Source organism: Diabrotica undecimpunctata, chromosome 8 (genome assembly GCF_040954645.1).
Source record: "Diabrotica undecimpunctata isolate CICGRU chromosome 8, icDiaUnde3, whole genome shotgun sequence".
In the NCBI taxonomy this organism is placed as follows: Eukaryota; Metazoa; Arthropoda; class Insecta; order Coleoptera; family Chrysomelidae; genus Diabrotica; species Diabrotica undecimpunctata.
This window is the reverse complement of record NC_092810.1, coordinates 4,537,365-4,825,722: the sequence shown is the minus strand read 5'-3', so window position 1 is coordinate 4,825,722 and position 288,358 is coordinate 4,537,365. Positions and strand designations below refer to the sequence as shown.

Here is a 288,358-nt window from a genome sequence, read left to right as displayed (position 1 = left end):
CCATCAGCCAGTTAGCTCATCTTAGACGTTGGGATTTAATCTCTTGGACTATATCGCTTGCTCTATACATCTGCTTAACCCCAGCATTTGTTCTCGTTCGATATTGGTTGCTATTAATGTCGTGATAAGGTCCAAAGATTCTTCTGAGGATTTTCCTCTCAAAACGTCTAAGTTTTCTTTCAGTTTCTTTGGTCAGGGTCCACGTCTCATACCCACACATAAGCACTGGTTTAATCACCGTTTTATATATTCTAATCTTTGATTATTCGTGTTAGGCTTTTAGATTTCATAGCATTGCGGAGGCTGTACATGCATCTGTTTGCTGCCTGAATTCTTCCTTTAATCTCTTCCACGATATCGTTATCTGCAGTGGTTGTTGCTCCCAGATATTTAAAACTCTTCACTCTTTCAAAGTTACATGGGTCTATTGTAACATTTTGCCCTATTCTATCTCGTTCCTTTTGTCTGTATGTATTTGGTTTTTTCTTCGTTTACCCTTGAACCAGTTTTCTTTGCCTCTACCTTCTTATTAAAAGTCTCTTTCACATTGGTGACTGTGTTTCTCACAATGTCAATATCATCTGCGTATGCTAGTAGTAATTTTGGTCCATTTACTGTCAGTAATTCTGTTTTAAGTTGTGCTGCTCTTACTACTTTCCCCAGGATGATATTAAAGAGGAGAGGTGACAGCGCATCTCCTTGTTTCAGGCCACTGCTTAATACGAAAGATTCTGAGAGTTTGTTACCTATCCGTACTCTGGATCTACAGCTATTCACACATAACTTAATAAGTTGGATAAGTTTTTTTGGAACTGAAAGTTCTGCCATTTCATTCCACATCTGATCCCTTTTAATGCTATCGTACGCTTGCCGGAAATCTCTGAAGAGATTATGGATAGTTCTCTTGAATTCCCATCCTTTTTCAAGCAGCTGTCTTAGATGTAAAATTCTCGACTATTTGACTGCTGCCTATTTCTTTCCATTTCTTTATATTTCTGTTGTTCGTACTTCCTTTTTTTCTCTCTAATTAATTTTCTTGTTTCTCGGCGTGAAGTTGAATAGTTTTCTTTACTTTCTTGTGTTCCTCGTTGAAGCATAATGTTATGCTTTATCTGTCTGTCGTGTAGTTTTTCTTGACATTCTCTATCAAACCATTTCCTTCTATTCTGTTCTATTTCTGTTCTATTCCATTCCTGCTTTTTCCTATTATTAGTTCTGCTGACTACGTAATTAATTTTTCCATTTGTTGCCACAGCCACAGTTTCGACATCATTGCTCTGGTCTACTGTATTTAGATGCTGTTTAATTTCTTGTTTGTAATTTTCTCGGACTTCATCATTTTGCATTTTCTCGATGGTTCACTGTACCAATGCTTCGTTGGCCTTAGGTTTCTCTGAAGATATTCTCAACCTGATTTTTGCTTTTACTAGGTGATGGTCTGTATCTCCATCTGCTCCCCTGAGGCCTCTTACATCCCGCACATTACTTCCATGTCTACCATCGATAATAACGTAGTCAATTTGGTTCCTCGTGGAGTGGTCATTAGAGACCCAAGTCTGTTTATGAATGTTTTTATGTTGGAACATAGACTTTACAAGCATTTTATTAGCCGATGCTGGCTCTACGAGCCTTTCTCCATTGTCGTTGTTTAAGAGATCGTGGAGGCTGTGTTGTCCTATTGTCGGTCTTAGGTTAGGTTCTTTGCCAATTTTTGCGTTGAAGTCTCCACAGATTATCTGCATGTCTTGTTTGGGGATTTTGTCAAGCGTTCTTTCGAGTTGTTTATAGAAGTAATCTTTAATATGTTCGTCTTTATCTTCTTTTGGAGCATGTGCGGATATAATTGAGATATTGTACCATTTTCAGTCTAATATAACAAAGTCTTTCACTAATTGGCGTGAAACTTTTCAGGTATTCTTCTCGTACTACAAAACTTGTGCCAAATTCGTGTTTTCCTGTCTGGTTTCCACTGTAGAAAATGACGGCCTTGTCTATTTTTATGTTTCCCGTGTTTAGCCACCTTAGTTCATGTATTGCCATAATGCCCATTCCTACTTTTTCTAACTGTTTTATTGCATGTATAGCTGCTCCCGTCTGGTACCAACTTAGAACATTCCATGTTCCAACATTCAAAGTCCTTTTCCATTGCGATTGTCGTTTTCCATATGTATCTGTTTTTATATAAGGGCAGGTTGTTGGCCTTCCGCTTAACCCTCCTCCTTTATCCGGGCTTGGGACCGGCAAGAAAGACTGTTAAGCTACTCGATCTACCCAACAGTCATTCCAGGCGGAGTTTTAGTAGAAATTAACATACATTTTATTATTTAAAATATTTAAACAAACGAATCCACATATCATCAAAAAATGTATTCCTATGACAAAATAATAAGTGATCCACATATTATGGTTGAGTTTCAAAGATGTTATTTCAATTATATACTCGATAGAAATAGTTTTAATGTATCCAGTTCTTTTTAATTTTATTGGTATTAACTGGCATTAACGATAGCGTTATTACTTTATAAAACAGTTTTCCTTACCTGCGTTTACTCTTATATTTTTACTGTAGCTATTTTTGACTTTAATTCTGTTCGCTTTGATGTTTGTAAACACTCGGGCTTTACCAGCATTGTCTGGTGCTGCCTTGTCAAGTGCACTCTGTAAACCACTGAAAAAGTTCTTCCAAGATGCTTTACTAGTGTTTCATCAGAGACGGTTTTTAATTTAATTTTGCGGCTTAATAATTTCTTTTCAACTTTATACTCTCTTAAAATATTACAGTCATATGCGTGCAGGGGCTAAAAAACATAGGGCTCTTACGAAATTTGCCCAGTGGCAAATATATTCTTGATTTAACTTAAATGTTTGTCAAAAATAAATTTCCTAACTTTTCCAATTCGAGAACTAAAAAAAATTTACAAACTTCTTTTTTTATTATTAGTATTTTAATTTAAATTTAAAAATTATGCAAAAAGAATAATTCATTATAAAAACGTTTTTTTTTTTTCGTTTTTTACTAACGTTTTTACTGATTTTTAATAAAAAAAGTAATCACTTGGATAAATACATCTCTTTTTGGTCATATCATCTGATGAACTTCGTTGAATAGCAAATTAATATCTTTTAGTAATAATAATTTCAGTTTTATTTCTGTTTTAAAATATCTTTTTTATTGTGACCTTTAAAAATGGTAAAATTTCGTAACTTAGAAGGATATCCTTCTAAGTTACGAAATTTTACCATTTTTAAAGGTCACAATAAAAAAGATATTTTAAAACAGAAATAAAACTGAAATTATTATTACTAAAAGATATTAATTTGCTATTCACTTGGATAAAGAAATAAATTCTTTCTAGTAGAGACTTAAGTTTCTGTTTGTGAATCTAATTTCATCGTCATACTGTTTCATTAATACTTTTAAATATGTTTTTATCAATATAAACTCAACCACCATTTGGTTGTGCGGTTATTTACGCTAGTACTATAAGCACTAGTACTATAGCACTGCTAGTACTATAGCACTGCGCTACAATTTGTATTTAAAGGTAAGTAATAGACGGAGAGCTGGAGCCAAAAGATCATCGACATCAATAATATGGAGTTTGTATCGTGAAATATGCGCAACCAAACTTATATGGAATCACCTTTTATTTACAACCAATATTTATTTCTTTTAAAAATACTTGTTATTGTTTTTCTAATTCTTCTTCCTCTTTATAAGCAACTCTGCTTGTTTATTGGCGGACTAATACTTCTATTATTACGTTAGGAATGTCCTACGATTAATTTTCGCAAGAGACTCTTGGTTCGAAAAAATACAAAATTAAATTTCTATTACAAAAAAATTAATTATGTATTAAAATACACAAATGTGACTTAAATTTTTTTTTTAAATCAGTTTGTTTCGGTGGTACAAATTCGACTGACTAACTCTATATCTACTTAAGTCGTAAAATTTAATAGGCTAACACCAGCCCTCAGCTGGAGAGATGATACGCTGATTAGGGAATTTCTTAAATCAAAATTAAGTATTTACTCGACATTCTCCCACCTTGAGAAATTTGACATAATTCTTCAAGAAATGCAGAGTTACGAAAAAGTCATAAAAATATCTGGGTTCTTTCGTCTTTCCGACATCGCTGAGTGAAATATTCATGTCACTGAGTTCCTCAATCCAAGGGCCGTCATAAATAAAAGAGATATCTGCACACATTTTTGGTTAATCAAAGGCATCAAATGAACAAGCGTAGGATCCTTCACACTCAGTTACCTCGTACAATTTATGTCGTTGTTCAGAAGTGCTTCTACCGCCAAATAATGCATGTTAATGTACAATCTTTTCCGTTCCCTTAGCAGAAAAACCGATTTCTTGGGCGGTACTTTGTAAAATATATGTCCTCTGCAGCCCAGTGTTAATACTTAAGTGCCCTTATTTGTTTAGTACCATGTGCTCTTCTTATGTTTATTCGCAGAATTTGTATTACTGTGTATTATTCAAATTAGCAAGCGTCTGATCCTCAGTTATATTTTCTTCCGAACGGGTAGTACTTGAGGTCGATGTATCAATTTTTTTGTCGCTAAGGGCTGATCAGTTCCTTGCTTATAGTTTATTTTTATGAACGAGAGAGTAATTAGCATAATTTTAACTGGTAGCTCCGACCACTCCATGGGCGTGCTCAAGATTAATTGAAAAATTACTTTGAATAATTGTAAAAAATAAATGAATTATTTCAGTGTTATAAAGTGTTATGTGTATGTAAACAAAAGTGACCTCTTTTATCACACACTATATTAGAACTGACTGGCCTACATTAAAAAGGGTTTTAAAAAATTCACATTTTTTTTAATTTTTAAAAATTACAAAAGAGAAAAAGAGTTTTTAAAACCGTCTAAGGTATGTTAAATAGATGAATAAAAATATTAATATAAAACTTACAGCTACTTGTTACAAATCCAAATCAGATTCAGAAGATAAACTTTCAGAACCAAGATTTATAATAACTGGCTCGATCATTTTATCAGTAATATTGTCCAGCTTCCACATTTTTTCCTCTTCTTTAATAGTGTGATTTACTGCCTTTTCCCAGTTTTCAGGTTTTACATTATTTACGGCCTCCAAAAACAACTGTTTAACATCATGAATTTTAAAAGTGGTATTTTTTCTTGAAACTTCACTCTTTATCTGTGCCCATACCAGTTCAATCGGGTTTAATTCACAATGATATGGTGGGGATCTAAGTACTGTCATTCCACGATTTTTGGCAATTTCATCAATTTCGTATTTTTTAAATTTTTCTTTATGAAGGGCACACAACGAATAAAGTTCCTTTCTTATAGATCCGGGATGGTACGTAATATTTTTTGAACTCAGCCAATTCTGCAAGTCTTTTTTTAACCACTTGGTTGTGGGCAGTCCTTCTATAAGTCTGGAATGATAACTTGCATTATCCATTACTATTACACAGTTCTTAGGAAGAAGATCTATCATTTGTTCGAACCATTCTTGAAAGACATCAGCGTTCATGTCTTCATGGTAGTCACCGGTACGAGTTGATTTAAAAGTTAATAAACCACCTTCAACAAAACCGTCTGAACTGCCAATGTGTACTATTATCAGCCTGCGTCCCTTTCCTGATGGTGGGTTTAAACCAGTAGATAAGTTATTTACAAAAGCGTGCCTTTGACTTGTAACAGTTTCATCCTGCCAAAATTTATTTGGTGTATGACCCTCGTTGATCCATGTTTCATCAAGATAAAATATTTTTCTTTTTTGGTTTCTCATTTCCTTTATGGTTCTTAGAAAATGTCTTCTCCATATGACAATATCGCTTCTTTCTAATAAAATAGACTTTCTGGGATTCTTTTTCCAGCGGAAGCCTATTTCTTTTAAAAGTTTCCATAACGTACTTCGACTCATTTCTGGGTAATCCTTATCATCTCGAACTGAGACAAGAACTTTATCCAATGTTGGAAATTCTTGTCTAAAGAAGAATTCACGCACTTTCCGTCGAAGTCCTTCTTTAAAATGATATTCTATTTGAAATTTTGGTTTCCCTGGAGCATTACGTGGCATTTGAAAGTTACCACATTTCTCTTCTTTAATAACTCTGTAAATCGTAGATTTCCCAACACCACGTGTACTGCTAACTAACTCAACGGTCTCATCAACACTTTCACATAAACGTTTGTCTGTAAATGATTTAAAACAATTAAATATTAATGTTTTTTCATTAACTGTTAGAGGACCAATTTTTCGGCGTTTACACGGCACTTCCAAATTTTCCATAACACTAGTATACACAATAAACTGCACCTTGCAACTGAAGTACCTACTTTTAGTGAACTGTTAAGAATTTTGAATACGCCACTTGGACCTTCCTACAAAATGGAAAAACCCACTATCACATTTTCTGTGGAATAAGTTTAGAAGGTAATTATCTAGTCAATTACTGTCGTAGATTCCTGGAATTAAAGAATTAAATGTTTGATTGTTGAAACCCTTACTTCGTGGAATGCACTCATTTGAGATAAAATAAAACGTTTTATTTTATCTAAAGAATTAAACTTTATTTTGCAAATAGGTAGGTACTTATTAAACTTTTATTGGTTATATATAACCAATAAAATAAACATCTTACATTTCTTGCAAATTCATTAGTACCTGTTAACCTCCATCACTCCGACACTGGCAACCTTATTTAGGGATTAGGAACCCTCACAACTATTGTATTCTATTCTGCTCCAACCTTTATACCTGGTATCATATCATACTCAATTTAAAATTGTTTTCCTATATACTTCTGTAAACTTGTTGACAAATATCTGTTTTTCATTGAGTCACCCGTATCAACAGTTTAGGGATTTGCATACATAATTTATTGTTTTATTACTCTCTCATACATAAAAATACACTATAGGTAATTTTACATTTTTCTTGGTAACGAGGCTATTGAATTAATATTTATTTTTAGTCGGTAAACCAAAACCTTCCGTTGCTAAATCAATTTTTTGTTCATTTTGAACTTCATTAGTTTTATTTTTGTTTATTTATATACAAATTATTCATAAAAATCGAAGAAAATTTGAGCAAAAAAAAGTAAAAACAAATTGCCATGAAGTTATAAATTTTTAATTTCGCTCTACTGAAGACTTGTTCTATTTAATATATATCAAATATTGGCAAATAGCCACAGATATAACAATAATAACCGAATATAATGCTTACGTCTTAAATGCCCTACTTTAGATGCTGATATTGCACAGTATTAAATAAACAATGGGTGTATTCAATAAGCCGATCTTGAGTCTCTAGATACCTGCATGTCATTAATCTGTCTGGAAATATAAGCCCTGTTTAGATACGGGCTCTAATCCCCAAACTCCATTCTACCTTCCGTTTTGTCATAAAATAATTACTTAAGCAAGCCCGTTTCAAATAAATTCATTTGAATAATAAATGTGATTCGTTTTGTTGCTACATTCACGTAGCACACATATACAAACACACTAATCTATAAATCGGATTTGTCTCCAAGAGGAGCTAATTACAGTTTTGTTGTCGCTATCGAAGTTGTGAAGCTGGCAAAACGTGAATACGCTCTTAATTTGCTTATATCTCTTGGCCTTTTGTTTGTTAGCGAAGTGTCTTTCAGCGAAGATTTCGTTTCCCGTTTGTCCTACTTACAATATTAGAAATCCTTAAATTGAAATCGAACTTTAGGAAATAATGTGTTCATTAATACGATGATTTTAACATATTGCGGGTTTATTACTTATAGACTTAAGTTTATTTTATTATTAGATTAATTAAATCGTTTCATTAATCTAAGATTTAATGTAATTCTTATTTCTTTTTTTTTTTTTTATTTAAACAAATATACCCGCATCAGAATTCTTATTTCTATTCTCCACTATTCTAGCGTATTTGTATAGTTTTTTTTTTCTACTTAATATCAGTAGCGGCTCGTATCACTTTAAGAAGGTGGTGCCAAAATTCGGACAACTGCCTAAATTTTTAGTGACGGAGTCATGATATTGTCAAAAAAGGTATAAAAGAAAAATTAAAAAAAAAGGCGTAGACTCTTTTATGTTATATATGTACAGTTCGTTCGCTGTATCTTTGCACATTATGAAATTATTCACGAACTATTTTTAAATTTTGTCTCATTTCTACTCACAGAATATAAATTGTTGAAATTAAGCCGCTTGTCCAACATTTAATAATACATCAGACAAAGACAGTAATATAATAACAGTCTGTGATAAATTCTCATCATTTAACCTGCTTATTGTCAACTTCACAGCGTTGTGGTGTTTACAAAAATTATATTCATATTGTTTAATATTCCATTACATTTTCGTGCCTTTTCGAGTTTATAAATTTTCTCAAAAAGAGTTTTTATAACGACTAACTGTTCATTTAGTGTTGGATTCCTTGATGTAAGTATAAATTTTGCAGTTACATTTTCTTACCTTTGATTTGACGTATCCTTCTTGAATCTGGCTAAAACTCTGTCTAACGGATCGATATAAAACATTATTTGTTATCATAAATATCTAACAAATATAAAACAGAATATTTTTTTAAGGTTTTTATTTTTAGAATATGCCTGGAAATATATATTCTCAATCCCAGCAACTCGTGATGAATTTGTATGAATATTTTGAGTTGGAAAAAAGGAACGGAGGACCCTTATGGGCACCTTTGGCTTATAGTATGTACAATTAAAAAACGAAAAGAAAGCAATCCTGTCCTTTCAAGTCCAGGCAAAAGTAGACGTCGTCGTAAAAGCAAGACAACTGATCTGCCCGAAGGAACTCAAATTGCAATACTAAACACTGTGTACAATATGTACCTACAAAGTAAGTATAAGTTGATATTGTACAAAATAAAAAATGATCTGGTTTATACCCCAGCATCTAAAAATTAACTTCTAAAATAAAGTTTCACAGTATTACTAGTTTTTTTTTTTTGAAAAGCATGTTAGTCTACAAAGTTTGAAATGTAAATTAGAGGAAAAAGAAGTAGTTACTATGGGAAAAACATCCTTGAGCATTGTACTGAGAGAATATAAGATTTAAATATAACAAGGATGACAATCGAAGATCATTATTCGAAGGAACCAATATTGCTGCTTTAAGAGCAAAATTCTTTCGTAAGTACTTTGAAAACCTGGAAAGTGTGCATCCAAGAGAACTTGTTTTTTTGGATGAAACATGGATTTATTCAAAAGGAAATAAAACAACTTCCTGACAAGACACTAGTAGCAAAAGTGTACGTAAACCAGAAGGTTTTGATGGTAAACGTTTTATAATTGTTCACGCTGGTTCTTCTGGAGGATTTGTTTCTGAAGCAAGTTTATTGTTTTGTTCTAAGTCTAAACATATTGATTACCATGGAGAAATGAACAACGACATTTTTACTAAGTGGATAAGGACAAAAGTAATTCCCAATTTAGAAGAACCATCGTTGATTGTAATGGATAATGCTCCATATCATAGTGTTCTTTTAGAAAAGCAACCTACCACTGCTTCAAAGAAAGATATAATTGTTACCTGGCTGACAACAAATAATATCCAATTTGTCCCAAAATTTACAAAACCTGAATTATTACAAGTTGCAAAAATGAATAAAAAAGAAAATGTGTATGTTATTGATGAGTTACTAAGAGAGCATGGTCATGAAGTGTTGAGACTACCTCCTTATCATTGCGAATTCAACGGTATTGAATTAATTTGGGCAAATTTCAAGTCATATTACAATAAGCATATTGGTAGGGACGGCTATTCTGATAGTGCTGTTATAAATATGTGGAAGGAGGCGCTTAATCAATGTAATGGAGACATTTGGGAAAAATGTATAAGACATACTCATGAAATTATTCAAAAGTGGTGTGTCCGAGAGCAAAATATAGTTGATATTGATATTCAACCCATCATAATAAATCCTGGAGATAGCTAGGATTCTGAAAGTGAAGGAAATAATATATGATTTTGATATTTAGTTTTTTTTTTCAATTTATTTTAATAATTTAGTCATTTAGTCATATTTGTGGAAATAGGTTGTAACAAAGTAATTAATCCATTCTTTAGGCTAAAAGAATGAAACCTTTTACACATAACTTTCTACACTTTATTTTGGAAACGACAGAGAAGTTCGATACACAAGTAAAAAAAATTGATAAAAACCAGCTAGTATAAAAAATCAATACTAAGTCTCTAGGTATGCGACATAAGGAAAGTCGTATTATTTTAGCCTAACAGATTGAGCACTAATTTGTAACACCCTTTAAGTTTTCTACAAATTAATGTATTTTCGAAATTTTTCTTTTTCCATTGTTTTTGTTTTGTTTTGTAAAGTTTGATTAATTTTTTTTTTGTGTTAGTAACTTAGTTCGAAAAACATGCACAAGAGTTTTTTATCTTTTAGGGCATTTTCTTATGCTTAGGCTTAAACATTGAATGTCATATGTATACAATGTAAATGTTTAATATTGTATTTTGAATAAAAACTTTTTTTTCATCCAGTAACTGGCTTCGGCTTTGGTGTATAAATAAATAAATAAATAAATACTAGCGGACCAACTCGACATCGAGTTTTTTAAATGAAATTTTTATTTTGCGAGAAAAATTAAGAGATCAATACAAACAATATAAGCAAGAATATACATAACATTCATCAATAATAATGCAAGTAAAAGTGTATTAAATATCACGAAATATTTCGTCGAAAACAATGTTTTTTGTTACAATGTCTCCATTTTCTGAAAACTTTTACTTGGCACCGGGAGTTATGTAAACTTTTATTTTATTTTTAGTTCATCAAATGTCGACATGAATATCATTTAGCAGTTAATTTTGTATGCTGATCACGAATCCGGTGTCAGATTTGCTCTATCTTGACGTTTTATGCGCGTTTCGGGTCACTTCCGGTGTCGGATTGCAACCGGAAGTACATATTTAGATTCGTCTCGACGAGACCTTTCGATCCATATATACATTGTGGGGTCTAAAACTTAAAGTAAATTTTAACTTCCGGTCATCTCAAAACCGGAAGTGAATTTTTGTACCAAAAGTATATCTTGACAATCTCATACGTAATACTAATAATATTCCGAAAAAATATTTTAATTATCTAATATGGCTTTGATTAAAGTGGTGGACAAGAAAAGGGCTTAGCGTTTTAGTATATAAGATGAGAATTTAAGCTGTTTGATCTTGGGTCCATCTTTCTCGACTACAGTATTTCAAATAGAGCATTTCTTCCAATAATCATAATAACGTTGAATATGTAGAAAACTTAAAAGTACGTTCAAAACTATTCTATAATGAGTTTTTAACATCCAGTACAATAAATAAACAAAAGCAATCACTATAAATACGTTTAGCGGGATATTAAACATTTCCTAATTATTTTATGAATCTAGAAAAGACTTATGTTTAATTTACACGCTTTGATTTAATTCGTACAACTATGATGTGCAAAGATACAGCGAACCGAGTGTATCTACTAGTTCTGGGGTGCCAAGAAATTGAACAAAATTTATCAAAACAGTTACGAAAATTAATTAATAATAAAAAAAAACTTAACTTACCACCAGTATTTACTGCTGATGTACTTGAAGTTTGTTATTACGATTTAGTCTCTAGAGTTTATTTACAAAATTATAAAAACAACACTATTCCAGTATTTATACACATGCACAAAGTTGTTTAATATCACTTTTAAAGTTTCCGATATGTGAATAAAATCCATCCTTCTTTCTGAAGTAATTGAAACGGCTTACCACTTCAAACCCCGCTACCTTTCGTATTTTCGGCTGGTTACCTCTAATTCGATCGATTATCATTACCTTGGTATTTTGTACATTAATTTTAAGTCCATATTCACGACTAATAGTATCTAGTCTGTTCATTATGTATTCAACGTCATTTGTTGATAATGCTAGTACTAAAGTGTCGTCAGCATAGCGGAAATTGCTGATTTTTCGGCCTCCGACTGATACTCCTCCTTGCCATCCGTTGAATACAATGCGCATGATGTGTTCGCTGAATATAGTGAATAACGTGGGAGAGATAATACATCCTTGACGAATACCGGCTTTTAGTTTAAAATTATCGAAGTATATGCTGTTGACTCTTACGTTACGTTTGCTGTGTTTTTGATATACAGTTGTTTTGTAACGATATTATTTTGCCTACCACACAGGGCATTAATACAAGGGGTAGAAAATTGGGGGGGAAGAAACTACTAGGGGTGGAGAAAGGCAAGCAAAATAATCGAAACATATGAGAACGGCACTCAGGTTTTGGTAGGAGAGCTGGGGTCGTGGATAAGTAAAAGACAAGGGGGTTTGGATTGGGGCAACTACAAAAATATGAAACAAACGGTCATGAATCTCTTGGGACAAAATAAAAAGAAACAGGAAACACCTCTAGTAATTTATAAAGAGTGCCACTTCAAGGTGCCTAATTATAACTATTACAACAACTAGTTGTAACTTGAGATATAATTATTAAACATAAAACACATATCTTTTTCAAATAAAACTCAAAAAGGGTTAGTTAAAAAAAAGAATAAACAAAATGTTAAGAAACAAAATTTAACATTCATTTTTGTGTCACCACAAACAGTTACAAAAATAAGACAATACAAAAATATAATAACAATAGCTGCAAAATACAAAAATACAAAAAAACTTACATGTGTCATCTGTTTACAAATTCCAGGAGTTGGAGATACTACAAAAACTTACAAAATTTACATGTAAGTTGACCTTTCTTTTAAAGAATTCAAAACAAATCAATTTTAAAAATGCTAAAACGGGCTGTCATAAATTAACATTAAATTTAAAACAAAACTAAACAAATACAATGACAGCTAAAAACAAACCATAAAATTTACAACTTATTAATTATTACAATTTTTTTTTGTATGAAAGCAATTATTACGTTTATTTAAAAAAATGTCTGCTTTACTTTTAAATCTGATCACAAAAAAAAAGTTACCTAAGTTTCACTGTATAACTTTCAATAACTGGAACAAAAAACTACATCTTCAAACTGTAAAAAAAATATCCCTAAACGGCTGCTTAAGACATTGAGGTTTGAGGTGGAAACTGGCACATTGGACACACCATGTAAACGCTTCTTAAAAACTGGACAGTGGAAATGTTGATATCTTTATAAACACATTACTTGAGTAAAATACCACTTCTCTAACATATTTGTCGGTTTTTTTTGACCGACCTCTAAAACGTCTTCTTCATTCTTCCGTTACCTCTGTCAACCTCATCAACTGCACTTAAAACTCAACACTGCTACTATACTGCACATTTTCGCATGACAAAAGACGAAAAAAACAAAAAAAAAACATTACGAATTAAAAGAAACATTCGGACTAACACCGAAACCACTGCCTCTAACAGCGGCTCCTCTGAGAGTGACGAAATTATCTTTAAAAATTGCTCGCATAAGTTAGAACAAACAAAGCACTTAGGGTATAAACTAAACACAATGGAAATTAAGACGTAAATTAATTTGAAAACGCAATATCGAGCGGTTTGAACAAAGAAATATCGAAGAATTTGCGCCTATGACATAAATAAACAATAAAATGGTTCATTATCGACGGCGGCGACCTAAAAAGAACGAAAGATTATATGGGTTTTAAATTGAAGGATACGAACTAAGAAACATTGAAAAAATTCTTCGTTATTATAATGCATATATAAGGGGATTTCAATTTAACACATATATGAGGGGATTCTAATAAATTTCAAATGCTACAGTTTCAGTAGGTATATTAGATGTTCGGAGGTACCATTTCTCTCAGTATTCCCCACATTTTATGCCATTTTACATTATCGAACGCTTTCGAGTAGTCGACGAAGCACAAATATGTTTCCAGATTAAATTCTCTAGATATTTCTATAATTTGTCTGAGATTGAGAATTTGTTCTCGTGTGCCTCTTCCAGGGATAAATCCACATTGTTCTTGTGGGATCTGTGGTAGAAGTATTGATTTTAATCCCTTATTATTTAAAGTTAGCAGAACTTTACTTGCGTGGGAGATCAGAGCTATAGTTCGGTAGTTATTACAGTCAGTTGGTGAGCCTTTCTTATAAATGGGTATAAAAGTGAGCTTACACCAATCATCTGGTCATTGTCCTGTGTTCCAGATTTCTTTACACAGTTTCAACATCACTTTAATTCCTATATCTCACATCTCTTTAAGTGCTTCCGCCGTGATTCCGTCTTCTCCTTGAAATTTTCAAGTTTTTCCAGTTTTTCGATCGCCAGTAATGTTTGGTCTGTTACTATGTCTTAGTTTTTCTTTGTATTTTCCAGGCTCTTTAGGTATAAATTTAATTGTTTTATTTGTTTCGGTTTTTTACGAAATTTGATACGGAATTCGGATTGTAACAGTTTATGGTCTGTTCCGCAATTAGCCGCTGGTTTTGTCTTTACGTTGACTACTGAACTTTTCCATCGTTTTCTGACAAGAATATAATCTATTTGATTTTTATATCTTCCCCCCAAGTTGATAGTCTTCGCGGATGATGCTTAAACATGGTGTTCATGATGCTAAGTTCACTGTCGATGACAAATTGTAATAGCCTTTCTCCTTTCCCATTTCGTTCACCTATTCCAAACCCACCAACTGTTCCTTTCAGAAGATTTTCTATTGTTGTTTTGCCTATTTTTGCGTTCCAGTCACCCAATATTATGGCTGGTTCTTTTTTGGGTATACTAGCGATGTTATTTAATAACTGGTACATCTCTTTCACTTCTTCATCTGTTTCATCGCATGTCGGCATATACACTTATAGTACATGGATCTTTGTTGACTGTCCATCGAGAGTCATTTTAATTAGGCGGTCATTTATTGGAAGGTATTCATATACACATTTTGCCAGGTTCTTCTGTACCAGTATTGCTACGCCTTTTTGACCTGTTTTATTGGCGCTCGACATGAATATTTTATAGTACTTGGATTCCCAGTGACCCTGACCCCAGTGGGTTTCTGAAACTCCACATATGTCTACTTTTTCCCCATAAGCTCTTGTTCTAAGATATGTAGTTTTCCTGGTTTTAACAAACCTATAACGTTTCATGTGGCTATACGGTGTTTTGTACGTAGTTTCCTTTTTGGGTTTCTAGTACCACATCCATCTGCCCGGTCGTCCATTTCACACCCGTCGACCCGGACTCGACGTGGCGCCGGTTGCTTGCCGGATCGCATAGCACTCTGTTACTTTCGTTTGTCATTTCATAACGTGCTCTGGGATAATATGTTATCAAGTAGTTTTCCGTTTGCCTGCTTGATCCTTATGCCGTTGACACATTGTTGATTCATCCGCCTTCAAAGCCGATTTCTCAACTCCAGGGCAAAAGAGTGTCCTTGACACTTACTAACTCATCCGCCCGAAGCCGTTGGTCAGTAAGTGGGGGATTGATTATACCGGCAAACACTCGGTAAAATTTTCGCCATATCTGGCTATCCTCACTTAGTTTAGCCTGCAGAGCAATGCAGTTGCCCGGGATGTGGCACTTGGAGCCATAAGTGAGAGTTAGGTGTCTTATGAGGACCAGTTATCAAGAATCATCTCCCGTCTATAACGCTCGATGTGGTCGTTCCAATAAAAGGTACTATCTTTTAACACAACCCTATACCCCCAGAAAACTATAAATGATTGAAATTAACCAGCAACGTCTGTCGTTTCATCGGCAATCACTGCAACAAAAAGAGAAATTTCAATTTCTTTCTTAATTGCCTTGTGGTAAATATCCAACTTGCACTCAAAGAGTTCACGTGGTATCCTGATTTGGTTCGAGACAAAAATTTGTTGCAAAACGTTCAAAGAAAAGTTACTTGAATTCCTTTGGGGCCCAGAAGACCTTTTTATGCAGAACTTCGCCGAAAATGTGGAGACTTAACCCTACTGTCCCGTTCGATTCAACTACACAAATGTACTGTTCGGGTCAATATGACCCAACTATGGCTTACGCTCCCTAATCGAAATAAAATAAGCTAATAGTGCTAAACAAAACTTTACTAACAAAAAATTATGGTTAACTAAACAAAAATGATGTTGTTATTGTAAATTAAACCTTATTAACAAAAACAAAAGGTATTTTTTTTTCATTAACCAGAAAAGCCTAATAACAAATATCTACAAAATTTAATTCAGTTTACAACTGGGACAGTAATAAAAAGAATGGGTTTTACAAATATGTTTATGACATATACAACATAAAATATTAGTCTTATTATCGTTTTTAGAACAAAATTTACAGCGTGATAGTTTAGCAGGTGGAGTTGGATTGTTCATAGACGGTTCACACGAACTAGAATTTCCATCTTCTCTACTCACTTCTGCTCGTGTCCTTTTTACCAATTTTTGTGAGTCTTTGGTTCTTGGTAAATTTTTCCTGGAAAGGATAAGTGGTTTCACCAGTGTTTTCCCAGTTCCTCAAGAAAAATTCGCCATTTTGTAAGTTTATTGGTGTCCCATTGGGGATTTATCCATAAAACGAACGCGTTGTAGGCAGAAATGTCCAGCATATTATAAAAAACAATCATGGGCCAGCGATTTGTCTTTCTCTTACATGTATACGTACCAACAAGCTGATCTAGAGTATCCACTGCTCCCTTACTGGAATTATAATCTAAAATAATTTGGGGCTTTTTGTCATTTCTGTCACTAATAGCCTTTTCATGATGCAAAGTACTCATAAGAACAACATTTTTATTCTTTTTAGGAATATAGTTAACAACAGTGGTATCTTGCGTGAAGTAAAAATACGAACTATGAACTTCTTTATTCGCAATTTGTGCTGGAAGCTCTGGTTTATTTTTTCTTATAGTCCCCAGCATTGTATTTTTTCTTTTTAGAAGAAGTTGGCCTAAATTGTACGATGTAAAAAAGTTATCGCAAGTAATATTGTGGCCTTTCAAATCATTAGTCAAGTCGCACACCACACGCATTCCCTGATTTCGTTCTGGCGCGGCACCTGCTTCTTTTCCTGTATAGATCTGCAATTTTAGAGCATAAGAACTTTTGGTGTCACATAAAGCCCAAATTTTTATGCCATATTTCGCTGGCTTGCTTGGAATGTACTGTTTGAAGGGACAGCGACCTCTAAAGGCTACTAATTGCTCGTCGATAGTAACATTTTCATCAGGGTTAAAAAATGTTGGTAGATTTTCCACCCATTTTCCCCAAATTTCACGTATTGCAGCAAGTTTATCTAATCGTCTCATATCCTGTCTAGTAGTCTTGTTATCAAAACGTATCACTTGCGAAATTTTTGTTAACACTTCAAGGGACATTGTTGCTCGAAATATACTACGACCAGTTTCTTCATTCCACAAACTTTTAGTTGATTCACCATGGGACTTCAAGCTAACAATAGATCCAGCTACAGCAATAGATCCATAAAAAACTCCAGCTAACAATTAAAGACCAATGTATGCTTAAAAACCAATTTTATCCAAGTCTTTCCAGTTGGTTCCAAAAACACGCTGGCCTTCCATGTTTGTCATATTAATAATTTGGTTTGCAACTATGTCAGTAAAGAGCACGTCAAATGAATTTTTGATATCGAAAATTCGTGCACATGCGTACCTTGTAACTCCTGGAGCATTATTTATAACATTGACCGTAGAAAAACGACCGCGTTGATAAGGAGGATCAAGCGACTGAATTTACCATCCACACATACCAAGGTTCTACAGGATGTGGTACGTAGAATGGAATAACAGAATCATCACTAATTTCTTCTTCACTCTCACTACTTGTATGGTTTTCTGTTTCTGATATGTATTCATCACTGTCTGACACGTTCGCGAGCTCGCGCAGCTTATTTTTGGTTAGCGTTCTTCGATGCGACATTATTAACATGCAAAAATAAACTGAAATATATATGAATGGCATGAATGCGCTTGACATATCATCAGTGTCCTACCACTTGTCTATCACCCCCACATCCTTCTACATGACGTGCCCTTCTACCTGACATCGTCCAGCTACACTTCAAATTTTTTACAAGTTCTAGCCTGCAGAAACTTGTTTTTATTTATAAACTTACATGACTGACAAATACTGTTAGAAAATATAAAACACTGCCAACTAAACATACGTACACAGGAAATTTTTAACGGTTTAAATACGTGGGTCATATTGACCTGAACGTATCATAGGTAACAATTTAATTTTTATCAAAAAAATCAGGAAGTTGAAGCATTATCTCATATGCAATTGAAAGACCTCAGTTTAATTAATAAAGTCACGGAATACCAAAACGTTACGCCGCGTAATAATTTGTAAAATAAGAAATAATTTTTTTTTGGGTCAAATAGACCCGAACAGGACAGCAGGGTTAATTACCACATACAAAATTGTATATGTATAAATTAAAATTCTAGACAGAACATTCTACCAAATAGATTTTTTAGGTTACTAATGTAATTTTTTGTTTTTAAGTAAAATAAAGACTTGTCCCTCTGCCCTTGCTTATGTGTATTAATAATAATAATAATATTGTTTTCTTGGTATGACGGCGGTTCCAATAAGCGGGTTCGACTGTATTTTTAATGTTGGAGATTTGTAGCCACTTACTTAAATTTAACTTGTTCCCAAAATAATGGCTTTGCACCGTCAATGAACACCCACACAAATCTGATTTGATATTCCTCCTTTCCTGTACGTAAACTGTTCCCACGAATCAATCCCGGCATAAAACGCAGCACCACGGTAGAGTTCCGCACTGAAGGTAGAGGCAAATCCCTAAGTAATTCAATTTATAACGAACGTCAATCCTACGACATAAACACATCCATTTCAATACTCCAGCTTTTCATCCACAATTACTTTCATATTTATGCTAATTTATTACACTATTTCTCAACTGACGTTTCATTAATAACACCTAATGTTCTACGTCATTAATCCAGGAAGAAGCCGCGCCAACTCACGACGAGTAAAGAAAAATGACACCTGGTACAATTTTACGTGTAATTTTTTCTCTTTCTTTTATAAATATACAATCGATGAACGCTTTATTGACAGATTTAGAGACTATCCATCATCGTTAGTTTAAAATAATATACTCTTGAATACGTTTTGTTATAATCGCTGCCCGACATCTGCCAGTCAAAAACAATGAAGCTGAAAAATGAATGCATAATAAAAAGCTTTATATTTTCATGGTTAAACTACTAAATATGTAAAGCTGCAAACACATAAATTTCTATTAAAATATTTGTTGGAAATATTCTTTTGTGACATGTTAACTTTGTAATCCAGTTTGGAAGAAAACCACATGTTAATGTTAACCCTTTGTTGCCCAAATATAGAGATTCAAGAAGAAAATCCAAATATTTTTACATTATTGGCATAAAAAAATGTAAAATGAACAACATTTGTTGTTGTTAGCAATAATTAATATTTACAAGAAAAACAAAACAAAAATTTGGACTTCTGAGTACAGTCAGGAAATACCTAAGTAAATATAGGGCATTATATTTTATATGCATATTTTTAAAATTTTTTGTATGTCTAAAATAGTTATAAAGTATCTTAACTTACACATTATTCTTACAAAATAATTCTTCCGAGGATTACAGGAAGAAAAAGAAGAATACAGGATAGTTTGAACTATGCATCACGAATTATAATCTAAAAATTTTTGTACCGGCATGTAAGTAGTATTTTGTTTTTTTCTATTCTATTACAATTCGATAGATTATCGACCAATTTGTGGGTTTTCACTTTGTCTGCTAAATAAATTTTGTGCATACTAATAAACACAGACATGTAATATTGGCACAATTACTATAACCTTTTTTGATCTTTATCTTTATAAAACAGCACCCTAATAAGAGCTTTTTATAATTTCAGCGTTTAATTTACTTTGTACCGTTTGACCTGAAGATGCTTTGCAAAGTGTAGAAAGCGAAATATGTCATTTTGGTAGTAAAATTAAATTGATTGCGAGTAAGTCTAATTTTATTTCTTTTACCTAACCACTAATCTATTTAAAGCATCAGTTAATGAAATAATTATAGCCAGAATGATCGTCAATATTCGAAATAAATAGGTACCAAAAAAAAAGAAGATAATGTGTGCGATATTTTTAATATCAGAATCAAACGCATTTATCATTCGTCTATAGTCCTTTTCCATCATATTGATAGCACATTATGTATGAAAATCCTCAACAGGTCAAAAAACCATAGGCGTCATCCTATACTTGTTGACCCTACTTTGAAATAAATAAAAAAAAATTAATATTTTAAGATGCCGTCAACAATTCATTATCTTTTAAAAAATCTTCTGTAAAATAAGTGTCCACTAATCTTACTATGCCTTTTTTTGTGCGTAAAAAACGTCGGTATATATGCCACAAGATTATTGTTAATTATACACGGGTGATTAACGCGAGAATTCAATGTTTCAAGAAATAAAATAATGTAAGCAGTAATTTAAAGGTGATTATTGTTTTCTTCTATACAAGTTTTCGCCTGACACAAAAAGATTATCTTCTTTGAACGATTACCTGGAATTACTAATAAGGCTTCACTAATGATAGTTTAAGTAGTTTTTATGCCACATTACAGCTTATGCCAATAATATAAATTAGAAATTGTTTGCATCTTCCATTTAGTCTGTAGATGTACATTGTTCATGTCTTACCTACCTACGTTTTTGGTCTCGATATTTTGTTATTTGCATTTAAAAATGACGTCGACAACAGGTTTTATCCCGGTTAAGTGTAGTTTTAAAGATGCCTTCAGTCTAAGAGAGAAACATATAATATTAAATGTACACGATGCACTTGTACATCAACGCCCTTTAAGTAATGTTCGTGAAATCGTTAACATGTGTTCAAATATGACAGGGGTTGGAGAAGCAACAATTTATAGATTCCTAAAAGAAAGAAAAGGAGGAACTGTTTCATCTCCCAAGAAGAGTGAAGGGAGTAAATCCTTGGAAATTGAAGAAATACATAAAAACATGATAAAACGCAGCGTCCACTCATTTTTTTTAACAAAGAATTTCCAACATTGGACAAAATCCAAACATTAATTAGAGATAACGAAGAGTTACCAATCATAAGCAACAAGAAATTATGGGGACTATTGAGACAGATGGGATTTCGTTGGCAAAAGAATAGAAGAAAATCCGTTTTAATTGAAAAATATTACATTGTATGTTGGAGACGAGATTATCTAAGAACTATTAAAAAGTACGGAGAATAAGGGGAAACAATTTTTTATTTGGACAAGACTTGGCTAAATGAAGGTCATACTGTACCATATCTATGGGTTGATACAAATGTGAAAAGTTCCCGTCAGACATTCATCGAAGGTGTATCTACTGGAATAAACAATATTCCCGTTGGAAAAGGACGCAGACTCATAATAACCCATATTGGAAACGAATACGGTTTTGTCAATGGTGAATTATTAAGTTTTGCCTCAAAATCAACCAAAGATTACCACGAGGAAATGACTGCTGACGTTTTTGAAGAATATTTTGAGCAAATGTTGGATTTAATTCCAAAAAATTCTGTCATAGTCATGGATAATGCTAGTTACCATTCAAGACTAGCAGAAAAATTGCCAACAACGGCATGGAAAAAAGGAGAGATAATCAAATGGTTGGATAAACACGCAATTGAGTACAAGGAGAATTCGACAAAAAAGGAATTATTACCTATTGTAAGGCAACATAAAGCAGCTTATAAAAAATATATAATTGATGAAATGGCATTAAACCGTAATGTAATTATTTTACGTTTACTCCCATACCACTGTGATCTGAATCCGATAGAAAATATATGGTCTCAAGTAAAGGGCGAAGTCGGACGCAACAACAAAACTTTTAAATTAGAAGACTTACAACAATTATTAGAACATTCCTTATCAAAAGTAACTCCAGAAAATTGGAAAAATGCTATTAGTCATGCTCACAAGGAAGAAAATAAAATGTGGAATTTGGATAATATGACTGATGCAATGCTGGAACCGGTAATAATTAACATTGGAGTTGAAGATTCCTTAGATTCTGAAGAAAGCAGTAAATCTGAAATGGAATTTGATTAAAATAATATTCATTTTTTTACAAATCGGCCCCTGTTACGGCCACAAATTATTTTATATATAACCAATAAAATAAGCATCTTACATTTCTTGCAAATTCATTAGTACCTGTTAATCTCCATCACTCCGACACTGGCAACTTTATTTAGGGATTAGTAACCCTCACAACTATTGTATTCTATTCTGCTCCAACCTTTATACCTGGTGGTCATACTCAATTTAAAATTGTTTTCCTATATACTTCTGTAAACTTGTTGACAAATATCTATTTTTCATCGAGTCACCCGTATCAACAGTTTAGGGATTTGCATACATAATGTGCTATCAATATGATGGAAATGGACTATATAAAATTCAAAATAATGGTTCATATTACTGTTTCAAATAATTTCAGATTCCTAGTTTGCAAACAAACTCTACTTGAAGCTAGAGCTAATATTTTAAAGCAATAATTACAATTGCGGTTTAATATAAATGCTTCTATATATTATTTTTGCAATTAGTTGTAGAAAAATAAACTTGTTCTACAGGTCCAATAAAATATCGCAGCCATAATTAACCCATAAAGTTTCCAAGAGCTTAAAAGCGGATATATTCCCCTTTGCGCTAAGCAGAGGTCCAACCAAAGCCGTACGTTTTATATTCATGTGTAAATTTTGCCTAGCTGACCGTGCACCGACTTACTCATAAATCATTTTCGACATATATTCTCATCGTTACCAGCCGCAGACTGCTATCGATTGTAATAAATGAGAATGTGTCTTGAACTTTTCGCTGTATGGGGCACTGATTATAGTTGACAGTATTTGGAAAATGGAAGTACATTTATCAAGATAATAGAATTAGCTCAGGCGAACTGTGAATTAAAATGTGAACAGCAGGAGAATTGCTGCACAATTTCAACGCATTCTGTTTAGGATATATCAGTGCAGTTACGTACGTGCATATTTAGAAGTTATATGTTATGTTACCAGAATGGTTACGAGATAAATCGCTTATATACTGTTTTATCCAATTTAATACTAAACGCGGATCATAAATATTCAGTACAGTACAGTCATTTAGTCTGGTGAACTTGTGTTCCAACTGAATTTAGTTTACAGAGCGTAACATTACAAACAAAATTAAACCACATATTCCAGAGCTCAAATATAATATATTTAACATAAACAAAAGACTCAACTCAATAACAATAATAATATTAATAATAAAAAATGCGCATAAACCATCTTACTAAGAACGAAAAAATGCGCATCTGGATGGGTAAACCTCTGCACGGGCGACATCCGAATAAAGTCAGTCAAGACTATGTCGACAATATAGCGTCGAACAATTGGCTGACATCAGGAAAGATGTTCCCTGGAACAGAAGGTTCATTACTCGCCATTCAGGTCAGGTTATACCAACCAAAAATTACCTGAAATATATCGTCAAAGACCCTCAGGTCCAAAACGAAAAATGCCGATATGGATGTCAAGCCCAAGAAACTATCCAACATCTTACCGGGGGCTACCAGGCATTTGCTGCAACTGAATATAAGGGACGGCATGACTTAGTAGGGAAGATCCTCCATCAAGAGATAGCTTTTAAACTGGGACTTCTACAAACAAACCATCTCCCATATTATCAATACGTTCCTGAGAGTATGCTTGAGAATGACAACTACAAGCTATACTGGGATCGCACTGTGCTCACAGACCAAACTGTAGCACATAATAGACCAGATCTTGTGCTAGCTAATAAACTAACAAGACAAACAACACTAATCGATGTGGCGATACCTAACAACAATAATCTGCGTATTAAGAATAACGAAAAGATAGCCAAGTACAGAGATGTGGAAATACAAATAAGGAGACAATGGAGAATGGAAAGTACCCAGACGATACCTATTATTCTTTTTACCAGTGAAGTCATCCCGAAGAACCTCCTAGAAAATATAAAAAAGCTAGGTCTAAATGAACATCTAAGATCATCTTAGATAGTCTTGGGCTAACTTGGGAGTTAGCCCAAGACTCCAGCACAGATCAGAGGTAATGTAAGTCTATAAAACCTCACCAACTAAAGGGGGTCATGTAAGATGCCCCCAATTTCAGTTTTTAATAATCAAGTTAACAGTCTATTGCATTTACCTTGATAAATACCATGAGGATTTTTTAATACGGATGTCCTTCCAATGTTTTTATGTGGCCATACAATGTTTTTAACAACTTTTTATTAAACTGATGATGAATGATTTAATTCGAAAAGATCTTCTTTAAAATAAAAATTTTAAGCTTTTAATAAGCATTTTTTATACCTTAATACACACGAACACCACGTGCTTTGAACATCTTTTTCTCCACCGTCGAAACCTACGTTTATGAATTACGGTTACCAATTTCACCAAAGACAGTCACTTGAAATCTTTTAATCCGAAAACCGTGCTGCTTAATATACTGATTGGAACTTTAAACAACTTATTATAAAACGAAGCGAAACGAAAAATTATTTTAAAACACTTCAATGCTAAACTCACAATGATGTAATAGGGACATCATGTAACAAGGGAATCCCCGAATTGCAAAGGTTCACTTTACTTACATATGGACGTGAATAGTTAATATTTAATTATAATAGTTAATAGCAGAAATTTTTGGAGGACATACAAACCCCTTCTTCTTCTTAAAGTGCCTATCCGTTCCGGATGTTGGCGATCATCACGGCTATCTTTACTTTGTTTATTGCAGCGCGGAACAGTTCAGTGGTAGTCGTGTTATACCACTTTCGTAAATTTTGAAGCCAGGAAATGCGTCTTCTTCCCGGTCCGCTCTTACCATTTACTTTCCCTTGGAGAATCAGCTGGAGAAGGCCGTAACGTTCTTGATTTCCCATTACATGTCCTAGATATTCCAACTTTTTAGTTTTGACGGTCATGAGAATTTCACATTCTTTCCCCATTCTACGCAGGACCTCCACATTAGTAACTCTGTCAACCCAGGATATACGTAAGATGCGCCTATAACACCACATTTCGAAAGCTTCGAGCCGATTCATAGATGCAACAGTCAGTGTCCATGCTTCCATTCCGTAGAGCAGAACTGTGAATATGTAGCAGTTCAATAGACGGCATTTTGTTTTTAATGATATGTCTCGACTGTTGAAAATAGTTCTCATTTTAAGGAATGCTCCTTTTGCTTTTATTATTCGCTGTTTAATTTCTGTTGAGTGGTCCCATTGGCTATTTAAATTGGTGCCTAGATATGTATATTGCTCGACTCTTTCGATATTCTGTTGGTTGATTGTAAGTTGAGCGTTTAGTATTGGTTTTTTACTAATTGTCATAAATTTGGTTTTCTTTGTGTTAAGAGCTAGTCCGTATCTGTTGCTGACTTCTGTTATGCGATTTGTTAATATCTGTAAGTCATTCAGATTATTGGCAAAAACTATAGTGTCATCTGCATATCTAATGTTATTCAACCATTCACCGTTTATTAGTATTCCTTTCGCACAACCGTCTAAAGCTTCCTTAAATACCCATTCAGAATAAATATTGAACAACAATGGAGACAAAATACAGCCCTGTCGTACTCCACGTTCTATTGCAATTTTATCAGTTAACTGGTCTTCTATTTTGATTTTGGCCGTTTGATTGTAGTAAATGTTTCTGATAATTCTAAGATCTTTCTTGTCAATTCCAATTTCTTGCATTAGAGTCATTAATTTGTCATGTTTTACTCTGTCAAATGCCTTCTGGTAATCTATAAAGCATACGTATATGTCACAATTCACATCCCTGCATCTCTGAAATAGCACCTGTACAGCAAAAAGGGCCTCCCGTGTTCCCAGAGCATCACGAAATCCGAATTGTGTTCTTGTTAGTTGTTCCTCACATTTTGTATATATTCTTTTGTGGATGACCTTTAGAAATGTTTTAAGTAAATGGCTCATAAGGCTTATAATTCTATAGTCTTCGCACTTTCTCGCATTGGGTTTTTTTGGAAGATTTATAAAAGCTGACACTAACCACTCTTGGGGAACCACGCCCGTATCATATATACTGTTAAATATATTTGTCAACCATTTTATGCCATCATAGTCCATAAGTTTTAAGAATTCTGAGTGAAAATTATCAGGGCCTACTGCTTTACCATCTTTGGTGCTTTTGATGGCATATTTTACTTCTTCGACTGTAAATGGTGGTCCAGATTCGCAATTGGTGTTTGTTGTAATACCAGTGTTACTTCGTATATCTTCAAAAGTTTTTTCCACGTATTTAATCCAAATATCTCTTTTACAAACCCCACAATTTTAAAATCGCATAAAAATAATCAACATAAAAAGAGACCTTACTGTACTAAAATTATTTTACACCTATTAAGTTACACCTCTTAAAGGCAAGTTCGGTTTTTATTGGTTGTCTTTTTATCAAATAATATTTCAGCTTTACTCACACACCTTCAAAAAACAATACATTCAGCATTCAGAAGCGATTCGTGAGTGGTATGACAAGTTGTACCCAGAAGTATTGATTCACCAATAAAAATGTAAGCATTTAAAACTAGTTTTACTGATAGAGCGAGTAAAAAACCTGTCCTGATTTAACAGCAAGTTGAGTGTTATCGTTTTATATTTTTATTGGTTTTGGTTTGAAAAAAGCAGCCCATTCGTTAGTGGTATGATTAGTAACACAAAGCCGTACCCAAAAATATTGATTCACCAATAAAAATGAAAGGACTTTAAAACTATTTGGTTTTACTGATAGGTCGAGTAAAAAACCTGTTCCAAATTTATTTGACTAATAGCAGGTTGGAAGTTACCGATTTATATTTATTGGTTTTTATTTCGACAAATCACATTGGCAGTTACTTCTTTTGGAACAATTTTATTTTAACTAGGAAATTAAAAATTGTTGTCAATTTAGAGAGTTAATGTCATATTAAAATAAAACAAAAAATAGTTTGTTGCACTGGTTACGTTAAGAACATATTTAAGTAGAAATTTTTGTTTTACAAATTTGTCACAGGTAACTACATAACCTGAAGCTGGTTGCGTCTACTGTTGAACATATGCTTCCGTCAAACGTTTTTTTATTAAACTGTTCATTTACAATCTACTCGTTACATTATAAGTAATAAATAAATTGATTGATGATAACTCGTGTTTTTTGCCGGCATGTGGCGATTCACCTGGATTCATCTAAGCACATCTTTTGACCACTGTCTCTTCAGTCATCTAATTCTTGCTAGAGCGTTAACAAGGGCTCTGATTAATTTATATCGTAGTTTAATGTTCTATTTCTGTATTTAGATAAATGTCAAATATTTAAAACAGACATTTTAGAGTTAAACAAGAAGATGCATACACTGATCTCAAGGATATTGAAGCAGGTGTTCCACAAGGGAGTGTATTGGGTCCAGTCCCATACCTAATATACACGTGTGATATACCTGAACTAGAAGACGACACCATAGCTACCTTCGCAGATGAAACTGCTATCTTAGTGGTAAGTGACACCGTCGAAGAAGCTACAGAAAAACTACAAAATTCAATAAATAAAATCCATGAATGGACCAAAAAATGGAAAATTAAGCCGAATGAGAATAAATCAGTCCATATAAATTTTACCAATAAGAGAATTAATAATATTCCAATTAGAATAAATGATGTCCAAGTGCCTATTGAAACATCAGCAAAGTACTTGGGGATCACTCTTGATGCGAAACTTCGCTGGAAAGCTCACGTGAAGAAGAAAAAGAGAAGAACTAGGCATCCGCTACAAGAAAATGTATTGGTTGATGGGAAGACATTCCTCTCTATCCATAAATAATAAACTCCTAATCTATAAACAAATACTGAGACCAGTATGGACCTATGGCTGCCAACTCTGGGGCTGTGCCAAGCCTAGTAACATCAAAGTAATCCAGATATTCCAGAATAAAGTGCTGAGGAACATCGTAGACGTTAGGAACAACGACCTTCACCGGGACCTCAAGATGGAAGACGTCAATCAGATAATCAAGAAATTTGCAGGGAGCCATGAACAACGACTCCATCATCATGTAAACGTCGAGGCTATCCAGCTCCTCGACAATACGAATCTAGAGAGAAGGCTCAAAAGAACAAAGCCTTTTGAACTGGTATAATGAGTGAGTGAAAAGCAGAGCAAAGTGTTGTGCGAGTATGCATGCTAAACTTAATGCTAGTTATTAGAAATAATAGGAAAGATACTAGTGAGTAGACACCTAATTTTAAGATTTCATTAGTAATTTAAGTTAGAAACAAATTGATAATTGGTCTTACTGACCAGATTTTAATTAATGTAAGTACACTTCTGTGTCTTTAGTAAAAAAAAAAGATAAATGTCTGTGTATAGTGTCTTTTATGAACGGTATTCTCAGGTCTTCATGAAGAGTTTGATTGCGGTACACACCAAGGAGCATCTGCCTTGTATTTTTTTTTAGTTGAAGGTTTTGCACATCCTCACAGTTCTTTATCGACGGACCAGATGGGTTTCAGTATAGTTTTGTATATTATCAGCTTACTACTACTACTAAGGATTTCCACAGTTTCTTCCTTCACTCAACCGTTTTCTCCAATTTTCCCTGTCATTCCAGTCTCCATCTCGCAGGGTTCTTTTCTCCATAGCCTCGTCGATTTCATCTCTGAATGACCTTCGGGGTCTTCCTCTCTTTCTTCTTCCAATCGGGCTCCATTCTGTGATTTTGTTTATCCAGCGTCCTCTGTCCGCTCTTCTGACGTGGTCGTACCAGGATAGTCTCTTCTCCTCTATATAGTCGATTATGTCTGATTGCACTCCCATTCTCCGCTTAATCTCTGCGTTTTCAATTCTGTCTCTTTTTGTAAGTCTACAGTTTCTCCTCAGGAACTCCATTTCTACTGCTCTTATTCTACCTCTATTTCTCTTGTTTATTGTCCAGTTTTCGGACCCATATGTCAGGATACTTCTTGTCAGGGTATTATATATTCTCTTTTTTGTCTTTATCGTAATGTTCTTATCCCACAACACTGAGTTTAGTTGTCTTATACAGTTTCTTGTTTGTCTCAGTCTGTTGTTTATATCTTCTTCTGTTGTTCCCTGGTTCGATATTATGGTTCCTAAATACTTGAATTTATCTGTTTCATTTATTTGTCTTCCCTCGTCTATCTTTAGGTTTCTCATATCCTTGTTTTCTGTTGTTAGGTATTCGGTTTTCTCTAAGTTTATTTCCATTCCGTTGTTTTTATATTCTTCTTATAGTTTTCTGAGCATAAAGCTGAGATCTTCTTCATCTTGTGCGATGACTACTTGATCGTCGGCAAAACTTAAGGTGTATAGGTATTCGTCTCTTACTGGTATGCCCATTCCTTCGTACTTTCTCCTCCATGGTTTGAGTGTCTTTTCCAAGAATATTTTAAACAGAGTAGGGGACGTAGCACAGCCTTGTAGAAGTCCTTTTGTCGTCTTAAATGGATTGTAGGCTTTATTTCCACATTTAATAGCTTAATACCTAGTATTCATTTTGTATATATGTAAGCTTTGTGAATAATTGCTATTTTTTTATATTACGGAACAAAGCAGCTTGTTTCAAGGGGATGGATACGTGCAAAAGGCTGGTTGAATGACTGTGACATTTTGAATAATTAGAAAGTTAATTTAAAAAAAGATTAGTCCATTTATTCATTTATTATTAATTCCTATAAAAAGATTAAGATTTGAGTTTAAAGTTATTGCAGCAGAAGATTCAAAATTCGATATAATAGCAGTTAAATCAATAACAAATGAACAAAAAGAAAAATTTTACATTCCAAAAATGATCAATGGTCAATAAAAGATCACACAACTCGCCAATCTACCTGAGTATAAAAGAGTTTCAACAACACTAAAGAAACGTGGTCAAACACGAAATGTATGGTTTAATTTAAATCAAAGCACATTAAACATTTACAAAGATGAGAGTGGAAATATGGCAATAGAAGATTATCTTTTAGAAGAATTTCAATAATACACATCTCCCCACACTTCTCATGAAGATTTAATCCAGATTTTGGAAAAATTATCCGAAAATAAAGAAAAAAAAATCTAAATATAAATAAAATTTCTGAAAAATTAATAGTTGATAGATTTAGTGGCAATAATGTTAACGTAAATCAGTAGCTATCAACATATGAGAGTGAATGTAACAGAGTTAATATTACAAAGGATGTTGAAAAAATTGAAATTTTAAGATTGTTTGTAGAAAATATTGCTAAAAACGGGTATACCTCAATGCTGATAAAAAATACACTATATTCAGAATGGGGAATATATATATTCGGTTTTTGACGTGACAACGTCTTAAATTAGGTTGTGGCTCGGAGTCACTCATGAAAAAGTGTAACGCCCGCTCACGTCTGTTACGATGAGTCACCAAACGAGAGAGAGGCCCGCCGGACCGGCGAATGCCTTGCGTCTCTCTCCCACTCAAACATGATCGGTCCGCTGCGCGCGCAGCACTAGAGAATTAGGCGCGTTGAATCGGTGCGTGCTTGTGTCTCTGTCTTACTCGAGCGTTCTTGGCGTTGGAAAACCGAGAAAGCGTCATAATACAAGTTCACACGTGTGGTTAAAGTATCGTCAGCTGTGTCTGTAGTGAAAATGTGGAGTGCTTAGATTCGTCATTTACAACAACTACAACAATAAAGGTAAATAATTGTACACTAATATTTCATTATCGTAAACTATGATTGATTGATTAATTGTTAGATTGACACAAAAGTTGAGAAACTGAGTTTATAGGTTATGTCATACTATTGACAAATGTTGATAGTGTTAAGTAAATTATTAGTTTAAATCACTTTGCAATCAATCGTAATTCAGTCGATTGAGAAGAAACAGCGCGTTTCAACTGCAAACAACTATTGTGCAATTTAATAATATTCATATCAATAAATATTCTACAGAGAAAAAGACGTTGTCACGTAAAATCTTCGCCCGTAAAACCAACTTTACAGGCAACCGATTTTTTTTTATAACGTCTTATGACGTTGTCCGACTCCCAAACGCCACTGTATTCTGTCTTAAGTTAGGTCTTCGTCCAGATTTCGAGCGCTAATCGCTTTCCTAACTCCCAGGTTCCAGCTCTGTGGTGGTCTTCCTCGTTTCCTCTTCTCTGGGGGTTGCCACATCATCGTTTTTTTAGGCAATCTTTCGTCCCCTATTAGGCTCACATGCCCATACCATATGAGCTGTTTTCTCTCAATATCCTCAACTATAGTGCCCTCTATACCCATTTGTTGTTTTATCACTTCATTCCGTATTCTGTCGGCTCTTGATATTCTCATCGATCTTCTGATGGCATCCATTTCCGTGGCTTCGACCTTTTTCTTATATTTTTCGGTTATTCTCCATGTCTCAGCTCCATAAAGTAGGCTAGTTTTAACCATTGTCTCATAGATGTTCCATTTTCTTTTCTTTGATATTTCTTTACTCCATAGAATTCCGTTCAAACATGCTATAGCTCTTCGTGCTTGTACAATTCGATGTTCTATTTCTCGTTCGTCTTTTCCACTACGGTCGAAGATGACGCCCAGGTATTTATATTCGTTGCATGGATTTATTTTTTGATTGTCATCGATATCGAGTTGTTCTGCTTCAGCTCCAATTGAGAGGTATTTTGTCTTTTCTTAATTGATATTTAATCCCTATTTCTGGTATTCTTCAATTAGTTTTCTAAGCATGTATTCCATGTCATCTTTGTCATTTGAGATTACCACCTGATCATCTGCAAACTGTAAAGTATATATGTAATCCTGATCGTTCAATTGTATACCCATTCCTTTGACTTTCCTTTTCCATTGTTTCATAGCTGCAGAGATATGGGCAGCTATATAGCTGCAGAATGGGGAATTTGGAGAGAAAATTTCTTGAAAACATTTGCAGATAAAGGATGGTCTCCAGTGATATATGCTGTAAATTACAAATTTTTGAATGGTGTACTCTTAGATTATGCATTAAAGAAATATCTACTACTAAAAACTAACAAGAACATAGATACCCTAACTTTAATAAATCTAATTGCAGTAGGATTACCAAAATTTGTAAGAGAGAAAATAAATAGACAAAATTTAAACAATACACAAGACTTATTTAATGAATTACAAAGATACGAAATAATAATGAATAAGAGGTTTATAGAGGAGATAGGTGATGCTAAAAAAGAACAAAACCAGAAACAAAAAAACCATGCAACCATGTTACGAATCACACTCAGTATCCTCAAAAGTTGAATGTTTGGGCAGGTATTATAGGAGATCATATTATTGGTCCTATATTTGTAGTTGGTAATTTGACAGCGAAAAAATATTTAAGCATGCTAAAAGACGATGTTCTTCCTCAGTTGACTAACTTATATCCCAATCCAATAGATCCGACCCTACCGCATGAAACTGTCTGGTTCCAGCAGGACGGTGCAACACCCCATTATGCTTTAATGGTGAGAAATTACTTGAATGGAATCTTCAATAAATGGATTGGACGAAGGGGTACTAATGAGTGGCCAGCTAGATCGCCAGATTTTACGCCTTTGGATTTTTTTCTGTGGGGTTATCTCAAGAACAAAGTATATGCAACACAACCAATTAGCATTGAAGACCTCAAAGACAGGATAACTACAGAAATACGGAATATTTCATCTCAAACTTTAAACAAAGTTCGGGACGAGTTTTATAGGAGACCGTGTTATTGCCAACAAGGTGGAGAACATTTTGAGTATTTATTTAAATGTAATACAATCAATTACCTCGGGTATTCTATGAATTAATTGTCTTGAACAAAATTATAATTAATTTCAAAATTTCACCTTGTATTATTCCTAATATAATAAAAATAAGAATCGTATCGGGAATCCTACGAATAAGTTGGGTGGATAGAGTTCGTAACAAAGCTGTTTTGCATCGAATGGGAAAAGTTACGGAAGTCGTCAAAACAGTTAAAAATGGCAAACTTGAATATTTTGGCCATGTTGTGCGCCACCCAGAGAGATATAATATACTCCATTTAATAATACAAGGCAAGGTAGACGGAAGAAGAGGGCCAGGTCAAAGAAGAACGTCATGGCTTAGAAACCTGAGAGATTGGTTTAACAGATCCTCTGCGTCTCTTTTCCGAGCTGCCGTCAACAAAATTACTATAACCAATTTGATAGCCAACGCTCGATAATCGAGCTCGGCACATGAAGAAGAAGAATAATTATTTATAATAGACCCTACATGTTATAGTCCGTTGAGATCAGGTTGTTAAGGAGCTTTTAAAAACATAAAAATATACAGGGTGACTATGGGTAACTATGCCAGACTTGCGTGGATCACCCTGTACATTTAAATTTATGTTTAAAAAGCGCACATTTAAATTTAAAAGTTAAGGTATCTTAACGTTTTTTATTATTTTCTAAAATAAGGACACAAACAATTTGATTCCATAAGTGGTTTCCACACTGTATACATGGTGTCCATTTCATAGGGATTTCGAAATAAAAATGGTCATAACTTGGTAAATACTCTGTACAGTAATGTAAATCCTAATACTATAAGAACAATAATTATGAAAAGAATACAAATTTGAAAAAATATATCGGGTGTCCCATTTAAAAAATTGTATATTTGGTATACCAGGCAGTTATTAATCACCCTGTAGAATCCCACATATTTTCCAAGTATGTAAAATATCATTGCAAGGCTGTCTCTAAATTCTGAAAATTACCAGCCCGTTTTTGTTGATAAGAGTAATTAGCGTCTTAATCTCTCCATTAAAAAAAATCTAATTTCCATAAAGTTTATTAAAAAAGTACAAGCGTTTCCCGCATCAGATCATAATTTTACTCTGAGAGTGACATCAAAATCACATACGTTATATTCAGAAGGTTGATATCTTTATTTAAGTAAAATTATTCATGTATTCCGAGTACACATTTTATATCAAACGGCGCTGTGGCGTTGAATTATACGAAATGAAGTTTCAGAAGCACGAATTTAATGTTTATTTATCGGATGATTACGGGATTATTTCTTTACTTCTCGTATTCCGGTATTTATACATTTTTTAGTATCGGTTTATCGACAAATCTCGATAACTTAGGACAATTTAAAGATTGTGTTTGAACACCATGAATATATTTATCAAAAAAATATTAGTTATGCTTTCTTATTTTTACTTCTTTTATTCGTATGTTGTTTTTATTCTTTTCTTTATGATTTCTATATCCCTCCTGTTATTACTTTCTCCACTGATGATGAATCCTAGAAGGTAATGATCTAGAAGGTAAAGTACGTACCTAGAATCTGTTTTTCTATTATAGAAAGCCTTTGTGTTTTGCTATCCGTTTGTTAAAGGGTTTACCTGTTTGACCGATGTAAGTTTTTGGACAGTTGTCATATATAACAGTGTATACACCATTGTGTAAGTGCTTTTTCTTTTAACAAATATAGTATTTGCTTAGGTTGTTGTTTGTTTTGTAAGCTGGCGTTACATCGTTTCTTTTTTATGTGTTTTTTCTATCCATCTATATAAGGATTTTTAGAGCTGTCGCCACCTTCCTTCTTTCAGCCAACGTCTCCAGTCCTTTCTGTTCTGCCATTCTCCATCTCTGAGGTCTCGTCTTTCCATGGCCTCGTCCACTTCATCCCTCCATGATCTTTGGGGTCTACCTCTTTTCCTCCTTCATATTGGGCTCCAATACGAAATCTTTGCTATCCACCTTGTATGATCTGTTCTTCTCACATGTCCATACCAAATTTTTTCTTCGATGTAACTGAGTATGTCTTGTTCTACTGCCATTCTTCGTTTTATCTCCTCATTTCTGACGCGATCCATTTTTGTCACTCTGCAGCTTCTTCTCATAAACTCCATTTCAGTTGCTGTGATTTTGGACCTTTTTCGTTTATTTATTACCCAATTCTCTGCTCCATAGGTCATTATACTGCGTACCAAGGTGTTATAAATTCTCTTCTTTGTATTTCTGGTAATCTGTCTATCCCACAGTACCCCGTTCATTTGTTTAATACATGTTCTTGTATGTGCTAATCTGCTGGTTATCTCTTGCTCGGTGGTTCCATTTTTTGAGAGTATGAATCCTAAATATTTGAATTTGTCAGTGCCGTTAATTTCCCTATTATCGTCCATTTCCAAGTTTCTCACTGGTTCTTGCTCTGTTGTTAAATATTCGGTCTTTTCTAGATTTATTTCTAGCCCATTTTTTGTGTATTCCTATTCTAATTTTCGGAGCATATAGCACAGATCTTCTTCATCTTGAGCCGTTACCACTTGGTCATCTGCAAAGCTTAATGTGTACAAGTAGTTGTCCCGGATTGGTATTTCCATCCCTTCACATTTCCTTTTCCATGGTTTTAATATTTGTTCGAGTAATATCTTGAACAGTGTCGGAGATGTAGAGCATCCCTGCAATAAGCCTTTTGTGGTCTTAAATGTGTTTTTTATACTGTACAAAAAGGGTACATATGTGAAATTATGAATATAATTTTAGTGTATGAGGACTGTATTACATAGGGCTAGTTCAAATAAATTAGGATATGCAGTAAAAGATTATACAGATAATAGAAAATCAAGTTATTGTTAAATTACAGCATTGGGGCAGAGATGGAAATTTTCTAGCATTCGTCAAAAATTTTCTAGATGACAGAAATTTCCAGAACAGAAAATAACTGGGACGCAGTCACAACACAGCTACTAAATATTTACAAATTCTGTATCCGCAGTAAATTAGATTATGGATCAATTGTATATAATTCAGCTAAGGACTCAACACTAAAAAAATTAGATATTGTACAAAATACCGCACTAAGACTAGCTCTAGGAGCTTACAGAATCAGTCCAGTTGAAAGTCTTTATGTCGAAAGCAAATTAATTTCCACTTTCTATTGAAAGATTACGTCTCAGTTTACAATACGCAAGCAAGCTATCAACTAATTCAAACAACCCAGCCTACCCCTATGCTTTCTCCACACATTACCATTCTAGTTACAATTAAAATCCAAATCTTCGACCATCATTTAGCAAAAGAATTAGCAACTTCACATTTTCGGGTATTATGCATACCAATATTGATACTGCTCTCCCTTGGACTATACAAATTCCAAATTGTAATACAGATCTGTCAACTTATACTAAGTACAATACATTTCCCTTCATCCCTTTTTCTTCAATACTTCTACAATATTAAAAATAAATATTCATTCTGTCAACTAGTTTATACCATTGCATGAAAAACACCCGAATTGGAAACAGTAGGATCTGCCATTGTCACAGAGGATTTTGTGCTCAAGTTTTCACTATCTAAGGACTGCTCAATATATTCTGCTGAACTTTTCGCAATCTCCAAGGCAGTACAACAAACTCTTAATCGACCTGAAGACATGACAGTGATATTCACAGATTCCTTAAGTGCAATCTAGAGAATTCAGAAAATATATCCGAATCATCCGATTTTAGAACAGATTAAAAAGACCTTGTGACTCTACAAAATAATCATAAACAACTACATATTGTGTGGATACAATCTCATGTGGGGATACCAGGAAATGAGATAGCTGATCAAATGGCCGAAGAAGCTTGTAAAATGGAGAGATCCGATAATAGAACTAACCAAATTCCTCTCTCAGATATGAAAAAATGCATCAATGAGTACACAAAAAACTTATGGTTACGAAGATGGCAACTTATACCAAATAATAAATTACGGCAAACAAACCCAGATCTATTAGCGAAAACACCAAATTTAGTAAAGCGAAGGGACCAGGTTGTACTACATCGTATCCGAATAGGACATACCAGACTGACGCACGAACATCTACTAAGGAAGGAACCTCCTAGAATATGCTACGCCTGTGACACCAATATAAATGTAGGCCACATTCTTATAGACTGTTCATTATATCAAATGGAAAGACAAGCTACTGGACTACTGTAATGTAAACATAGCAAGGAAATAAAGAAGGAAAAAATAAGGGGTAGTTAGCCTAGAAAAGAGTAATACTTATTTAAATAATTATTATATATTCCAAATTGAATAAAGAACAAATAATTCATAGTTAGTTAGTAACATAGTTAATGTATACATTTCACATTAAACAAAGATTAAAAACTCGACCTTGGTACTACGATCGGAAATTGAGAATACGGGCTCATAAAAAACGAACGAAGCGGGCCAGACAGGGCAGTAAGAAGGAGGCACTTGGGAGTGCTCCACGCGATTAGCGTTCTGGCAACCGAGCCAGAGGGTAGTGCTGGCGCGTCCGGTGCCAGTGGTACTTCGGCAGTCGGCAGTCAGCGCGGCAAGCGTTCAGCTCAATTATCGTGATATTCGAGATTCGAAAATACGAATTTTTTGTCTCGCTCAGTACCGCCATAACGTACAGTGAATTCCAGCGTTCATCCAGACTATTCCAGAGTTCCAGTTTGGACTACAAGGCGTATTCATTAGCTAGGGCCTAAGTACGCTAAGGTAACGAACAATGTTTACTAACCATTTTGGGAACAAATAATAGTAGGTTGTCCGCCTTTTAAATTCCCTTAGTAAAATATCTTCTCGTCTCCCTTCGCCAACAATAATTACCACTAATAGATCATTGTACGTTTTGTGTAGTAGTTGTAAAATTACGATTTGTTAATTATACAGTAAGTTAAAAGTGGCTTGTTTTATTTTACCGTTAGATAGTGACAAGAAGGGAACACATTTTTGCTTTGTACATCTTCCTGCCTTGCTTCCACGCAAGCCCATAGCCTCTGACTCTTTACAGGGCCTGCATCGAAGTACTTCAGCCCCTATCCTGTTTGTCTTCCTACCCTCTTGTAAATCCGCGAGGGCGAAATCACGACCTATTCGAACTAGTGGACCAGTATGCCTCAAATTCGCTCGGACAGCTAAATCTCCTTTAAACACAGGGGATATTTCAGTGGTGACAGTGCTAAGCATCCCTTTGCCTCAATCCTAGATTTATTACACTACCAAGTGATATAAAGTGCGCCTTAGACAGTGCGGATTGTGACAAAATCATTAGGTTTTTAAAGACAACGAAATTATATAATCAAATATAAGTGATACTCCAAGAAAAATTCTAAATTATAATCAAGGTTGTAAAAACTTGTTTTATATTTTATAATAATCATTATAATATACATATTATAGTCTATATTGTACCACCGATAATAACCTTCTATGGTTGATGCGGGTTATTTCTAATAAAAAAAACTTAAAAATATAAATTTATTTTTGTATTTGCAGCTACATTGATCTCTAAATCTATAAATATAGGTTTCTTCTAGATTATTTTGATGTGTGTATCTGGATATACAAGAATCTTTCTTCCATCCGTCAACCCTAAAAACCAAATGGAGATTAATAAAAAATAATAAATTTATAGGTGTTACATATTTGCCTTCCTTAAAAGATTTTTACAAATATTTGGGAACTATCATTATTATTTATTGGCTACTATTTATTTAGAATTTTCAATTTCCGTTATATATAAAATATTATAGATAGCACAAAGCGGTATTCTTAGACCTAAATAACCTCTATCAATCAAAATCGGTATCGTGGAATCGCCTGAAAATAATATTTGTTGTTTCATTGTTCAACCTAAGAATTCTTTTTCATCGACCTGAGGATGAAACATTTTGCACACAATAGGAGAAATCAGATCTCTATGGAATTTTGGTATAATAATCACTACATATTTTCCCACAAGAAGCACGAGCATTGGCGTAGGGCAAAAAACAACGTAATATTGAATTTTATAATCACTTTGTAAAAACTTAAAATAATTTAGTTTATAGTTAGTTGTTTTAAAGTTTTTTATAATCCAGAAATCATATTTAAATGACAAACATAGATTATGGTTGTCACATATATATATATATATATATATATATATATATATATATATATATATATATATATATATATATATATATATATATATATCCGCCTCCAAAACATATATGAACCTTCTAAACTCAATTCACAACACAGCCCTTCGTCTTTGTATTGGCGCTTTTCGATCTAGTCCTGTAGATAATCTTTATTGCGAAGCTAACGAACCTCCTCTTTGTATAAGACTAAAACAACTGCTACTCTCTTATGCAGCATCGGTATCAGCTAACCCCTCTAATCCAGTGCATCCCTTATTTGTAATGTCCACGTATAATTTACACAATACCAATTTCTTACCACCAATAAAACCTATTCCACTAATTTTAGCACAGACACTTAATGATATCTCTCTTACACATACCCTTCCTCTTTATCTCGCTCCATCTCCTCCTTGGATCATGTCCACGCCCAAATTTAACACCTCGCTCACCAACTTCGATAAAAATAAACATCCGAAAGAGATCATTATAAATGCATTTTATTGTCAGGCCATGGAGCTGGGGTATCTACATTGTATAAATGACGTGTACCCTATCCTCCATGCTATGGCATGCTGGACGAGCCATATAGTCTGTAGTCAACACCCCGAGGTGTGAGCGGGAACACAAATTGTATCAATACTCATACGCTTATGAAACGCACCTGGCGGATCATAAGGGCCTTCACATTTTACTCTGTTTCAACTTGTCTTGAGTAAAATGTCTTTAATCTTTCCTATCAGCCTCTCTTGGCTAACTCTCGTTTTTTTCCGACCCCGAATGGCTATTAGGTTTCCGAGGGCAGACGGGTCACTACATTTACTCCTACTACATACTCTTCACAAATCCTGGTCCTCCAAGTCTGGGGGTTTGAACGATGGGCCAGCACCCCTTCTTCTAGAAAAAAGTTATTTGCTAAAAATTTCGATCAAGAGCCTCGGAATAAGGACGGAAACAAAAGACGACGACTGCTACGAAAAAGGACTATGAGATTGGCCACATGGAATGTACAAGGTCTAAGAATCAAGGAAACTGAAGTTTTTCAAGAATTAGAACGACAACAAATAGACATATGCGTTCTTACAGAAACAAAAAAGAAAGGAAAGGGAAATGAAATCAAGAACGACTATATTCATTTATACAGTGGAGTTGAAAAATCATTAAGAGCAAAAAGAGGTGTGTCTATAGCCGTGCATACAAAACTCAAAAACAATATCAAGAGTTGGGAAGAGATAGACGAGCAGATCATTATGATGGATCTTGAGAAACATGGGGAGACGATAGTTATAATAGGAGTATATGCTCCTAGTGACGATTCTGATACAAAAGTTAAGGATGAATTCTATGACAAATTGCTTGACGTGTTGACCCATGTAAACCGATCCAAAGAAATATGCCTATTAGGAGATTTCAATGCTCGGGTAGGCAAAAAATTACAAGACAATGTGGTAGGAAGATATGGCGAAGACAAAATAAACAACAACGGAGAGCGACTCATTGATCTTTGTGAAACATTACAGCTTAAAATAATGAATGGATTTTATCAGCACAAAGATATACATAAATTTACCTGGGAACAACCAAAGAAAAAGATAAAATCTATAATCGACTATCTCATCCAACCAGAAAACAAAAGGCTCCAAACAAATGACGTAAGGGTGTATCGTGGTGCCGAATGCGGATCTGACCACTATATGGTGGTCGCAAAAATAACCATACACTACAGGAAAGTAAACAAGAATAAAATTGAACAGGAGAAGGTAGCAGCTTCCACAAAGATAAGATATAATATTGATAGCCTCAAACAAGAATCAGTACAATTCCTCTACAAACTTAGACTAGCCTCAAAACTAACTCACTTAACTCGAAGAGAAACAGCCGAAAAAGAATATCAAGATATAAAAAATTGCATTCATCAGGCGGCCAAAGAGGCATTGGGGTACGAAGAAGCTGACAAAAGAAAAAATCCTGAGTGGTGGAACGAAGAAGTAGGAAAATTAATTAAAGACAAAAAAAAAGCTTATCAAACATGGCTATCCACGAAAGACTCAGAAGACCGCAGAATTTACAGCAGACTCAACAGGGAAGCAAAGAAGGAAGTCACTAAAAGAAAAAACGAAATGTGGGAAGAGAAATGCGAAGAGATGGACCGATGCTTAGGAGGAACCAAAGTGACACAAGCTTGGAAATTCATAAAAAGTATTAGAAAAGAAAGAAAAGATGAGGGAAATATAAACCTGATTCAAAATAAAAAGTGGGAAAAATATTACGAAACGCTATTAACAGAAAGTAGGCACGAATTTATGGAAAGACCTGACCATATTTCAATGATAGAAAACTCAGAGGTGCATAAGATAAACAAAGAAGAACTGAAAAAAGAATTGAAACAAATGAAAAATGGAAAAGCACCCGGGCCTGGAGACATTCCCATCGAGTTGGTGAAACATGGACCGGATGCTCTTTTGGAAAGCATAGTGAATATTTTTAATAAATGCTTAATTGAAGGCCAAACGATTCCAGACGATTGGAATTTGGCCCACATTAGCCCCATTTATAAAAAGGGAGACAGAAAAGAATGCGGAAATTATAGAGGCATTAGCGTAACTAGCTCGCTGGGAAGGTTATATGGTCGTATATTGAAAAGAAGAATAGAAGAGGAGTATAAAGAAATTGAAGAACAAAGCGGCTTCAGAGCAGGAAGATCGTGCGTGGACAACACATTTACCCTTCAACAAGTAATTGAAAAACGAACAGCTCGAAACCTCCCTACGCATCTGGTATTTATAGATCTGGAGAAGGCTTATGATACAGTTCCTTTAAAACTCTTATTTAGTGTCTTGACGAAAACGGACCTTAGTAAAACATATCTAAAAGCAATACTGAACATCTATAAATGTCCTCAAAGCACTGTAAAAACAGGAAATACTTTCTCAAGGGTATTTACAGTAACGAAAGGCTTGAGACAAGGATGTTGTCTTTCCCCCACCCTATTCAAAATATATATTCAAGAAGCACTGCACCAGTGGAGACAAAAATGCGCGGGAATGGGGTTGAAGCTTAACAACCATTATCTGACAACGCTGTTCTTTGCAGATGATCAAGTACTAATTGCAAGCTGTGAAGAGGATGCAGATTATATGCTTAGAAAGCTCAAAGATGAATACGAAAAATGGGGGATGAGTATGAATATGTCTAAAACAGAATATATGCGAATAGGCAGTGAAGACGAAGACCCGGATTTGGAAATTAGACAAATGAAAAGGTGCTACGAATACAAATATTTGGGAAGTATTATCTGCAATAAAGGAACAACGGAACGAGATATAGACTATAGAGTGCAACAAGGCAGGAAGAGTGTTCAAATTCTGAATTCGATACTTTGGTCCAACAAAGCTACTATGAGAACTAAAATGACTATCTACAAAGTAATTGTAGAGCCCATTCTTACATATGGAGCAGAATGTTGGCAAATGACAGTAAAAGGAAAGAAAAAAGTTGACACGGTTGAAATGGACTACCTAAGAAGAGCTTGCCGTATATCAAGAGTAGAACGTATACCTAATTCTGAAATTAGAAGAAAAACAGATAGAGTACATACAACTTCTGAAAGAATAGAAACTAGACAGTTAATATGGTATGGACACGTACAGAGGATGGACGACAACAGATGGCCAAAAAGAGGTATAGAATACAATCCAAGTAATAGAAGGAAACGAGGAAGACCAGCCAAGTCTTGGATACAAGGTGTTATGGAAACCATGAAAGATAGAGCCATTGATGAAGACACCTGGAGAGATAGAAAAAGATGGCGATCGAAATGCGGGAAGCGGCAGAAGCTGTAGGATGCCCGCTCATATATATATATATATATAAATGCATTTAAAGACATTATAGATACAAATAAATACGACCTAATATTATACACGGATGCCTCAAAAAATGACACAGGAGTAGGCTGCTCTGTTACAACCTCTCATTCACCAATTAAGTCATCACTTATACCAACCATCAGCAGCGTTCATACTGGCGAATTATTTAGTATATTGCAAGCTTTTAACCATATATCTCCACCTAATAAGCAGGTTGCCATATGCACAGACTCTTTAGCATCAATCTATTCTATCAAAAATATATTTACTGATCATCCAATCGTCCAAAAGATCCTAGACTCTTACCAAATTATCTTGTCCCAAAACATAACAGTTACCATAATCTGGCTACCATCTCATATTGGTATAGAAGGCAATGAAACTGCAGATCACTATGCTAAACTTGCTACAGCATCACCTGAAATCACCGATAAAATTCAAATTTCTAAGGACCTAAAATCATATATTAAAAGAAGAACCAGACTCCTTTGGCAGCAGCATTGGAACTCTAACCATTCGATCTTACACGAAATACAACCGTCAATAACCAGTCAGCCTACATTTGACTATTCAGCCCTCTCAAGACGAGATCCCATTGTGATAAGACGACTTCGGATAGGACATTCAAAACTCACACACGGCTACCTAATGTCCTCTAGCATCCGTCCCTCCTGTCAAATCTGCCAATCATATTTGACAATCAAACATATTCTCACTGAATGCCATCAACATTCGGCCAGAAGATTACAATACAAACTCAAAAGTGAAGTACGAGATATCCTAAACAACCCTGACCAAATAAAAGCTGTGCTACAATTCCTTAGAGATGAACACTTATATCAAAAAATATAATTAGATTTTAATTTAGACATTGTATAACATATTATTATCATTCCGTATTATTGTAACATATTCTTAACACTTAATGTTTGTGTAATGAAAATTCATGTTATAGTACCTGTGTAAGTGGCCATAGTAGCTAAGCACGTTAAAGTTGAAATAAAAAAAAAAAAAAAAAATGACAAACATCTACAAACTCTAATAAAAAAATCACTGGTTTTGAAAATTATAATTCACTGCTCTAAATACTTTCATTCTAGAGTTTGTATTATAAAAACAAGCATCATCATTCTGGCTTTTCAATCGTCCCTATCCATCGCCTTCCTCCGTCAATCACGTGTTCCCATATCTATCATGTCTTCATCGATATTATCAATGAACCTTGTTCTGGGTCTTCTTCTATGACCAATAGGTCTATCAAGGAGCGTTTTTCTAGATGGGTCATTATGTTTAATCCGCATTACATGCCCTATCCTCCTCAGAAGTCCTATCTTAATATGTTTTACGATATCTGGTTCCAAGGTGTTACTCATTAAGTAGCGACATGGAACGTCAATAGTTTGTGCATACAGGCAAAGGTTAAAAAGCCATCTGATAAAAAATATATAAATACTAGAGAATTAATGAGAGATGAAGAGCTTAGAACTACATACAATAAGCACATCAATGAGAACTTGAGAAACATACAAGGACATTGCATAGAGGAAACCTGTGAGAAAATAAAAATAGCTATAGTCGAGGCTAACGAAGTAGTCGCAAGTAAAATAAAAAGAAATCACAAAAACGAGTAGATGACGGAAGAGCTACTTGATCTAATAGAGCAACGCAGCCAGTACAAAATAGATCAGAATCAACAGGAATAAAAGAATATCCAACGTACGATAAGGGCAAGAATTAAAAACGCAAAGGAAAGCTAGATGAAAGAACGTTGAGAAGAGTTGGAATCACTACAACAAAAGGGAGACAGCTGTGGACTACATAAGAAGGTCAAAGAAATTTCAAGTATATACAAGAAATACCATGAGACTCACCTGAAAAATTATCAATAAAACTACGTTTATACCCAGGAGGAACTAGCTAAAATATGGACAAACTATGCTTCGTCCCTCTTTGCGGATAATAGATCGAATCTGCCAACTACTAATTTACCCACAGAAAATTTATCCGGCCCTCCCATTATTCGCGCCAAAGTGAAGTACGCAAATAGGCAAGGCCCCTGGATCGGATGGAATTACTACAGAAGCCGTAAAACTGTTAGAAGATGATAACATCGACATGCTGGTAACAATTTTCAATGCCACATATAACACCGGCCACACTCCAACGGATTGGCTTTATTCAACCTTTATATTGATCCCTATATCACAAAGAGCGGCAAAATACAAAGAGCACAGAATGATAAGTTTATTGTGCTATTTGCTTAAGGTGCGAGAAGTAGAAGCAGATCAAGGGCACGACTTAGGAAACAAGTGAAGGAAGACTTAAGAGTGTTAGGAATACGCAATGATGCCGCAATTTGAATAATTCTGGTACCAATGATTGATACTATTTCTAATAATTGTAAAACTAGACAAAAGACGTAATTAATACGAAACAACAGCCTTTAATGGTTGTTTCTAATCCCGTAAAAATACTATAATAATTATATAATATCATAATCCTTTATTGTTGTAATTAACTTATTCCTATATTTGCGCGTTTGATTGTGCAACTTGTTTAATTTTTTTAGTTAAAATTTAATACGAATATTATTAAATAAACTTCGACAGCTGTGAAATTATTTTAACCCCTTTGTCTCTTTGGTGTTCCCTTTATATTATAGTTTTCAAATAAGTTACAATTTTCTAGTTTATTTGTTCAACTTTAGTCGTTTTTATTATTGTTTATCAAATGTATACCTGTATGAAATACACATTTTAATTTGATATGCTAGGTTAAGCACAAAAAATTTAACAACCTGTTTGTTTTATTCAATAAATATACAAAAGTAAATACTTAATGGTAAATATATTTGTATGTGGTTATATGATCGAGTTTGTTTAGAGCTTGATGGATATTTGTTTTGTAATGCAGTTATCAAATTAAAGTTCTACTGTTGTATAGTAAATGTTGATATACATTTTCGTTATCATAGGTAGAGCTTACTCAATTTGTTTAAAATTCATATATATATATATATATATATATATATATATATATATATATATATATATATATATATTGTTATGGATCAGTTTATCGATCAGAAATAGAATAAAGAGTTTTTTTATTATTTTAATATACCGCGAGCATATAAGTTAAAATACAACCCTGTACTTATTTGTAATAGACCATAAGAGAAAACATTGTTCCGTGAAAGACTGAGTGAATAGTGAAAGGACAATGGAACTCGTATAATTATATATTTAAGGAATAAACTTTGTAATTGTATTTTGCGGTGGACATTTTTCGAAAGTAAATAAGAATTAGATTTAGATATGAGATAACAAGAATTTGGAAACTTATTTCTGTTGAAAAAGGCAAAATTGTTAATAGTTTCTGAAAAGTAATTTGAGTGAAAGTAGTTTATTTGTTTTAAATATTATGTTGGAAATTTTCTAAATCGAAAATTAGTGGGAAAGATGAATGCTTATGATTGGTTAAAAAGGAATGATGGGGAATGAGAGAGTTGAGAAGGTTGTCTGGGAAGATTGAAAAGATTATTATGTTACCGGCAGACCAGAAGAGAAGACGTGTTTTCGTGTAGTCAATCTGAGTACCAGTGTTTTCGTTTGTTAGTGAAAAAGGTGGAAGCTGAGAGCAGATCAAAATCGAGAAGATTAATACCTCTTTTGAGTCTGCATAGTCCACGAGATATAATTGAGAAAGAAAGGAGAATTTGTGAATAAGGAGTACCGGTCAAAAGAGGCTTGGGCTTGTGTTTTCGGAGGAGTAGTTTGCTGGTATGCGGTTTGGATGCTGAGAACGGGAAAGATTTGATGGTAGCCGGACATAATCAATCAAGGAAGGAACTGTGGTTTGATCGAGAGGAGACATCATTGGTGTAAAAAAAATAAAGGTCAGTCAAATAATTTGAATGAAAGAAAATTTTAAGATATTCTAAAGATAAAATCAAATATAAGCATACGAACTAAGATTCCAAGTTTCAAAGAGTTATTTTTTTGTGAATAAATTATATTTTTATATGGTCATTTTTTTAGTAGATATTATTATAAAACAGATTAATAGATAGTTTGTAATTAAAATTAAATTTATAGTATAGGAGTTTGTTGGGAAAGATAATTGCCCACAAAAGTTATTTATTAATATTCATCGTATTGCTTATTGAAAATAAATAATAATTTGTGTGCATATTTATGTTGTTTTAATGTTAGTTCCGTTTCCTGTTCTATCCCGATTATGAGCAACTAGGAGATACTGAACCCACTAGAAGAGATATATAAAGTAAACTGATTAAAGTAAAATTAAAAAGGCACCCTGAGAATTTTTAATAGTAATTGATTTGTATGACTCTGCATAAATTAGTGAATTAATTAATTAAATAATTGGATTAATTAAATTAGTGTTAATTAATAATAAAACATCATAAAGCAGATCACAACAATATATATATATATATATATATATATATATATATATATATATATATATATATATATATATATATATATATATTTATGGTGTTCGAGTGATGTCATGCTCACTGACAAGTCGAGGCATTTCTTCTTTTCGTCTTTTTCTTTTCGTCAGCTGATCTGTTTTTTTTTCGTCTCATGTCACCTTCTTCTATTCACTAATTAAACGTCTTGAACGTCCACTGCTTGGCATGGGAACCCAGTATTTTATACACTGCTACATATAAGCTTGCGTTCTTTCCTCTAGTGCTCGACACAAATCTTTCGCCCAATACTCTACATAATAATAATAATAATAATATTCGTGCAAAGAGTAAGACAACTAAATCGGTCATATCTTAATAGTAAAAATTTGTTTAAGGCATTAAATACGTACGCCTGTTCCGCGCTTAGCTACTCATTTGGTATTATAAAATGGTAAAAACGGATATAGAGGGTCTTCAGCGAAAATTAAGAACACTTCTCACAAAAGCGCAAAAACAACGTGGAGAAGAACATTACCGTGGTATCAAGGGGAAAGAGGACTTATGGATATAGGTGAGCAATTGGATCAACAAACTGCTAATTTAAGAACTTATTTTCAGGTACAGGCTGAGACATCTACTTTACGAGCAATTTGCGCAGTAGATGATACAACGCCGCTTAAACTGAGGGAACAAGAAATGCGCATAAACCACCTGACCCAGCAAGAAAAAAATGAGCACCTGGATCAGTAAACCTCTGCATAAGCGAAAGATGTTTCCCGAAACTGAGGGTTTCCTACTTGCCATTTAGGATCAGGTTATACCAACTAAAAATTACCTGAAATATATTGTTAAAGATCCTCAAGTCCAAAATGACAAATGCCGATATGGATGCCAAGCCCAGGAAACCATCCAACATCTTACCAGTCCTTGCCAGGCATTTGTCGGTACTGATTATAAAGAACGCCATGACTCAGTAGGAAGGATTATCCACCAAGAACTAGCTGACAAACTGGGACTTCTCCAAACCGACCATCTTCCTTATTATCAATATATTCCTGACAGATTGCTTGAAAATGACAACTACACGCTATACTGGGACCGCACTCTGCTTACAGACCAACCAGTGGCGCATAATAGACCGGATCTCATACTAGTTAATAAAATTACTAGGCAAACAACACTTATTGATGTGGCGATACCCAACACCAATAATTTACGTGTTAAATACAACGAAAAGATCGCCAAGTACAGAGATCTAGAAATACAAAGCAGGAGACAATAGAGAATGGAAAGTACCCAGACAGTACCTATTATTTTATCTACTACTGGTGTTATTCCCAGATGTGTACGAAAATTTTTGGGGGATACTTCAACATACCAAGTCACCTAGGGCTCGAAAACACGGTAAGAGTCCCACCAGAGCTCAATCCTTTTGATACCGTAGGTATCTAGGATGAGTTCATTTTCCCCTTAGAGGGAGTGTGAGCCGTATGGCTAAAGCTGGATAATAATAATAATAAATGCCTTCCTGTAGGAGTTTTATCAGTTCTTCTATCAGGCGCGGCCCACTGTGAATGGGGGATACTTCCTGGGTATTTTTAGCATTGATACCCAGAGGGTAGCAGCGTTATCTGCCGTGGAACAAAAACTGACACCTGGCAGTAGCTATATAATGCACACCCATGAAAATGGAGATTAATGATTTATGTTTAGGGTCGCTGCTTGGGGATCACCAAGGCACGTCTAGAGACAAAGCTGGATGTGACAGCATGCGGGACGTCGGTGGCAGGGTGTCGAGGAGGCGGGCCCCTATCATACAATCAGCTACAGCTCAACAACAACAACCACAAGGGAGCCAAACAACAACAAGAGCTCCAACATCAGCCGGCGCTCACTCAAGCGGGACGACCGAGGCAGCGCATGAAATGGACTGTGTTCATGAATGAAAATATTTTGCGCTTTTATTATAAGGTGACAAGCCTACAAGAGTACCCAGAAATGCAAGTATCTGAACAACGAGTAGCAGATCAATACCAGGTAACATTCAGAAATATTCTCATTTCAGAGACTAGACGCAATACCATTAGAAGCGAAGTCGAACGGGAGATTCATAATCAAGAGGTAGTTGGAAATCAAGCCCTTAATAAAATACGAGGGCCAATTCGTGAGATTGTCATACAAGAACAAGAAACTCAACCTGATGATACACAGCAGGACAACGAGTTGCGCGATAGCCTAGTTAACAAAATGGCACCCGCCGTACAAGAGTTTAATGAAACAAACCCACTTAACAAACCACCGCTACCAAGAGTAAAACTCTTGTAAGAAACTAAGTGTGCTGTTAAAAATTGTGAACACTGAAGTCCTGCATAATTATGTCGTAGAAGCCCATACATTGGAATATATGCACACGCTGATTTACTGTGCAGCCACAGCAATTGATAATGTTATGGGCATTAAGAGCAGAACACGACGTGGTACCTACTAATATCGGAAGGACAAATAACAGAGTTGCACCTTGGGAAAAACGGCTGCTAGCGAAAGTTGAATCATTACGTAGGGACATTGGTCAAATCACGGAATATGTTCGAGAAACAACAAGTAGAAAAGTAATCAGAAGAACTGAAGAAATAATGCTAACCACCGCAAGACACTCACAATATAATCCAGAAAACAACACAGCACAACCGTGTCTGGATACATTAAAACAAAAAACTTGGATGAGTGAATTTTCCCCTTAGAGGAAGTGTGAGCTGTATGGCTAAATCTGGATAATAATAAATGTCTTTATTAACAAACAAATTAATTTTCCTTTACAATAAAATATTATACCAGTAGGGCGAGATTCAGTTTGTATGCTACTGTGTAACGGCGGCATACAACTGCTCAAGCAGAATTCGAATAAACAGAGAACTTATCAATAATATTAGATACGCGAATGACACGGTGGTATTCGCTGACAGTTATAAAGCCCTCCAGGAGTTTATGAATATAATCATAGAAGTAAGTCAGAGACATGGACATTCACTGAACGTTAAGAAATCAAAATGTATGATGATCTCTAAGAAGGAACAGCAAATTAAAAGAATCAGTGTGAATGGCCAACCAAAAGAAAGAGTAGAACCATGTAGCTACCTTGATTAGAAAGTCAATGAAAGTTGGGACCATTCCCTAGAAATAAAATCTAAGATAGAGAAAGCAAGATCTGCATTTCAAAAAATGGCTAAGCTGTTCAAATGCCATGATTTATCAGTATCTATAAAAATCAGCTTACTACGACGTTATATCTTTCCTATACTGTTGTATTCTCACAGACGCTACCTGTAAGAAAATTGAGGCTTTCGAAATGTGGCTTCATCGTAGAATCCTGAAGATATCCTATACCGACCACGTTACAAATCAGGACGTTTTATTAAGAACGCAAAAAGGAAAAGAGTTGTTTATCACAATAAAAACAGCCAAAATTGAGCACCTCGGCCACATTATGAGGATCAGCGAAAGATAGAAGTAGAAGGAAAACGAGGACCAGGAAGGTGCAGAATAATCTGCATACGTGTTTCAACATATCAACCACAAATCTTTTCAGAGTCGTAGTTTGCAAAATACAGATTGCCATGATGATCACCAACAGCCGAAATGGATAGGCACTACAAGGAGAAGAAGATATCCATATAATAAAACAAACATTTCATTATATATTTTTTTTGTAAAACTTAATTAATGTAGGCAATATAAACAATATCGAAAAATATACCAAAATATTTAAATTGTTCATTGTTGCTTTATTACTGATCGTTGTTTGTTACGCCACTGCTTATATAAGCGTGTAGGAATCTACTTTATTCGTTACAATTTTGTTATATACTTCCATTAACGAAAGCCAGATCTGGGTCGAAATCCTTCATTTTTTTCTTTTGTTGCAAAGATAATCAAAGCTTATAAGAAAATATATCTTCTAAGATCGAAAAGAAATCCATTAAGATCTTCTTTAATATTTAAAAAGTTTAGAACTAGTTTTAAGTAAAATATACAAGAAATAAATAAACAAAGATAAATGTATAACATTTTATTTGAAGCAGAAAATAATGTATTGTTTATTATTAGGTATTTAAATCATTTTGATACAAATTAACTATTATTCCTGTTAAAGTTTCGCGTAGCAACACTACTACACTAGTGAAGTGAATATTGATCAGTTTAGTAGTGTCTGAGGGCTCGGGAGACTGAGACCTCGAAAGTCCTGAAGATATCAGAGAGGATGTCGAAAGCTCGGCTCAATGAAAATCAACGCGGTTTAACCCGGAAGACTGGTGAGTTTAATATTAATTTTTATAATAGTATTAATCTTAGCTCTAGGTTTAATTGTACTTCTTCTTCTTCTTGATGTGCCTATCCGTTAGGAATATTTGCGATCATCATGGCAATCTTTATCTTATATGCAGCAGCGCGAAAAAGCTGCACTGATGTTGTATTGAACCAGATTCTGAGGTTCTTGTTTTGGAAGTTTTGGATTAGATGTTGCATACTACAGAAAGCAAAGAACAGAAGAGCCCCCACAAATAGATACAGATGAAAAATTAAACATTCTCAGAAGTTTTGCAGGCAATAAAAGACGCAAAGAACAACAAGGCACCCGGCGAAGACCTAATAACAGCCGAACATTTTAAACACCTAAGTGATAATGCTGTCAGGAAATTCATCATTCAAACATCCCTCTACAACATTATATATGAACATGACATAATACCGCATGACTGGCTAACATCCACATATATAGCTCTTCCTAAAAAACAAAAAGCAAGGAAATGTGAAGACCATCGAACTGTATCCCTAATGAGTCATGCGGCCAACCGAATTCAAAATAAGTGTGAAGAATACATAAGTCGTTCTCAATGTGGCTTAAGAAAGGGTACAGGCACTAGAGAAGCAATTATGGGATTGACTCTGATGGCAAAAATGTATCTTGAGGTTCAAAAACAGCTGTATGTATGCTTTGTCGATTATAGAAAGGCCTTTGACCGCATTAAACACGAAAAATAATCGAGGTGCTAAAAGAAGTAGGGTTGGACGGACACGACATAGCTATCATAAGTAATACATACTGGAACCACACAGGATGCGTTCGAACAGAGAACGGAAACACCAAGTGCATCAACATAGAACGAGAAGTGCGTCAAGGGTGCCCCTATTATTTATCCCCCCTATTATTTAATGTATATGCCGAACATATAATTAGAGCTTCTCTTGAAGATCGCCCTGAAGGTGCCAGAGCTAATAGAATCATCATTAACAATATAAGATATGCCGATGACACCGTAGTATTAACAAAAACAGAAGACCAACTAAAAAAATTGATGAGCATATTATCAGAAGAAAGTCACAGGCCGGGCTTGGACATTAACTTTTCCAAAACCAAAATTCTGGTATTCTACAAAAACACACCTAACATACAAATAAATGGTATCACCCTTCAGAGTTCCCAAAGCTTCATATACCTAGGCAGAGAACTAAATAGTCAACTAGATCACTCAAAAGAAATTAGAAGACGCATTGAAATAGCAAGATCTGGTTTCATGAATATGCGTAAAATGCTCTGTAACCCCAAGCTATCAGTCTCAATAAGATTGAGAACACTAAAGTGTTATATGTGGTCTCTATTACTATATGGCTGTGAGACCTGGACATTAAAACAGTATGACGTCAACAAATTAAATTCATTTGAAATGTGGATGTACCGCCGAATGCTAAGAATAAGCTGGACCAGCAGAACTACGAATGAAGAAGTACTGAGAGCATTGAACACACGCCCTCATCTGGTCAATACTATCAAAATTAGAAAGACGTCATATCCAGGACACATAATGCGCCATAGGGAATTTGAGCAGCTCCAGGTAATATCAGAAGGCAAGATTGAAGGTAAAAGGGGCATAGGACGAAAGAAAAAATCTTGGCTACGAAACATCAGAGATTGGACCCACACAAGTGGAAATAAATTAATTCATCAAGCCCAGAGCATAGAGAAATTTGCCATATTGATCGCCAACCTCAACAGAGAAGGCACTTAGGAGGACTACATAAAGCGCTAAACGCTAAAATCAGCAACATAGACAGAAAACGAGAAAATCATTTAGTAAAACATAACAACGCATGTAATATGCATGTCCGACAATTTTTGTTTTCATTACACACCCGGCTTATTTCTTATAACATAAACTCGATAAAAACACACTACTCTTAAAAGATTCTTATTCACTACTCTTATTCAGTTTTTTAATTTATTCAAATTTTGGTTTCTAGCCTTAGGATGATTGTAGATGATGCTTTTTAAATATACCCAAAAAAGAAGTCCATGGGGTAAGATCTGGAGATCGCATAGGCCACTTAATATGTATGACCTGTTCCACTGATAACTCGATTCGGGAAAGTATTCTTTCAGTACTCCAGGTTAATGACATCAACTATTTTCCAGCTTTACATCAGAAAAATTGAGAGTAGCGGGAAGAACATGATTCGGTAACAGATCGAGATTTACTCTACTATTTAAGTTCAGACGTTAACTTTTTGAGGATGTTGAGCTTTTTAAACAAGACTTCTGTGCTGGTTTTGCCACACCTAATAACTTCTAATGGAAGGATTATGTCTCTCTACTAACAAAACAAAAGATTCATCAGTGAATTAAATGTTTTTAATAAAATTTGGTTTGTCATTAGCCTTCGTTATTAGAATTTCACAAAACTCCATTCTTCGAAAGTAGTCGTCTGGATAAAACTGCTGCGTTTTCGAATATTTAAAATTCTTATAAGCATGCTTTTTCCATACTTTCGTTACAGTAACATCGCTAACATCTAACTCTCTAGAAATGCTTCTACTTGAACGTGTTGCACGATAGTTGCACAAATTTGTGTATTCCAGTATTCTCTTTCCTCATCTTTTCTGATCTCACTTCTTGAGCGTGACAATTCTGCAATTTTTGAGACAATAACAACTCTCAAAAGTTTTAACAATATTATGAATTAACTGTACCCAAGTAATTGGTCTCATCTCAAAAAACACAGAAAATAAATCTATACACTGTTGTCCAGGTTTACCACCATAAAACCATTTTATTATTTGAACCTTTTCTATGGGCGTATAAATGGACATGTTGTTTACGAAAATTTATATCTGGAGATATATAAAACATATTACGATAACCTTATTTGATACAAGGGTTAGAGTGACGACACAGTCTTGGAAACATGGCAACAAGTTTTGGATACTGCCTCTTGAAATTTGTAAAAAAAAGGGTAAAACAATGTCAAGAATTAATTAAAGAATGGCGGATTCATGACGGTCACAACAAAGCACTTAATTCTGCTAATAATTTACCATCCGAAAGAGGATAGCAGCGTCAGTGATTATGGCTGTAAATCTGTTGGTGGATAATCGTTTTAGGAGATAAGGTGAACAAAAAAATAAGTAATTTTGTTTTGGCAATGGCGTATCAGAAAGTGACGTCTTGGCTGATGTGGAACTGCATTAAAGAACTGCAAGACAGCTTGTCTATGTACCAGCACATTAGGGTATCTTAGGCAACGGAAAAACATGATCAATTTGCAAAAAAAGGATCGAACCAATCAAACGAACCAGCTGTAATTTTTAAAATACCAAATGCTGCAGTTCGTAGAGGACTGGATCAAAGAGAGTCATGAGCGATGTTGGGAGAGAATTCCAAGACAAACACATGGAAAAATCTTCATTGGTGGACTATGTAGAAAAAGAATAGAGGAATTGCTTCACTTGGGGGGAACAAACCAGTAAAAACATTTCTGAATAAAACAGGCATTTACAATCGATACCTTAACTGCAGACTCTGTGAAAAAGAACGAGAAACTGTAAAACATTTATTATGTGATTGCGAGTCACTGGACCGTAAAAGACAAACATTGTATGGGCAACCAAGAGGATACCCTGGTATATTTAGGGCACACCAAGCAGAAGACCTGTACAAAATTCTACAGAGATCTTTTTAATCAGACTGGCTTAGGCAAAAAAGGTAAATATCGCTTAAAATTAATAATGCAGTTCATACAATTTAATAGCTGTGGTTAAATAACAAATTATCTTTATTATTTATAAAAGCATTTTAGGAATTATGACCATTTATTTCATCCACGAATATTCTATTTAAAATTTTAACTTACTTAAACATATCTTAGTCTACCCTGAGTTTGACTTTGCTTATTTTCCAAAAGTAGCAAAATTTAAAATGGCTGTAAAATTGGCAACGCTCTTATTCTACAGGGTGTTTCAAAAAAAAGGTAACCCCGTCTCTAGGGTAGGTAAAAAACTGAAAAATAATTGGGGTTTGCTTAGTAAAAAAATTTAGTAACGCCATCCGTTTTTAAGATACAGGGCGTTGAAGAAATAAAATTTTACGCATTTTTTACGATTTTGCCGAAACTACTAGCAACATTGTACTGAAATTTTATACGAATATGTTTTGGAAGCTGATAAGCCATGAATTTGTTTTTATATCTGATTCTCATAGAGGGCGCTAGTTACACGGATCGTACTAAGTATTAGTCAATATAACTTTTTTAAGAGCATAATTATTAATCAAAATTTCAAAAAACTTAAACATCATTCAATTTTACATGAAAAAGGTACTCTTGGTAAAACTCGATACTGTGTACCGTTTTCGGAATATTTTGATTTGAAAATTATGAAGTAATAATTGATGCTGGTATAAAATAGTTAGTAATTAAACAAAACTCACAAGAAGAAAATTAAATTAATGACTAAGAACATAAAATAAAATTCAATTACAGTAAGTGTTCAAAATGCCCTCCGTTTTCGCGAATACACAAGTCTATTCTGTTTTCTAAAGATTCCATTAACCTTCTAAACGGTAGGGGATCAGCTATGATGTCATTAAATTGACGTTGAATTCTTTCTTCCAATTCTTGGCGTGAATTTACCTCTGTAGCATAGACTTTTTCCTTAATATACGACCAAACTGCGTAGTCCAAAGGGTTAAAATCGCATGACCGAGGAGGCCAATGAATCGGAGCTTCTGCAACTCTACCAATCCATCGATTCGGAAAATGACTACTCAACCAATTACGACACCTTCTATCAAAGTGTGGTGGAGCTCCATCGTGCATAAAAAATAAAGATCTTCGCTCGTTTAGCGTTAAATCTTCTAATATCTCGAATAAGGAATTGTTTAAAAAATCAAGATACATATCACCATTTAAATTTCCAGGTAGAATATGATAACCTATTAATTTGTTACCTAAAGTTGCTGCCCAAACATCAACTTTAAATGAGTGTTGGTAATGTGATACCCTTTTGACTCGTGGATTCTCATCACCACACCAGTAGTGTGCATTATGGGAGTTAAACATACCTTATCGCGTAAAGGTGGCCCCATCCGTAAAAAGAATGCATTTTAAAAAATTTGGATTGTGAGCTGTCCTTTGTTGCAATGTTTCACAAAAATCCACTCTAACCGGTAGATCATCTGGCAAGAGCTCTTGGACTTGTCTGTAATGATAAGGATGTAATTGCTGCTCTTTCACTATCCGCCAAGTACTTGAAGAAGAAGTATTTGTTTGTCTTGCTATATTCCTTACGCTAACTGTTGGATCTTGATCAAGTAAATTTATGAAGAAGAAGTATTTGTTTGTCTTGCTATATTCCTTACGCTAACTGTTGGATCTTGATCAAGTAAATTTAAAATATTATTTTCTTTATTAATTGTTCTTGTTGTTCTTGGTCTACCAGAATTTATTTTATTTGGTCTCACATTCCCAGTTTCTCGACAACGTCGTTCAACGGCTCTAAATGGTTTTTTCCTTGGTAAGTTTCTTCTAGGAAACTTTTCTGCATAACGTGTCACAGCTGCACTAGAACATCCTAAACATTCGCCTAAGGTTAATAACATGTCAGTGTATTCAACATTTGAGTACATTTTAATTTGATTTTACAAATAACAAGGTTTCAAAACTCTAATTATTGTTGATTTATCATCATAACAATCAATAAATGTCAGATTTCCATGGCACACTTGGAGAAAATAGAGGTATACTTATTAGAACTTTATCATTACTATCAGCATCAATTATTACTTCATAATTTTCAAATCAAAATATTCCGAAAACGGTACACAATATCGAGTTTTACCAAGAGTACCTTTTTCGTGCAAAATTGAAAGATGTTTAAGTTTACTTGAAATTTTGGGTAATAATTATACACTTAAAAAAGTTATATTGACTAATACTTAGTACGATCCGTGTAACTAGCGCCCTCTATGAGAATCAGATATAAAAACAAATTCATGGGACGTATCAGCTTGCAAAACATATTCGTATAAAAATTCATTACAATGTTGCCAGTAGTTTCGGCAAAATCGTAAAAAATGCGTCAAATTTTTTTTTCTTCAACGCCCTGTATCTTGAAAACAGATGGCGTTACAAAAATTTTTTACTAAGCTAACCCCAATTATTTTTCAGTTTTTCACCTACCCTAGAAACGGGGTTACCTTTTTTTAAAACACCCTGTATATCCGTACAATCGTACATAATCGTATCTATATAAAGTGCGAAACAATCATCGGAGACGATCAGTTTGGATTCAGAGCCGGCATGGGAACGAGAGAAGCCCTGTTCAGTTTACTAGATCTCGCCCAAAAATGCTACGACCAACAGAAAGATATATTTATATGCTTTATAGACTTCGAAAAAGCATTTGATATAGTTGATATGTTATATTCAATAATTTGAATTAAATCCTTGTAAAATAGCTTGTTGGGTCAAGAATTATACAATATTATTAGAAAAACTATCAAAATTATATATTCCTGCTGCTTAGTTTTCTAGCGCTAAAAAATGCATTTTATTTGCAAATTTGGAATAAAATTGTATGATATCCCAAAAGAATAAAAGCCAATTAAACTTTCATGAACGCAATCTAAAACGGGAAAACGACCAAAATATTATTCGGAAATTCAATTAAACCCAAAAATAATAACGATATCAATCCATTATGACTAAACCAACTACAATAATGAAAGAAATCCTCTGAAAAGAGAATCAGTTAATAAAATTTATGCGCATGGATTTAACGACGTCGAGAGTTGGTGGAGTAGGAATTTAGCGGCTGGCGGAGTTACTCGAACTTCGGGAGTTCCACAGTGAAGTTTCGCGCGCTGCACAATCGCGACCAAGTCGGGAAATTTCTTAGGATAATCGGTAGGAGAGCTCGTACTGTCTCCGAGATTGAAAAACTTTTTGATGTGTTTGTAAGGGATAGGTGTTTTTCTTAAGGTGATTTTAAGAAAATTGGGGATAAAGCTATTTTCATTGGACTTCGGTGAGGATTTTTTAAAATTAAGACGGTATGTAAAAAGTTGTTTTCTGGGAATTAGGGAAAGTTTTGCTAAGGTCTTCTTTGTTTTTTATACTTTGCTCTTATTGCGAGTTTAATTGAAATACTTTCGAAGCAAGAAAGTAAGTGGTTTAATTTTTTAAACTTGTATAAGAGATCAAGTGATTTCTTAAAAAGTATCACATTAAAAAGCTTTTAAAGGATAAATTTATTAAAATAGAAATATTTGTTTTAAAATTTATGGTGGTATGATTTTGTTTCAATTTTTTTATACACTCATGGACAAAAATATCGAATAATTTGGAATTTTTCAATTTTTTTTGTAGTCACTATTATTTCAAAATAATTTTAGATTACTGATGATACTCATATAGCAGGCTCTTGTACTAGGGATGGCGGTTTTTGACAAAACACCGGTTTTCGGTTATACCGTTTTTTTTGTGCTTACGGTTTAACCTGGCGGTTATAACCGGCCAAAAAAACCGGTTTTTAGAAAGTATTTTTCATGAAGCCTATTGAGAAAAACCCGTTCATATATATGTTGGTCGGTTAAGCGGCTTCTCTCATCTGACACAATATCATTCAATGATGACACCAGTCTCTCTGATGCCACCGAACTTCCGACCAACGACATGTATTTTTTTAGCTATAAAAGCCAAGAATGGCATACAGGTTCTGTTCTGATCTCAGAATGAAAACGGATCACTTGGCAGCAAAGGCCGCTGCAGATATAGAGTCAGTTCATTTGAAAAAGAACTTTGTATCTGTGTGTCCTGAGAACTTGAACTGAAACCACTGTTCACCAACTCCAGATCGTGTGAAGACCAAAGAGGGTTTGATTTTAAACTCACTTTGGCTTCTTCATTCTGGAAGGAGCAGGAAGGAGAAAGTTTTCTGATTTCGGTAAGGTACGTCCTAACTTCCGAGCCTAAATTGGATGTGACTGTCTCCGCTATATATGGAGTGATTGTAGCATGGCAAAGCAGGGGATTTCGTAAAAGCTTAGTGCCCCTCTCTTGAAGGCTAGTTATAAGCTTTTGGCATAACTTTTGAGCTGTACTAAGGTTTGGCTTGAGGTTTTTTAAAAATCTTTCGATAATAGACACAAGTGGGATAACAAGGCTAGCAGTAATGTATTGGGAACCCGAGATCTCCTTTGTGGCCTCATCGTAAGGCGATAAAATGCTTACAATTTCAGTGATTAGTTTTATATCTGAACCGGAAATCATCCTTGGTGCTTTTTTAATCGAGGGATCTGCCAATATTGCAGCTATATATGGGGACATTAGTGTGAATCTTTTAAGCATATGGTAGACCGAATTCCATCTGGTTGTAGTCAGATGCAGAGAGCAGTAAACCAAAATTATTATACTACTGCTCAACAGAGAGCGCTAAAATAATTCAGGTTCTATTGTCAATGAATATAATGAGAGTAGAATATAATATGCAATTATTGTATTCAATTAATGATGCAAATTTAATTTACCATTTAAAAATATAATCCTCTAAAATACCCACCAATTTTCCTCTCCTCCCAAACCCAAAAAATTCCCCACCCCAACCATTTCAACTTATAAAAAATTTCTCAGTAAAAATAAATTGAATAATGCAATTCATCTTCTATTTTTACTACCATAAAAAAAAATTTTAATGTATTACTTTTAACACGTTTGTATATTTGTATAATAGGTACATTTTAACTCATTTAATATTTCCTGTATGGGTGTATCGTTTTGAAAACGTAGGGAAATCCTTGGAGATTCGTATTCGTAATCGGTAATTCGATATTTATAGTCAGAACATTATTTTTGCTAATCAGAAAAAGCCATTCACCCACTTTCAATGTCAAGAGTCAAGTGTGAAAAATAGATGATGTACCAGATCACTTCTTATGTAAATATTATGATTACAAATACTTTTTCAACGAAATATTATAATAAAACTTAATTGTTTCTGGCTGATGAGAGTTTGCACTTTCAGTTTGCTTCTGTATTTATAAAATAAAATAAAATTTGAATTATGATTTTGTTTGGGATAATTACTTGAAAATAATAATTATGATTGGGATCCAAAATAATACCTAACCTTATCCTAATCACCGTAAAAACCTAATAACCGGTTTTTACTTTAAAAATAAAAAACCGGTTATAACCGGGACGAAAAAACAACCGATAAAACCGGTTATTGCGAAGTAAAAAAACCGGTTTTCGGTTAAAACCGGTAGGTTTTTCCCATCCCTAGCTTGTACTCCCAGCTAAGGAAAAGTGCAGTAAGTAACAGTAGTAGGATTTTGAGAAAACTCCACTTGTAGTTTAGAATGATGCTGTAATTTTCAATAAGATGATATTTCAGTTAATAATTGTTGATTCTTTAAGTACATTTATGTTAAATAAAAACAAAACTTTATATTTTAATCTATAATTCTAATTTTTAATGCAAAATAAGTTAAAAATACAAAGTGACGTCGTACATACGGCACTTTTCCTTAGTAATGTAAATGACCATATTTGTCGTATGTACTGCTTTACATTTTTACTAGTTTGTTGAAAGAACACTGCATTTGGTTATTTTTTAATCTATTGACTTTAGAAAAATAAACTTAATATAACCTTTGACTGACATGAATAAATGATATACAGTTTTAGGATTGGATTAATTAACATATTTTCTAAATAATATAACCAATACTTTCAAATAAGTAGATGGAATGTCACAATAAGTTCAGTCTTTTGGCTGAGATAAATAGGCAAGTCTTTCCAAAATTGTTTTCAATTTTCTGACAGTACTTTATTTAATGACTGAAGGATATTTTTCTTCTGGAAATCCACATGGAGAAGTGTGATGGCTGGGCAGTTTAATCGCTTTCATTGATTTTTTTGTAAGAAGTCCAGTTATTGGTAGGGGCTTATTACATCATAGTTTGTCTTGCACAACAAATGTTAACTGCCTTGTTCAGCTTTATTATTAACTATGTCACTTACTTACGTACTTAGGGTATGTGATACGCAATGAGAAATATCAACTAATTCAACTAATTTTACAAGGCAAGATAGAAGGCAAAAGATCTCAATGGCGCAGAAGAACATCGTGGTTGAAGAACATCAGACAGTGGGCAGGCATCTATTTAGAGCAGCTGTCAACAAAGTTGTATGGACCAACGTGATTGCCAACATTCACAGAGGATAGGCACCAAAAGAAGAAGAAGATGTCACTTAAGTACAAACGTGATGGTGATTTTAGCTTTTTTGGGACACGAAATAAGACCAGTGGTAGAAATAAAAATGTTGCATTTTGTATACAATGACATTTCCAGATTTAGATTTTTTCACTCCATCAACAAAGTCTTCAAAATCATAAGGCTTCTTTTGAGCCTTTAATGATTGCTCTACTTGATGATGAAAACTGTCTGCACTCATGAATAAATGACCAGATTGGAAATAGTTTAAAGCTATTTCATTATCTGCAATGTTATCAGAGTTATTAAATATACTAAAAATGTGTAAAGGCAGTAGTTTTTGTTTTGGGAAGAGCAGTTGTCTAACCAAAAAACAACTTTTTCAACCTCTGCTTGTTGTTTTAAAAACATGTACAATGCACTAACATTGTCTTCTTTATTGCGGCCTGAAATTCCTTCATGCCACAACATAGAGTAAACTTTTTCGTTACTGTTTCTTTCTACAGGTGCACAGGTTTCATGATAGGCGACCAAACGCTTTACAAATAATACTTTTTTGAACATGTTTACTCTTGGCAACATGATAAGCTTCTACATGTCACTTGAAAAACATATTACATTATTTGACCTTTCCTCATCAGAAAATCTTTTATATGCGTTTCTTGCCTCCATAACTAATCATATCAAGATTTTCTTTTTTGTAACCATAAGAGTAAACATTTTTAGTACTCCTGGTGTCTTAGTTGTGCGAATGATATATGTTGTTCCTTAACGATTCGTCTTTATGATACTTTCCCTTTAAACTCAAAATTTTTTTTGATGAAATCACTGTGTATAAGTGCTACATTAACATCACCTGGAAGGTTCCGCACATTTGGAGCTTGCTCTCGTCTGTAATGAAAAATTATGGGACGAAATCATTCGATGTGTTCGATGATTACGTGATGGAGTTGATGTCTGTCTTCCTTTCTTATCACTAGGTGGAGTTAAAGCACATTTAGGAGTATTTGTGAGTGTGTAATGCACAAACCTCTTATTATTTTTTTTAAACCTAATGTAGTAAGGAAAAAACTCTTGTGTAATGTCAGAGCAATCTTTTAGTTTGTATTGAATAAATATTGATCGACTTTCTGTTTCATTGTTTTTAATTCTTTTTCGTTTAACATCAACCTTACCACATGATGTCAAAATGAAATAGCTACGTTCAGACCACGCCATTTCCCAAAACTTTTTGTTTATATACTCTCATTTCTGCAGTGGTTTTCTTTTCACACTTTTTTTGGCCAAAAGCATCAGCGTTTTCACCTGTTCTACTGCATGAGATATTTTCATTTTATTAATGTAATACCTAGGAATACATAACGGTAATAATAGTAATATTTGTATATTTGTAATATACAGTTTAGGCAAAAAAATTCGCACCCAGAGAAAATATAAGTAAATGATAATTTATTGTTATTTTGTAATTCATATGATATTTTTCTTGTATAATTAGACTCTAATAATACAAGAAAAATATATGAATTACAAAATAACAAGAAATTCTCATTTATTTACTATCGTTTATTAATCAATAATTATCGATTTTTTTTCCTTCTTCTTCTTCTTCTTAGCTTTCTGTCGTCCATGTTTGGACATAGTCCTCTCCCAACTCCTTCCATCGGTCTCTATCCTGAGCAACATATTTAGAGTTTGTTCCGGCAATTCTTTTAATGTCATTAACCCATCTCATCTGTGGTCTTCCTCTTGGTCGTTTACTTTCGTAAACTGGAGACCTTACCAGTGTTGTATTGTAGTATTCCAACGTTGGTCTTTTTGTCTAGCAGTGTGGCCCGCGAAGCTCCATCTAAGTTTGGCAATTTTTGTTGTTATGTCCTCGACTTTTGTTTTGGATTTTACCTAGTCGTCTCTCTTTTTATCTGACAGTCGTATACCTAACATTGCTCTTTCTGTTGTGGCTAGTTTATTTATGTTTGCCTTGGTTAGGGTCCAGGTTTGATATCCATATGTCATGATAGGAAGGATGCATTGGTTGAACACTTTGCTCCTCAAGTATTGGGGTATTTTGTGGTTCTTGAGTATCCATCTAAGGTTTCCAAATCCTGCCCAATCCTTTTTTTTCTTAATTGTATATAACAAATTGAAACCCATTGGGGTACAATTGAGGGTTAAAAATTTGGGGTACTGTAACAAATTATAATAATAATAGTAATGGTGGTACAAACAAAAATTAGAATTGAAAAAATTCCTAGAGCTGCTGATAAGAATTTAAGACAAACTCTTGTGGGTCTGGTACCCGTTATGGGTGTTTCGTGATAAAGATTATTAAATGAGCGAGAGCGAGGGTTTGGCTGGATACCTCGTTTTCTTTATACGGGACCAATAGGTATTATAGTATAAGATAGTTTTGTATTATGCTCTGATTTTTCAGTCGTAGAGTAAAAAGATTGGCTTAATCATCTTATATCAGATAATTAAATATTAGTGCATTTAAAGCTGTTACCTGGATGATTACATGGTCTCTCAAACTTCTTTAGTAACGAATCTTTAAGTGTAAAAAAAAATCGGTTGCCTGTAAAGTCGGTTTTACAGGCGAAGATTTTACGTGACAACGTCTTTTTCTCGGTAGAATATTTATTGATATGAATATTATTAAATTGCACAATAGGAACAAGGAATTGAATGAAAATAAGAATTGCATTACCGATTTATTAGGTATTTTATATATTATTTATATTTTATATATTATTTATTTTATATTATATTATTGATCTTATTATTTTCTACAAAATTTATTTGAAAATTTTTTCGATATATCAATTAGTTGCGGAGATATCGATCATTGAAGTTATTGTTTGCTACCAGTATTTTATATATTTATTTTTTTCAGTTATAAAAAATTACTATTTCCAATTGTGTCTACCAAGTATGGTCACATGTATTTGCCTACATATTAAATAATAATAAGTACAGATAATGTTATGTAACGTTCACTTCTGATTATATATATTTTAATATTTTTAATTTTAAAGAATCAATTTGAAAATCAAAACACTTATTCAGATCGAAGGTTCAAATTTTTGCTAAATAAATTTAAAATTAATTAAAATTTGTAAATGTAAATGGTAAAGTTGAAAATTAAAACATTTACTAAAATTGGAATTTGAAATTCTTGCTAAACACAGTTAAATTCTAACTCCGCGCGTGGTGATTGGTCGGTTTAGTTCGTTTGTTTGGTCGCTCTGTTTTGACAGGTTAGAAGTTATAATTTGTTATTTTAAATGTTTGACTAGCAATACGTGCTGTTTCTTCTCAATCGACTGAATTACGATTGATTGCAGAGTGATTTAAATTAATAATTTACTTAACACTATCAACATTTGTCAATAGTATGACATAACCTATAAACTCAGTTTCTCAACTTTTGTGTCAATCTAACAATTAATCAATCAATCATAGTTTACGATAATGAAATATTAGTGTACAATTATTTACCTTTATTGTTGTAGTTGTTGTAAATGACGAATCTAAGCACTCCACATTTTCACTACAGACACAGCTGACGATACTTTCAACGATTTTCAACTTTAGCGATTCAACGCGCCTAATTCTCTAGTGCCGCGCGCAGCGGACCGATCATGTTTGAGTGGGAGAGAGACGCAAGGCATTCACCGGTCCGGCGGGACTCTCTCTCGTTCGGCGACTCACTGTAACAGACGTGAGCGGGCGTTACACTTTTTCTTAAATGACTCCGAGCCACAACCTAATTTAAGACGTTGTCACGTCAAAAATAGTGTATTGCGTACGATATGAATTAAAGTGAGATTTAAATGTCTGGCCCAAATACGTATAACGAGTTTTTGCAGCGAGTACGAAAATATGGATGGGTTCGTCCAAGTTTAATAGCGGAAGAATGCATGGGCCCAAAAAACATTCGATATAAGACTTTCGGAGTGAAATGTTGTCATTTTGATAAAATGGAAAGATGTAATACAGCGACTACGGTAGTTAAAAAGTGCATCTAATAATCGTTGATATCAATGCTACTATAACGAATTTATATAGTGTGTCCGTAGATGCTACTGTAACGAGCTTAGCATGCAGGTTATGTGTATAAAGTTAAAGTCCCGGCTCCTTTAATGAAAGTGAAATCATCATGATCAGTGGCGTTACATCTTTTTATGAGTCAAAGCCTTCTTCAGAACAATCCTCCATTCGCCCCTGTCTCTGGCAACTCTTCTCCATGCTCTAATTCCGATAGACTTCAAATCATTTTCTAGGTTGTCTTGGTACCTAAGTCTCGGTCTTCCTCTTCTTCGTTGTCCGATCGGCCCTCTTCGGTCAAAAACTTTTCTGACTATGGCATTTTCCTCTCGTCTGATTACAGGACCTATCCATCTGAGGCGTGCTACCTTAATGAATTTTACAACGTCAGGTTCTCCAAATCTTCTATACAACTCAAAATTGTAACACCTGCGCCACAAACCTTGTTCTTTTATGCCTCCATATATTCGTCTTAGTATTTTTCGCTCAAAACGTTTGAGCAATTCTTGGTCATTCTATGTTAGTGTCCAAGTTTCTGAACCATATGTTAGCACTGGTCTTATTAGTGTTTTGTATATAGTCAGTTTAATTTTTCTAGGCATTTTTGAGGCCATCTGTCTTCTTAAGCCATAGTAACACTTATTGGCGAGCACTATTCTTCTTTTGATTTCTTCACTGACGTTGTTATCTTTGGTTAGCAGCGACCCTAAGTATATGAAGGTGTCAACAACTTCCAGTTCTAGGTCATCAATTATTATTCGTGTAGGTGTCGGGTTGCTTGACCTAGTGCAACACATATATTTGGTCTTTTGAACATTTATATTTAGTCCCATTCTGCGTGCAGATGCTCTTAACTACCGAAATGCTTCAGTCTGAGATTCTGTGGACCTACCTATGAATAAAAGTGAAATGGTAGATGCTTTTTCAACAACTCTTGGAAAAGCGAGGTAAATTTTACCCAATATAAAATGCAGCATAGAGGATAGCTGAAATCTAGGCCAACGAATAATTCGACACCGAATAGGAGTCCGAAGAACACCCATAAGTAGGCTTACCATAATTATGAAACTTTTAACCGGGACAGTAAATGGTGAATAGGGTAAAGTATACTCGATACAATAACGAGCTTTATCAACTTTATAAGAAAGCACCACTGTCAGACTTCATTAGAATACAAAGATTGCAATGGGTCGGACATGTGATAAGAATGGGAGAGGATAGACTACCAAAAAGAGCACTGAATGCTAGAATAAAGGGAAAGAGACCGGTTGGAAAGCCAAGAAAGCGCTGGGAAGACATATTAAACAGCGATGCACAAGCCCTTTTCCGATCCACAAGGAGTCCGTTTATGGAAAAGATCAGCCACAGACAAGCAAGAGTGAAAGTCTTTTCCCCCGTGAATCTCCCATATGTCTATATACAATTATGATTCACTAATTCGGAAAAACACTTAATATCTTTCATACCTGGTTTATACAGGGTGAGTCATGAGGAACTTTACATACTTCTACCATATGTAGAGTCCCTCAGTAAGCATATCATGTGGCCACTAAAAAATGTCAAATCCTCTACTTTATTAACTAACAGGGTGATTTGTGTAATTGACCATTTATTTCATTTTACTGTAGTGTTTATACGGCTCATTTGATTTTTTAAATTTTTGCTTGATACAGTACACTACTATCAAGCATTCGACTGGTATTGGCTAAACTAAAAAATTCCAGGACTGGCTTTGGAAAAATTAATTTAGGGGTTCGTATTAAATATTACACCCTGTATAAATTTTTTTTAAAATGCAATAAGTGATTTTCAAACTACATAAATAGCCAATGAAAACGACATATGCGACAATGTTGTCGCACTTTTATTAAATTTTTAGTGAACGATCAAATCTTACCAAAAATAGAACAACCATAATGAAGTATCAAATTATAAGGTATTAATTTAAACAAATGTTATAAATTTCAAACATTTTAATTAAAATGAGTTCCTACAACATAATCTAATACGTAGAAAATTAACATCTTTACTGTCACTTTGTATTATCTCTACGATAGAATCAATTGTTTTTCAATTTTAAATTTTTACTCATAGATCGTATTGGGGCATTATTTTCGATAAATAATAAATTAAATTGATTAAAAAGTCAAACCTCTTGTATGTGTTAGTTTTTGTTGATTGTAAATGATTAAAATTTTATGTCAAATAATAATACATTGCATCAACTGTACTAAATAAAAATAAATCTAAAAAAGTTTAAAATGAAATTTGGCGTTGACCGTTTGACGTTTCTTGATATTTTATACCCATTGTCATTATTGTCATTATCAATTGTTATTTATGTGTACAAGAATACATATTTCTTCTGTAATATCTACGTTAAGTACATTGTGTTAGTTTTGGTAGAGCTTTTGTTACTTTCGTTCAAAATGCCACATCAGTTTTCGACCACAGAATATGCAGACATAATATTTGTTTATGGATTCTGTAATGGGAATGGTAGGGCTGCTAGTAGAGAATATCGCAGGAGATTTCATAATCGTCGAACTCCCAGTCATCCAACATTTGGGTCAGTTTTTAATTATTTGCGAGAAAATGGCACTTTTCCTAGTGGAACAACAGAGCGACATGCAGATGAAGCGCAGGAAGATGACATTATTGACGCCGTTACTATGAACCCTACAATAAGCACTAGACAAGTAAGTCGAGAACTCAATGTTACTCAATCAAAAGTAAGTAGAGACTTACAAAAAAATAATCTATACCCATATCACATTCAAATGGTTCAGCGACTACATGCTGGAGATGAAATCGATAGGTTGGAATTTTGTAGATGGATTAACAATAATCGACCAACGCTATATAGGACACTATTTACAGATGAAGCCCAATTTACCAGAGACGGGATAAATATTTCACGAAATTCACATGTGTGGGCAGAAGAAAATCCCCATGCTATTCGAGAACGTCGTTCTCAGTTAAGGTTTTCGGTTAACGTGTGGATTGGTGTCATAAATAACCAATTAGTAGGTCCTCACTTTTTTGATGGTCCTTTAACAGGACAGGTCTATTTGAACTTTCTACAAAATATTTTGCCGAATTTGCTTGCCAACGCGAACGTTGCTATCCGAGGGATGTATTTTCAGCATGATGGGGCACCCCCACACTTTTTACTGGCAGTGAGACAACATCTCAATAATGTTTATGGCAACAGGTGGATAGGACGTGCAGGTCCTATTTCGTGGCCTTCAAGATCCCCTGATTTCAATCCCGTTGATTACCATATTTGGGGACGATTGAAGCAACTATTTTACGCAGTGAATATTAATATCCGACAACAATTAATTGATAGAATTATACATTGTTGTAATACTATTGGAAACGATCCCCAGAGTATCCGTAATTCAATACGTCAATTAACAATTCGGCAACAAAAATGTGTACAGGCTGCAGGGTTCCATTTCGAAAATCTATTTTGAATTATTTTTATTTTGTTACCATTATTGTATCTTTTCCAGTTCTAATTTATGGGTTTATCATAACTATGTACATATTTTTAGTTTTTTTTTTTAATTGTTCTTCGTTATTGTTAGTAGTTACTGTTTTTTGTTGTGCAGTGACTCAGTTTATCATTTCAATTAAAATGTTTGAAATTTGTAACATTTGTTTAAATTAATTACCTTATAATTTGATACTTCATTATGGTTGTTCTATTTTTGGTAAGATTTGATCGTTCACTAAAAATTTAATAAAAGTGCGACAACATTGTCGCATATGTCGTTTTTATTGGCTATTTATGTAGTTTGAAAATCACTTATTGCATTTTAAAAAAAATATATACAGGTTGTAATATTTAATACGAATCCCTAAATTAATTTTTCCAAAGCCAGTTCTGGAATTTTTTAGTTTAGCTAATACCAGTCGAATGCTTGATAGTAGTGTACTGTATCATGCAAAAATTAAAAAAATCAAATGAGCCGTATAAACACTACAGTAAAATGAAATAAATGGTCAATTACACAAATCACCCTGTTAATTAATAAAGAAGAGGAGTTGACATTTTTTAGTGGCCACATGATATGCTCCCTGAGGGACTCTACATATGGTAGAAGTATGTAAAGTTCCTCATGACACCCTGTATTTTACGATGCGATTTTGTTGGTCGATAATTTGATTTTTTTGTCTCAACATTTTTTTTTATTTTTTATAATTGTCTGAAATAAACGATTTTCTATGCCTTTTAATGATTTAATGTATCTTTCATTGATTAAAATAAATTAGGCTTGATTTCGATTCACTGTTGTCATTAATTTGGGTTTAACTCGGCCGTCTTCAAAAGCACTTTGTTGTCCCTGGTGTTGTGTTTATGATTTAAAACATTTCTTTGTAGGTTCTTAACACAAACCCTTTAATCCGATTAAAATTGAAAATACTACCTTCCTAGAATTAAGTCAGATAATATCCATCAGCTTAATAATCCTACTTTAGATCTTTTTATATATTTTTAATTTTCCATTAAATAATACATCAGAAATATTACTTAAAATATTATGGGTAAGATAAACATCACCTTAAGGTTTTTGCTAATAACTGGGCAACAATAATTATTGATCTCGTGTTAGATTAAAACTAAAAACGCAACACTTTTGCTGCTATGCTTTTAGTTAACGTTTTAAAGGTGACATGCCACGCATAACCGCCGGTGAACTCAACTTCAAACTAGGGGTCAGCAAACTAACATAAAAAAGTGGCATTACTAAAACCGTACTAAAATTCAAGCTTTTGCTAAACGGGGTTGTTTTTGTTAATTAGATCTTTTGGGAACTCGACAAAATATTTGTCAATGCTATTAAGAGAATAGGTGCAAAATTTCGGGCCGATGCTTTTTAAATGCATTCATTTTTTTCGAATTCTGAGAAAACTAATAGGTAACTATTTTTGGAAAATTTAAACGCAGAATGAAAAATAACATTAGTATCGCAAGCCAAAATCCCCGAAAACTTCCATAATATTTATTTTAGTAAGTTACAGGGGTGAAAAAGAAGAGAAAATTAGGTGTGATTTTTAATTTATCTGATTCCAAAGAAACTTTTTGTTTATTCTAAGGAACTTTCGGCCCTCAATAAAGTAATTTTTCATTTTGCGTTTAAATTTTTAAAATTTTTTTTTTATTATTTAACCCTTAAGTACCATGGCGGGGTCAAAATTGACCCCATGAGTTTTTAATGCCAAGTTTCGCTACCGAAACATAGATTGAGCATTGCGCGCTTTCTGCTAATCTTCGACCGGTAGGTGATCTATCGATCTACGAAAATTCCGTTAGTTTGCCTGTTACTACTGCAGAGTTAGGCACGCATAGGGTCAATTTTGACCCGCTTATGGTATAAGTGTTTCTAGTGCAATTAACGAGTAATTTGAAATGGCGGGGTGTAGTCGCAATAAACGTCCTCTGACACAGAAAGAACTTGAAGAGGAGGGACAAAAAAATATGGACAATGGACTAGATAGTGACAGTGAGTTTTTACACCAGGCTAGTGAACACAGTGATCACGAAACAGACAGTGAAGAGAAATGGGACGATGATGACGAAAAAAATTGGCAAATTAATAATTCCGAAACTGGTAGTGAATATTCGGGTGAAGAAAGTGATATAGCTGACTCAAGAGATGTGTTTTATGGCAAAAATAGGTACAAGTGGTCTAAAACTTCTCCCACCTTTCGTCGTACACGTAAGAATAATTTAATTAGTCATTTACCTGGTGTTATTGGAAAAGCTCGAGCTAGTATGCAAGAGAAACCAGTTGATGTTTGGGAATGTATTATTAGCCACGATATATTGCAAGCAATTCTTGAGAAAACCAATGAACGAATGACTAATATGGCTTCTAAATATAATTTACACAATTTATCGTGTCAATATACCAATCATCTTGACATAATTGAATTAAAGGCCTTCTTAGGCTTATTATATTTAGCTGGGGTATTTAAATCCAATAATGAAGATTTAAGATCTTTATTTGCTACGAATGGTACTGGCCGTGATATACTTCGAGCAACCATGTCACTAAACCGATTTTATTTTTTGCTTGGAAGCCTTTGTTTTGACGACCCAGTTACTAGACAAGAACGTATTGCGCACGGAGATAAACTGGCAGCTATATCCAATATTTTTAATATGTTTATCATTAATTGCCAGTCCAATTATAGCTGTGGTGAATATCTCACAATAGATGAAATGCTTATTGCATTTAGAGGAAGGAGCCAATTCAGGTTGTATCTCAAAAATAAGCCAGACAAATACGGTCTGAAAATGCAGTGTTTAGTAGACTCTAAGACACATTATTTGCTAAATGGTTTTATATATACTGGAAAAGATACACGCAGAGCAAATCCAAAAAAGTTATCCATCCCCACTCTAGATGTTTTGACACTTATTCACCAATTTCTGGTACAAATAGAAACATAACAGCAGATAATTGGTTTTCGTCCATTGAGCTCATAAAAGAACTGAGAGGCCATAAAATTTCGTATGTTGGAACTCTTAAAAAGAAATAAAAGAGAGGTTCCTGCTGAATTTCAACCCCAAAAAAACATGCCACCTAATTCTGCCTTATTTGGTTTTACAGGAAGCGAGAGCCTTGTATCTTTTGTTCCTAAGAAAAATCGTGCAGTGTTGTTAGTGTCAACTATGCATCATTCCAATACAATGGTTAATGGAAAGCCAGAGATTATAAATTTTTACAACGAGACAAAAGGTGGGGTGGATTCATTGGATAAGAAATGTGCATGCTATAAAACTTTCAGAAGAACTCGTAGATGGCCTCAAGTAATATGGTTTCGCATTTTGGACATTGCAGGATTAAATGCTAACGTAATTTTTAATGGAGTTCAGCAAAATCAAATAATGGAAAGAAGATTGTTTCTAGTCACTTTAGGTCAAGAACTTATTAAGGCCCATTTAACTCGTAGAGCTCAGCAAACTTGTTTACCGAAAGACATTCGTAGTGCCATTTTTAAAGTTTCCGGACTTCAGGAACCAATGCCTGCCGCAAATCCAGAGCCACAACGACGAAAAAAGAGGGAAAGGTGTAAAATATGTCCATATTCCAAAAACCAAAAGAAAGAAAACTCATCGTGCGATAAATGTCGAGATTTTATTTGCAAAAATCATTCCCGCATACAGACGTTATGTAAGCTGTGTTGAAAATTAAGGTAAAATCATGCTTGTCATTTTTGTGATACCAAATCTAAATCGATTTTTTTTATTTTAGGTAAGAGCTATGCTACCTAGATTTCACCATTGGATATAAAAAAACTGCACATTGTTATTATTTTTCTTATAATTCGAGAAAGTGCATAGCTATGTTAATTTGACTGAATACAAAAGTTTTTTTTAAAAGTTATATCTAATTAACCAAATTCGTTTATTTTTATATAAATGTAAAAGTAGCTGTAAACAAAATAATTTAAAATAAAACAAGTTAAAAAAAGAATATTTTTTAAAACAAAAAACAATGGGGGGTCAAATTTGACCCTGCCATGGTACAAATGTTACTATTTTTGGCCATGGTAGTTAAGGGTTAAACACAAAACCACATCAACTGCGCAGGGTTATTAGTGGATATAACAAATACATGAAATATTACATTAAATAAAATTGAATAACTTGGTGTCTTTTAAATATCTTAACACAGTTGAAATTTTTTTGGTGAGAACTGTCTTGAGATCATCATCTGTGAATCCGTGGGATCTTCTTTTTTCCATGAATTGAGGACAATCAAGCTAGATATGTTTGACAGTCAGTGGGTTAGAGCAGCTGGAGCAGATAGGTAGTGGTTCTTTTGTTATTAGGTATTTGTGTGTTAAGGCAGTGTGGCCAATTCTTAGACGATTAATAATGACTTGGTTTCTTCTGTTTAAAGGAGTTTAAAGGACATCAGTTATTTTTGAGCAGATTACATTTAATTTAGTACTTAATTTTTCCCAATAATTTTGCCAAGTATTATTACAGTGGATTTTAATCAGGTTTTTTTAGATCGGTATACGGATATGTCTTCAATTTTGCAGGATGGTTTGAGTCCATTCGACTTTTGTTAGCCAAATCTGCGTTTTCATTTCCGTAAATACCTGTATGTGAAGGTACCCAAATAAAAGCCGCTTCCTTTCCCAATGATCGAAATTTTTCTAGTTCGTTTTTTATACTCTGTATAATAGGGTTGTTGGTATATATTTGCTTTAGTTCCAGTAATGCATTCAATTAGTCTGTTACTATAATGCACTTCATCGTTCTACTCTTTTCGACGAAGATTAGGGCTTCCAAAATAGGTGTAGCCTCACCTGTTAGTATACTGCAGTTGGTTGGTATATTATATGCTATAAGAATTTGCTTTACAGTAGTAGGCAGCAGCGTGACCATTGGGAGTTTTAGAGGCATCGGTAAAGATTTGCAAATACTTAGGATAGTGGTCTAGAATTTCCATGAATAGAGATTTAATTAGTGTGGAATTTGTAGTTGATTTGGGATATTTGGTAAGTGTTACGTCAATAGTTAATGGGTGGCTTGTCCATGGGGGATAGTTTGCATTTATATGTAGCGATACATTAAGATGATCCAAATCGAAAGTTGTGAGCTTTATTCTTTCTATGAGGGGTGTAGAGTTTTTAGTATTATTGTTAGGAGGAAGGCCAGGGTTGCAGATGTGGAAAAATACAGGATGCTGTTTCTGGTATGATATCTTTGCAATATAGTTCAAGGATAGTTGCTGCCGTCTTATATGTAAGGGAGGTTCTCCAGTTAAAACTTGCATACTATTAACCGAACTAGTTTTAAAAGCTCCCAATGCTAATCTCAAAGCTGTAGATTGAATACTGTTTAGTTTTTTTAGAGTGGTTTTACATGCAGCATCGTAACATATGCAACCATAGTCGATTTTAGTTCTAATGAGCGATTTGTAAAGCCTAATTAATATTTTATGATCAGCACCCCAAATTTTGTTGGATAATATTTTGAGTATATTTAATCTCTTTTGACAGGAAAGCTGTAATTTATTTATGTGCGAATTCCAATTTAAAGTTCTCTCAAAAGTTAGACATAGAAAGTTTATTTCTTTTGACTGTTCTAAAGGTAAATTTGTTAGATTAGTTGTGAGGTGGGTTTTATTTTTATTAAAAATAATGTATCGTGTTTTTTCAGTAGAAAAAACAAATCCCGTTTTTATCGTCCAATTACAAAGCTTATTTAGGACACTCTGTATAATTTTAGTTGCTGTCATTAGATTATTTGATTTAGTATAAATAACAATGTCATCTGAGTAAATACGAGCTTTAATGAGTGCTTTAATTACATCCATAATACTATTAAAAGAGATTAAGAATAAAGTTGGACTAAGAATCAAACCTTGAGGAATTCCATTATCTAGTATCTTAGATGTGGATCTTTGTGCTTTGTGGATTTTAAAAAAGCATTTGACAATGTCAATCATGAACAATTGATAGATATTCTGCGAAAGACAGGTATTGACGACAAGGACAAACCTATACTGGGGTCAAACAGCAAGAGCAAAAATTGGCAACGAACTCACTGAAAGTGCGCAGATCAAAAGAGGTGTCCGTCAGGGGTGTATATTATTACCTTATTCCGAAGAAATATTTAACAAATGGATGGAAAATGCAAATGAGGGCATAAAAATAAACGGCGAGTTAACGAACAATATAAGATATGCCGACGATACGGTGATCCTTGCCAGTACCATAGACGAATTACAGCAGGTAATGGAAAGAGTTTATTCAGTTAGTGAGGAATACGGCCTGAGCCTCAACTTTAAGAAGACAAAGTGGATGCTGATAAGCAGGAAGCAACAGCTTGCTCGACAGTTACGGATAAGTAACCTACTAATTGACCATGTAGAATCTTATGTGTACCTTGGCACCAACGTAAATGCAAAATGGAAACAGGCCACAGAAATTAAGGCGAGAATAGAACGAGCTAGAGCAGCATTTAGCAATATGAAAAAGCTCCTCATAAGCAGGGATTTGTCTCTTCCCCTAAAACTACGTCTAGTTAAATGCTACATTTTTCCGATCTTACTGTATGGTGTGGAGGCCTGGACGCTGACGGAGACGCTCACGAGAAAACTAGAAGCATTCGAAATGTGGGTGTACCGACGCATTCTTCGTATATCCTGGACCGAACATGTCACCAACATAGAGGTAATCCAAAGAATCGGAAAGGAGAAAGAAATCGTGAATACAATTAAACAAAGAAAGCTTGAATATCTAGGCCACATATTGAGACACGATAAGTACCGTCTACTGCAATTGATTGTCCAGGAAAAAATAGACAGTAAGCGAGGGCCAGGCAAGAGAAAACACTCGTGGCTCCAAAATCTGAGGAAGAGGTTCGGGCTCACATCGGTCGAACTATTCAGAAGCGCCCTAAACAAGATCAGAATTGCCATGTTAATAGCCAACGTTCGCAACGGACAGGGCACTTGAAGAAGAAGAAGTATCTTAGATGAGCTTGTAACACCATTTATTCTAACTTGAATCGAGCGATTTAAAAAAAAAATTATAAATTCAAGTATGTTATCTCGAATGCCAGTATCTTTTAGTTATATAGAAAAAGATTGCTATTAGTTTTTGGTTATTTGCAAAAGCTTCATTAATTGAAGTCTGCAATGCAACGTGATTATCTAATGTGGATCTGCCTCTTCGAAAACCACTTTGAAAGGGAGTAAGAAAGTTATTATTTTCTAAGTACCATATAAGGCAGAGGTTTAAAATTTTTTCTAGGATTTTGCACATGTAACATATAAGAGAGATGGTTTAGGTTTGTCTTTTGGTTTGTTAGGCTTAATAATGGGAATGATAATTGCTTTAGACCAAAGATCTGGGAATTCATGCTTTAGGAAGCAGGTATTAAATAAATCTAACAGAAATATTTTTTAAAAATATTTATTAGTTTTCTCAGGATTCGAAAAAAATAAATGCATTTAAAAAACATTGGCACGAAATTTTGCGCCGACACTTAAAATGTCAAGGATAATGTGACAAAATGTTATCTGTAATGCCATGTGGGACTTAATGTCCACAAAACTAATAACAAAATATTTGGAAAAAATTGTTTGAGAATGAAAATATACAGAAAAATATATAAATATATATTTATAATAATTTGTTAATTTCAACTTATACTTTAAGAAAAAAGTATACTCTTAATTCAACAAAAACTAAAAATAAAAACTACTGCTTTTTAATAGATACATAAGTGAACATTAAAAAATTCTTCTGCTTCTTCTTCTTCTTCTTATATAGAAATGACTGTCTGTTTTTAATGTGCCTAAAGTAAGTTGTCGTTTCATCGTTTTTGTGGTCTTCCTACTGATTTTCTTCCTATTGGGGAGCCATCTCCTGCCGTATTTACTACTCTATTTGTTGTCATACTCTTCTACTTCTTACCCAGTCCTTGATGTTCTCCACCATGCATCTACGTCTTATATCTGTACTTACAGCTCTGTACCATAGTGTTTTACCATCAATTTTTCATCTCTGCTGTTTCTAACATCCCTTTGTCCTCCTCAAAGGCGCTCGTAGTACTCGTTTGGAGGGTGTTCGTGACAATTATATCGTGTGTACATTCATGATGTGGAGTGACGAACAATCACTTTAACTTATTAGTTTATATTAAGAAAACCCTGGTATTTGGGATTCAAAAAACGAGAATTACTTTAAGAAAAATCTGAAAAACGATACTTGGAGTCATATCGCTTTTCATTTGGAAAGAGATGTAGAAGACTGCAAGAACAAAATAATCAGTTTGCTTGCCTCACATCGAAGGAAAAATTGGAAAAGTAAAAAAGAGTCAAAACAAAGTGTATTAAAGGCTAGTATATGAATCTCCTGTTGCCAAAAATCTTAGTGCCAGTCTATCTTGCGATGAAATTGCAGATCTCATGACAGTATTATAATTATTAACAATAAAAGGAGCCCTGAGACTAAATTTTAATTAAAAGTATAACAGATCCAAATTTGCAAATTCTAATAATATAGAACTGCGGTTCATTTACACTATTTCCAGATATTTAATAAAAATGGAGGTTTTAATTATGTTAATTAATATTTTACATTTATAAAATAAACGCGTTTCGAAAAGCTCCAGTTTGTACACAAAGTAATTTAATTAACAAGAAAATAAAGTGCATTTTGCTTGTTTATAGTGCATATCTAAATAGACAAACACAAAGCTAGTAGAGTAATTGTACAAAAGTTCTCAGCTAAAACAACAGTCTACGTCAAGAAAATATATAAAAGTGAAACAGAATGGAGGCTCATCTAATAATTACGTAAAACGCTTCGATAATGCAAAAGCGAGTAGGTATATCCTAAGTGGACAATATGGTCAGCAATATTGCAGTTGCTGCTTGTACCTGTAATTATTAATTTAGTGATCTATTGGAACAAACGTTCCGGAAACATTTTAGGTATGTACATATATCGTTAATAAATTTGGAACTAGATTGTATTGTGCCATTTAAATCAACGTTTTGGCAAGTGATCCTTGCCTTTGTCAAGATTTTAAAAATACATGATTAAGAACAAAAATATAATATTATAAAACCCATAATAGTCCGGTAAAATAAGGATGCAACCTCGGAATGAAAGATAATAAGCTGAAAATTTGCATACGTCTTTATTTTGATGGTATAAAACTTACCTCAAAAGTCTCATATAATCACGTGTCCGCGACTTAAGATATTTAAGGTCAAAGGTCACGAAAATGAGTTTTCTGCAAATATCTCGTTTCCCTTACACTTTATGGCATTTAAGGTGGTAAGAAAAATTGTAGAATGGAAAATTCTCTTCAATTTTTGTCTAAAGTACTTTTATGTACTTTCAACCCTTCTTAAGATAGAGCGCAAAGAGTGGGGGACCGCTTACCTGTGTATACGGTAACGCGAAGTCAGCCAGTAGGATTCAATAAATAATAAGTTATATAGTTAATTATTCACTTAAAATACTATTATTATCATTAAATTTTTATTATTTATTATTTAATAAACTATATATATAGATATTAATTATAAAATATATATTTTTTATATAATATTTATTTTATTTTTAACAAACATACAATATTAAATGAAATATTTCAAATGACCTTTAATGATATTTTTAACAGCTGTATATACGATAAATTAAGATCAAGTGCAGAATTCAACAATAATCATTTTTATATTTAATTAAATACTGAAAAAATCATATTTATTATTTTTTTAAATTATATATTTATTTATTAATCCAATAATCGATTTATTAAAGTTACAAATATACCTAATATATATTCTTTTATTATGTATGGTTAATATTTTTGTATTAATTTTCTTCTTCATCGTCTTCTTCTTCTTCTTCCTCTGACTGCTCAATATCGGATTCATCATCATCATTCTCGTTTATTAAAGTATCAGAATAAAAATATTCAAGATTATCAGGTGCATATTCACGTTCTTCATTGAAATCATCTGAAGTTGATGAAGCGTTTAGACATGATTGTCCATTACACTGCCCACAAGTTAAAGTACATTGCAATCCTGATTTCCTGCATCCGCAATTAGAACCACAACCTTTCTTGCAATTGCAAAATATTGTATTTAGCAGTTCTTCTGGTGCTGGCAGTAATAATGTTTTTATTGTTTCCAGAAATTCATTTTGCATTACCCAGCCGAATTCTTGGGGTACTAAATCATTTCCCAACCAAATTTGGGTCTGATAATAGACACGAATGATATGTTGACGAGCCGCTGCACTTGAAGGTGGAAGACTTGATAACTGCACTGGTTTGTTGAGTCTTGTTGATTTGATGAACTGGGTGTATCGAAAAGAGTCTATATTGTCTTCTGATGTTGGAGCATTATTCGCTGCTAAGAAAATACGTACTCCATTTTCAAATAATTCTTGTACAGAGCAGTTTTTTTGTTGAAATAGTTGAGGTGACTGATGTAAATGGTGATTTTTTTCGAACATTTTAATAAACGATATTTTACCTCTCCTATAAATCGCAGAAGTCGTATCACATCCACTAAACGCGTGTAAAAATAAGATGTGTTTCTTAGAATGAGGGTATTTATCAAAACTTTTCGATGAATATAATTTTGTCTCCGCATTACCCTTACCAATTTTTTTTAAAAAAAATTTCTTGTTGATGTGATTGAGCTCGTCCTATCAAGATAACTAGCAAATCAATATGTTCTCCTACAATGACGGAAGTTTTTCCTACATGTTCAGACTCTGCAATAGCTGTTTCTACAATGAGAATATCAGCATCATCTCTGGCTTGTTTTGTATTGATATTAACAGCTTTTAATTTGTCGATAAACATGTCTATAAAGATTTTTTTATTAGATGTGTTCAATAAAAATTGTTCTTGGCTGATAGGCACATTCATTGTTTCATCAAAACGGAGTTCGTAAGATTTTGAAATACCGGCAGTTCTTCTTAGTTGTTCCATTGCTTTAATATTCTTAGTGTAGTCTGAGTAAAAATAAAATAAATATTATATAAAAAATATATATTTTATAATTAATATCTATAAATATAGTTTATTAAATAATAAATAATAAAAATTTAATGATAATAATAGTATTTTAAGTAAATAATTAACTATATAACTTATTATTTATTGAATCCTACTGGCTGACTTCGCGTTACCGTATACACAGGTAAGCGGTCCCCCATTCTTTGCGCTCTATCTTAAGAAGGGTTGAAGGTACATAAAAGTACTTCAGACAAAAATTGAAGAGAATTTTCCATTCTACAATTTTTCTTACCACCTTAAATATCATAAAGTGTAAGGGAAACGAGATATTTGCAGAAAACTCATTTTCATGACCTTTGACCTTTAATATCTTAAGTCGCGGACATGTGATTATATGACACTTTTGAGGTAAGTTTTATACCATCAAAATAAAGACGTATGCAAATTTTCAGCTTATTATCTTTCATTCCGAGGTTTGCCCCCTTTTTTGCCTTATTTTACTGGATTATAAAAACTTCACAAACTTAAAGCGAGACATTGTCATTCATGAATTGACAGGGAGTAAAAGTTGACATCCGATATTTCATTGATTACTGTCATTAATATATAATTATATTTACATGGGCGTATCTTTAATGTTTTCGAGGAGTAAAGTGAAGATATGGGTAGCGGATAGGAACTCCTTTGGGCAGTCCTACCAGGGAAAGTAAATTAATCCCTGCCCTCCGCAGATTCCAGGAGTTTCCTGACCCGGAAAACTAGTGCCTGCTTATAGGGCCCCTTGTCCAGGGTCACGGATGAAGACCACAACGGTATCCACGGCGACAAAGAACATCTTCGGTACGGTATGTATAGGGGAAGTGGCGACTCCCCGATTTTAGGCTTCGTTTCAAATTAAAAAGGTGGACGGAATCTGTTAGCGGTAGATCCCGCAATTCGTCTAGGAGAGGGTGACTCTGAACCCAAACCCCTGGTCCTCCAGGTTGGGGGTTAAGGTATTGGGCTAACTCCTTAGTACTTGTAAAAACATAAAAGTGTTAAAAAAAACCCAATCACACGCCTCGGAATAGGACGGCACAACAAAGACAACATAAGCTTCAAAAAAGGACACGATTTTTTGGTACATGGAACGTTCAAGGTATATCAAAAAACACAATGAAGTATTACGTGAATTATATGATTATAATTATATATCATATACAAATAAATATATATATATCTAGGTCACGAAATTAAGATAAGTAAGGACAATCAAACAACCGAAGTATCCAGAAGAATAATACAAGGATGGACAGCATACGGAGCTCTTAGGAACGTTTTTAAGAATGACATCCCAACTAATATGAGAAAAAAGTTTACGACCAATGCGTGCTACCAGTGATAACCTATGATGCAGAAACATTATCGCTCACAAAGAAAAACGCACAAAAACTAAGAGTAGCGCAGAAAAGAATGGAGCGATCAATGGTAGGGGCCACTCTGTGAGACAGGATTAGAAACGAAGATCTACGAGCTAAGACCAAAGTCATAGACGTCATTGAAAGAAGCTGTAACTTAAAATAGAAATAGGCTGGACACGTTGCCAGAATGAAGGATGGAAGATGGACTTGCAAACTAGTTGAATAGAGACCAAGAGCCGATAAATGCAACAGAGAAAGACCACCAACACGATGGCAAGACGGCTTACGAAAGACAACAAAAAACTGGATACAGCAAGCACAAGATAGAACATTTTGGAGACAAACAGGGAAGGCCTATGTCCAGCAGTGGATTGAGAGAGGCTGATGACGATGTGTGTTAAAGTTTGAAATGAGAATTTAGCACTTTTATTGCCACTTAAGATTATCTTATTAATAAAGTAAATTGTTAGATCATATGAGGAGCAACTGAGCAAAACCTATAAGATCCAAAATATTTTATAATTTTGAGTTATCCACAAATGGAATTAAATACAGTTGACTTGGCTATATGCCGGTCCTGGCAGCCTGGGTAGCTGTGATAATTATACAACAATAGAGTATTTACAAGGGATTATTCAGTTTTACAGCTGTTATTAAAATAACTTTTATAATAATGAGACACTAAATTTCTGGAAACAGTATAAGCAAAATACATTATTACGCATAACAAAATGAACAGAACTGTGATTGGCATCTTTTGGTAATTTGCGCAAACTGAACAAAACTCTCGCAGAAATATTTTTTCAAGCATTTATTGCAGTTTGGTTAAATATGATGGATTTATATCAATTTGCTTGGTCTTAAAATGAGATTTAATGCATTTTTGTTTGGTTTTGAATTATTCATATAGCAATTTATGTTGGATTTAAAGCACATTCCCTGTATATGAAAAGTTCACAATGTAGATTAAACTAAACCAAGTACGTTGTAGTATTTACTTAAAAATGTCCAAAACTGTATTTATTGCTCTTTGCTTAGTTTTGCATAGTTTGCATAGTCTACAAAGACGAATAAAATTTTTTATATTTGATCACTGTCGTATTAACAGACATTATTACAAACTTAGTCATGTATTACGCAAACTAACTACCTATTTAAAATATTACAGGCATATTTTGTTTTATAAATTCGATGGCATATTGCCAAAGCCTTATAGTCGATTACCCTAACAGAGCAATGTAAAATATTTTCGGGACATTCCTCTATAACCCAAAATTCGTTATCGTTTGTTGACATCGACAATATAATTTGACAACTACCGCAAACCAAAACGCTGTTATTAGCCCAAATCATCCAAAGCAGAGAGCATAACATGGAAATAATCGTGAAAGTACAACCATTATCGATAATTGCTTTTTTAAATAATGTTTTACGTTCGTTTGCCTCTTCGAAAATTTTTATCAAAAAAATATTATTTTTTTATAATCATACAATTTTCGATTTTTATTAGGAATAAGCCACAATTTTATTTCTGAGATTATCTGCTTTTCCTTAAACTTGGCACTTATCTTTATATTATTTTTTAATGTCTCTCAGAAATTATTAATAAACCAAGAGCATGCACATTTTTTTAAACGCTTCCCCATCTTTTGAAATGTAAAATATCTTTTAAAACTACAGTCGGTTCACAATTTGTTGATAGCTCACTACAAGTTTAACCCTAATTAGAAAACTGAAATACAGAGAGGATAGGTAATACGATATAATAGTAAAAACCAACCTAAAACTGACGGTTTAAGACGTTTTCGACTAACCCACCTTATATCTGAAGGAATACAATACCTTATAATCCTATTACGGGGGTATTTTGAATGGTTAGAGATGAACGACCAGTGTCGTAGAGTATATGATTGAAACATTTATTTGAACTAAATAAATATATTTTTTAAATTGTACTTATGTAAATTGTATTTTTTAATAAAACTTATTTATTTTATTCAAAAATAAAAAGTTTCTTGCCATTTGTAAAAGATACATTTATTTAATTAAGGAAAAAGGCGCCAAATGTCGTCGCCTGGCAAAATTTCCAATGTGTTTTAAATGTATCCATTATTTTCGAATCCGGAGAAAACTAATAAATATTTTTGAAAAATTTAAACGCAGAATGAAAGATTACATGATGATGAAGCCATCACAAACAATCCAACAAAACGAGCACGAGCGAAAGGTACGAATATGTTCGTAGGTATATGGAATAAAAACTCACTCACGCACTGCATATAATTCGCAAAAGAAATATTCGAGACGCTAATTACTGCCGTAGACGCGGACACACCGACGAGCCGTAAATTACATGCGATCAAAAACGTACTAAACAAAAAAATTGTTTTCGTTCGTAATAATTTCACCCTTTTAAGTTAAGTTTCGAATATAAACTGAACAAACGAGGCACGTGGCCAAAGCATACCCATTATATTATTAAAAATCTGGGGAATTCCATCCTAATTATCTTGCAACGAATAGTACCTTCGGATATGAATTCCAGGTTTTCTAGTAAAGTGATTAACCGCGAAGATTAGTATTGAAATATCGAAAGAGATAAGGTATTCTTATTTACAAAATTGTTAATGGTTAAATTCTTATTTTTATTAATATAATATAATTACATAACATTAGCCGTGAAAGTTTTAATTGTTTTTTTGCAAAATATATTAGTATTAAAATATTATTCTTCTTCTTCTTAAAGTGCCCTGTCCTCAATGGAGGTTGACTACTACAATTTTAAAATCTTCTCTATCTTCAGCTGTTCTTATTAGCTGTTCAAAATTTAGCCCTGTCCATTGTCGGATGTTTCTGAGCCACGATAGTCTTTTCCTTCCTAGGCCTCTCTTTCCCTCGATTTTTCCTTTCACTATAAGTTGGAAAATACGTACGTACGTTGGAAAATACGAAAATATTATTAATATTATATATATAACAGTATTAAAAAATATTATATTATTATTTAATGAATAAACACCTCAGGAACGCCTATGGTTTACGACCGTTTTATGAGTTTGAGGCACATTTCGTGCTCTCAACAATTTATGAACGGAGAATAAGGTTAGTTTAATCTCTGATATTCCTCAGCCCAGATTTCTTCTTTCTTCAAAAAAGCCATTTCTTCTCTCCAATCTTTTTTGCATAATGAGGTAAAGAAGAGAGCATTTTTATTGAAAAGTATGTGGCTCAGATACGGTGTTTTTCATTTTAATTGTATTCATAAGCTTTCTGTCATGTCTAACTTATCTCAACACTTCTTTGTTTGAGACTTTTGTAGTATAAAAAATTTTCAGAATACGTCTATATAGCCACTACATTGAGTATAGCCTATACTAGCTATACTCAATTTCTGTATGAAATAATATGGATAGATGACATAAAAAGAATCGCTGGAACAAATTGAAAGTAAAAAGAACTCTTTTCGAACTAGACTAGGCGGGATCTGTAGAAATTCAGACCATAATGGACATTTTCCATAGGAAGCTATTTTTTTGCTGGAATCCCTTCAGGATGTGCCCAATATCGATAATCACGATATGCGCCAGTCGCAAACCCTGTGCTAAATTTTTTATTTAACAAAATCTGAAAAAAATTGAAAATTTCTCATTTTTTTGCTCCTATTTTCGTTTATAATTCGGAAAATATTAATCCTAGAGAAAAAATTATACGAAGTTAAAAGTTTCGTTATTCAATTTTACACAATATTTCGTTAGCTAGAAATTGAAAATTTAATGTTTATTGTTGAAAAAATAGCAAGAATTGGAAAAAAAAGTACAAAAAAAAGTTAATCCTTTAAATGTTTTCGACTTTCTAAACTTGACTTACAAGCTCCATATTCCGCCTAAAAAAACCTTTTAATATGTTTAAAATGTGTGCTAAATTTTGTTAAGATCGGTCAGATAGGTTTTGCATAAAAATTTTGCAATCCAGCCTACTGGAAAAAAATCGCAAATTTTCAAATTTATAGTAGGCCCTAAATAAGGCCCTCAGATAGTTGCAATTTTATCTACATATAAAGGAAGGCTCAAACTTTCAAACGCTTTTTGTAAAATTCAAATCGGTTCACTAGGAGGGCCTAAAAAAATTTTTAAAGTTTTAAACATTTTTTAGGCTTATAAACAAATTGAATAACTTTACGAGCTTTAAACATATCCTTCCAAAAAAAGAAAAAGACTTATACATATTTGTTTACTAGAAGTAACAATTTACTTCAATGTATAAATTGCAAGCTCAGAAAAAATGCATGAAGAAAAAATGTAATTACTTATTTAATATATAATTGTTTATTGCAAATTTCCCAATTTGCAATTAAAAATGGTATTTGAAAATATGATATTTGAAATCCTTGTCGTCCGAGACAGCGATTCAAAAAAAAAAAGCAAAATTGGTTAACAAGAAGCCGAGATAATGCATTTTTTAGCGCGCGCTATGATTTTGAACTCGCCGATTCACATTTCGAGTGAATGTCCCCCACCACCACCTCTCATGCATTCCGAGCGACATTTTACGCGAAAACGGCCTTTTTTATGGATGTTGCTATGAAGCGCATTACGTAAAACTTTTGAAAAGTACTTGACAAGACGAGCGTATTTGTTTAAAAACGAGACCTCTATCACTTATGGTTACACGGCAAATGTATGCCAACTTTGACCTTCAATATCTCGGCAACCAGTAAGCCGAATGTATCTTTTTTTAAAAGAAGCGTCTTTTAATGTTCTTTAAGTGTATAAATTTTGAAATAGAAATGTTTAAAGCTCGTAAAGTTATTCAATTTGTTTATAAGCCTAATATATATAAAAAATGTTTAAAACTTTAAAAAAATTTCTAGGCTCTCCTAGTAAACCGATTTCAATTTTACAAAAAGCGTTTGAAAGTTTGAGCTTTCCTTTATATGTAAAAAAATTTGCAACTATCTGAGGGCCTTATTTAGGGCCTACTATAAATTTGAAAATTTGAAGATTTTTTTCCAGTAGGCTGGATTGCAAAATTATTATGCAAAACCTATCCGACCGATCTTAACAAAATTTAGCACACGTTTTAAACATATTAAAAGGTTTTTCTAGGCGGAATATAGAGCTTGTAAGTCAAGTTTAGAAAGTCGAAAACATTTAAAGGATTAACTTCATTTTTTTGTACTTTTTTTTCCAATTATTGCTATTTTTTCAACAATAAACATTAAATTTTCAATTTCTAGCTAACGAAATATTGTGTAAAATTGAATAACGAAACTATTAACTTCTAATAATTTTTTCTCTAGGATCAATATTTTCCGAATAATAAACGAAAATAGGAGCAAAAAAATGAGAAATTTTCAATTTTTTTCAGATTTTGTTAAATAAAAATTTAGCACAGGGTTTGCGACTGGTGCATATCGTGATTATCGATATTGGGCACATCCTAAAGGGATTCCAGCAAAAAAATAGCTTCCTATGGAAAATCACCAATCCAAAACAGATCCCGCCTAGACTAAACGAACGAAAGTTTCGAACTCTTCTGATGTGTTCATTAATACGCATGTGTGCCTGCTGTTTATAATATAGATTTGTTATAATTCGAAGGTCATTGTATTGTAATTATTGTTTTGCTTTGAGGACGTCGATTAGCTCTTTGTGGTGGATTTTATCGAAAACCTTGTTGTAATCTATGAAACAGACGTACATATATTGGTTCACATCCAAGCATCTCTGGATTAGCACTTTAAATGCAAAGAGAGCTTCATGGATATCTACATCTCTACGGAATCCAAGTTAAGTTTCTTCAATATCCATATCCAGTATTTCGTAAATGCGTTGATGGACGATCTTTAAAAATATTTTAAGTGTGTGAGACATCAGGTTTATGGATACAAATGCAAATAGACCTGGTATAGAATTAAAAACGTAAATTAAAAATATTCTTGCTGTTAACATAAATGTTTTAATTGTTAAATTAAGTTACTTTTAAATCGCAACGATTTTACGATATTTCACGCTTGGCTCAAATACCATACGCAGATATTTGATATCAAATAGAAATCGACATTTTCAATTTGTGAAATGTAAACACAACAGCAATAAAAAAAATAATAGTATTTTTGATGCGGTCAAATTAAAACTTGATTTGACAATATGTAGCTGGAAATGTTAGTTTATGAGTTGATGGTTTTTGTTTAATATTTACGTTTTCACTTTGAGAATAAAAAAAAAATTAAAATAATTATGGTTTTATTATAAAAACATTTATATTTCTCTAATATTATTATTGTGCTATCTTCATACAAGCTTTTTTTTTGTCTTTATAGAGGAAGGGTCTGGAATCTTCAAAAGACTTCTCAGGACGCCGCCTGAATGACTTTAGTGCAGGATTCGTTCTTCGTACTCCCAGCGATAGTTCCCGGGGTACTTTAAAATGCCCTCTGATCGCCGAGTCTACGCCGAACGCCTACCTGCTAAACCAGACTCTCCTCTGTCATCCAGCGATCTGAAAGCGGAATGGCCGCTGTAAGGCCGTCATCACTACCGAAGCACTACCTTCCTTCATTTATTCTCCATTCATGCACATACACAAGCCATCCATCAGCAAGGAGGTTCCCTGTCTCGTTACAGGTAGCGCGTAGGAGACTCTCATCGCTCTTAGTACGGCATCATTCCCAGACGGGCATTTCCTCCTTCCCCACAGTCTGACTCACGCCTATCTAATTCATACAATGTGACCCACTTCTCTAACTTTAACTTCCAGCATCTTTCACTCTTACCCTTGCCATTGGTCGAGCTGTCTTTCTTCCTCTTCCTTTTTCTTGATCACGGATATATCTGTGTATGTTAGTCCAACCTAATTTATTTTTAATCATTCTCTCAACCATTTCTCTTACTGTAACAAAATTCACACCTCTCTCTCTCTCCATTCTGTTCCTTTCCACTATCCATCTGCCGCAATCTAACATCGTATGTGTCACAGTGTCCTTGTATCCACAGTATAGGTATTTATCTGTGTCAGCCATTCCGAACCTAGAGAGGTAGGCCCTAAAACACCCGTGTCATGTGAGTACCTGCGTCAGGAAATAATCCAGTCGCCTGGGGCCACAGTCCACCCGATCTCTTATGTTCGGTATCAGCATTGTCGTCCATTGTGCCGCATCCTATGTGTTGTTCCATTCTTCTTGCCATCTTTCAATTGACCTTTCCCTTTCCTGTTTTTTCTCGTCCACAGTAAGGTTTGATAGAGTTCTTTTCTTTCCACCGCCAAAACATGCAACGGAACACATCCAGTGATGGTCCACAAGACTACCGCAGACACAGTCCTGTAGGCGCATGCCACTCGCAACAGACTTGTTCTGTCCACTGGTGTCATGAGACTCCTATAGGCCATTATCTCTACCGCCTCGCTCCAGACTGGTGCTGCGTAGAGGACGATCGACTGTACAACACCGTGTAAGCCCCTTCTCCTTTCAGATTTGGGTCCCCAATGTTGGGCATTACCTTCCTCAACGCAGCCGCACTATTCGCAGCCTTTCGGACTACCTCCCGTTGCTCCCCCCATTTTCCATTCTGGTGCAAAGGTACTTTACTTGTTTCTTGGGTGTTAGACATGCTCCCGCACATTGCAATTTAACAGTTTGCCTGTTCCTTTTCCCCTTCAGAATGATGGCTTTGGTTTCCTCTGTCGCAAGTTTCAGTCCATGCTACGTCATCCATTTCTTTACGTCGCGGACTGCGTTCCGAACCCGTTATTTGAGATCTGGTTCATCCCGGGCCACTACCAATACAGCAAGGTCATCCGCGAATACGAAGGGGGTTGTACCTTCTCTGTATTCACAGTGCATAACCCCGTCACATGCCAGGTTCCATAGCGTTGGGCCCAAGATAGATCCCGGCCATCACGTCCACCATCGTGCCCTTTTTCACCATAATCCTTTTCTCGGACAAATACTCCGCCACCACATTCATCATCATACAAGCTACTACATATTTTACTCAGAGTAAACCATAATTTTAGTTATGAAACATTAAAATATGTTTATTTTAATGTTTCGTTTCTCCAGAAATCTTTCTTAAAATACGAATATCAAGTTCCTAATATCAAGTCAATTTTAAAACACCTAGTACTCTAGTCGTCAGACACGAAAATGCCACTAAACCCCTAAAAATTGTACGAACAAGCTAAATCTTGCCGAGAATATTAATTTTGGGACCCCAAAAAAGATGTAAAAAAGATGTGTATTGCAACCCCTGTGTATTGCAGCGAATATATTTTGCCTACCACATAGGGTATTATTATAGGGACTATTATTATAGGGACTTATAACCTCGGAAGAAGACAACGGAGTTGAAGTGGAACTTCTTTCAGATAATGATAACGTGTCCGAAAGTGACGATGAATCATGCCTAGAGTGTTTTGAAATTTATTCTGAAACCACATCCAAATCAGATTGGACAAAATGCTTCATCTGCCAAAAATGGATGCATGAATCATGCTCACTTTTTATTACACATTACACATTACACAACTTTTTTTTGAATAAGCGCAAGCTCTCCTACCCTTGCGCGTAATCTCACCTACCCGGTTAGGAGAGATTGCGCAAAAACACTTTTTATTTTAGATCTCATGTTTTTTTTTTAATATAAGAGTTTTGCATTTGAGGTATTTTAATTAGTATAGCTAACATCCCAAATAACCCCACGTAACACATGTTTACATTAAACTTTGGAAAGCTTAAAATTTGTGCTAATTTTTTCGAAATCTGCGCAGACTATCCTAGCTTAACTTTAAATATTACCCTATCTCAAAAATCTTCATTTTGTAGCTGATGGTTTAAAGCAAATATAAGTCTTGATTATTTCTATTGTAGTAAAAGAGCTTGTTTTTTTGCTGCAGTTCAGTACCTAAGACACGATGCTTTAATTCTGCACTAAGTTGTTGTCTTTCTTCTTGGAAACTGTGACATAATTCTTGCAGTTTTCACATCTTTAAAAGGATTCTCTTCTAATCTGCAAAAAAAAAGTACAATCTTTATGAGCGGTAGATATTTTTGGCCTTCCAAAACCTTGCTTTCCTTTGAGAGTTGCTTGTTCTCTCCATCTTGTGTTAATATTAAAAACTAATGTTCTGCTTACATTAAAATGGTTCGCTACGGTAGATAGTGACCAATCATCTTCTAATTTCGTTAAAATTCTTGCTTTTAGTTCTTTGCTAGCATGGAGCCATTTTTTTGAGGTTGTACAGAATAATCTGACAAATTTTAACCCTTAACTACCATGGCCAAAAATAGTAACATTTGTACCATGGCAGGGTCAAATTTGACCCCCCGTTGCTTTTTGTATCGAAAAATATTCTTTTTTTAACTTGTTTTATTTTAAATTATTTTGTTTACAGCTACTTTTACATTTATATAAAAATAAACGAATTTGGTTAATTAGATATAACTTTATTTAAAAAAACTTTTGTATTCAGTCAAATTAACATAGCTGTGCACTTTCTCGAATTATAAGAAAAATAATAACAATGTGCAGTTTTTTTATATCCAATGGTGAAATCTAGGTATCATAGCTCCTACCTAAAATAAAAAAATCGATTTAGATTTCGTATCTCAAAAATGACAAGCATGATTTTATTTTAATTTTCAACACAGCTTATGCATAACGTCCGTATGCGGGAATGATTTTTGCAAATAAAATCTCGACATTTGTCGCACGATGAGCGTTCTTTCTTTTGGTTTTTAGAATATGGACATATTTTACACCTTCCCCTCTTTTTTCGTCGTTGTGGCTCTGGATTTGCGGCAGGCATTGGTTCCTGAAGTCCGGAAACTTTAAAAATGGCACTACGAATTTCTCTCGGTAAACAAGTTTGCTGAGCTCTACGAGTTAAATGGGCCTTAATAAATTCTTGACCTAAAGTGATTAGAAACAATCTTCTTTCCATTATTTGATTTTGCTGAACACCATTAAAAATTACGTTCAAAATGCGAAACCATATTACTTGAGGCCATCTTCTGTGGGTGCCATGCGAGTTCTTCTGAAAGTTTTATAGCATGCACATTTCTTATCCAATGAATCCACCCCACCTTTTGTCTCGTTGTAAAAATTTATAATCTCTGGCTTTCCATTAACCATTGTATTGGAATGATGCATAGTTGACACTAACAACACTGCACGATTTTTCTTAGGAAAAAAAGATGCAAGGCTCTCGCTTTCTGTAAAACCAAATAAGGCAGAATTAGGTGGCCTGTTTTTTGGGGTTGAAATTCAGCAGGAACCTCTCTTTTATTTCTTTTTAGAGTTCCAACATATGAAATTGTATGGCTTTATGAGCTCAATGGACGAAAACCAATTATCTGCTGTTATGTTTCTATTTGTACCAGAAATTGGTGGAATAAGTACCAAAACATCTAGAGTGGGGATGGATAACTTTTTTGGATTTGCTCTGCGTGTATCTTTTCCAGTATATATAAAACCATTTAGCAAATAATGAGTCTTAGAGTCTACTAAACACTGCATTTTCAGACCGTATTTGTCTGGCTTATTTTTAAGATACATGCTGAATTGGCACCTTCCTCTAAATGCAATAAGCATTTCATCTATTGTGAGATATTCATCACAGCTATAATTGGACTGGGAATTAATTATAAACATATTAAAAATATTGGATATAGTAGTAGTAGTCTCCCGTTTTATACCGCTGTCGCGGCTTTGGGAGTATAGCAGGGTAGTCTGCTATATCTAGGGCCTACGGTATACAAGGAAGGTAACAGGGCCAGTGCTACGCTTCAACCGTCTATTATTACCCCTGGTTTTACCCAAGGTACTCATTTTTATTCAGGCTGAGTCGACCTGGGGCCTATAGACATTTTTAAAATGTCTAGATGTTCTTGCCGGCGGTGGGATTCGAACCCCGGACCACCGGCTTGCGAGTCAAGCATCCTACCGCTTGCGCTACGCCGGCCCTATATTGGATATAGCTGCCAGTATATCTCCGTGCGCAATACGTTCTTGTCTAGTAGCTGGGACGTCAAAACAAAGGCTTCCAAGAAAAAAATAAAATCGGTTTAGTGACATGGTTGCTCGAAATATATCACGGCCAGTACCATTCGTAGGAAATAAAGACCTTAAATCTTTATTATTGGATTTAAATGCCCCAGCTAAATATAATAAGCCTAAGAAGGCCTTTAATTCAATTATGTCAAGACGATTGGTATATTGACACGATAAATTGTGTGAATTATATTTAGAAGCCATATTAGTTATTCGTTAATTGGTTTTCTCAAGAATTTCTTGCAATATATCGTGGCTAATAATACATTCCCAAGCATCAACTGGTTTCTCTGGCATATTAGCTCGAGCTTTTCCAATAACACCAGGTAAATGACTAATTAAATTATGCTTACGTGTACGAGAAAAGGTGGGAGAAGTTTTAGACCACTTGTACCTATTTTTGCCATAAAACACATCCTTTGAGTCAGCTATATCACTTTCTTCACCCGAATATTCACTACCAGTTTCGGAATTATTAATTTGCCAATTTTTTTCGTCATTATCGTCCCATTCCTCTTCACTGTCTGTTTCGTGATCACTGTGTTCACTAGCCTGGTCTAAAAACTCACTGTTACTATCTAGTCCACTGTCCATAATTTTTTGTTCCTCCTCTTCAAGTTCTTTCTGTGTCAGAGGACGTTTATTGCGACTACACCCGCCATTTCAAATTACTCGTTAATTGCACTAGAAACACTTATACCATAAGCGGGTCAAAATTGACCCTATGCGTGCCTAACTCTGCAGTAGTAACATAAACTAACGGAATTTTCGTAGATCGATAAATCACCTACCGGTCGAAGATTAGCAGAAAGCGCGCAATGCTCAATCTATGTTTCGGTATCGAAACTTGGCATTAGAAACGCGGGGGGTCAATTTTGACCCCGCCATGGTACTTAAGGGTTAAGACTTGTCAGTGACAGTGACAGTACGTAAATAATAATGTTTATTTTTCAAAATACACTGCTCAGTTTTCTACAAAATACGCTTTAAGAATCGTATCAGTTTTTTTAGGAACCAGCTGTACATTTCTCTATTTTCATTATATCTGCAATTAAAACTAAAATTAAAACTCCGGTATTGGAGAAACACATTTTAAATAAAACAAACATTTTCTGTCACACAATTTACAAATAATAATAAAATTGCGTCAATCCCTTCAACCAAGCTTTAAAATGTAACAGCTATCGTGCGTTTTTAATTTACCACCGAGTCCGCATTAATACAAACAAATTGCTTGACATTTTTAATTTAGCAACAACTATATAGCCCAGATTGACGCAAATCACTGCGTCACTTTCGGCCGAAAATTATGTATCCGCGTTAGCTCACACCTATTTTCATATTTCACCGAGGTCTGCTACCAAAAACTAATTCGAATCAAGATCCATAAACCAGTGGCGCTCTGACAAATATTTTTTTCTCAGCATAATGTAAGGTACAATGAATTCACTACAGAGTAACAGCGAAATGTACACCAGATAAATTTATAATTTCAGATGACTTGTACCATACACGACTTATAATAATAATAATAAAATACTTAAAAGTAATAAAATAAAAAAATATATAAAGTCGATGATCACATAGTGACCTTTTTAAAATATATAACGTCAGATTGGAAGACAAAAATTCACCTCCAAATACCTGGTGAAAACAATATCGAAACAGAAAATATTGAAATCAACCGGGGCCTATTTCAAGGAGATTCATTGAGCCCACTGTGGTTTTGTCTAGAGACGAACCCCCTATCCCAGCTACTGAACTCAATTGACACAGGTTTTAGCATCAAACAGGTTTAGCATCAAACAGGTTTAGACTGACTGCTCAAAGGCCTTTGATATGGTTGACCATGGTATTCTTTTATCGAGATTGAATGAGTTTGGTTTTTCGCATGATGCTTGTACATTTATAAAATCGTATGTGGATTCAAGGTTTCAACGAGTCAAAATTGGTAGGTGTTTATCAGATAAATTTCAGGCTACATCTGGTGTCCCCCAAGGGAGCAACTTAGGGCCTTTGTTTTTCTTAATTTTTGTCAACTCACTACCACAATCTCTTAAATTTTCTTCTAGTTTGATCTATGCTGATGATTTTAAGCTTTTTAAGACTATACATACTTCAAATGATTGTCAGTTACTACAGCAGGACCTGACCTCGGTTGTGGAATGGTTTAGGGACAACAATATGATCTTGAATATTAAGAAGTGTGGAGTCATATCTTTTACTCGCAAAATCGACTACATTCAAAATCATTATACAATTGACAACTGTGTAGTATCTAGGAAAACCAAATGTAAAGATCTGGGAATATACTTATAGGCTAACATGAAATTTAATGAACACTATATAAATATTGTTAATAAGGCGTACAAAATATTGGGATTTGTAATAAGAAATTCCAAACACTTTAGTATAAACACAACCATTAGACTATATAACGCTTTAGTCAGACCAAATTTGGAATATGCATCAGTGGTATGGACTCCTGAAGCCAAAGTTCATATTAATCATATAGAAAAGGTACAAAAAAGATTTCTAAGATATTTATACCTTAAGAAATACAATGTGTATACTCACCTTACGCCATCAAAAGAGTTGCTTCAAATATTTGGCTTGCAGTCATTAGAGCAAAGAAGAAACATGCATTGTGTTGTGTTTATTCATAATATCATTAACAATGTTAAATATAAGACATGTGGTTTGATCAACTTTATTAGGTTTCATGTGCCAAAGGTCAACCTAAGGGTAAACAGTAATGACCTATTTTCTTGTAGTCCATATAATTCTTGTGCAATAATAAACTATATGCAATATCAGTGTAATGAGTTAATAAAGATCTGTGGTATAGACCTCTTTACCTGTAGTGTAAGGGATATTAAAAAATGTTATGAATAGATACGTAATGGACTGAATTTTAAAATTTTATTAACTTGTGTCTTTTTTTTTTACTTTCTGTGTTTTTATTTTGTACTTGTGTGTATATTGTAGTATATTGTATTTTTTGTGTGTATATTTTTATACCAAGTAATGAGCACTCTTACATGTAATTACTACTTAGGTGGTGTTTGTAAGTTTTAATAAATAAATAAAATCAAAAATAACACTACTGTTGTTGCAAAGCTTAATCATCTATTGTATATGGATGATTTAAAACTATTGGCTTCCACTCGAAGACGCCTGGATTAGATGCTAAACACAGTAGAAAATTGTTCTAATGATATTTGTTCCGTTCCATTATAATTTACTTCATGTTTGTCAATTTTACTTTATTATTTTAGATTGATATCGGTAATTCTTAAAGTTTGGCTAAATTAGCTTCCAGAAATCTATTTAAAGAATAAAATGTTTATCAGTTTTATATATTTCTGGAGAAAATTTGTAGATAATAATCCCTGTCTTTGGAAAGTCGGTAGTTTTAACATTTACAGTTAATCGAATCAAGCGGTTCATTGTTTTCGTATATTAGCGGGCATGTATTTATGTATTTCTGAGAAGGAAAATTCGTGCTTTCCCAAGATAAAATTTTATAGTTTTAAAAAACGTCCTCCCCTTCACTAGGGGCTTCTGTTAGACGTTTTGTAATGTATTTTTAGGAGTATCATTCGAAACTAAGTTCTGTACACATGTTTATCTTAGTCAATAAAAGTCCTATCAAAATTGTCGTCGTATATTATTTTAATTTGATAAAATAATATAATATAATAATAGTCTCCCGTTTTATACCGCTTCGCGGCTTTGGGAGTATAGCAGGGTAGTCTGCTATATTTAGGGCCTACGGTATACAAGGAAGGTAACATGGCCAGTGCTACGCTTCAACCGCCTATTATTACCCCTGGTTTTACCCAAGGTACTCATGTTATTCAGGCTGAGTCGACCTGGGGCCTATAGACATTTTTAAAAATGTCTAGTTGTTCTTGCCGGCGGTAGGATTCGAACTCCGGACCACCGGATTGCTAGGCAAGCATTCTACCGCTTGCGCTACGCAGGCCCTATAAAATAATATTTTATAGCAAATACATCTCACGGTAAACGAATCGGTGAGCGAACAATATTAGTATGCACCCATGCGGCTGGAAACCGGTCTAAAGGCTATATTGTCTTTATTGATTTTTGGAACTCCGTATAAGTGTGGTGTCCTGCTGTAGTGTGGTGTTGATGATCTTCTTTGGTAGTCTGTAAGGTATTCCTTACTTTATATATCCTTATTTTATATATTTTGTAGCAGGCAGTATTTAATATGTTTTATTTTCCAGTGATTTGGTTGGTTTCTTTTAAATTTTGGTGTAAGGTGACTCATCTTCTTTTAGAACCCTTGTTGCCCTTTACTAAAATTTGCTATTGACTGTGTTTTTTTCCAGTTTGTTTTTGCATAGTACTATACTACTTGACAAAGCTTTTCAACTTTACTGATTATGTATACATATATAATATACTACAGGATCCAACTTGTAAATACAATATATTTTGGAGACGGCTATCGCCGTATTTCCGTTCTCTCCCGCCAATCCCCTCGGTCCAAGGCATGCTCCTCCTCCAAACCTCTCGATTCCATCGCTCTTCTAATTCCTCCATTCCATGAGCGTCGAGGTCTACCTCTTTTTCTTTATCCAGGGGGCTTCCATCTGTGAAGGTTTTGGGGCCAACATTCGTTAGGAATTCTTAATAGGTGACCAAACCATTTTAAACCTTTCTATACCGTTAATGATCGTTTCTCTAGCATGCATGTTATTTCTTATAGATTCGTTGATCTTCCTTTCCAGAATTGATGTTCTAGCACTTCTTCTCAAATAATCCATTTCAACTGCCAAAAATCTCCTCTTTAGGCCTGCATTAATTGTCCATACTACAGAGCCATAACAAAGAACTGATTTAAACATGGTTTGCCCTATTCTTTTTTGTTCCTTTTGGAAATGTCCTGATTTCACCATAAGGAGTTCAGACATCCTACAATTTTACGTCTCTGATTAATTTGGTGTTTAATTTCGGTTTCTTCTAAGCCGTTCTTATCAATGAGTGTAGCTAAATATTTAAATTTTTCCACTTGTTTGATTTCCACGTCCTCGTCTCTCAACACTTCAAACCTTGCATCTGAATTGATAAATATTCTGTTATCTTCATGCTGATTTGTAACCCCCATTTTACATATTCTCTGTATAGACGCTTTATCATAAATTCTAAATTATAAGAATCTTGAGCTAGAACGACTTGGTCATCCGCAAAGTTCAGGAAGAACAGTACGTCATTTCCTATGAGGACTCCCATTCCCTGGCAGTGGTTTCTCGAATTTTGGAGTGCTGCCTTAATATACAAATTAAACAGTAATGGTGACATACCACATGCTTGTTTTAATCATTTAGTTACTTTTATTGGCTCTGATGATTCTGTCTACTTCTAATTTTTAGGTAAGTAGTGTTATCCCTGTATACTTCTGTGATTATTTCTAAAAGGTATGGACTAATGCCGAGTTGTTGTAAAGCTTGCCACAATTTAAGTCTTGGAACTGTATCATACGCCTTTTTTGAGTCGATAAAGGCTAGATGTACTTCAATACCAAACACTATTCTTTTTTCTATTAATTGTTGGAGTATAAGCAAGTTATCAGTACAAGATCTACCAGGCGGAAATCCACTTTGGTCTACGCTAATTAGATGTCCTACATCATCTCGTATTTTTCTATTTCTTATCTTTCCAAACAATCTGCCGAAAGTAGGTAGGGCACTTAATCCTCGGTAGCAGTTAGGATCTTTTCGATTACCCTTTTTAAAAATGGACACTTGGTGAGCGGTTTTCCATTCAGATGGTACTTTAATTTGTTGGCAGTATTGATTCATTAGAAAAGTTATTCGTTCTATTAGGAGTGGACCTCCTGCTTAAAGTAACTCTACAGCTATATTGCCAGGTCCTGGAGATCGCCAGTTTTTCATTTTAATTAACGCAGTACGGACCTCGTTGTTAGTAGTATTATTGTTACTATTTGTTTGTCTCTCCATACTGTATTCCTTTCCAATATACAGTAGAACTCCAATTATCCGGACTCCAATTATCCGGATCAGATTGAAAAAAAGAAAAAATCAAGTTTTTATAGGCGCCATGTCCTGATGGAAAGTTTCGAGCAATGTTTTTGCCACCAAAGGTAACGAGTTTGTTGCAGCCGATGGATCAGTCATTTATTGAAACAATGAAGCGTCATTACAGGGAGCAATTGATTAGAAAACTGTTGATAGAAAATGAAAATGAAGAAGGCATTATCACTCATCATAAAAAAATCAATTTAAAAGATTGCTCGTATATGGTGGCGGAAGCGTGGAGTATGGTTACGGCGACAACATTGAGAAGGGCTTGGAATAAATTGAAAGGAGTTTCAACAAAGGAGGAGCTACAGAAAGAGAAGCAGCGCCAAAAAGAAGAGGAAGAGAGAGAGGAGGAAAATAATGAGGTAACGGTTAATGAAATCAGAGATATCATCGAAATATTCCTGGATGTTCCAAGTGCAGTGCAGAGTAAATAGAGGAGTGGTTGTTAAGTGATTCTACGGATCTCGGATTCCAGATTCTCGATGATAATGAACTCGTCCAAAGTATGACAGCAGGAACTGATGACCCAGTACCGGAAGACGAGGACTTCGCTACCGAGCTAGACGAGAGGCCGACTGCGAATGAGGCATTTGTAGGGATAGACACCGCGCTTAAATGGATGGAGCGGCAACCAAAGTGTGACCACCTGCAACTCCTCACCGTCAAAAGAATGCGAGACTTAGCGGCGCGGAAACGATTCAAGTCAGCAAAACAACTGACTCTGTCTGATATGTTAAAAAAATAATTCATTTTACTGTGATTCAGTATTGTGTGTCATAATTACGTAATCTAAACGTTGTCATTTACATATTGTTGTGTATACTGTATTGTTTTTCATAATAAATACCGTATATGTTATTCATTGTGTTTTGCTGTAATTACGTTTCTTTCCCGGAAAACGCCTTTTTCGAGAAAAATACGGAAAAGGCCTTTTCTATAGGAATTAGGAATTAGGAATTAAATTTTCAACTTGGAGACATTTTTGTTCCCAGAAATTGTTTTTTGCTTGTTTTTCTGTCATCCATGATGGTTCGTGGTGTTTTTTGTCGTTATTCTCCATTCCTAATACTTCATAAGCAATTTTTTTTTATTTTTTTAGCAATAGTTTGGAAACAGTTTGGCTTCTTACAGCATAATTTAGACCTTTTGAGAGTTCTCTAGAAAATGAAGAACAATTTCTCTAGAAACCTTTTAATTAGCAATATTTCTTGTAGCGTACCTGAAAATTTTAAAGTAAATTTTTAAAGTAAAAGTTAAAATTTTAGTACAAAAATAAATAGTAATTATAATACAATAATTACTTTTAATATAATGTATTTACTTAAATAAAGAAATAATTTTACCGCATTAAAAACAAAGAAAAAATACGCCATTTCCTTTAATAATTTTATACAAGCGTAGGGGTCTATTCTTGCAATTTTTAACCGATGCATTTTTAAAGCCTTTGAAACATCACATATACCTTTTTAAATAATAAAACGAATACAATGGGCAGCAGACTTTAGGGTTCCTACACTTTCCTATAAATAACTAAAATGGCACGTCACTGAGCCAAATTTAAAATTGGATTTCGTCTCCCTATCAGCCCCAAAAAGTTGGAAATAAAAATCTCTCGTGGACATCGAATTTTTTTTTGAAATCATTTATGGTCTCTCATATACCATAACACGAAAATAATTTGTCATTCATGGTGTCATCACAAGCATCCCTGAACACTCGTAAATAAACCAAAGGGTAAACTAGGACAGTATGTGGGCAATGTTAATAAAGCCAAACAACGCCGCTTGATCAAATTTGCTGTGACTTTGATGACAGCGCAAATTAAAAATGTTTTCTATCATACGCGACTCTGCAGTAGTGTTTTATTAAACTCATTCATACTGCGTATGTTTGGCTTATTTAGAAATTCTCACTATATTAATTTTTTTATACATAATACGAGAGAAATGGAAAAAATAAAATCGTTATAAATGTTTCAATATTCCCGTTTGAAACGGATTGACTTTTTCTACTTCTTGTGTATTTCAAAGACTAGTCATTTCTCGTCTGCTTTGGTTAGAATTTTTTGTTAAATTAATCAATTTTCATCAATTCTATTTAAATTGGATATTAAGTTTTGTTATTCTGGATAATGTTTTTATTCTCTCAAGTCAAGTAATACTCAAATTTTCTCAGAAATCTTATAACTAGACTTCGGCAAATATGCATATTGCATATTTTGCATATTGTGCATATTTTATTCAAATATTTCATATTTTGGCATATTTGTATAAAAGTTTACATAAAGTGCATAAAAGTTCAGATTTTTATACTGTATTTGAAAATTTTTAAACATACCAATTTATTTCAATTCTTGTATAAAATTTTGTAGTCATTTTAATCAAGAAATGATCTAAGTACGTAATCTCTAAAGGTACAAAACATTTACAATTTCAAAGAAGATCAATTTAAGTAGCCCTCAACATTCTTAGAAAGTCTCGGTCACTGAGGCATTCAGTTATTGGATAATCGCTAAGGGTTCGCTCATTTGCATTTTATGATCTAATCCCCAAATCTATCTACAATTTATTGTATCTTAACAGCAGGTAAACGGCTAATAGTTTTGTTCCTAATTTAGGGATTTTCAAAAATCTCCCAGTTTATTGAATTAGGTACCTAAACATTTCTAATTTGATGCTCAGATTTGTAAATCATTTTTGTTTTGATATTCAAAGCGTAAACACTCGTTGTGCGTAACAAAAAGGAAGATTGTGATTTTATAATGCCTAAAACAACCAGTGCTTCAACTTGGATTAAACCTTATAAAGAGCTGTCTATGGATATGGGAAAAATCTACTGTTTAGTCTGTGGCAAAATTGTAAGTATCTAATATTTTCTATTAAATATCTAATATTTCATACATACAAGGTGTTTCCAAATGACACTTACAACGTTTGACTGTAGATACTTCTCGAAAAATTGAACAAAACGATATAGTTAATGAGGGGTCAAACTTATTTACTTTTCGAGATACAGGGTGTTAAAATTAAAAAAAATTAAATTCTTTTAGTTAATAACAACAATAACTTTAAAACCAATAAACGTATTTACTTGAAATTTAGTACTCGTAGGTTGTTTTTAAATGAAAAATAGCTTCCTTTAGTGAGAAAAAATTGTCCATGGTACAATACAATGGTGTGTATTTAGAAAAATTTTTCACCTTTACTTTTTTTATGAAGTCAGCTATTCTAAAACACAATTATTTTTATTGTAATTGAATTAACAAAAAAAAAACTTTTGTTGAATTTTAGAATAAGTTATATGATGTACTAATAATTAGTAACAAAAACTAATTTGTGGATTAATACTGCATTTAAAACACTTAGCGAGTGTTTTTTTTTCCAAACCAGTTATTTGATTAACCAAAAACACCTTGTATATTTTTATATTTTAAAGGTTGGGTTAAAATAAAGGTTTTTATTTTTATTTATAGATAGCATGTGAGAAGAAATTTCAGATAGACCAACATGTGAGAACTGCTTCACACATTGCAAAAAAAGGAAAAATAGGAGGAAAACATCAAACTTCAATGGCTAAATGTTTCCAATCTACTTCAAAAAAATTAGATGAGCAAGAAACTTTTAATGAAGACTTGTGTCGCGCATTAGTGTCTGCAAACATACCGCTTTCAAAATTAGCAAATGTAAATTTTAGTTCGTTTCTAAAAAAATATTGCAAACTTAATGTTCCAAGTGATCGGTCTCTAAGAAGAAATAATGTGAACGGGCTATACTCGTCGGTGTTAATTAATATTAAGGAAGAAATTGCAGATAATTATTTTTACACATCTGTAGACGAAACCACTCATTCCTCAGGAAAGTATATTGCTCATTTATTGATTGGTGTTCTTAAAGAAGATACCTTACCAAAATCTCATCTTATTTCATGCCAGCAACTTGAGAAAACAAATGCTTTAACAATTTCGCTTTTTATACAAGAAACATTAGCAACTTTTTTTCTTCCGACAACTATTCCTTCTAATAAATTACTGCTTATTTTATCGGATGCTGCTCCTTATATGGTGAAAGCAGGACAAAATTTAAAAATATTTTTGCCAGATTTAATACATGTTACTTGTGTAGCGCATGGATTAAACAGAGTTGCAGAGGAAATACGAAAAAAGTTTCCTCTTGTAAATACCATGCTATCCAGTGTCAAAAAAGTATTTCTTAAATCTCCTATAAGAATTCAACTTTATAAAGAAATGCTACCTAACATTCCTCTTCCACCACAACCTATTTTAACGCGATGGGGAACATGGTTAGAAGCAGCTAATTTTTATGCAGATCATTTTGTTAAAATAAAGAACATAATTGATACGTTAACAGATGAAAGTTCCCAATCTCTTTTGGATTCTAAACAAACTTTTCAGAGTAACTTGCTTCAACAAGAACTTTCATTTATAAAATCAAATTTTAGTTTTGTTCAAAAAACAATTACTCAGTTAGAATCACCAAAACTGTCATTGTTCGAAAGTACAGCATTAATAAAAGAATTTGCGTCATGTTGTCGGAACGTTAGAGGTAATATTGGAAAAGATATTTTAAAAAAATTTAAAGCTAATATGGAAAAAAATAAAGGTTACCATATTCTTTCTGAAGTAGTCAGTGTTCTAGCTGGAAATATTTCGGAAACAATTAATTTAAAACCAAATGTTTTGGTTAGTTTGAAAAATGCTCCCGTTACATCAGTTGATGTTGAACGAAGTTTTTCCATATATAAATATATGTACTCAGACAGAAGCCACAAGTTTTTGTTAGAAAATTTTGAACACCACTTGGTCATTTATTGTTACCATAATTCTAAATAAGTTTATTCATACTTAAAAATGATGTAGTTACTTAAAATAAATGTAAATCTTAATGAATAGTAGGAAATATTTAGTTATGTACACTTTTTTTTTAAATAAAATTGTTACTATTTTACGATTTTTTTATTTATTTGTATGCATATTTTGTAAAATATTTGCATATTTTCGGGTAAACACGTGCATATTTATGCGCATATTTTCTACATTTTTATTTGCATATTTGCCGAAGTCTACTTATAACCCTAGGATTTATCCTGGAGTTATCTTATTGTGACGTTACTTAGGCGTCATATTCATATATCAAAGTAGGTATGAACATTGTTTTATTAGTTTTCTAATTCTATCTTTCTTTCTCTTGTTCCTCAATGTTCTACGAATTTGGAATTGAAGCAGTTTTCTTGTGACATTTTAACATTGTAAGCTTCTTTATTTTGATTTAGCTAGAAAGGTAGGAAAGAGCGAGTCTCGGATTCGAAACTGGATTTTAAAATTGCTATTTGGCAACAGATTATCACAGATAAAAGGAAAATAATAGGAGGATAGGAAGAGAAAAGAAGGAGAAAAGTTAAGTAAACTTAAGAACCATCGGGCATTGGTGGAGAGCTTATACAGTAAGTACGTTTGGGTTAGCATAAATTCAATATTTTTGCCCAAACAATAACTTTTTCAGGATACTAAGTATGGGCATCCGTCATCCAATAAGGATTGATATCTGACCAGTACCTACAGTTTTGTATGTTAATAGTTCAATTAAAATGAAACGATGAATAAGATCTTATATACAGTATATATTGCTACCTCTATAACCACTAAAGAGGTTGTTATGTTAGCGTTTGAAGACAGCTATCCGGACATAGTAGGAAATTCTAACACTACCCTGGTGGAATGATAAACTTGCAAATAAAATTACATATGTCAGATAAAAATTAAATTTCTTCGAAGATCGTGACAGCGGCATTGAGACGAGATAAAACAAATTGCTAAAGTATCAAGACTTAATAAATATTTTCTCAAAGAACGCTCGCGCACCAAAAGGAATTAGCTCGCGAAAAGACCATTAAATAACATTTCAGGGTGCGTTTTCCTAAGTCAAAAACAAAACTGATACCATTAGATACATGGCACTGGAGTGGATACCACGACTCATGGTTCTAGGGAAAACTGGCATGTGGCAAACAAGTGGTCAACCAGCCCAAAATCAAGTGAGCACTAAACTCATTTAAGCCATATAAATCACCGGGTACGGGCGGAATTTCCCACATATTACTACAGAAGAAAAATGAAGTTCTGTACAAAAATTCGTATATGATAATGCAGGCTGGCTTAGGACTGGGGTGGATACCAAAAGCATAGAGGGGTGGTTTTTTATACCACCTTGAAACCTGGCAAAACTGAATAGAAAAAATTTCCCCAAGTTCAATAGGTCTGATATCGTTCGTACTAAAGACTGTATAAAAATATAAGATAGACATATTAGGGATAGTGTTTTGGTTAAAAGTAAGCAGGGAAAGTATACGTATCGAGCAAAAGTCCCTACAAAAATGGCACTTCACCATCTCGTACAGAGGGTGAAGTAAGTTTTGGAAAACCAGTACGGTACATTTCTCTTACAAGGGCGATTCGTCTGAAATGAGTAAATAAAACAAGTTGCAGACGGATAAACATCATGCTGAGGAGCTGTGTAATATACGCAATGTTACTGGGAATACAGTATTAGTATAGGTAGCCGGTAGCCAGAGACTGTCTGCAGGAGAGATTATATTATCTAATCTTCTATGGATTCTAGTCATGGTTAGGCTGATAGATATATACTCAGCAACGACTGACATCATTTTAGGGTTTATGTAGGATGATCTGGTCATTTTAATTCCCGGCAAATTTAATAGCACACACAGAGATATAATGCAACAGGTTTTCACTATAATTACTAAATAAATTTTAAATATAGGGCTTAACTTAAGTCCTCAGAAGACCAAAGTGATAAAATTTACTAGGAGGAGGAATTTGGAGGTATTAAGTGAAGTAAAGTATCTTGGAGTAATATAAGACTCAAGGCTTACTTGGAATTGTCAGATAGAATGAATAAACAAGATAGGGGTGACGACTTTAATGGTGGTCAGACGCACTTCTGGTAAAAAGTGGGGTTTATAACCAGAAATTTTATATTTAATTTGTAACATGGTTTTAGAACCAATATATACACCAGTGAGGTGTTGGCCAAAAGTCCAAAAAAAGTTTCATCCTCAAACTAAGCAAGCTGCAAAAACGTGTTTGCTTTGGAATCAGAGACGCTGTGAGAAGCACAACAAAGGCAGTCATGTAGGCCCTACTTGATCCCCTCCTTTACATATAATTATAATATGGGAGGCGCGATTATGATATACACTGCGAGAAAACCTGAGCTACGTACTGGTAAGATCAGGACATTGTTACATCATAAATGAAATAAGGGATGCCAATTCTTATTGGTACTCAAAGCATTAGGGGTAAATTAAAGATTGCGCCTTAGATTTCTCACCCCTGTTTCAGCCGAAATGTACGGCGTTGTAAAAAAATGAATCTTTACCAAAGATGGAGAAAAAGTTCAAAAAAATTCCCTGCTTATATTACCAATATTTTTATGCATTAGGCCGCAGGTCACTATTTTTGTCTTACCTACCTAAGGTATGAATGCGGTACAAAAATGTTTGGAAAAGTCCCCTTCCTCCCGTTGAGCGGTAAGTTTATCTTACATCTTACCTGTTACTGACCTGTATCAAAAATAATATGGCATTTTCTAAAGTTCTTGTTACATAATAATATAGTAATGTTTTATATGTGATACCTGCTTGGTCAAATGACCTATTAAAACTCTCCCATGGGCTTGTAGTCTAGAAAATACAATTTCCAAAGAATGAAATTTAACGGCGGAACTTTTAGGATAATTCTTCTTCTTGATGTGCCTATCCGTTACGAATGTTGACGATCATCATGACAATCTTTATCTTATCTGCAACAGCGCTGAAAAGTTGCACAGATGTTGTATTGAACCAGATTCTGAGGTTCTTTAACCAAGATGTTCTTCTTCTTCCTGGACCTCGTTTTCCAAATATTTTTCCTTGCAGGATGGCTTGAAGGAGAGCATATCTGGATTCATTTCGCATAATATGTCCAAAGAACTGTAACTTTCGAGATTTAATGGTGGTGAGTACCTCTCGGTTCTTATTCATTCTTCTGAGGACCTCCTCCTTTGTGACTTGGTCTGTCCACGAGATCTTAAGCATTCTCCAATATAGCCACATCTCAAATGCTTTTAGTTTTCTGCACATATCTTCGTTCAAGGTCCACGATTCAACACCATAAGAAAGGACAGAGAAGACGTAGCATCGTAGCATTCTTACTTTTGTATTAAGAGAGAGGTTGTGACTCTAAAAGAAGGCCTCATCCGATTAAAGGTAAATCTAGCTTTTCCAATGCGTGCTCTAATCTCCTGGTTGTTGGTCCATTCTTCATTTATTATGGTGCCGAGGTAGTTGTAGTGCATCACTCTTTATACAGGGGATTGGTTGACATAGAGTTGGCATGTTGTTATCCTTTTCTTTCTAATTATCATAAGCTTTGTCTTCTAAACTGTGACTGTGACTGCGTCTGCATGTCTTCTGCATATTGAGTCCATATTGTTGACTGTAATAAATGATTTTGTTTATAAGAACTTGGAGGTCTTCTAAGTTGTCCGCAAATACTATACTAACCATTTAGTAGAATACCTTTTTCCGTTTCGCGCAAAGCTTCGACAAATATTCTTTCAGAGTACATATTGAAGATAAGAGGAGACAAAATACAGCCTTGCCTGACTCCACACATGATTTTAACATAGTCAGTGTGTTCACCTTCAACTCTGAGATTTGCTGTCTGATTCAAGTAAATATTTCTAATTATTTTTAGATCTTGGTTCTTAATTCCTGTTTCTTTTAGTATTTGAATCATTTTGGCGTGCTGTACTCGATCAAACGCTTTCTAGTAATCAACCAGACATACGTATATGTCGCAGTTGAGGTCTCTTCTTCTTCTTAACGTGCCCTATCAAGTCCCCTTGACGTTGGCGATTAACATGGCGAAACTGTCTCTGTCTTAAGCTATTCTAAAGAGTTGCTCAGCTTTTCTCATTCCTGTCCACTCCCTGATATTCTTCAACCAAGAGGCCTGCTTTCTACCAATTCCTCTGTGTCCTTCAATTTTACCCATCATAATAAGTTAAAGAATATTATATCGGTCTTCCCTTACTACGTGTCCAAAATAGGCCATCTTTCTACATTTGATGTTATCAAGCAGCTCGCGAGCAGCATTTGCTCTCTCAAAGAATGCCACATTTGTCAGCATAGCCGTCCATGGAATTTTTAGTATACGTCTGTGCAGCCACATTTCAAAGGCCTTCAGACGATTAATGGTGGATATTTTTAATGTCCATGCTTCGACACCGTATAAGAGGACTGACCAAATGTAGCATTTAACCATGCGCTTTCGATGTTGAAGTTGCAAGTTATCATTACAGAAGAATGACTTCATTTTTAAAAATGTCGTGCAGGCTATCTCGATTCTACATTTTATCTCTTGATCTGGATCTACTGTATCAATGGCATTTAAAAGGCATTGTTATCCATTTATGTTATCACTTAAAATAACTGTATCGTCTGCATATCTGATTGTATTTATCAGAATTCCATTAACTTTCACGCCCCATTCCAAATTATGCAGCGCTTCTTTAAATATTCTATCTGAATATAAATTAAATAACAGTGGGGATAGTATACAACCCTGTCTGACATCTCTTTGTATTTTACATATTTCTGTTGATTTTCCGTTTATGCGAGCTGTCGCTGTTTGACGCCAGTATATTTTTTCTATGAATCGTATGTCTTGACTATCAACTCCTTTATCTTTTAATATTGTAATTAATTTGTGATGCTGTACTCAATCAAAGGCCTTTTCATAGTCATTAAATACAGCAAAGACGTCTTTCCTTTGATCTCGACATTTCTGCAGTAATACATTTAGTGCAAAGAGGGCGTCCCGAGTTCCCAGTCCATTTCTGAAGCCAAATTGAGTTTTATCCTGGTCTTCTTCACATTTATCTCTGACTCTACTGTGGATGATGCGTAAAAATATATTCAAAGTGTGGCTCATAAGGCTTATCATTCTATAATCGCTACAGTTTTTCGGACGTTGTTTTTTTGGTAGTGTTATGAATTCGGACTTTAACCAATCTTCAGGGATATCACCAGTCGAATAAACATCATTGAAAAGCTTGACCAGTATTCCAATGTTTTTCTCATTTATAAGCTTTAACATCTCTGTCGGTATGTTATCAGGGCCAACGGCTTTCTTGTTCTTTGCCAACTTTATAGCTTGCAGTATTTCTGATTTTAGTATTTCTAGTCCTTCACCTTCATCTAAAGTCTCCAGTTCTTCGGGTCTATCATCATTATACAGTTCACTTATATAATTACACAAGGTTGTTCGAATTTCATGTTCGTCTATTATCATCTTTCCCGACGAATCAGTTATAATATGTGGAGTTTTCTTATGATAAAGACCAGCTACTTCTCTTACTTTTTTAAACATATTAAAAGTATCATGTTCTTCATTCAACTTTTCTACTTCCTTGCATTTATCCTCCATCCATTTTTCTTTAGCCACCTTTATTTTTTGTTTAATTAGTTTCTGTTTTCCTTATATTCTGTCTTGTTACCTTTCAGTTTCCTTCTTTGCTCCATTAATTTCATCAGAATTTCATCAGTCATCCATTGTTGTTTTTTGTGTCTGTGTAACGTTGTTGAATATTTTTCTATTAATTTCAAAGTAAGAACTTTAAATGTGTTCCATATGAGGTCTCTACATCTCTAGAATAAGACTTGTGCTGAGAACAAAGCCTCTCTAGTACCAACAGCATTTGTGAACCCGAACTGGTTGGGGGAAATTTGACTTTTACACAGTTTGTAGATTCTCTTGAATTATATTTAGGAACAATTTTAGGAGACAACTCACGAGGCTTATAATAGTACTGTAATCTTCGCATTTTTTGTCTCCTGGTTTTTTTGAAAGTGCTATAAACTCAGATTTCAGCTCAAAGTTGTATATGTTGTTGAATATCTTTACAATTATTGCTATTAATTCGTTGTCCATTAGTTTGAGTAGTTCTGCTTGTACATTTTTAGTGCTTGCCATCCTTTATCTATGTTATTGCGGAATAAACTTTCCGCTGTAATATTCTTGGACCATCATTTACCTCTTCTTCCAGCTCAAAGGTGTTATCTCTTTGGTCTTCAAATAGTTTTTCTAGATATTCTTTCTACGTTCTTATTTTACTCTGATTGTCCAAGATGATGTTTCCGTTAAAATCAGTTATATTTCTTTTCTGCCTTCGTCTCAGTCCCCCTGTGAGTTCTTTAACTTTCCTATTTACATTGTGACTATCGTACTTTTAATGCAGAGTTAAAATTTCTTCGCATCTTTCCCTTCCTTTTTTTTCTTTCGCTTCTCTGATTTTCGTTCTTATTAATATATTTATGGTTTAGTTATTTAGGATAATTAGTACAACTTATTTCAGATGTAAACTTCAGTTCTACATCGATATGACTCAAAGTTCTTTAGAAAATCAATTATCTATACTACTAATTCTATCATGTTCATCGTTATGTTGTTAACTTGTTGTTCTTTTTGTTTTACCTATTTCATAATAAGTCTAATTGTGGTAGATGTATTGCTATTAACTTTTCCTGCAACACTTTTTACACCGTTACTAATTAATTCTTTCCCCATTCATACCCATTCAGAATGGGGAAAGAATGTGAAATTCTCATGACCGTCAAAACTAAAAAGTTGGAATATCTAGGACATGTAATGAGAAATCAAGAACGTTACGGCCGTCTCCAGCTAATTCTCCAAGGGAAAGTAAATGGTAAGAGACGACCGGAAAGAAGAAGCATTTCCTGGCTTCAAAATTTACGAAAGTGGTATAACAAGACTACCACTGAACTGTTCCGCGCTGCAATAAACAAAGTAAGGATAGCCGTGATGATCGCCAACATCCGGAACAGATAGGCACTTTAAGAAGAAGAAGACTAATTAATTAAACATTTGATGAATGTTAAAAACATGAGGTAGTTGATTTATATTTTAAATAGTTTCCTAGTTATTGCTTTTATAACACTATAAAAATATAATACACTTTCTCTATTTTGTCCAGACAAATTGCTATTGTTAAGCCTCAAAAATCTTTTAATTACGCCATTAATGTATAATAACGGTTAATTTGTATTTCACGTATTCTACAGTTCTTTGTCGTCTAGCAAAGCTAAATTTAGAATTCAGTTTTACAGTTTGCAGCACAAAGTGTGTTTTAGGTCTCTTAGCTCGAGAGAATAGGTAGCACGAAATTATTTAGCTAAGCTCTAACATCTAACAGGCCTTTTCAGCATAGCGGTTTTGTTTTTGCTATTTAAACGAATAAGTGCCCCGTAACTTTGGTCGTACAATTTTCTTTTATAAAAACAGTACAAACATACTTCGCATTATATGTTATGCGGAAAAGAAAAAGCATTCTGGAAATAAATAATATTTGGTACAAAACAAAATATAATTAGCGAGTATCTACTTTGATATTAATTTTAAGTTGCCTAAGTCGTTTTAAAAATAAACCAAAAAATAATATCCGATATGTAGTTGGAATTTAACTACAATAATTATGATCTATTTATTTAAGAGAAATAACAACCTTAGATCAAACACATCCCAAATGTTTTTAAGAATAAATTACAATCATTATTAAAGCCATTATAATAAAAATAAAAGTAAAAATAAAAATAAAAACGTTTATTGCCATACTAAAAATATTTACATGTCAAACTTAAAAATTTTTGCCTTCTTTCTTCGGCGTACCGCTCTTGCACCGCCAGCGTTTGTTGATTCTTCCTCTCGGCTTCTGGATTTTCCTGAGTGGTGTCCTCGTCTGCTTCTGTAGGTACTTGAATCGGCAAACGTACCTACTTCCCTGCACGCCTGGTGAGACCCTGATCAGGTGGTCGATCAGTAGGTGGGTGGATCTAAATATCCTCTGGATCCTGTTCTTCTCGAGGATATCCCTGGTCTTTCGTAGTCTTCGTGTGGCCTGGTTGAAGAACCACCTGGTTCTGTTCTCGGTCACTTCCCTTAGTGGCGTGTATCCTAACCTGTTCCTAATCGTCGCGTTTGTAACTCTATCCTCCCATGCTGCTCCGTCGATGATTCGGTAGCATGATGTCTCAGTTGCTTCTAACTTTTTCCAGTGTGATTCCGCAATGGAGCTCCACACTGGTATTGCATACAGAATTACCGACCTAACATATGCTTGGTAGAGTTGAATTTTCTTCGCCTTCGAGAGTGGACTGGACCTAAAAATGAAAGGAAGTATTAGTTTTTTAGCTGCATTAGCTTTTACCTTTGTTTTTTGTGTATGCACCCGGAAGTTGAGTCTTCTGTCGAGGTGGACTCCTAGGTATTTGTCTCTGATTCCTGAATTCTGTTTCCTCCTACTGTGATCTGGTTCCGTGGTGGTCGTTTGTCCTGGCCGAATATGATGAACTGCGTCTTTTCGGCGTTGATCTTGATTTTCCGTTTTTCGGTGTAGTCTGTGATTTTTTCCAGGTGGTACTCCATGTCATCTATGATTCTTCCTTCGTCTTTTCCGGATGCATACACTGCTGTGTCGTCTGCATACAGGGCTGTAGAAGTCCTTGGATCTGTTGGAAGGTCTGAAACAAAAATGTTATATAATATGGGTGATAAGATGCTGCCCTGAGGCATTCCTTCCTGGATTTCTTGGATCGTCGACATCTTTTGATCAGCTGAAACTTGGAATGTTCTATTGGATAGATACATGTCGCAGATGTTGATGAGGTAGTGTGGAAGTCTAGCCTTGTCCATCTTGTAGATTAGTGCCTTCTTCCAAACCGTGTCGTATGCTTTCTCTATGTCCACTATGGCTAATCCTGTCTTCTGTTTCCTGTTGAATTTTATCTTCGTGTCGCTGATACTCCTTGCTATTGAAGTTCGCAGTTTCTTCCTTTTCTGAAACCAAACTGGTCTTCTTGGATGACTCCTCTTCTTTCTGTGTGCTTCACCAGTCTCTTGTAGATGATTTTTTCTAAGATTTTTTCCATCGTTTCCAGGAGTGATATGGGCCTGTAGCTTTCCGGTCTTCTTCCATCTTTCCTTGGTTTCAGAAGAGGTATGATCTTGGCGTGTTTCCAGTTGTTCGGAAAATGTCCTTTTTCCAGGCAGTATTTGATGATATAGTACAGCTGTACTATGATCTTCTTCGGAAGTTCCTTGAGGGTGATGTTGTGGATTCCTTCTTGTCCTGGTGCTCTGCTTCCTTTCAGCTTCCTGATGATTTTCGCAACTTCGCTTGGGCTGGTATGGTCTTCCTCGTCTATTTGGAACTCGTTCCTTCTTCTGATCCTGTTATATTCTTGTTCGACTTGCCTCCTTGTTCTTGCATCTGACATATCCTAGTTTTGTCTGTGTGTGGCTGCCATCTTTCTTGATATTGCATCTACTTTTCCTTGGGTGTCGTAGTGTGTTCCCTCGTTGTCTATGATTTGTGGCATCTTTTGTTTTCCTCTTCTTCTTGCCTTCAGCATTTTAGCCATTTACTCGCTAACGATTATAAATATCTTTCCAATGACAGTTGACATGACAGTCTTGATATGATCAATCAGACATAACTTTCCAATGACAGTTTCCAACGACATACCAACCAGTGGATCAAGCAGGCTTTCGTAAGGATTTTAGCACTATCGATCCAACAATCTTGCAAACAATCCGGACAGTTATTGAAAAAACAATAGAGTACAACATACCACTACATCTGGTATTTGTCGATTATCAAAAAGCATTCGACAGTATCGAAAAATGGGCTTTCTTAACAGTATTGGACGACGCCAGAGTAGATTTAAGATATGCTGCTCTCCTTAAGAATATATACGATGATGCTACTTTTCAAGTAAAAATAGGTGATGATCTGGAAACTATGAAAATAGACCTTGGCAAAGGTGTGAGACAAGGCGACACCATCTCACCCAAGTTATTTACTTTAGCATTAGAAAATGTCTTCAAAAAAACTAAATTGGACCGAAAAGGGATTAAAAATAGATGGAGTATATCTTAATCATTTGCGTTTCGCAGACGAAATAGTACTAATAAGCACATATGTCCATGAACTAAAATCAATGCTAGAAGCTTTAAATCACAAATCGAATCAAATAGACTAAAAATGAATCTCGAAAAAACAAAGATATTAAGCAACAACCTAGAAAACATCACGATAGATAACATCAATATAGAAAAGGTAGAACAATATATATATCTAGGACATGAAATTAAAAACGAAAAGGAAAATCAAACCCTAGAAATTAAAAGAAGGACACAATTGTCATGTGCTGCTTTTGGTAAGTTGAGCTTCATTTTAAAAGACAGAAAAATCCCAATACACTTAAAACGAAAAACCTATGACACTTGTATACTACCAGTTGCAACTTATAGATTGGAAACTATGGCAATAACAAGAAAAATGGCAGAACAATTAAGAGTAACTCAACGGGCCATGTTAAATATAAGCCTCAGACACAAAATTCGTAACACCGAAATATGTCAAAGAACTAAAGTAACCGACATCATGGAAAAAATAGCGACATTGAGATGACAATGGGTAGCACATGTAGCAAGACAAGACACCAACAGATGGTCTCATAAAGTGACATTCTGGAGACCTCGAGAAACAAAAAGAAGCGTAAGAAGACCCAAAAAGAGATAGATAGACGATATAACAGCTGCAGCTGGAAAGCAGTGGATGAGAATTGCAAAAGATAGAAAAGCGTGGAAGCAATTGGAGGAGGCCTATGTCTAACAATGGATAAATGAAGAAGAAGAGAAGACAGTTATTAAAGGCTCTTAGAAGAGTCCAGTAACATTATTGCCACAAATTAGTCGCATTGCTCATGTAGTGATCCTTTCCCGAGTTAACATGCTCCTTTTCTAACTTGGCTGCACCGTGCTGAAGACGACCAATAATCAGGGTAGGTTGCCTTCCATCTTATACATATATTTTATTATATATATATATATATATATATATATATATATATATATATATATATATATACTATTAACTCGCATTAACCTTTTTCTTGATAGAAAAATAACCTAGTGATAAATCCAAATTTAAGTATACTTGCGAATATATTTTCTTGAGTTTTTCTTAGAAACCATGGTTGACTGCTACGATAGCTACGATACGCGAATACCTTTGGTAGTCCAGAGTTTTTGATGTTTTGACTTAATTGCAATTAAAGAAAATGCCTTATTGAAAATACAGATAAGCCTGTCTAAAAAATCACTAAAATTATAGTCCACCTCCACAGAGGGAAAGTGCCACCCAGAAGTCAAGCACAAATTTTGAAATTTACGAAAGTTCTGAGCGGAAAAAATCCTACCTAAACGTTGGGTTTTCAAGGATTTTCTGTTACGAGTAATAAGCTTGGTATATACTGCTTCATGATCAGAGAGTCCTGCATTAATAATTTTAGAGCGTACATTAAGGAGTAAGAAATTTGAGACAATATAATCAATAATTATGGTAATATGTTGTTTTAGTAATTCTTGTAGGAGCATTAATATGCATTGTGAAACCATACGATTGGAATATATTGATTAAGGATAATTGGATAGCACAAGCAACAGCGTAATTAATATTCAAGTCTCAGCATAAAATCTTTCTGCTTGTATTGAACAGGTCGTCTAAGAAATTTAACAGGTTTTGAGAAAATAGTTCCGTGAAAGAATCGAATTTTATTCTCGAGATAAAAACCTATCCATAACTCTATATTAATTTATTGCTAAAAAATTTACGAAAATATCTCATTTTAAGAAAACGCGACACAGTTACAAAAAACTTAAACAAAATTTAGAACTGCAAGTTCATTAAAATTGACAGGAACCTCTAAGATCCGCAGCATTTATAGAGGATTGTTACGCTGTCGAGCAGTTCTTCATTAATATTCTAAACAAGTCGAAAGCACGCTAGGAACTTGTTGTAGAAACGATTATCCGCCAGCATGTTCGATATTCATCTTAAATAACATGCAATGCAGCAAGCGTGACCGTGGTCCTCATGTCCTTTCGGCATATGACCGTTAGTGAAACCAATGCTCCTACCAGTTCGTCTTTAGATAAGAATAACAAACTAGTAACAGCGTGGAGCTCCATCCTTCCTATCATTAGAGGTGCTACATGAACACCTATTTCTTACCCCTGTGAGGGTTAAGGGGCAGGTAGGAATAAAGTCTCGACCTCGCACCCTAGAAAAGTCCTCTACCACTTATCTCCAAAGTGGGCACGTACTACAAGGTCACGTCCAACTTGTGGCTAGTCGTGTTGGACTTGCAGTACTCTGTACAAAGGTTATGCGAAATGAGAGAATAGTAGTCCTACGTAAACTCGTCTCGTCTACTAAGAATAAAGACCGTTAACCAGAACGTCTAGCATTCTGCGACAGTTTCTGCAGTCTCAATACCTCAATCGATGGCCAAGCTCCTCTTATTCCTTTACGATATGTCATCTTCTACAACAATCAGAGATGAGAGCCCTAGTAGTATTTGATTGTCGCTGTACGAGAGCAGATGAGAACATTTGCCAAGTTTTAATAAATTCACCCATTCTTGGTAATGTTGAAAGTCTGTAATTAATATTGTTCTGAAGCTATTTTCTTGTGGCATGTTAAAGTAATTACTATTTAAATTGGAATAAGCCACAATTAAAGGTTAAATTAATTTTATTGACGTTTCACTTTTGGAACTTTGGAAATCGTTCTCAAAATACAAACAGATGTAATTAAGTTCTATATTAGGACTCTAGGCATAGAGTTCTTGGCACCAACAACGTGCTGCTCCTAATGCTAATACGCTGAGCCTACTAGTCTCCTTATTAGGGTCCAAGTTTTTAAAGTACAATAAACTTAAAAATTTGACAGTGACAGTGATCAACATTCAGTTAATAAATTATGTAAACAAACTTAGTGATAAAGCTGCGAACTTAATGGACAGTGATAAAGAGGACAAATGTCATGATACGAGTGGAAATTTATCTTGTGATTGTGGAGACTTGGGAAAGATTATGACGCTATTAAAAAAGAACTTGAAATCGTAAGTAGACTTTCTTATCAACTTGAAAAAAGAACTCAAGAACAAAAAAATTTAATATTATTGTTAAAACTACAAAATACTAATTAAATTTTGCAACATGTACCGCCATCTACCAGTAAAATATCACATTCTATTAAAACATCAACAACTTATACAAATTCTAGAAAAAGTAAATATAAAATAAACGAGCAAAAAATTGTGTCGGCTAGCGAACCTGAACAAAAACCTACTGAATAAAATATTGGTTAAAATACAAAACCGGTAGGAGATTCCGAAAGGAATTTCCCGACACAAAATAAAATAAATGAATACAACAAACCGATTTTCGGTAGCAAAATTTTTTCTAATTTTAATACACTCCCTCGACGGGGGCATCTGCACGTTTCACGTATTGGTGCAGATATGAATTCAAATGTTTTGAAGGATTTTTTAAAAGAAACGGCGCCTGAAATATGTTTTGGTTGTGAGGAATGGAATAGAACTGATAAGCAATCATCTATTAAGTGTCCTTCCCTTTAGAAAATCTACACAATGTATACAACCCATCTATATGGCCCAGTGGATCTGTCGTAAGAAGATTCTAATTCATTAAAAATTTTCGGGAAAGGACGCAGTCAGCAGACAATTCATAACTTTGACTACAGCTACAGATGTGCCTGCTGCAGAGACTTCTTCTTCTTCTTCTTCTGGTTCCTATCCGTTTCGGATGTTGGAAATCATATTGGCAATCATGACCTTGCTCGCTGCGGCTCGAAACAGCTTCGTTGAGGTTTTCTTAAACCATGTTCTTAAATTCCGCAGCCATGATATTCTCCTTCTACCGGGTCCTCGCTTACCTTTGACTTTACCTTGCAATATAGACTGCAGCAGGGAGTAACGGTGCTGATTTCTCATAACGTGTCCCAGATATTGCAATTTTATGCGTTTGATCGTAAACACATAAACACAATCTCTGATTCGTTCTTCATTTTTTCTAGAACTTCCTTGTTCGTGATCCTTGCTGTCCATGATATTCTCAGCATTCTTCTATAAAGCCACATCTCAAATGCTTCAAGTTTTTTAATAGTGGTGTCTGTAAGCGTCCATGCCTCCGCCCCGTACAACAACACAGAGAAAACATAGCATCTCAAATGTCTCATTTTTGTATCTAGGGATATGTTGAGACTTTTGAAGATGGCGTTCATTTTGTTAACGACCGTTCTTGCCTTTCCTATGCGGCACTTTATTTCCTGTACATTGCTCCACTGTTCGTTTAGTGTGCTAATTACTCTGTGCTGCAGAGACACGGGAAGAAAACTCCTTTGTAATCAAACATATCGAGACTACACAAAACTGTAGTGGAAATGCAGCAGTCCGCACAAATGGAAACAATCTAGATCGAGACGTAGGAAGTTTAGAAGTTCCTGAAAAACTAATTCATATTTTGAATAGCGAAAGCCTGGTGAGTATGTTCCAAGTTAATGTTCAATGTTTAGCAAATAAAGTACAAATGATAAATTTATTTTTGCTGGAATTTACCTTCGATGTTGTTTGCTTCTCAGAGCACTGGCAGGGTGAAGAAAATCTCCGATACATAAACATCGATGGGTATTTACTTGCTAGCGGTTTCTGTAGGAAAAAAATGTACAGTACAGGTGGTACTGTAATATATCTTAAACATACTTTAAAGTCGAAGCTATTAACTGTGATAATTATAATATAAAACAAACATCTGAATTTTGTGGAATTGTTCTACAAGATATTAACACGTTTGTATTGGCAGCGTATAGATTGGGTAAATGTAACGATTTTAAGTCTTTTTTTACAAATTTCGAAAATTTATTAGTTTCCATTATGGGGCCAAATTTAAAAGTAATAGTTTTAGGATATTTTAATATTAATTTTATTGCGAAAATGGCAAATACTAGTGAGCTGTCTACTATAATATCATCATTTGGAATAAAACAAACAATCCATGACTATACTTGAATTACTGATACATCTGCTACTTGTATAGACAATATTATGACAAATGCTAAAGAAGATCAGTTTGTCAAATGTTCTTGAACCTTGTTTCTCTGATCACCGCGGTCAGTACATTAGTATAAGCTTAACATCAATTTAACAAAAGTCAAGTGTTTGCACTAGAGCCTTTACTCAGTAGGGTACCTTAAAAATGCGGAACTTTTTATCCGTGTTAGACTAAATGACATAATAGTAGAAGCAATAACAGAAGCTCAAAAGAAATGCTGCCCAAAAAGCGTGAAGGAAGAAAAAATTAGTCAGGGAACACAGAAAAAAAATGGAACAAAGAAGAATACTTAGAAGCGACGAAAACTCCAGTAACGACGATATAAATAAAATGAACAAGGAAGTATCAAGAGAAATCAGAAAAGATCTAAGAAAATACAAAGATGAGAAAATCATCAAAACCATTAAGGAAAATATGAGTATGAAAATAATGAGACGCAAACTCACAAATGGAAATAAACAAATAGTCAAACTCAAGGATAGAAATGGCAACATCACATCAAACAGAGAACATTTGTTACAAATTGTGGAATCATTCTATGAGACATTATATAGCAACCAATCGACTCTAGATATAGTTGAATATCAGCAGAGGAAGGTTCAAAATCAGGGTTCCGAAGATATCCCAGAAATCTCGTTGGACGAAATTTACAAGGCTCTAAAGAGATGAAGAATAACAAGCTCCGATTGAGGACGGTGTCGTCACGGAAGCGATAAAGATAGAAGGCTCAGTACTGATAGCCAAAATTCAAAAGCTCTTTAATCTATGCCTATGGAATCAAAATATCCCAACAAAGTGGAATAATTCAATAACTGTACTCTTACACAAGAAGGGAGATATAGCAGACCTGAAAAGATACAGACCAATCAGTCTCCTTTACCATCTTTATAAATTATACACCCGAATAATAACGAACAGATTAGAGACAAAGCTGGATTTATAATCAACCTCGGGAACAAGCCGGTTTCTGCCCTAATTACGGCACAAACGATCACCTGCAGTGCCTAAAAACCCTGATAGAAAAAACTAACGAATATAACCGTCCCCTGGCATTGATATTTGTAGACTTTAAAAAGGCGTTTGATACAGTGGAACTACCGTCCATCTTAAGAGCACTAATATAGTTAAAAATATATATAAAAATGCCACAACAACCATAAGTCTACATTCAGCAACTAATAAAATAAAGATAAAAAGGGGAGTCAGGCAAGGTGATACCATGTCACCAAAGCTGTTCATTACCGTTCTTGAGTATGCATTTAAAAGACTAACATGGCAACAGAAAGGAATATCCATCGATGGAGAAAGATTAAACCATCTACGTTTTGCGGACGATATCGTGCTTCTATCAGATAATCTGGGAGAGATCAAAGACATGCTCCAAGAACTGAATGACATACTACAAGAAACTGGACTGGAGATAAATTTCGAGAAAACCAAAATGATGACCAATATGGTTCCCAGCGAAGAGATACAGATCAATAACAACAAGGTAGAATTAATCGATAAATAATACATAATTAATACAGAATTAATCGATAAATAATAACATACTTGGGTCATGAAATTAGAGTAACCAGAGACAACCAAACCTGCGAGCTAAATAGACGAATCACGTTGGGATGGGCGGCATATGGAAGGATGATAGACATTTTTAAAACAAATACCCCAATTCACCTGAAAAGGAAGGCATTTAACCAATGTATCTTACCAGTCTTGACCTACGGAGCAGAGACCCTAACTTTAACGAACGCTACTGCCGAAAAACTGAGGGTAACACAAAGGCGAATGGAGAGATCAATGCTGGTCCTGACCTTGAAAGATCGCGTGAGAAACGGGGAGATACGCCGACGAACTGGCGTAGACGATATTATACTGCGAATCAATAAACAAAAGTGGAGGTGGGCTGAATATGTTGCTAGAATGGAAGACGGAAGATGGAAGAAGAGATTATTGGAGTGGAGACCAAGAGCCGACAAGCGAAGTCGAGGCAGACCACCCACCCGATAAACCGACGACCTAAGAAGAATAGAAACAAACTGGATTGCAGCAGCTAGAGATAGAGAGAACTGGAGACGTTTGGAGGAGGCCTATATCCAACAATGGATGTGAAAATGGGGCTGGATGATGAAGTCTGAAAAGATATCTTTTGAGATTTGCTTTTTACTCTGTTAGTGAATACTTTGATCACTCCAAGGCAGTAACATGAACATGGATGTACTCGCTATGTTGGTATATGTCTTATTTTACATATTTTTTGTTATGCGCATTAATGTATTTTCATCTCCTATTGTATTTTGTGTATGTTATATATTATCTTCTTTACTTATACATATAATTGACTTGTTACAAACAAATGGAAAATTGGTAGACGTAGTTAAATAAATCTTGAATCTTGAATCTTACACATTGAAATCCAAATTCACCTAAAATCAAATTCCGCCTTTTTATAACGACCACTAAATAGTAGATATTTATACAGAATGATTTAATGCCCACCAAACCGTATTAATAATAAAACAATAACACCACAACTTATTATCGACTATGAAAATAGAATGATTAACAAAGACCGAGTTTGAACATAACTTTGGGCCAAACACTAGCATTAAATCAACTCGGTTCATGAAATATGAATAGGATTCGAAAACAATGGCAAAGAGAACGGTTCGGAACTAATGTAATACCACTAATTAATGTGTTCATTATGTATGTTTGGTGAAGACTGCTATAAAATAGAACTACTTTCAGAATGGCTTAGCTCATTCGAAAATTAGCGTTAATGTGGATATCTGAAAACTAAAATAGATAATAAATGTGTTCGCACCATTGAAAACTTTGTTTACTTCAATATTTTCAATGGTTATATTTTACCTAACAACTATGTTTTTGTCAGTTAGATGTGGTATCTCTTTTTAGCAATATATCTCTAGATGTTTGTGTTAGATCTGTGCATAAACATTAGAGTGATATGAGTAGACAGTGTATAATGGACATAAGCAGTTTCATTAAATTGATTTCTTTGCTTTTCAATAATAATTATTTCACTTTTAAAGAAAAAATTATAAAACAAAATAAATCAATATAGTAAACTGTCGAATAAAATTAAATTAGTGCTAAAACAAAGAAGGGTAATGAAAGTAAGCAGCAACATACAAAGAATACAATAGACAGAACTTTGTAAGACAATAAAGAAAAGTATTAAGGAAGACATAAGAAAATACAATGAAAGAAAATGCAATCGAAAACAGGAAAAACTATAAGAAAACAAGAAAACCATTAATCATTGGGAAGAAGCAAATCGTTGCTCTAACAAACGAAAACGAAAACACCAGAAAAACAGACAGAAATGAATTAATACTCGTAACTCGTAACTAAATTCTACAGCGAATTATACAAAGCCTCTGACACACTTGAAGAAGTAATCAGTAACAAAGACGATGTACCAGAAGTCCTTCCGGAAGAAGTAGAATCGACAATTGCAAAAATGAAAAGCGATAAGCTGCTGGAATAGATGCTGTAACAGTAGAACTGCTTAAATATGTTGGTAATAAAACCTGAAAAATCTTAGCAGGCATATTTATGATCTGCCAAAGATCGAGATGCATACCAGACCACTGGAATACAGAAAACATAATTCTCATTCATAAGAAAGGTAGAAAAGAGGATATCAAAAACTACAGACCCATAAGTCTACGACCAAGTATACAAGATATTCACAAAGATCATCAACAACAGATTAACAAACGCGTTAAAACGCCAAAGCAAACTTTGGCTATTATAACTTTGTTGGTTGCTATACGAAATTGCTGTGTTGAGGTTTTTCTATACCATGCTCTCAGGTTAGCAAGCCAGGATATTCTTCTTTATGCTGAATCTCTTTTTCCTTTAATTTTACCTAGCAAAATACATTGATGTAGCTCGTATCTGCATTGATTTCTCATTATATGTCCCAAGTACCTCAGCTTACGGCCCTTCACGATGTTGACCAAATCCACGGTTGTGTTCATCCTCTGCAGTACTTCTTAATTGGTGACATTGTCTGTCTATGGTATCTTCATGGTATATTCATACACTTCAAGAACTAATGAGTAGAGCTAAAGAATATGAAATACCGCTAGCATTAACCTTCATAGATTTCGATTCTTTCTATATATCCCAAGGCAGTAATAGAAGTTTAGGGACCAATAGGGACCAATAACCAAGGCATTGACAAACCGTACATAGAAACTTTATCAAATATATACAGACAAGCAGAAGCTAAGGTAAAAATTTGTGAAAACTCTCCAGAATTTCCCACTACCAGAGGCGTACGACTAGGAGACGCAATATTACCAAAGCTCTTCACTGCAACTCAAAAACATATATTCAGCAAAATGAACTGGCAGAACAAAAGAATATCCATTGATGGAGAATAACTCAGCCATCTAAGGTTTGCAGACAACATCGTTCTGATTTCTAATAATCCTGCAGAACTACAAGAACTTATAAGATAAGCGACCTAAATGCAGTTCGCAATGAAGTTGGCCTAAAAATGAACTTGACAAAAACAAAAACCATGTACAACGAGCTAGTGTATGTCCAAGATGTAATAATAAATAACGCTGCACTTAAGACAATAGAAGAGTATGTATACCTGGGACAATTAATACATAAATCTGGCTCCTTACTTCAAGAAATGAACAGAATAATGAAACTAGCTTGGACATCTTTTGGTAGAAATGCAGTTATATTTAAATCGAAGATCGAAGAAACTCATAGTCTCCCAAAGGTCATTAAAGCGATGTATGCTAGGTATAACAAAGAAAAGAGGTTGAAAAAGGGTAGAATGGATCAGACAGAAAACCAAGGTTATTGATGTAATCCATAGAATTACATCTTTAAACTGGCAGTGGGCAGGACATTTAGCAAGAAGAACTGACAATAGGTGGTCCCCTAGAATTACACTCTGGTATCCAAGAGGAATCAAGAGACCAAGAAGACGTCAAAATTTAAGATAAGACTATGACATAAGGAAACAAGCCGGTACAACATAGAACAGAAAAGTGAATTTTAGACAATCATGGGCAGATATGAAGAATGAATATGTAAGGGAGGCTACATCATAACCTGTAGAATATGCTGGGAATGATGATGATGATAATGATGACTTAGACCTATTGACTTAGTGTACATTGTTTATTACTACAAGTCGGGACTTGTAAATGCAAATTTGATATGCAAAATATATGCTCCATTTCTCTCCATTTCTGCTCCATTAAGTATCGCTTAGGCAAAAAACGCTTGTGCCATGCATCTCATGGAACGATGGTGTTTTACCTCGGAATTGGGGAGCGCAATAGTGGAAACAAAAATCTTACTGTCTGATGAACCAATATTTGTCATACGGCTTGAGCCGGAATAATGGGCATGTGTGAAACCATGTACATAGGCGGTAGCCCAACCAAATGTCTTAAAAATTTTGTCATGTTTTAAGCAAAATTTGAATAAACTAGCGAACCAACTCGACATCGAGTTTTTTAAATGAAATTTTTATTTTATTTATTTTCATCTAATGTCGACATGGATATCATTTAGCAGTTAATTTTGCATGCTGATCACGAATCCGGTGTCAGATTTGCTCTATCTTGACGTTTTATGCGCGTTTCGGGTCACTTCCGGTGTCGAATCGCAACCGGAAGTACATATTTAGATTCGTCTCGACGAGACCTTTCGATCCATATATACATTGTGGGGTCTAAAACTTAAAGTAAATTTTAACTTCCGGTCATCTCAAAACCGGAAGTGAATTTTTGTACCAAAAGTATATCTTGACAATCTCATACGTAATACTAATAATATTCCGAAGAAATATTTTAATTATCTAATATGGTTTTTTAGTAAAGTGGTGGACAAGAAAAGGGCTTAGCGTTTTAGCATATAAGATAATTTTATTTCATAACAACAACTTTTTTATTAAACCAAAAATTCACAATTTGGTTTTCGTTATTAAAAAATACATCTATTTGTAATTGTTATTCAAAAAACCTAGTTTAATTAATTATTATCAAAACAAACATAAATCACGTAAACAAAAGAATTTTAGTTGAAAATGTAGGAAATATGTAAAGTAAAATGTAAGCCCCGCTGACTTTTGTAATAGCAGCAATATTTTAAATAAGCTTTTTGCATTTGTTTCGTTTGTATTGTTTTTTAGTAGATACACATTGATAAAACGTATAATGGAACCAAGTAAAATAGAGGAATAATAAAAACTCTTTTAAAGATTATTACATGAAATTGAAATTTTTTACCAAAACATATTGTTTTTTACTAGTGGGAGGACAAAACACAATAATCACAGTATAAAATTACAAATTAAATTACAATTTCAGTTGGTATATTGACTACAAATAGTTCTATGATAATAAGATCTACAGTATTGTAGATTGCAAATTAATCGAATCATTGTGACATTTTTCAATATTCACAGTTGGCAACACTGTCCATACATTTACAACTGAGCAAGCATTGAAAACATAACCTTACTTTTCTCTTCCTTTTATTTAAGGGTGTTTTAGGACATTTCATACTAATTTTGTGTTGTTTTCGGTAATTACTAAGTGTGTTTCGTTTAATTCATCATGTATATGCCGCCTATTAAGCGTGAAAAGATTATCACATTAAGTAAATCCACTTCTATGTCACAAAGAGAAATCCCACGAACGAGTCGAGTAGGTCAGGGGGTAGTAAGCAAGATTGTATAAGAGAAACGGGATTAATAGATGTAAAAGGTTGGAAAAATGCGGAAGAAGGAGAAAAACGACACCAGTAGATGAAAGATTTTTATTTCGAAACAGCAAATTGGACCCAAAAAAAAAACAAGCCAAGAGCTTCAACAAGATATAGCACATTAGGTGTAGTGATTGATGACTTGGTAAGTTCTTTTGGAGAATGGTAAAAACGCAATGCGTCTACAGAAAAAACACCTTCTATTGGTGTAAAATACTCCAATTGGAATGTAGGCGACTGGAAACAGTCCTATTGAAACTCACTTTATAGTTCAGAAACAGAGGTCAAAATTCGTCAGGAAATCTGACAATGAAAACCTTACACCATCTCAGATTGATCAAACTGTAAAAATCTAGTCAAAAAAATATTTGGGGATGTTTTTCATACATGGGGATTGGATCTTTGGTACCAATCAAAGACATGATGAACAGCCAAAACCCAAAAAATCTCAGCCCAAGGAGGAGCGATTCTTTAACAGGACTCTGCTTTCTGTCACAAGTCAAAGCAGACGATGGAATTTTAAAAAAATATTTTTTTTCTGATTTTTTTATAAGCTATATATTTTTTTTATATCTTTTTATATTTTTATTAAAAAATAGTTTCGTTATTTGTAAAAAACCGTCTAAAAACATGGTTTTATTTTGAGAAATGAACATTTTCACTTGTGAATAACTCAAAAAGTATTTTCTTACTGGAAAAACTCTATAAAATAAAAATTGCTTGGAATTAGTCAATTTATCCAATTTAGGACATATTTTAAACGTGATTTTTTCCACAAGTCTGTTAGATTCAAGATGCAAGATATAAGAGACCTAAAAGGGCACAAATTTTATCAATATTTGTTGGGTATATATCTCGTTTGCGACTGAACTTCTGCTTTTCTGCTTCTTTTTTTGTTGTGGTCCCATCAACAATTATTTGCAAAATATCAGTATTAAATACAATGTTCAATCATGTAAGACGAATGGATGAGAATAGACTCCCAAAAATTGCCCTAGAAAACAACCCGCCCGGTTCAAGACCTCCCGGAAGACCACCTAAAGTTGGAGGGATAGGGCAATTTCCCAGGAAATTAAACAGGGGCAGCTTCAGAATTAAACAAAGAAGTAGAAGAAGAAGAAGAAATAGAATGTTCCAGATATCTTAAATATCCATTTTCTCTCTGACACATTGTTTTTCGAGTTCTGATATTTTGACGTTTTGACGTTTCCACTTCGAGTTCTCACGTTCTTAGGGACAATATGAAAATATGGAATCCTGAAAACTGGAGTTCATATTGTTGATTGTTTTGACAATACAGTTGTTAGTCCGGCTTTTTTATGATGCTCTGTAGAATAACTAAAGCAAGAAAAATACGTATTTCAGCATCTGTAGTTTCTCTCCAATGTAATCCATTCGACGTAGCTGGATCATTTCTAGTTATTTGTTACTCATACCGATTGGTTTTGGTGGTGATATGAGCAATAATACTATCGTCAACGAATTTATTGAAGAAGTGTGAGACGTTGTTTGGCTCAGAAATTTCAAAATTTATAGAAGATTTCCAATGAAACGGAAATCTAGTTGGTGGCGGCGATGGCGATAAAATATTTATTTCACGCCATTCACGTGCTGCTGTTACATCAGTATCACTATCATCTGAATCATTAAATTCATCAAAAACACTTTCGTACTCATAATGTTTGTCTTTACCATCACGCTCTATAAATGCCGCACAGTATTCGTAAATAAAAGAAACAAACTGCTATAAACTGAGACACACCTTTTTCAACCGTTAGCTATCCGTACACCATCGTGTATAATACAGCGACAACAAAATCTGCGACAACAAAATAGACGAGTTAACACGTTTTAATATATTTTTCCGTCCACCGTCCATTTATGATTAATTTTAACACCCTCAAAATCATTGATTAATGACCCTTATTAATAAATGATTTTCTATTAATGAACGATTTCATTATAGGCAACACAACATACATTGCTCGCATAAATTATTGAAACGCTCTGTGATTGGCAGTGACCTGTGGTATAGGCAACCAAACATATAGCTATTTATATTCCCACTAAAAAATTTAAAATAAAGTAGCCGCTGTTAGTACTATCTGTCATTGTATGTCATTTTTTACTTTATTGTTTAAAATTCTGATGGTACTTTGGCAAAAGATTAATTTTAACTAAGAGTTTAATTTCCATCAGAAGTGGCAGAAACTGCAAATAAAATATCTTTAAATCATGAATGTGTTGCTTGTGTGAATCCATTTCAAAAGGTAAAAGAAATAATAAATTAGACTTACTCACAATCAATTTAATTTAACTATCCAGACGACCGGTTTCACTTTCTACAATATGCAAAGCATCTTCAGGTCTCGACATAACTTTGTATCGAGACCTGAAGATACTTTCCAGAAATTCATCTCTGATGCTCCTAACGACGTGTTTCTAATGATAAAGGTAAACCAGTAAATTAAGTTTATATATTTAATACTCGTATTTCATAACATTTCATTTTGTAGGTTGCATTGATTTTCGGAGTGGCTGGCGCGTTAAGAAAGGACGAACTATTGAAATTATAAACAAATAACGTTCAAGACTTGGGGTGAAAGTTTCTTGTCACAATAAAAGTATCAAAAACACACACAAATAGAATATTTACCATAGTAGATAACAAAGCAAATACCATTCTCAATGAGATCAAAAAATATATTTCTTTAAGACCAGCACACACACCACATAAAGGATTTTTCATTTTTTATTAAAATAACAAATGTTCCACACAGCCAGTTGGCATAAATACGTTTTCCAAAATTTCTTCCGTTATTGCTAAATTCTTAAAATTAGAACACCCGCATCACTACACTGGGCATTGTTTTAGACGTTCTTCTGCCTCAATACTGTTGACAGTGGTACAGACTTTTTAGCAAGACTAGGTGGCTGGAAATCGACTGCTGTAGCAGAAGGTTATATAGATAATTCTATGCAGAATAAACTTGAGGTGGCTGTAAAACTCTTGGGACAAAATACCACTAAACCTAAACAATATCAAAGTACTTCCTTCAGCACCACCGCTTCTTCTTCTATCACAGAATTTACGGAGGTCCAAGAAGACTTAAATATAAATTTGTCAGAATGCTATACAGCAGATAATCATTTATCAATACCTTCCTTTAATTTCAGTAATTGTACTATTTTGAATATTAATGTTTACAATAATAAAACTACCACTAAGGAAAATTAAACTTTAAATAAAGTTATTGAAAGCTGAAAAAATTGTTGTTTATCGTTAAGTAAATAAAAATTTAAACTCAGATATCTTTATTTCTGAAAAGTACGGTCGACGGAAAAGTTTTGTAACGACCTCGTGAATTAAAATGGCGATTAAATGCCCCTAACGCGTTAAAATATCTCAATTGTTAATCGCCCTTATTAATACACTTGTTGGTTAAATAACTAATATGCCACTATTTAAAAACCATTGTAAATGGTTTGCTGCTGTTCAGCTGTTCAGTCAACATGTAGCGCCAGATATCTCAGATTAATAATTTTTGTTAAACATTGTTTACCTACTCGGCTTAAAGTGTTGAGCGGTTAATATACCGTGTTCTTCTTTATTATACAGGGTGGCGCACCGAAAACGAAACAGATGCATTTACTGGCAGATGATTCCTTTAAAAAAAAAACGCTTGGACCCGTCGATTTTGATATCGAGGAAAAAACAAAATTGGCATAAAATCATATTAACATTTGCAGCCCCCTAAGCGGGGGTGGCACCATCCCTAAAATATTAAATGGAAAGGGGGGTCGAATGATCCATCATTTAAAAGGTCTTTCAACTCCCTTTACAATGATGTAAAATTCATGTACTTCAATTCAGTAGTTTTGGAGATTTATTGATTTAAAGTTTAAATACATCATCGTAAGAGGAGATCAATACATAGCAGCAAAGTTGTTAAAAACTAAAGAATGAACTGACCTGTCAGCCGAGTAAATGTTGAAAATGACCACCATTACTTTCCATGCAATAATAAAGATTTTGCTGAAAACGTTGCCGGACATTTTGCAATATTTGAGGAGTAATTTGATGTAACTCATTCACAATTCTTTGTCGTAAATCTTCTAAGGATGTTGGCTCAGTAGCATAGATTTTGCTTTTTAAGTAACCCCACAAAAAGAAATCCAAAGGTGATAAATCTGGCGATCTTGGTGGCCATTCAACGGCACCTCTTCTACCAATCCATTGACCTGGAAAGGTCTGATCTAAATAATGCCGAACTCTTAATGCGTAATGTGGTGGGGCACCATCCTGTTGGAACATCAACATATTCTCAACGTATCGACCATCATTCTGATTTTCAATTATATCTGTTAGCGCAGGATCTATGGCATTTTGAAGTAATTCCAAATACATTTCACCAGTCAAATTTCCAGGTAAGAAAAAAGGACCAACCAAATGATCGCCAAAAATGCCAGCCCAAACATTTAATTTTTGTGGCTGCTGTGTGTGTACCTCATGGTAAATTCTGGGATTAGAGTCCGACCAATATCGACAATTATGACGATTTACTTCGCCATTTAAAAAAAAGGAACATTCGTCGGAAAAGCAAATGTTAAATAAAAATTGTTCATCGTTTTTAATTCGTTCACTCATAACTTCACAAAATTCTAATCGCTTATCAAAATCGTCTTCATTAAGTTCTTGTACAAGGTGAATTTTATACGGATGAAAATTATGGGCCTTTAGAATCCGTTGGATAGTATGTCGACTAACACCACACGAAGTTTGCAATTTGCGGGTACTTAATGTAGGATCTACAATAACTTGCCCTAAAACCCCCACTTCTGTTGCTTCGTTCCTTATAGAATTTTCAATATTACGTTTTTTATTGGCGACTGATCCAGTTTCCCGAAATTTAGCTACAAGTTCTAGAACATATTTTCGGTGCACATAATTGTTCTCATGTCGCTCATTAAAAATTTGTGCTGTTCTATTAGCGCACTGATTATTTCCGAAAAATATTTCAATAATTTCAACCCTTTCTGCCGTGGAATATACCATGGTTAATTTATGTATAAAGCAATAAATGATATTTTAACTACAAGATTGGTCAAATCAAACGCAAACTAATGTACTATTTCCTATTTAAAATAAGTACGTGGCATTCTCTACTTATCTTTCTTCAAGAAACAACTTGTTTTGTCACAAAGGACACTTCAATTGCTATTTTTATTATTAATAAACCATGGGCGTAGTAAATAAAAGCATTTACTTATCAAGAAAATGCTTTTACTCAAATTTCTTCTGAAAGAAGTACAAACTAATTTGATGTACCTATTAAAGTCTACTTTAAACTTTAAATCAATAAATCTCCAAAACTACTGAATTGAATACATGAATTTTACATCATTATAAAGGGAGTTGAAAGACCTTTCAAATATTGGATCATTCGACCCCCCTTTTCATTTAAGATTTTAGGGATGATGCCACCCCCGCTTAAGGGGCTGCAAATGTTAAAGTGATTTTATGCCAATTTTGTGTCCCCCTCGAAAACAAAATCGACGGGTCCGAGCGTTTTTTCAAAAAAGGAATCATCTGCCAGTAAATGCCACTGTATCGTTTTCGGTGCTCCACACTGTATAAATAATCTCTAAAATAAGCCTAACTATGTTAATTAAAAATAATGATAAAATGAAACTCTATCTAATGTAATATAAAAAATAATAAAACATAAATTTTTGGTTTATACGTTTTATACATAAAGCTAAATTTAACATAATCTTTATACCCACCTATTTAAGCATAGCGCGTCTTTTGTCAAACCTACTTACACCGAAAGGTATACGGTAGTTTCCACGTTCATTTGACGTAGTATGTTTCTTTTTCAGGTCCTCTTGAATTAGCTACTGCTCGCTGAGAAACCGCCCTTTCAACCTGTCAACATAATTAGGCAGCTCCTGATATTCCGCCTCATCTAACCAGGGTATTGTAAATGGCTGCCGTATCCCCGACACATGTCGCTGAACTCATTAAAAATAAAAGTTTTCAACGCTGCGACACAAATGTCAACGATGAGTGTTTTTGAAATAATTTTCTTTTAATTGGCGGAACGTGGGTTTGCTGGAGGATTTCTACAAATGGAGTATTATCTGTGGCTCCTGGTATACGCTTGCAACATCTGTGGTAAGAAAAGATTTGGTTTAATATATAATTTTTGTGGAAAGCCTCTGGCAATATTAGTTGTCTTTTTATATTTTAGCTTAAATTAGTTTTATGCGTATAAAAAAATTAACTTATTGACAAAAATTATTTATGTATAATTAATAATAATAATGACACAATTAACATTAATTAATCAAAATCAGTTACACTGTGTTACTAAAAACGAAATTCGAGCTCTAATTGGATTTCTTGATATTTTTTGCCAGAAAGAAATGGCAGAATTGAAGGAATACAATAATAGGCTAGCAAACGAATGGGAAAGATACCTGACGGAACTGTTTAAAGAAAAGGAAAATAATAATCAACACAATAACGTCCCTGAATTAAGACACGAAATAGAAATCAGTTTTCAGGAAGTAGAGATAGCTATAAATTTACTCAAAAATAGAAAGTCACTAGGACCAGAAGGAATAACAAACCTCTAACACACGGAGGAAAAAGTATAACCCTAGAGATGACAAAACTTATACAAAAACTAATATTTCTTAATGACACAATCTAGAAGAATAAACACCTAAGACAAGACAGAAAAACAAGAATCTATAAAGCAGCAATTAGACCTATATTAACATTGGTAATAACAGGTAAAAGTATGTTGGATAGAGAGGGAAGCGAAAGAGCATGCACTAAAGAAGACATAAATGAATGGTGACAAAACCGAAACAGGAGTGAAACGAACACATTAGTAGAATGGTAGAGGGTAGGATAGTACGAATAGCACGAGATTGGTCACCAAATGGACTAAGTAGTATTGGCAGACCAAGAAAAAGATAATGCGATAATTTAAACAATTTAGGAGGCTAATATTCAAGAATAAACAGGCTTTAAAGCCTACATATAAGAAGGAAGAAGAAGAAGAAGATATTTATTACATATAATGTAGGGGACTGTCTAAAGAACCCCTTAAGAGTCGTACTCGCTAGACTCACAGAAGAATCCGAGGCTATCGGAACCATTTCGGAAGCGCAATTTGAATTTAAAAGAGAACAGCTATGAAAAAGCTCTCTATAAAAAAATGGACACAGCAACCGCCTTTCTCGATTTCAGTAAGGCTTTTGACAAAGTTTGGCACGAAGGTCTGTTGTATAAAATAAATGGATATGGTTGCAGTGAAGTGATGACATGTCTTCTTTCATCGTACCTAGCCAACAGAAGGTTCAGAGTTTGAATAGGCCCAAAACTGTCTTAAGTTGAAACCTGGGTGGCAGGATTATCGCAGAGAGTGATGTTCTTGCCTTATCTGTACATCATCTACACAGTGGATATCCCTACTGATATCAGATCGTTATTAGGCCTATACACTGATGACACTGCGATAGCAGCAGCAGTAGAAACCCAGTCATAGACACAAACCACTTACAAAGTGCATTAAATCGACTGCATAAATCGAATACCTCAGTCACATCATAAGGAACAGCAAAAAATATAGGTTGCTGCAATTAATTCTTCAGGGAAAAGTGAAAGAAAAACGAGAAGCAGGAAGGCGAAGAATTTCCTGGCTGAAAAATCTGCGTACGTAATTCAACACAACAACCACAAATCTTTTCAGAGCAGCATTTTGCAAAATACAACATCCGCAACGGATAGGCTTTAAAAAAAAAAGAATATCATGGTTGTATTGCAGCATAGCCCTGAAGATGGCCTAGCTAGGAAATAAGTGTTTAGGCACTTCAAAATACTCGTTATTTCCATTCTTTGATGATTTATTAAAGGTATTTTTGTTTTTATTTTTCTTTTAATTTGCTATAAATAATATCTGATAAAATCTGATAAAATCTGATGGTGGCAGGGAGAAAAGTGTGGAGACCTTACAAACTTGAACTTAAGCTTATAATTAACCTCTCAATACATCAAAAAAAAAAGTTGCGTCCTCTAAGAAACGCACTTAATGTCATTAAACACATTCTTAATGTCAGACAGCTAATCGAAGAAACTCGTGAATTCAATACTTCTATGCTTATGTGCTTTGTGGATTACACAAAGTCCTTCGATAAAGTCAAATTGCAGCAGCTATGGTCCATACGAGCGGAAATGGGAACACCCCACCACTTAATTCAACTAATTAGAAGTCTATATGAAAATAATATTATATATATAATTTTTTTTTTACAAGATCAGACCTTAGTCTACAGCTTAGAATCCGAATGTTTTGTATAAAACTTAATGAGGTCGCTGGTTAAATGATATTCGATAAATAATAATAACGAAAAAATGGAAAAAAATTTGTTTGTAAATCAATTAGCGAAAAATAGCAAATATAACTGTCAATAAATTAGGAAATTAACTGGTCTTACTCATTATTATTGTCTGTACAAAGAATATTGACTTACCCTTTGAAATATTGGAATCGTAGCCCAGGAAATCTCGTTGGTTCCACGTCGGGGCGCCGGCAGGCTCGATGGCGAAGAACCTATCACGCACTAGGTCTGTCTCGTTCGTTGTCTGGGGATGAAGTGTTGTGAGATTGCAGGTCAGAAAAGAACCTCTGGCCGTTGGGTGGAAGAGGGTACATCAATAAATCACCCTATTGTATTGTGATTTAAAATGCGATAATTTAAGTTAATAGAGACAGTAATACGAAACCGTACACTTGTGTGCATATTTGTGACACAGAATACAAAGGAAGTCAAATTCTCCGCACTTAACATAATACATGAGACAACCAGTTTAACAATTTAACAGGAAACAATATATTTAACAAAAGTCGTTAGGATACAGTATTGAATTTAGATCACATTACAGTACCGTAACAGAAATATTAATAGTAAAAATATGAAAGAAACAGTAAGTACATACTTTCCCAAACACCGAATGATCAGATGTTACGTTTTTTCTGTCTTACTGTATGGCTGTGAAAGTTGGACAATGGACTCTGAAATAGAAAAAAGAATAGATGCCTTTGAGATGTATATATACAGACGAATGTTGAGGATTCCATGGGTACAAAGAGTTACTAATGTTGAGGTACTTCGTCGCATGTGTAAACAAAAAGAATTACTAAGAATAATCAAAGAGAGGAAAATGCAATACTTGGGTCATGTGCTGAGAGGCGAAAGATATGAATTACTTCAAGTTATACTGGAAGGAAAAGTACAGGGCAAAAGATCAGTAGGAAGACGCCAGAACTCGTGGCTGAAAGACCTAAGGAGATTGTTCGACCGCTCATCCGCAGAGATCTTCCGCGCAGCAGTTTCCAAAACTACAATTGCCATTTGGATCGCCAACCTTCGAAAGGAGACGGCGCAATGAGAAGAATGAAAATAATAAGTACACAGTAAAAATAAACAACACCCATTCCAATCATTTCAGAACAGAGGCAGGGATGCATAATCTCGCCAACTCTGTGAATTATCTATAGCAAACACATTATGCCAAAGGTACTAGACGGATGGAAGGGTGGAATATCAGAAGGAGGTCAAAAAATCAGTAACTTGAGATATGCTGATGACACTTTGTGTCATCATGAAGAAATGGAAGCCATAATGAGATGTCTGGAAGAGAAAAGCGAAATATATGAACTAAAGCTAAAATTAAAGAAACTGGGGGCTTTTAAGTAGTAAATCTAATAAGATTTAGTAAGTAGTAAGTATCGAGAAGTACTGACCACCATCAAATCTCGAAAGTTACAGTTCTTCGGACATATTATGCGAAATGAATCCAGATATATTCTCCTTCAAGCCATCCAGCAAGGAAAAATATTTGGAAAACGCGGTCCAGGAAGAAGAAGAACATCTTGGTTAAAGAACCTCAGAATCTGGTTCAATACAACATCTGTGCAGCTTTTCCGCGCTGCTGCAGATAAGATAAAGATTTCCATGATGATCGCCAACATTCGTAACGGATAGGCACATCAAGAAGAAGAAGAAGTAGTAAATAGTTTCATATACCAGGGGTCCCTAATAACAAATGACGGAGTGTGTGACAGAGATATACGTGCAAGGTTGACTATTGCTAGAACAGCTATGATGAAACTGGTAACAATTTGGAAAAATTCTAGCATAACAATACATACAAAATTAAAGCTGGTAAGGGCACTTATTTTTATCATAGCCACATACGCATCCTAAACGTGGACCCTAAAAAAAGCGGATAAAAATGAACTAGACGCTTTTGAAATGTGGATATACCGCCGGATATTAAGAATATCCTGGATTGATCATCTTTAACTCATCGATATTAGAACAACTTAAGTAAAGAATAGATTGCTTAAACAAATACAACAGCATTTGCAGTATTTTGGACACATTGCTAGAAGAACAGGTACAATGGAAAAACCGATAGTCGAGAGTAGAGTTGAAGGAAAGAGACCTAGGGGAAGATATCCAAGCCGTTGGGTAGATCAAACAAAAATATTGATTAATCAAGGGTTACATGAAGCCGAACAACTAGCCCAGGACAGGGAAGGATGTAGGAAAATCGTGAAAAAACTGTAAAGGCCTGATGGTATTATCACATCCCAAAAGGGACTAGGACTGAGGAGGAGGAAGAAACGTACGCTAAGGCATAAAAATGTACCATTTTAATGGACTATCAGTCCGTTTGGCTGTTCTTACTATCAGTAGCGCACCTAGAATTTGCCTCTGGGGGGGGTTTTGGTTGGTCATCAAAATTTTTTTATGGTGTTACCTCCATTTTGAGACCTTAAAATGTGTAAGTAATAGTGTCGGAATAGGGTCCTGGGGGGGGGGGGGGTTTAACCCCCAAAACCCCCCCCTCGGTGCGCCACTGCTTACTATACTTACGAAGTGTAAGAGTAGGTATATTTATTTATTAGTAATTAAACATTGTAAAACTATACCACTTGACAAAGGTTAACTAGTTTAGAAGATTCAGTTTTGAAAAAAAAAAATGGAAAAAAATGGAGCGAAACGTATGCGAATACAACCTTCAAGCAATCCTACGTCGTTTAATTTTAAGTTTGTAGTAACAAAAAAAAATTTTTAGTAAAAATATCTGTCCTTTTTAGTTGTTGAGTTGTTTTGAAAAAATCGGAATTTTTTAAAGAATTTCCAAAAAATAGTGTCTTCCTTTTAAACTGGGATTTGTGCACAAATTCAGAGGTTTTTACTATTTCTCCCGTCAAATCCTGGACTAATGTATATTGGATATTGAATATAGCTATGTGTTGACATAATACTACATAACTGGCTCTTGTCAGTACACGATTTTCAAAATAAACAAACATTCATCGATCTACTACTATCCTGTTACACCAGAAATAATCCAATTATATCCCATGTAACACTGCTGTTATTGTTACGAAGAGCATATTTGTTTAAATTTTGGGTTACTTAAATTTGTTTATCCATTACTTATGGAAATTACTACCATGAAACTCTTACACCTTGAAACTACTGATATTATTACATAAATGAAAATGATTTTTTAATCTCTTTTCTCGCTCTGACATTTCTTTTAACATTTAAGTTTTAAATAATTAATGGATTCGACCGTTACTTGATGGAAATTCATTTAATGTACCAATAAAACAAAGTTTTTAGTGTTTTATTGTTACAGTTAAGTTTTATGTTCACTACAAAATTCAGCCACCCGCCCCAATTCCTGCTACATTCATGAGAGAGGGCTGTTTTGGACATATCAAAAGAATGATTATATTATGTCGTATACGTTATCAGCTATGGATCGTGCGTCTCTGTACGTTAAGTCGTTTAGACACTATATACCCAATGTTCCTCTGACAAAGCTTCCATATCTGAAGTGACAGATAATATTTTGGCAGATAATAAAGAACTGTGAACACCGATTTCGCAAATAAATAGAAAAATCACTGTGACAGTCGAAAAAAGAAGAATTGACGCCATCTTCACGTTTGAGGGATGACAGACGACAAGAAGAAGAAGTGACGCTGTCAATTGACGATGACGGGTGACATGATCTTGTGACGTCAGTGTGGGAGAAGCTTACAATGCTAGTGAGATACAAAATTTTCCTAGGCCCAACCGCCCCAATTCCTGCATAATGGGTTGGGGAGCACGTGACTTTTTTACTGAAGGAGACCACATCACGCCAGACTCAAGGGACAGGACCTAAACTCATCAAATTAATTCATAGAATACATTTTTTATTCGAAATGGTAATTTATTAGTTATATTAATAAAGAAAACTCAGATTAATAAAAAAAACTCAGTTAAAAGAATATATCACCAACTTTCAAAAACAATAAATGAACTTTTTATCTTACTGTGCCGTCTCCTCCAAAGGTTGGAGATCCAAATGGCAATTGTAGCTTTAGAAACTGCTGTACGAAAAATTTTTGTGAATAAGCGGTCAAACCATCTTCTTAGATGGTTTGACTTATTTTTTAGTCATGAAGAAGTTCCATGCGTATTCTCTTTACGAAATGCCTATGGACAAGAAGCTTGAGGTAACAAGAGAGCTCTTTCCGGACGGCAGATGTCATGGTGTATGGAGGGATGAAGGAGCTGAGCGGGCTGTACCCTTTACCATGGATAAACTTATCGAAGTATTGGGTTGACTGAAGACTCGTAGGTCCCCCGGACTAGATCAGATACCACCTGAGGCGGTGAAGGGTCTAGGAAGGGTGGAACCTGAGTGGCTTCTGGAACACATGAATGCACTGCTGGAAGCACAAACATTTCCTGAGCCTTGGAGGACATCGAGGTTAATACTGCTTCCCAAAGCTAGGGAAAAGTATCGCCCCATCTGTCTTCTTCCATGCATCAGTAAGCTGTATGAAAGGATGCTGCAAGTACGCATAGATGACATGATTGAGAGGTCAGGTGGTTTATCTCGGAGACAATTTGGTTTTTGTGAAGGAAAAAGCATGATTGATGCAATCATGAGTGTACTCGAAGCATTGCACAACAGAGGGGATGAACATCGCTGGGCGGCCCTGCTGTTGTTTTATGTTAAGAATGCATTCAATACGTTGCAGTGGAACGAGGTAATGAAGGCAATGGAAGAGAGAGAATGTCCTGGTTACCTGATGAATGTGGTGGCGGAGTATCTGTCCGAGAGAAGGATTATGGTGGAAAAGGGCACGATCGTGGACGTGACGACCGGGGTACCCTAGGGATCTGTCTTGGGCCCTACGCTATGGAATCTAGCATATGACAGGGTTATGCACTGTGAATACGGAGAGGGTACAACCCCCTTCGCATTCGCGGATGACCTCGCTGTACTGGTAGTGGTCTGGGATGAGCCAGATCTCAAATACCGGGTTCGAAATGCAGGCGTCGTCGTAAAGAAATGAATGACGCAGCACGGATAGAAACTTGCGAAAGAGAAAACCGAAGCCATCATTCTGAAGGGGACAAGGAAGAGACAAGGAAGAGACAAAATATTAAAATAAAATCTGAGGGAGCATGTCTAACACCCAAGAAACAAGTAAAGTATCTAGAAGTGACATTGCACCAGTATGGAAAATGGGGGGAGCACGTCCGGGAGGTGGTGCGGAAGGCTGAGAATGGTGCGGCTGCGTTGAAAAGGGTGATGCCGAACATTGGAGGACCCAAATCCGAAAGGAGGAGGGTCTTACACGGTGTTGTACAGTCGATCGTCCTTTACGCGGCACCAGTCTGGAGCGAGGCGGTAGAGATAATGGCCTATATGATTCTTATGACACGAGTGGACAGAACAAGTCTGTTGCGAGTGGCATGCACCTACAGGACTGTGTCTGCAGCAGCCTTATGGACCATCACTGGATGTGTTCCGTTGCATGTTTTGGCGGTGGAAAGAAAAGAGCTTTATGAGAGAAGAGGCCCAAACCTTACTGTGGCCGAGAGAAAAGAGGAAAGGGAAACGTCAGTTGAAAGATGGCAAGAAGAATGAAACAACACGGAAGATGTGGCACAGTGGACGAAAATGTTAATACCGAACATAAGAGATTGGGTGGACTGTGGCCACTTCCGGATCACTGGATGACAGAGGAGGGTCTGGTTTAGCAGGTAGGCGTTCGGCGTAGATTCGGCGACGAGAGGGCCTTTTAAAGTACCTCGGGAACTATCGCCGGGAGTACGAAGAACGAATCCTGCACTAAAGTTAGTCAGGCGGCGTCCTGGACTGAGATGTCTTTTGAAGATTCCAGACCCCCCCTCTATAAAGACTAAAAAAAACCTGTTTGACATGAGTGTTTTCCTCGCTTGTTCGATTCTTGACTAAATTTCTTTTTTTGGATTACACTGGTTGTTGATATTTGCTCCCCAATATTTTATGGAAGTTACCTGTTCTATTATTTATCCCTTGGCGTACAAATGTACGTTTGAAATCTTTTACGTTACGTTTGGTATCTTGGAAAATACTAGAAATTTAGTTATGGAAACATTTAGTTGTAAACCGAATATTTCGCTATGACGAACTACCGCATTTATTATATTCTGTAGTTCTTGTGCGTTGCTTCCTATTAGGACGGTGTCATCAGCGTACATGATGTTGTCTATGCTGGTTCCGTTAATCTTGATTCTACCCTGAACCTCGTCTAATGTTTTTTTGAATATAGATTCCGAATACAGATTAAATAATAGTGGTGATAAGGCGCAACTTGTCGGATTCGTATATCTTTGAATGTTGTGTGCTCTGTTTTAATTGTTGCCGTTTGGTGTCAATATAGTTCTGAGATCATATTTTGATGGTTATCACAGTCAAATGCTTTTCGATAATCAATAAAACATGCATAATATACATCTACATTCATGTCTCTACATCGTTGTGTTAACACATTTAATGGAAAAAGAGCTTCTCGTGTTCCCAATCTATTTCGAAATCCGAATTGAGTGTCACTCATCTGAAACTCACACTTCTTTTAAAGACGGGTATCAGTAATGTTCATATTTCCTGTAAAATTGTTGCTACCAAAGGCCAGAAACAAGTTGATGCAATTACCAGTGGTGAACCAGGACAAACCACGAAGCTAGTATGCGCTTTTAGTGCCTCAGGTCAATATATTCCACCTATTTTTATTTATAGGTATTTTATTTAACGGTCCTATATACAGATGTTCCAAATCACGGTGGATAACGGAACAACTTTTCTTGGAATGGTTGAAACATTTCTGCGGCATATTAATGCTTTTAAAGATCATCCAATTCTTTTAGTGCTAAATAACTACACAATGCATTCAAGTCTGGCTTCCTACAATTTTTGTCGCGGCACCGGAATAAATAAAGGTGTCACTTTAGTTTTGCTATCTGCGTTTTTCTTTTTTCTTTTCTTGTCTGATAGCCTAATGTTCAGCATTTGCCTTTCCATGGCTCTTTGGATCTTTGCTATTTTTTCCATGTTTTCCTTTGTAAACGTCTAAGTTTGAGAACCGTAGGTAAGGACAGGCAGTATACATTGGTTGAAGACTCTTGTTTTTAAATATTGGGGATATTTTCTATCATCTGAAACTTACACTTCTTTTAAATTCGTGTATGAATGATTCTAAGAGAAGTTTTAAGGACATGAGACATCGTGCTTAATATTCGAGAGTCATCGCAGTGTCTCCTAAAATTGTCCCCAAAGATAATTTATAAGAGAATTAAAGGTGAACACACTGACTATGTGAAAATCATGCCTGGAGTGAGGCAAGGCTGCATTTTGTCTCCCCTAGTCTTCAATCTGTACTCTGAAAAAATATTTATCGAAGCTTTGCACGAAACTGAACGAGTGATCGATATTATCCGAATTTTTTGAGTTTCAAAAATATGTATTTTTAAAATATTTGTACATATTTTATATTTTTAAAGCAGTAATTGGTGCACTGAATGAACTAAATGTCCATATTATAAGTTTCAAATTTATAAAAGCTATAGCAAACAGTCTATAACAGTTTTGTCTTAATTAGTCACTATTCCCCACCTTCCCCTAACTCTAAGCAGATGAAGCAAAATAAATTAAAAAACGTATTAACCCTGCTGTCCCGTTCGATTCAACTACACAAATGTACTGTTCGGGTCAATATGACCCAACTATGGCTTACGCTCCTTAATCGAAATAAAATAAGCTAATAGTGCTAAACAAAACTTTACTAACAAAAAATTATGGTTAATTAAACAAAAATGATGTTGTTAATGTAAATTAAACCTTATTAACAAAAATAAAAGGTATTTTTTTCTTTCATTAGCCAGAAAAGCCTAATAAAAAATATCTACAAAATTTAATTCAGTTTGCAACTGGGACAGTAATAAAAAGAATGGGTTTTACAAATATGTTTATGACATATACAACATAAAATATTAGTCTTATTATCGTGTTTAGAACAACATTTACAGCGTGATCGTTTAGCAGGTGGAGTTGAATTGTTCATAGACGGTTCACACGAACTAGAATTTCCATCTTCTCTACTCACTTCTGCTCGTGTCCTTTTTACCAGTTCTTGTGAGTCTTTGGTTCTTGGTAAATTTTTCCTGGAAAGGATAAGTGGTTTCACCAGTGTTTTTCCCAATTCCTCAAGAAAATTTCGCCGTTTTGTAAGTTTATTGGTGTTCCATTGGGGATTTATTGATGTCCATAAAACGAACGCGTTGTAGGCAGAAATGTCCAGCATATTATAAAAAACAATCATGGGCCAGCGATTTGTCTTTCTCTTACGTGTATATGTACCAACAAGCTGATCTAGAGTATATCTAATCCACTGCTCCCTTACTGGAATTATAATCTAAAATAATTTGGGGCTTTTTGTCATTTCTGTCACTAATAGCCTTTTCATGATGCAAAGTACTCATAAGAACATTTTTATTCTTTTTAGGAATATAGTTAACAACAGTGGTATCTTGCGTGAAGTAAAAATACGAACTATGAACTTCTTTATTCGCAATTTGTGCTGGAAGCTCTGGTTTATTTTTTCTTATAGTCCCCAGTATTGTATTTTTTCTTTTTAGAAGAAGTTGGCCTAAATTGTACGATGTAAAAAAGTTATCGCAAGTAATATTGTGACCTTTCAAATCATTAGTCAAGTCGCACACCACACGCATTCCCTGATTTCGTTCTGGCGCGGCACCTGCTTCTTTTCGTGTATAGATCTGCAATTTTAGAGCATAAGAGCTTTTGGTGTCACATAAAGCCCAAATTTTTATGCCATATTTCGCTGGCTTGCTTGGAATGTACTGTTTGAAGGGACAGCGACCTCTAAAGGCTACTAATTGCTCGTAAATAGTAACATTTTCATCAGGGTTAAAACATTTTGGTAGATTTTCCACCCATTTTCCCCAAATTTTACGTATTGCAGCAAGTTTATCTAATCGTCTCCTATCCTGTCTAGTAGTCTTGTTATCAAAACACTTCAAGGGACATTGTTGTTCGAAATATACTACGACCAGTTTCTTCATTCCACAAACTTTTAGTTGATTCACCATGTGACTTAAAAACTCCAGCTAACAATAAAAGACCAATGTATGCTTAAAAACCAATTTTATCCAAGTCTTTCCAGTTGGTTCCAAAAACACGCTGGCCTTCCATGTTTGTCATATTAATAATTTGGTTTGCAACTATGTCAGAAAAGAGCACGTCAAATGAATTTTTGATATCGAAAATTCGTGCACATGCGTACCTTGTAACTCCTGGAGCATTATTTATAACATTGGCCGTAGAAAAACGACCGCGTTGATAAGGAGGATCAAGCGACCACTGAATATTACCATATTTCTAAGGAACTGTTACAGAAGGTTCTACAGGATGTGGTACGTAGAATGGAATAACAGAATGATCACTACTTTCTTCTTCACTCTCACTACTTGTATGGTTTTCTGTTTCTGATATGTATTCATCACTGTCTGACACGTTCGCGAGCTCGCGCAGCTCTTTTTTGGTTAGCGTTCTTCGATGCGACATTATCAACATGCAAAAATAGACTGAAATGTATATGAATGGCATGAATGCGCTTAACATATCATCAGTGTCCTACCACTTGTCTGTCACCCCCACTTCCTTCTACATGACGTGCCCTTCTACCTGACATCGTCCAGCTACACTTCAAATTTTTTACAAGTTCTAGCTTGCAGAAACTTGTTTTTATTTATAAACTTACATGACTGACAAACACTGTTAGAAAATATAAAACACTGCCAACTAAACATACGTACACAGGAAATTTTTAACGGTTTAAATACGTGGGTCATATTGACCCGAACGTATCATAGGTAACAATTTAATTTTTATCAAAAAAATCAGGAAATTGAAGTTTTATCTCATATGCAATTGAAAGACCTCAGATTAGGTAATAAAGTCACGGAATACCAAAACGTTACGCCTCGTAATAATTTGTAAAATAAATAATTTTTTTTTGGGTCAAATAGACCCGAACAGGACAGCAGGGTAAAAAAAAAGATCACTTTTAGATCGTTTATAATCTACTAGGCATATTGTCTAGATACAAGTTTTCTTATTATTTATCTACTCATTTAGTCCCTTCTAAATATATATCTGGAATGAGTTAAACTTTCTGACAAGCCATTTATTTTAATAAAAATTCTGTCACTTTATATTCCTTTATTGTTCTAATATTATTAATTGTGGCCATATATTTCATTATATTCCGTGACAGAAACATTTGCCTTATTATATTTCGCGGTCTCATAGTTGTTAATCATTTAAAAACAGCACACTTAAAACCCTTAGGTCGTTAGCTGGAAAAAAGCTTTTATAATTAAAGACCCTTGCTTGTAAGTATTCTGACAGTTGTTTAGGGCTTGCTAATTACTCCGTAGATTTCTATAATATTCCCTTAATGGTAATGAATAGAGAGCGCATTAAGTACTATGTTTAATGGACTCAACTGCTAGAAACATTTTAGAATTAAATATTTATGAGAACGACAGAAAAAGTGATAGTATATCGAGGGCGTTTTATAGCTTTATTTTGAAGTTAAAGAAAAAACCGTGGCTACATGTATTTACAGTCGGTTTACAATTTGTTGATAGCTCACTACAAGTTTAACCCTAATTAGAAAACTGAAATACAGAGAGGATAGGTAATACGATATAATAGTAAAAACCAACCTAAAACTGACGGTTTAAGACGTTTTCGACTAACCCACCTTATATCTGAAGGAATACAATACCTTATAATCCTATTACGGGGGTATTTTGAATGGTTAGAGATAAACGACCAGTGTCGTTCTTCTTCGTCCACATAACTTTTCATTTGTGCCCAAATGAGTCCAATTGGATTTATTTCGCAGTGGTAGGGTGGAAGTCTAAGGTCTGTAATGTTTCGCCTTTCCGCCATTTTGTCAACTACGTATTCCTTGAACTTAGATTTGTGTTGCCGGGCAATTTTTAGAAGTTCTGCTTTTACCATTCCATCTTTGTAAGGCAGATACTTATTCCGCAGCCAGTCAAGAATATCCTATTTCTTCCACGCAGTCGTTGGAAGTCTCTCTACTAGTCGTGAATGATAAGGTGCATTATCTAATACTATAATTGAATTTGGTGGTATGTGTTCAATCATCTGCTCAAAATACTCTTCGAAAACATCAGCTGTCATCTCCTCGTGATAGTCTTTTGTGCTTTTGGACTGAAATTCCAATAAACCATGCTTAACAAATCCTTTTTCACTGCCAATGTGAGAAATTATTAATCTACTGCCTTTACCAGAACGTGGGGAGATACCAGTAGACCAACCTTCCATAAAGGCTTGCCTGGAGCTTAATATATTTTTATCTGACCAAATTTTCTTTAGAGTATGACCTGAGTTTACCCACGTTTCATCCTGGTAGAAGATGGGCCTTCCTTCAGCCCGGAATTTTCGTATGGATCTTAGATAATTTCTTCTCCAACATATTATCTCCTCCCGGTCAATCAAAAGTGATTTTCGGTCTGATTTCTCCCACCGGAAATTTAATTCTTTTAAAACTTGCCACAATTTAGTTCGTCCGATATGAGGCAAATCCGGGTCGTCTCTAACTTCTGGTAAAATTGTGTTTAGGTTTGGTATTTCTTTTTTGAAAAAAAATCCATGAATTTTCCTTCAAATACCATTTTTGGCAAATTCATCAATTTCAATAGGCTTTTTCCCTCTCTTTAAGTGTTCGTTTGTGTTTGGGTTAGCTATACCGTGTTTTTTTCTTTCTGATAGGAACCTACATATAGTTGACTCTCCTACGCCAGTCATGTTGGCACAACTTTCGACTATATATTTCGACTTATAAAAGAATTTACTAATTTAAAACAAAAAGGACAAAGATTTTCGTTGAGCTTCGACGAGTGGACCTCCCAAAAAAATCACAGATATATAAATCTCAATTTGCACAATGCAGAACATTTTAATCTAGGTTTGCTCAGAATTGCAGAATTGACGGCTCGTGCACTGCCGAACACTGCATTGAATTAGTGGCAGAACGGTTGAATTTTTTTGGTTTGATGATTGAATCCGACAATATTGGTATCACAACCGACGGTGCATCTGCTATGGTGAAAGTTGACAAGCTCATGCCTTGCTATCAACAACTGTGCTATGCACATGGAATTCATTTGGCTGTAGTAGACGTGCTGTATAAAAAGAAAGCTCAAAGAGAAGTAGAACAAGCAGCAGTAGACGACACTGATGAATATGAAGAGGAAAATGAAGATATGGAGATAGAGATAAATGAAGGATTGGCAGTAACAATCGAACCAACATCGGCGAGTCTTGTTGAATTGATTCCCCGTTACAGCGATCTACTCATGAAAATACGAAAAATTGTTAAAACGTTCAAAAAATTATCTACCAAAGACGACATGTTCTTGCAAAAATAAATCAAGGAAGAGAAAGGCAAGGAATTAAGTTTGATTATTGACTGTCGCACCAGGTGGAACAGTTTGCTCAGTATGCTGGAACGTTTCTACAGCCTAAAAGTTTTCATCGATAAAGCTCTAATCTTTTGAGGTGCGAGTTATGGAGGGTTTAGAGACAATCTTCGATTTAAAAACTGAAGCGTCAAAATAAACTCCACATCTAAGTCGTCACAAAAAGCAATCGGAAATAGATATTATGTTTACGTTTGTTGGAGCAAAGTGACATCGATAATGGATACTAAAATATTTAATATATTAGAGAAAAAAGAAGAATATAAATTATTGGAAATGTAAATAAAACATTTTGGCGACCACTATGCTGGTATATGGCTTTATATATTAAATATTTATATTCCGTAATACTCGAGAGAGAAACATGTTGAAGCAGGTATAATATAAAGCGAGTCAGGGGTCGATAAACCATAGGTATTGATTGCATACGGAATTAAGTCTGCACAGCTACATTGTTTATGTATTATCTGCTATGTTTTAGTATTTTGACATTTGTTAAGGTTTTAAATATTCGTTCTAATATATCGATTATCTACTATAATATTTTTTAAAAAGATTTATACAATGAGGACATATTCTGACAGAATTACTTTTGGAGACAGATTTAAAGGCACAACCTATATAACAAAAATATGACTGATCCTGATACAAAACGCATCTAAAATAATTCTATGTACAGTAAAACTTCTGTTAACGGACACCTCCTCACAACGGAAACCTCTGCTGAACGGACAGTTTTTAGGTCACCGAACATTTCGTATGTAGGTAAATACAGTACATTTAACCAACTTACACCTGTAAACGATTAACGGAATTCGCAGAAAATCTCATTGCAGTAAAAGACACGGCAAACTGCACCGGGGTTCTATATAATGTTTAACACTTTGCTAAATTCTAGGTATAAAATAAATATATGTGTCATTAACCCGTTATTCATAGTTTTGTACATTTTGTTATATTTTTTTTAATAAATAGATTGTCATATAGTATAGTTAGATTGGCCATATATTTCTGTTAGAGTGTACCGTTAAAAAATTGACTCTCTACGTTCAGTGAGTGACACTGGAACTGGTACCGGGGCAGACGAAGTAAATGTGCCTAATTGGGTGCACTACAATACATTAACCCTTTGAGACCCTGTGTACATGTGTATGTACATAGCTTTTATTGTTTTGTTAAATACCAACTACTCGCTTATCTATACCGAAATAGAATTCAGTCACTCAAATATACATTTACGATCCACATTTTTAACTTCTACTTCCATCTAGTGGTCAACAGGTAAAGTTGTCAGCGATTTTGTTGTAAAGTGTCAGCTGTTTAGTTGGTAACCGATACTGCTAGTTTTATTTTACGAGAAACTGTTATCTTTTTAAGTGTGATTTATAAGGTAAGTAGTTTTTTATAAAGTACAAAACATCGCCATAAAAACGATAGTTTTGAAATAAACAAACATTTTTTAGATGCACATGAGCATGTACAAGTGGTCTGAAAGCATATTTCTGATTGTACATCTGTATGTACATATGGTCTAAACTTGGGTTTTAATTTAGTATTGTTGATTGCAGATAACATGGATTACAAAAGAAACAAATATGATTTCGACAACCCAAAACATCTCCAAGAGTTAATTGACCTGATAGAGGACGGTAACGTATCAGAAATAGACAATTTGGAAGTTCCCGGAGGAGAGAGTTCTGACGAGGAGGGTGGAATTCTGGATAACTGTGAGATTAAATCTATTATAAGACCAGGGGTTGATCCTTTGACCAGACGTGACACTGAGACACTGGAAGAAGGTGATGGCAGCGAAAATGATAATGAGGAGTTAGGGAGAACTTATGATTCAGACGACGAATATATACCAGATGAAGTTGCAGGTTACCTGGGTACAAAAAAATTAGGAAGTAAAGTATGTTTCTCACAAAAGGATTGTTCTAAAAAAACATAACAAAGAGAAATTAAAACAAAAAAGAAAACCGTAGAATGGACTAAGGCATCGATAGAGACTCCTACATTTACATGGCATCCTACTTCCCCAAATACAAGTCTTACAGAGCCACTGTACCCAATTCAGTATTTTTCGAAGTATATTTCAAATGATTTGTTTGAAAATATAGCAACATTTACAAATGTATATGCCTTACAGAACGGAAAAAACTTTAGACCAACTAATGAGAGAGAAATTAAAATTTTATTTGCACTTCATATAATGATTGGAAATTTAAACAAATTTCCCAAAATTAGGATGTACTGTTAAAGAAGCCTTGGTATTAGAATGTTCCTAGATAACATGTCTAGGGACAGATTTTTCCAGCTTAGAACATGTTTACATCTAGTGAACAATTTGGAAAGACCAGCAGGTGATACAGATAAATTTTATAAGGTTCGTCCTATCATCGACGCTGTCAGAAAGAGATGTTTACAGCTTGAACTTGAGGAAGTACTTAGTGTTGACGAGCAAATGATTCCTTACACAGGAAAACTGTCCGTAAAACAATATGTGAAGGGAAAGCACTGTCCTTGGGGAATAAAATTATTCGTCTTGTGCGGAAAAAGTGGTCAGGCTTTTGATTTTGTTTTTTATCAGGGTAAATCTACAGAACTGAATGCAGATAATAAAACAAAATATGGATTAGGGGCATCTATCGTTCTTCAACTAGCCGAAAGAATTTCCACCAGTGAAGGCCACAAATTATATTATGACAATTATTTCTCATCCTATGAACTACTTGAAATATTATTGGCCAAAAAAATATATGCTGGAGGGACTATTCGAATAGATAGATTTTACAAACCTCCTGTGTTACCAGACAATGAAATGCTGAAACTACCGAGAGGTTCCGTAGATGAAGTCGTCAATAAAGAAAAAAATGTGGTGCTAGTCAAATGGTTAGATACAAAGACTGTGAAATTAGCCTCCAATTATGTTGGTGCAGGTAATTTAGACATAGTTAGAAGATGGGACAAAAAAGGCTCTTGTTACGTAGATGTTAACCGACCTGAAATTGTCAAAGATTATAATTATGGAATTGGCAGAGTTGATCTAATGGACCAGATGATTAATTATTATCGAATATTTATTAGATCGCGAAAGTGGACATTGCGTGTTATTATGCACATGATAGACTTCGCTCTCACCAACAGCTGGCTGGAATACAGGAAGGACTGCGACAAATGTAATACAACCAATAAGGATCGAATGAAATTTCTAGACTTCAGAGTCAGAGTTGATGAAAGCCTAATAAATATGGGCAATACAGTAAGTAGAAAACTAGGAAGACCAGCATCTTCATCTCCTAAGCCTTCTATTTCAACATTTAAAAGACGAGGAGAGACGAGACCATTTTTGGAAATACAAACGGACAATTTTGGTCACATACCGGAGTTTGATTCTAAGAAGGAGGCTACTAGGTGTAAAAACACAGATTGTAATGGACGTAGTCATGTGTTCTGTACAAAATGTAAAATACATCGGTGTTTAATTAAGGCTAGAAACTGTTTTGCAGCTTTTCATGAACAATAAATATGTAATAATAATTACTTTGTAGTAAATATATTTTTAGTGTTGAGTTTATATTTAAGACCATATGTACATACATATGTACAATAAAATTTTTTTTTTTTAAAAGCGTACACAAGTTTTTGAATACTTTTGAAATATAAAAACACAAGATTTTTTTTTTGAAAATAAAAAAGTCAGGTCTCAAAGGGTTAAGCTTTTTGGCAGAAGTGCAGAGGCCAGCCAGAACGGGCACCGATTCTTTAAATACACCTCCACGCTCTGAATCCAGCCTAACCATCGTAAAAACAAACTAGAACTGAAGTTTGACCGCTAGTTGGATAGCAAGTCAGAGCGTGAGTGGAGACGAATGGAATATCCAACTAGTAGTCCTACTAAGTGGGACCGCAAGTTGGAACGTGAATGCCCAGCTCTAGAGGTTTAAAACAATTAATTGTACGATTTTGAGGAGCTGTAATTTTGCCTTAATAAACTAGTGCAATTGACCGATTAATTTTCATTGTTTTTTTGGTTTGTCTTTAATGGGAGTGGTATATAATAACAAAAAAGTGTTTAGGTTTTTAGATATAAAGGTTTAATAATACTAGAGTTCTTTAAATATTTTTGATGGGTATATTTTGCTTGCCCCTTTTTATATATTTTTTAGCTTTTTATGTCGTAAATGTAAGATATCCGTGTAAAAAAATTATAATTTAACTGTGCCATTAATAATATAAATTTAGAACTATTTTTTCTCTACCCTCTTTCTCTCTTGTTTAATAAAATAGATAAAAGCGCTGTAATCTGAAATTTATACGGAAACAATCCCGAATTTTTGCCCAAACTCGTCAGATTTAATTTCTCTCGTTTACATTCGGGCATACTTTCTTTTATTTTTGGACAAATGAGGGCATAAATCTTTATATAAAAACCATTTGTGTCGGCTAAGCTTTTTCACTAAACCGTTTACAATCCACTTTAGAAAAAAAAGTATTCTAGCAGGATTTTATAAAAAAACTTTGAATAGGTCTTTATTCCGGTTTCTATAAATCACAGTGTATGAGCATTCTTTTAGAATAAATGGCTGGTATAAATGGAGCAGTAACAAAAATATAGATTATTGTACGAACCTACATTGTGGATTTGGTTAGGAAATTATTTTCAGCCATTAAGTTTTTGTTAAGTTAGAAAACTGTTTCAATAATTTAATTATACAGGGTTGGGAGAAAGTATGAAACCAGCTTAGTATCTTTAAAATAAAAAAAAGCTATTCATAAAATTGTAGACTAATTTTCGAAACCAAATTCAAGAATTCCGCTTTAATCTGTGCCTTCTAAAAATTGTAAGGCAGAACAGACGTTGATAAAGATGTTAAGAGAGACGATGATGAGGCCTATTAGGCCGAAATACGTATAAACGGATGCGCAAGCTCCCTGTACGTAAAATAAAATCTTAACTGTCTTTTTCTTTTTATTTCGATATACTCTGTATGAGTACTAGAAACCAATGGAATTTTATCCACTAGGTGTTCCTTCCTATCATATTTAATTTCATCGGCTACTCTTTGCGCATTAGAAGATGGAGATGGAGTCCTGCCAGTGCCTTTGGGAGATGACGAATATTTCCTCAAATAAACTTGCACGATAGCCTTTCGAAAGTCTATTTGGGACAACTAAGATTTGTTTGATTTTCGATACAAACACCACACGTTATTGACTAAAACATCAAGCCCAATAATGCCCAATACCAAATTCTGTTTCTAATTTGAATCATGTACTGTCCAACATTGTCATCCATTCGAACAGTACCACCCATTTTTTTGTTATACTCTGCAAGTATTCCTGGTCTGCTAACTTGTATGTATTTTTTTTTTACTTTTGCGAATAACGTCTAACAGTTGCTATTGGACTGATGCCATATCTATTTGAAGCAATGCAAACTACGGAATTATTAACCCACTTAGCTACTAGTACAGCATTTTTCTTACTAATAATACTTTCATAGTATGCCCTTTCCTATTTTTGAGTATCCTTTTTAGGTAATAAAAGACAGCTTCTAGGTAAACGGTTTTCCCTTATAGTCCCTATATAAAGTTTGTTTCTTTGCCAATATCAGGAGTTACCGATTTTCCTCGATATATTTCGAAATAAATCAAATAGCCCATCACTGTATTTAGGTACCAGACTTTATTACCAAATCGTATGGGTTTGGCTCTAAAAAATTGCTTCTTCTTCTTCTTCAAGTGCCCTGTCCGTTGTGAACGTTGGCTATTAACATGGCAATTCTGATCTTGTTTGAGGCGCTTCTGAATAGTTCGACCGATGTGAGCCCGAACCACTTCCTCAGATTTTGGAGCCTGATTTTGGAGTGTCTTCTCCTGCCTGGACGTCGCTTACTGTCTATTTTTCCCTGGACAATCAATTGCAGTAGACGGTACTTATCGTGTCTCAATATGTGGCCTAGATATTCAAGCTTTCTTTGTTTAATTGTATTCACGATTTCTCTCTCCTTTCCGATTCTTTGAATTACCTCTATGTTGGTGACATGTTCGGTCCAGGATATACGAAGAATGCGTCGGTACACCCACATTTCGAATGCTTCTAGTTTTCTCGTGAGCGTCTCCGTCAGCGTCCAGGCCTCCACACCATACAGTAAGATCGGAAAAATGTAGCATTTAACTAGACGTAGTTTTAGGGGAAGAGACAAATCCCTGCTAATGAGGAGCTTTTTCATATTGCTAAATGCTGCTCTAGCTCGTTATATTCTCGCCTTAATTTCTGTGGCCTGTTCCCATTTTGCATTTACGTTGGTGCCAAGGTACACATAAGATTCTACATGGTCAATTAGTATGTTACTTATCCGTAACTGTCGAGCAGGCTGTTGCTTCCTGCTTATCAGCATCCACTTTGTCTTCTTGAAGTTGAGGCTCAGGCCGTATTCCTCACAAAAAATTGCTTGCAGATACGTTTACCGTTATATTTGACCATACTTTCGTCGAAAGCCAGATCTTTTTCAGAAACAAAATACTTTCTGAATTTGTCCCTAATTTTATTTATAAATGACCGTATTTTCCAGAGATAACACCCTTATCAACATTCGCGTTAGAATTCAAGTGAATAAGCCTCAAAATTTGCTCAAATCTGTTGCGTCTCATAGCATTATATACAAGTTTGTTTTAAGTGTCAAGACTTTGTTTCCAAGACATACGCTTGCTGGGAATATTATTATATTATCCACTAAGAATCAATATAGCAATGAAACATTTCATTTTCTCTGGCGAGACTCCTGGGTCGGGTAGGTTCTTGATAGTAGCATATTGGTTTGTTTTCTGTACAAGGAATAAAATGATTTCTTCATCTATGAACATTTCGAATATATTAACAACTGATTTGTTTTCAAACAGTAAATATTCTGACTCAGGAAATTGAACTCCCGAAACAGAATCCCGGAATTCAGAAACTTTTGGATATACCATATGAGCAGGTGTATTATCGATATAATTTGCCGAAGAAATGCTACCTTCTGTCAATTCTGACTGTAGAATAGAAATTTCTTTTTCTAATGTAATTCCATCAGCAGTTCTAACTTGTACATCGCAAGTAGCTGACCGTCGTCCTCATCTCCGAAATTCTCATCCGTCAGAGTAGCCAGATACGGTGGCCTCATATAAATTGCCTCTATAGAGTAATATATCTCGTCATATTCTCCAAAGGCTATATTAATAGTTTCTTAAACAGTCAGGCCTCTTTGAAGAACTGCTGCAAGGCCTCTTAAATAAAAAAAAACAACTTAGTAGGTACACACTGCATTTTTAAATTTCAAATTTTTTAAATTTCTATAAACACTCTGTATACTAATACTTCGAAAAATGAATATATTGGAAACTATGCTTACATTACATCCTAGCGTTACAAATATGTAACAGTCAATTTCCTAACTGAACAACTTTTTTATTTGAAAAAATATTAAAGCTTTTTCACACAAAAAAATTTTCTTATACTATTTGTTTTCTAATATTAACTTTATTATACAAAATAAGATTTACATACTCACTCTTTATCAACGAAGTCCATTATTTAAAGCTTTCTTTTTTTCGTTATATACTAAGTGACATAGAAATCCGAACACCCAGTTTAAATGATTTTATTTCAATAAAATTTGGTGTAATTTATTTATCATACTGAAAAAAACAAGTGATAAAGTTTTTAGCCTTATCAGTTGGAGATTCCGGTTTTTATACTTTTTGTTTTTAAATTCACTAACAATCTAAAAATGAATATTTCAGCAGCAGTAAAGATCCAAATTTGGCGGATTGTGGTTCTTGACATTCCTAACGATTGGTTACGATGCCTAGAGTACGGAGACCTGTACGATTTCGTCAACTTAGTAAGTTTGATAGGGGCCGTATAATGGGACTTCGGGAAGCTGGACTTTCTTTTCGGGAAGTTGCAGTTAGATTGCAAAGAAGTGTAGACAGGTTAGGTGTTGTCAGGCATGGCTTCAAGAAGGCCGTACGCAAAGAGCAAGGGGCACTGGACGCCGCCGTAGAACAACAGACCGTGAAGATCGCTGCCTAAGATTATTGGCCTTAAGAGACCGTTTCTCCACTACCAGCTCCATTGCAAATGAATGGTTTGCAGAACACGGAAGACCTATTGGCATGCGAAGTGTTTACCGACGAATGAGAACTTTTGGCCTGTTTTCATACCGACCACACTGGGTCCTCCCTTTAACTGCAGAACACCGCCGTAATCGCCTTCAGTGGTGCAGAGAACGGTCACTCTGGAATCAGGAATGGAACAGTATTGTCTTTAGTGACGAGTCTCGATTTTGTTTAGGCATGCACGATGGTCGAGTGAGGGTTAGAAGGCGACGTGGTAAAAGGAGGAATCGACAGTTTTTTGTTGAAAGACATGTTCATCACACTGTTGGAGTTATGGTTTGGGGTGCTATAGCTTATGGTTCTAGGTCACCTTTAATCTTCATCAGAGGTAACATGAACGCGCAGCGTTATATCCAAGAAGTTCTAGAACCCCACTTTTTACCCTATCTTGACACCCTGGCAAATCTAACTTTTCAACAAGATAATGCCCGACCATATGTTGCAAGAGTCACAATAGACTTCTTTCAACATAATGATGTCACATTGTTACCATGGCCAACAAGATCTCCCGACTTATCTCCAATTGAGCACGTGTGGGATATGATGGGTAGGAGATTGCTCAATTTGCAACGTCCTCCTCAGACTCTACAAGCACTTGGAGAAGAATTTGTGGTTGCCTTAAATAAGATAACACAAGAGGACATTGACCACCTGATCAGAAGCATGCCTAGGCGCGTTGGAGAATGCGTAACACATCGGGGTGCATCCACATATTATTAAAGGTAAAAGGGCTTTAAATCAATGCAATCATTTTGAAATGTTAATCATTTACTTATTATGCTTCATTAAGTACTTATACAAAATTTTATTAAAATAAAATCATTTAAACTGGGTGTTCAGATTTCATGTCACTTAGTATATTTTATCCATGCACAGATTCAAAACAAAGTTCTAATAAAATCGCACATTTACAACAATATAAACACTAGCACCTTCTGACAAGAACTGACCTGTTTTCAACTAAAAATTTGCGACGTAGGCGATAGAGGATCAATTTAGATGGCACCACTTTGCCGTTACATAATCGCAACGCTAGGAACTAATGGGTTAATGAGACTTTATACTTGACTTTGTCCTGGTGTGCTAGACCAATGTAATCTTTGTTGATTAAGTTCACAGGTCCAGAGTTAATCTCTGATGTGACTTTTCGATACTCCACAGACCTGTCATCCACATTAAAGTTACTTTGTTGCATTCTGTCTGCTTCTTGAGTGATTGTTTACAGTCCCGAACCAACTTTAACTGTAGTAATTGACTTAAGGCAGCTTGGTCGTCTGATAAAGTAAAGAATTTTGCCCTACGAGTGTCTAACTTGATACATTCTTGTGCGCTAATATCTGTAGCATGTATTTCTGCCTGAAAGATTTGGATAGTCTGCAACTGGGTCTAGTAACTCACACTTCTGCCCTTTCATTCATCTTTGATCCATCCATATACCATACGAATGAATCTTCTTTAGTTTAGGTTTAACTTCTTTACCTATTTGGCGGTTTTTTATAACCACTTCAAAAGGATTTTAAAGTCGAATATAACTGACATGGCATCTGTCGGCCTGTTCTTAGACTCCAACGGAATTTCTTCCAAAATTTTTATGTGGCCAACTAGATCTCCAGGTTTTATTGTTTGTGCCTGTCGTAGTTTTAAGACGATGGTTATTGCCTCCGCCGTATGCAGAACTGCAAGCGAGAAAGGTTCAGCATTGCCTCCAGAGCTGCAATGTGGCATGTTGGCATTGCCGCTGTGATTTCCAGACAAGCTAGCAGCTACACTTTTTACAATTTGGCATTAGCTGTTGTCTGTTGTGTTTTTAGCCACCAAACGCGTGATGCGTATCTGACCATAGGCCTAATATTCCTTCGGATTTTCTTTTATATTACTATTTTACTATTTTTGCCTTTAATAGACCATCTTTGTCATCTTTTAACATACATATTCAGAACAAAATTAGGATTAAAATTTGTTAAATTAATATTTTTATTTGAATTGTCTTCTTTTAAATCAAATACAGATTTCTATAATAGATGTTTTACTTTATTTTCAGCGGCTGCATCTATAAGTTCAGGTATTAAATGGGTACGAGTGAACGTTCCACAATACCGAGTTCCTGGAGAAACTGCGATGCTACAATGTGAATTCGACTTAGGCAACGAAACTTTATATTCCGTCAAGTGGTATAAAGATCACGAGGAGTTTTACAGGTTCGTTCCAAAGGAGAGACCTCAAGCAAATTGGTTTGAAGTGGAGGGAGTGAATGTGGATGTAAGTACTAAATATGATTTCATAGACAAATATAGTGCTGTACTCACAGATCACACTAGTTATTTTTGTGCAATTACTGTCAGTGTTGTATATATTTTATAAGTCGAAATAAAGCCTTATAAAAACTACACTCTGGGCCAAAATAACCCGGCCACCTTAAAAATGGGTAATTTTTGATATCTTATATCTCCTAAACCAGTTGTCCGATTTAAGTGATTTTTTAATATGTTATAGCCTTATTCCTTGACAATATTGCTATAATGATATTGTTGCTAAACAGGTAAATTTTCATTGTATACTGGGTGTACGAATTAAACTGTTTTTTCTTAAAGTTTGCATCACACTGTGGAATATTCTAGCATTTATAAAATATTGAAATTAAAAACTGACTATAGCCTCACGTTTTCTCAACATTGTGGTTTTTGATTCATTCGCTTATGTTGGATAATACAAAAGGTAGGTAGTTTAACAACTAGCCATATTTTTGATCAATACAGATGATTTACCTCACCAGCAAAATTAACCCCACCACCTTTATTATTGTTTGGTTTACATTACCTGTGACAGTTTGTTTCCTAAATTTGTGTCATCGAAGGATTTTTGACATATATTTGTTGTACGACATTGTTGCAAATCTGTTTCCGTGTTAATTACAAGTCTTAAACAATTTGTAATTACAATTAAATTTGTATTTAAAATTAATAATTAAAATTGTAATTTTATATCATTATGAGCGAATATTGTTTAAGTTGAAATTGTAGTGCTTATTTATTGTTTGTGATTTAAAAAATGCCACTCGTTCCAACTGATGCTGCTAGGGCAGTGGCTTTAGTTGATGCTGATTACAGTCAACGTCATATCGCTGGTATACTCGATGTACCCAGAATTACGGTACAAGATGCCATCAGACGATTTTGGGTCAACCGCAGGCTAGGTCAAGGCCGAAAACGATGCACTACAGTTCGAGATGACCGCTTCATTGTCACTAAATTATTGAGAAATCTCTTTTGCACCGCTCCTGAAGCTCGTAGGTCTCTTCTTGAGGTGATAAACGTTAGTGTGAGTAGACAAACGATTAGAAGAAGACTGTCAGAAATAAACTTGAGGGCTTTTCGTCAGACTCACGCACCATAACTGCTCCCATAACACCTTAGGGCTAGACTTCATTTTGCGTGAGAATATGCTAACTGGACTATGGCGGAATGGAAGAATATACTGTTTTTGGATGAGAGCAGAATAGCCCTAAAAGGTCCAGATGGACGCCAACGTGTCTAGAGGAGTCAAAATGAAAGGTTTGCTGCATGCGCTATAACCGAAACAGTGGCTTACCGAGGAGAGTCAATAATAATTTGGGGAGGTATTTATTACGAAGCGCGTACTGATCTTGTTGCGTTCGGTAAAGGCAGTGTGAATGCCCAAGTAAACGTGCAAGACGTTCTCCAAGACCATGTCATGCCTTTTGCGCCATTCATTGATGATAACTTCAGACTAATGCATGACAATGCACGTTGCCATACAGCAAGATCTACCCCTGAGTACCTTAATGAGGTCTGAATTCAAGTTCTACCATGGCCAGCACACACTCCCGATCTTAACTCAATTGAGCATATCTGGGACAATCTCAAAAGATGGGTAAGAGCAAGAGTACCATCCCCTGCATTTTTTAAAGAGCTGAAGACAGCTGCAGTAGAGGAGTGGCACAATATCCCCCAATCTGATATCCAGGATATCATGAATGGATTGCCAAACCGGCTCCAAGAAGTCCTAAGGGCTAGAGGCGGCAACACCTATTTATTGATATAATACGCTATATAATACGCTATATTTTCAATAATCTGCGTAATGCAAAACAAATGGTCAACAGTAGATCTACCTGCCCTAAATCCTGCCTGTTCCTCAGCCTCTAAGTCTTTATATCCGCTTTTTATTCTATTTTTAATTAGGGACTTTTCCGTATATTCTACTGACCGAGTTTGTCACGGCAATGCCTCGGTAATTGTCACATTCATCCCTTCTGCCTCTTTTGTGTATAGTGAATATGACTTACTACTGTAACGTAAATTAAACCTTTGTTTTTTTTTTTCGTCTTTATAGAGGAGGATCTGAATACTTTAAAAGACATCTCAGTCCAGGACTCCGCTTGACTGACCTTAGTGCACGATTTGTTCTTCGTACTCCCGGCGATAAATCCTAAAATACTTTAAAACACCCCCTCGTCGCCGAACACCTACCTGGTTAATCAGACCTTCCTCTGTCATCCAGCGATCCAGAAGCGGAATTCATTTATCCACAGACTGTCATCAAGGAGGCTCTCTGTCCCTTTTTCCTGTGTCTGCTTTTTTTGGTCTCAAAATCGGTTTGTTTGTTTTTTTTTTTAGAGGAATCCCGTTTCAGGTAGCGCGTGGAAAACCCTCATCGATCCTAGTATAGCATCACTCTCAGACGGGCATTTCCTTCTTCCGCACAGTCTAATTCACACAGTCTAACTCAAACACTCAATTTTCTAGCTTCTACTTCCAGCATCTTTCCCTCTTACCTTCGCCGTTGGTTCAGCTGTCTTTCTTCCTCTTATTTTTTCTTGATCACTTTGTGTGGTCGTATACACTAGTCCAACCTGCTTTATTTTTAATCATTCTCTCAATCATTTACCCTTTACTTTTACTTAATCACTAGAACCCATTTGTACCTTTCGGTGTTGGGCCGTTTACAATACAATTCATTAAATTACAATATTTGACAGTCTTCTGAGGTGTCCTAGCTCTTAACGAACTTTCTTCATTCCTTCCTATTGGATGCCATCTGTGTTATTTCCTGCCAAGTCTTACCCTTACTCTGCAGTATCTGCGAGATGTCACTGTTCCATTCTTTAATGGGTCTTCCTCTTCTGTTCTTCCCTATTGGTTTGTCGTCCCACACTCTTTTTCCTTGTCTATTATTGTCCATCCGGGTGAGATGTCCGAACCATGCCAATTTTTTCTCTTTGATTGACTCGAGTATCGGTTTGATTTTGAGTCTTTCTCTTATTTCTTCATTTCTGATTCTATCAGTTCTTTTTACTCCTATCGTTTTTCTGAGGTATTTCATCTCTGCTGCCTGAATTCTGCTCTGATGTCTTTTGTTTAATATCCAATTTTCTGCTCCATATGTCACTGTAGGTCTATATATTGTTTTGTATATTGTCATCTTGGTCTTTGTTGATATTTCTTTGTTATTAAGGAATCCTCTATTTAGTGCTTGGAATTGTTTTCCTGTGTTTTCCATTCTGTTGTTAAGATCATCCTCGATGTCTCCTTTGTTGTAGATTACTGTTCCTAAGTATTTGTATGAATTTGTCTGTATTATTTTTTGTTGGTCTATCATTACTTCTATTTGATCTTCCGTAGCTTGTTTCCTTGATATTTTCATTATTTGAGTCTTCTCTTTGTTTACGTTTAAGTTGTATTTGCTTGCTTCTAGGTTCCATTTCTCTAAGTTGTATTTCAGTTTTTCTGCAGTTTCCGCAATTAATACTATGTCGTCTGCAAATATACACATCTCAGCATTTATCATTTGCATTTTGTTCCAACCAATGCAGTATTTCTTGAATGTTTTCTTACATTCTTTCACTATCTCATCTATTACATTTATGAATAGTACTGGGCTCAGACTTCCCCCTTGTCTAACTCCTTGGGTTGTTTCAAATGGTTCTGACTGTATATTTAACATTCTTACTGTATTTGTTGTTTTCATGTATATACTCTTTGTTGCTTCTATCAGTTCTTTACTTACTTGATTTTTCTTTAGGCTTTCCCATATATCTTTTTTTTTGACTGAGTCGAATGCTTTTTCTATGTCTATAAAGCTCAGATGTATTTCTTTATTTTTCTTTGAGGCTTTTTCTATTACTTGTTGCATGGTGAATATATGGTCTTGTGTGTTGTGTCCTTTCCTGAATCCACTTTGTACATCCTCTAATTTATGTTCTATTTCTTTTCTAATTTTCCTTTCTATTATGGTTTCGTATACTTTTGCTGCTACACATAGTAGTGATATACCTCTATAGTTCCTACAGTCTCTTGTGTTTCCTTTCTTGTATATAGGTATAATTACTGCATTTGTCCGTTCTCTGGGTATTACTTTTCTCTTCCATATTAGGTTATTTAATGTATAACAATTTTTCTTTTGCTTTTACTCCTATTGTATATGCTATTATCATTTCTGGTGCTACTTCATCGCTTCCTGGTGCTTTTCCAATCTTTATCTTTCTTATTGCTTCTTCCAGTTCTTCTTTTTCTATAGTTTCTGGATTTTCCGTGTTTCTCATGGATACTTTCCTGTTGTGACTTTCCTTCTTCATTGTATTCGCTTGATTTCCATTCAGTATCAGCTGAAAATGTTCCCTCCATCTTTCCATTATTGTCTTATCGTCGTTTATTATTGTCCCTTCCTTGTTCATTATTTGTTTCAGTTTCGTTTCTTTGTTGCTTCTTATGTTTTTCAGTGTTCTGTAAAATAATTTTACGTTTTCTTTGCTGTTTTCCTCCATTTTTTCCCCGAATTTTTCCCATCTTTTCTTTTTCTCTTTCTTAACTATCTCTTTAACTTTTGTTCTTTGTCTCTTATAATTTTCATATTTTTGTTGTGTTTTGTCTTGGATGTATTCTTTCCATAATTTCTTCTTTTCTTTTATTTCTCTTTTCACTTCATCGTTCCACCAAGATGTTCGTTTCCCTCTGTTGTTATTTCTTGTGGTTCCACATATTGATTTAGCTGTTTTTATCATCGCATTTTTAAATTTTCCCCATTCTTCTTCTATTGTTTCTGTTATTTCATGTTCATTGTCCATCTCTTTCTCTAGTCCTTCTGAGTATCTTATTCTCGTTGTTTCTTCCCTTAGTTTATAAATTTTTATTATTATTTACCCACTGTAACAAAATTCACTGTATCTTATTATTATATCTTTTAAGTACCTCAATATCATTTACGCAGATCGAAATAGTTGCTATGTGACTGGACAATGTTGTACTTGTATTTACTTAACATTTAATATAAAATTTGTTTCACCCTATAGCGAATAAAATTTTGATATTTTATTAATTTGATCAAGTTGTTAGTCATATGAATGATTTTAGGTAATTCAAGATCATCCATATCTAAATTTTCACCGTTTAATTAATAAAAATTTAGCGACTAGTGTGTCTAGAACAAACAAATGAACCTAATTTGAGATTAGTGTGGCATGTCAGACACTCATTTCGACTAAAGAGATATAATCACGGTGATTATTAGTAGCTACCATACTATTTATAGGTCTAATGAGAACACTGTTTAATAATTCAGCTTAATTTTTTTCTAGCATTCGGGTATTTAACAGAGAAAATATTTAACGTGATAAGGGTAATTTCACATATTTATCAATGTCAGTGGGCTATTAATTTTTATAAATATCACAATTTCGTGAAACATTTGGTCTAATCTCTTTTATTGATGAAAAAATATGTTTCTCTGATTACTCTTTGTTTATTTGGATCGTTTTTAACACAGTAATCGTTAACACCTTCGCTGAAAAGGTATATTTGAATACTCTGGTTATCAGGTCCTCTAAGTTTACCCAAACAAACAATTTGTAAAATAAATAAATTACCATAAAACTAAATGATGTTTAGAAATACTTTTTAAAAATAGTTTCCTAATTTATTTTTTTCTCTTTCACTTCAATTGACCGACTTGGTGTAGTGTAACGATACGATCGTTAATAAACATTTTTAACGTTAGCAAACCGAATCCCTACATTAACTACCAATTTGCCGCCGTTGGAATATGCAACCCACAATACTATCTCTTATAGTTAATTTTATGACTTTCGAACATCGATATATCGATTGATAATATAATCGATTCCCTTGTCATTGGAGAGGAAGAAACCTTACTTTCTTGAAGGGAATTCTGGCCATTTTGGAACAGAACTTCCTAAAGAGAGGTTGTGGAGTTTAATTGCCGCGGGCAGGATCTTATGAAGGAAGAGAGTTAAGTTATTTTGTTATTTTTTTTTTTGGGAATAGAATGAGTTTTTAGTTACAAGAAGTTATTTAGTTTATGTGAAGTCGAAGTTATTTTATTTTATGACAAATAAAAACTCCAAAAGATTCTGGTGAGTTACCACAATTTACATGTAAATTTACGAGTCCTAAATCATTTAATTCTCATTAAAAATATCCAACAATCATTCTCATTTTTTTTATACACATATATAATATATTCCAATGTAGTAACATTAAATATTTGAGCAAAGGTCACTTAATGACAAATATATTCTAGTTTTTGTTACTAGAACAATTGTTACCAATTAAAAAAGGGAAAAGCTGATTGTTGCAAATTAAAAGGGAAAAGCCTAAGATGGTGAAGCCAATATTAGAAATTATGTAAGATTTATGGTTAAATAAACAGGAAATGTAACCAATACAAAAGAAAATATAAAATTTACTTGAAGTACTACAATAGAATAGGCTTAGCTCAAGAGAATGAGAGTAGTGCTCAGAGAGGAGGTTGGCACGTTTGCTTGCCTGTAGTAATCTAAGATAGTTAGATCAATCCTAAGATGATCTTGAGATGGGCGCCAGGGTGAATTTTGAATATCACACCAATTTGGGGTATCTACATATAGTTATATACACTAACTGAAAAATAAAAGATTATGGGAAAAAAAATAAAATCTAAAATGCTTTACACTATATTATAAACCTAATGTACTATCCCAACCCTATATTTATATGCATTAAACAATTACTCAAATATCATCATCATCATCATCAGTGGTGCTACAGCTCTAGTTGAGCCTTGACCTTCCCCAGTCTATTTCGCCAGTCGTTTCTGTTCATCGCCAACCGTTGCCAATTTGTCGCGCCGATTTTCCTTGCGTCCTCGTCCACACCGTCCCTCCATCTCAGGCGTGGTCTGCCTCTACTCCTATTTCCCACTGGGACCGATAATAGAGTTCGTCTGGGTGGGTAATTTTCATTTGCTCTTGACACATGTCCAGCCCATCTAAGCCTACCTATTTTTATGAAGGATATTACATCTCTACCATTTACTATTTTTTTATACTTCTCGTACAATTCGAAATTATATCGCCTTCTTCAAATACCATTCTCACAGAATGCGCCCATTATTCTTCTTAGTATCTTCCTTTCGAAGACGAGCAGAAGATTTGCGTCTGTTTTGGAGATGGTCCATGTTTCTGACCCATATGTCAGCACTGGTAGGATGAGTGTTCTATATATTATTAGTTTGGTTTTCTGGCTTAAATTTCTGTTTTTTAGCTGCTTGCTTAGTTCAAAATAACATTTGTTTGCTAGCAGTACCCTCCGTTTTACTTCTTCAGATGTGTCATTATCGTTTGTTATGAGAGAACCCCAATATGTAAACTTATTTACTACCTCAAAATTATATTGGTCTATACTGAAGTTTTCTTCGGCGTTTCTAGCTCTATCTCTGTTATTTGGAATAGATGCTAACATTTTGGTTTTTTCCTCGTTTATTTTAAGGCCCATATTTTGTGCGGCTGTCAAGAAGGTGGAAGTCATCTCTTTAAGTCCTCGTGTAGTACGTGCGATCAAATCCAGATCGTCAGTGTAAGCCATAATCTGCGTTGATTTATTAAAGATTGTTCCCCTATTGTGTAACTCGGCATCTCTTATAGTCTTTTCTAACGCTATATTAAAGAGAAGGCACGCCAGCGCGTCTCCCTGCCGTAACCCTGCATATGTTTCAAACGCTTGTGACATATCGCCTTGTATTTGCACTCTGCAGATCACTTTACTCATAGTTGTTTTTACGAGCCTTATTAATTTATGGGGAATGTTAAGTTCATTCATGGCTTCGTATAATTTACTTTGTATAACTCAAATATATCCCCCAAAATATATTTACAAAGAACAGTTACCTAAAACTAGGACCCAAAAATATAAATATATACAAAAAAAAAACAATTGATCTACACAGTCCTCTAACAATGAGGTAAAAGGTTATGTTAAAACTGTTTGAATAACTCACATGGAGTAAATAATAATTAAAATATTACAGAAAAATAAAATAATTATACCAGTTTAAAAAGTATGACAAGGCAGTATGAAAAGGCAGTTTAAAAGTATGACAATAGTCAGTTAAGCAATTGGAACAATACTACATCAATTTGATATTATGAAGGTACATACAACTGACCATAAAATAGGATTATATATCCTGACAACTTATTATAAGTGTTATATAAAATATTAATAAATAAACAAATAAGAAACGAAATGAAAATGGAGAGAAATATCAATGATGACATAGAAAGAAAACAATTAATCTGGTTCGGACATGTTAAAAGAATGCCAGAGTACAGATGGCCTAGGAGAGTACTGGAATGGATCCCTCCTGAAAGAAGAAAGAGAGGACGACCACGGAGAAGTTGGCGCAACGATATTGATGAAGCAATGGCGGCAAGAGACTTAGAAGAGGCAACTGCATATCACAGAAAAAGATGGAAATTGGGGGCGGAGAAGCGGCGACAGCCGTAATAAATCCGTTATTATTATATATATAAATAAACAAATTCAAAGTAAATAGGGAATAAAATTAAGACAAGTAAAAGGATTCAGCAAGTTGAGGGTACTACCCAGGGATTGTGCACAAACCTGTTTTGGTAACCCACTTAGGCTGAAGACCTAAGTATCCAAGATATATATGTATATATTATAAAAAATTGAAATTGAAATTACTAATAGATTAAAAAAAAAAAGGAAAACAAATGTCCTTAGTAGCAATCTTCTGTCTAATGTCCAGGTAGTGGATGGGCTCCAAGATCAGCTACTGTCTATGTTCTTGTAACCGCTTTTAAGGTCTGGCAGACCAACCAGAAATTAAAACTAAAATTCTTCCCTAAATCCAAGTTTCTTCCCCAAATTAAAAAAAAAATCTTCTTCCCCAAATCAAAAATTAAATAATAATTCTAGTTCTGGAGGTTGGAGCCGGCGGGCGACAAGAGAGCAAAAAATAAACTTTTGATTCTATGTTCTTGTACTTCATATAGTTTTTGTTCTAGTAACAAAAACTAGAATATATTTGTCATTAAGTGACCTTTGCTCAAATATTTAATGTTACTACACTGGAATATATTATATATGTGTATAAAAAAAATGAGAATGATTGTTGGATATTTTTAATGAGAAAGTTTAAATGATTTAGGACTCGTAAATTTACATGTAAATTGTGGTAACCCACCAGAATCTTTTGGAGTTTTTATTTTTCATAAAATAAAATAACTTCGACTTCACATAAAAAACTCGTTCCATTCCCCAAAAAAAATAACAAAATAACTTAACTCTCTTCCTTCATAAGATACTGCCCGCGGCAATTAAACTCCACAACCTCTCTTTAGGAAGTTCTGTTCCAAAATGGCCAGAATTCCCTTCAAGGGTTTCTTCCTCTCCAATGACAAGGGAATCGATTATATTATCAATCGATATATCGATGTTCGAAAGTCATAAAATTAAATATAAGAGATAGTATTGTGGGTTGCATATTCCAACGGCGGCAAATTAGTAGTTAATGTAGGGATTCGGTTTGCTAACGTTAAAAATGTTAGATTATTAACGATCGTATCGTTACAGTAGGAATGAAAGTGTTTTCCTGCCTCATTCTGTGCATTTTGCACCTTAAATATTTGTAATTTGTTCAGCGTATCAGCTAGGAGTATATTTGTTTATTCAGTACACTAATACTTTACGATAATCGCGTAAGTCGAATTTGCGTAAGTTGAGGTATAAAAAAATATTAATATATTAAGAATCCGAAGCAACCAGTTGCAACCAAAGACAGCAGTTCCTACAGCATAGGTCCAGACGAGTAGTATTGCACATACCTACTCAAGTTCTGAACGATTGGGACGCGCCGAAGCAGCGATAAGCAACGGTTCACAAGCGAACAGAAGCAAAAAACGATACATATCCAGAACACCAACTTGTAAAACGGCCCTAGAACTAGGCGATTCAATGTAAACAGCCACTGAATTCTGTTGAAACGTACAGCTGTTATTGTTCGGCCTACAGTGACGACGGCAAACTGACTCAGGCAGTCCGTAAAATGAACCTCATACACCTAAAATACAGGTTGCGTAAGCATTGAGGAATACAACGAGGGACAGACAACACAAAATGACAGTACAGTATAGGCCGGTGATCCACCATTGTATTCATTGTACCTCGAATAGGTTTCACCCGTTCCGCGAGGTCAACCCAAAATTATATTTAGATTAAACCTCCTGATCTTTCATCACACACAAATAACACTAACCTCACATCATTATATACGATCCAAACAGCTCCCCACCACTTGTAAATATTACACAAACTGATAACAACGATAACATTAACACTCACACTGGCATACCCTCACTTACACCCAAGATTCACTTACCTGATGACACTGCCACCCCTATCATGAACACTTACAGGGATAACTTTATCTTCTTCTTCATGTGCCATCTCCTCTAAGAAGGTTGGCAACCATCATGGCAATTCGCACTTTCGATACCGCTGCTCTAAAGAGGTCAGCAGCAGTGCAGTTAAACCAAGCTCTCAAATTGTTTAACCAGGAGATGCGTCTTCTTCCGCGACTCCTTCTACCATGTATTCTTCCTTGCATTGTTAATTGCAACAAGTTATAACACTTGCCTCTCATGACATGTCCCAGTTATTGCAGTTTTCTGACTTTATTTGTATTTAAAACCTCTTTATCTTTTCCCATTCTTCTCAACACCTCGACATTCGTGACTCTATCCACCCAATTTATTCTTAATATTCTTCTGTAGGCCTATAACTCGAAGGCTTCTAATCTGTCCGAAACATCTTTTTTTAATGTCCAAGCCTCCAACTCATAAAATAATACGGAGAACACGTAGCATCTCAGAAGTCTTATCTTTAAAGAAATTAAAATGTGCCTGCTGCAGAGTACTTTTTTCAGTTTGTTGAAAAAATTTCTTGCCTGTCCTATTCTTGCCTTAATCTCTTCTGTGTACTCATTTTTTTCGTTAATTATTGTACCCAGATATTTATATTTTTTAACTTTTTTAATTGGTTCTCCATGTATAGTTGTTTTCGTGGTGCTGTTGGGCTTTTGTAATTACCATAAATTGTGTCTTTTTTGTGTTTAGGGACAGTACGTTTTCTTCACTGACTTCTACCACTCTGTCAACCATTTGTTGTAAATCCTCAAGACATTCCGCTAATAAAATAGTGTCGTCGGCAAACCGTATATTATCGATTGGTCGGCCATTTACTTTTATTCCCATTTTTAGTTCTTTTAGTGCTTCCTGGATTATTTCCTCTGAATACAAAATGAACAAAGTAGGAGACAGGCACAGCCCTACCTGACGCCCCTCTCAATCTATATTTATTTTGAAAAGACGTTGTTCTCTTTTACCACAGCGATCTGATTATAATAGATAGCGTTAATGATCCTGATGTCTCTCATATCTAAGTTTTTCTTTTCAAGTAATTCGATAACTTTGTCATCGACCTTATAAACATCCTTTCTATTGAAGAACCAGATAGACAGGTTAATCGCTGCTTTGCAGCTGTCACGTGCATCCGTTGTCACTTTATCGCATCCAATACACACTACAACCACACAAGAATTCAATCAACCCACAACAACTACACAAACCACCAACATACAAACTACATTAACCATACAATTTAACCAACCATCCAATACATAAACTACCAGACCAATACCGCAAGCTACTGCCATTTATTTACCAATATCTCAACCTACCAATGTATCATCCACCTCCACCCAACCTCATATATCAAACCAACACACTACACCAAAAACCTTTGACTATTCCATCTTAAACATCCCCATGGAGAAGTTTGTACAACGTGATTTCCTTAGAATCGTAAACACACGAGAACTCGTTCTAAACCAGATCGCCTCCATCAAAGTCCTTTGCACTCAAATTACACATTTTACCACTATCCACCCTATAAACCATGTAGAAAGAACTAAAAGAAGCTCCCTGATAATCCTAGGACCCCCATCACACCCAAACACAGACCCACACCCAAAACTCAAATTCGTTCATCCACTTTTACCTACATGGTCACTGGCAAAGGGGTAGCACATAATTACATCAATGAAGACCTCACCACTACCTTCACTGAAATGGATTTACCCATAGTACGTCTATGTATAATTATATCCATGTCAAACACTCTCACCATCTTCGTGAAAATAAGCACTAGAGTGAAATTAAATATTTGGAGATGCTTACAAGAGGGGTATTCCTAGATGGACTCTGTCTACACGCTGAGCTTCCTCCCAACTCTAACACCGTTCCTTCCACTCCCAAATACTGCGAAAAATGTTGCCAGAATAGACATAAATTTCTAAATGTCCGTAAAAGCAATACAAATGCCCTACCTGCAGCCTAGATCACAAATCCTCAGCCTGTCCTACTTCTCAATCACCAAAGTGAACTGTGGTGGTGACCACGCGGCTTATTGTCAAGTGAAAAGAAACTTCTAAAACTTCACAAGAAACACAACCCATCACCACCGAGAAGCTTTCAGCTGACATGAAAACCGTAATGTAATTCACCTTCTTACTTCTCATCAACCTCCTTTCTGACAGACTAAACTTTACTTGATGTCACCAATTCCCTAGTCTCCCTAATGTTTGGTCACAAGAGCATTCTTGTGAAGCATAAAAATACGGCATCTATTACCTTCCTACCAGAATAAATAGTCAGTACGATAGGTGCTGGCAACTGCCAGAATGTCGCTAGAAAACCACCCTTTATTAAACACATACTCCAAAAATACAACATATAAATCCTAGCCCTCTCCGACACCCTGTTCAAAACAGATCCTACCTTTCCTGGATATAGCACTCTTCACCGTCCCCGCTACCAGATATCACATGGTAACAGCAGCATCCTAATTCAGTATGGAATTCCTTTTTCCCCTTACATATAATCCTTAATAATGAAGATTTTTTGACAGTGGACATCAACGTCGATAATAACACTACACTAACACTAGTTCCTCCATCCTCCATCCTCTTTGATACGCGTTGCTTGAGTATGTCTTCAGAGCCTAAATAAGACCATCATCCTCGAAGACTTCAATGTCAGGAACATAAATTTTGACGAGAAAAGTCGATCTAATCAACACTCTCTGTGGAAAGTTGGACAGACATATTCACGTACACATACTCACGTACAAAACATACGTTAGATACGTAATTTAATATAAAGCTAATATATATGCCATCTTCAATTGCGACCTAACACAGCTGCTAGGATTAGAGAGGAGAATTATACAAGAAGAATTGTACAAGTCTTCAAATCTGGAGGCCTGTCAAAAAACATCGACAGCCTTGCCTCAGATAATTTGTAGTATTTACAAAAAAAAATAATGTTACAAAGATAACTCAAACAACCTTTTTCTTTCAACACTCGTATCAAACACCTTTTTTCTTTCCAAAACTAAACCTCTCGTTTTCTTGCATACCATTTCCTAAAGTTTCTTTCTTGACCAGTCAACATACTCTTACAAAAAAAACATATCTTTCCCACCCTTTCTCTGTCTTCTCCTACCGTTTTTATTATACATACAACACATCATCTGTTTCTCGCTTGACAACCAACAGGCAAGTACATATCTATCATTTACCATGTGAAGAGGTGATTTTTCTGTTAGTAGTAGTATTTTTTTAATTAAAAGCCTTAAAAATTTTAATATCAGCCTCAAATAAAAGCTTAAAAGAAGAAAATATCATTTTAAGAATATTTTCAATATTCTGTTCCAATTTTTTTCGAATCGATTTACCTTTCCAATGTAGTACATTCTAATATATACCCTATAGTATGAATATCCCGCTATGTTCAATTTTCTACCTTTTCATTTAAATATCCGGTATCCTTTGAAAGGCAATATTTACTTTATGCGGATGGTTTTTAAGCTATTTTGCAAGTCAGTGGTAGTTAAATGGGAAAGCTCTAAATACTTTGGGAGTATACATGTGGGTTACGAAACTCCCTTTATACATTGGAGATATGGAAAAAGAGTCATATGTATATCTTACCTGTACGATTTTATATTATAGTACGAGTCAAAATTTATCAGTTATAATTTTCTGGTTTTGACATTTAACCCTTTTTTCCATTCCATTTGTTTCCTACACGCTACTTTAATTAATCTGTTAAAGTTTAATTCTGGCTTCATTTATCCTATGCATATATATATATATATATATATATATATATATATATATACATATATATATATATATATATATATATATATATATATATATATATATATATATATATATATATATATATATATGTTAGTTTTGATATTTCCGCGGGAGCTGTATGTTATATCAATGGTATTCCGGGTTTGACTCCGCGTTAAATGTTGTTGGTTTTGATAAAAACCATTTTGACGACGTTTCAGCAAGATCTCACTTGCCATTTTCAAGTCTCTCTGGATGGTCTGCTTCTTGTCGATGTTCGAGTGGAAGTTCGACTTCCACTTTGTCTTCCCGCAAGTTTCCTCAGCATCTATGATTAAACTGGTCTTGAGATTTTCCCACTTTTCTTCTATACTTGCAGTTTTTGCCCTACCTTTCAAAATATTGTCTATTTTTTCTTGGAATATCTTCTTATATCTTTCTTCTTTTAATTTGTAGCTTTTTACTTTTTCATTTACTACCTTTCTCCTCTTTTCTTCATTTTCTTTTGCTGTTCTCATTCTCATTATTACTAGATGATGATCACTGCCAATCTCTGAGCCTCTTTTGACTTTCGTGTCTTGTACTCTTTTCCATTTGTTGCTACTTACCAAAAAGTAATCTATGATTGATTTTTCATTTCTACTTTCTTGTACTCTCGTGTATTTGTGTACTTTTTTATGTTTAAATTTTGTATTTGTTATAACAAGTTTATTCTCCATACATATTTCTATTATTCTTTCACCATTTTTGTTTAGTATTTCTTCTCCTTCTTTTCCCATGCATTCCTCAATTCTATTGTTATTATTTCCGACTCTACCGTTTAGATCTCCCATTACAATTATATTTTCTTCTCCATTGTCAATTTGCATTTGGAGCTCCTCGAAAAATTTATCCTTCTCTTCCTTTTTTGCATCTTCATTTACTCCGTAGGCTGTTATTATTGTCCATATTTCCTCGTCTATCAGTTTCATTTTAAGCGATAATATTCTCTGGTTAACATATGTTTCTTCTATAACGTATTGTAGTCTATTCGGTGCAATTATTATCCCTACGCCTTCTTTTGCTCTCTCCTTTGCATCAGCTCCTACCCAAAATAACCAATATCCTTTGTGTATTTTCTTAAAACCTCTTCCTTTCATTTTCGTTTCCGTTATTCCTAATATTTCTATTTTTTGTCTGATCATTTCTTCTACAAGTTCTACCTCTTTTCCATTGATGCTTCTTACGTTCCATGTTCCCATTTTTATCTCTCCTTTTTTCTGCGGTATATCTTTCATCTTCTTTCTATTCTCATCCTTGTTTACCTTTGCATCGTGCTTTTTCCTATCGTTATTCCTATTCGTCGCCCTGGTCGTCATTGTCAGATCCTTTCCGTTGCTTTGGTCGTTATCAATGTTCCTCGTGTGGGTGTAGTTTTCTAGTTTTTTGGATGTTTTTCCAGTTCCTTTTTTATTTTGTTCCATCTCCATTCTTCTTGGTTTACTAACACCTTGTAACCAATTTTGACGTCTTTGCCTTTCTCTTTTTCGTTTTTTGCAAAATTTCTTAGGTGTTTCTGCTTTTCTTTCTCTTCTCTAGTCAAGTGATCATTGATGAATACTTTCTCTCCTACGACGTTTTTTAGTTTATATTTTTTTGCCATAATCTCGTGTTTTTCCTCTTCATTTCTTAGTTTTATTACGCATGTATTCTCGCCTATTTTTTTTACTGTTGTAGGTGTAATATCAATTTGAAGATGTTTATTAAAAAGTCCTTTTATTCTTTCTTTTAGGCTGCTTGGTTCATTTGTATCCATTTTTAGACCATTTATTACAATGTTGTTTTTTCTTCTATTTTTTTCGATTATTTCGACTGCTTTTTTCATTTCTTGTAACTCTCTCCTTATTTCTGAATTCTCTTTTCTTATATCCTGATTTTCTTTTTTTAATTGTTCGTTTTCTACTGTCAGTTTTAGTAGAGCTTCGTTTGTTTTGTTTTGTTGGTCTTTAATTTCTCTTATTTCAGTTTTTATTTCTTTCTGTTCTTGCTTCATATCTTTTTGAGTTGTGTTCATTTCTTTCATCATTATTAATAACTGGTCTAATTTCTCAGATTCAGTTGTTTGGCGTTTTGTAGGAGTTCTTGGTGTTTTTTTGCTGTTTACAAAAAAAAATCTATATTTTCTCCTTTTCTTTTTCTTCCTTCATCTGTAGAGTATTCGTCGCTGTCCATTCTTACAATATTTTCCTTGGCCTTTTCTTGTTATTTCGCTGATTATCTCCTTCCCTGTCCTACACCGCGAAAATTTGTTAATTTCTGCTATTTTAATCACACTTCAGCTTTACTCAATTATAAAGGTATTCTCTCTAGTTCTAGGAATATATGTTTAAAACCTGATTTGTCTAAATTTACATTTTTGATTTGTTGTTAATTCTATATTAATTTTTACTTCTTTAAACTTTTAAGAAATAAAAATTGGTAATTTGTAGTAATTGGTGGTTTATTACTCGCCTATAATCTACCTTTATTCTGGTAGATTATAAGATAATTCTGATAGGAATGTAAAGCGACAATATAGGGTAAGTATTTTTGCTTTAATTCTGTATTGCATATTTGCCAATTTTTTTAAAATCTTTTTTAAACAAATCTTCTCATAGGTCAATTGTCGAGTTTTTCTTGTCTCTCGCCAAAAGATCAGGTGGCGCCCTTATTTGTTATCCTGTATTTTAGTATCAAATTCTGTCATTTTAATTGGTACGTTTCAATTTCCAATTTATCTAAATATACCTCATCCTAGATCTATAGACCCACGTTTCAAAGCTCACCGTTGTGTCCTTTAAAACACCTGAGCCCCGGTTTGCAAGGTGAATATACTTGCACCTGGAGTTCTTTTCTCTCTTTAACCCCCAGTATTACTTCCGGGCAAATAACGTTACAATATAATAAAGAGCATAACCAGAACGGTTGAATATATTGTTAAACAAGCAATTGTTTAGAATGTATGTTTAGAATAGTACAATTTAGTACTGTTTAGAAAATATAGTCAATTTTGTTCCGTTATGGATTCATTATAATTTCACCTTAACGTTAGGTGTTAACTTGAAATTAATTCATTAAATATATAAAAACTCCATTATCTGATTTGATTTATACTACATGCTACCTCGTAAATATAATAACGTGGCATAGTTGTTACAATATGTCGATAAATCATGTCTGTCTCTGAAAATATATATGAGACGATTTTAGTGAAAATATACGAAATCTCGGAAAGCGAAATACAGCGTACATATCGCACGTAGTCGTTTATTTTTGATAAAGGAAATGTCGAAATGGATTTTAAATTTAAAAATCATGATTCCCGGCAATAAAAATCCGTTTTACTGAACCTATATGTGTATTTGGGCTAAGAGGTTCGCTTTCCGTTTTATCAGAATTCAGTAAAAATGTACGGATATTATCAATACGCACTTAATATTGGATAAACATACAACGTATTAAGCCACCGTTAAAACATGCACAAAATTACCGATTTATTTGTTTATGTGAATGAAAATAATTGAAATATTCGTTAATGTTGAAGCCGGTTTAAATCTGGTTCTGAAAGAGTCAGTTGTTTTAATTCGAACTTACATGTTAATTTTATCTCTGTACTGTATATATTTCGTTAATATTCTAATAATTAAAATTGATTAACTTTTTTGTGACCTTTTTCTACTGCAAAAGAGTTGGTAGTTTTGACGCACATATTAATATATTATACTTGCTTTTTGATACTCTTCGCTGATCTTCTCCCTCAGCTTCTCTATTTTGGATCGCTGTCCGTTACTCTTTGTCGCCACTCATTTCTGTTCATCAGATATTCTTCACCTAAACCTTTCTTTCTCAAGTCCTCTACCACACAGTCCTTCCATCTCTTCGGTTTTCGTCTACCTTTTCTTCCATCAACTTCTAACAGCTCCTTCTGTTGTTTTTAAAATTCAAGGTAACTTTTATTTATTACCATTTGGTACACTTGTAGTTACTGTGATATATTTTAGATAATACTATGTCTGATAATAAGAGAAGACGGGTGAAACGAATCAACGACCCGGAAGTTTGGTCTCGATGGTTTGAGGAGATATCAAGTGGGGAAGAAGAAGACTGTGATGATGAGTCTAAAGATGATATCGATGTGAATGTGAATTTTGCTGAAAGGAGTGATCACGAAACAGACTCTGAATTAAAACCATCGGAGCAACAGAAATTGGCCCAAGATGAATAAAGCACACCCTTCAAATTTTTACATAGGAAAATTTATATTTACTTCTATGGGATGGGTTGTTTTCATACCCGATGGCCTATTATTCTTACTTTTATTGACATGCTTGTCTCAAACAGCCAATGCCAAAGTGGTCCAACTGTTAAAAAAATTACAAATACTTACAAAATTAGCATCAGGCTATAGTCCATTACAATCCTAGTAATTTTAAGTTTAAGTTACTTAGTAAGTATTATGCTGCGAACTAAGCAATGTGTTTAATATTTACTTAATTTTCTACATTAACTCGAAAATTTCACTACACTATTTTGGCCCATATTTCTAGTTTTGATTTCTATCACTTGGGTCACTCTGGTTCTGGTGGCCTGATATGATATATAGTAAACATAAAATATGTTCTCAAAGGCTGTCGCAACAAAATTATATTTTAAATATTAATTTTCATTGTTTGACATTATATTGCTGATAAAACAGAAGCTAGAATGATCGGATATAATAATTTACTATCTGTATCCTAGCTTTAATTTCATCAGAAAATAAATAATTGCGTTAATTAAAATAATTAATTAGTCGTACGAATTCGTTGGTTATAAAATATGTTCGCAAAATAAAGTTTCATGGATTAATAAAAATTAATGAAATTATTCAATTATGATTAATTTTAATTGAAACATTATGACAATATTATAAAGTTTATTCATCAAAAAGCTATGTGGTCCTATGTAAAAAAAAAACTGAAGTTGGGGGTTTATTTTTTTATCGTCATATGTTATAATCTATCTATAATAATCTATCTATCTCAAATAAAATCGGAGAAGATCAGGCGGGGTTCACGACAGGAAGATCTTGCATAGACCACATTTATACACTCCAACAATTAATTGAAAAAAAAAAATCGGTTGCCTGTAAAGTCGGTTTTACGGGCGAAGATTTTACGTGACAACGTCTTTTTCTCGGTAGAATATTTATTGATATGAATATTATTAAATTGCACAATAGGAACAAGGAATTGAATGAAAATAAGAATTGCACAAATTTTAACTATAGAAATATATTTTGTTTACTAAAACATTGTACATGTAAACTTAAACTTAACTAATTTCTATTTGAGTGATTTTGTTGAGGATAGGACGATGATAGGAGAAATAGCATCGCACCAGCAGACCGATCATGTTTGAGTGGGAGAGAGACGCAAGGCATTCGCCGATCCGGCGGGCCTCTATCTCATTCGGTGACTCATCGTAACAGACGTGAGCGGGCGTTACACTTTTTCATGAGTGACTCCGAGCCACAACCTAATTTAAGACGTTGTCACGTCAAAAATGGCAAAAAATAGACCAGTACACACGGCATTCATAGATTTCAAAAATTCATATGACACGGTCCCCAGAAAATAACTATGGAACACGATGAAGGAAATCGGAATAACTCAGAGGTTAATAGAAGCCGTAAAAAACCTTTACAACAACAACAAGGTAAGAGTTAAAACCGGCAATAAATACTCCAACGAATTTAAGACCACAAAAGGCTTATTGCAGGAATGCTCTACATCTCCGACACTGTTCAAGATATTTCTCGAACAAATATTAAAACCATGGAAAAGGAAATGTGAAGGGATGGGAATACCAATCCGGGACAACTTCTTGTACACATTAAGCTTTGCAGATGACCAAGTGGTAACGGCTCAAGATGAAGAAGATCTGTGCTATATGCTCCGAAAATTACACAAAAAATGGACTGGAAATAAATCTAGAAAAGACGGAATATTTAACAACAGAGCAAGAACCAGTGAGAAACTTGGAAATAGACGATAATAGGGAAATTAACGGCACTGACAAATTCAAATATTTAGGATTCATACTCTCAAAAAATGGAACCACCGAGCAAGAGCTAACCAGCAAATTAGCACAGACAAGAACATGTATTAAACAAATGAACGGGATACTGTGGGATAGATAGATTACCAGAAATACAAAGAAGAGAATTTATAACACCTTGGTACGCAGTATAATGACTGACCTATGGAGCAGAGAATTGGGTAATAAATAAACGAAACAGGTCCAAAATCACAGCAACTGAAATGGAGTTTATGAGAAGAAGCTGCAGCGTGACAAAAATGGATCGCATCAGAAATGAGGAGATAAAACGAAGAATGGCAGTAGAACAAGACATACTCAGCTACATTGAAGAAAAACATTTAATTTGGTATGGACATGTGAGAAGAACAGACCATACAAGGTGGATAGCAAAGATTTCGGATTGGAGCCCAATAGGAAGGGGGAAAAGAGGTAAACCCCGAAGATCATGGAAGGATGAAGTGGACGAGGCCATGGAAAGACGAGAGATAGAGAATGGCAGAACAGAAAGGACTGGAGACGTTGGCTGAAGGCGGCGACAGCTGTAAAAATCCTTGTATAGATAGATAGATGTGTTATAACTAAGAAATGCCTTCATTTTTATTTCTCCTTTTACTAGAAAATGGTATGTGTAAACACGTTAAAACGGCAATCGGCACCAAATATCCCGAACGGGATTTTAATTTTACTAAAGCAGCAATGACTATAATGATGTGTACTTCGGCTTTAGGATTGCTATTACCACCATATATAATTTATAAAACAGAAAAAATGTGGTTACAATGGACTGAACATGGCCCCAAAAGGATGTCCTTGCTATACTGACAGATGCTGCTCTGCAGATTCTTGATCTACCCATCATGGTAGAATAGATTCACAGACATTTACGGATTGGTTTACTTTGACATTTTTACCACATGCAAAACGTCTTAAAGGGTGAAAAATCATCATAGAAGAAAACCTTTTCTCACTATTTACCGATGATACAATAACTATATGCGAACAAAACAATGTGAGCTTTATATGTTTGGTCAAAAGCTCAACACATTTGACCCAACCACTTGATGTCGGTTAGAGGGAAACTCTTAGTGATTAGAAAAACTATCACTTCACTTTAACCACAATCGATAAGAAATATTTTCTAAACTTGTTTAATACTAATCTTCAGCACATGGACAAAAAACAAAAACAACGGACGAAAACAGCGCTACAAAACGAACTATTGTTTCCTCCTTTGTAACCACGGGAATTTATTCTTTCTCCCCAGAGAAAGTTTCAAATAAGTTACCTAGAGAAGATAAAGAAATAGAGGGCCAAATGAACAACCTTTTGGTATGGTATCTAAAGAAGAAATAATATTCAGCTGCATCATCCAGGCGAAATTTTAAGCGAACCAAACTAAATTTCGAGCCAAGAAAAAGAGTTGTAGCTTAGCAGTCTAAAACTGGGCTGAGACTGGGCCGATATTAAGCACAAAATGACTGTACTCCCTTAATGATGTAACGAATAGTCACCCTTAGTCTTTCGTTACATTAGGTTCAATTTTAAATTTTATCCAAAGTTTAAAAACAACCATAATACTAACGAAATCTTGACAGTAGAAGGCCTGCAGATCGAAAGAGTAAAAGAGCACACTTATAACAGAAAATAATGACTATACTGCAGAAATCAAAGTCAGAATCGAAAAAGCACATTCTAATTTTATGAAAATGAAAAAGGTCCTATGTAGCAAAGATTTAACATTAGCTCTTAAAGTACGCCTAACAAAATATTACGTATACAGTGTGCTATACTATGGAGTGGAATCATGGACATTAGATCTAGACACAATGAGACGACTTAACGCCTTTCAAATGTGGACCTATAGAAGAATTATGAGGGTTTCCTGGGTAGATAGAGTTACGAACAATGAAGTACTGAGAAGAATAGGTAGAAAAATGTGATGCAGGACGAAAAGTATGGCATCCTGCGACTCATAATGCAAGGAAAGATAGATGGTAGAAGAAGCATCGGAAGAAGACGAATTTCATGGCTTAAGAACCTGAGAGAATGGTTTGGATGCAGGTCAAAACAACTAGCTATGATGATTGCCAACCTCCGTAGCGGAGATGGTACCTGAAGAAGAAAAGAAGTCCAGATGGAGTCACCAAAAATAAAATTGATTTTGTCTGCCTCAAGAACGAAAATAGCTATGATGATTGCCAACCTTCGTAGCGGAGACAGCACCTGAAGAAGAAGAAAAAATCAGTATATAAGTCCGACCCTGTATACAACTATAACCAGAAGATTAAATTCGAAATATTTTGCAACAAACAGTACATTTTTTAGAATACTTACATTTTTTGAAAAAAAATTTCTAACGCGGGGCGAACATGAATATTACATATAATGCTATTTTCATTCACTTAAAAAGGGGTGGTCAATTTCGCCTCATTCAGGGTATGAAATTGTTCATCCAGTTGTTTGCATTTTTAAATTTTTTATGGAGCACTATTTAATATAGATTTTGTTGAATCATATTAGTAAAAAACATGTAGTGAATTTTACAATTTACTTCATAATTTTGAATAAATAATTTTAAAGTGATTTTACCTCATTTTACGGTAATAAATTTAGTAGAATATAATATGAAACACCTGGTCATTAAACAATTCGTTTTTTTTTGAGTAAATCTGTACTCGGTCTTCATAATAATCAGCAAAGGAACCTTTTATATTTTTAGCCAGACAAGCTAGCAGAATGTTTGGAAGCCAAATTTATTCCCGGGATAAATGAATAAAGCTCGTTTTCCTCTTGAGTAAGGTGCGACTGACAGAATGATCGACATTTCTTCTCATCTCAAGCATTTATAATTCTCATGATGGTAAAATACGCTAACTTCGTGAATTTTAAACATTCGATTTTATAAAATATTCTGAGTTTGGTATATTTACATTTCTAAATAATTTGTTAATTGTAAAACGGATTAGTAGGTCTTATACATAAATATTTATGTTTCAACCTTTAGTATGGGGATACGGGTTACAGTACATTGGCTGACAAGGGTCCTTGTCTGTACACAAAAACGGGATGTGGAACTCCGGAAGTGACCAAAAAGGGGAATCATTCATAGCCTTCTTATCATCTACGCACGCACCGATGATTTTTAATTTAATTTATTTAATTTGTTTTTATTTGAATTAATTCGATTCGATTCAATTCGATTTCATTTGATTCAATCAGATTCGATTACAATCGACTCGATTCGACACCAATCGATTCGATTGGTCTTGAGTCGATTCTAATCTGTTTGATTCGATTCCAATCAATTTGATTTCAATCGATTAGATTGAAATTGATTTCCTATAAAATATTAATGTACTAACACCTGATCATTGAACCTTTTGTTTTGACGTGACAACGTCTTAAATTAGGTTGTGGCTCGGAGTCATTTAAGAAAAAGTGTAACGCCCGCTTACGTCTGTTACAGTGAGTTACCGAACGAGAGAGAGGCCCGCCGGACCGGCGAATGCCTTGCGTCTCTCTCCCACTCAAACATGATCGGTCCGCTGCGCGCTCGGCACTAGAGAATTAGGCGCGTTGAATCGCTAAAGTTGAAAATCGTTGAAAGTATCGTCAGCTGTGTCTGTAGTGAAAATGTGGAGTGCTTAGATTCGTCATTTACAACAACTACAACAATAAAGGTAAATAATTGTACACTAATATTTCATTATCGTAAACTATGATTGATTGATTAATTGTTAGATTGACACAAAAGTTGAGAAACTGAGTTTATAGGTTATGTCATACTATTGACAAATGTTGATAGTGTTAAGTAAATTATTAGTTTAAATCACTCTGCAATCAATCGTAATTCAGTCGATTGAGAAGAAACAGCGCGTATTGCTAGTCAAACATTTAAAATAACAAATTATAACTTCTAACCTGTCAAAACAGGGCGACCAAACAAACGAACTAAACCGACCAATCACCACGCGCGGAGTTAGAATTTAACTGTGTTTAGCAAGAATTTCAAATTCCAATTTTAGTAAATGTTTTAATTTTCAACTTTACCATTTACATTTACAAATTTTAATTAATTTCAAATTTATTTAGCAAAAATTTGAACCTTCGATCTGAATAAGTGTTTTGATTTTCAAATTGATTCTTTAAAATTAAAAATATTAAAATATATATAATCAGAAGTGAACGTCACATAACATTATCTGTACTTATTATTATTTAATATGTAGGCAAATACATGTGACCATACTTGGTAGACACAATTGGAAATAGTAATTTTTTATAACTGAAAAAAATAAATATATAAAATACTGGTAGCAAACAATAACTTCAATGATCGATATCTCCGCACAACCATCGACTTGACTTTCGCAAGACACATTACAGCAGAAACACTTCCTTTCATTTCATATTTCTCCTATCATCGTCCTATCCTCAACAAAATCACTCAAATAGAAATTAGTTAAGTTTAAGTTTACATGTACAATGTTTTAGTAAACAAAATATATTTCTATAGTTAAAATTTGTGCAATTCTTATTTTCATTCAATTCCTTGTTCCTATTGTGCAATTTAATAATATTCATATCAATAAATATTCTACCGAGAAAAAGACGTTGTCACGTAAAATCTTCGCCCGTAAAACCGACTTTACAGGCAACCGATTTTTTTTTTTCGGATTAAATCAGTGTAGGCGGTCGTCACAACAAGGAACTACAGGCGTGGATTACATTAGTAATCCATACGTACTGGAGCTCTGGAAAAGCAATGTTATTTGAAAATAGTGTTATTGTTTTAATGAGGTTTAAGTAATACCACTGCAATCTATAGTCGGCTTTATTTTATAAGTAAAATGTACATTAAATTAAAATAACAGTGAAAATTAAAAAACAAATACTATAAATCAAAGTTACCTAAATCAAACTATGTTCTATAATATCCTAAATATAACATCTTATTCTGATTTAGACTGCATATTCAGTTTTTTCTCAGCACAATGTACACCTATTTGCTTTAAATGTCCTGGGCAAGTCCACTGGTCACAGCTGCTGCACCATTTTCTTGTGCTCTCATTCCTTTTTCTTCTTCTTCAAGTGCTCTTTCCGCTACGGAGTTTGTCGTACAATCATCATTGCTATTCGTATCTTTGAAGCTGTTGCTCTAAATAATTGGTTAGATGTGCACTGGAACCAGTCTCTTAAATTGCGCAGCCAAGATATACGTCGTCTCCCCACGCTTCGTTTGCCCTGAATCTTTCCTTGGGTAATTAACTGGAGCACTCGGTACTTTTTCCCTCTCATCACATGATCAAGATATTCCAACTTTTTTCTGTTGATGATGATCAACAGCTCCCGTTCTTTGTTCATTATTCGAAGAACTACACTATTTTCAAAATTCTTCTGTATATCCACATTTCAAAGGCCTCTATTTTATCGGTATTACTCTTGTTTAAAGTCCAAGTCTCTACTCCGTTCAGCAGTATCGAGAAGATGTAGCATCTAACCAATCTCATTTTCAGATTTAAGTTAATGTCATGACTTCCCAGAATGTCCTTTATATTAACAAAAGCACCTCGAGCCTTTCCAATTATAGTTTTTATTTCTTCTGTGATGTCATTGTTGTTATTAACGCTTGTTCCCAAATATTTATATTTGTGCACCCGTTCGATTTCGTTATTGTGAATGTACAGGTTTGCATTCAATCTTTGTTTTTTTTTTAAATAATCATGAATTTCGTCTTCTTGACGTTCATTGTTAACCCTTTCTCTTCACTAGCTGTGACTACCTTGTTTAAAATGGCTTGCAGGTCTTCTACTGTCTCCGCTATTAAAACCGTATCATCTGCATAGGTATCTAATATTATTAATTGGTTGGCCGGTAACTTTTATCCCAATCTCTTCTTCCTTCAATGCTTGCTTCATAATTTCTTCCGAATAGAGATTAAATAGCATTGGTGACAGCACACATCCTTGTCTAACTCCTTTTTTAATTTGAATTTCATTTGTTGTGCTATTTTCGATGCGTGCGACTGCCTTCTGATTATAATTCAGAGTAGATATTATTCTTATATCGCGAGTGTCGAACTGTTTTTCTGGACCTGTCTCCTCTGGAAAATTATCACAAGGAGGCTGCCTTTGATTGTCAAACAGTTCATGTCTGCCAATGTTTTAGTTTCTCTTCTGTTTCCATTATCATGTTCCCTTGTTGGTCTATAAGTACTGTCTGCTTCCTGTTTCTATTGTAGATCATTTCTTTAACTTTCTTGTGAAGATAGAACGAATCATATTTGGCTTTTAGCGTCGTGGATTTTTCTTTTAATCTCTGTGTTAATTTGCTTATACTGTTCTTCATTTTTGCCTTTTGATAGTCTTCGAGAATTCATCAATAACAAAATTTCGTCACTCATCCATTCTTTCTGTTTCTTTGTCTTTTCAAGTTTTTCGAGATTTGCCTGAATGCTTGTTTCTACCTGATGTTTAATTGTTTCATCATTTAAACGGTTGATATCTATTCCTTGTTTGGGCTTAGGTGTTTATACTCTTTTAAGTTTTATTCGGAATTGTGCCACTACTGGATTGTGGTCTGACCCTATATCTGCTCCTGGATACGCTTTCACAGATTCGATTGTGTTTTTATATCTGTTGTTTATGGTTATATAATCTATTTGACTTCGTATAACATGGTCTTTAGTGTCTCCAGCAGATTTCCACGTGTATACTCGTCTTCTTGGTAGTTGATAAAATGTGTTTTTAATTAAAAAATTATTTTCCTGGCAAAATTGCAACAGCCGATCGCCTCTTTCATTTCTTTGGTCGAGACATATTTTCCAACCCATTTGCCACATTCTCCTTTCCCATTCTTATTCCTTGCTCGTCCACAAATATGACAACGCCCAAGGACCGAAGATCGAGTTGGAACTTCTTTAGGAGTTTCCTTATTTATTTTTAAAAGAAATTTAATTTTTTCTTTTATTTCTGTTGATGTGTGAGTGTCTAGTCGCCTTAACATCAATGGTTTTATTAACTCAAACGAAATGTCCTGAAGAAAAGTGCTTGGGAGCGATGCAGTGACATTATTAGCCTTATACAGGGAAAATGCATTAATTCCTGATATATTTAATAAATCAAAGAACACGGTGAGTGGCCAACGCCGAGAATTTTGCGAAACATCATTTCGTGCACACAGCTGATCAACCAGATTCATATCGAATATTGTTTTGTTGTAATCCGTTATTATTTCGGGTTTGTTCTTGTTTTCTGTTTCAGGATCAATACTGTCATCATAGTGCATGGTTGAAACAGCTTATTTGATTTTTTTTTAACGTACGTTACCAAGGTACATTTTTCTTGAAGAAATCCGAATATGGAAGAATGTATGTCTCTGTTTTTAAACGTTAAAAATTCTTGTGGTAGCTCCCTCTTATTTTAACGAATTGTACCAATAATAGTTAATCGCTTTTAAGGCAAGTCCATGGCCAAAAAAATACTGGTAAACCAGTTATCCATGGTTACATTTCTGCCCGTTCCTTCAATTGGTTTAATCATTCTTTTAACAACCTCTGCGCTACTCCAATCAGTTTTAAAAGGACCAGTTGATTGTTCCACAGTAAATCTCCATATTATAGGTATATGCATATTTGCATCTACTACCGCAACTATTTTTATACCATATTTTGATGGTTTACTGGGGATGTATTGACGGAATTTTCCCCTAAAAGCAAGTAATTCCGCGTCAAATGTTAAATAATCTGAAGACGTAATTTTTTTTTAAAAATTTTCAACAAAAAAATCAAAAATGTCTCGTATAGGAGCAAGTTTATCCAGCTCTCTCCTTTGTTGTCTAGAATTAAAGTCGTCAAATCTCAAACATACCTTCAATACCTTCAACACCAGTACCTTTCTTATTATCACACATTTGCAAAACATTTGGTCTTTCAGATTTTTGAACACCTGCTAAAAAGAGTATACCAACAAGTCCCCAAATCTCTTCTACGTCAGTCATTTTAGCATCTCTGTAGCGTTGGAAATTTGCTCTTACCTTCTCAATATAGATGTTCGTACAACGCATAATTTCTTTGACGATATTATCATCTAGCATACATTTGAAGCATTCAAACTGTGTTTTTGCTTTTCTAACTTCTCTTATTGGCCCTGGTAACTTCAAAACAACATTTGTTGCACGAGTTCTTGAAGTAGGTTCAGGACACATCGTACTCCACTTTTTTTGTCTTTGTCAAGATAGTATTTTGAAATTATTTTTTCTTCATCTTCTTCCCCTTGAACCACTTCATCACAGTCTTGTTCCGATTCTTGTTCAGACATGGTACATTCTTGTTCTAGAACATCATCAGATACATATTGCTCAACATTATAGTCATCTGAGCAGCTGTCGTCGTCACTACCATCTATATTCGGCTGCTATTTGTTCTCTATTTTATTATTCCATTCCATCAGCATTTTTTCAAAAATAAAAAATAAATATTTGTTACTCTTTTTCATGCAGAAAACTTAACCGTCGAATACAAAATATAATTTTTTTTGTAAGTACACGCGTGGATTAGAATGGTAACAGAACACAATCTATTTCTTACACCTACACACACCCAGTCGCATATATCGGCAATATTATCGGCGCGTGTACTGGAGGGAACTCGCATCACGCCTGAGAAGTGCCAAGCAGTTTTTAATTTGCAATATATTTTACATTTTTTGTGCCAACTTGTTTTCTTATGCATTTCTCAAACATAATATTTGATAATATAAATACGTCATTAATCACATAACTTATTTTCTTTCAAAAATTTACACAAATAAATAAAAATATGCACGAGCTGTCGTTCCAATTGCGCCATGCCGGTAATTAGGATAGCATTAATTATCACTGGGACCTAATTGGATTCGGAAATTGTCGCATCGAAGGTTGTAATTATTCTATGAGATTCCCAGCTACATACTTCTCAGTTACATTTAATGATTTATGATAGTACGTACTGTTGCGTCAGAGATGTGTTTTAATAAAAACTATTATATAATGACGACGATCAATTTAGTGATATTAAAATCTTTTCTGTAACTGATTTAAAATCAGATTATGAAAATATAGACAGCCGTGATAGCAATTCTATAATTGAAGAGAGTGAAAGTAATCTGGTGACTTTTAAATCGGTAAGTTTTTTTGATTTCCATAAAACATTTGTCAGATTATGACCCCTTTAGGAAAAGTTAAGGTTTTTAACTGGAGCACACACTACCACCAACTTATTTAAGAAGAAATCATATTATATTGATTCACCCACCTGGCTGTAAGGATGTAGCGTTTTAAATTTGTTAATATTTAATATCTATATAATAATATAAATTCTGTTTTAAGTTTTGTAGTACACCCCTGAGTCGTTTATTTGCGTTTGTCTCTTATAAAGAAATTTTAAAACGATCAATATATTATGGCATTTTAAGTTGAGATTCTAAATATTAAGTTTTGTATTCAGTTGTTTCAAATACATATTATTTCGACGAACTTAAAAAAGTTGTTTTGATTTAAGGCTAAATCCCCGGTTTGTTAAGAAATTTCGTTGTAAGAACGAGGTCAGGAGGGTAGATTGTTTGTTTAGGTTCATAGACCACAAAAACTAGCTGTGAGACGCGAGGGGAATTTATTTTGGTTGAATTTGTAAAATCTAACATAGGGGAGTCAAGCAATAGATTTGAGACTAGATAGATGTTTGGGCGATTTTAAATCGCGAGTCGATTCAATTTTTTTTTGTTATGTCTTAAGACTGGTTAAGGTGATAATACTCTTTGCATAATGGCAGTTTAGAACAGAGTAATCATCGTAAGATTTGTGCAGTACACCGGAACTGAAGAAACTTTTGAAAATTATTATATAGGATGTCCCCGTCGTCAGCTTGCTTCCTCCACCGAACCTAATTCTACATCTCTTGATTGTTCGTCCCTTAGTATGGAAATGGTTGCTTTGTCGCTGTTGGAGAATATGTCCAGATAGATGTTCCATAGATGTTTAACAATTTTTTTTTTTAAGTTAAGTGCGAAATGGTGAAATCAAGGTAACATTTAACATAATAATTTTAAAGTAAAGACAGACATTTTTTTTGCTAAACGTAATAATTGCTTTCATTAAAATTTAAAAGGATTTGTAATAATTAATAAATTGTAAATCGTTTAACTTAGCTGTCATTTTAATTTTTTTTACTTAACCCGGCAACTGTGTTGTGGGGTGAAAATCACCCACGTCGTTCATTAGCGCTTGTTAAAATAGTGGCAACATCGCCAGATTCATCTGGCGCCACGAGTACCTTCCCATAATATAACAGATCTTGTATTGCATCATAAATTTCAGTATATAAATAAGATTTGAATGAGTGGTGTCGCGTTCTTTGGACTTTTGGGTGAATTTAACCCCACCACACAGTTGAAGTGCAGTAATATTTAGTTTTTGGGTAATTTTAACCCCACAACACCGGTTAATTATTAACAGGTAAGTTCTTATACTAGCACAATTTATCTTTATTTTTTTAACAGAAACATAATGTAATTGGTAGGAATATTAAAAATTGGATCAGAGTTAGGATCAGAAAGCGAATCTGAAATTGAAAGTCAGCAGGTTAGCCTTCGTCCCAGTGAGGATGTTTTAGAAAACCAACTTCAATCAGTGGAAAATTGTCAGCCTGGAAGTTCTAATCAGAAAAATCAATCATCGTCGGAAGATTCCTCTCAAGACAACAATAAGTTTGAAGATAATAAAGTTAGGCAATCTAAGTTTTTTATCGGACGGGATGGGAAAACAAAATGGGCAAAGAACTGTCCTAATAAATCGGTTAGAACACGACAAGAAAATTTAATAACTTTACTTCCCGGTGTTCGAAATAATGCAAAATATTGCAAGTCGCCCATTTTTTGCTGGGAATTATTCATGGATAATATTATTGTGGAAGATATTGTCCACTGCACTAATAAAAAAATCAGTTTAGTCGCTCAGAATTATAATGACCAACATAAATATATCACCAAGTCTACGGACGCAGAAGAAATTCGTGCAGTTTTCGGATTATTATATCTATCAGGCGTTTATAAAGCCAACAGGGTAAATCTGGAGGATCTGTGGGCTACAGATGGAACCGGAATTGACATTTTCAGGCTTACAATGTCCCTGCAAAGATTTATATTACTTTTAAAATGCCTACGATTCGATAATATCGAAAATAGAGAAGAACGAAAAAGAGTAGATAAACTGGCAGCTATACGAGCTGTTTTTGATCGATTTGTATCCAATTGTCAACAATATTTTATTCCTAGTCGATACTTGACGATCGATGAAAAATTAGAATCTTTTCGGGGACGTTGTTGCTTTCGGCAATATATCCCCAATAAGCCGTCCAAATATGGAATTAAAATATTTGCCTTAGTGGATGCCAAAACATTCTACATTTTAAATTTAGAGGTATATGTTGGCTCACAGCCTGAAGGACCTTTTCAATTTAGTAATAGACCGTTTGATGTAGTAAACAGGCTTGTAAATCCAATCCGTGGTACTAACCGCAACATTACATTCGACAACTGGTTTACCAGCATACCGCCAATGGAACATTTGCTTAATGAACATCGGTTAACATCTATTGGAACTATTCGTAAAAACAAGAGGGAAATACCGACAATCTTTTTGAATTCCAAAAACAGAGCTGAAAACCACGCAATTTTCGGATTTAAAAAAGACATTTCTTTGGTGTCCTTTGTCCCGAAGAAAAATAAAATAGTGTTAGTAGCTTCTTCACTTCATCATGATACAGAATTTGACCACAAATCAAATAAACCTGAGATTATAGACTTTTATAATCACACAAAAGGTGGCGTAGATATGGTTGACGAAATGTCTGCGTTATATAATGTGTCTCGTAATAGCAAGCGATGGCCTCTAACAATTTTTTTTTCACTGCTTAATAATTCAGGAATAAATAGTTATGTTATTTATCAACATAACAAGCCAACTGAAAAACTAAAACGCAGATTTTTTTTTAAAGAACTTGGTTTGGCACTAATTAAACCATATATTGAAAAAAGAGGTAACAATCAAAGAATACCATCAGACATAAGAGCCAAACTAAAAAGAAATGATGGCGGAGAGGACTCTCAAGGACCTCCAAACAAGAAGCAACGAACAACATCCAGATGTGGAGTGCGTCCCCGTGGAAAGGACAGAAAGTGCCAAAAAAAATGTGTGAAATGTGACATTTTTCTTTGTCTTGAACATTGTGCATATTTTTGTTCTAAATGTGCACATAATTGTTAATTATGCTATTTAAACAAAAGTTCCTAGTTACTTTTTATAAAATTTGTATTTTTTTTATTCTATATCTCTAATAAACATTTTGGTAACAAAAATTGTGGTAGTGGTTTAAATATAAACTAAATTTTAGTATATTTTTTAAATTGTTGAATTTTTAACGGAAATTTTTTAAATGATTCATCTTTGAAAAATATTATATAACAATATAACCATGATTTAAAATCTTAAGGTTGCATGTAAAAATAAAATATTTTCTCAATTTTATAAATAAAAAAAAATGGGGTGATAATTACCCCAGCACACAGCTCCTGTCAGAAAATTTCACCACACAGTCGCCGGGTTAATGATACCATATGACAGCTAACTTTATTATTTTCGATATTTATTTGTTTTGTTTGTTTAAAAAAAAATGTTAATCTCTGTGAGGTAACATTTGTAAGTTTTTGTAGTATCTCCAACCCCTGGAGTTTGTAATTGGACACATGTAAGTTTTTTTATTCTGTATTTTGCAACTATTTATATAGTATATTTTTTGTGCCATTTATATGTTTGATAACTGTTTGTATGGGACAAAAATAAACGTTTTGATTTATATCTCTGATTATTTTTTGTTTTTATTTTAGAAAATCTCCTAACCCTTTATGTATTTTTTATTTTAGGGATATTTTTCCTAAATCTAGCAAGTTTAGGATTCTTCGAAGCGGCGTCCTTTCTTTTAAAATAGCTAGAAACCCTTTCTTGTTGTCTTAACTGCCCAGTCGTCCAGGAGATTTACATTAGTAACCCCTTTGTTTCATTTTTTTGTAGCTGCCCTAATCCTGACACCCTTGTCATTCACTCATCCACGACCCCAGCTCTCCAACAACCCCCTGAGTGCCGTTCGCATACGTTTCGATTTATTTTGCTTGCTCTATCTTCGCCCCCCTAGTTTCTGTCCCCTATTTCTACCCCTATGTTCTTACCCTGAGGTAGGCAAAATATTTCGTTACAAGGACTGCAAAAGATGTAAAGAATGTGGCCGAAGTATTCTGTCTTTTTTTTAAAGATTTTGTAATCAACCCTTTTAGTTGAAAAACCCACATACATATTCAGAAATTAAATATTTTATTGGACTTCTGATTGCAGCTGGAGTAACGGGTCCCTTTCATTTGAATTTCAAAGATTTATTTTCGAAAAAGCACATTGCTGGCGAATTTTTATTTAATTTTTGCTGCATTAGATTTTATGACTACCGAATTCGCCAATAATGTCAAAGTCCTAGGTTTGTATCCATGACCGGAAGAACAACCCAAAGTTAATATTTGAACTGTTCGTGTCGATTGATATACGATTTCACTAATTTTGATTTATTCTTGACAAACTCCCGGTCATAGATTAACCAGAAATTGCATCAAAACCGGAACTAAATATTTAAGCTCGACATTTCAATACTCGTCGATTGATAGATCGCATGTACTATTTCTGCGACTATAATTTGACCCTTTCGGTCACAATTTTTAATTGGAAGTGATATAAAAACCTAAAGTATGTGTTTGTTCTCGTCTTGATAAGGTGCGTCAAATAATATATCGCTTGAACTATCTAGGGCACTCAAAAACAGTTATTTCTGTTGCAACTTTGAAACCGAGGTCAAATTTCTTAACTTTAAGAACATCCTTGGGTTCTCAGCTTTCATTCTATAGCTTATTGGTCATTCCATATGTTCTAATAATGAAAAATTTGTGTTGACAGACATGGATTTATCAAATATCTTCCAAATACATACACAACACTTTAGAATACCTCACTTTCCTTAACCCTCGAGCGGGCGCGCCCGTGTATTTTGTACACGTCCAATAGAAAAAGTCGTCTAAAAATAGAAGTGTCGTCAATCTGGCGATATCGTCGCGTCTATTCGTCCAGTAGAGATCTGTCGTTCGAATTGTTGAGTAATATTTTTTGTTGCAGTTGCAGTTTTGTGAGAATTGACCACAATTCTGAATCTGAACAAGAACAGAATGACCACGACAGAGCCAGTAACTTCGAGGATAATACTGCAGTAAGTACGACTGCTTTCGAATATTTTCAAGGCAAAGATAAAAAAACTGCATGGCGTAAGACTCCGCTGTCGTCGCAATCAAAAATTAAAAAGAAAAATATTATCAAAATACTTCCAGGACCAAAGGCAGTGGCTTCAAAAGTGACCTCAGAACTTTCAGCTTTTGAAAAAATTATAGATTCTGATATATTAGAGAACATCGTACAATTTACTAATTTGTACATTGATAGTAAAAAAGAATCTGTTCAATATAAAAGAGAACGAGATATGAAACATAGTTCAAAAAGTGAAATAATGGCGTTACTGGGAGTGCTTAACCTCCTAGGCACTAAAAAGGCTAACCATACTAACGCACTTGAACTTTGGACATCTGATGGAACAGGTATAGAAATTCTTAGAGCTGTAATGAGTTACAAAAGATTTTTATTTTTGTTACGTTCAATGCGCTTTGATGACAAAACCACAATACATGAACGGAAAATATATGACAAACTTGCACCAATTAGAAAAATATTGGACGCATTTGTTAGTAACTGTAAAAATTCCTAGAATCTTGGTGAATTTGTTACAATAGACGAAAAACTAGAGAGATTCAGAGGACGTTGTAGTTTCATCCAGTATTTACCAAATAAACCAGCAAAATACGGTATCAAGCTGTTCATTTTGGGCGATGCACAAACTTACTTTGTTGGAAATTTAGAGGTTTATTGTGGACGGCAACTTGAGGGGCCTTATGCTGTATCAAACTCTCCCAGTGATATTGTAGATAGGCTTATTGATTATATAAAAGGTTCAAATTGCAATTTGACAACCGATAATTGGTATACCAGTTATCCTTTAGCTATTTCCCTTTTGGAAAATTAAATAACTACAATTGGCACTTTGAGAAAAAACAAAAGGGAAATACCTATTGAATTTTTACCCCAAAAACAAAAAGAAGTGGGAACGTCACTCTTTGGATTCCAGAAAAATGTCACTTTGGTTTCATTTATTCCAAAAAAAAGTAAGTCGGTCATATTTTTATCCACAATGCATGACACTGCAACCGTAGACGTCGAAACTAAAAAACCAGAAATTATTCTAGATTATAATGCCACAAAAGGTGGTGTGGATACTATTGACCAAATGTGTGCATCATATTCTGTAAAAAGAATAACCAGAAGATGGCCACTAATTATATTTTTTTCTCTAATGGATATGGCGGATATCAACGCGCAGGTGTTGTTTTGTGCCAATAAAACAAATCCCAAAATATGTCGCCGAATTTTTCTAAAGAATTTAAGCTTGAGTTTAATGAAAGTACATCTTTCAGAAAGAATGACAATGCGATATCTTCCTCAGGATATTCAAGGTTTTCCAATGAAATATAAATCATGTGAAGAACCTACTAGAACAGAAGTGCAAAGCTCTAGAAAACGTGGACGTTGTGCAATATGTCCAGGCTCAAAAAATTCCAGCACAACAGTTAGATGTGGGCTATGTAAAATATTTGTATGTAAAATGCATTCAGAAACCACAATTACCTGCGTAAAATGTAAGAACAATGAACGGCAGCAATCAGAAGAAATTGAGTGAAGTAACCCGTAGGTACATGTTTTATGTTTATTATTTTATGTAACAATAAACTATTTTTGTAAATCGTGGTTGTCATTTTGTTAAAACGCACTAAATTTGGTAAAATCAACTAAAATGTGTTTTGTGTACAAAATACACAGCGCGCCCGGTTATGAAACGGTAGTCGGCGCGCCTGCTGTAGGGTTAATCTGATACCAGACTTAATGAGTTTTTACCTTGTCTTCAAACACTAGAATTATAACTTTCACATACGATTAACTTTTGTATAAAAATCAAAAAGAAAATCCTTAATACTTCTCTGATTTTATAAAACGAAAAATTTAGCTTCCACCGTTTCTGTTAGCAGCACAGCGAAATTTTCCAGAAACCAGTCACATTCTGGAGATGGCGCGTTCTCGGCAAATTATTATAGGCATGATGGGGAAAATGTGGACGTCAATTTGTGAAGCGTGACCCAAATCCCAACACCTTTGGGGTTTTGATCTTTTTGTTCGCTTCATAAGGCAGATATGGAAAGCGTCAAATATAAGTTAGACCAATATTCCAACAGGTAGACATATATTTAAAATGTGAGAGTAAATCGTGACACGAACGAAATCCTATAAAGATTAGAATATGAAAAATGTTACAGAAATTAGATTTGAGCTGTCACTTTGTTTGCTTTCATTCATTTAAAATCCAGAATTATAAGAAACAAAACACAAGTTTTTTTCTATCGCTTTTAACTTCCTAAGAAACTGAGTATAGAACCACAATAAAAATTTTTATTTGTATTTAAATATAAATATAATAAATTTTACTATTCTTTCCAGATGAGTCGATCAGATAGCAAAAAAGTCGTTATTCGTCCTGTAAGTTGGAAGACTAGTGGATTATTTAGATGTGAAGTATCTGCAGAGGCACCATCATTTGCTTCAGCCCAAAGTGAGGCCAAAATGGAGGTTGTTGGTAAGTTATATTTTCAAAGAACTCTTAAAAGTGACTTGGGATATTATGGGTATTGTAACGAAGATATTTTGTCTACCATGTAGGGTATTACTATGGTGGTTGAAATCTTGGGACAGAAATAATTGGAGGTGGAAATAGGGCAAGCAAAATTTACGATACTTATGCGAACGGCACTCAAGGTTTATTTGGAGAGCTGGGTCGTAGATAAGTGAATGGCACAAAGGGATTGGATTGGGGCACCTACAAATAAATGGACAAATGAAACAACAAGAAAGGCCTCTTGGCGTTGAAGGAGTAAAAGGTTTTTTTATTATATCCACCACTTCACACTCGGTATACAGATCGTTCTCGGTCTTCTTTAAATATACTTCTAACTTACTATAAAATAAATTTGGTGAAGTAGTAGTTGACCCGTCTGTGTTTACACTCATACCACCTTACTACATCTGGCATAAGGACTCTCATCAAAGCTGCCTCTTCTGTTTCTCTTGACCATTGGTCCTGCCAGATCTTCAACAAAGAACTCCTTTTTCTTTCTTGTGTTCCTGAACATAAAGCTCCGTTGCCCGTTTGGTGCATCTGAACCCTTTCATTAGCCAGGATATGCACCGGTACAGCACCAGCCACTACTTGTAAGGCAATGGTTGATACGGTCCTGTACACGCTGTATACCCTGATTAATAGTTTCCTCTGCGTCCTAAGAAACATGTCTTTATATTTCGCTTTGTTGAGGATCTCATGCCACACTGGGGCCCCATATAGTAAGATGGATATGATTTATTGTAGGATAACTGATCTTTTAAGTGTCCCGGGGCCTCCTATATTTGGCATTATCTTATTAAGGGTCAAAGTCCTCCCAAGTGGTGTCTGAATGCCATTTTGTCATCTAGTATAATTCCCAAGTATTTAACGGTCTTCTGGGGTCTTAGGTCTGAACCTCTGAACCGAAAATTTACGTTTTTTTTATCCCGTTGTCCCCTCAAGATGATTACTTCTGCTTTTTCTACTGCAAGTTTTAGGTCATTTATCTCTATCCATCTCGCAGTTTTTTCTGTTTCTTAATTTACTTTGTTTATAATACCCCCATTCATATCTTCTATAAGTAGGGCTAAGTCGTCTGCGTATGCAATAGCCCTTATTCTTACTCAGTGTTTTGTTTACCTCTAGTACCCCGTTGTATAAAATATTCCATAGTGTGGGTCCCAGGACTGACCCTTGGGGTACTCCAGCAGTCATTTTCATCTTATTTTTCTTCGATATGCATACGCTTCTTTGCGATAGGTAGTCCTTTATTATATTGGACACATATTCCAGGGTCCCAAGTTAGACAATCTTGTCTACGATGAGACCCCAGTTCGCTGAATTGAAGGCGTTTTTGATGTCCAATAAAACAAGAACCACCCATTTCTTTTTGCTTGTTTACTCCACATTTCTTATCAAGATTGCGGCGTCGAGTGCTGATCGACCTTTTCTGAATCGATATTGTTGGTTGGATAGAGTTCTCTTATCTGCCAACACTCCTTCTAACATCTTCTTGAGAAGATTCTCATATAACTGGCCAAGGGAGTCCAAAAGGCATATTGAGCTATAAAAAGATGCTGAATCGGGGGTTTCCCAGGCTTTAGTAGCAGAATCAGATTTGCTTCCTTTAATACCCTGGGAAACTCTTCCTTCCAAGTAGACCGTTATATATTTTTTTCATCAAACCTGGTTTCTCTGTTGTTGCTACCTTCAGTGCCTTCGGTGGCAGTCCATCGGGGCCAGGAGCTTTTCCTGTCTTGATTTCTTGACCAGCGGTCTTTATTTATTCTTCTGTGAATACCTCCACCACCGCAGGAGAGACCTTCAAGAAGGTTTGTTCCTTCTTGGTGGGGAAGAGGAGCTCAGCCGATTCTCACCGCTGGTCCTCGTCTTACTTAAATGGAGCGATCATCTAAAGCATTTATGAAGTTCTGCCACCTTTCTTTTTTTTTCTCATTTAATTGTTTTATTGAGTTTCTTTTTTACTATTTTCTATACTTCTTTGTATACTTCGAAAGATATAAATTACTTCAAGTTATACTGGAAGGAAAAGTACAGGGCAAAAGATCAGTAGGAAGACGCCAGAACTCGTGGCTGAAAGACCTCAGAAGATTGTTCGACCGCTCATCCGCAGAGATCTTTTGCGCAGCAGTTTCCAAAACTACAATTGCCATTTGGATCGCCAACCTTCGAAAGGAGACGGTGCAATGAGAAGAATACTTCTTTGAGCTCGTAGGCTTCTGGTATAATGCCTGCGAGCTCGGAGGCACTTTTCCCGTAGGCCTTCAATCTCATCCGTCCACCAGTAGGGGGTTCTTTGTTCCTTTTCTTTACGGTGGCCAACTCAACAGCGTTCTCTAGTGCCTTTCTGAGTTGGCCAAGGTCAGATATTTCCTCTTCGCTTATTTTCTGACCTTCGATAGGTACACGTGCTTAATAAATGTTTTTCCAGTATATCCTATCGGCCGTCTTATGATCCGCCCCTTTACCTTAAGTTCATATGTAAGGTATGGGTGGTGGGTGAATAATAAATTAAGTAGGTGAAAAATATATTTCCTAAGAAAGACTCTCTGCCCAAACAGCTGTAGTAATAATTTATTTTAATAAATTATATGGAAGTGTTGAAAACAAATGTTTTTAGTGTTTTATTGTTGATTTTGCTTAGAACATTTAAGTTGTTACATTTTTATATACATTTTGATATTTTAGACCAACGACAATAATTCTTCTCTAAATGCCTCTATAATTAATAATGAAATTGATATAATGAGAAAAATTGTTCTCATATCTTGTTAACATAGAACGGTTTCTACACAAAATGGAACGAAGAGATAACTGACGTCCATTATATCCCGGGATTTGATTATGCATAATAATTAGTTCGAACTGTCCAAAACAGCAATTTACTGCTCGTCATCGCTTACTACATATTTAGGGAATTATTTGAATTAACTAACGAGTATTATTAATTATTATATTTTAATTACATTCTCTATTCGTATATTTTTACTCAAAAAACGATAGTTATTTCAATATAAAAAATTTATTTATGTACATATTATATTTACTAAAAATGTAAAGCGTTGTAAAGTTTTAGTGTATATCATTTGGCTATCAACTATGTTTAATTTCTCATTAACATAAGTATACTGATTAAAAGTTTGTATAGGAACAATGAGGCTGTGAAATTGGAAATTAACTTGGCACATTGGATTGTGTGGATTGTGAATTTGTTGCTCCATCATCCATTGTTCCCATCAATCTTTGCTCCATAGCTTAAAGGACCTTCATCATCATCATCGTGAAACCTCTTCTGTCCACTGCTGGACATAGGTCTCTCCCATTTTTCGCCACTATTCACAATTCTGTGCTTCTTGTTGCCATTTCTTGGATATTCGTCTAATGTCGTCCATTCAGTCTTGATTCCTTATTTTGGCATTTTTTGTCACGCCAAGAATTAATCTTTCTTTTTCTATATTCTGTATCTGGGTGTTATTGTCTTTGCGATAGTTAACTATCTCTCTCTTTTCAATGGCGCTACAGCCCAAATCGGGCCTTGGCTTCCTCCAAACTATGCCTCCAACCTTGTCGGTCTCGCGCCGATCTTCTCCAGGTTCTCACGTTTAGCAAATTTTGCGCGTCCGCTGCCACTTCATCCTCCCATCTTTTCAGTGGCCTTCCTTTTGGTCTTGCGCCCTGCATTTTACTATCTGGGGCTCTTTTCGGCAATCTTGCTGTCTCCATTCTTACTACATGACCAGCTCAGCGAAGTTTCTGAAGTATAACGAACTCTGAGATCGGTGTCTCTTTGAACAGTTGGTAGAGTTCATGGTTATACCTGGATCTCCATATTCCATTTTCGTTAATAGGTCCAAATATCTTTCTTAGGACTATTCTTTAGCAGACTTCCAGTTTTCTTTTTGTATCTTCTGTCATCAACCATGTCTCGCATGCATAACATACTATTGGTCTGATAATAGTTTTGTAGACACTGATTTTCGATCTCCAGTGTGTGTTTTTGGAGTGGAACACATGATCGAGTGAAAAATAAGCTTTGTTTCCATTTCCTATCCTTAACTATCACGTTGGCCATAGGTAAACGATGGTCGGATCCACGGTATACCCTTACGTCAGTCGTTTTTAGCTGGGACGTTTGACGTTGGATTACATAGTCTATTATCGAGCGCAGATTCCTAGTAGGCTGTATCCATATAAATTTGTAGATGTCTCTATGTTGAAAAAAACCATTCATAATTTTGAAAAACATTTTTTCACAAAAATCTCTAAGACGCATTCCGTTGTCATTGGTTATTTGTTCCCCACATCTTCCTACGACTCTGTTATTTTCTTCTCTCCCTACTCTTCCGTTTAAATCTCCTACTATAAAGATTTCACAGTTTTCTTTAAGTTCAGAGATTATTTCATTTATCTTGTTGTGGAAATCGCTAATTTACCTTCATTAAATTGGTTTTTTTTTTCAAAATTTCATCTTATACGTTATTTTAAAAGTATTTCCAGCGCTAAACTTTGTTTTATAAAATAAAATTCACCGTAAACCTAAAATTTCAAAACTTGTCTATCCCGCTTGTCGCGTTAATAACAAACAGGCATATGTTTGTCTTTTACATTTATTCGGTTAGTTGTGCTACGTTTTCTTCCCTCCTACTTTGTAAGCCACCCTAAAGTTTTCGCTAATATAGCGCCATCGTCTGCATACAAATCAGGAAAATTTCCAGTCTTGCTGGATCCGTAGCACATCAGAGTGTGCTTTAATAAGTTTACCCACTTACGTTTGTAAATATGAATATACCAGGAAATTTGTATATGTGGGAAGAATTATATTATATACGGGCTGGGCTTAATATTATTCGTTAGTCTTCTAGACATGAAGTTGTCAGTTTGTTATTTTTATTATTACAAATTCACAACTACGTTCTAAAGGAAAGCACAGTCTAAAGGATGAGAAAAAATAAAATAAAAGAGGAATACACACTGTACAGAAAGGAGTGTCGATATGTGTAATTAATAATATATTTTCAGTATGAGAGTATGAGAACTGTATTAAATAGGGCTGGTTCAAAATAATTATGAGACGTAATGAAGGGTTATACAGATGATAGCCAAATCAAATTTATAAAAGTCTTTTATATAAATATATATATGTAAAGAAAAACTATTGTTTTGTTTTCCTTTAATAATATTTCTATTTATATTCTCATTTTGTTACGCCACTGTCAAAACATTAAGTTCTTCTTTTTGTTTTCATGTTAGACATACTTGTGAGGTGTTTTGACAGTGACAATTCATTAATTTTACGATTGTCAATTGTCTGGCCATTATTACTTTTGCCTGTAATTGGAAAAATTAGAATATAAGCTTTAAATGTTGTTTCTTTTTTACAGGTAATGTATTTGTTAATAATTAATATTGTACAGAAAATAATAAAGTTTACTTTTGTACAGAGAAACGCTTCTTCTTAAAGTTCCATCTCCTATCGGAGGTTGGATATCATAACGGCTATGGTCACTTTGTTAGCTGCTGCTCTGAAAAGTTGTAGTGAACTACAGTTAAACCATTCTCTAAAGTTTTTCAGCGAGGAGATGCGTCTTCTTCCTATGCTTCTTCTTCCTTGGATCCTTCCTTGCATAATAATTCTCAGCAGCTCATATTTTTCTCCTCTGGTTATGTGACCCAAATATTCTAGTTTTCTTCTTTTTATGCTGTTCATAATTTCTAACTCCTTATTTAGACGTCGTAGTACCTCAGCATTGGTAATCCTTTGAACCCACTGAATTTTTAATATTCTTCTGTAACACCACATTTCGAACGCTTCTATTTTCCTTATGTGTTGTTTCTTCAATGTCCAAGCTTCCATTCCGTATAGTAAGATAGAAAATATGTAACATCTTAGAGCCCTCAATCTGAGATGCAACTGAAGGTCTCTGTTGGTAAGCATTGTCTTCATTTTCACAAATGCTTGCCTTGCAGTTTCAATTCGGACTTTGATTTCTTTGCTTTGGTCATTTTTGTCATCAACCCAGGTTCCCAGATATTTATATGTCTCTACTTTTTCTATTTGATTTTGCTCTATCATTAATCTTTCATTTCCATGTTGCGTTTTTGAGACAATCATGAATTTAGTTTTTCTTTTATTTATTTTTAGTCCGTATCTAATGCAATAATAGTTAATTCTATTTACCAATTCTTGTAGCGATTCCAGGGTGTCTGCCATTATAACGGTGTCATCAGCGAATCTTATGTTATTTACTATTCTTCCGTTTACAGAGATTCCATCACCCAGATCCGCTATCGCTTCCTGGAATATGGCTTCACTGTACACGTTAAACAGTAATGGTGACAGAACACAGCCCTGTCTTACTCCTCTCTTTATATCTATATTTTCGGACTTTTGTTCTTCTATCTTTATATTGGCCTTTTGATTCCAATACAGATTGATAATGATTCGTAAGTCTCGTCTGTCTATATCTTTGTTTCTCAGTATTTCTATTAGTTTTTCATGTCGGACCCTGTCGAATGCCTTCTTGAAGTCGATGAAACAGGAATAAATATCTAGGTTCATATCTAAGCATCTTTGAGAGAGGACATTAAAAGCAAACAATGCCTCTCTTGTTCCCAGTCCCTTGCGGAACCCAAACTGAGTATCATCCATATCATCTTCTAGTTTTCTATATAATCTTCCATGAATCACCTTTAGAAATATTTTGAGGGTATGGCTTATTAGTGATATTGTCCTATAGTCTGAACAATCTTTGGCATATACTGTTTTTGGTATTGCTACAAAGGTGGACACCAACCATTCCTGTGGGATTTTTCCAGTTTTATATACTTCATTAAATAGAAGTATATAAAGTTTCATATACTTCTCTGCGTTTCAGAGAAACGCAGTTGAGTTTATTTTAAAGTTTGCTGATAAAAAACCTTACAAAACAACATTTTTGCTAACAGAAAAAGATATAATAATTTTTAATTATCAAAATGGCAAAACTGAGATTTGAATTTACTCTTAAATCATTGCAAACAGATACTAAAACAAATATTATTAGCATAACCACAATTGAAAATGAAGAAAATGAAATTTTTGCAATGCCTCATGATATGCAAAATATTTCCTATCATGAAAAAATCCAGACGACAGCAGCTTTTCCGCAAGTAAAAAGGGCTCTAACAAAACGGGGTACTACAAGAAAAGTTTGGATCGCAGATGAAAATATTTTAAAAGTTTATATGGATAAAGATGGGAAAATACAATTCAATGATTTTCTTTTAGAACAACAAGATATTCAAAGGAAAGAATCTCTAACATCCATAACTGGTATCCCACTAGATGCATTAGAACAGATCTTGAAGAGAGTTAGAAAGTCAAATGAAAAACAATGTATTGAATCCTTTAATCAAAAAAAAGTATCCTAACAATTTGTGATAGAAAAATTTACAGGAAAAAATGTGAACGTTTTACAATGGATGGAAACATTTGAAAATGAGTGCACAAGATTACAAATAGATCAAAATACAGAAAAAATTGAACTTCTAAGATTATTTTTAGAAGGATCATGTGTGGATTGGTATAGGTCTATGCTTATAAAATATTCAATAAATTCTAATTGGGATGAATGGAAAAACAAATTTTGTGACAGATATGCAGACAAAGGGTGGACTCCAGTGAGGTATGCTTTTCAGTTCAAATACAAAGATGGTTCCTTATTAGAATACGCTCTTAAAAAGGAAATACTCATACTACAAATAAACAAATCATTAGATAAAAAAAAGTATGATTGATTTAATAACTATTGGACTTCCAAATTATATAGTTGATAGAATTGATCGAGACACTTTGAAAAAAACGGAAGATCTCTTCAATGAAATTAGAGGTTTAAAACACTTAATTAAAATTAAGACTTAAAAAAAAACGAAAAATGTTACTTTGAGAAAAAGTAAGCCTGCAAAATTTGTGAAAAAGAAGGAAGAGGTTTACGCTACCACCTGGAATCAAGTTGCTGGTTCAGAAGCAAAAGTGATCTAATTCCGATAGACATCAAATCATTTTCTAGGTTGTCTTGGTACCTAAGTCTCGGTCTTCCTCTTCTTCGTTGTCCGAACGGCCCTCTTCGGTCAAAAACTTTTCTGACTATGGCATCTTCCTCTTGTCTGATTACATGACCTATCCATCTGAGGCGTGCTACCTTAATGAATTTTACAACGTCAGGTTCTCCAAATCTTCTATACAACTCAAAATTGTAACACCTGCGCCACAAACCTTGTTCTTTTATGCCTCCATATATTCGTCTTAGTATTTTTCGCTCAAAACGTTTGAGCAATTCTTGGTCATTCTGTGTTAGTGTCCAAGTTTCTGAACCATATGTTAACACTGGTCTTATTAGTGTTTTGTATACAGTCAGTTTAATTTTTCTAGGCATTTTTGAGGCCATCTGTCTTCTTAAGCCATAGTAACACTTATTGGCGAGCACTATTCTTCTTTTTATTTCTTCACTGACGTTGTTATCTTTGGTTAGCAGCGACCCTAAGTATATGAAGGTGTCAACACCTTCCAGTTCTAGGTCATCAATTATTATTCGTGTAGGTGTCGGGTTGCTTGACCTAGTGCAACACATATACTTGGTCTTTTGAACATTTATATTTAGTCCCATTCTGTGTGCAGATGCTCTTAACGACCGAAATGCATCAGTCAGAGATTCTGTGGACCTACCTATGATGTCTATGTCATCAGCGTATCCGACAATTTGTACTGATTTGTTAAAGATAGTACCATTCGTAGTAATCTGCGACTCTCGAATTATTTTTTCTAATGCCAGGTTAAATAAGAGACACGATAGTCCATCACTCTGTCTTAGTCCATTTTTGCAATGGAAGAGTCTTGAGAGATCGTTTTGGATTTTTACCATGCTCTCTGCACCTGTGAGTGTAAGTTCAGTTAACCGGACAAGATCAAATGGAATGCGAAATTCTACCATAGCAAGTAGAAGTTTATTTCTATTAACGGAGTCGTATGCGGCTTTGAAGTCAACAAATATGTGGTGGGTGTCGATGCCGAACTCTAGGGTTTTTTCAAGGATCTGCCTCACTGTAAATATATCGTCGTGATACCAACACGAAATATTTAGGCGGTAGGTGTGTTCTTTTTTAGAATCACTTTGCCGAGTACACTGGCATTACAGCCACTAGACATATTTTATTATATACGCGTAGAACTAATATTTAAAGATTTGTATTAATGTTGACTTAAAAAAAATAGACAACAATATATTTAATTTTATTTGTATAAATGCATTATAAAGCGTTTTTATGAAGAACATTTGTTCGGAACACACTGTAACTGTAAACGAACGAAGGTGAAATTTTGGCATAAATTGGTAACACTTATTGGACAGTTGCGGTGTTGACACTTTTTATACTTTATTATTTTAAATTTTAAAGTGAATACCTCTTGTTTTATGTTTTTACCTATTTAATAAAATCTGTTTTTTATAGAACAAAATTAGTGTGTTTTATTTCAAAAATGTCACGTAAGAATTTAAATAGTCGTTATAAAGAGTATAATAATAATTATGTAACCTATTTGATTTAAAATGGATTCAGGATTTTTTTATACTTTGGCAACTATGTCAACTTCGATCTCTGACGTAGATAATGACGTGCAACGGTTTGTAAATTAGATGGACTGTATATGTATGTCGGAAATACGTCAATAAAGATTTTTTATGATGGAACATTAAAATATCTAAATATTCTTGTTCGTCTTTGACTTCCTGGAACGTTTCCCACTGGTATTGTGTATGTAACTGAGAAACTTTAAAGGAACTACTACAAAAAGTACACACTATTTACTCAAGCGTCTAGTAGGTATTTGTGTTTAATTAGAAATAGTATTACCTCTAGTTATTTAGCTAAATAAATAGGGTGGCTGTCTCCGAGGCAACTCTACAACTTTGAACTACTCTGATCTGTGTCTTGAATGTTGGTTTACTTAGTTATATTCCATGAAATGGTTAATTTTACATATTACTCTACAGCAAAGGGATTTCTTTGAAGAAAACTTAAATACATAAACGTGAGAGTTGGAAATTGTAGCGGGGGGTATTAGGATACATTCTATACACTCGAAATTTAAAACAAAATTTAAAATATAAAGAAAAAGTATTTATAGTAGAAACCCTCAATTTAGAAGAGTGATATCATAGTTTAAACGCCGAATATCCTCAAATTTAAATGTACATAGCGGCCCTCGAAAACTGCCTGTTTTCTCGATTACAATTTGCGTTTCCTCATAAGAAATTACAGAATATAATAAAGTAGTATATTTATTTGTGCTTCTCTATAGTAGACTTGACCAGAAGTTGTCGTACAGTGTAGCCAATTCTTCTTCACAAGTAGTAATTAGGGTCATACAAAACCTGTATTCTTCCACGCAGCGATTATTACTGTCATAAAAATACAAAAAAACCTGATTTTTTCAATAGTAAAAATTAAGCACAAAATTTTAATGAAATAAATTTTATTTATATGTTCCGTTTCGTTACATATTTAAATTTATAAAATAAAAATCGATATTTTAAAACGATATTTTTCAATCGTTTGGCAACTTTAGAATTAGCGACGGAACTCGGTTTCAATTCAGATCCAGAGAAAGTAAAACTAGTTTTTGTCGAGCGAGTGCCCATCAACAATAGTTCATTACATTGGCGTTTCTGAGGGTAGGGTATTTTATGCGATAAGTTTGTGTTATTGATAAAACGTGTTATTGATAATACGAGTGTTATAGTTTGTCGTTTTATAGTAAATTTTTAGTTATATTCTGTGAATATTTGGTTTGAGTTTTATTGGAGTTGGACGAAAAACCGAGTTGTTCCAAGAGAAGACTGCAAAATTCTGATGTTGATTCCAAAAATGAAATGCCGCAAAAGAGACGGAAAATGTTAACGTCCGAAGAGAAGGTAATAATACGAAACGTTTATGAAGGAAGTGTCGGCAGAAAAATGGAATTAAATGTTAGCCAAGCGGTCGACATTTGTAGCAGTTTAACAAAAGTATCCGTTAGCTGTATTTATCGTGTACTTAAAAATACATCGGAAAATAAAAAACACGAAAAAGGTAAAACTAGAGGTAGGAAAAGCATTGTTTTGGATGACGAGACAAGGAATATTATACGTCGAAAAATTCATTCATTTTATTTTCGGAGTGAAATTCCAACACTGAAAAAAATTTCTCAAGAGCTCGAAAACAATGACTCCTTACCCAAGATATCTCGTAGAGTCTTAACCAGGACCATGCGTGAAATGAACTTTCGATATGTAAAACTCAACAGAAAAAGTATGCTATTAGAAAAAAATAAAATTATTGTGCGGAGAAGAAAATATTTAGAAGAAATACGCAAAATTCGCAGCACTGGACGCAAAATATGTTATTTGGATGAAACCTGGATTAACCAAGGTTGGAAAAGGTCATACAGTTGGAAAAGTTTGGCAAGATTTACATGGCAAAAGTAAACGCGAAGCATTTATAGAAGGCTGATATACAGGATTAAAAGCTCCATCAGAAAAGGGGCGGCGTTTAATCGTCACCGATATAGGAAGTGATACAGGGTTTCTTGATGATGGTTTTCTTCAATTTGAGTCGAAAAAACAGGTGATTATTAAAGAAATTGAAAGGGAGGATTCAACAATGGCTTACAGAAAAGGGGATTGCATACGAAGAATCAATGCTCAAAATTTAGCTCCTTGACATTGCACGGTTAAGTAAAATAGAATATCTTTAATATGCTGTAGATGAAACTGCAAAAGATTACGGTGTCAAAGTTCAGCGTCTACCACCTTATCATTGCGAACTTAATCCCATTGAACTTATCTGGGAGCAAGTGAAAGGAGAAGTAGCACGCAATAACAAAACGTTCAAATTAAACGAAATTACGAAACTTTTGATTCAAGCAATCCTCCATGTAACTCCAGAAAAATGGGCTAAATGTATAGGCCACATAATTAAAGAAGAACATTGTATGTGGGAACTTGACACTCATATCAAAGTTTTACTAGAGCCAATTATAATTACACCAGGTCGTGAAGATAATGACAGCGATAGCAGCACTGCATCTTCAGGTGTAGACAGCGAATAATATTTTCTAATAGTTTAATAAGAACATCAGCATAAAAAAAACCAAAAACAAAAAAAAAAACGAGAAGAACATAGTAAGTGTGTATAGTGTTTGTGTTTAAACACATCAAACATTATTTTTATTTTGTTTTTATAGAATTTTATTTTGTTTTATAGGATTTTATTTTGTTTTGTGTTATACTGTTTAAGTGTTTTGTTCATTTTATTTAATAAGACAATATGGCTCTTGGCGAACACCCATTTAAAAAAAGTATCGCGCCACAAGACATACCTCCCGGGTGGTGTGGAAACTGTCTTAAAATTTGTTTTAAAAAAATTTCATTGTGTAACTCTTTAAGGACGGGTCACGTCAAAAGACGTTTTAGCGTAGCTTCCGCGACAGCCGGTTGGTATCAGTAAACTTTCTGCAAAATTACTTCTTTTTTATAGCTTTTTGTTTGTGGCATTCTGTATTTTTAGGGGAATGTAGGGAATGAGCCACAAAATATTTATTCATATGTTTATTTATTGACGTTTCGATCTCTATATCCAGAGATCGTTTTCAATTATACAAATGATAGTACTATTTATTTTCTATGGCTTTTCGCTTGTCGTTCTGTATTTTTAGAAATAATGTTGGAAATAAGCCACAATATATTTATTCAAATGTTTCATTTACGGCCGTTTCGATCTCTATAAAGAGACCGTTTTCAAACATACAAATGACAGATATATTTATTTTTCTATAGCTGCTTGTTTGTGGCATTCTGTATTTTTAGGGAGAAGGTTGGACATAAGCCACAATATATCTATTTACATGTTTAGTACATTGACGTTTCGATCTCTATTCCGTTTTTAAAGATAGAAAAAAAAGAAAATAAACAATATAAGATTATAAAAATATATAATAATAAACAAATAAAATAAATATAACTATCATTTATATCTTTAAAAGCGGTCTTTGGATATAGAGATCGAAACGTCAGTAAAAACTTGTAAATAAATATATTGTGGCCTATTTCGAACATTAATATTTGAAAAATAAAATATAATTAACGTCAAAATAAAAGTAAGTGTACGTCACTGGATTTCCAAACGGCTTTCCGCATTTCTGGGTCTTTAAACGATGACTCACTCTCTCAAATAGTGAAATTATACTTTAAGTATCTGTCAATTACTGATAAAAAATTACAGTCACACACAAACCCGCGCTTGATCAACTCATTAATGTGTTAAATATAATTGTTACTGTCCATCAGTTTACAGGTGCTAGTGGCAAAATGTGGTAAGTGTCACATACCACATTTGTACGATAAGATGTAAGAATCCCAATTAGGTAATTGCATATACAACAATTATGTATTATGCACTTTTCATATGTGGCGAAGTTAGCACATTTCGGCTGTTAGCAAATATTGACCGGTATGAATTGCAGTTACCACATTAAACCTAGAGCTAAGATTAATACTATTAGAAGAATTAATACTAAACTTAACAGGCTTTTGCTTTAACTTCATCGATTATCACTGCGCCGAGCTTTCGACATTTCTTCTGGTGCTTTTTTCAGAGCTTCCGAAGTTTCAGTCTCTCGAGCACCCAGACACTACTACTGATCACTAATAAATACGCTACAGCTACTATGAACAGCGGACGGTTCATTTACACCGTCGATGATGAAGTGGTTTGGGTGGAGGTTGGTGCGGGGGTTTGCGCGATTTTTTCTGACGGTAGGATTTTGATTAACGACTGAAGCTGACGATATTTTCTTTATGAGAGGTCTCCATGTCGAAGATAACCGAAAGCCGTTATCTCTTTTATTTAGACAATTTTGCCATTTTTTAATTTCTGTAGCTTCTCGGATAATTCTTCGTTTATAAAATCGTATGAGGATACGGTTCGGGAGTTTTTAAAATCAATTTTGTGATATACATAAAGATTATGTTGACCTTGAGCTAAAGTTAAATCGAAATTGCGAACATAAATGGAATGTTCATAAATCTTGTTTTGAATTGTATGATTTGTTTGGCCTATATAAGATCGGAGGCAGTCTACACAAGGAATTTTATAAATTTCGTGTTGTTCATTTGGAACGTTGTCTGATTGATCTGAGAAGAGATAAAAGTTTTTTGTTGGGGGTAAATGTTGGGCGTAAATATTGTCTTTATTGTCAGTGGCACCTTTAATGTTAGAAAGAAAAGCTTTCTTATGAGGAGGCTCTAAGTCTTTGGGTTGATATTGAGTGGGAGATTTATGCCTGTTGTGTTTGTTGTGTTTTGTATTGTAAATAGGCCTCTTTCCTTCACATTTTTTCTTAATTTCCCCTCTAATTAATGGGATTTCCTTTTTTGATATGTCAGTGTTCGTTACTTTCTTTTCTCTAAGTGATTCTGTTTCTATGTTAACCCTTCGTCGGTCACATGTGTATTAAAATGATACAAGCTCGCCAATTTTCAATGCTATTATTGAACCCTAAAGTAAGGAGAACCCACCTTCATAGTACCTTCCTAGACCGGTTTAGTTTACATACAAGCGTATTGTATCAAATTGACACATTGCGACATAACCTGTAAGTATTGTTTTACTTTGGTCGTATTTTCGGCCTATTACAGGTGAGTGTTATTTCATATTTTTATTTTCAGTATAATGGCTCCAAAGCGCATTTACAACCAAAATAATCCGAATGATGTAGAATATCTTCGAAAATTTATGAGGACGAAAATTAAGATGCCTCTAACCAAGTGGAATATTTCGGGGATTAACCGAACACAGATGCGGAAGTTCAGCCAACGAATGAAAGAGTTGGTGACTCTGATATTGAAGAGACTAGGACAAAGGAAGAACCAGATTTACATGGCAATTTATTTTACTTTGGAAAAGATAAAACCACTAGATGGATGAAAACATCGCGCGCGCAGAAGCGATGCACTGAGCCACATAACCTGGTTACACGTCTCCCAGGAGTAACACATGAAGCACCACTAGGTAAGTTACATATAGAATGTTGAAGTCAGATATTTGCTCATAAAATACTATAAACAATGGTCAACTTCACAAACCAGTACATTCATCTTGAAGTAAGGGATTGCTTTGACCGACAACGTGATGCAACTGACACGGACATGACAGAACTAAAGGGCTATTAGGCCTTTTATATCTAGCAGGAACTTTGCACGCCAATAAAATGATGTTAGAGGATCTCTGGGGTACACATGGACATGGTATGGAAATATTTTGATTTGTTATGAGTCTCAGAAGGTTCAGCTTTCTTATGAAATTACCGCAATACAAGACCTGAAAGAAAAGCTGTTAACAACATTGCGCAGATTTGTCAACTCATCGACGATTTTGTTTATAATTGTAAACATAGCTATTCACTAGGAGAGTGTGTGACTATTGACGAAAAACTGGAGGCTTTTAGGGGACGTTGGAGGTTCAAACAATATATCCCTTCAAAGCTATCCAAATACGGAGTAAAAATTAATGCTATGTGTGATGCAGTTACTTTTTATAGTTATAACCGGGAATCATATGCTGGAAAGCAACCCCAGCGACCCTATGAACAAAGTAATTAATCATCTGATGTCGTTGAAAGTTTGGCATAACCTATTTACCGAACGGGGCGCAATATAAAGGCAGATAACTATTTTACAGATGTGCAACTTGTTACCGAATTAAAAAGTAATAGATTGTCGTATGTTGGCAAAATAAAAAAAAAAGGGAACTGCCAGTAGATCTGCTAAATGTAAAAGGGCGACCACCACAGTCAACTATGTTTGGTTTTGGAAAACACTCCACTATTGTTTCCTACGTACCAAAAAAAAAAATTAAAATGTTCTTTTCAGCATTACGATAATTCCATAGATCAGACGTCAGAATAAGCTACGAAACTGTCATCGAGTGCCATAGCCTGAGAACTAGTACGTACTCCGATGCCCATCGCCCCTCCTCGAATTTTCTTATTGGCTGGTTAACCTGAAAATATCATATAAATAGTAAAATACTTATAAATATCGGTAATTTTCAGGCCAGCCAGGTGAGTCCTCGGGCTCCCCTAGAGCATAGCGCTTTAGGGTCACTGCTTACTGTTTTTTTAGACTCTGTGGCTGAGTTGCGTTTAACTGCACCAGTTGTTTTATTTTAACCCTAGTAGTGGTTTATTTTACTTTACTTTGTCTTTGTCAAGACGAGGTAACATCAAGAGAGCATTTATCGTTGTTTTAAAGGGTTTTCCACAAAAAGACGACATGGCGCTCAACTAGCTTTCCAGTCCACGTTCACCTGCACAGATGAATTCACCGTGTGCTGGATTCAGAAAGACAGCGGGAAGAACCATCGGATGTTAGCGCATCCAAGCTAACATGCTGACACCGAGGCCTTCTGCAGACCTGATGCCTTCTTCGACGAGCCGGCCTTCTTCAAAATTAGAAGCCCCAGCTGCCAACGGAAATCACGGAGTAGGCCCAGTCACTACCTCCCTACAGATATGTGGTCGTAACCACGTAGGCTAGGCACACTGGCCTACAAAACCCCGTTTGATATGACATATGGGATCCGGACGGCCTAGAAGAAGACGAACCCGCCGAAGGAGTGAGTAGTGGTGAGCTGTCACCACCACCAACCTCCCCCTGTGTAGTGTTTTTTTGTGCAATGTTGCGGTTATTAAGAACATTTTCTTATTTTTATATGTTTATATACGTAAGTACTTTTGTTGTAAAAAGACAACAGAACCAGACATGATCACATATTATAATAAAACCAAATCAGGTGTCGACGTTGTCGATAAGCTTTGCGCTTCCTAAAACGTTGCCAGAAACACATTACGTTGGCCCATGGTCGCCTTTTTTTTCCATGCTGAACGTTGCAGGCCCAAGTGATTTCCTTCGGAAATGGACAGAAAAATATACGGTGTCGCCTTTTTCTTCTGAAACTAGGCCATGAGTTAGCCTTACCACAATTACAAAAAAGAAGTCTTAGGACACAAGGTATACCACGTTATCTTTCTGAAGCGCTCAGCAGATTTAGTCCAGCGAAAGAGCCGGATGAAGAAGCTGAACTAATAATGTAAGCAATCAAATCATTTTATTCGAGTACTCAGGTTATATTTCAATGTAAGTTACCGTTTTTTAACAATATACAAATGTTTTAAATCCTACTAAAAGAATTCTTCTTCTTCAGGTGCCTTGTCCGTTCCGAACGTTGGCAATCAACATGGCTATTCTGACTTTGTTTACGGCAGATCTAAATAGTTTAGCAGATGACAATCCGAACCATTGCCGTAAGTTTTGGAGCCACGAGTGTCTTCTCCTCCCTGGACCCCTTCTGCTGTCTATTTTCCCTTGAACGATCAGTTGTAGTACTCTATATTTATTATGTCTCATAACGTGACCCAAGTATTCCAACTTTCTTTTCTTTATACTTATTCCTACCTCTCTCTCTTTACCTATCCGGCGTAGTACCTCTTCGTTGGTCACGTGCTCAGTCCAGGATATACGTAATATACGTCGATAAGCCCACATTTCGAAGGCCTCTATTTTTTTCATCAATGTTGCGGTCATTGTCCACGCCTCCATTCCATATAACAAAACCGGGAATACATAACAATTTCAGAAGTCGAATTTTGAGAGGTAGGGTGAGGCTTTTAGAGGTGAAAATTTGCTTCATGCTGGTGAACGATGCTCTTGCCTTTTCTACTCCTATACGTATTTTCTTCGCTTGATCCCAATTTGAGTTAACTGTTGTTCCCAAGTAGATGTACGAATCCACGTGTTCAATTCTTTCATTGTCTAATATCAGTTGCTGTGGTGGTTGTTGGGTTTTGCTTACTAACATCCATTTGGTTTTTGTGATATTTAGTCTGAATCCGTATTGTGCACTTGTTTTTTGTATCTTACTCATTAGGCAATACCATGTCTTGCAATATGTCATCAGGATACCTTATGTTATTAATTATTTCTCCATTTATCTTTATGCCTTCTGTGCTTTCCTCCAGCGCTGTCTTAAATACTTCTTCTGAGTATATATTAAAGACAATAGGAGACAAGATACAGCCCTGTCGTACCCCTTTCTTGATCTCAATTTTATTGGTCAATGTAGATCCTACTTTCACTTTAGCTGTTTGGCCCCAATAGAGACTCGCTATTGTTCGAATGTCTCTGTAGTCGACTCCGATCTTATGGAGAACTTCAATTATCTTTTCGTGCTTTACGTTATCGAATGCTTTTGCGTAGTCTATAAATCATATGTACACGTCTTTGTTTATATCTCTGCAGCGCTGGATGAGTACCTGTAGACTAAAAGAATACATTGTAAAAATAATAAAAAACACAACTAAAACACCACATATATCTGACTGCGTGTTAGTAAATCTTATAATCACGTATCAAACAGATACATTGCGACCGTTGCTGTCAATAGCTTCTTACCCGTAAGCTACGTCTTCGTATTTACATACACTAATCGTTTTTTTGTTATCACAATGTATTTACACAAACAAAAAAAGAGGAACATAATGAATTATTGGATGTAATCTACAATTACGATTGATCCAAAAACTACTGCTGTTACTGGAACTTTAAGTCAAAGTTAGATGTATCATTGGGATACATTGCGACAGCTTTTATACAAGAGTAAGTTGCGACTCACGAAAGGTTAATTATGCTATTGTTCAGTTTCTTCTAGCTTTGGTCTATGTTATCGTTTTATAATATTTTATTTTTAGTAATCTTTTCTGAAATTCTTTTTCTGCATAAATATTTCGTGAAAAGCATTTTTAGACTTGACGATGATTTATAAAAGTTCTTAAATGCGTTTAAAACAAACAGCTAATGGCGAATTTAATTTCTTTTACGCTGTTAAATAAGTAAAACAACTAACAGTAACGGTCGAAATGAATGGGCAGTTAAATAAGAAAAAGCCATTATCAGATTGGCACTCCATTATCTCAAACTGTTAATTATTTTCATTGTATTAACTTTTAAATCAAATTATCGATTCGAGCTACTTCTCCCAACTTCAATTTGCTCCACATAAATTTTTAATGAAGTGTAATATATTATCCACTCGAGCATGTCAAAGTGTCGTTTTACACCAAAAGTTCGATCATATATTCCCTAATGGTAAAAGTTAGAAATGTAAAAGTAAATTTAGTAAAAGTTTTACAAAAATGAAAAACGTACCTTTCTTTATGGTTAAATCACCAAGAACAAATGAGTTTGGTGATATACAGTATAGTGTCAATGAAATACCCAATGAAGGAAATAAAATCATTATATAGTAATTCGACTACGAAAAAAAATCGTCGATATATACTTCAAACTAATCTTTTCCTTATTTTTTTTTTAGTTTTGATCTTATCTATGTGAGAATGATGACCTTGTCGATCATGCTTTTAAATGTGGTTGTTGTAATACATCATTTAAAATATCTTTCAAATATCTATTTATTTGTGGTAATAAACCATACTAACAGAAAGTTTAAGAGCAGAAACTGGAGAGGCAACACATGAATTGAGTAGTATGCGTTTAACTCTCACATATGCATTTGCCGCTAATTCTAATCCAAACAATCCAACTGGATACACCATATTCACTGATTGTTTAAATCAATGAAAATAAGAATGTGAAACCACCATTCTACGAAAGAGTTAGTCAAATTCTCATGGCTTTACAAATTCTGATACCAAATACCTATTCCAACTTTATATCCAATAAGAATTTCTCCTCCTTGGACAATAAGCATTCCTCCACTGTTTCCAAGAATGCAAAACAATACACAAAAATATTTTTTTATTAAAATAAATGTTAGTAACATACCCTCATATATTTATATAAAAATAAACGTATTAGATTTGGGCGTTATTTGGGTTAAGAAAAAAATATTAAAATAAAACTGAAATCCTTACAAATATTTGTGAACAAATAGATAGTTTTGTAAAGTAAATAAAAAAAATCGGTTGCCTGTAAAGTCGGTTTTACGGGCGAAGATTTTACGTGACAACGTCTTTTTCTCGGTAGAATATTTATTGATATGAATATTATTAAATTGCACAATAGGAACAAGAAATTGAATGAAAATAAGAATTGCACAAATTTTAACTATAGAAATATATTTTGTTTACAAAAACATTGTACATGTAAACTTAAACTTAACTAATTTCTATTTGAGTGATTTTGTTGAGGATAGGACGATGATAGGAGAAATATGAAATGAAAGGAAGTGTTTCTGCTGTAATGTGTCTTGAACGCCAAGAACGCTCGAGAAAGACAGAAACCAGTGATGTTCCGTGGAGCTTATCCAATATCGGCAGATGCCTTCGGCAAAATTCGGTAGATTTCGGTAGATCATATGCAATGACGTAAATTATATATATATATATATATATATATATATATATATATATATATATATATATATATATATATATATATATATATTATAATACAGTGCGTCCAATTAAGTGAACACCATAATGGAATTTTTTTTAGTTTTATGACCTAAAACCTAAAATCAATCATCAATTAAATTTTTTGAGCCATATACACGAGGTTTGTCAAAAAATATGAACATAAAATTCATATTTTTTGATAAACTGCCTATATTACTAAAAAAAAATTAATATCTGATGATTGTATTCTAAGTTTTAGATCATTCAGAACTTTTTAGAAAGAATAACTTTTTTCCATAAAACTAAAAATAGAAAAGTTTCCCATTATGGTGGCGACTTAATGGTTCAAAAGTTAAAGACCTTAAATAATTATGCTGAACTAATTATTAGAAATAACCATAATTCATTGAATTTTGTTTAATAAATAAAGAATCAAATTATTGGGACCAAATGCTCACATCAGCTATTATGATACAAATAAGGTTTAATAATATTTTAAGAAATAGTTATAGGTCATAATATTTACAGAAAGTTAAAACGTTCTGGTTCAAATAGATGTAACAACCATTATCTGCTAATGGATTAAGTCGGCAGTCAAAGAAAACCGACAGCACACACACCGTCATTTAGCTAATAATTTATCACTTGATACTTGAGATTCTTTGAGAATTGAAGAGACGTGTGTGAATGATTATGATTACGGAATGATGTTTATATAATATGTTATTATTAGGTATAAAATTACGAACTTGAATCTCGGGGTATTTCGCTTTCTTTGCATCTTTGCAAATATATTTTTAAACACTATAGGGAAGTATCAAATGAATTTAAATACAAACGTATTAAAAATACCAAGTATTAGGTTACACTGAAAAGTTTTTTGATGGTAACAGAAATAAAAAGATAAATTGTATTATCCGAATTTATTTTCAAGTCATTGTGATATTTGTTTTAAAATTAGGTAGATTCAAGGGGCAGTTCGGTAGATCGGTAGATAGGAATCAAATTCGGTAGATCTACCGAAAAATCGGTAGACGGAACAACACTGACAGAGACACAAGCACGGAAGCACGCACCGATTCAACGCGCCTAATTCTCTAGTGCTGCGCGCGCAGCGGACCGATCATGTTTGAGTGGGAGAGAGACGCAAGGCATTCGCCGGTCCGTTGGGCCTCTTTCTCGTTCGGTGACTCACTGTAACAGACGTGAGCGGGCGTTACACTTTTTCATGAATGACTCCGAGCCACAACCTAATTTAAGACGTTGTCACGTCAAAAAATATAAAAAACCACATGAAAAAAACTTGTATTGCTAGGATAAATTTTCAAACTGCATACTAAACAAAAACCTAGGTGAAATAAAAATTGATCAAAAAAGTTTGTTTCCAGCTTCAGTCAAACTTTACCATTTTTATATGCAATGTTTACATTAGTGGTTTTGTACATCCCAAACAAACAAGCTTTTTACAACGCAAACACAGATATTTTGTCATCCTGCGCTTTCTACTCAGACATAAACTGCAAATCTTGCGTTTTTCTAAAATAACAACATCTGTCTGATTGTCCTCTTCTTCTTCTTGACCTCCAAGTATCTGGCTAATTGTAATACGTAATTGACGTGGAATGTTCGTCATTGTCATTCGTCTTTTCATGTAATCTTGCACTAACTGCATCACCAACTCCAAAGCAAAAACACCTTTTTCGTTGATTACTGGATTGTTTTTATAGCACTGATGTAGAAAGTATGAATTTGCTACAGAAATTTCCAATACACGGAAAAAAATTGTTAAGGGCCATCTTCGGATTCAACGACTTGAGATGCTTTTGGAGCATTTCTCATCTAAGGAATCTACACCTCCCTTATTCCCATTATAATAAGAAATAATTGCTGGTTTATTAGTAAAGGCATTACTATAACGTCTATTATGCATTAAAGATATTAGCACTGAAGCCTTTCCCACTTTCCTACATGAGAAATTAAGGTTCTTCCCTAATTCCATAAATTGTTGACCCTTCAGGTCTGTTTCTGTTGGGCAGAAAAGATGGAGGTATTTCAGCTATATTTTTTTTCAGTGTGCCCAAATAAGTCAAATTTTTTTTTCCGCAAAATATTCACTAATTGAATAGAAGAATACCAATTATCAGCTGTGATATTTCGGTTGCTACCAAAAAGCGGTTCAGCTAAGCGCAACTCAGATTGTGTAGGCTTTAGAAGTTTTTTTGTACTCGTCACTGATACCAAATCTATCTGAGTCTGTTCCGCTGTAGATGTAAGCGTTATACAAATACTCATTACGTGCATCCGTAAGACACTGTATTTTGAGTCTGTATTTAGCCGGTTTGTTAGGCAAGTACATTTTAAACCGGCATCTACCTCAAGAATTTACAACCATTTCATCAATTGTGGCAGATTGACCAAGTCTATATACACTTTGACAATTTTCTATGAAAAAATTAAATATAAATGAAATAGCAGCAGTTGGATCATCTTTTTTGCGTTCCTCTTTGTCTTTAGGATTGTCGAATCGGATAGCAAGTAAAAGAACAGCATATCTTCTTTTGTTCATTGGAAGATTTCTCTTCCAGTACCATCTGTTGCAAGTAAACAGTCTATATTTTCGTGACTGGAAATAAAAATGGCAGTGTAAACAAGGAGTCTCAAAAATGCTCTTAACTCAATAACATCCACTTCTCTAAGATGATCGATAGAACTAGCAGAATATTTCTCACGCAGAATATGTCTCAGATCCCGAAAATTCCGAACATGTATCGTGTTCAGATTCAATGTGTGGTCTTCCGAAATATCGTCTACACCACTGTCACTATCACATTCCTCATTGTATCACTTTAAAAGAGGTTTCTCATAACCATCATCGCCAAAACGCACCCGTTTTGATGGCCCGGCCATTACTTCTAAAAATGCACAACACACAAAAAAGTAACACAAACGGTCCGGCGTCGTCTGAGCAACTACTCTCGACCTAACTGTTGCGACAACTTTTTAGGAACTGAGAGAAACTTGTCGCAAATACACCCACTTGTCAAGCTCGAATAGTTAAAGGATTAGATAGAACGACTTGCCTGTGGGCGGCGCCGATTGCTAATAAGTAGGCTTCGGCAAATATGCAAATAAAAGTGTAGAAAATATGCGCATAAATATGCACGTGTTTACCAGAAAATATGCAAATATTTTACAAAATATGCATACAAATAAATAAAAAAATCGTAAAATAGTAACAATTTTATTTAAAAAAAAAAGTGTACATAACTAAATATTTCCTACTATTCATTAAGATTTACATTTATTTTAAGTAACTACATCATTTTTAAGTATGAATAAACTTATTTAGAATTATGGTAACAATAAATGACCAAGTGGTGTTCAAAATTTTCTAACAAAAACTTGTGGCTTCTGTCTGAGTACATATATTTATATATGGAAAAACTTCGTTCAACATCAACTGATGTAACGGGAGCATTTTTCAAACTAACCAAAACATTTGGTTCTAAATTAATTGTTTCCGAAATATTTCCAGCTAGAACACTGACTACTTCAGAAAGAATATGGTAACCTTTATTTTTTTCCATAGTAGCTTCAAATTTTTTTAAAATATCTTTTCCAATATTACCTCTAACGTTCCGACAACATGACGCAAATTCTTTTATTAATGCTGTACTTTCGAACAATGACAGTTTTGGTGATTCTAACTGAGTAATTGTTTTTTGAACAAAACTAAAATTTGATTTTATAAATGAAAGTTCTTGTTGAAGCAAGTTACTCTGAAAAGTTTGTTTAGAATCCAAAAGAGATTGGGAACTTTCATCTGTTAACGTATCAATTATGTTCTTTATTTTAACAAAATGATCTGCATAAAAATTAGCTGCTTCTAACCATGTTCCCCATCGCGTTAAAATAGGTTGTGGTGGAAGAGGAATGTTAGGTAGCATTTCTTTATAAAGTTGAATTCTTATAGGAGATTTAAGAAATACTTTTTTGACACTGGATATTATGGTATTTACAAGAGGAAACTTTTTTCGTATTTCCTCTGCAACTCTGTTTAATCCATGCGCTACACAAGTAACATGTATTAAATCTGGGAAAAATATTTTTAAATTTTGTCCTGCTTTCATCATATAAGGAGCAGCATCCGATAAAATAAGCTGTAATTTATTAGAAGGAATAGTTGTCGGAAGAAAAAAAGTTGCTAATGTTTCTTGTATAAAACGCGAAATTGTTAAAGCATTTGTTTTCTCAAGTTGCTGGCATGAAATAAGATGAGATTTTGGTAAGGTATCTTCTTTAAGAACACCAATCAATAAATGAGCAATATACTTTCCTGAGGAATCAGTGGTTTCGTCTACAGATATGTAAAAATAATTATCTGCAATTTCTTCCTTAATATTAATTAACACCGACGAGTATAGCCCGTTCACATTATTTCTTCTTGGAGACCGATCACTTGGAACATTAAGTTTGCAATATTTTTTTAGAAACGAACTAAAATTTACATTTGCTAATTTTGAAAGCGGTATGTTTGCAGACACTAATGCGCGACACAAGTCTTCATTAAAAGTTTCTTGCTCATCTAATTTTTTTGAAGTAGATTGGAAACATTTAGCCATTGAAGTTTGATGTTTTCCTCCTATTTTTCCTTTTTTTGCAATGTGTGAAGCAGTTCTCACATGTTGGTCTATCTGAAATTTCTTCTCACATGCTATCTGTAAATAAAAATAAAAACCTTTATTTTAACCCAACCTTTAAAATATAAAAATATACAAGGTGTTTTTGGTTAATCAGATAACTGTTTTGGAAAAAAAAAACACTCGCTAAGTGTTTTAAATGCAGTATTAATCCACAAATTAGTTTTTGTTACTAACCATTAGTACATCATATAACTTATTTTAAAATTCAACAAAAGTTTTTTTTTTGTTAATTCAATTACAATAAAAATAATTGTGTTTTAGAATAGCTGACTTCATAAAAAAAAGTAAAAGTGAAAAATTTTTCTAAATACACACCATTGTATTGTACCATGGACAATTTTTTCTCACTAAAGGAAGCTATTTTTCATTTAAAAACAACCTACGAGTACTAAATTTCAAGTAAATACGTTTATTGGTTTTAAAGTTATTGTTGTTATTAACTAAAAGAATTTAATTTTTTTTAATTTTAACACCCTGTATCTCGAAAAGTAAATAAGTTTGACCCCTCATTAACTATATCGTTTTGTTCAATTTTTCGAGAAGTATCTACAGTCAAACGTTGTAAGTGTCATTTGGAAACACCCTGTATGTATGAAATATAAGATATTTAATAGAAAATATTAGATACTTACAATTTTGCCACAGACTGAACAGTAGATTTTTCCCATATCCATAGACAGCTCTTTATAAGGTTTAATCCAAGTTGAAGCACTGGTTGTTTTAGGCATTATAAAATCACAATCTTCCTTTTTGTTACGCACAACGAGTGTTTACGCTTTGAATATCATAACAAAAATGATTTACAAATCTGAGCATCAAATTAGAAATGTTTAGGTACCTAATTCAATAAACTGGGAGATTTTTGAAAATCCCTAAATTAGGAACAAAACTATTAGCCGTTTACCTGCTGTTAAGATACAATAAATTGTAGATAGATTTGGGGATTAGATCATAAAATGCAAATGAGCGAACCCTTAGCGATTATCCAATAACTGAATGCCTCAGTGACCGAGACTTTCTAAGAATGTTGAGGGCTACTTAAATTGATCTTCTTTGAAATTGTAAATGTTTTGTACCTGTAGAGATTACGTACTTAGATCATTTCTTGATTAAAATGACTACAAAATTTTATACAAGAATTGAAATAAATTGGTATGTTTAAAAATTTTCAAATACAGTATAAAAATCTGAACTTTTATGCACTTTATGCAAACTTTTATACAAATATGCCAAAATATGAAATATTTGCATAAAATATGCACAATATGCAAAATATGCAATATGCATATTTGCCGAAGTCTACTAATAAGAAAGAAATAAAAAGTATTGAATCGTATGTCAGATGACGCCAGACCAGTTAAGGGTTAAGCATGTCCTCGTAGAGTGTCCAAGATACCAGTTGCATAGAGAAAGACCAACTATATAATCGGATCAACAAATAAAATCTTAGAAGAAAAATATAAAGTTGAACAATTGGTAAAATTCCTTAAAGACATTAATATAGTTGACAAAAATTAAGTAAATTATCTCATATATGTATATTTTATGCCGCTAATAACCTCATAAGTTGATGCGACAATGTATGTAAATAAAAAAAAAAGAATTACTATATTAAAAACTAATTTCAAATATCAACTGATACTTAGTAAAAAATACCCCATTTTATAATGGGGAGAAACTGTCCCCCTTTTACGAGGTTAACCATTTGATCTTCCATAATATAAAACTATCAAAAACGTCACATAAATATTATATTTAACTCTACAACGCATTTTGTTCACAGAAACTCTTTTATATGGCAACTGTCTGATTTCCAACAAAATATTAATCCCAATATTAACAGTTAGTATGAAAATCTACATTTTAACCAATTCCGTTTAAAACCAGTCACTATGAGGCAAAATAGTCCAATTATTACAACCAGTTTCTGATTTCCTATCAACTATCTGATTTCCTACAACAAAATAATCCCAATATTTACAGGTAGTGTAAAGATCTACATTTTAACCTGTTTGGTATAAAAAACCAGTCATTACGATGCAAAAATAGTCCAATTACCACTTGTTTCTTTACAAGAGCCTACAAAAACAACAACAATATTACCCAAATACAAGACCCGCTTTTTTAATCGTTTTATTGAAACTGGTTTTCATTTCTTGAATTTTGATTGGAGAGCCGGTATGTGTGGGTTGGATTGTGTGTTCTAGTAAATCCAATAAAAACTTCACTAAGGCATGTTAAAATAACTGACTTTACTGGTTTTTGAAGGCGTGTGAGTAAAGTTAGAATATTATTCGACATAACTATAAACCAATAAGGAAAAAGAATACATTAGTTTACCTAATTACTTTTAAACATGTCATTTTTATTACTTTATTGCAGTTTGAAATCTACAATATATGTATAGAACATGTTAAAAAAATCTGAAAATTTATAAACTTAGTTCATCTGATGCAGACCAAGAACAAAATGGATAGATAGGGGATAGTGAGGCAAAATAGCACCTCTAACATTATTTAGGCTAGAAATGATAAAAATCGAAATAATTAATTAAAGTTTAATGAGAAAATAACTGGGTATAAAACATATTTCTTTTAAAAAAATTATGTGTGCAGTTAAAAGAAAAATAACACTATTTTTAAAAAGCTCTAAAGGGACCGATAAAATGCGTTAGGCTTTCACGATCACGTCTAACTTGTTAAACTGTTTGTTCGGGCTGTTAGGCCGTTGTCTTCTGAGATTAGTTCTCGATGTTTCGCCAGCACTAGGGGTTGGCATCTTCTGGAGATGTTACTGCTTCGCTTGTAAGTTGAAACTGACGCCGCGTTGATGATAAAATAAAAATAAAAACGTTTATTGCCATTTTAATGTTACATTTCAAACTGTTAATATTTCATTTCTTCTTCTCGACGTCCCGCTCTTGCACCTCCTGATGTTGAAGTTTTTCTTCTCGGATTTCTGGGCTTCTGCTGGTGGTTTCCTCTTCTGTGGGTACTTTTTGTGGCATCGTACCTACTTCCCTGGTTGGCTGTTCTTCGGAAACCATCCGGCTAGACCCTGATCAGGTGGTCGATCAGCTTGTGGGCGTGTCTGTACATCCCCTGGATCCTGTTTTTCTCGAGGATGTCTTATTGTGGCCTGGTGGAAGAAGAATCTGGTCCTTTCCTCAGCCACCACCCTCAGTGGTGTGTACTGGAGCCTTTCTTTGATGGTTTCATTGGATATTCTGTCTTCCCATGTCGATCCGTCTATGATCTTGTAACACGATGTTTCTGTGGCTTCAAGTCTCCTCCAGTTGGTCTCCGCGTTGTACTGCGGGGGCCATATTTATATTTTTCTAGTCGCCTCAGCTCCACTGGTTTTGGCTTGAGGACGCGTGTGTGTTTTGCGGGAAGGGTTTCTGTGGATTTTAATATTGGTATCTATGTTTTGTTGATTTTTAGCCCTTTTTCTATCCGATTAAAATTATTTGGGTGCTTATATATCTCCATCGCTTCCCGATACAACCGTGGGTAGTACTATGATGTTTTATCCAGCATCTGCGTTTCTTCAAACAGTATTCGATGTTCTCCGCTTCCCAAAGTGTGATCGGCAACGGCAGATTTGTCGATATGTCCTAAACGACAATGGCTTTTATGTTCGTTTATCCTCGTGTTTGTGTGTCTTTTCGTGGTTCCCATATATACCATTCCACATGAGCATGGTATTTGGTATACTCCGGCCGTTGCTAATGATCATGAAGAGAAAGATCAACAACGAGCGTTCCTTGATGTATTAGTAAATCAAAAGGAAGGTTACTTAGGACATAAAGTGTATCGAAAAGCTTCAAAAATGGACAGATACCTAAACAGAAACTCAAATCATCATCCAGGCCAAAAACAAGGTATTATCAAAACTCTGGCGGAGAGGGCGAGGAGAATTTGTAGACCACTGCATCTACAAAGTGAACTTCTTCATATTGAAAAAGCGCTCACCTCTAATGGTTATACCAGAAGACAAATACATAAACCGATGAACAACGTCTCTAGAAGAAAGGACGAAGAAACAGTAGCATAGGCAAAGTGTTCTTGCCCTATATATCAGGGGTAACGGACAGAATTGGGGGAATACTTGAAAAAGCCAATGTGAAGACCATTTTCAAGCCTACTAAGAAAATCAAGGACTGTGTAGGATCGATGAAGGAGGAGCGCGACCGGAGTACACCGAATTCCATGCACATGTGGAATGGTAGGTATATGTGGGAACCACGAAAAGACACACAAACACAAGGATACACAAATATTCGAAATAAATTAACATACATATTAATTTTATTATTAAATTTTTGTTTATTATTTAGGATTATATTGAATAGAAATTATTTTTCATTGGCATTTGTGTTGTTTCAGCCCTTCCTACTGAGAATCCAGTAATCACAGGGGTGGAGCAGGAATATCAAATAGGAGATGAAATTAATCTTAACTGTACGTCAGGAAGAAGTCATCCAGCTTCCATATTACATTGGTATATCAACGAACAGCAGGTAATAGCTAATATTTTTAATAAATAGAGAATAAAATTGTGTAGAAATTAAATTAGTGTTTAACCTAACAAAAATAAAAATTGTGCCAGAGGAAAATTTTTTAACATTCGGACGTAGATTATTGGTACATGTAACACTAAAAACTCATAATCTATGGGACTTCTTTCATTTATAGTCCAGTCGTCAGAGATTTGATCTCTAAAAACGAGACGAATAGACTGAATTTTACTGAAAATGTCAATTGTATTGTAACGAAAATATTTTGCCTACCTCAGGGTACGAACATAGGGGTAGAAATAGGGGACAAAAACTATGGGGCGAAGATAGGGCAAGCAAAATAAACGCTACTAGTGCGTACGACACTCAGGGGGTTGTTGGAGAGCTGGGGTCGTGGATAAGTGAAATAAATGGGTCGGATTGGGGCAGCTACAAAAAAAATAAAGGGGTACTTACATAAATCTCCTGGACAAAATGAAATAAGATATGGCAGACAAGGTTACCTCTTGCTATTTAAATTTGGACGCCGCTTCGAAGAAAACTTCCTGCTGGAAAAAGAAAGAAAATTTCTTCTTCCCTAAAATCAAAAATACATACAAGGGTTAGGAGATTTTCTAAACTAAAATAAACAAAGGATCAGAGAAACAAATCAAACGTTTATTTTTGTCTCATACAAACAGTTATCAAACATAAAAATGGCACAAAAAATATACTATATAAATAGTTGCCAAATACAGAATAAAAAACTTACATGTGTCCGTTTACAAACTTCGTTTACAAAGGGGTTGGAGATACTACAAAACTTACAAATGTTATCGCACAGAGATTAACCTTTTTTTAAACAAACAAAACAAATGAATATCGAAAAGAACAAAGCTAGCTGTCATATGTTAACATTATATTAAAAAAAAACAATTAAAATGACAGCTGTTAAACCATAAAATTTACAATTTATTATTTATTACAAATCCTTTAAATTTTAATGAAAGCAATTATTGTTTTAGCAAAAAAATGTCTGTCTTTACTTTAAAATTAAAATGTTAATTGTTACCTGATTTCACTGTTTAGCACTTAACTTTCAAAAAAAACTTGTTAACATCTATGGGACTGGAGCTGCAAAGGACATAACTCTCAACTTGAATAAAAATAAACCATTTCCATACGTAGGCAGGAACGATTGGAACAGAAACTTGATGGAGGAAATCAAGCTGTCGACGGGGACATTCTATATAAACATTTTCCAAATTTCATCAGTGCCGGTGTACTGCACAAATCTTATGGGTGATTACTCTGATCTAAACTGCCACATTGCATAGAGTATCATCACCTTAACCGGTCTTAAGATATTACACAAAAAAAATTGAATCGACTCGCGATTCAAAATCTCTTCTGTCTGCTCTGCTTGGGGCTTAAATTTAATGTCGACTCCTCGATGCCTTACATTTTACAAATTTCAACGCAAAATAAATTTCCCTTTACGTCTCACAGCTAGTTTTTGCCTACAAACTTAAAACAAACAATCTACCCTTTTTTGACCTCGTTCTTAGCAACGAACCGACAAAAAACTTCTTGAGTATTTACTTTAAAATTGGTTAACTGGAAATTTTTTACCTCACAACACATACAGAGAATAGGGGAACATTAATGTAAACAAAGACAAAAAAATATTCTCAGTTAATACGTCTTAGAAAAACCGTATACCTGACTTGCAATATTATATTAGGGGACTCGAAACAACTTTTAAATATTCCAGTTTATTGCGTTTTAACGACAAAAGACAAAAACAGCTGAATACCAAAACTTGATATTTAGAATCTCAACTTAAAATGCCATAATATATTGATCGTTTTAAAATTCATTTGCAAACAGAAAAACGAAAATATTCCACCAAATTTAAAAAGCTACAGTATGAACCCAAAAAAGATACAAAAAAGTTCTTTACCAAGTATGTGTAAGCTGTAGACAAACATATTTTAATTGAGAAATATAGCTGCGATAATTTATTAGCAGTTTTTTTGTGAAATGAACCGTTTTCTCAGAAAGAATGCTTAAAGCTACCGGCTATTTTGAAAGTTATTAAACTTTGCCGAATTTTTGGCATTTTTTACGATTTTCATGAGCTCAATAAAATTTGCCACTTCCATTGACCAGTCGGTGTGTGTGGAATTGCCATTGTTACAGCTAAATGCTAAATGCTTCGTTTGCTAAAGACCGCGTTGGGTAGCAAATCAAACTGGAAATAAGATAAAGTTGTAAACTCGTAAAAAATTGTGACTTCTTATTTTAAACCCTCCTTCCAAATCTTATTGATGTCTCATCTGTCAAAATCTTTGATAGTCTATCAATCTATCTGCCATTAAGATAATACAGAAACAACACTGTCATAGCAGAACAAAACATATTGATACAGTGGGAGCCAGTTACGAAGATCCAGCGCAAATCCTTATTTTCATACCGATTCGATCCGAGAGCCTTGCTTACATATTTATCCACGCTGTCAGTAGCGCAGCGGTAACTATTCGGTACCGTTAATCTTATTCTTATTCTTTATCTTATAAAAAGCATCTTATTCTAGTAATCTCCACGGAAAAGACGTTTTACCGCTGGAAAAATCGAAAAAAAGTTCTTTATAAACATCGAAATAGGACATACAAATATAGGTTTAGCAGTTAATTATGTTTATATAGCTAAGTCTACATAAACTTTAAATATTAAATATTTTTTATATATAGATTAAAATGTTTCTTAAAAATTTCACTGTCATCACATCTATATAATGCATATCTTTGTAATTTGTTTAACAGTTATTTGAATTGTTACAGATTTCAAAGCAGGATGCCCTGATACCATATCCAGAAGAATATCATCAACACGGCCTAGTATCGTCAGTATTAGGCCTAAAATTTAGGTTAGGTAATCACCATTTCCGTGGTGGATCGATGAGAGTTAAATGTGTAGCTTCGATGACGCCGATGCTTTATCAAACAGACAGGGAGAGTGTGGTTCAAACTCAGACCTTGCCGTTAAGGGAGGCACTTTTGCTAGGTAAGACATCAACACAATTTTAGCAAATCTTTTCTTTTGTGATTTAGGTATTCATAGATTTTTAACAACTTATTTAAACATTAATATCCAAGAGGGGCATGAGCAATAGTGAGTTGTGTAGCGGTTTGGACGTAGTATCATTAGAATCTAGACGAATTAATGCCTCCCTAATAGTCCTGTACAAGCTACTACATAATCTCATTGACTGTCCTGATATTCTTCGACAAATAAATTTTAACGTTCCATCTTATCCAGTGAGAAATTCGATTACGTTCGGAAATACACAAGCTAGAACTAATCTTATGTTAAATTCTCCTCTATTTCTCATGTGCAACTATTATAATTCCTTAAATGCTTACTGCGATATATTTCACTGCAGTTTAAAGCAGCTTACTAGGATGGCTGAGATCTACCTAGGCGATTGAGTAGTTTCTTTAGGTTAAGGTAAAATACTCGAAAAATGTGTTATTTAGTTAGTACTTATGAATTATTAATATCTCATTTAACTTTAGTATTGTATTTTGTCCTATAAATGGATTCTGTTGGACAATAAACGCTATTATTATTATTAATAAAAGTCGGGAACTGGACCATTTTTATGGCCGAAGTAGCCCTTAAGTAATAAATTCTGTTAATTTTTATGTAAAGATTAAGTGCGTATTGGGGGGATCTTATTAGATACAGCTGATGCCTGCCTCTTAGTGTCGACTTTTATTCATTTTCCTGGCTATTGTTTGTATATCTATGGTCATTTGTGGGAGATCGATTTCTTACAGACCTATCTGTACTAGAATTTTTAGTAGGACTATGTGAAGGTTCTAAATATCGATTTAGGCATTCGCGGATGACCTCGCTGTACTGGTAGTGGCCCAGCATGAGCCAGATTTTGAATTCGAAAAGAAATGCGCCGTAAAAAAATGTTTGACGCAGCACGGACTGAAACTTGAGGCAGAGAAAACCGAAGCCATTATTCTGAAGGGGAAAATAACAGGCAAAGTGTGGAACTAAAATCTTGGGGGGCATGTTTAACACCCAAGAAATGCGTAAAGTATCTAGGAGTGACGTTGCACCAAAATGAAAAATGGGAAAGCACGTGGGGTAGGGGGTCCGGAAGGCTGCTAGTAGTGCGGCTACGTTGGAGAGGCTGATGCATAACATTGGGGGACCCAAATACGAAAGGAGGAGTGCCTTACACGGTGTTGTGTAGTCAATCGTCCTCTACTCGGTACAAGTCCGGAGCAGGGCGGTAGAGAGAACGACCTATAGGAGGCTTATGATACTTCTGTTGCGAGTGGCATGCGCCTACAGAATTGTGTCTTCTGGAGCCTTGTGGACCATCACTGGATGTGTTCAGTTACATTTTTTGGCCGTGGAAAGAAAAGAGCTCTATAATGGAAGAGACTCAAACCTTACTATGGCCGAGAGAAGAGAGGAAACGAAAAGGTCAATTGAAATTTTGAAAATGATCTCGAACATAAGAGATTGGGTCGAACTGTGGCCACAAGCGACAGCTGGACCAATGGCCAAGGTAAGAGGAAAAAATGCTGGAAGTTTAAGGTAGAAAAGTGAGTCAGACTGTGTGGAAGGAAGAAATACCCGTCTGGGATTGATGCCGTACTAGGAGCGATGAGGGTCTTTCACGCGCTAACTAAAACTAGACAGAGAGCCTTCTTGCTGATGGTCTGTGGATGAATAAAAGTAGTGCTTCGGAAGTGATGCCGGCATTACAGCGTGCATTCCGGATCGCTGGATGACATAGTATACTGAGCGACGAAAAGGCATTTTAAAGTACCTTGGGAACTACCGCCAGTAGTACGAAGAACGAATCCTGCAACTAAGTTCAGTCAGGCGGCGTCCTGGACTGAGATGTCTTTTGAAGATTCCAGACCCCCCTCTATAAAGACGAAAAAAGGAAGATGTCGATTTAGGCGATTACGACCTTCTGACCTCATTCTTTGATTCTTTCTTGGTATCGGTGAAATTGTTTTGCAAATGTTATTTTTCCACAATTAAAACATCTATTTTCATTTCGAGTTTTTTGTTGAAAATTTTGCAGTATGCCTAAAATTTGGGATAAAATGGTAGTGGCTTTTTCGTCTTCTTAAAATCTTTTTACTTTTAATTTTGGGCAAGACCTGGCATGTTGTCAAGTCGACCAAAACCTACGAAGGGTTGTAAAGCCACTGAGTTAGTAAGTGAAACCTGAAGGAGATAGGGGAAAGTGGTTTTTGAATCCGTTGCCTACAAGCAACATTGCCAGTCAAGAAACACTATTTGATACTGATAACTTTACTAATGAAGATCTCAAAATTTTGTTAATCATAAATAAAAAACTGTTTAACTAAAGGACATTTTATTGATTTAATAAAAAAATTAAAAGTACCTAAGACTAAAAAATTATAAATATAGGCCTAATTCTAACGGTGGAATGATAAAAAGCAATTTTTGTTCGGTGTAAAACAAAGCCGCATGTTACATTTTTCACACTGCACAGTTGTATAGCCAGTTTTACAAAATCTACATCTTCCTTTAGCGGTATAAAGTGGCCAATGACCTAACGCATCTGTTCTGGTAGCATCATCAGGTCTTACAACAAGAGGGTGGCGAATAATGTTATCTGTATTTTCTATACTTGATGGACGGCCTCGCTTTACTTTGTTCTTTCCAGTGTTGGACAAAGACCTAGCTAGTTCCATTCTAAACTTCTTGAGAGGCATAAAATTTATATTATTGGCTTTACTGTCATTTTGATATAATATCCAAGCATTTATAATACAGACATCTAAGAGCCAGGTAACTATTGGAAAGTGCCATCTTTTACTACGACTTGGACTTCTGTAAAGACCCAATAAAGAGTTAGCTTTATCCACTCCACCCATGTGTTTATTGTATTGAGTGATTAGATTTGGGCATGGCACGTTTATTTTTCTTTTATGTTCTTTAGAATACCTTTGTACATGATTGACTGGCTCAATCCCACAACCAGTGCTAGCAAGAAGTACACATTTGTTATCTGCCCATTTGACAACTATAATATTCTTTTGTTCATCGGATTTATAAACATAGGAACCCCTGCCACGTTTTAGCAAAACCTTATCAGTATCCAAGGTGCAACCTGCTATTCTATTTGAGCGAATAGTGCCCAAGCTAAGGATAGTATACTTTTCCTTCAAGTAATCAAATAGTCTCAAACTGGAAAACTGACAGTGGATAGTAAACAATTACTAAACTGACAATGTTGCTTCAGAGCCACATGATGTTTGTTCAACAAAATAATATCATTACTTACCGTATACAGCAAAAAATAGCAGAGAATTACACTAAAACAACCTTTGTTTATATACCAAATAAAAATTCAACCTCATAGTACTCCTAACAAATGGTTGATAATAAAAAGTATGGCACATCCACTTACACGTAGGTCTCTACTGGTATCCTCTCTAGTAAAATTATTTTTTTCAAATATCTCTATTGAATGTTAGATGTCGCCACCAGTTTTATATAACTAACACGACTTGTTGCTTACAATTATCATTGTCACATAACAGCTATATAAAGTAGAAATTGATTTAAGAGCTTATAACGACGATGTTGCCTGAGAACATCAAAACCAGATACCGGGTTATTACATATTTTGGACGAATGTTTACATATTATAAAAAAATTTTACATGTACATACATATTTCATACATAAAAATAATCCTCCCTTTAATTATAACAATATACCACAGTTAATTACATAGAGAAATTATAATATCTTGTAAAATGAAGGTATGGTCGATATCATCCAGGTATACCTGACCCTAATATAATTATACAAAATCAATTATCTCGTTTCTGTTTACAAATTACCAACTTGTTTATCCTTGTTAACTTACGTTAATGACTTCACTCAATATACTAAACGGTTTTCTCTCTAAATCGGTTTGCGAAACCAGATTATGAGCTTATTGATTTAAAATAAGTATTTAAAATGTTAAAGGGTAAAATATAAAATATTTTTGAAAAATTGGCCTTATAGATACAAGAAAATTCATTTGAGTTATATTAACAGATTTGCTTTGTATTATACGTTCAAAAAGTATATAGGTACAGAAATAAAACATCTAAGTGTTTAAGGTATTTGCAAATATTGCTGCGAGTGAAAGAAAATTAAGGCATAATATTAGTTTTGTAAAGACAATGTAGTAACTTTGGATGAAGAAACATAAAACAAATTTACTGTTAAAAAAGGTTTAAAATAATAATCCTTTAAAAATAATATTTTCTTGTATTAATAGAAGTAAAAAATGTATAAAACGATGCTTTGATAGCCTACGTCGAATACTGCTAAAACTCTACTGCAGAAGACCGTAAAACCAAGATTGGAAATAGCAAAAATGCGAATATTCCGCAGAATAGTAGTTGCAATGAAAAGTTTCACTTTACTTAGTCAGAAACTAAACTAATACCACTAGACATAGACATCAAATAACGTATGGATCTAGAAAAAGATGACGTGTGGTAAAAGACATCAGGACAAAGTGAAATGAGTAGTAAACTCATTGGAGCCATATGCATTATCAAGTGCGGACGGCTATTTCCAATATAATATTATCTACAGTCGGTTCACAATTTGTTGATAGCCCACTACAAGTTTAACCCTAATTAGAAAACTGAAATACAGAGAGGATAGGTAATACGATATAATAGTAAAAACCAACCTAAAACTGAAGGTTTAAGACGTTTTCGACTAACCCACCTTATATCTGAAGGAATACAATACCTTCCTATTACGGGGGTATTTTGAATGGTTAGAGATGAACGACCAGTGTCGTAGAGTATATAATTGAAACATTTATTTGAACTAAATAAATATATTTTTTAAATTGTACTTATGTAAATTGTATTTTTTAATAAAACTTATTTATTTTATTCAAAAATAAAAAGTTTCTTGCCATTTGTAAAAGATACACTTATTTAATTAAGGAAAAAGGCACCAAATGTCGCCTGGCAAAATTTCCAATGTGTTTTAAATGTATCCATTATTTTCGAATCCGGAGAAAACTAATAAATATTTTTGAAAAATTTAAACGCAGAATGAAAGATTACATTATTACTCAGGGCAGAAAGTCCCTGAAAACTTCTACAATGTTTATTTTAATATGTTATGTAACAGGGGTGAAAATAAAAGAGAAAATATAGTATAATTTTTAATTGAAAATATTGCATGCAAAAGAAACTTTTTATTTATTCTAAAAAATATTTCATTCCGCCTTTAAATTTTTCAAAAATGCTGTTTAGTTTTCTCAGGATTAGAAAAAGATGGATACATTTAAAACACATTGAACATTTTGACAGGCGAAATTTTGCGCCTTTCCCCTTTAATACCTTATGATTACAACTAATTACTTACCTTATATAATTACGATTAGAAAACTATTCAAATTCAAAATAAATAGGATCAACTTCGGAATCCGAGTCATCTTGAGGGTTAATAATTAGCGGTTGTGTCTCTACGGTCGCATCAATTATGTTATCAAGATCCCACATTTTTTGTTCTTCTTCTATTACATGCCTTACTGTATCTTTCCAGTTTTGTTCTGTAATATGTTGTAAAGACTCGTATAACAATTCACGTACAGCTTGTATTTTATATAACGTATTTTTTCTAGCCACATAACTTTTCATTTGTGCCCAAATGAGTTTAATTTGATTTATTTCGCAGTGGTAGGGTGGAAGTCTAAGGACTGTAATGTTTCGCCTTTCCGCCATGTTGTCAACTACGTATTCCTTGAACTTAGATTTGTGTTGTCGGGCAATTTTTAGAAGTTCTGCTGTTACCATTCCATCTTCGTAAGGCAGATACTTATTCCGCAGCCAGTCAAGAATATCCTGTTTCTTCCTCGCAGTCATTGGAAGTCTTTCTACTAGTCGTGAATGATAAGGTGCATTATCTAATACTATAATTGAATTTGGTGGTATGTGTTCAATCATCTGCTCAAAATACTCTTCGAAAACATCAGCTGTCATCTCCTCGTGATAGTCTTTTGTGCTTTTGGACTGAAATTCCAACAAACCATGCTTAACAAATCCTTTTTCACTGCCAATGTGAGAAATTATTAATCTACTGCCTTTACCAGAAGGTGGGGAAATACCAGTAGATCAACCTTCCATAAAGGCTTGCCTTTATGGAATTAATATATTTTTATCTGACCAAATTTTTTTTAGAGTATGACCTGAGTTTACCCACGTTTCATCCTGGTAGAAGATAGGCCTTCCTTCAGCCCGGAATTTTCGTATGGATCTTAGATAATTTCTTCTCCAACATATTATCTCCTCCCGGTCAATCAAAAGTGATTTTCGGTCTGATTTCTCTCACCGGAAATTTAATTCTTTTAAAACTTGCCACAATTTAGTTCGTCCGATATGAGGCAAATCCGGGTCGTCTCTAACTTCTTGTAAAATTTTGTTTAGGTTTGGTATTTCTTTTTTGAAAAAAAAATCCATGAATTTTCCTTCGAATACCATTTTTGGCAAATTCATCAATTTCAATAGGCTTTTTCCCTCTCTTTAAGTGTTCGTTTGTGTTTGGGTTAGCTATACCGTGTTTTTTTCTTTCTGATAGGAACCCATATATAGTTGACTTTCCTACGCCAGTCATGTTGGCACAACTTTCGACTATGTTGCGAACAGTGTTTGTGGGATTCTGAGAAACCAGAGCATCGTGAACATTCAGGACAATAGTCTTCTCTCTTGGTGAATAGACAGACTTACTAACTGTACGCAACAGTACCGGTGTAAAACTTGATGTTGATGATGAAGCCATCACAAACAATCCAACAAAACGAGCACGAGCGAAAGGTACGTATATGTTCGTAGGTATATGGAATAAAAAATCACTCACGCACTGCATATAATTCGCAAAAGAAATATTCGAGACGCTAATTACTGCCGTAGACGCGGACACACCGACGAGCCGTAAATTACATGCGATCAAAAACGTACTAAACAAAAAAATTGTTTTCGTTCGTAATAACTTCACCCTTTTAAGTTAAGTTTCGAATATAAACTGAACAAACGAGGCACGTGGCCAAAGCATACCCATTATATTATTAAAAATCTGGGGAATTCCATCCTAATTATCTTGCAACGAATAGTACCTTCGGATATGAATTCCAGGTTTTCTAGTAAAGTGATTAAACGCGAAGATTAGTATTGAAATATCCAAAGAGATAAGGTATTCTTATTTACAAAATTGTTAATGGTTAAATTCTTATTTTTATTAATATAATATAATTACATAACATTAGCCGTGAAAGTTTTAATTGTTTTTTGCTAAATATATTAGTATTAAAATATTATTAATATTATATATATATATATATATATATATATATATATATATATATATATAACAGTATTAAAAAATATTATATAATTATTTAATAATTAAACACCTCAGGAACGCCTATGGTTTACGACCGTTTTATGAGTTTGAGGCACATTTCGTGCTCTCAACACTTTTTGAACGGATAATAATGTATGGTATTGATCAATATGCAGCCCTGTCACATATTTTAGCGATTTATAAATATATTTATCCTAATATTATTAAACAATACATTCTAAATAAATATTTATTATAAAATGGTACATTTTCATATATCAATTGTGGATATTTGCGTGGGTATTTACTTCTATATTTTATTTTTCGATATTCTCAGATTCGCTTTGTATTATATTCACCTGCATTCAATTTAAACATTTAAAACTAAAAAGGAAAATTTAATTATGGCAGTATTATTCCATTCATATAAAATAACGTTTGAGTAGCTCCATTTCAATTTATACTCTGACCCAAATATTTCGACGATTGTGTTTGTACGATTTTGCCACAAAATTTATTTTAACCTGACACATTTCAAATACCACTGGGTAATTCTGATTTTATTTCTACTCTCTAGGATTATATTTAGTGATTCACAAGTTCGATATTAACTTTGGCATTTATATCGAACTATATAATTGATATTACGGATAGAGATAAAATATTTGAGAGAAAAAATTATTTTGTATTCGAATATAATAGGTATTACATAAGCAAATAGGTAACAGCCAAACATATCTTGGAAATCCACAAGGAAACTAAGTTCCTGTATTTGGCTGTATACCATATATTAAAAAATTTTTTGAATAAAATCCTTTATAAAAAGGTATATAAAAAACCCAGTTGGGCTATGTTAAATTGACAAAACGTTTTCGGAAAGGGTATTCCATCATCAGTGTCCTAAAAAAAGTATTTAACCACTTAAATAAAAAGAACATGAAATAATTTAAGTTTTGACTAAGGTTAATGTAAAATGTGGTTAATACTTACAAGTTAATACATATAGCCACTAAATAGTCACTAAAGCTACTAAAGTCACTAAGTCACTAAATAGCCACTAAATATGTGGGTAAAAACCCTATAAAAATTATTAAATGAAATTTAGTTTACATTATGTCTAATTTACAATTAAGATGGTAAAGTTACCTTTGGATTGGTAACATGGCGACATATGACTCTACAATAAGTTGCAAGTCCTGAGACGGTATGTCTACGAGGACTTTATTAAAGCAACTGATTGAAATGACAATCTTGGCAGGTTATGACGGAAGTTATGACAGAGCAGTCAGTGTAATTGTATATGTCTATTTAAGACAGAAGCCAACGTTGTTTAAAATTGTGAAAGTTGAAATAAAATAACACCTTAACCCATTAACGCCGAGAAAAAAAAATTTTGAATTTACGATTTTTTGATTTGAACTTTCATAAAGAAAGGTGTAAAATTAACCTACGTTTGGAAAAAAATAAATTTTTATTTCAAAATATACAAAAAACATGCTGTCACCATATGGGCCCTGTAGGCGTTCCAGGGTATACACAAAATATTATCTGAATTAAGTGTTTGTGTGAAATTTCATAAAACATTCTAAACATAAACCAACATCGCACTTGATACACATTGTACGCCCTTTGCTTATACAATTGAACCCGGCACATCTTCTTCTTTTTTCTTCTGGCACTACTACTACGTAATGGTTTAACCCATCAAATCTGACATCGTCTCCAACACGGCTGTTACTTCCAGCAGCTTTAGGCATTCGACGTGGACCTTTAGTTGTCGTTTTGTAATTTGCCAAATATGTCTAAAAATGCCAGTAACATGTAAGACTACGTAAATATGTAGTAAATTATAACATTACCTGAGCAATACTTCGCCTAAACTCCAACTGGCTGATATTTCTGCCACTTTTGCGGTAGAGAATCCAAGCATTTTGTATAGATAGGTACATCAATAAGATATGTGAATATTGACCAGTACCACTTTTTTGATCTTACACCAATACGATAACTGAAACAATGTATGTTATTATATTATTATAATCAATATACTTTACATACCAAGATACATTTGCATCCATCAGATCGGTGCCTTCCATGTTTTTATTGTATTTGGAAATTACATCCGGACGTGGTATAGGTACGTTTCTTTTATTTTTCCTTGAAAATCTCTCTACAGATTTCACTGGAGTAACCCCAAAACACGTACTGGCCTCTGTTACCACATTATTGTCCATCCACCTCACATAAAGAATACCATGGAATACCATCAGTACTAAATTTGCTTTAGCGTCACTTTGTACCACAGTATGTAATTGCTCATTTGCTAAATCTTCAGATGTGTCCTCCACTCTCGTACCATTTGAAAATACAACTTCAGCTAGAGCTAAAAGTTGACGACTACTCAAATTTTCAACAGTTCCACCCTCATCTTCATCCCCTGAATCCTAATCGGTCAAATCCTGACAGTCAGGTGGCTGTATGTATATATCAGTGACTTCGTTATCAGATTAGTAGGCGATATCTAACGCTTCTTGAAGAGTTATTCCTCTGAAACTAAAATTATCGTATAAAACTATAGGTTAATACATATTGTCCGTAGTACGCCTACTGGTCCCATATGGTGACAGTGACGTTTACGAGGAAATTATGAAAAACTAGAACCATATATTTAGAAAATCAACAAACAGTATTGCGAAAATACGTTTTTTAAATAAAATCGATCGCCTAGATATACAATAAAATAAATAAGATCCACATAATTTAACTTACCGTAACGGGATGTCCATATTTTCGTCGTCGAAAATAATCTGTCCAATAAAAAATAGCACAACCTCTCACTCGCGAGTACAACAAGCAACTGATCTTGTCAGGCGCATCCAATGAGCATTTTGAACGATTAGTTCTCAGTCAGTGGCTTTCAAATTAAATTTGTCAGTTAGTACACGCACATAAATAGAGGGCGGTTTTGTGTCCCCATATGGGACCCGTAGGCGTTAATGGGTTAAGACCCTGCGGGAGACTGCGTTCCGCAGAGACCTTGCCACCAAACCCAACTATGTTTCACTCCCTTTCTATCATGAAAGTCTTTCTGGAGATATTCGAAATCTCATCCAACGTTCGGTTGAAAACACCCATGTTTCTTTCAAAGTACCCAACAATTTGGGACAACATATTTCTAATTCCAAAGATCCTATTAATTATATGAACCGGAGTGGAGTATATTGACTTAAATGTTCAGATTGCAATGCCACCTACATAGGTAGAACATGCAGATCTCTTTCTTCACGCTCTCTAGAGCACATAAAAAGAGAAAATACTTCCACTTTCTCTCAACATCTCAAAGAACACAACCACACCCTCAATATCCCAGAAAACGTTTCACTTATCCACAATACCTCCCAAAAAAATTTCCTCAAATTAGATTTATACGAAGATCTTGAAATTCTTAAAGAAAAACAAAAAAGCCCAAATTGCGTTAATCGTCATGTTTCATTCAATCGAGATTTTCTCCCTCTCCATCGCCAACTGTTCTCCTAACCCACATCCCCAATTTACTTCTACAATTAAAATCTATATTCATTATTAATTCACCTAATACTCATCCTCCTTAGTTCACTCTAAAAACCTTTCTTCCAATACATCTTACTTTCCATCTATCCCACTCTTTTCTTTTCAACCCAAACTTCATGTCTTAATCACTATAACCAATACTTTCCATGCTTCTATTTCGACACTTCCAAATTCAGATCAGATCATCCGTCATCCACCACCCATTCCATACTATTAAATTCTTATTTTGCTTCTCTACACAATTCCCTCAGGGTTTGGCTTCGGTTCTCTGGGGACCTCAGCCTTCCGTAGTCTATCCGTTTATCACAATTTTCTCAAAAACACCTTAATTTTCATTCTCTTTGGCACACATTTCAACTTTCACAATTTTAAACAACGTTGGCTTCTGTCTTAAATAGAGATATACAATTACACTGACTGCTCTGTCATAACTTCCGTCATAACCTGCCAAGATTGTCATTTCAATCAGTTGCTTTAATAAAGTCCTCGTAGACATACCTTCTCAGGACTTGCAACTTAATGTAGAGTCATATGTCGCCATGTTACCAATCCAACGGTAACTTTACCATCTTAATTGTAAATTAGACATAATGTAAACTAAATTTCATTTAATAATTTTTATAGGGTTTTTACCCATATATTTAGTGGCTACATTCATGTATTAACTAGTAAGTATTAACCACATTTTACATTAACCTTAGTCAAAACTTAAATTATTTCATGTTCTTTTTAATTAAGTGGTTAAATACTTTTTTTAGGACACTGATGATGGAATACTTATTCCGAAAACGTTTTGTCAATTTAACATAGCCCAACTGGGTTTTTTATATACCTTTTTATAAAGGATTTTATTCAAAAATATCTTGGAAAGTTTTCACGTTTCCTCATGAGAAAAAGCAATAGCAATATTAAATCAGATAGCCAAAATAACCAACTTTACTGTGTATTCTACAGCCACTAAGACATTGCTAAAAAAACTCGACAGTCTTCACAATAAATACGAATCTCTCTTTACGTATAATATCTGAAGCTTTTTGCCTAAAACCAATCGAAAGTATTTATTGTGAAGTTAGTAAATTTTCTCTAGAAACAAAATAAGCCAAGAACGGTCAAACCCTTTACGCAAGGATTAGAAGCTAGTTATCAATTAAACTACATGTTCCCAGAATATTGTTCTGAAGCTATTTTCTTGTGGCATGTTAAAGTAATTACTATGTAAATGGGAATAAGCCACAATTAAAAGATAAAGTACTTTTATTAACGTTTCAATTTCCACTTCGGAAATCGTTCTCAAAATACAAACATTAGTAAATTAATTAATTTTTTGCGTTCGCGTTATTTTTTTGCACTTTGCTTGCTTGGCGTTTTGATTTTATTTTTTTGATATTTATATTTTTATATTTTTGGGATTTTGCCGCCCCCAAACGAGCGCCGCCCGAGTGCCACACACCCTTTGCACCCCGGCACGGCTCGGCACTGCCTGTACTACCTCTCGCAGAGTTACCAGTTCTATTAATTTTTCAATAGATCTAATAATTTCAACTTCAATTCACTGATTTACTGAAACAATATATCGATCTACTAAAAAATATGTTATGATAAAATAATGTTCAAAAAGTGATCACTATATCCGTGTTCAATTATAAATTTTGGAAAAAGATTATTTATTGATATACATATATTCATTATTCTCAACCTACTGAAGAAATAAAATATACTTAATAATAATCGACGTCCAGATGAGTGCGGAAATTTTTGGGAGATACCCCAACGTACCAAGTCCATGGGTACGTTGGAAACAGTCCCACCAGAGCTCAATCCTTTTGATGCCATAGGTACCTGGGATAAGTGCATTTTCCCCTTAGAGGGAGTGTGAGCCGTATGGCTAAATCTGGATAATAATAAAGATCTACTACTGGTGTTATTACCAAAAACTTCCTAGAGAACATAAAACAGCTGGGTCTAAATGAACATCTTTATAAGGCCATGCTGAAAGCTGTAGTCTTCGCGACATCTAGATGTTTACGAACATTTTTGGAAGATACTCCAGCAAACCAAGTCACCTAGGGCTCGATAACACGGAAAGAGTCCCACCACAGCTCAATCCTTTTGGTACCGTAGGTATCTGGGATGAGTGCATTTTGCCCTTAGAGGGAGTGTGAGCCGTATGGCTAAATCTGGATAATTATAAAGATCTATTACTGGTGTTATTGGAATATATGGAAAATCAGAGCTTCTTTCGTCTAATTTGACGCTCTGTTTCCTGTGATGCAAGTACGACTTAACCATATTCAATGCATCCATGGAAAAACCGATTGACTTCAAAATTGCGCAGAGTAGTGAATGATTGAGAGTGTCGAATGCCTTAGAGAAATCGATCAAAACTAAAATGGTAACCTTACCCACATCTCTTTCTCTCAAAATGTCGTCAGTTATTTTAAGTAGTGCTGTTTCACAGTTGTGAAATGGCCTAAACCCGGACTGAAAATCAGTTAAGATATTATTGTTAGAAATATAATCTCCAAGCTGCATTTGTATAATGCATTCTAACACTTTTGATAGAGTAGGCAGAATACTAATAGGTCTTTCTTGTCCTTATTTTTGATGCCAATTATTTCATTTTTCTTTAGTCTCTTTTAAACTATTCCCTTTGGAATACCTTTCCGATTGTTTCTAAGAGTCCCACAATAAAAAGTTTGGCGATCTAATAGATCTTTTGCAAGAGGAATGCCCGAATAAAAGTTATTAGCATATAAAGTTCGTCGGGCATCTAACAAGCTATTCATTAAGGTCAGCACAACTTTCTGAGAATGGCTTTTGTTTATCATATTGTTTTCTTTTCCACAATAAACCATTACTTTATAAGTAATACCACTGACGGTACATAGTTTATATAATTTAACGCCATATTTATGGCGTTTGTTTTTTATATATTGCCGCATACTCAAACGACCACGCCATGGTACCATACTTTCGTCTATGACTACATTCCTTCCTGGAGTCATGATTTTAACGAATTTGTCATTAAGTAATTCTAAAACATGTCTTATTTTGTATAATTTATCGTTGCTTTCTAGTATACAGTCATTATTTTGAAAATGTAGATACCGTAGCATTAATAAAAATCTATCCCTAGTCATAACTGAGGAGATAAACTTATTATTATAAAGGTCATTTTTGGACCAATATAATCGAATATTAGGGACCTTCACGAATCCCATGCAGACCACGATACTAAAGAATTTTTTAATTTCTTCTTTATTATTCGGAACTCACTTACTGTTAGATTTTTGTTTAATACTGTGTACACCAGTTTCTTTTTCTGCATATCTATTGGTTTCTTGAACAATTAATTCCAAAATTTCATCTGTGACAAATAGACAAAAAATATCCAATGGGCTCATATTTTCACATTGAATATTTATTTTAGAATCTGTAGGATATTCATCAAAATCTAATTTATCTGTTTCCTGAATGTCAGTCCATACATCTTCCTCAGCATCGCCTAAAAATAAAGATAATGAGAATCAAATTATAAGATTCGTTTTTCTTCTTACCAATTTCTTTTTCTGATTCATAATTATCAGTTTCTATATCACTGGATACTTCTTCGTTCAAATATATGGATTCGTTCCCATCAGAATTGTCACTATCTTCACTAGGAGTGTATTCAGGATCTTCATCAGACAAGTTTTCAAATGGATCACTATCAGATTCACTTTCAGTTTGTATAGAAGCATTTTGGTGCTTATTCAGCACCAACTTAACCATTTTTTCGCCTCTAGATGACATTTATATGGATTTTAATAAAAAAACAACACACTTGTACAATGTTTGCTATAAATAACCAGATACGGAGTTCCGGTAAATCCCATAGCGTAAAAAATTTCTTTGTGTGATGCTACCAGGTGTTGGCATCTCGTATCTTACAACAGAACTAAAATATAAAGCACATCATGACGTATCCGTAGGTACCTATATCATAATATTTAGTTCATAAATAGCCATTTTATCGGCGCTAGCGCAAGGTCTCCAAATTTCAGTGCCAATTGAACGTAAAGTTCATACCAGACCCATGTATCTGGTAGCGGCGTGAACGTGTTAACTAAAATTAAAATGAAATAAATAATCAATAAGCAAAAGCTTTGTCACAAACTATATGATTGCTTTTGCAGCATGTGAAGCACCGCAAAGGAATACTTTATCGGACTCAACGCTACGAATACTGTGCAATTTTAATTAGTCTTACTGTGCTCTTTGAAAACTTTTGGTTAACTCACAACAAAGGCGTAATTTTCCAACGGTAGTCACAAGTTAATACTTACATTAACTTGTTAATTGTTTGAGTGTAATGTTTGCCTTGTACTACAATGTATTTTATCGGTACGGTGAATATTTACTAAATGTCATTAAGGTTATTTTATGTTTATCTAGTTAAATATTTCAATATTTCACTTCGAGGGACACAGCAATATATAATAATGTTTATATTAGTATTTTTTATGAGTGTCATTATTATTTTTGCCTCTATATTTACTGCAACTCAAAAAAAGTAAATGTGTAAATAATGAAATTTTTATTTGAAAATCCCTTATAAAAGGTATAAAAGTAAAAACACCCTTTCGGACTATATCACACAACGTTTTCGTACTTAAATCCATCATCAGTTTATTACCAGGTGTACATGAATCAATAAACTACCATAATTGATTATATTGTCTCAGATTTCCCACCCCTTGATGTATGTTCTACAATTATTATTACCGGAATCTTAGATCATGAAGCAGTATATACCTACCAAGTTTATCACTCTTATCAAACAATCCTCAAAAACCCAATATTTAGGTAGGATTTTTTCCGCTCAGAACTTTCGTAAATTCCAAAAATTTGTGCTTGACTTCTGGGTGGCACTTTCCCTCCGTGGACGTGGACTATAATTTCAGTTATTTTTTAAATAAGCTTGTCTGTATTTTCAATAAGGCATTTCTTTTAATTACAATTATGTCAAAACATCACAAACTTTGGACTACCAAAGGTATCCGCATATCAGCTCAGAATATGCATTCACTATCAATAAATTTACTACCAATGTCTTTGTCACTGAATATATCTCCAAGTACAGAGAAACCTTTCTAAAACTTGTCAAAACAGCTAAAAAAATGTACGATGAGAATCGTCTGGGACGCTCTAAAAATGTTGCAAGGAAAACTTGGCCCATAATAAACTCTCTGGTATTTAAATTTTTTGGATGTTTTTCGATATCTATGACTTTCCTGATTATACGTTTGGCTCTATTTTCGATGTTGGCTAGCATTGGTGTTTCATTCAAGTTTATTTTGTGTCCTGTGTTTATGGCACGTCGTGCTAGGGATGAAGTCTTCTCTTTTCTTTCAATGGCGTTTCGATGTTCTTCGTGTCTAACTTGTATCCTTCGATTTGTCTGTCCGATGTATGATTTATCGTACACGGACTCGTATCCTCACACGGGATTCTGTATACACCTTGATTTTCCAATGCAACTTTCTGCTGATTTTGTCTGTCGTTCCCTTTATATAGGGCAGGATGGTTTTTCCGACTGGCTTTCCCTCTTTTTCTAAATTTTTGCTTTTATTTCGAGATTTCTGTGCCTTTTCAATCGTAGACATGGAAAAGCCATTTTTTTCATAGAGCTGTTTTGACTTTGTACATTTCTTCGTTTTTATGGTCCTCATCTGCCAGTTTCTCCGATCTTGTTGTTAAGGTTTTTATTACCGAATTTAATTGTGCAGGATGATGGTGTGAGTCTGCGTGTGAGTACCTGTCAGTATGGATTGGTTTTCGGTATACTGTATGTCCTATGCATCCGTCTTCTTTCTTAATAACTAGCACATCTAGGAATGAAAGTTGTTGGTTATTCTCCCGTTCCATGGTAAACTGTACTTTTGGATGCATATTGTTAATGTGTTGTAGGAATTCATTAAGTTTCTCTAAAGTTTCTGTAAAATACAAACAAGTTGAAGGAGCACCGATGAGTTAACCACTGTTACCCGTAATAGCCAACCTTTTTATGCAAGGTATGGAATCGAAAGCAATAGAAACAGCAGAGCATAAACCCAAACTATGGCTTAGATATGTTGACGACACACACACACACAGACACACACATATATATATATATATATATATATATATATATATATATATATATAAATAAAATATCCTATAGACAAATTTGAAAAAAACGAATTTAGTATACAGCATTAGTTGTACTCAGTGTAAGGCTGAATATGTTGGTGAGACCGGAAGAAATCTTTCAAATCGCATTATTTCTCACAAACAGAATTAAAAAACCATCTTGTGCTTTGGCAGAACATGTAATCGATAAAGACCATATTATGGATTTTGATAACATTAAAATTTTATGTAGTGAAAGTAATAAATTTAAAAGGACTTTTTTGGAAATGGTTTGTATTAGCAAAAATGATAAGAGTTTAAACAAAAGATCTGAAATTCAAAATTTAAGCAAAATTTATAATTATATTCTTTCTTTATGATTTATATATAAAACTTGTAAAATGTCATATTTAATTCTCCATATATCTGTCACATTCTTTCAGACATCTGTCAACGGTGAATAAATCTTCTTCTTTTTGTTACTAAACAAAAAAGAATGTTTAAACGAAGTTTTACTTTTGGCAATATAATTGTCAAAAATAAAAATTTTATGTTGGCATTTATGACATTGAAGCTATTTGTAATTGGCTGCCATTTGAACTTTTTTATAAATTCAACTATTCTTATATTAAAAAAATGTTTTTAAAATTATAAAAATTTTTCAGAGAAACATTTATTAGATAAAAACATTTTTGTAATAAATATTTTGAAGATGTAAGCAATGATTTTTACTTAACAAACTAATTTTTATTTGGTAAGTTAACAAAAATTGTTTTTTTCTTTTTAGTTCAACCTTGTAAGTATTTTGTCTTTTTTAGCTCTTGATAATAGTTGTAAACACAATTGAAAGCTCGAGAATAAAAAAATAGTTAACCAATAGCCCTATTATTGACTCCAACCCATCCAAAACAGTTATATATATATATTTATATATATATATATATATATATATATATATATATATATATATATATATACAGGGTGAGTCATGAGGAACTTTACATACTTCTACCATGTAGAGTCCCTCAGGGAACATATCATGTGCCACTAAAAAATGTCAACTCCTCTTCTTTATTAATTAACAGGGTGATTTGTGTAATTGACCATTTATTTCATTTTACTGTAGTGTTTATACGGCTCATTTGATTTTTTTAATTTTTGAATGATACAGTACACTACTATCAAGCATTCGACTGGTATTAGCTAAACTAAAAAATTCCAGGACTGGCTTTGGAAAAATTAATTTAGGGATTCGATTTAAATATTACACCCTGTATAAATTTTTTTTAAAATGCAATAAGTGATTTTCAAACTACATAAATAGCCAATGAAAACGACATATGCGACAATGTTGTCGTACTTTTATTAAATTTTTAGTGAACGATCAAATCTTACCAAAAATAGAACAACCATAATGAAGTATCAAATTATAAGGTATTAATTTAAACAAATGTTATAAATTTCAAACATTTTAATTAAAATGAGTTCCTACAACATAATCTAATACGTAGAAAATTAACATCTTTACTGTCACTTTGTATTATCTCTACGATAGAATCAATTGTTTTTCAATTTTAAATTTTTACTCATAGATCGTATTGGGGCATTATTTTCGATAAATAATAAATTAAATTGATTAAAAAGTCAAATCTCTTGTATGTGTTAGTTTTTGTTAATTGTAAATGATTAAAATTTTATGTCAAATAATAATACATTGCATCAACCGTACTAAATAAAAATAAATCTAGAAAAGTTTAAAATGAAGGTTGGCGTTGACCGTTTGACGTTTCTTGATATTTTATACCCATTGTCATTATTGTCATTATCAATTGTTATTTATGTGTACAAGAATACATATTTCTTCTGTCATATCTACGTTAAGTACATTGTGTTAGTTTTGGTAGAGCTTTTGTTACTTTCGTTTAAAATGCCACATCAGTTTTCGACCACAGGATATGCAGACATAATATTTGTTTATGGATTCTGTAATGGGAATGGTAGGGCTGCTAGTAGAGAATATCGCAGAAGATATCCTAATCGTCGAACTCCCAGTCATCCAACATTTGGGTCAGTTTTTAATTATTTGCGAGAAAATGGCACTTTTCCTACTGGAACAACAGAGCGACATGTAGATGAAGCGCAGGAAGATGACATTATGGACGCCGTTACTATGAACCCTACAATAAGCACTAGACAAGTAAGTCGAGAACTCAATGTTACTCAATCAAAAGTAAGTAGAGTCTTACAAAAAAATAATCTATACTCATATCACATTCAAATGGTTCAGCGACTACATGCTGGAGATGAGATCGATAGGTTGGAATTTTGTAGATGGATTAACAATAATCGACCAACGCTATACAGGACACTATTTACAGATGAAGCCCAATTTACCAGAGACGGGATAAATAATTCACGAAATTCACATGTGTGGGCAGAAGAAAATCCCCATGCTATTCGAGAACGTCGTTCTCAGTTAAGGTTTTCGGTTAACGTGTGGATTGGTGTCATAAATAACCAATTAGTAGGTCCCCACTTTTTTGATGGTCCTTTAACAGGGCAGGTCTATTTGAACTTTCTACAAAATATTTTGCTGAATTTGCTTGCCAACGCGAACGTTGCTATCCGAGGGATATATTTTCAGCATGATGGGGCACCCCCACACTTTTTACTGGCAGTGAGACAATATCTCAATAATGTTTATGGCAACAGGTGGATAGGACGTGCAGGTCCTATTTCGTGTGCCTTCAAGATCCCCTGATTTCAATCCCGTTGATAACCATATTTGGAGACAATTGAAGCAACTAGTTTACGCAGTGTATATTAATAACCGACAACAATTAATTGATAGAATTAAACATTGTTGTAATACTATTAGAGACGATCCCCAGAGTATTCGTAATTCAATACGTCAATTAACAATTCGGCAACAAAAATGTGTACAAAAATTATTTTTATTTTGTTACCATTATTGTATCTTTTCCAGTTCTAATTTATGGGTTTATCATAACTATGTACATATTTTTAGTTTTTTTTTAAATTGTTCTTCGTTATTGTTAGTAGTTACTGTTTTTTGTTGTGCAGTGACTCAGTTTATCATTTTAATTAAAATGTTTGAAATTTATAATATTTGTTTAAATTAATTACCTTATAATTTGATACTTCATTATGGTTGTTCTATTTTTGGTAAGATTTGATCGTTCACTAAAAATTTAATAAAAGTGCGACAACATTGTCGCATAAGTCGTTTTCATTGGCTATTTATGTAGTTTGAAAATCACTTATTGCATTTTAAAAAAAACTTATACAGGGTGTAATATTTAATACGAATCCCTAAATTAATTTTTCCAAAGCCAGTCCTGGAATTTTTAGTTTAGCTAATACCAGTCGAATGCTTGATAGTAGTGTACTGTATCATTCAAAAATTAAAAGAATCAAATGAGCCGTATAAACACTACAGTAAAATGAAATAAATGGTCAATTACACAAATCACCCTGTTAATTGATAAAGAAGAGGAGTTGACATTTTTTAGTGGCCACATGATATGCTCCCTGAGGGACTCTACATATGGTAGAAGTATGTAAAGTTCCTCATGACTCACCCTGTATATATATATATATTAGAGTTACAATATTATTCATATCAGGTGTCGAATAGTATCGCAATATTCTTATTTCAACTTCCAACTATTATTTATTTGTAAGATAATATATTTAGCTTGCATTTAAATCTATATATTTAAGGGCAATTTGTCCAATTTTTTAAAAGTAAACTTTTAACTTACGTACACTAATTCAGTTTTTTTTATTAATAAATTTCTTTTTGTTACAGTTAAGAGTGTTTCTAGCCGAACGGAATGGAGCGTGGCAGTTGTTCTCCTGTTCACAATAGTTCACATACTGCTAACGTGAGTGAATTAAAGTGTAAATAAGTGGTAAAATTGTTAAAAATGTACTAAACTGTAAGAACTCAGTTGTGCAATTCGATGTCGCCTTGAACTGAACTGCTATTCTTAGTGTCTACTTCGACTGTGATAAAATATCTTAATAAAAACTTTGTTCGTCCCCACCCCCATTAACTAAGATTTAATTAGGGATATAGACCATTTTGTAATACCTACTTTATGTTTTCCAAAAACTTTATTAAGGATATTGGAACTGTTTTATTTTAAAGAGCACATTTTTCTACTGCATTTAAATATTTTACAATCAGGATATTTAACATTTTGTTAGTCAAATTCTTGACTTTAAAAAGTGCCATGGAATTACTGTCAGTGAAAGAATCTCAGTTACTTTTTATAGTAAACGGCCCTTAACTTTAAACCTTAACGGTAACCTTACTTTTGAATATTTATCGAAACACCAAATTAATTTCTGAATAAAGCCTATGAGAAGGTTGTACCTAATTATAATGATATATTTGCGCTAGCTGATATATTTGTTTCTAATTACGTCATTGATGAAGATAATAAATATACCAAATTAAAAATACTGTTCCGTACTGACCGTTCTTTTTATTTAGCGAAAGCAATTTTTTATTGCAAATGCTCATTTTTATTTGTATATCTTGATCACTGATGTTCAATTGTGCTATAATACCCTTTTACTTTAGATATGCGGATGATATACTCCTGATCTCGGAACGACAAGAACTAGAATTAATACTGAATGAACTTCATGAAAAATAGCTATAAAAAGGCCTAAAAATTAACTTCAACAAAACAAAAGTAATGACAAACACGGAAGACCAAGAGGCAATAAGCCCCCTTTCAGACGAGGATACTGTATGCGAGATACTGTATGCGAGATACAGAATTTTCGATGGCGGCTGTATCGGATTCACGGGCATGCTCGTCAGTATGAAACTAGTAGCAGTGCAGTGCGGTTATATTTTTGGATTATGGATGTAGAAGAGTGTGTTATGCTGTGGTACATATTAAATAAAAAGAAAAAGAAACTGAAAAGACGACGTAATTTGTGGGTTCATCCTATTGTAGAATTAAGAGAAACCAAGGGAACGTATAGTTTGCTGTATCAAGATTTATTGCAAGATCCATCAAAGTTTTTTAATTATTTCCGAATGTCTGTGAAGTAGTTTGAAGAACTTCATAAAATTTTGGAAATTCAATTGAGTAAAAAAGACACAACTATGCGTAGAATTATTTCATCAAAAAACGGCTTTCTATGACTTTTTAAAGTTAAAGTCTATGACTTAAATTTAAAATAAATATGTGTACTTATCTCCAATTTGTAAATTGTTTACCTCGCCCTAAATAAAAAATGACCGTATTCCTTTCACAATAATGTAGTTTGATATTCGTTAAATAATCAAAATTACAATTAGCAAACTTTTAAAACTAAACTGTATACGTATGAAACAAAATATTAAAATATTCTACTATGTATTTATAATAAAAACACGTTTATTTCTTAGCATATTCATTTTGCTGTACTGCAGTCATGGCCTCAAAATTGTCGCTTAGAATTTTCGACCCAGCACTGCTGCTTTTTATTTCTATTGCAGTAATCTGGCGATGCTGTATCCCATAGACAGGGATTTGATTGTACCAAACAAATAAATTTGTCACTATCAAATACAGTAGGTACGCTCCATTATTTAACTATATTCAGAAAACACCGTCTTTCTTTCGTTGCTCATTCACAATTATTCGACAGAAAATCGCGCGTCTATGGAATGTGGTGCAAAAGTATTCGTGTCTGAAAGCGTTCATTTAACGTAATGTTTCTTCTGTATCTGGGATACGCATTCAGTCGTCGGCGACAGGAAAGTCCGAGATACTGAATTCGGTATCTCGCATACTGTATCTCTCGCGCGTCTCGTGTGAAAAGCTCCATTTGAGTCTATGTAATATCTGCGTCTCGGATACGCGTATTTTGGATACAGTATCCTCGTCTGAAAGGGGGCTAAAAATACAAACAGAAAAAATAGAACAGGTAAATGAGTATATCTATCTAGGACAAGCAATCAGAGCTAACAGAGAAAATCAAACAGCCGAAATATCGAGACGAGTAAGAATGGGATGGGCAGAGTTCGGCAAACTTTCTTACGTTCTAAAAAATCAAACAATCCCTCTATACTTACGAAGCAAGGTATATAACTCCTGTATAATACCGGTGCTCACCTACGGAGCACAGACATGGACATTTACAAAGGCCAATTTGGATAGGATAAGGAAGGCACAAAGAGCGATGGAGAGACAAATGTTGGGTATATCACTTAAAGATAGAAAACGTAACCAGTGGATCAGAACCAGAACAAAGACAGTAGACGCGATAGAACAAGCAGCAAAACTGAAATGGAAATGGGCTGGACACAATGAACGTCTCCAAGACGGACGATGGAACAATGCCATCGGAAAGTGGCGTCCATACAATGCAAAGAGATCAAGAGGCAGACCACAGATGAGGTGGAAAGATGACATCAGGAAACAAGGAGGTCCCACATGGCAGAGAACAGCTCAAGATAGGGAAAGATGGAGAGAACTGGGGGAGACCTACATCCAACAATGGAAGGATAGAGAATAGGTTCAAAAAAAACTCTTTTACTGATTTAACTTTGATGATTATACCACCGTAAAAAGGGGTGAAATTGATAATTGCGAATGATTCTGAATATTTTAATTTTCCCTGAAATCTAGGAAGCCTAATAAACGGTTGACAACGTCGCTTTACTTAGTAAATGCTAGCGTGAAATCTGTGATTGTGTAGTTAAAGTAAGTATATTTTTTTATGGAAAATGCATTCTTTTTACGGACGAAGCCACTTTTACGCGACAAGGTATGTTTAACTCACATAATGCACACTACTGGTGTGATGAGAATCCACGAGTCAAAAGTGTATCACATTACCAACACTCATTTAAAGTTAATGTTTGGGCAGCAACTTTAGGTAACAAATTAATAGGTTATCATATTCTACCTGGAAATTTAAATGATGATATGTATCTTGATTTTTTAAACAATTCCTTATTTGAGATATTAGAAGATTTAACGCTAAACGAGCGAAGATCTTTATTTTTTATGCACGATGGAGCTCCACCACACTTTGATAGAAGGTGTCGTAATTGGTTGAGTAGTCATTTTCCAAATCGATGGATTGGTAGAGGTGCAGAAGCTCCGATTCATTGGCCTCCTCGGCCTCCTCATATTAAGGAAAAAGTCTATGCTACAGAGGTAAATTCACGCCAAGAATTGGAAGAAAGAATTCAACGTCGATTTAATGACATCATAGCTGATCCCCTACCGTTTAGAAGGTTAATGGAATCTTTAGAAAAAAGAATAGACTTGTGTATTCGAGAAAACGGAGGACATTTTGAACACTGACTGTAATTGAATTTTATTTTATGTTCTTAGTCATTAATTTAATTTTCTTCTTGTGAGTTTTGTTTAATTACTAACTATTTTATACCAGCATCAATTATTACTTCATAATTTTAAAATCAAAATATTCAGAAAACGGTACACAATATCGAGTTTTATCAAGAGTACCTTTTTCGTGTAAAATTGAATGATGTTTAAGTTTACTTAAAATTTTGATTAATAATTATACTCTTAAAAAAGTTATATTGACTAATACTTAGTACGATCCGTGTAACTAGCGCCCTCTATGAGAATCAGATATAAAAACAAATTCATGGGATGTATCAGCTTCCAAAACATATTCGTATAAAATTTCATTACAATGTTGCCAGTAGTTTCGGCAAATCGTGAAAAATGCGTAAAATTTTTATTTCTTCAAAGCCCTGTATATTGAAAACAGATGGCGTTACAAAAATTTTTTACTAAGCAAACCCCAATTATTTTTCAGTTTTTTACCTACCCTAGAGACGGGGTTACCTTTTTTTGAAACACCCTGTATGTATATGTATACTACTTTGAAATGTTCGTTTCAAAATAATTATCTGTGGTTTTATTTTTTTTTTTTCGTAATTCCTACAATAACAGGCTAAACATAGCGCTTTTAAATTCTGTATCCGATAAAAGCACTGCGTAAATTATTTATATAAATTACCTCCATTTACTAGATCTCTTGTCCTTCAAATACAAAAGCACCAGTTTGTAGTCTAGATTATACTGCATGAGTCGTAATGCACTGCATTTTGTCGAAAGCAGTTAAAACGCTGGCTGGCAGGAAAAAAGTCACTTTATTTACCGTTTAACTAACATTTGATAATGCGCTACAACAAAAATGTTTGTCGAAAGCAACGCAATTAAATATGTATAAGCATAAAAGCTAGTTGGTAAATTTTATCGGCAATACTACAATGTTGGAAGCAATTACTGTAAAATAAAATTCAATTTAAAAGCAAGTTTTTACAAATTACTTATAAATTAAAAGTGTATTTTTATTTGTACGTATAAAATAAACAAAAAAAAACATTGAACATGGTTTACGGTGCATAAAGTCACCTTCGTTTTGTGTAGAAAGTTATAATTGGTTTCAAATGAGTGTAGAGTAATAAATCATGAAGTGTCATAAAATTTGCCTGAATTTCGGTGTCGTCATGGGCGTAGGCAAATGGACGGATGTCAACTTCGTCGTCAAAAATTGATGTACCTCAAAATATCATATTTTGGATATTTTGTGATAACCAATTTTATTTAATTTTTCGATTAACTTATTCTTCAAACTCGTATTCCATTATATGGTCATTAAAGCTAATTACATTTTTATTTATAAAAACAAATTCACTTCCTTACTGAACGAATAAAAGCATTAGAAGAAACTGATAAGGGTATGACGCACCTCCTAATATTACTAAGAACTAAAATAAATCAACATGAAGACTAATAACGCGTAATGAGGTTTTACTTACACTTTCATTATAATCCCTCTTTTATTTTATTATTATCATTCGACATTCGACATTCGAGTTAGTAATTGTTACTACACCAATTAAACGTACAGTAATATTGTGATATAGAAATAGTGAAAAAGTTATAAAATGGCGACATTTACTCCAAAGAAAAGAGGTGTAAAAAATTCTCCGCTATCTGTTAGTGAAAAAGTTATAATTTTAAATGTATATGATTGCATAAAACACGATCAGCCTAGTTTGTCTGTGCAAGAAAGTGTTGAGCGATGTGCCCGAATGACTGGAATTGGACAGTCCACGATTTTTAAATTATTGCGAGAAAGAAAGATATCAGGCCAGTTAAGTCCATGCAAGAGAAAATCAGGAAGACCAATAAAAATCTTAGGTGAAGACACCAAACGTGACATTCGAAGAAAAGTTCATTCGTTTTATTTTAAAAAGGAAATACCCACCCTTGACAAAATACTAATGGAGATAAGCCAAGATAACGATATTCCTTTGATATCCAGAAAACTTTTATGGAAAACTTTAAAAAGTATGAATTTTTCCTGGGAAAAGCACAATCGAAAGGTACTATTACTGGAAAGTGATGAAATCATTTGCTGGAGACGAAAATATTTGAGAACTATAAAACAGTACCGCAGAGAGCACAAGAAAATTTTTTATCTTGATGAGACGTGGATAAACGAAGGTTATATAGTCCAAAAAATGTGGCAAGATAAAAATGTAACAAGTGCTCGCCAAGCTTTCATAGAAGGCCTTTTGACGGGTATTAAAGTGCCTTCGGGAAAAGGGAAGAGGCTTATAATTGCTCACATTGGAAGCGAAGAAGGATTTTTAAAAGAAGGTTTGTTAAGCTTTGAGTCGTGTCGGACGGGAGATTATCATGAGGACATGAATTCGGATGTCTTCGAAGACTACTTCGGGGAAATGTTAAAATTTCTTCCAGCTGATTCGGTCGTGGTTATGGATAATGCAAGCTACCATTCAAGGCGCATAGAGAAGGTACCAACTTCAGCTTGGAGAAAGCAAGAAATTATTAACTGGCTGTCAAATAAAGGTATTCAGTTTGAGACGAATTCAATAAAGAAGGAACTACTAGCCGTAGTAAAACAACATAAATCTCGCTTCATAAAATATGCCGTAGAAGATGTAGCAGAAAAGTATAAAGTAACTGTGCTACGCCTACCACCATATCATTGCGAATTAAATCCCATAGAACTTATATGGGCACAAGTTAAAGGATATGTTGCAAGGCACAATACCACATTTAAAATGAAAGATGTCAAGGTATTGTTTGATCAAGCCATTATGGAAATCACATCAGAAAACTGGCAAAAAGCAATCCAGCATGTTTTAAAAGAGGAAGATAAAATGTGGGAACTGGACAACTTGGTCGATCAGGTGGTTGACCCTATAATTATAACACCAGGGGATGATGACAGTTCTTCGGATGAAGACTATAGTGATGTAGAATTGTAATAACGTATCCAGTAAAGTTTTTGTAGTTTTTGTGAATAAATTGATTTAAACTCCCCACAAGTGTTTCAATATGTAAAGTTCATTCGTGTGTGTTTGTGAGTATTTCCCGATTTCGGTTCGTATATATTTTATTGTTACATTTTATATTTTTTTAATAACACTGTTCTGCTGTATTACATTTTTATTTCCTTTAATATGATTTTTAAGAATGCATATTCTTTTGTCAATTAACCCACTAGCGCGCCTCTGGCTCAGTGTTTATCTGTCGATAACAATGGACTAATCCCTTAAAACAAGGTGATACCTACCTGCTCTTTATGAAACGACAGAATTTTGCAATGCGGACGGAATTTATTGACGGATTATTGACGGATTACCCTGTAGCGCTTTTGAATACTTCATGAGATTTTATTACTCTACACTCATTAGAATAGTAATATTAATTTTAAACCTGTTCTTAAACTCTTTGTTAATTTTGCTATGCATTTAAAAATAATTAGACAGTTTTTAAGCGTTTCTACAACTAACTGATAAGTTTTTACAAGAAAAATAGAAAATAAAATAAAAATTAATGCCATATTAACCTAATATTTCTTTCTCTCTTTCCAATGGCACTGCAGTTTAAGTTGAGCATTGATTTTGTCCAAACTATGCCTCTAACCTTACGGGTCCCATGCCCATCTTCTCGAAGTTCTCACGTCTAGCACACTTTGCGCGTCTGCTGCCACTTTATTTTTCCGTGGCCATGATCACATGATCAACCCATCGAATTCTCTAAAGTTTAAATAGTTCTCTAAAGAATTCTATGATCAGGCTCTATACCTTCTTTTGATAGGTACTTTTATCGACTGTGTATCATTGCAATGTTGATGCTCGAACTGTAAGTTTGTAATTTGTACAGCCGGTGTAATGGAAATATGGTAAAAGTTTAAATAGTTCTCTAAAGAATTCTATGATCAGGCTCTATACCTTCTTTTGATAGGTACTTTTATCGACTGTGTATCATTGCAATGTTGATGCTCGAACTGTAAGTTTGTAATTTGTACAGCCGGTGTAATGGACCGTTTGAGTCTAAAGAAGTAATAGAATTTGTGACTTGCAAGTAATTGTTTTAGAATTAAACTTCATTTTTCAGATATTATTGATTATGAAAAAGAGCAAAAAAGATTGTTAGCACTTTTTAAAGAAGTTTCGGTAGAACATCAACTGGAGAAGAACTTCAGGAAGAATATATAACAAATAATAGAAACATTTGGACGACAATACGACACATAAGGCAGTGAAAACGAAAGGAAATAAACGCAGTAAGAGATACTTCAAACCAAATACAAATAAGACCAGAACAAGTAGCTAGGGTATGGAAAGAATATTATGAGAAAAAAATTGATACCGAAGTGATAAAGGAAGACAATATAATCAATGAAGGCGAAGAAAACACAGAGACAGAGCAAATAAGTAGAGAAGAAGTAATAGAAGGATTATCAAATATAAAAATAGGCAGGGCAGGTGGAGATGATGAAATTGAACCGGAAATGGTAAAATACATGGGAGAAGAATGAATAAACTGGCTATGAAAAATATATATAAAAAGGCGTGGGAAAAACAAACAATCCCTAAAGACTGGCAGAACAATATCATCGTGCCAATATACAAAAAAGGAGAACATGTAAACTGCGACAACTATAGAGCAATATGTCTGTCATCGGTATGCTTTAAAATATTTACGAAACTAATAGAGAAGAGACTGAGACAAGAAGTAGAAATGGTATTGGGAGAAGAACAATCGGCATTTAGACCAGGAAGACAGACAAATGACAACATATATATCTTTAGAAACCTAATGGAAAGAAGCATAGATACGGGGGAAAAACTAATATTAGCATTCATTGACCTAAAAGCAGCATTTGACACGATAGAAAGACATATTATAGGGAAATGCTCGAGGAAAATAAACGTACCTAATGCATAAATAAAAACTATAGAAAGTACTTACAAAGAGATAAAAGAAAGGGTACAAATAACAGGGGAAAGATCGGAAGCATTTAATTGGAAGAGAGATATTAAACAAGGTGATAGTCTCAGCCCTTTGCTATTCATAATAGTAATGAACGAATTGATAAGAAACAATAGAGTCCTTAATGTATGCAGACGACATAGTACTAATAGCAGATTCTGAGAATAAAATACAGAAACTAATGGATATATGGGTAGAACAAATAAAAGTACTAAAAATGGAGATAAACGAGGAAAAAAGTAAGATAATGATAATCAGCGGCAAAGGAGATAAGGAAGATAATCAAATAAAGATAAAATGTAAAAACTTAGAATTGGAAATAGTAACAACTTACGAATACCTGGGAAGTATTAAAACTAATGACGAAAAAATAGACTGGAAAACAACAAATAGAGCAAAGAAATCAAACAAGTTATATTATGCGTTAGCCCCAACAATGGGAAAAAGAGAACTTGCACGAGAAACAAGAATAAAAATATATAACACAATAGTGATACTGACCGTGCTCTATGCAAGTGAAAACTGGACAATTCTGGAAAAACATAAGAGCAGGATAAACGCAATGGAGATGAGACATCTAAGAAGGATAGTTGGAAAGACAAAATGGGATAGATTAAGCAACGAGACTATTAGGAAAATGCCAACCAGGAACCGATAATGAACAAAATAGCAAAGAGACAAATGAACTGGTAGTGATGAGGATGCAATCCAATAGAATAACAAGAAAAATTTATGAAGCAAAAAACATCGGAACAAGAAAAAGAGGCAGACCAAGAAAAAAATGGATACAGCAAGTAGTAGAGGCGGGAAAACTTAAACAAAAATCACTCGAGGAATTGAAAATAATGTCAGGAAACAGAAAAGAATACAAGAGATGAGTAAATGGAAATTAAAATAGCTAGCCCAAATCCGACACCCTGATAGGGTAAAAGGAAGGGGAGAAAGAAAGAAAGAAAGAAAAAAGTTTAAAAGTAATTTTAAATTTTTAGCAGAAAATTTAGAAAATTTGATTTGTGCACTATGTCTGCATGATTTTTAATGAGGATGTGCATTCTTACCAAAAAATGAGTACTTTAACGTCAGAAAAAGCAGTTAAAGTAGATTTAATTGGAGATGGACGATCGCAGCAATATGTTGAGCTTAACAAGCTATAGAGAAACTGGAGGATATACAAGAAGAACAGTTCCAGGACGTCACAGGTGCAAGAACCCCGCAGATGACCCTTATTTACCACTGTAGACATTGCGTACACGTCATGTTACAGCTAGACAACTCTACTCAACTTTCCACAGTCCATAATGTTCGAATAAGTGTCAATTGAGTTAGAAACAGATTAAGGGAATTTAGAATCAGAGCTAGAATGCCTTTATTTTCATAAAAGTAATTTTAGTCATTGCTATTCTGCGTTTTATGTCTAAAACACTTTTTTTGTGAATTAAATTCACCTAAACGTATTGTTATGAACATGATAACTAATGATAATTATCCTTTATGAAAATTAAAACACAGAAAGACACACTTTGGATTAGCCTAATGGTGCATTTGATAACACATTAGTACAAAACTGCTATTGGAAAGCATCCCGCTAATATGTTTAAACACAAAACCGGCAACAGGACACTGTTAGAATCATTTGAATAAATAATAAATACGTTTTAACGACTCTTTTCCACGAATAGTTCCAATCTTTGATTAAACAATCAATAAAAGTTAACTACATTTTTTTTTCTGTAAATGTTCAGTATAGCTATTAAAGTTTTCCAATATTAACGATAACCTGTACTTTACTTAAAATTCTCTCTGTGTATTATTTTTTTATTATTGAAAAATTTACTGCATCCAGCATGAGTAGATTAGCGGGAATACTATGTTGGTATACAAGTCGAAGGCTTTTAATTTTATAATGTAAATCTATACACCTAAGAATAATTTGCGATATCAATTTAATTAAAGTTTGTACCTAAAAGTTTATTTATACTGTTCTTAATCCTTCGGAGGTCGCCGTCATAAAGTGTACTGTATAGGTCGCGCTGTATCTCAGATATACATTCGTTTAAGTTTAATGTTTCAATAAGATTGAAAAAAAAATGTTATAACCCTATCGTCCCAAGTCGTCCCTATCCATTGCCTTTCTCCGCCAAGCAAGTATTCCTACATTTCTCATGTCTTAATCGATGCTATTAAGGAACCTGGATTCGTTTTTGACGTGACAACGTCTTAAATTAGGTTGTGGCTCGGAGTCACTCATGAAAAAGTGTAACGCCCGCTCACGTCTGTTACGATGAGTCACCGAACGAGAGAGAGGCCCGCCGGACCGGCGAATGCCTTGCGTCTCTCTCCCACTCAAACATGATCGGTCCGCTGCGCGCGCAGCACTAGAGAATTAGGCGCGTTGAATCGGTGCGTGCTTGTGTCTCTGTCTTTCTCGAGCGTTCTTGGCGTTGGAAAACCGAGAAATCGTCATAATACAGGTTCACACGTGTGGTTAAAGTATCGTCAGCTGTGTCTGTAGTGAAAATGTAGAGTGCTTAGATTCGTCATTTACAACAACTACAACAATAAAGGTAAATAATTGTACACTAATATTCCATTATCGTAAACTATGATTGATTGATTAATTGTTAGATTGACACAAAAGTTGAGAAACTGAGTTTATAGGTTATGTCATACTATTGACAAATGTTGATAGTGTTAAGTAAATTATTAGTTTAAATCACTCTGCAATCAATCGTAATTCAGTCGATTGAGAAGAAACAGCGCGTTTCAACTGCAAACAACTATTGTGCAATTTAATAATATTCATATCAATAAATATTCTACCGAGAAAAATACGTTGTCACGTAAAATCTTCGCCCGTAAAACCGACTTTACAGGCAACCGATTTTTTTTTTCTTTTGTGTATCCTCTTTTCCTCTCTTCTCTTTGTCTGGTAATTCTCTACAGTTGTTCTGTAGAAACTGATTTTACTCGCTGTAAAGTGCAAAAATTGTATACAAAAGCAGAATTCTTCACCTTTAAAACTAATGATGATTTTTATAAGAGGAAGACTCTCATCAAAAGATATCGATTTTTTTACTGTAGAGCTAATACAAGCTTTATTAAAAAAACGGGTGTGGCAGTCCAGTGGGACTGCCGGTAGAAGTTATACTTCTATACACGCGTTCGTCGTTACAAATTTATATAGGAGTCAATCTGCACAATCATTACATATGTAATGCTAAAGGTAAGAGAGCGCAGGAAGAAAAAAATAATTAGGTATACAGGTATATGCTGTATCGTTTGCTATATATAAACATTTGACCTGTAATAGGAGTATAGTAAGTAAATGAAGGATTAAATCAATATTTTAATTAAAATATATATTTTTATTTTCAATAATATATGTATAAAAGGAGTTGAATGTAAAAAAAAATTTTTACACATACTCTGCCGTAAAATTCAGTGTTAATTTTCTTATTCATATAAAAATACAATACAATACACTGCCACATAATTCAATATTATAATACAATACAAATTAAAATGCAATATTCATAAGTATTTAAAAAGGACAATATACATAACTTACGCATATGTTTAATTTTCCATGATAATAACCTTAATAAAAAAATAATAATATTAATAATTATTAAATATGTTTACAAAAGGAACATTTTTATTTTCGAGAGAGAAAGAGAGAGAAAATATATCTTCTGTTTCTCTCTTACCTATATCTTACATACTTAAGTAAATATGTAATTTTGCCGATTCACTCAATATATATACGAATACAAACAAATTTCCAACGTCGAACGCGCGTATAGAAGTGTAACTTCAAAAAATGTTTGTGGAAGATAAAAATAAAAAACTAACAACTCGGATTATGTAAATTTTCATTTTATTTTAACATTTAGCATTTTTGCGTATATTGCATATATTTAATAAGACTAACGTGGGGTTTTTAAACATTTCAAATATAAAAAAAAATTCATATTGGGATTCCAACTCACATATACCAGCGTCATAAGAACACATAAGAAATTTGCCAATTAGACATGACCCTATACACGGTTCACAATTTGTTGATAGCTCACTACAAGTTTAACCCTAATTAGAAAACTGAAATACAGAGAGGATAGGTAATACGATATAATAGTAAAAACCAACCTAAAACTGACGGTTTAAGATGTTTTCGACTAACCCACCTTATATCTGAAGGAATACAATACCTTATAATCCTATTACGGGGGTATTTTGAATGGTTAGAAATGAACGACCAGTGTCGTAGAATATATGATTGAAACATTTATTTGAACTAAATAAATATATTTTTTAAATTGTACTTATGTAAATTGTATTTTTAATAAAACTTATTTATTTTATTCAAAAATAAAAAGTTTCTTGCCATTTGTAAAAGATACATTTATTTAATTAAGGAAAAAGGCGCCAAATGTCGCCTGGCAAAATTTCCAATGTGTTTTAATTCGAATCCGGAGAAAACTAATAAATATTTTTGAAAAATTTAAACGCAGAATGAAAGATTACATTATTACTCAGGGCGGAAAGTCCCTGAAAACTTCTACAATGTTTATTTTAATATGTTGTGTAACAGGGGTGAAAATAAAAGAGAAAATATAGTATATTTTTAATTGAAAATATTGCATACAAAAGAAACGTTTTATTTATTCTAAAAAATATTTCATTCTGCCTTTAAATTTTTCAAAAATGCTTTTTAGTTTTCTCAGGATTTGAAAAAAAAATGGATACATTTAAAACACATTGAAGATTTTGACAGGCGACATTTTGCGCCTTTCACCTTTAATACCTTACGATTACAACTACTATTACTTACCTTATATAATTACGATTAGAAAACTATTCAAATTCAAAATAAATAGGGTCAACTTCGGAATCCGAGTCGTCTTGAGGGTTAATAATTAGGTTAATAATCTCTACGGTCGCATCAATTATGTTATCAAGATCCCACATTTTTTGTTCTTCTTCTATTACATGTCTTACTGCATCTTTCCAGTTTTGTTTTGTAATATGTTATAAAGACTCGTATAACAATTCACGTACAGCTTGTATTTTATATGACGTATTTTTTCTAGCCACATAACTTTTCATTTGTGCCCAAATGAGTTCAATTGGATTTATGTCGCAGTGGTAGCGTGGAAGTCTAAAGACTGTGATGTTTCGCCTTTCCGCCATTTTGTCAACTACGTATTTCTTGAACTTAGATTTGTGTTGCCGGGCAATTTTTAAAAGTTCTGCTTTTACCATTCCATCTTCGTAAGGCAGATACTTATTCCACAGCTAGTCAAGAATATCCTGTTTCTTCCACGCATTCGTTAGAAGTCTTTCTACTAGTCGTGAATGATAGGGTGCATTATCTAATACTATAATTGAATTTGGTGGTATGTGTTCAATTATTTGCTCAAAATACTCTTCGAAAACATCAGCTGTCATCTCCTCGTGATAGTCTTTTGTGCTTTTGGAATGAAATTCCAACAAACCATGCTTAACAAATCCTTTTTCACTGCCAATGTGAGAAATTATTAATCTACTGTCTTTACCAGAAGGTGGGGAGATACCAGTAGACCAACCTTCCATAAAGGCTTGCCTGGAGCTTAATATATTTTTATCTGAGCAAATTTTTTTTAGAGTATGACCTGAGTTTACCCACGTTTCATCCTGGTAGAAGATGGGCCTTTCTTCAGCCCGGAATTTTCGTATGAATCTTAGATAATTTCTTCTCCAACATCATCTTCTCCTCCCGGTCAATCAAAAGTGATTTTCGGTCTGATTTCTCCCACCGGAAATTTAATTCTTTTAAAACTTGCCACAATTTAGTTCGTCCGATATGAGGCAAATCCGGGTCGTCTCTAACTTCTTGTAAAATTTTGTTTAGGTTTGGTATTTCTTTTTTGAAAAAAAATCCATGAATTTTCCTTCGAATACCATTTTTGGCAAATTCATCAATTTCAATAGGCTTTTTCCCTCTCTTTAAGTTTTCGTTTGTGTTTGGGTTAGCTATACCGTGTTTTTTTCTTTCTGATAGGAACCTATATAAAGTTGACTCTCCTACGCCAGTCATGTTGGCACAACTTTCGAATATGTTGCGAACAGTGTTTGTGGGATTCTGAGAAACCAGAGCATCGTGAACATTCAGGACAATAGTCTTCTCTCTTGGTGAATAGACAGACTTACTGACTGTACGCAACAGTACCGGTGTAAAACTTGATGATGAAGCCATCACAAACAATCCAACAAAACGAGCACGAGCGAAAGGTACGTATATGTTCGTAGGTATATGGAATAAAAAATCACTCACGCACTGCATATAATTCGCAAAAGAAATATTCGAGACGCTAATTACTGCCGTAGACGCGGAAACACCGACGAGCCGTAAATTACATGCGATCAAAAACGTACTAAACAAAAAAATTGTTTTCGTTCGTAACAACTTCACCCTTTCAAGTTAAGTTTCGAATATAATTATATTATTAAAAATCTGGGGAATTCCCCAATTTGAAATATCCAAAGAGATAAGGTATTCTTATTTACAAAATTGTTAAAGGTTAAATTCTTATTTTGATTAATATAATATAACAACCAACATTAGTCGTGAAAGTTTTAATTGTTTTTTTGCTAAATATATTAGTATTAAAATATTATCAATATTATATATAACAGTATTAAAACATTATATTATTATTTAATGAATAAATACCTTAGGAACGCCTATGATTTACGACCGTTTTATGAGTTTGAGGCATATTTCGTGCTCTCAACAATTTGTGAACAGAGAATAACGTATTTCAAAATTGACAGTTCTCGGTCATACAGTGATTTATTGTAATTATAATTTTAAAATACAAACTCGCCCTACCAGGGAGCGCTTGCACTGGCAAATCTTTTTGCATCTTTTTTTGAGTTACCTAAATGGACATTCTCAGCAAATTAATTTTGCTCGTCAGGTTTTTAGAGATCAAATCTCTAACGACTGGATAATTATAGAAATAATTAAATTTAAAATTATTTTTAAAAGAGAGTATACTGATTTTAATATTAATGAATGTACAATATCCTTAATAAAGTTGAATTTTTTTTCTGTTCCACAAAACCTTGCTTCATTAAAATTATTGTTGTTGACACTTAATGTAAAGATGAATTTGGTAAGGGAAAAAACATTTTGCTTAAATTTTTTACAATAAATTCTCATAAGCTACCTACACAAAAAACTTTTAACGACTCGACAAAAGCGAAGTATCTGTTTACTAAAGAAAATCTGAATAATATCCGTGTAGAGAATGTTCTTCTTTAAATTCTCGCACAATATATTTGTTTGTGAAATTAAATGAAATAAAATGTATGAGAATTGTTTCAAATAATGAGTTTAAACCCGGTCATAGATAAAGTAAGGACTATTATTCTAAAACTTTACTGGATTTAATTAAATATCTGGCATACCTCTAAAATGTAGGTTATTAAGTGGCTAGTTTTATAAAGACTCTTATGAAAACAATATCTCTTAATTTTTTAACTACTCTAGAATGAGAATTAAGCACACTTAAAACACTGAAGCTATATTAGTTGACGTTTCGACCTCCAGGTCGCAAATCATTGTCAATGTAAAAATTTAAATTTTATTTCATTGTACAAAATTAAATTTAACATGTTCGCGGACGTGATTAAAAAGTATTGACTTGCATAATGGTGTTTGGTGAAAAATTCATTAAATAATGGCAAAACAAAATTATTCGTAGGAGTCTTATATCTCAGAAAGCGATTCTTAGTAAAAAAAAAGTAAGCAGCAAATGCTGTTTGTTCCTAATCATAAAAGAAAATATAAATAATAATATATCAATCAAGAACCACAAGAGAGTCAAACAACAACAGAGAGCTTAAGTCGCTGAAGGTGCTGCGCTGAAACATCACCCGGCGCTCACTGAAGCGGGACGACCGAGACAGCTCATGAGGTGACCGACAAGGTGACGAACCTTGGTCGAAAACGATCTGCTATCGACAACATCTTTATGCCGAATTTTGCAGGGATACCTAGAAATTCAATTGTCTAAACAGCTAATAGGAGATCAATATCGTATAGCTGTAAGAAATAGTCTCATACCAGATACGAAACGCTATTCCATCAGAAGCAAAGTCGAACAGGAGAGTCTTAATTAAAAGTAAGTTGTAGAACAAGTGCCTAATAATCAGATTCCTGAGCTTCTCATACAAGAAAATCAACCTGTTAATACACAGCAAAGCCCATACAATAAAATATTTGCATATGCTGATTTACTGTGCAGTAACAGCTACTCCAAAGCATTTTGCAAGGTAAAATTGAAGGAAAAAGGGCCCCAGGACGAAGAAGAATATCCTGGCTTGCTAACCTGAAAGCATGGTATAGAAAGACCTCAACACAGCTATGCCGTATAGCAACGAACAAAGTCATCATAACCAGGCACCCTAAGAAGAAGAATAGCAAATGGGCATTAGGATCAGCCCACGACGGGGTACTAATATCGGGGAAGGACTGAAAATAGAACTGAACTCTGGGAAAAACGACTGCTGAAACAAATTGAATTGATATTGGACAAATTATGGAATACATCTAGTTCGAGGTCCCTAAAAAAAGTGTGTGTTTTGAACAGAGAGCCATCAACCAAGGTTGATAGGGACTTCGCTCTCTATTAATTTTTTATTAGAACTTCCTGACTTAGTTATTTACAAAATCTTTTTCAATATTATTTAATTTTTTTTTCCCGGTACAACCTTTTCTACTGCTACTACTACTTGTCGGTTTATAACGTTCTCCGCCGTTTTCCGACTTCCAATCGCCACTGAGTCCGGTTGTTCCATAGGTCTTCTTCTATGGCCCTCCCTCAGGTCTTTATTTATTCTTTCGATCCAACTTTTTCTCGGTCTACCTCGTTTTCTCTTTCCTTCTGGTTGCCATTTTAATATTTCTTTTGGTATTCGTTGTTTATCCATTCTTTGTATGTGTCCGAACCAGATAAGTTATTTTGTTGTTATGTCATCTGTGATTGTTCGTTTGATTTCCATTATTTCTCTAATGCGTTCGTTGGTAATCCTTTCTCTTCTAGATCTTTCTGCAGCTTTTCTCCACAAATCCATTTCCGTCGCTTTCAGCGTTGCCAGTGTTCTTTATTTCAGTGGCCTTACGTCACAGCTGTACAAAGTGATACTTTTTACTACAGTCTCATATATCCTCTTTTTATTTTCTTTGCTGATGGATTGGTCCCATAAAATGCTGTTTAACATTGTGATGGCTTTTCTTCCTGACAGATTTTTCTCTCTTATTGCTTTGTCTAATGTTCCATCTTGTAAAATGGTGATAAATAGATATTTGTAGTCACAGCAGTACTTTATCGTGGTGTTATCGTCTAATATGAGATCTTTTTGTTCTACTCCAATGCACAGGTATTCTGTTGTTATTTTTGTCCCTGCTTTTATTTTTGTTATTGGTTGGTTGTATAGCACTTTTACGGCTTTTATTAATTCTATATTAATATTCGTGCTTTCTATTGATTGCCACAGCTTCTTCATTGGAACGCTGTCGTAGGCTTTTCGTAGTTCAGCGAACAACACATGAATCTCTTGATTACGTGCTATCTTTTTTTATATGATCTGGGTTAAGGAGAAAATGTGGTCAGTAGTGGATCGAACCATACGAAATCCTGCTTGTTCTTCTGCTTCATAATCTAAGTATTCTCTCTAGATTTGGTTCCTTAAAACCTTTCTATATATTCGACTCATAGATCCGGTTACAGCTATTCCTCGGTAATTTTTACAATTATTTTTATCACCCTTTTTATGTATAGTACTGAGGTATAATATCTTCCATTCCGTAGGGATTTTGCTTGTGTTTATGCATTCTTGAAATAGTTGTCGAAGACATACGTACAATTTATTCGTTCCATACTTAAACAATTCTCCGGGTATATCCCCTGGTCCGCGTGCTTTGTTCCTTTTCAGCTGTTTACACACATTTTTAATTTCCTCTGTTGTTAATTTTATTGGCGAGCCGACTATTGAAATTCTATCTTGGTTTTGATTTCTATGTTCTTGAAATTCGACTCTATTCTCTACCAAAAGTTCTTTGAAATACTCTTCCCAGTCTTCCGGTTTTATGCACTGTATTACTTCTTTATTCTTTTCTTTTCTCAATTTTTTTAACAGTTTCCAACTTTCTGTGTTTCTGGCTCCTCCTAGATAAGTATTTATTCGTTGGCAGTGTCTTTCCCAAGACTCGTTCTTATTCTTAGAGATTTTCCTTGGTACTTCTGCTTCTTTTTCTTTATATTTCGACCTTTTCTTTGTTCCGCATATTTTCTTTTCCTACTTCTCATTTACAGCATAATATATTTCTCTATTGTTGAAATTGTTCTTCCTTATGCTATTAATTCTGGCTCCATTTTTCTTTTTAATCGCTTTCTTACAATCATACCAATCTTTTTGTCTTCTTAAAAAGGGTTTTGGTAGTAATAACTCGGCTGCTTGTTGAATAATTTCTCTGAGTCGTCCTCACCTACTGTCTATGTCTTGTTTTACTTCCTGTCCTGATAGTTTACTCTGTACTTGTTTTTGGAATTTTTCTTTAATTTCTTCGTTCTGCAATAGTATACCTCGATATCATTTCACCTGCTGTGTATTCCTCCTAGCATATGTGGGTATCATTTGTTTCGTTTTTACTTTTACCAGGAAATGGTCTGAATTTGCATCCGCTTCTCTAAAACTTCTACTGTCTTTAACGGCCTTCATATCTTTTGCTCCAATTAATATATGGTCTTATGGTCAAAATAAAAATGTGCTCTATATTATAATTATTTTCGAAAGCAAATTCAATCAATCCTCTGCCATTTAGATTGCTCTCTCTGTGTTTGCTCTTTCTGCCGATTCTTTGTCTGTATGCATCCTTCCTACCAACTTTTGCGTTAAGATCTCCTACAATTATTTTTATATTATACGACGGTATTCCGTGCCACAGTTTTTCGAGTTGTTCATAAAAGTAGTCTTTAATATCCTCATCATTATCTTCTGTTGGGACATGTACATTTATAAATGTTGTTTTTCTGTACTTTCCCCTCATTCTTAATTGACATAATCTGCTTGATATTGCATTAAAGTTTACCACTAGTTCTGCAATTTTCTTTAAAAAAAACCCTACCTCAAATAGTATTTCATTGTCTCCACTATTAAAGAATATGTAGTTCTTAATCTCTGTGCAGAAAATTCCCTTTTGTTTAGTTTCTTGGATAGCTGCAATATCTATATCATATTTCTCTAGGGTATTCGCTAAGTTTTTTAATGCGACTCTTTCAAAAATGTTCCTCTAACATTCCATTGTCCAATCAAAATTCTATTTCTAGCTTTTCAATAGTTGGGTTCCACTTTCATCGCTCGTTATTACTGCATAGTTTTTGGTATCCGATCTTTGCGTCTCTTCATTTTCCCCTTTCCTCTTTTGTTATATCCCTCAACACCTTCTGTATTTTGGCTTCAGATTGGGGTAGGTAATTTGTATAAAACATTGCTTTTCTCTTAATTTATTTTTATTCCTCATAATAAGTTATTTATCCTTGAGGACATTAATTTTCGCTATGACCTTCATGACCTTGATATTCTGAACGTCCCTTATTGTTATTTCTACATTTAGCTTATCTTCTAGTAATTTCATAGCATTTTCAATTTCCTCATCTTTTTTACGTTTGAATCCTTTGATTACAACATTCTGTTTTTTCATCTGCTCATCCATAATCTCTTGTTCTCCAAAAGTTTTGTGCTCCAGCTCTAAATTTTCTTTTTTTAAATTACAAATTTCCCCTTGGAGGTTTTTTTGGTCCTTTCTTATTGCTTTCACTTCGCTTATGAGATCCATCATCATTTCTTTTCATTTTTGGTTTTCATACCCCTTCTTAATTGGAGATCTAGCAACTTTCTTACTTTTCGTAATAGGATCTTCACCTTTGTCCTTATTTGTTCACCTTGTTCTTTTACCATCTTCAGTGGATAATTCTTCACTTTAATATAGCGTTAGATTGTAGTTTGTAGCCATGGCAGTTTTGATTCGATTGGCATACAGATTCTTAGTAAACCGATATTTTCCGTTTGCCTTCCCGGGGTGGGTTTTAGGGGGAAGCCCGGGGGTAGGAATGGCAAACCATTTTGCGTCTATTTGGGTTCTTAAAATTGAAATTTTTAGCTTGTTTGTCTTGTTTTAAGAGAACAACTATCTAACGACTGAACTATAAATGTCCGGTTGTATGTTTATCTCCGGTCTGATAGGTTTTTTTTTATTTAATGTTAATTTGCTTATTGTGATTTATGCCATAAATCAATTAATTAATGCGTATTAGCTAAAACAACCCCCCAAAACATTTAGAATATCAGTTTATGAATTTATTTAAATCAGTAAATGAATTTCACCCAAGTCTATAAATTCGTTGAATCTAGAAAACCACGAAATTCTCGGAACTCCATATTTATGTAATAATGAAATTTCACAGAATTTATTATATTGAAAACCGTATGAGCTGGTACAGTTTGCGAGAATTTTATGCCTATATTGAAATATGGATAAAAATACATCGATTAATTAAATTAAACAAAAAAAAATCAATATATTTGTGACTGAAGAGTAAAAGCTTTGAGCTGGACAGAAGGCGTAAACCGAGAAATAAAAAAAAACACTACATTTTTCTCCTGGTTTATATTTTACAATTTGAGGAAACATGTTTTAAAAAGAAACGAATTTTGAAGCAATGGTCTTTTTTCTGAAGTCAGTTCTAAATTATTATTCCAATGGATCAGTGTTCTCAGTAGTTGAAATCTTTTTACGGATATAACATCAGCAACAATAGGAATTTTAAAGAAGTGGTCCAAAAATACCCTATTGCTAGCAGCTGTATTACTCCCATAAAAATCAGAATGGAGAAAAAGTCTGTTATTTCGGAAGTGTTTGTGTTGACACTTACCCCAATTTTTTTCGTAATGTATATTGTAAATTTCTTGCAGACAGTAGATACTCCGAAGTACAACTTCAATAGTTTTATAAATGATAGTACTAAACAGCTATACCAACTACAACTGGATGAAAAACTACGAGAAATAGAGAAACAAACATTTTCAGATATTTACGAGAATATTATTGCTAGTTTACACCAGGCCTCTAAGGAGACACTCGGGACACAGCAAAACAAAATTAGTAACAAAATATGGTGGAACGAAGAAATCGAATATATGGTAAAACAGAAAAAAGAACAGCATCTAAAATTTCTAAATACAAAAAATACTGAAGACCATCAAGCTTACAAAGAAGCCGATAGACAACTACGAAAAATGATAAAACAAGAAAAGAATAAAACATGGGATCAGAAATGTCAAAAATCAATACATACATCGGAGGGAAGCAATGTACAGAGGTATGGAATTTTATACAATCAGTAAAAAATACAGGAAAAGACAAAGCACACATACACACCATAAAACAAAGACAATGGAAAGATCACTATGAAAGCTTGCTGACAGAGACAAGACAAGAATACCTAGCGAACTCCCCAACACAGTCAGTACATATACAAGGAGAGGAAGCGAGGGTAGACATCGAAACAGTAAGGAAGGCTGTAATGACCCTAAAGAATGGTAAATCCGCTGGACCTGAGGGAATCTATGCTGAAATGCTTAAGAATGGAACTCATAAACTATTTGAAATATTAACTTATGTGATCAATCAGTGTCTAAATGGACACCCAGTACCAGAACAATGGAGAACGGCATACATGTCCTCAATACACAAAAAGGGGGACAAAAGGAATTGTAATAATTATAGAGGCATATCGGTAACCAGCACCCTGAGCAGACTGTATGGACGAATTTTGAGAAATATGATCGAGGAAGAATATAAGCACAATGAAGAGGAAGAACAAAGCGGGTTCCGTGCAGGAAGATCGTGCACCGATAACGTATTTTGTCTTAAACAAATAATAGAAAAAAGATCAGCTAAGAATCTAGAAACTCATATTACTTTTGTAGACCTGCAAAAAGCATATGACAACATCCCCTTAACAAAACTGTGGACAACGTTGAAAAGATCTTACATCAACCACACATTGATAAATGCTGTACAAGAACTATATAGAGACTCAAAGGCACAGATAAAAACAGGAAAATATCTAACGGAAGAATTCCTGGTTACAAAAGGCTTGCGACATGGATGCTGTATCTCACCAACCTTATTCAAGATATATGTTGCAGCGGCATTGGAAAGATGGAAAAGAAAGGTACATAGGATGGGTATAGAGCTTAGCAATGAATGTATATATACACTCCAGTTTGCTGATGACCAGGTAGTGCTAACGACCGACAGGGAAGACATGCAGTACATGCTAAGAAAACTGATAGAAGAATATCACGACTGGGGAATGAATGTCAATACAACAAAAACCAAATATCTTTGTATTGGAAACAAGTCAGATAACATAGACCTCGAAAACGGACAACATATTTCCTGCTGTCAGAGCTATGACTACTTGGGTGTTGCCTTTGACAATACAGGAACTGATACACGGGAAATAGAAAAACGAATCACTCAAGCAAAGAAAGTCTTAGGATGTCTCAATAGTATACTGTGGAGTAAAGAGATAACGAAAGGAAGGAAATTTAATATATATGAGACCATGATTAAAACTACTCTTCTTTATGGCGCTGAAACATGGAGAATTAGTGAAAAGAACAAAAAGCGAATAGAAGCAGTAGAGATGGATGCAATGAGAAGATCTTTAGGTATTTCCAGACGAGACCGAATCAGAAATGATGTAATAAAACAACGTATGGGAATAGAAGGAAATATAACTCAAGATATAGAGAAGAAACAATTAAGGTGGTATGGGCATGTTAAACGGATGCCAGCATCAAGACTCCCCAAAAAAGTAATAGAATGGCAACCGATAGGTCGACGGAAAAGAGGAAGACCCAGATTAGAATGGCAACACGGCGTAAACAAGTCCATGAGCGAAAGAAATTTAACAACAAACGACTGCGAAGATAGGAAGAGATGGTGTTTAGGTATCGAACAACGTCGAAAGACGTTCTAAACCGCTGTGTATATATTGTAAATTTCTCTGGTTTACAATATCCTTTATTAGACTTATTGAAAAACTTAAAGACCTTGTTAAATACTTAAGGAGCAAGGCTACCTTTGCATTATTGTCTATAGGTGGATTTTCGAACGGAATAGTTTTAATGTTACTTTGATACCAGTAACAACATACCAACTCCACCTGTTTTTACGTTTTCTTGGCGGTTCTTCATGTTCGTTTTCTTCATTTGTTTGATTAGTCTCTTCGTCAGTTAGCAGTTGATGATTATGAGGTTTATCATCTTCATCTGAGTCTACTGCAATTTTATATATACTGATGTTTTCAATTTTTTTATCATTCTCCTCCATGTCAGACATATCGGAGAGATTAGGGTTGACAGGAAAAATATACAATATTTTTGTGTTTTTTATATAAGAGGAGGTAGCTGATAATTCATTTAATTTTCCATAATGAAATCTTATTGACAAAGGCTTTCGATCGCATCCAAGTCGAATCAGACAAGGTGACTCGTTAAGCCCACGTCTTTTTAATATAATAATGCATGAAATAGTACAAGCAGTACGTAAAGGTCATTGTTACAGAATGGAGAACAAAGAAATCCAAATGTTGTGTTATGCAGACGACGCCGCGCTGCATTAATCGCCGAGACAGAAGATGAGTTCCAAAGATTAACACATATCTTTAATATAACAGCCAAGAAATACAATATGATTATATCAGTAGAAAAAACCACATGTATATCAACATCTAAATACCCACTACGATATAAAATCGAAATTGATGTTAAAATAATAAAGCAGGAAGCGAGATTTAAATATCTGGGAATAGATATAACTAGTTAAGGGATGTTGACAACATCCAAGTTGACAAGTATGAGAACAAAGCTTAAAAGCAAGTAAAGCGGCTGGATCTCTTAATTACCCAATCTGAAAGAACAAACACCTAAGATAAGATACAAAAACAAGAATCTATAAAGCAGCAATTAGACCTATATTAACATACACGGCGGAGACCAGACCTGACACATCTAAAATTAGACGACTACTAGAAACAACAGCGATGAAACTACTTGACGAATATCAGGTTAAAGTCTGTTGCATAGGGAGAGAAACGAAAACATAAGAAGAGCATGTAATATAGAAGACATAAATGGATGGGTGACAAAACGGAAACAGGAGTGGAACGAACATATTAGTAGAATGGCATAGGATCGGATAGTACGAGATAAGTTATCAACTGGACGAAGAAGTATTGGCAGACCAACAAGAATATGGTGTGATAATTTAAACAATTTAGGAGTCTCATATTAGAGAATGAATAAAGAAATAGAAATAGAAGTTTCAAATTTCTTTCTTGTCAGTTTAAGACAAGAAAATTGGAATATCTCGGACATATTACACGTGGAGAGAAATACACCTTGCTCCAACTGATTATGTAGGGAAAGATCCAAGAAAATAGAAGCATAGGGAGGCGTAGAATGTCATGGCTGCGCAACCTGAGAGAGTGGTACGAATGTACTTCAAATGAACTTTTCAGAGCAGCCGTCTCAAAAGTCCGAATAGCTATGATGATTGCCGATCTCCGCCGCGGATATGGCACTTAAAGAAGAAGATGTTAAAGAAGAAACAGGCTTTAAAGCCTACATACAAGAAGGAAGAAGAAGAAGAAATTTCTAGAATCTTTGATCAGCAACGAATTAAAGAACACCAAACTCCAAATGACCGTTTTATTGACACTAACCATGTTTGAAATGAGTTGAAGCGTAAGGACCTTGGGCTTGACTTTCACTGACTCGTCTCTCTCTAATCTGTTACGTGCTTTTATAAATGAATTACGAGGTAAAGCTCCATCCTTCAAGGCTTACTGCAAATATGAATTATAGTTGAGGAATTAACGTTCTTTACGCGAGGCAATAAAATCCATTGTTTAATAGATGATATTACACACTTATCCTGAATAAAAAACTCATTTACAAAACTGACAAAGTTGCTTAAGAGCTATATGATTTTTATTTAGAAAATAATATGATTGCTTACTACATACAGCGAAAAATATCAGAGAGTTACACTAGGACAAGCTTTATTTATATACCAAGTAAAAATTAATCAATCTCAGAATACTAATAATAAACGTTTGGCAATAAAAATTATGACACCCCCACAAACGCGTAGACTTCTACTGGTATCCTACTCAAATATATTTTTTGTTTTCAAATATTTCTATTGAATGTTGGATGTCGCCACCAGTTTTATGTAACTAACACGACTGGTTACTTACAGTTATCATTGTTACATAACAACTGTATTTAGTAGATATTTACTTAGGTGCTTTAAAAAATGATTTTGCCTGAGAGCAACACAACAAGATATTAGATTAAAGTTTTCATTAAACCTATATAAAGCCTGATGAATGAGCCTATTTTTTTTTAATTCTTCTTCTTCCTATGCCGTCCCCATTAACGGAGGTTGGCGACCACATTTTTAAAAGCTTCTCTGTCTTTTGCAACGTGGAATAATTCGTCTACAGTCATGTTTGTCCAGTCTCGAATATTTCGCAGCCATGACTTCCTCTTTCTACCTATTCCCTTTTTGCCATCGACTCTACCCTTCATGATGACCTGCAGAAGACTATATTTATTATTTCTTAGTATGTGTCCAAGGTATGCAGTCTTGTGTACTTTTATCGTTCTCAACAATTTTTTGTCTCGACCCATCCTTCTCAGCACTTCCTCATTGGTGACCCTGGCAGTACATGGGATTCTCAACATTCTCCGGTATATCCAAAGTCCAAAGGCTTCAATCTTTTTAACTATTTGCGCTTTTAGTGTCCATGTTTCTACCCCATACAATAGTTGCGACCAGACGTAACATTCAACAAACCTCAGTCTCAGCGCAGTATTCAGATTTTTGTCACAGAACAATTGTTTGAATTTTAAGAACGCTGCCCTTGCCATTTCTATTCGTACCCGGATCTCTTGGTCTGGTTCTAATTCTGTGTTGGTGTAAGCTCCCATATATTTATATTTTGTCACTCTCTCTATTTGCTGTCCACCAAGAGTTAGTTGTTCATTATTTATTGGACTCCTTGATACTATCATAAATTTGGTCTTATCTGTGTTGATGTCAAGTCCCATTTGAATGCATTCACTATTTATTGCATCTAGTAAAGTTTGTAGTTCTTCTATACTCTCAGCCATAATTACCGTGTCATCTGCAAATCTCATGGTGTTTATGATTTCTCCACCAATTCTTATTCTCTCTTTTCTTTCCCATAAGGCTTTTCTGAATATGACCTATGAGTACACGTTGAAAAGCGTCGGAGACAAGACGCATCCTTGCCTAACCCCTCTCGCAATCGGTATATTATTTGTTTCTATATCGTTCACCTTTACTACTGCTTTCTGGTTCCAGTATATAGCCTTAATAAACTCAATGTCTTTTTTGTCTAAATTGATGTTTTTTAATTCATTTATTAACTTTATATGCTGCACTCGGTCAAAGGCCTTCCTAAAGTCTATGAAGCATACATATGCACTCTTGTTATATTCCTGACATTTCTGCAAGAGTACCGTCAACGCAAATATTGCCTCTCTTGTACCCATGCCTCCTCTGAAGCCAAACTGAGTTTCATCTATCTGCTCCTCACATTTCTTATAAATTCGGTTTTGAACAATTTTCAAGAGAATCTTATTACATTAGACATTAGGCTTATCAATCTATAGTCATTACATGATTTGGGATTGTTGTTTTTTGGTAGAGGTAAAAATATCGATTTAAGCCATTCTTCCGGGATGTTGCCCTCTACATATATGTGTTTGAGAATTCGGGTGAGTCTCTTTATATTACCGTCATCTAAGGCTTTTAACAGTTCAACTGGAATTTGATCAGGACCCGGTGCTTTTCCTTGTTTTGCATTCTGTAGGGCATTCTTTACTTCTGAGGGTAAAATTTGTAGGTATTGTTTTTCTTCACCTATATCTTGTTCATTTTCTCTCTCGTCATGGAACAGATGGATTATATATTGTTCCCATACTTCCTTTATTTTGCTCTCTTTAGTAAGTATTTCTCCTTCTCTTATCTCTTGTTATGAGTGTTCTTCTTTGTCTGGTGTTGCCTGTAAGTTCTTTCATTTTTTTATGTAAGTTTGAGGTGTCATGTTTGTTGCTGAGTTCTTCCAATTCCTGGCATTCTTTGTTCATCCATTCCTCCTTAGCCTTTCTGATTTCATATTTGATTTTATTCTTGATGGTTTTATATTTATTTTCATCTTTATTTTTGTATTTTCTTTTTTCAGTTATTAGCTCAACTATTTCCGGTGTCATCCAGTCTTTTTTAGTGGTTTTCTCTTCTTTGCCTAGGACCTCCTTTCCCGCTTTTAGTATGGCTTTTTTCATATCTGCCCATTCAACGCTTCCTTCAATTAATTTATTTATCTCTGCGTTTAGTTGCTGTTGGCAGTTGTCGTCTTTTAGGTATTTGATGTTAATTTTGGTGGTTTTAACTTTTTTCTCCGGTTTCCTGAGTTTAATGTTAGTAAGTTAGTAATATAGTTTAATGTAGTAATAGATTAGATAGTAATAGATCTGCATCTGCGCTTGGATAGGTTTTTGCACTTTGTACTCCATTACGAAACCTTTTGTTAATCGTTATAAAATCTATTTGGTTTCTGATTATATTGTTGGTGTTATCTTTTGGAGAAGTCCACGTGTATAATCTTCGTAAGGGTAGGTCGTAGTATGTATTTGTTATGACTAATTCTTTCTCCTGGCAGTACTGGACTAGTCTGTCTCCTCTTTTTTTTAATTATAGGAAAATATTTAGATCAGATATTTGTCCTCGAAAAAACTTCTTCTTCTCGTTTGTATATTAGGTCTTAAGGCCTGTTGTTTCCCGTCGGATTTAGCAGTATTTGCGTTGTTAACTGCCAGCTATCTCTTTATCTTTTAGGATCTTTTACCTCTTGATTTTCCATCTCTTGCTATTTTCTTCTCTCTTCCTATTTTGTGCAATGCACAAAGTTTCCTTGAGATACGATAAGTAAAATATAGACCAAAAGGAAATAAATATATTTACTAGATTAAACTTTATTAGTTGATTTACAACTAGATTGAATAAATTTTAAATTACTTAAAAATCTGTACTTGCAGATATTTAAGACCAACAAATATATTTTAAATAAATTTAAATGTCGAGTTAATGTGTAGTACATGAAATTATTATTTAAAAATCAAGTCCAATCATCAATTTTAGAGAAAAGTGATTTTTTGTAAAGAATGTTCCAAAGTACCTAAAAAATTGATTACAAAATAAAAAATTGAGTTTATAAAATTGTTTAAAAAAATTTGTTTTAATTAATAATGACTACGGTTTGCTAACGGCGACATGTAAATTTGATATATTGATTTCTACTTTAATTAGAATATTTTTTCCAACGTTGCGTTGTCCACCATACTATCCAAACTAAATGTAAATATTTTCCTTCTCATAATATTATAAACGTTTTTTCCCTTACAACAGCCATAGGAAGGCCTATAAGGTATTGTATTTTTTGTTAAAATTGCACCAGAATAATTGAGTGCCCATATTTACATTTGTTGTGTATAAATGGATTATGTCACATATCTGTATATAAAATCATATATGATTTTTGTCAAAAATGTTTTTTAAATAAAAATTTTGTTTGAAATTTATTTTTATTTTACTGCCAATCATTTTATGTTTATTTTCCTTACAGTATTTGTAATAATCTGTATTGAATTGTAAGAACTTTAGGTATTGTGTTGAAAACCAGATAGTCCAGAAAACCCATGTGTAGCAATAGATTTATAGGCTATTACTCACAGCATCCAAAGAAGATGAAAATTAACCTTATAACAGGATAAAAGAACGTGGTTTAAGGTTTTCTCAACCAGATTACCTACAGAAAGATCTTCAGTTGTTGAAAACTATTTTATTTGAGAACTCGTATCCACCAAATGTGCTACGTAGAATGCTTTTTCCTAATACTGTTAATATAAATAACTAAACACCATCTCTGCAAAATTTTAGAACACTGTAACTATTGAAAATTGAACATTAACATCTTCTTCTTCTTTAAGTACCGTCTCCCGATCGAAGGTTGGATATCATCATCACTATATTTAATCTATATACTGCTGCTCTGAAGAGTTACATATAACTGCGCATTTAAATCAGTCCCTTAAATTCTTCAACCATGACACTCTCCTTCTTCCTATACTCCTTCCTCCCCATATCTTTCCCTGTATTATCACTTAGCGATTCATATCGCTGTCTCCTCATAACGTGTCTCAGATATTGTAACTTTCTTATTTTTATTATGTTTCATATTAACATTACCATCTAAATTAATACAAATACTTAAGGTTATTTACAATATAAAAATAGACACAAAAAACATTAAAACTGTTTTATCTTTGTATTCAAAAGATGGCAAAAGAATATCAACATAACTCAGTATCAGCTGCATAATCAAAGAAGAAGGAAAATAAGAGAGCTAAGGCTTATTTCGCTGGAAAATGCCAAGAAATAGAAGACTTACAATACAAATATGATAACTTTAATCTCCTTAAGAAAGTTAAAGAATTAGCTGGGGTAGCAAAACAAAAAACCGCAAGCATACTAATGGACAAACAAGGAAACATTTTGGGGGAGACAGAACAAAAATTAGGAAGATGGAAAGAATATAAAGAGGAATTAGTCCATGACCACAGACAGGAAAATACATATGAAGATAATCAAAGTAAAGACGAGGGACCCGAAAGAACAAAGTTAGAAGATGCATACAGTAAAGTCCATGAAAAATAATAAAGCTGCTAGTCCAGATGAAATACCAAGTGAATTGCTAAAACTGGTCAATGAAAAAAACATAGATCTTTTAGTCCAACTACTGAACAAAATCTATTCCACAGGAATCATTCCACGTGTAAATGCCAAAGAATGCAGTGATTATCGAACGATCAGTCTAATGTCACATACCTTAAACACACTGCTAAAAATCATCCCTAATAGAATACACGCTAAGCTGGAGATGGATATTAGTGATTTCCATTTTGAATTTCGTAATGGAGTGGGCACAAGAGAGGCACTATTTCTTTTAACGTGCTGACCCAAAGATGTTTGGATGTTAATCGAGATCCATATGTATGCTTTATAGACTACAACAATGCATTCGATAAGGTAAAACATGACCGACTTATAGAAGTACTCAAAAACAAGAATCTGAATGTGAGGGATGTAACATTGATATCAAATTTATACTACAGCCAACGATCAAATGTGAAAATTGGACGAGAAGTGGCAGAAGAAGTGGAGATAAGGAGAGGGGTCAGGCAAGGTTGCATATTGTCGCCGTTATTGTTTAATGCTTATTCTGAAGAAATCATACAAGAAGCTTTGGTAAACGAGACAGTCGGCATAAGAGTGAACGGAAGTTCAATTAACAACATTAGGTATGCCGACGATACAGTCATAATAGCTGAAAACTTGGAAGACATAGAAAGAATAATGAACAAAATATTAAAATATAGTGGAGAATACGGACTCTCTTTTAACAACAAAAAAACCAAATTCATGAAAATTAGCAAAAACAACAATACAAACGAAATATTAACGGTAGGCGGCCAGCAGGTTGAGAGAGTTAAAAGATATACTTACTTAGGAACGATATACTTACTTGGGAATCACAGAAAATAACCATTATACTGCAGAAATAAGAGTCAGAATTGAAAAAGCACGTGCCAACTTCGTGAAAATAAAAAAGATTTTATGCAGTAAAGATCTGACATTGGCCCTCAGAATAAGGCTAAGTAAATGCTATGTACACAGTGTACTGTACTATGGAGCTGAATTATGGACATTAAACCGGAATACTTAACGCGTTTGAAATCTGGACATTTAGAAGATTGTTAAGGATTCCATGGGTAGATAGAGTCACGAATACAGAAGTGTTAAGGAGAATAGGCAGAGAAAGGGGAAATGGAAAATACAATAAAAGAAAGGAAATTGCAATATCTCAGACATATGATGACCTGAATAACCTGAAAAATGATCAAGGCGACTACGTACATACCCAGGAAGAACTAGCTAAAATCTGGACAGATTATGCCTCGTCCCTCTTTGCAGACAACAGACCGAATCTGCCAACTACTAACCTATCTACAGAAACTTTGTCCGGTCCTCCGATTATTCCTGCTATAAAAATAGCAAAACTGGGCAAGGCCCCTGGACCGGATGGCATTACTACGGAAGCCCTAAAACTGTTGGATGATGACAACATCGACACTCTGGTAACAATCTTCAATGCCATATATGACACCGGTCACATTCCAACGGATTGGCTTTGTTCAACCTTCATAATGATCCCTAAATCACAAAGAGCGACAAGGTGCAAGGACCACAGACTGATTAGCTTGATGAGTCATTGACTTAAAATATTTCCTCGCATACTCCACACAAGAATGTTCAGAAAACTAGAAGAGCTGAGCGGCGAGACACAATTTGGTTTCAAGAAGGGACTCGGGACGCGCGAAGCATCATTCTGCTTGAATACCCTGGTACAAAACTTGTATGGACCAACGAAAAGATATAGTCATCACATTCCTCGACTACGAAAAAGCTTTTGACACCGTAAAACACGATGAAATAATAAAAATGCTACACAATGCTGATATTGATGAGAAAGATATAAGAGTTATCCAGAATCTCTATTGGAATCAAAACGCACGTGTGAGGCTGAACAAATCAACAAACACAGAGGAATTCGAAATTTTACGAGGGGTGCGACAGGGGTGTATTTTGTCTCCTATGCTGTTCAACCTCTATGTGGAGAATGTTTTTGCAGAGGCACTTGAAGGCACTGATTGTGGTATAAAGGTCAACGGGTACCCGATAAATAACATTCGTTACGCTGACGACACCGCAATAATCACAGATAACGAACATGATATGCAGTTGATACTAAATAAAATAAACACCACAGGAAAAACATATGGCCTGAAGATAAATGCTGGAAAAACAAAATGCATGACAATAAGAAAGGGCGCATTTTTCAGAGTATAACTACACGTAGATAATGCTCCAATCGAGCAAGTGAAAACATTCAAATACTTGGAAATGATGGTGAATGACCAATGGGATCCTCAACAAGAAATAAAATGCCGTACCGAACAAGCAAGACAAGCTTTTCTTAAATTTAAACCGCTACTTTGTAACCGCAATCTTTCCTTCAATCTCCGTTACAGAATGGTTAAGTGCTATGTATGGTCCATATTGTTATATGGCATGGAGACATGGACGTTGAAAATATCTTCCATTAACAAGTTGGAAGCCTTTGAAATGTGGACCTTGCGAAGAATGTTCCGCATACCATGGACAGATAGGGTGAGAAACGAGGAAGTCCTAAGAAGAGCAAATACTGAGAGAGAATTGCTCAGCTTGATCAAGGCACGAAAGATTGGATACCTGGGCCATATCCTAAAAGGGGAAAAATACGCAATCCCTCAACTAATTATCCAAGGAAAGATTGAGGGCAAGAGAGGAGTAGGTCGCAAACAAATGTCGTGGCTGCGAAATATAAAGAACTGGACAGGCGTAACTAACACTGGCGAACTTTTGCATGCCGCAAAAGACAGACGTCTGACCTTAAGATAATTCGCCAACGCACTATAGGTGCACGGCACCATAAGAAGAAGACTGAGAGAGTGGTTTGATTGCAGCTCAAGGCAATTATTCAGAGCAGCTGCCTCGAAGGTCAGAATAGCCATGATGATTGCCAACCTTCGTCGCGGAGATGGCACTTAAAGAAGAAAAATTCAAAAACTAAATAGCCTATAGACAAATTAGATAAAACAAAATGTAGTACATAGCATTAGTTGTAATCAGTGTGAAGCTGTGTATGTTGGTGAGACCGGGAGAAATCTATCCAATATATTGTAACATAACACGCGTACTTTGGAATTCAGCAAGAATTAAATTACCTTTTTTTGGTAATTGTGTTTCCATACAGTGGAAATTCGATTCAGAGATTTAGGTATACAAACTAAATATCATTAATAATGTATACATTGTAAATAATTAAAAACAGAACATTCGTAGGTTGATAAATTGTAAATTTCGAAATTTTTTTGACATATACGGGGTCTTACTAAATTCTCAGTTAATAATTTGTATTTTGAAGGGAACTAACATAAGAAACAATTACTTGAAGTGCTATTTTAGCACTTTTAATCCAACATAACTTATTTGGGGACAAGTAAAAAACGAATTCGGAGGAAAAATATTTTTCTAAAATTTGTCGCGAAACTGTTGGATTTAATTCGATATAAACCATCAGAGATCACAAGTGCCGACTGAAAAAAAGCAGTAAACCATGTTGTTAATGTAGAATATGAATACAGAAGACTAGGACAATTAACTTCAGACAATGTATAGAATATACATATAGAATAAATATATAAATAAATAATATAAGGAATAAAAACTGGGGTGCCGATTATTCAAGTTTAATACTTATTTACAAATGATAATTCGATCAAAACTTGACTATGGAGCCATCATCTACAACTCCTCCAAAAAAACACATTTGAAGTCACTGGATATTATCCAAAATAGATGTCTACGTATTTCTTTAGGTGCTCACTACACAAGTCCCATTCAAAGTCTCTATTGGGAAAGTGGAGAACTTCCTCTTTCTTTCAGAAGACAATATCTAAGCCTAACATATGCAGCGGCAGTGTCATCAAACCGAAATAATCTAGTACTGCATAACGTTTTTGCTGATCGATTTACAAATAAATTTCAACAAACACATCAAATTGATCATTCTTTTTACTTTCGTATAAAATCATACTTATCCAAATTAAATTTTCAATTTCCAGAAACCTATGATACCTCTTCAATCCACAACCCTGCACCATGGACAATATCTATTCCTGATATCGACATCAGTCTAACAAACCTAAGAAAATCAGAGATATCATCAACCGTCATTAAACAAAAGTTTTATACACTATTAAACAGATATGGCAATATCTACAACGTATACACCGATGCGTCAAAAAATGAAGACAGAATTGGAGCAGCAATTTATTCGATAGACTCCTCAGTTAGTTTCAAATTGCCGTCAATTACAACCATCTTTTCGGCTGAATTATTCGCAATTCTAAAAACACTATTGTTAATACAAAACAAAAACAAAGAAAGATGTATAATAATCACAGATTCTTTAAGTTCATTATCCTCACTGACTTAATTGTACTGTGACAACCCCCTTCTACTTCTTATTAAAAAAGAACTTAAAAACATTTCAAATAAGAACATCCAAGTTCACTTTTTATGGGTGCCTTCTTATATCGGAATTGAAGGTAACGGAGTTGTAGATAAACTGGCTAAAAACGCACCAACTAACCCGATGTCCGAAGAAAGTAATATATTGGTACAAAACGATTTAAAACCATACTTAAAACAAAAAATAATTCAAAAATGGCAACAAACTTGGAACAACACTCCATCAAGGCTATACGAAGTCAACAAACATTCACATCTTTGGAAACCAAAAATAAAAGACAGGAGAGAGCAAGTGATACTTACCCGTCTCCGTATCGGCCATACACGACTTACTCATGACTATTTATTACAGCGCAAAAATAAACCAGTGTGTGAAGTGTTCAACAGTGTTCTAACGGTAAAACATTTTTTAATACAGTGTCCCAAATATAATAGTGAACGACTCAAATATAACATACCCAACTCCCTAAGAGATGTCCTAGAAGAAAATACAGACACCCGAAAAATATTTTCCTATCTTAAAGACTGCCAACTTCTTCAAAAGATCTAAAACGTACATTGTAACACACAAAGATATTATTATTATTATTATTGTAAACTAATGTATATTTCACTTATTGTATCTATATTGTATTAATCTGAATACGCTAATGACCCTGTGTGGTTGATGCGTTATTAAAATAAAAAAAAATATAAGGAAAGAAGTTGTAGATGTAAGTTTCAAAAGGTTGTATAATTTTTTTGCCGAATATAATACAGATTTCTTTACTAACTTAGGGGACTAGAGCGGTAAATACACATCAAAGCTTGAATTTTTGGTGGAGTAGCCATGGCGAGGTCTTGCTGGAAAAACATTTAGGTGTTTACGAATTAAGTAAACAGTTTCTAGAATATATAGAGAGGGAAGAGTTAAAATCCCGTGATTTTTGAAGTAGCTTCTTCAAAAAGATACCGTACTGCTCTTTTTTGTAAATTAGAAATTACATCAGATTGGGCAGCTTTACTAGAACTCCAAAAAGGAAGGCCATATCGAAGATGAGACTCGAACAAAGAAAAGTATGTTATTTTTGAAGATGCTGAATTGATTTCCTTCGAAACAGATCTTATTGCATAGCAGGCTGAGGCTAGTTTCTTACTTAACAAATCGATCATTTAAGATTGCTATCTATAAAAATACCAAGAAATTTTACAGAATCAACGATACTGATCTGGTTGTTATTAGACAAGGGTTGAAGAGTTCCTTTATAGGATAATGCTACTGTCTTTCTGCTAATATACACATTAAAAGAGAGTAAATTAGAGTCAGACCAGGTTTTTATTTTAAGTAGATCAGAAGTTATAATTGCATGAAGAGTTGCAATATTAGAGTTCCTCAGGTAATACTGGTATCATCAGCGAAAAGAAAACATTTTTCATCGATTTTTAAGTTAGTGATTTCATTTATAAAGATAAGGAAGAGTAGAGGACCCAGTACTGAACACATTCGAGACCTTTTTTGAATTGGAGAGATAGAAAATAGGATCTTGTTGTGGCAAAATAGCTGATGTTATATTTTTACTCACATTAACGAAGTATATATTTAGATTTTCAGGGTTTGGAAGAGAAAATGTTTGAGCTGTGTTAGTTTTGTTTCGAAGATTGTTTATTATGGACCAAGTTTCTCTTGCAACATTCCCAGACTTCCCAGACGATTTTTATAGTACATTCTTTTAGCTGCTTTGATAAGTTTTAGGTTCCTCTGTAGTTGAAGATATATTCAGTGACAAAGACATTGGTAGTAAATTTCTTGATGTACAGTAGTGAACACATATTCTTAGCAGATATGCGGATACCTGTGGTAGTCCAGGGCTTGTGATGTTTTGACTTAATTGTAATTAAAGGAAATGCCTTATTGAAAATAGAGACAAACTTACCTAAATAATCACTGAAATTATAGTCCACATCCACAGAGGGAAAGTGCCACACAGAAGTCAAGCACAAATTTTGGAATTTACGAAAGTTCTGAGCGGAAAAAATACTACCTAAATGTTGGATGGTCAATTTATTATTGATCTGTTGGATAGTTACGATGATGACAGCTGATCTGCAGGAGAAATATTTTAGACAAAGTATCCTAATGTGTTGACCATTGCAGTTAAAACCATTTAATATTTTTTTTAACTTTTGATTCTTCTTCATGTGCCTTGTCCGTTCCGAACGTTGACAATCAACATGGCTATTCTGACTTTGTTTACGGCAGATCTGAATAGTTCAGCAGATGACAATCCGAACCATTGCCGCAAGTTTTGGAGCCACGAGTGTCTTCTCCTCCCTGGACCCCTTCTGCTGTCTATTTTCCCTTGAACGATCAGCTGTAGTACTATATATTTATTATGTCTCATAACGTGACCCAAGTATTCCAACTTTCTTTTCTTTATACTTATTCCTACCTCTCTCTCTTTACCTATCCGGCGTAGTACCTCTTCGTTGGTCACGTGCTCAGTCCAGGATATACGTAATATACGTCGGTAAGCCCAAATTTCGAAGGCCTCTACTTTTTTTCATCAATGTTGCGGTCATTGTCCACGCCTCCATTCCATATAACAGAACCGGGAATACATAACATTTCAGAAGTCGAATTTTGAGAGGTAGGGTGAGGCTTTTAGTGGTGAAAATTTGCTTCATGCTAGTGAACGATGCTCTTGCCTTTCCTACTCTTATACGTATTGCCTTCGCTTGATCCCAATTTGAGTTAACTGTTGTTCCCAAGTAGATGTACGAAACCACGTGTTCAATTCTTTCATTGTCTAATATCAGTTGCTGTGGTGGTTGTTGGGTTTTGCTTATTAACATCCATTTGGTTTTTGTGATATTTAGTCTGAGTCCGTATTGTGCACTTGTTTTTTGTATCTTACTCATTAGGCAACTCATTTTCTCTATGCTACTTGCTAAAATCACAGTGTCATCAACACACCTTATGTTATTAATTATTTCTCCATTTATCTTTATGCCTTCTGTGCTTTCCTCCAGCGCTGTCTTAAATACTTCTTCTGAGTATATATTAAAGAGAATAAGAGATAAGATACAGCCCTGCCGTACCCCTTTCTTGATCTCAATTTTATTGGTCAATGTAGATCCTACTTTTACTTTAGCTGTTTGACCCCAATAGAGACTCGCTATTGTTCGAATGTCTCTGTAGTCGACTCCAATCTTATGGAGAACTTCAATTATCTTTTCGTGCTTTACATTATCGAATGCTTTGGCGTAGTCTATAAAGCATATGTACACGTCTTTGTTTATATCTCTGCAGCGCTGGTTGAGTACCTGTAGACTAAAAAGTGCTTCTCTTGTCCCAAAAGAATTCAGAAACCCAAACTGCGAATCTCCAATGTTATCCTCGCATTTTTTGCTTATTCTGTTGTAAATAACCTTGGTGTATGCCTTCGAAATGTGGTTAATTAGACTTATCATCCGATGTTGATCACAAGACTTTGCTTTTGGTTTTTTCGGTATGGCAACAAAAGTTGACTAAGACTGGCTACTTCAGGAAACTCCCCGCTGTTATAAATATTGTTAAAGAGTCTGACGAGTGAGTCTAGAAATTCACTGTTTGTTTCGCACAGCATTTTCAATACTTCCCCGTATACGTTATCGTTGCCTGGTCTTTTGTTATTTTTAAGACCCTTTATAGCATTCTCTACTTCTGATTTTAGAATAGAAGGGCCAGTATCATCATTGCTCAGTGTATACCCACTAGAACGGTCATCATTAAACAGTTGTTCCACATTACACTAACTTTTGATGAAAATAATATTACCTTATAATAAGTCATCCTGCTAATCTAACTATTAGCTTAAAGATTAGTAAAAATCAAAGAAATAAAAACGTGTTAACATGTAAGATAATTTTAAATAACTAAGCTTATACATAAAAATTGTTTACTCTTTGCACAAACTGTCATAAATTACATCTTTTAAAAGCATTTCCCAATTTCTTCTGTCATTTTTGAAAACGCTATATTAATATTAATTTCTTAGAAGGTCTCTTAGTTCATTAGAAATGTAGTCGGTTTGTTTTCAATTAAAAGCAGGGCTGCTTCTTTGAAATAAGGGGTGTTTGTCAGAGCTTTCGGCTAAATTGAATCCGAACAACGTACCGTTTTCTTCTATTCAAAGACGGCTTACATTCATTTTCTTTTAATTATATTATGTTCTTCTTCACTTTCTGCTTGCTTGAGTAATTAATTTCATTTCAATGTTATTCGCACAAAATTATATTATTTAGAGATTATTTAGAGAATTATTCGCCGGCGTGCCACGGGCTTTTCGGTATTTTTCTTTGTCCTCGATAGACGTTGCGAGCCCTTGGCTTAAGTTCTGATTAACTATGGAAAGTCCTTATCTGCGTATTTCTTTCCACCATCACTAGATGTAGTTAAATTATATTGGGCTTACTCTCAAATTAAATAAAACATTTATCTGAGCAGGCGGTTCTTAGATAAAGTATATTAACAGTTTCATTTAGAAAAAACTTAATTTTGGAGTAACAATACTAGTTTCTTCGACTTTATACATACCTCAAAAATATAAATAATTTTTTCTTCAAACGTCAAATAATAATGACATTACTTATCTAACTTCTGTCAAAGTTTGATGTCTCCGCCGGCAGCAGTTTTTTTTCCCATTTCTTTACGGCGGAGGGAAAAATGTTGACATGGCAACAATATGAAACATGTCACAAAGCAACAATACAAATGTCATTAACAACAATTAAACATCATTTTTATTTATAGTAATATTAAAAGTACAATTAGTTAATGAGGCATTTTCAAAATTGAAACCGTGCAAAAATGTTCCCGACTCTTGATACGCATTGGTAATTGTTGATGATACTGATGGTCGAGAACAACTTTCAGCAATCATTCCCGATGTTTGCGAATCATGAGGGTTTAAAATTTTTTGAGCATTATCGTTCTTATTTCTTATTGAATCCTCTATATATCTTTCGGCAACCGTGCTTGATTTCCAGCCCCCATGTCGTTTGAGGCATTCTAGATTTCCGCCTCCATCAATTAAAAGTGTTGCTGAAGTTCGTCGTAAAGAGTGACCCGTGTATGCGCTTGCATCGTTTAAATTTAAATAACTAGCTACTTTTTGGGCTACTGCGCTGATCGAATGTATTCCCATGATGCTTCGGTAACACTTTCCATTTTGGTACTTGATAAAAATCGGTTTTCTGTAAAAATTTCAGGCCGCAGTGATGCATACTTTTTATACAGTTTAATGTAGTTTTGACCAATTATCGTAAAATATCTAATTTGTCGTGTTTTACTGTCTGAGATTTTGATAATTATT

At 34.3% G+C, this 288,358-nt stretch overlaps 1 protein-coding gene across 1 annotated transcript; it reads left to right on the top strand.

Annotated features, from left to right (window-relative positions):
• Positions 1 to 58,497: 58,497 nt before the first annotated feature.
• Positions 58,498 to 248,564, top strand: LOC140448248 (uncharacterized). The gene is made up of 7 exons (XM_072541352.1): positions 58,498 to 58,683; positions 131,679 to 131,973; positions 156,963 to 157,180; positions 194,264 to 194,399; positions 224,018 to 224,151; positions 226,971 to 227,193; positions 248,119 to 248,564. Exons 2-7 carry the CDS (start codon positions 131,928 to 131,930, stop codon positions 248,196 to 248,198), a joined length of 837 nt encoding a protein of 278 aa, XP_072397453.1. The 5' UTR covers positions 58,498 to 58,683; positions 131,679 to 131,927; the 3' UTR covers positions 248,199 to 248,564.
• The last annotated feature ends 39,794 nt before the right edge of the window (positions 248,565 to 288,358 follow it).

What these genes read in the sequence shown, in the direction of transcription:
- LOC140448248 (XM_072541352.1), top strand. Translation starts at nt 131,928, where the DNA reads ATGGAGTATTATCTGTGGCTCCTGGTATACGCTTGCAACATCTGTG. An exon ending in TGGAGGGAGTGAATGTGGAT is followed by an intron (nt 157,181 to 194,263) that starts GTAAGTACTAAA and finishes TATTCTTTCCAG; the next exon opens with ATGAGTCGATCAGATAGCAA. An exon ending in GGCCAAAATGGAGGTTGTTG is followed by an intron (nt 194,400 to 224,017) that starts GTAAGTTATATT and finishes GTGTTGTTTCAG; the next exon opens with CCCTTCCTACTGAGAATCCA.